The sequence below is a fragment of the Lynx canadensis genome, chromosome A1 (genome assembly GCF_007474595.2).
Source record: "Lynx canadensis isolate LIC74 chromosome A1, mLynCan4.pri.v2, whole genome shotgun sequence".
Taxonomy (NCBI): Eukaryota; Metazoa; Chordata; class Mammalia; order Carnivora; family Felidae; genus Lynx; species Lynx canadensis.
In genome coordinates this window covers 198,361,925-198,650,282 of record NC_044303.2, presented here as the reverse complement: position 1 = coordinate 198,650,282, position 288,358 = coordinate 198,361,925, and the positions used below count along the sequence as shown (strand labels likewise).

The 288,358-nt window shown below is 42.7% G+C and overlaps 3 protein-coding genes and 1 pseudogene across 7 annotated transcripts; 2 read left to right on the top strand and 2 right to left on the bottom strand.

The window, feature by feature from the left end:
- The first annotated feature begins 26,837 nt into the window (after positions 1-26,837).
- LOC115527076 lies at positions 26,838-27,076 on the top strand (annotated as a pseudogene).
- Positions 27,077-34,446: 7,370 nt separating this feature from the next.
- Positions 34,447-90,816, top strand: FBXO38 (F-box protein 38). 5 transcript variants are annotated; one of them, XM_030329881.2, is made up of 22 exons: positions 34,447-34,586; positions 43,122-43,312; positions 47,444-47,577; positions 50,379-50,542; positions 50,740-50,905; positions 53,826-53,963; positions 55,189-55,326; positions 57,993-58,086; positions 59,596-59,726; positions 63,303-63,473; positions 65,121-65,263; positions 66,578-66,788; positions 73,762-73,881; positions 75,285-75,464; positions 76,973-77,482; positions 82,710-82,810; positions 83,017-83,119; positions 85,886-86,052; positions 87,402-87,547; positions 88,183-88,286; positions 88,816-88,929; positions 89,913-90,816. In XM_030329881.2, exons 2-22 carry the CDS (start codon positions 43,185-43,187, stop codon positions 90,089-90,091), a joined length of 3,342 nt encoding a protein of 1,113 aa, XP_030185741.1. In that variant the 5' UTR covers positions 34,447-34,586; positions 43,122-43,184; the 3' UTR covers positions 90,092-90,816. The 5 variants fall into 5 exon arrangements, with proteins under 5 accessions (XP_030185741.1, XP_030185719.1, XP_032450297.1 ...); XM_030329859.1 differs by having other exon boundaries at positions 76,973-77,707; XM_030329866.1 differs by lacking the exon at positions 34,447-34,586 and adding an exon at positions 36,805-36,878 and having other exon boundaries at positions 76,973-77,707.
- A 36,040-nt stretch (positions 90,817-126,856) lies between these two features.
- Positions 126,857-258,792, bottom strand: HTR4 (5-hydroxytryptamine receptor 4). Its single transcript, XM_032594015.1, has 12 exons — positions 258,642-258,792; positions 255,300-255,372; positions 252,286-252,417; positions 241,108-241,266; positions 238,867-239,008; positions 188,056-188,126; positions 178,040-178,165; positions 176,593-176,793; positions 156,739-156,892; positions 155,563-155,604; positions 151,188-151,756; positions 126,857-126,947 (listed from the first exon to the last, which is right to left on the bottom strand). The coding sequence occupies exons 1-12, from the start codon at positions 258,790-258,792 to the stop codon at positions 126,857-126,859; spliced, it is 1,911 nt and encodes a 636-aa protein (XP_032449906.1).
- Positions 153,844-154,452, bottom strand: LOC115523663 (actin-related protein 2/3 complex subunit 3). The gene has a single exon (XM_030329844.1). The coding sequence runs from the start codon at positions 154,390-154,392 to the stop codon at positions 153,856-153,858; it is 537 nt and encodes a 178-aa protein (XP_030185704.1). The 5' UTR covers positions 154,393-154,452; the 3' UTR covers positions 153,844-153,855.
- Positions 258,793-288,358: the final 29,566 nt, after the last annotated feature.

Sequence of the window (288,358 nt, the reverse complement as noted above, 5' to 3'; positions counted from 1 at the left end):
TTGCTGGGTTGAAATCAGCACTGACTCAGCTTGTCACTTATGACTGACATAAGATTTAAAGAACGTAAAAATATATCATTTATTTGCCCATTCCATATATATGGAGTGCTGAATATGGCCTGGTGTCATTTAATAAGTAAATTCTCATTATTATGATCCCCTTCCTAGTCTCAGGTCCTTTTGATTGTACTCTATTCTTACTCCAGAAGAGCAGGTAGAGCATCACCTTTCTTGTTGAGTGAGTCTAAACTGATCATTAGTTCAATTCAAAGCACTGATGGGAACCCCATGTCAGCTGGCACAGATGAAGAACCAAAGCAAAAATCAGATTTCTCCCTGACCAAAACTGGTTTTGATCAAAGAAAATGGTCATTTCACAACATGGGATGTAGAATTACTACTTTTATGTAATTTCAAAATTGGGATGAATTTTTATGACAAAATTAAAAGCTCTACTATACATCTTTTAATGTGTTAAAGATATGATTTAGAATCACCTATCTAGAATCACCAGGGATAAATCTGATATGCCACACCGTTTTGTTTTTTTTTTATGTACCTGAGTATTTACCCAATTAAGTGTCTAAGATTTAAAGAATTTTAGATTCAAACCAGTATTAAATGGAGTAAATGGAGCATCGTGTCCAAGTGCACTGGCTTCAGAGTCGGAGAGAATTCTGTTAGTTCCCACCTTTGTTGCTATGTGACTAAGACATATCACTTCAATTTTTTGGACCTGTTTACTCATTTATACGATGACGACAATTATTATACCTACCTCATTGAATGACTATGTTCTTAAGGGCCATAGTTTTTGCAAAGGGCTACACACAGCCCTTTATACATAGTAAGAATTCCAGGGCGTTTAGCTAGTAGTATTATAAAATGTCATATGTCTTCACTTATTCATCAGGGAATGAAGAATATGATCTAACCTTTTCATTTTGATTCAGTGTGAAAATTATTAATAGTCTTTAGAGAATTCTCATACATGGTAATAAAAACTTTCAGCTAATGGGCAGGCAATGCAAATGACACTCTAAATTCTCTTTGAGGATGTGCCTTGTAAGAAAAAGAGAAGAATAAATTAGCATAGAAGTGAAAAATGCGTACTTTGAAGTCACAGACTAGGGTTCTAGTAATATGCTCATCAATTACTAGCTATGAGTTTGGAAAACGTACTTAACGTTTGTCTGTTTGGGTTTCCTTTTTTTAAAGGAAATGTTAATAGCATGTTCCTGAAAAGATTGCAAGAGTTAAAAGGTAAACCACATTAAGGGATCTCAGAGGATTTCTGGCAATTAGTCAGGAGTTCCAAAAATCTCAACTATGGCTATTTTGCCTTCCTAGGATGTATGTAGGCTGACATGACACAAAAGGGATGATGGAAGAGTGTGAGAGGAATAGGTGAACCTGTCTTGTGAAATAAATAGGATTTTCTGAGCAAATAGTGAGAGACAGTGGAGTACATGACATAGGCATCAAAATACATTACCCTTGGACTGAGAGCCAAAAGACGGATTAAGGACTGACTGTACTATGAACTTTGGGCCACTCACTTCAGCTTTATGAGTCAGAAGTCCTCACCAATTTGCACAAATGGGAACAGAAGTAACCACACTTCACTGAGTTGAAGGGAGGGTCCTGTTAGGACATATGTGATAGGAAACACAGTGTGGTGAGATGGGCACTGGCACTCACGTCAAAGAGTGCTGGCCTCAAATCCACTTCAGCTTCTGATCATAAACCAGCCACTTGTTATCTCAGAATGACTACCATATTTTTTAAATAGTAGTAATAGCCAGGCCCATGTATAATACTTGGGGGCTCAGGGCAAGAATTAAGAGGGAAGTCCATGTACTATATGTCTACAATTTACTTAGCTCAGATATTTAAAATTTACAGCTAACATACATTTAAATAAAATTCTATCCTCCTACCTTGGCAAATATAATTTCACTGCAATGTGAAAGTCTAGGTTGAAATTTAAAATTCTCAGCTCCTCGCTGGAATGTGGCGGCATGAGAGAAGGGCACTGGTCCCTCTCTTGGCCTATAATAGGTCTCCTCTTCTCCCACCTCAGTTTTGAAGAGGCTTCTGCACATGGCCCTGCACACCAAAGCCTGCATGTTCAATCTTTACCTGAACTCTGGCAGTTACCCGTAGGTCACATCTTGGGGTGAAGGCTGTGCATACTAGGGAGGATGGACCTAAAGAAGAAATTTACATAGGCCCTATAAGCAGGATCAAGTCTGTTTGTAAAGAAAGTTTAGGAGTTCAGGGATCCAAGGTGTAGTCTTGGAAGGGGATTACAAGTGTTTGCAGGGCAGATGTCTTTGACCTACAAGCTCTTAGCCTTGTGAGGAGAGGCATGGCTGGAGAAGATCCAGAGGGAAGCCCCCTAAAACTTGGAGGTCCACGGCAAAGGAGCCCTTCTTGCATATATTGAAAGATGGAACCAGTAATACTTACTTCTCAAAGTGATTACAATCAGCTATTACCTCATACCTATCAGAATGGCTAAAATCAACAACACAAAAAACAGCAGATACTGGCAAGGATGTGGAGAAAGGGGAAACCTCTTGCACTGTTGGTAGGGGTGAACTAACCTACGATCCAGCAATTGCACTCCTAGGTATTTAGCCCAAAGATTACAAAAATACTAATTCAAAGAGATACATACACCCTGATGTTTATAGAAGCATTATCTATAATAGCTAAATTATGGAAACAGCCCAAGTGTCCATTGACTGATGAGTGGATTATATATATATATATATATATATATATATATATATATATATATAATTTGGCCATTAAAAAGAATGAAATATGCCATTTGCAATGACATAGTTGGAGCTACAGAGTATTATGCTAACTGAAATAAGTCAGAGAAAGACAAATACCATACGATTTCACTCATGTGGAATTTAAGAAACAAAACAAGTAAAGGGAAGAAGAAGAGAGAGAGGCAAACCAAGAAACAGACTGTTAACTGTAGACAACAAATTTATGGTAGCCGAGGGAAGGTAGGTGGGGGGTGGGTTAAATAGGTGACGGGGGTTAAAGAGGGCACTTGTGATGAGCACAGGGTGTTGTATGGAAGTGGGTTGAATAACTATATTGCACACCTGATACTATGCTATATTGCAACTAATACTATGCTATATGTTAGCTAACTGGAATTTAAATAAAAACTTTAAGGATTAACAGAGAGCACATGGAAGGGAAGGGAAGTACCCAGAACATGTAACGATGTTAACAATGTTAAATTATATGTTATTGTGGCTGCTGTTATTATTATTATTGTTACCATCATCATCATCATCATCTTTATTATTAGAATATGCTTGGAAAACCACCGGGAGCTATAGGAACACGGGCAGTATGTTGGTAATCCTGACTCCTTTTGCCCCTATAAAACACTGAAAGTCCTTGTCATCAATTATTATATCAAGAACATAACATTTGTCATGCCGTGAGTTTAAATAAGCTCTTCTGGGCTTAAATATTTTAAAATCCATACTAGCAGCCTAAGCAGCCTAAACTTTCTTTTCCTAAAGGAAGCCTTCTCACAGCTCAGCAAATATTTCTAGCATGCTTTTACCATCGCGAATCGCTGAGACAATTTAGTAATCAAGATGACTTCTCTTGATTGAATACAATGCAAGTATAGGAGGCCTGGCTAGCCCTACTAGACCATCTGTCTTCGTTCCATCCCACTGTCCTTGGTCACTTCAGCCCCACGAGCACAGCACTTGCCTCTTCTTTTCCTTTGTCCTTGCCTTTATACCGGATATCCCTTTCTCCCACGTTCTCTCCCTTGCCCCAGGCAACCGCAGCCCCATGACTATCTTCCGCCTAGAGGATTCTGAGATGGTCACCTAACAGATGGGTGGATATATTTTTCTCCTGAAAGACATTGGGACAACACATTTTTAGGACCATTGGGAAATCATAGAGTCACAGAATCTCAGCTCCTGAAAAAGACAAGTCTTCTCATTCAACTTTCTGTTCAGAGAGGAATGTTATTCCATATCCCTGAGAGATTGTCATTCAACTCTTGCTTCTGACTGGATGGCCCTGAAGATGAGAAAGTCAGACCATTAAAAGGCAGCCGTTCCCACTGACACCTTGAATGTTCAGAAAATTGTTTGCTCACAATCTCTCAGCCAGCACTTGTTGAGGCATCGGGTGCTGGGCACTGGGTTAGGGGCCCAGGATGCAATGATAAGTAAGATCATTCTTGTCCTCAATGAACCCTTTATGTGAGCCAAAATGCTAAATAATACAGTGGTTAGGTTGGTGAGCTCTGAAGTCAGTTTTCCCAGATTTAAATTCCGCCGATAATACTAACAAAATTTCAGCTAAAAGATGTTGAGACTCTAAGGTAAGTTCTGAGGTTCTAATGTAAAACATGATGACTATAGTTGAAAAGTGTATTGTATAATTGAAATTTGCTAAGAGAGTAGAATTTAAATGTTCTCTCTCTCTCACACACACACCAAAGATAAATATATGATGGATGTGTTAATTAACTAGATGGGGAAAATCCTTTCACAATGTACAGGTACATCAATCATCACAATGTACACTTTAAATATCTTACAATTTTATTTTGTTTATTATTATTATTATTTTATTTTGGAGACAGAGACAGAGAGAGCAAGTGGGGGAGAGAGGAAGAGACAGAATCCCAAGCAGGCTCCATGCTCCATGAGGAGCCTGACATGGGGCTTGATCCCAAGACCCTGGGTTCATGACCTGAGCCAAAATCAAGAGTTGAATGCTCAACTGACTGAATCACCCAGGTGTCCCTCAATATCTTACAATTTTAAAATAAAATCGTTTTAAGAAGTCCTGGCAAATATTTTACAATTTTGTTTTCTAGTTAATTAGTTTATAAATAATTGTATTTGTATAATACAATTGTGGTTAAACTGACTGAGCAGGATTCTTGCAAAAACTAAGTTTGACAAGGAACTGCACACATGGCCTTGGGAGAAAGTTAAGGAGTCTTAATAAAGTTTAGTCAAGCAAAGAATCTTTGTCACAATGTAGAAAGAATTATCTGTTCTAAAATAGTCCATCTTTATTATTCAAACCACAAGTGCTTAAGAGAACTTGGTGTTCCTGGGAAATCGGAGAACTTATCATACTTTTAGAATAACACATCCTTCCTTAAGAGGTAAGCCTCATGTCTTTATTTTAGTAACAGTATGAACTAAGCCTCATTTCACCTGGTCATAACACAATGTTCAATATGGAATTCTTGATTTTTCATGATCTATGGGTCCCTACCTTGCTATGCAATCCAAGTATTATAATTGAAATCACATGATAGACTTGAGTTTCCATGTATAATCCCGATTATTTCTTTAACATGCTTTGTGTTAAATATGATAGTAGGTGCCATGACCAGGGATGTAGGAATGGATATGGCAATAAAAAAGGATAACCACAACAGATGAACACAGGGAAAGGGAAGGAAAAATAAAAACAGAGGGAGGCAAACCATAAGAGACTCTTAAATACAGAGAACAAATTGAGGGTTGCTAGAGGGGAGGTGGGGGGGGATTGGCTAAATGGGTGCTGGGATGAAGGACACTTATTAGGAGGAGCACTGGGTGTTATCTGTAAGTAATGAATCACTGGGTTCTACTCCCGAAACCAATACTACACAGTATGTTAACTAACTTGAATTTAAATAAATAAATTTTCAAAAAAGGATAAAGAGATTGTTCTACTAAGACAGAAAAATTGCCATTATTGTTCTATTCTAATCCATCAGTTCTCAACTGAAGAGGTGAATCAGACTCTGTCATGCAATTTAAGTGTGTGTGTGTGTGTGTGTGTGTGTGTGATATGTCTGAGTCACACTCTGGATCCACTGAATCAGAATTTTTGGGAGGAAGGGGAGACAGACATGTACATTTCAAAAAAAATTTTTTTCCCAGAATTACTCAAAGTTCATCTTTTTCACATTTGTTTCTTCTTGCTAGTTAATAAGTAGAACACACTTCTATGGAACTGAATAATAATTTATCAATCAAACAAATCAGTGGTAAATCATGCTAACATGCCATAGCTGTACAGCCTCTTAGAAATGAAATATTTTGGCCTGCAAAGTGTTCTTGGTCTTTGGTGACCTGGTGACTTTGCCTTGGTGTCACACGTAAATAGATCATTTGCAAAGTGACTTCATAATGGGCTCTCAGGTTCTCAGAAGGGGGTAGAACTCTCAGCTCATCAAGAGAATTGAGCCTTTGAGGATTTGCTAGGAAGTTCTTGACAGAGGGAACGCCACTAGATGAATCACATTGTTCCTTTTGGGAGAAGATGAAAACTTTCTTTGTGGCTATTTTGGCTACCGGTTATTTCTCATGTAAGGATTTGTCAAAGAACTTTGGGGAGGGAGTAAACATCTGATCTTCCAAGGAAAGTAACCAGCCAATAATAACTGTTTTCTAGATGTATGGATTTTTGAAACTTGAAATTTCTCTCAGAGATGAATTTATTACCTCAGCTAGAATGAATATCAGGGGTGAATCCATTTTTCAATATTCCAAAAACTCTGCCATAGACAGGCTCAGACTTGAGATAGCTTAAAGAATGATTTATGAGAGGTGTAATCACTATTGGACAAATAATTTGGTCTGTTGAGTTGATAGTCAATTTCATTTCTCTTCTCTTCGTAATACTTTCCCACTATACTCCCACACACTGGCATTGAGTGTGTATGTGTGTGTGTGTGCGCGCGTGTGCATATTCAAATACCTTCTACACAAAGCAGTATCAGTTTCTAACATGGCTTACTATTAGAGCACAGCCTGATGTTATCAAATCTCAAGAGAGGGCTTAGCTCTTCAAATTAACTCCGGCAAAATTGGTAAGGAAACCCATGAGGCGAAATTAAATCTGCCAGCGGAGATTTGATCTGGTGAAGTAGAAGGGTAGGCAAGGAGGACACTCAGCTGTAGCAGCTGAAAGAAGTCAAGGCTGTTAAGTAGAATATAAAGTATGAAGGTTATAGGAACCATTTGGGTAAGCAGTTGTTGACACAGAGATCCCAAACAGAGCAAGAGCCTTCCTTATAAGCACATTGAGTTTAAAAAGAAGATATTTAAGACAGGCAATAGTCAAAAAAGAATGCAGGTATCTAAGATTACTGTCAGCAGGTAGCCAGTCTATCAAGAACTAGACTTTCTCTAAAATGGGTCTACACAATGTCTGAGCAGCCCAACTGTGGGTGATATACTGAGTCCCAGAGGATGAATCTCTCCTGACTAAAGCCAACATTAAACCTAGGAATGGGTTATGGTTGAATTCTCAGGTGGGACAGTAAGTGTGCTTGCGGAGTGCTTTGGGAACCAGGCACGGCTAGGCAAATCTTACTTGAAGGAGCCACATATTTTTCTATGATTTGCATGGTTATTAACTTAGATGGGATTCCTTAACGGGTTAATTAACTGTTCACATCTAAATACTATATTCTTACTTGATCCTTTTTCCTAAACATTTTTGTTTCAGATATTTTTGGTAACGGGCCACACAAGGTAAGTTTTCTACTTCCTATGTGAGATGATTTTTACAGTCTTAGGCTTCTAGTATTTCTATTAGGTTGAACCGTATTAAACCACATGAAATTGCTAATATTTGATCATTTCTGATATATGTGATGGCAATGCATATAGTTCAATCTACCCAACTCTGTCAAAAGAGATCCTAGGGTAAACCAGGACTCATCCCTGTCTTTACTGCACCTCTATTTCCTTATATACCACCAGCAATTAAAGCTCCTAATTTCTGGGGTTTTTCCCTCCTTCTAAATTCATTGCTGTTGCTTGCATTTAAGTTCTCCTCACTTCTTGCCTATATTATTACGGTGGCCACCTAATTGTCTTTCTGTACTGAGTCTGATCCAGGAGTTGGCAAAAGATGGCCACTTTATTTTTAGAAAAAGAGTTTTACTGGAATGCAGCCATGCTCATTAGTTTATGCATTGGCTCTGGCTGCTTTTAGGCTATGTGAGTTGAGTAGTTGCAACAGAGACCATATGGCTTAAAAATTATAAAATACTTGCTACCTAGCTCTTCATAGGAAAAGTTTGTCAATCCCTATACTAATCTTTTCCACACTGTTAAATATAGGCCTTCTAAAATACAAATCTGATTGAGACATCTCTCTCCTTAGAACGGTGACTTCTAGTACTGGTGGGAGATAAACCGTTTGCATGACTTAGAATACCTTCTTTAATGCAGCATTTCTCCCTGAAAGGAGAATTCCCTTTTCTCACCTTAGGTTCTAGGTGACTTAAATTATTTTGGGCTCCAAGCTATTCCAATTTTGCCTTTGTGTATATAATTCTCTCTAATTAAATTATCCTTCTTTTCATACTCATATTCAATTTTAGAAATCATTTTCATCTCTTAAGAGTACACCAAAGAAAAACTTTTTTTGGTAAAGCCTCCCCAAACAAATCATGTAGCCTTGCTCATTAAAAAAGAAGATGACAGACATAAACAGTATTTCTCAAAAAGTGACTTGAGTACCCTCTAGTAATATTAGTGATGATTTTAGCTAATTTAACAGTGAATATTTTGGTTGTAATCATTATAACTGTTCTTTGATGTGTGTTAGAAAAAAATGTAATTACAACTTCAAATCCAAGATATCATGGATATTAACGTTTAGGACATTTCTAGGGTGAGTAGTCAAGTTTAAAAAGGAAACCCATTCAGTAAAAAATACTTTTAAAGAAAAAATGGCACAGGAATTTGGAAGGAATCATGACCCAAGGGACTGAAGTTGGCAAACACTGCTGTAGGCAATGAGAGCCACTGAAGTTTTGTAGATATGGTAGCACCCTGATCTACGGATATCTAAATATTATGTGATCTGAGTCAATGGAGTAGGAAATAATGCTTTATCTGCTCATTACATGGTGCTTATGAACTTTCCAGGCCCCCCTGTAGACAATTTACTCTGTCACTCAACTTCCTCTGGATCCAGCTTATTCCAACTCTGGGACTATGAAGGTAGAAAAATAAAATGGGGAGATATTGAAGAAATTTTGTCTCACTATTCCAGCCTCCTAATCCCCAGAGGACTGGTCTATAGTGAATACCAGAGTAGGACCATGCAGGGTATTCCAATCTAAGAACCACAGTTAAAGAGGGTTTTGATGAACTAACATGATTCCAGAAGCACTTCAACAGTGGTTGTAGTCATTTTTTGTCACTTCCCAGAATGTTCTCTTTCCCTTCTACCAGATACATATTACACAGCCAAAGGTCAGGGCTATATGGCCTCAGCTGCCTTTTAAGTGGAAACCCCAAAGGCTCCAGCTGCTGAATTTAAAATAAGGAAGTTTTGATGTTTAAAGTGTGAAAGAAGACATATTTTATCATTATCTCCTGTCTGCACAAAATAAAACTCTCAAGCACTTATATTAGAAGCCATTAAGAGATCATTACAGGATAGAGTTTGACCTGTGAGTTTTGTTTTAGGACATTCCATGCGGTTACTATCAAAAGAAGACCATACAACAAAAATCTATATGCTCCATAAGAGCCAGCCCATTATGCGCTTCTAATAATGTTACGTATTCTAATTCCTGCGTGTACTGCTTCGCTAACATGTAAGTGAAAACACCAAACCCAAAACAGAAACTTGTTTTGAGAACTTAACGTGTAGCTGACTGGTAATATATGGAACTTTTGAATCATTATACTTTACACCTGAAACTAACTCTGTATGTTAACTACACTGGAATTAAAATTAAAAGAAAAAAAAAAAAAGCAACCCTTCTACACATTTTGGAATGTGTGTGTGAAACCCTCAAGATGTGATTCTGGAAACTAAAAGTGTCCTTGGAGTTTCACTCCAGCCGGCTGAACCTCAGGGGGATAGTGGTAACAGGTACTGAGCAACTGAGAATCTGAGTCCTACCTCCAACTCCAGCAGAGAAGTCCCCCTCTCCCTGTTCTGAACATTAGGTTTCAAAGTGAGATTATATGTGAAAAAAGTTTCTGTTCCTAAAATGTTTGAAAATCAAAGCTGTGAGAAAAACCACCCTTTTCAAGATAAGACTATGGCAATAAGTCTCAGTACTCAGTCAGAAGACCTTGGGTTGAGTCCTGCCCCTGCAGGGCTAAGTGATCCTGGGAAGTCTTGTAACCCCTCCATAACTCAAGTTCTCAGCTATAAATCTGAAATAATATTTCCTGCTTTACTTGCTAAATACGCTGTGACAACACTGACACTTCTTTCCTGATACTTTCAAACATACGAAGCTCTCTGCTGCTTCAGGACCTTTGGACAAACCATCCTCTCCTGCAAGAAGAGTGCATGCTTTTCACAGGATGCTTTTCACATCTCATGTTTCGGCCTCAGTCTAAATATTTCTCCATTACAGATGCCCCCCCTGGCCATCCTGTCTAAAGTAGATTTACTTCTGGTATTTTTCATGTTAGTATGCTTCTGTTTCCTTCATAATTCTTACCAGATATTTTATTTTTATGTTTCTGTTCCTTTGGTTTTGGCCTAACAACAAACATAAGCTCCATGAAGTCAGAGGGCAATACAACCTAGGACAGGTAACTTAACCTAAGCAGTTACCCGAGAAGTTGATGGTGAGAACTGAAAAAGCTAAGGCCTAAAAGGAGCTTAGCATAATGCTTGTCATATATCACCAGTGTCCTTGGTGTGTTGCTTCCAACTAGATGACTTACCAAGCTGGTTTGCCTGAGACTGAGGGTTTTCCTGGGGTATGAGACTTTGAGTGCCAAAAGAGAACGGTCTCAGACAAATCAAAATAACTAGTCACCTCACCATCAGCAGGCTTTCCTATCTAGCCCCTTAGTTCTCCTTCCATATTTACCAACTTTTTCTTTCCCTCAGAAATATAACCTGTACCATCGTCATCCTCAACTAGTGCAACAGTACCTTCCAGACAACCTCAAAACCGCATCAAATAGACTTCCTATGTAGTGGTCACGATAAGCTCATGGCACATGCTGAGATCCCTTAGAAGAAAAAGAAATTGTACAGACTACCCCTTCTCCCAAATTTATTAGTAGCTCTCCACTTCCATCCTTCCTTCAAGCTTACTGTTTACCCTCTTCCCTAGGATCCCAAGGTTTCGGGGAAGTGAAAAATAACTTCTTTATTGCTAAGAATTTATTTTTAGGATTTTACTTTAAAAACAGAATCATAAATTCATAAATTCACTGTTTTAAAGTGTACAATCCAGTGGTCGTTAGCATATTTGCACCACTATCTAATTTCAGAATAAATTTCATCGAAAGTCTGTATCACTTCTACCATCCCGCCAGTACCTGGCAATCACTGGTCTACTTTTGTCTTGATGGGCTTGCTTATTCTGAACAATTAGTATGAATGGGATCATACAATATGTGGCTTTTTGTTTCTGGCTTCTGTCATTCAGCATAAGGTTATCAAAGTGCATCCATGTTGTAGAATATACCACTTCTTCATGTCTTTTTATGGTGAAGTAATAGTCTATTGTATGGCTATACGACACCGCTTTTATTTGTCCATTAATGGGCATTGGGTTGTTTACATTTTGGGCTATTGTGAATAATGTTGCTCTGAACATTCATGTACAGGGTTTTGTGTGGACATATGTTTTCATTTCTCTTAGACATATATCTAGGAGCGGAATTTCTGGGTCATATACTAACTATATGTTTAACAGTTTGATGGACTGCCTAACTGTTTTCCAAAGCAGCTGCAACAGTTTACAATCCCACAAGCCATGCATGAGGCCTCAATTTCTCCACATTCTCACCAACCCTTGTTATTCTTCATCTTTTTTATGATAACCATCCTAATGGGTGTGAAGTGGTGTCTTGTGGCTGTGATTTGCATTTCTCTAGTGACAAATGATGTTTAATATCATCTCATGGACCAATTAGCCATTTGTTCAATGCCTATTCAAATCCTTTCCTCACCTCTCAATAACATTATTCACCTTTTTATGGTTAAGTTGTAAGAGTTCTTCATATATTCTGGATACACGTTCCTTATCAGGTATTTATTTGCAGTATTTTCTCCCATTCTGTGGGTTGTCTTTTCACTTTATTAATGATGTCCTCTGACGCACAAAATATTTTCATTTGATGATGTTTAATTTATTGTTGCTATGCTTTCATTGTCATATCTAAGAAAGCAGTGCTTTAACCCAAGGTCCCAGAGATTTACTCCTCTGTTTTCTTGTAAGAGGCTTATACTTATTTTTTATATACTTATGTCTTTGACCCATTTTGAGTTAATTTTTGTACATGGTATGAGGTAGGATATCCAACTTCATTGTTTCATACGTGGATATCCAATTGTTCCAGCACTATTCGTTGAAGACTGTTCTTTCCCCACTGAATTGTCTTAGCACCCTTGTTGAAATCAATTGATCACAAATATAAGGGTTTATTTCTGGACTCTAAATTCTATGCCAGGTTTGTATACCTATCCATATATTGATACGACACTGTCTTGACTACTGAAGTTTGCCATCAGCTTTGAAACTAGGAAGGGTATATTCTTCAACTTTGTTCTATTACTAATCGTCTTGGCTATTCTGGGCCCTATCCTTACAAAGTTATAAAGGTGTCCTCAAAGAATAATGTACGGATCAATTTAGCGTAATAGTTTTAAGAGTAACATGCTAGGGAAAAATTAGATATTCTAATAATTGATGATTGGCTTCAATAATCTGTAGTACATCTGTAGTCAATACTTCTTAGGAAACAAGTCAGGGAAGCAGTTGTGTCATTGTTTATAGGAGTTCTACAAATATCAATGCTCCAATGCCCTCTGACTTTGCTGGAAAGAAATTTAGTATTTTCTAAGGTTTTCATTTTCTAAGTAGTTCTTAGACAAGTACAAAGACATTAGTAGCCCTGGAAGGAAATATATTTCTCTCAGATAAAATCTGCTCCTTTTCCTATTGCGGTACCACCACTTAAATACCCTTGTCCATATTCATCTTCCTGGTGTTTGGTATGCCTATGTCCTACTGCTAATCTTCTTTTTGTCTCAGGCCAGTGGAAAATCCATTCAGCTTGCCCTCCCTGGTCATTTCAGAGAGTTCACATGTAAGAATTATCTGAGTCCCCAGCTATCACATTTATCTCCTTTAGCCTGAAGTTTCTTTCTTCTCAGATTTTCATTCCAAATGTGGGGCCAGGACACATTCATGATAAGCTGAGGGCACCAAGCACAACTTTATGTTATCTGCATGTGTGCCTCCCTCTCTCCTTCGGGTTCTAGTTCAGGTTCTGCCAGTACACTGTTTCTGCATCCCGGGGAAGTCAGAAGGTTGATCTGCTTAAGCACACTGAAGACTTTTGGCTCAACATTTTGTTTAAAGGCTCATCCTTTTTGAGCCATGTATGATAAAAACAAAGTTTAGTAGATATTATGTATTTGGTTTTCTAAAAATAAGCATGACACAATGTTGAGCTAAAAAAAGGAAAATATAAGGATATAAAATGATATGTACTGTATGATCAGACTTTTGAAAAATACATTTATTACGTCTACAGGAAAATATAAAATATATGAAAGAGAATACATGATGGGGATCTTTTGAATACTTATAAATAAACCTAATGTAACTTTTGTGCCTATTATATGCCAGGCACTGTGCATGCTACTCCATAGTAATTATCTCATTCAATATTCAAAATGATCCTATCAAGGAGGTATTGGTGTTAACTACCATTTTGTAGATGATAAAACTGAGGTTGAGGGTAATTTAGGGATGCATCAAGAAGTCATAGCTCACTAGGGGAGAAACCAAGAGACAAGTATACCAATCTGATATCCAGAACCTTCAAGCTAAACTTCGCATTATCTTTAAAAAAATTTTTTTTTAATGTTTATTTAGTTTTGAGAGACAGAGAGAGAGAGAGAGAGAGAGACAGAGACAGAACATGAACAGGGGAGGAGCAGAGAGATAGGGAGACACAGAATCAGGAGCAGACTCCAGGCTGTCAGCACAGAGCCTGATGCAGGGCTCGGACTCCTGCAAGATCATGACCTGGGCCGAAGTCGGACGCTTAACCGACTGAGCCACCCAGGTGCCCCTAAACTTCGCATTATCTTATCTCATGATTAGAATCTCTATTTGGGTAGAGTTTTAGGATTTTTCAGAACAATTTCTCATATTTATCCATTTGTCTCATGAATATTTAATAGGCATCTAGTAAGTTCAAGATACTGTGCTAGGTGCAGAAATAGAATATAAAGCCTGCCACAGCTTAGAAAGTACTTTCCCAAACAGGGCACCTATGAGACCCACACCAAAACTGTGTGGTAGGAAGGGATGCGATTGATTATTCCCTTTTTTGGCATATAAAAAGAAAAGACTCCAAAGTTAATTGTTGCCTAATGTGAATTAGTAAGTATTTGCAAAAGATTAATGTTTTTATTATTTCCCAGTAGCTCCTCTGTGGCTATTAATTTTTTTAAAAAAATGGTCCACTTTTTCATGATAAATACAATAGCAAAAGCCTACTGACTATAATTTAGCACAAAATGTCGTCATTGGCTTGCTGTCGTTTCTTACTGTATTTCTGCTGAAGACGACAAATATCTTCTGTTTTCCACATTGCTGTATTAATCTTGCTCTTGACCACTATGTCCTTTGCCCCCACCAACAAAAATCCTTCCTGTTTGCAGTTCATAGAGAATGTTCACAGTGAGCCTCAAAGAGTTTTCTCAGTAGGTACCCATAATCGTGGCAGATTATGGTAATTCTGGTTCAGAAAAGTGAACAAAGTTCCTCAGGGTACCTCAGGGAATCATTTTTGTCCTTCCCTATACTTCTTAATATACAGGTTCACTCATTTGCTAAAAGCTCTAATAATTTTTCCCCATGATTTCAAAGTAGAAGAGTCACCAGGGTGAAGGAAGAGTGAGGGTAGAGCATACCTTTATAGCTGTGTGCTGTTTAAATCAGGGGTTTACAAATCAAGGCCTCCCTTCCCTTAAAATCCTTACTAAAATACAGCTAGATTAGAAGAGAAGGTTATATTGAATACAAATAGTCTCTAAATGTTTATATCAATTTCTCTTAGAGCTTTGAAACACACTTTGAAAATTCAATACAGTGGAAAATGCAGAACGACTAAAAAATCTCAGAATAAGACCTGATTTTCCTTCATTCGTCAGGACTGAACCCATTTGAATTAAACATCGTCTTTCTTTCAAAAAGTGGAATTCATTACATCACTTTATTTTTAAAAAATCAATAAATCTTATGCTATGGAAAGCCCCTCTGTAACTCAAGATATATTTAATGAGATGTGCCAGAATTGTGTTTGTTTCTAGAAATACAGAGCTGAGTTGAAAGTGACCCCTGACTTTGAGCCACTCACAGTCTGTTATGCTAACTGGACAATTCATTCATTTATTCAATAAATATTCTTTAAGTACTTATGAGAGTGAGAGATTTGGTTAAATTCTGGGACCTCAGTGGTAATCAAAACAGGTCCATGTCTTCGTGCAGTTTACAGTCCAGCAAGGGAGCAAGAAAATGAATGATTACTTAAAAATATGACAATGTGGGGGTGGAGCCAAGATGGGGGAACAGCATGAAAGTTTTTTGTGTGTCTCGTGTCCATGAAATACAGCCAGACCAACACTAAACCATCCTGCACACCTCAAAAACTGATTGGAGGATTAACACAACAATCTACACAACCTAAACCACAGAATTCAGCAGGTACGCGGCATACAGAGGTGAACTTGGGGAGCGAGAAGCTGCGGGAAGGGAGCCGCTTTTGCGGGTGGAGAGAGGACAGAGACGGGGGGTGGGGGGGGGGGAATATGAGAAAAGCACCCCTCCCCAAAAGAAGCTGGAGAGAAAGTGGAAAGTTGGAAACAGCCCCAGGGACTAAACTAAAAAGGGAGAAAGGAGAAAGGAGAGGGTTAAACTCCATTGAGACTGTAGACAAGGGGAGCACAAAGGCTGCAACTCTGCAGCTACATACCTGGCGGTGCTCTGGTGGGAAGGGTGAATCCCCAGGAACAGAGTGGGGTCCAGGAGGTTCTTGGACCACATGGGAAAAAGCGGTTCCACTGCTGGAAGGACAGACTGTTGAAGCCACCTGGTCCCAGCAGACCCCAGAGAAGGGCCACATTCGCTGGTGCTGGAACAATGTCATTAAGGGTGAAGCCTGGTGCCAGATGTGTGTTGTGATTTTCCCATAATCCCTGAAATACTGCTACTACACTATCTCGCGAAATTTTTCTGGGCCGGGCAGGCACCTGGCCGCAGTCTCGGGGCACTGGCAGCAGCAGGGTCCAGCAAGCGTTCCTGGGTGCAGCCGACATTCAGCCATTGCTCATTGGCCATCGCTCCGTGAGACCCGCTTGCAGAGGGGCGGAACGGGTCAAAGCCGCAGTCCTTCGGAAGTAAGGGGCCAGGGAAAACAGCCGCATCTGAGACAAAACTCAGGAGAGCGGTACTGCCTGGGGCTTGGTCACAGACAGTGAAAAAGCGGGGAGTGGATGAAAGCTGAAGACAGAGGATGGGTGCGTGATTGCCGATGGGAAGAACAGAGTTCCGATAGTAGAGACAGGCCATTTTCACTGCTCCCGCGCACGTGCATACACACCTACGGGCATCACAACGTTCCACCCCAGTAGGCTAGCAGCGCCATCTAGTGGTGAAAGGAGCAATTACACTGAGCCCCGCCGAACTGGGCCAACCTTGCCCTTCAAGAACAAGTATCACTGTCTGCTTAGTTTATGGACTATAAAGTGCTTCATAGTCTGACATTTAGGGGAAAACGAAGTAATTTCAGTCCTATTTCAATCTGTTAGGTCCATCTATTCAATTTTCTTTCTTTCTTTCTTTTTTTCACTTCTTTTCCTTGAATACAGAAAGAGAAAAAATTCACTTTTATTTTCAATTTTTATTAAAAATATTTTTAATTGTTTTGCTATATTTTTTACTTTTATGTAAATTTTTTCTTTTTTTTTTCTTTTTTTTTTTCAACGTTTATTTATTTTTGGGACAGAGAGAGACAGAGCATGAACAGGGGAGGGGCAGAGAGAGAGGGAGACACAGAATCAGAAACAGGCTCCAGGCTCTGAGCCATCAGCCCAGAGCCTGATGCGGGGCTCAAACTCACGGACCGCGAGATCATGACCTGGCTGAAGTCAGACGCTTAACCGACTGCGCCACCCAGGCGCCCCTTATGTAAATTTTTTCAAGTTTTATTTTACTTCCATTATTTGTAGTCTACTTCAGTGTATTCACTTTTCCAAATTTTCAAACGATTTGTTTTTTGTTTCATTTCTTTTTCTTGAATACAGAAAGAGAAAATATTCATTTTTATTTTTAATTTTTATTAAAAATATTTTCCTTAAAATTTTTTCCACTATACTCTTTATTTTTGTGTAATTTTTTTCAAATTCTATTTTACTCCCATCATTTCATTTTAGTTTACTTCAGTGTATTCATTTTTTCAAATTCTCAAATGATTTCCTTCCCCCCCTCCAACTTTTTTCTCTAATCTATCAAACCACTTTCAACACCCAGACCAAAACACATCTAGGATCTAGTATCATTTATTCGATTTGTGTGTGTGTTTTTTTAATTTTTTAATTTTAATATTTTTTTAATTTTAATTTTTCTACCTCGTTAATTCCTTTTATCCCATCAAAATGACGAAACAAAGGAATTCACCCCAAAAGAAAGAGCACGAAGAAACGACAGCCAGGGATTTAACCAACACGGATATAAGCAAGATGTCTGAACCAGAATTTAGAATCACAATAATAATAATACTAGCTGGAGCCGAAAATAGATTAGAATCCCTTTCTGTGGAGATAAAAGAAGTAAAAACTAGTCAGGATGAAATAAAAAAATGCTATAACTGAGTTGCAATCATGGATGGATGCCACAGCAGCAAGGACGGATGAGGCAGAACAGAGCATCAGTGATATAGAGGACAAACTTATGAAGAATAATGAAGCAGAAAAAAAGAGGGAGATCAAGGTAAAACAGCACGATTTAAGAATTAGAGAAATCAGTGACTTGTTAAAAAGGAACAACATCAGAATCATAGAGGTCCCAGAAGAGGAAGAGAGAGAAATAGGGGTAGAAGGGTTATGTGAGCAAATCATAGCAGAAAACTTTCCTAACGTGGGGAAAGACACAGACATCAAAATCCAGGAAGCACAGAGGACCCCCATTAGATTCAACAAAAGCCAACCATCAACAAGGCATATCATAGTCAAATTCACAAAATACTCAGGCAAGGAGAGAATCATGAAAGCAGCAAGGGAAGAAAAGTCCCTAACCTACAAGGGAAGACAGATCAGGTTTGCAGCAGACCTATCCCCAGAAACTTGGCAGGCCAGAAAGGAGTGGCAGGATATATTTAATGTGTTGAATCAGAAAAATATGCAGCCAAGAATTCTTTATCCCCAAGGCTGTCATTCAAAATAGAAGGAGAGAGAAAAAGTTTCCCAGACAAACAAAAATTAAAGGAGTTTGTGACCTCTAAACCAGCCCTGCAAGAAATTTTAAGGGGGACTCTCTGAGGGGAGAAAAGATGAAAAAAATTTATATACATTTATATACATATATATATGTAAATAAATAAATACCAAAAGCAACAAACATTAGAAAGGACCAGAGAACACCACCAGAAACTCCAACTCTACAAGCATGATAATGGCAATAAATTCATACCTTTTAGTTCTCACTCTAAATGTCAATGGACTCAATGCTCTAATCAAGAGACAGAGGGTAACAGAATGGATAAGAAAACAAGATCCATCTATATGATGTTTACAAGAGACCCACTTTAGACCTAATGACACTTTCAGATTGAAAATAAGGGGATAGAGAACCATCTATCATGTTAATGGTCAACAAAAGAAAGCCGGAGTAGCCATACTTATATCAGACAATCTAGACTTTAAAATAAAGACTATATCAAGAGATGCAGAGGGCATTATATCATAATCAAGGGGTCTATCCACCAAGAAGACCTAACAATTGTAAACATTTATGTGCCAAATGTGAAAGCACCCAAATATATATATCAATTAATCACAAACATAAAGAAACTCATTGATAGTAATACCATAATAGTAGGAGACTTCAACACCCCACTCACAGCAATGGACAGATCATCTAATCAAAAAATCAACAAGGAAACAATGGCTTTGAATGACACACTGAACCAGATGGACTTAACAGATATATTCAGAAAATTTCATCCTAATGCAGCAGAATATACATTCTTCTCCAGCACACATGGAACATTCTCCAGAATAGACCATATACTGGGACACAAATCAGCCCTAAGTAAGTACAAAAAAATCGAGATCATACTGTGCATATTTTCAGACCACAACGCTATGAAACTCAAAATCAACCACAAGAAAAAATTTGGAAAGGTAACAAATACTTGGAGACTGAAGAACATCCTACTAAAGAACGAATGGGCTAACCAAGAAGTTAAAGAGGAAATTAAAAACTATATGGAAGCCAATGAAAATGATAACACCACAACCCAAAACCTCTGGGACGCAGCAAGGCAGTCATAAGAGGAAAGTATATAGCAATCCAGGCCTTCCTAAAGAAGAAAGAAAGGACTCAGATACACAACCTAACCTTATGCCTTACGGAGCTGGAAAAAAAAAACAGCAAATAAAGCTCAAAACCAGCAGAAAAGACAGAAACTAATAAAGATTAGAGCATAAATTAATGCTATCAAAACCAAACCAAAACAAAACAAAAATAACAAAACAGAACAGATCAATGAAACCACAAGCTGGTTCTTTGAAAGAATTAACAAAATTGATAAACCACTAGCCAGTTGGATCAAAAAGAAAAAGGAAACAACCCAAATAAATAAAATCAAAAATGAAAGGGGAGAGATCACAACCAACACAGGAGAAATACAAACAATAATAAGAGAATATTATGAGCAATTATATGCCAATAAAATGGGCACTCTGGAAGAAATGGACAAATTCCTAGAAACATATACACTACCAAAACTGAAACAGGAAGAAATAGAAAATTTGAACCGACCCATAACCAGTAAGGAAATTGAATAGGTAATCAAAAATCTGCCAAAAAACAAGAGTCCAAGGCCAGATGGCTTTCCAGGAGAATTCTACCAAACATTTAAGGAAGAGTTAACACCTATTCTCTTGAAGCTTTTCCAAAAAATAGAAATGAAAGGAAAACTTCCAAACTCTTTCTATGAAGCCAGCATTACCTTGATTCCAAAACCAGACAGAGACCCCACTAAAAAGGAGAACTCCAGACCGATTTCCCTGATAAACATGGATGCAAAAATCCTCAACAAGATATTAGCCAACCAGCTCCAACAATACATTAAAAAAATTATTCACCACGACCAAGTGGGATTTATACCTGGGATGCAGGGCTGGTTCATTATCCGCAAAACAATTAACATGATTTATCACATCAATAAAAGAAAGGACAAGAACCATATGATCCTCTCAGTAGGTGCAGAGAAAGCATTTGACAAAATACAGCATTCTTTCTTGATAAAAACCCTCAAGAAAGTAGGGATAGAAGGAGCATATCTTGAGATCATAAAAGCCATATATGAATGACCCAACGCTAATATCATCCTCAATGGGGAAAAACTGAGAGCTTTCCCCCTAAGGTCAGGAACAAGACAGGATGTCCACTCTCACCACTGTTATTCAACATAGTATTGGAAGTCTTAGCCTCAGCAATCAGACAACACAAAAAATAAAATGCATCCAAATCGGCCATCCAAATCGGAGGTCAAACTTACATTCTTCGCAGATGACACATACTCTATATGGAAAACCCAGAAGATTCCACCAAAAAACTGCTAGAATTGATTCATGAATTCAGCAAAGTTGCAGGATATAAAATCAACACACAGAAATTGGTTGCATTTCTATACACCAACAATGAAGCGACAGAAAGAGAAATCATGGAATCGATCCCATTTACAGTTGCACCAAAACCCATAAAATACCTAGGAACAAATCTAACCAAAGAGGTGAAAAATCTATACACTGAAAACTATAGAAAGCTTATGAAAGAAATTGAAAAAGACACAAAAAGATGGAAAAAGATTCCATGCTCCTGGATAGGAAGAACAAATATTGTTAAAATGTCGACACTACCCAAAGCAATCTACATATTCAACGCAACCCTATCAAAATAACACCAGCATTCTTCACAGAGCTAGAACAAATAATCCTAAAATTGTATGGAACCAGAAAAGACCCTGAATAGCCAAAGTGATCTTGAAAAAGAAAACCAAAGCAGGAGGCATCATGATCCTGGACTTCAAGCTATACTACAAAGCTGTAATCATCAAGACAGTATGGTACTGGCACAAGAACAAACACTCAGCTCAATGGAACACAATAGAGAACCCAGAAATGGACCCACAAACGTATGGCGAATTAATCTTTGACAAAGCAGGAAAGAACATCCAAAGGAATAAAGACAGTCTCTTCAGCAAGTGGTGCTGGGAAAACTGGACAGTGACATGCAGAAGAATGAACCTAGACCACTTTCTTATATGATACACAAAAATAAACTCAAAATGGATGAAAGACCTCAAGGTAAGACAGGAAGCCATCAAAATCCTCGAGGAGAAAGCAGGCAAAAACCTCTTTGATCTTGGCCACAGCAACTTCTTATTCAACACGTCTCTGGAGGCAAGGGAAACAAAAGCAAAAATGAACTACTGGAACCTCATCAAAATAAAAATCTTCTGCACAGCAAAGGAAACAATCAGCAAAACTAAAAGGCAACCGACAGAATGGGAGAAGATATTTGCAAATGACATATCAGATAAAGGGTTAGTATCCAAAAATCTATGAAGAACTTAACAAACTCAACACCCAAAAAACAAATAATCGAGTGAAAAAATGGGCAAAAGACATGAATAGAAACTTCTCTAAAGAAGACATCCAGATGGCCAACCGACACATGAAAAAATGCTCAACTTCACTCATCATCAGAGAAATACAAATCATAACCACAATGAGATACCACCTTACACCTGTCAGAATGGCTAACATTAACAACTCAGGCAACAACAGATGTCAGCGAGGATGCAGAGAAAGGATCTCTTTTGCATTGCTGGTGGCATGCAAGCTGGTGCAGCCACTCTGGAAAACAGTATGGAGTTTTCTCAAAAAACTAAAAATAGAACTACCCTACGACCCAGCAATTGCACTACTAGGCATTTATCCCTGGGATACAGGTGTGCTCTTTTGAAGGGACACATGCACCCCCATGTTTATAGCAGCACTATCCACAATAACCAAAGTATAGAAAGAGCCCAAATGTCCATCGATGGATGTATGGATAAAGAAGATGTGGTATATGTGTACAATGGAGTATTACTCGGCAATCAAAAAGAATGAAATCTTGCCATTTGCAACTATGTGGATGGAACTGGAGGGTATGATGCTAAGTGAAATTAGTCAGAGAAAGACCAAAATCATATGACTTCACTCATATGAGGACTTTATGAGACAAAACAGATGAACATAAAGGGAAGGGAAACGAAAATAATATAAAAACAGGGAGGGGGATAAAACATAAGAGACTCATAAATATGGAGAACAAACAGCATTACTGGAGGGGTGTGGGAGGGGGATGGGCTAAATGAATAATGGGCACTAAGGAATCTACTCCTGAAATCATTGTTGCACTATATGCTAACTAATTTGGATGTAAATTTTGAAAAATAAAAAATAAAAAATAAAATTAAAAAAAGAAAAAAAAATATGACAATGTGAGGAAAAGTACAAGCCCGTGACTTCTAGGAGCCAACCTGGGCATTCCTGCAGGTTATTTAGACTCCTACTCACCACTGGGCCTCGATGTTATTTAACATCAACAATTTCACAGAATGTTAACACCTGGCACAGCCACTCTGTAACCATGATGAATCAAGACAAAGGCAGTACCACTCCATGATCACATCTGAACACAGGCAAAACGTGAACATTATGCAAACTACAGAATACCAGACGTCCTCTACCTGGACTAGTATAAGTAACTGCTGCCTCTCTACCAAGTACAACTTTAGCCTTTGTCTATTCTTCCCTCTTTCAAAATAAGACTTTTAAAGACACCAAAGTGCAGAATGACACCACTCCTGAGGGCATTCAATTTAGAGTAAAGCCAGTTTTCCTTAAAATTTCCCCAAATTAATTTAAAATCCTAAATCCTATAATAAATCCTTTCTAATATCCTTTTATCGAGCTTCTCTGTGGCTTCCCATGTGCATTCTCATTCTTGAAAACAAATCTTATCTTTTTTATTGAGAATTTTTTTAATATGAAATTTATTGGAAAATTGGTTTCCATACAACACCCAGTGCTCATCCCAACAGGTGCCCTCCTCAATGCCCATCACCCACTTTCCCCTCCCTCCCATCCCCCATCAAACCTCAGTTTGTTCTCAGTTTTTAAGAATCTCTTATGGTTTGCCTCCTTCCCTCTCTGTAACTTTTTTTTCCCCTTCCCCTCCCCCATGGTCTTCTGTTAAGTTTCTTAGGATCCACATAAGAGTGAAAACATACAGTATCTGTCTTTCTCTGTAGGACTTATTTCACTTAGCATAACACTCTCCAGTTCCATCCACGTTGCTACAAAAGGCCATATTTCATTCTTTCTCGTTGCCAAGTAGTATCCCATTGTATATATAAACCACAACTTCTTTATCCATTTATTAGTTGATGGACATTTAGGCTCTTTCCATAATTTGGCTATTGTCGAAAGTGCTGCTATAAGCATTGGGGTACAAGTGCCCCTATGCATCAGCACTCCTGTATCCCTTGGGTAAATTCCCAGCAGTGCTATTGCTGGGTCATAGGGTAGATCTATTTTTATTTTTTTGAGGAACCTCCACACTGTTTTCCAGAGTGGCTGCACCAGTTTGCATTCCCACCAAGAGTGCAAGAGGGTTCCCGTTTCTCCACATCCTCGCCAGCATCTATCGTCTCCTGATTTGTTCATTTTAGCCACTCTGACTGGCGTGAGGTGATATCTCAGTGTGGTTTTGATTTGTATTTCCCTGATGAGGAGTGACGTTGAGCATCTTTTCATGTGGGAAACAAATCTTAAACCCAACTTGTTCAACTCAAGTGTTCCTGGTGGTCTTTGGCCTGAGGGTGTTGATAAATGCAAAACTTGAAAGTAGCAAAATATTACTCCTTATTGCTCAAAACATTCTCTTCTCACTTCTCCTTCAAGGCATGGGGAGGAGCATGAAGAATATGAAAATAGGTGATATTTGAACTCTTAAGGATAGGGAATATTTCATTCATTTATTTTTGTTCACTCCTTGACTCATATGATACCTTGTTCCAAAAATAATTTAAGGTGGCTGATAATTGTTCAGTGGATTCAGAGGTAGAGAGTGGAAGACATCTTTTTGAGAATAGTCATATAAAGACAACACTGACCAAAGAGACACCAAAACACAATGGAGTACTCTAAGGTGAGATGACGGTACCCCAAATGACACTGCTGTTTAACAGAATACTCCTGACCCCACAGCTCAGGCTCTCCCTACCTTTTCCTCAACCCAGAATGACATGTGAATCACCAACTGCCAGGTTCTACTTGACTCCCTACCACCATAAGCATCTTCTTCCCTTTTCTGGAGACTCTTCATTTCCATCCCCATTGTCAATCACTATCCCTTACTGATGGCAAGGTCAGTCTGATCTCAGGATCTAAAAACAAAACAAAACAAAACAAAACACCTCATTTCCCCCCCTTGGTCTTAAGGAATTTAAGAAACTCTAGTTCATTTCTCAGGTAAATCCAAGTCAAGTCTCTCTTGGTCAAACCCAATGATTTTTAAGTAGAGTAGTACTATTCTCAAAACAGTCATTTAAAATATATCTGTGGGCAACTTTTGTTTGTCACAAAGACTGGAGTGGTACTACTAGCATTTACTGGACTAAGACTTTAGTCCAGTAATGCACTGGAGAGTCCCGCACGGTGAAGAACTGACCCATCCAAAATCCCACTAGTGCTCCTATTGAGAAACATCTCACCCATAGATGGAAAGCATCATATCCAGCCTTGCCTCTCTCCATGCCCACACCAGTAATCGGTAATCAATGACCGTACACTCTGCTGAGCTTGATGTGGCCTCAAAATCTTTCTCAACATAACAATCCGGGCATGCCTTGCCAATCAAATTTGGCATGGAAGCCAAAGCCTATTTTCCTTGTTAAGACTAAGGGAACTTCATGGCTCTTGACATGAAATCTTTACCTGGTACCTTAGTCCTATCCCATTCCCTATACCTGTATCCAGGCCTTGGTCATCTGACTGCTTTCCCAGTCCTTCTATGACAAGGATTCTGTCAGAGAGGTAAGCTCTGTGGTTGGGACCTTGCGCCATCCCACGTCCCTCTGACTAGATGGCCAGCCTGCTAGCATTACCTCTCTTAAAAAAAAAAAAAAAAAAAAAAAAGGCTTGCTCCTAGTGCAGTGAGTGAGCTACACCCTCTAGTGGGGAAACCACATGTAATATATCCACCTTTGGAAGAATAACATCCAAAAGAAAATCCAACTCAAAGTGACTGGTGTAAAAAAAAAAAAAAAAGAAAAAGAAAAAAAAACGGTGTGTGTTCAGGGGAATTTCTATGGCTCCTGCACCTGAAAAGTCCAGAGGAATCTCTGAATCAGGCATTGCTAGATCAGAGTCTCAGAAAAAGTTGCCAGAAACATTAAAAAAAAAGTTGCCAGAAATTTTTCTCTCCATTTTTTTTTGACCCATCTGTGCTTTCCTTGATGTTGTCTTCATTCTCAGATAAACACTGACCACCACCCCAACCTCAACTCAAGGCAGTTCTAGAGTTACAGTTTCAGTAGCAGAGTTTCCCTTCCCTAAAACTTCTAATAAAAGACTTAAGTCTTGTTTGACTCGTTGAAATAAGATTCGTAACTCAGTCTACAAGCTGTGGCTACAAGCAAGCTTAATTCTTATTGGAATGGACCGAATTATAAGGCATGGCAGGAGCCAGGGGTGACGCAGCCCCACTATATGGACGAGAAGATGATAAAGAATTGTGCCCCAAAGTTGGGAATATTGAGGTACTAACGCCAGGATAAATGCATGAGACTCAAGCAAAAACAACAGATGCGTTGACACTATCCTTTCTGGATGCCATCTTTCTCTCCCGAGTCTGAGGTTGTCCTCAGTCCTGTCCAAAACTCAGTGCACTTTTTTTTTTTTTTTTTTTTTTTTTTTGCCTTTACTACAATTAACTATTTAGCATTTTTGTATCACAGTAACACTTTACCATCTTGGTAGAAAGCAAGGAAATGTCACCTAGAGATCTAAGCCTTCTGGAAAACATGCTTTCATACTCATACAAAATGATTTGACTTCCCATTCCACAAACCATGGGAGGTCTGGTAAGAGGACCCTAGGACCTTTATGTTCTTCCTACTTGCTCTGTATCCCTAATTTTGCAGAGTTCTCCATCAGTCCCTCATTTTGCCTTCTGATACTGATGTCTCATCCCCTACCACTTTGGTGCAAGTTAGACCCTCCCCACCTTCCTTCATTCCACAAGCACTTTCAAGACGATTTGGGGTAACAAATGTTTTGTGAAGGTTTAAGATAGTAAAGGAGGACAATGGCTAGCAAGCAGAAAATTTATCAGGATTCTTTTGGTTAAGAGTGATAAAACTCCAGCTGCAACTTAGCTTAGGCTAAATAAGAAATGTGTGGGCTCATGCAATTAGGAGGATTCAGGGTGGGTCTTTTTAAAAATATTTTCTTTCATCGCTTCTCGGCCTTTTGGCTAAGATCAAGTGTAAAAATATTTTCTTTATTTTGAGAGACAGAGTGAGCAGGGTAGGGGCAAAGGGAGAGAGGGAGAGAATCTTTTTTATTATTTTTTTTTATTTTATTTTTTATTTTTGAGAGAGAGAGAGAAGCAGAGAGAGGGAGACACAGAATCTAAAGCAGGCTCCAGGCTCTAAGCTCTCATTACAGAGCCCGACACGGGGCTTGAACCCATGAACCATGAGATCATGACCTGAGCTGAAGTCAGTCACTTAACAGACTGAGACACCCAGGAGCCCCGAGACAGAGAGACAGAGAGACAGAGAGAGAGACAGGGAGAGAGAGAGAATCTTAAGCAAGCTCCATGCCCAGTGCAGAGCCCAACATGGGGCTCAATCCCACAAACTATGAGGTCATGACCTGAACTAAAATCAAGATCTGATGCTTAAATGACTGAGCCACCCAGGCGCCCCCACCCCTCCCCAGGGTAGTCTTAATTCATGCATAGCCACAGACTTAAACAATACCAAGAATCCATCCATGCCCTCTGCTAGCCTTTAATTACACGCTGGTTTCATCATCTCCCACAGACTCTATCTACGTGAGGAGATAGTGGCTGCTACCTCCCCTGTCATGTGTCCTTACAGTCAAAAGGAGAAGGGTTGGGGGTGGGAAGCAAGGAATGCTGGGACCCAGTTCTATCAATATGCAATTACAATCCCCAGATATGAGAAATCAATTTTTTTACGTGATTGTCTGATAATCCCCAAAAGATGAAATGTGAACATAAAAATGAAGATAAAATTATATCTATATTACTATTTTGTGTTAAAAGACAGTCTATAAATAATTGGTATTTAAACTATTTGTCATATTTTAAGAAAATCTAGCATATTAAAGAATGTGATGGATGAACCTTATTCCAATTTGAAGTTTTTAATTGAGTATTGATTTGAACTTAGAATTTTAAGTTGAAAGAATAAGAATTTATTAAGACTGTAAATATTATTAGCATTCTGAGAAGTTATCATTTGTCATATTTATGATGTTTATATAAATTTGTTTATTAATTTATATATTAACATATACTATATATAAATATATAACTATATATATTTACGTTTATTTAAGTTGTTAGTTGCCATATTTATATGTTTAATTGGATAGAATTATAACATTTATTTGGAAAGGTTTTGTTTGCCAAGCAATTGAAGCACTTAAAAGGAAGAATTGAGTATATTAGATTTATCCATGCATTCATGAATTCCTTCATTCAACAAAACTTACCGTGTGCCCACCCTCCATGTGTTTATTTTTTATTTTTCATTTTTTAAGTTTATTGATTTATTTTTGAGAGAGAGAGGAAAAAAGAGAAGAGAAAGGAAGGGAGAGAGAAAATCCTAAGCAGGCTCCACGCGGTCAGTTGAGCTGAAATCAAGAGCCAGCTGCTTAACCGACTGAGCCACCCAGGCACCCCCTGATGTGTTTATTTTTGAGAAACTGATTCACCTCTATGCTTATTTGTCTGTCTTCCCTTACCATACGGAAGGGTGAAACACACCCACTTGTCATCACAATTGTTTCCTTGCTCCTCGTCCAATGCCTGGCCCCAGAGCAAGCACTCAGGAAATATATACTGAATGAATGAATGAACTATGTCGGGACCAAAATGCAATCAGCTTTTAAAAACTACAACTGTTCTCTCCCTGTTACCTTTTGAATCGAAGGACCATTGACTTCTGTCCCAGTATTGGGTTCGCCTAGATGGGCCCAGCTCGCTGGCATTTTCCATTTCTTTCCTTGTAGTCCTGAATGACATTCACCTTCTGCCTATAGGGAGGTAACTTGTTCATTCAGCTAAGATGAGGGGGAGAATCACAGGACAGGCAAGGGGAAACAGTGAGTCCTGTGTGCAGCTGGGACATACTATCTGTGAAGGGAAACGAGAATGAAATGGTAGACTACAACCAATGTGTACTGGGCCTTGGATGTCTGATTAACAAGTTACATATGCATACTCAAATTCAATCACAAAGAAGCCATTGACATAATCCACAGAATACTTTAGGAAGATCAATCCGATTGTCACTTGGAGAAAAAATTATGACTGTACAATTTAGTAATTAGGGATATGGGTTTTGAAGTCAGCTCAAATTTCACAATGATTCTTTGCAATTTACTAGCTGTGTGACCTTTAGCAAAATACTTAACTTCTCTGAACCGGAGTTGTGTTACTTATAAAATGGAGTGATACGTAGGCCCCAGAGTTCATTGGATTAAATGTGATGATGTACTTAAATGATTGGTAGAGTGACATTATGATTAAAAGAATCCAAAACCTAAACCAAAACAAACACAATAAAAGTAAGACTTTGCAGGGGAGAGGCTACAGCCAGGATGATCAGAGACACAATTAAGAAGTAGTGACACAGAAGCCCATAGGGGGTGCAAATGAGGTGTTTGCAGTCATTTCCAGTGTAGCTGCAAAATGCTTAGACTCACTCAGTGCCTGCTGTGCTGCTGGGCATCGTGGCATTCTCCTGAACTGTTCTTTGTACATGATGTCTCCCAGCCTGCCTAGGAGCAGAGACTGTTTCCTGGTCCTCTCTGCAGCCCTGATGTCTTATTCCCAGGTCCCATGCAGTCTTTAGTAAATGTTGGCTGATCGTAAATAGTTTTTGACGTTTCAAACACTTTTCTGAAGAGGAACTTCTTTACTCTCATATGAAGAGATCAGGCTAAAAGATCTGCACTAGATGTAGTGACAGGGAAAACACAATACGAGTCATTGTAAGAAGAAGGCTTGTTGAGTTTCCCAAGTTTTGACCTTAATCTTTACACTTTCCTGTGACATAACTTTGATCTGGTGCAGTTTGGCCCAAATTAAAAATAAAAAGCAAAGGCTCTATTGCTTAATGCTTAACTCAGAGCTCATGCTTACAAAAGCTTCCCATGCAGGTTTTTCCTTCTCCCTCTTTTCCTTCCTTCCTTCCTTCTCATTCTTTCTTTCGTGGTTTGTTTTGTTTTGTTCTGGTTTGGTTTGGTTTTGCCTAATCTACCACCTTGTGTTGGGTTTTGAAATTGCAATTCTCTATGCACATACCTATGTGAAACATCCTTTCATAGGCTTTCCTTATTAACTTGGGAAAGCGTAAAATGCTTTGAAAGTGAACTTCAGAAATATTACATGCTAAGGTTCAGCACTTGCAACTTCAACTATACCTGAGAAGGAAAAGAGGCCTCTGGACAATCAAATAATACCAGCTAAGTTTTGTGGAGTTTTTGCTGCATGCCAGGTACTGTTCTAAGTGCATTACAAATGTTACCTCACAAAAACACAAACGCGGGCAAAGGTATGGAGAAACGGAACCCTCGTGCACTGCTGGTGAGAATGTAAGATGGTGCGGCCACTATGGAAAAACTAAAAATAAAACTGCCATATGATCTAGAAGAGATACTTGCTTACTTACGTTTACTGAAGCATTCTTCACAATAGCCGGGAGGGAGAAACAACCCAAATGCCCATCAATGGATGAATGGACAAACAAAATGCGGTATATACATACTATGGAACGTTATTCAACCTTAAAAAAGAAATTCAGATACATACCACCTCATGGATGAACCTTGAAGACATTATGCTAAGTGAAAGTAACCAGACACAAAAGGACAAATATTACATGATTCCACTTATATTAGGTATCTAGAGACAAGAAGTGGAATGGTGGGCTGGTGGCGGGGGGGGGGGGGGGCAGGAAGTTGTTTAGTGGGTATAGAGCTTCAATTTGGGAAGATGAGAAAAGTTCTGGAGGTGGATGATAGTAAGAGTTGCACAAAAATGTGAATATATTCTTTTTTTTCTTAAGTTTATTTATTTTTGAGAGTGAGGGAGCAATTGGGGTAGGGGTAGGGGTAGAGAGAGAGGGGAGAGAGAGAATCCCAAGCAGGCTCTGCACCATCAGTGCAGAGCCCAAGGTAGGGCTTGAACTCATGAAACTGTGAGATCATGACCTGAGCCGAAGCCAAAAGTCGGACACTTAACCAACTGAGCCAACAGGCACCCCAAAAATGTAAATATTCTTAATGCCACTGGACTCTACACTTAAAAGTGGTTAAAATGGTAAATTTTATGTTGCGTGTATTTTTACACAATTAAAAAAAAAAAACATGTAGGGGCATCTTGGTGGCTCAGTCAGTTAAGCATCTGACTCTTGATATCAGCTCAGGTCTTGATCTTGTGGTCGTGAGATCAAGCCCCACATCAGTTCCATGCTCAATGTGGAGCCTGCTTGGGATTCTCTCTCTCTTCCTCTCTCTGCCCCTCCCCTGCTTATGCATGTGTGCATTCTCTCTCTCTTTCTCTCAAACTAAATAAATAAACATTTAAAAAAACATGTAAAGAATCATTCGTGTGTAGACTCAAAGGCTACCAGCCTTCCTTTCTGATACTTGTACTAATAAAATCTACACATGTTCCCCTCCCCAAATTAAAAATAAACAAATGAGGTGGTGTGGTAAATGAAAGATGGCCACAAATTCTTTGCCACTCCTTCAATTAAGAGGTAGAGTCTCGGGGTGCCTGGGTGGCTCAGTCGGTTAAGCGTCCGACTTCAGCTCAGGTCATGATCTCGCGGTCCCTGAGTTTGAGCCCCGCGTCGGGCTCTGGGCTGATGGCTCAGAGCCTGGAGCCTGCTTCCGATTCTGTGTCTCCCTCTCTCTCTGTGCCTCCCCCGTTCATGCTCTGTCTCTCTCTGTCTCAAAAATAAATAAACGTTAAAAAAAAAATTAAAAAAAAAAAGAAGAGGTAGAGTCTTATTTTTCTTCCCTTGAATTTAGGCTGGCTTAGTGTCTTCTTGACCAATAGACTGTGACAGAAGTCTGGGATCCAAGGCTAGATCTGGGATCTAGTTGCTTAGAACAGCTCACTCTCTGCATTTTCTGTCTCTGAGAGCTCCCTATCAGGGCACAATGGCTTTGCTGTGAGAAACCCAAACTAGAGAAAGAGACCATGTGCAGGCCCTCTGATGCAGAGCTCTAGGCAAGTCCCTACATGGCTTCTGGCCTGAATTGCCAGTAACGTGACATTCATTTGAGCCTGAAGCTAACTGCAATTTCAGTTAACGTCTGACTGCAAGAGTGTAAGAGGCCCCAAGCTAGAACTGTCCAACCAAGCCCAGTCAATCCACAGAATCATGACAGATCATAACAAGTTGTGTTAAACCACTAAATTCTGTAGTGGTTTGTTATGTAGGTACTATAACGATGTCCATTTCTACTGGAGAAACCTGAAGCTGAGAGCTGAAACGCTGGCTCATAGTCTCTGTGCCAGTAAGCAGAGGAACTCACACTTGAACGAGATCTTTCTAAACTTCTAAAATTGTAAAGCCTGCATTCTGACCACTGAATACACAGATTCTCAGTTGAAACAGCTGTAAAAAAGGATATGCTTCTCAAAAAATCCTGTTTAAATTCGTAGCTGAGCTCTACCACATTACTCAACTCCAAGGGTAATGTGGATGACCCCGATGTGCATGGTACCCTCCTGCTGTTGTGTGTTACACAGGCTCCATAGCCATAAGAAGTGGCCGTGAACAAACCCTGTCCCCTCTCCCCAACCAGGGCTTGTCCTGTTAAGTGTTAAACCTTCTAACAAACGCTAGGCCCTTGTCTAAGGGCCTAAGAAATTTCAAGGGAGAAGAGAGGTTGGTGCTAGAACCTACGACACTATGAGAAGTAGAGGCATTTAGAAGTTTAATTAAAAAAGAAAAACCCTTCAGTGGTTTAGGGCCATTTAGTGTAGGGCAGATTTCCCTGTAGAGGTCAGAGCACCTCTGAAAATGCCACTGTAGGAGAGCAGGGCACACTAGCTCAGGACTCTAATAAAAACCCGTATCACTAAGGAAGAGAAAAATCTTGGAGCTGAAGGGATGCATATGTTCTACCTTCACATGTTAAAACTAAACTAGTTTAAAAAAATTTTTTTTTTTAATGTTTATTCATTTTTGGAAGACAGAGAGAGACAGAGCATGAGCGGGGAAGGGGCAGAGAGAGACGGAGACAGAGAATCCGAAGCAGGCTCCAAGCTGTCAGCACAGAGCCCGACGCGGGGCTCGAACTCACGAATTGCGAGATCATGACCTGAGCGGAAGTCGGTCGCTCAACCGACTGAGCCACCCAGGCGCCCCACTAAACTAGTTCTGATGTCTAATTATACATAGCAGGCACTCATAGCACTCAGAAAACATCTCTATTCAGCATTTATGTAGTTATGCTTTTGTCTCCTTTCTAAATTTGAAGTAGGAAACAATCTTATTTGTATTTCTAGTCCTACCATGGTACTTTTTGCCACAGGAAGAATGCTAACCAAACGAAGGAATATATTCAAATAGTCACCCCATTTGCACTGAAGTAAACCTTATTGGATCCCTTGTATCTATGCCGGGCTCAGTGCTAGGCACTTCCATATAGGATTCCTATTTGTTTTTCTAGACAATCCAGAACACAGAAAAGGCCACGGTTTGTGTTTGTGTTTCAGTTCAAATACGAAAGAAACTGACGGAAGCAACTACTTTCACTTACAGGAAGAATGCAATACGAAAGCCGGGATTAAGATGAACAGTGTACAAATAGAACGAGGTTTTGTTTTTTTCTTCCCAGAGCCCTAAATCAGGACACACGGTTTTAACACATGGAATGGCACCCAGCAAGAACTGTGTCTGCCAAGACAAGCTGAAACCTGTGATGCCAAACCGTAGTAGGGAAAGAGAAGACACCAGGTTTGGTATTAAGAAAAGACTAGCAAGGAGCAGGAAGCCCCCCCACCCCCACCCATCCCAAGTTTGTTTACCTTGTCCATTTTCAGTGCTTTCTGCAGCAGAATCGTCTAGTCTGCCCCGTGTCTGGTCAAACTGCATCTCCTACGGTTTCAGCACACTAGCTTTCCTGAAAGGTATTTGTATCTATTGTAATGTAGGTATTTTAGTTCATTTTAGTCACATGCATGCAGAGGCAAGAACGTGGGATCTGGAAGGTAAAAATTTGGGTTTCAGTGCACCTGTGGGATATTAACCTCTCTGAGGGTAATTTTGAGCCATTAAACAAAGACACTGATTCCTGCCCGTTTGTGAGAGCGCTAGGCAGTTCTTAATGAGACACTCATACGCGACCCTTTTAGAAACTGTAAAACACTGTTCATTATGTGCAGAAACAATGTCCCCAAGGTAGAGAAAAACTAATTTAACAGTAACATCGTTAACTTTCCCCCACAACTCCTCCCCCCTACCCGCCGGCAAAAAGAAAAAATTTTTTTTAGCTAGACGAATTCTGGAAAATTCTCTATTGGAATGCAGTCGTTTTGCAAACGGCAACACGAGGTCCAAAGGCTTATCAGAGACCGCTAGGCACGGGCAGAGCGAGGTGCAAACCACAGGGTCCTGACAGCCTCCCCCCCCGCCCCCCGGCGTCAGACTCTAGGCGCTTCCGGCGCGGCGACGCCGTCCCGGTAAAGATGGAGTGACGCCAGCGCCCTCACAAACCGCCACGCGTAACATGGCTGCCGAGACTAGACGCCTGCGTCCCACACCCAACATGGACAAGGGGAGCGGGCCCAGCCCCGGAAGGCAACCCCCCGGAAATGCCTGAGCGGCGGCGGAAGCGGAAGCGCCGCGGCGGTGGGGGCCGCGGGAAGTGTCTGTAGCGTTTCTCCCTCCCTCTCAACCACAATAACAGACGGAGGGCCGGCGTAGGTGAGGCGGCTGTCGAGAGGGCCCGGGGACCGGCGGCGGGCCGCAGAGCCGGGGGTGTGGGCGGCGGGACGGAGGCGGCCGGATAGGGGCTCCCGGGCTCCCGACCGCCCGGGCTCTCGGTCTCGGGCCCCTTTCAGGCCTAGAGCGTCCCGGAGAGCAGGGATTGGATTTGTGGTGCTTGGCCTTGTAGGCCCTGTTTGCGGGGCTTGCTTACCTTGTCCACACCTGGCCCAAGATTCTCGCCTACAAAATTCTCTCCGGGTCTTGATTTCCTCAGGATAGGGGCGGACTGGGGGGTTGGCCTGGACAACTTATGGGACCCCCATCCCACCCCGGGTGTCAGGAATTCTACGATTTTTACGTTGTCAGTGTTTCAACCGGTAAATTAAGGAAGCCCTGTAGTCAGCGTACTGAGGGGGTGTCCCTGAGCAAGACGCAATGAATACGTCTTTGAGAGGCAGCCAGCCCTAGGATCAGGAGCCTCAAATTCTGGTCTTACCCCGTCCACCGACTCAACTGTGTGACCTTGCCCAGGCCCATCACTCTCTCCGTAGCACCGTTTGCTTATCTGTCAAGTGAAGGTGTTGGTTGCCTCTGATGCTTCTCTTAGCTCTGAAAATCAGATTCTCAACTCCCTTTAAAGGAGTCTTTCCTTAGAGACAGACCTGAAAAGCTTGTCTTCCCTGTCTCCTGTAGAGCCTGGAGTTGACTGATAAGAGACGTCTACCGTGTTTCTTTCCAGACACCAGACTGGCCGAGGGCACCTGGGCGCTTAGGAAGGCTCTTGTGCAGTGGGAAGCTCTGTCCTGATGGCTTGGGTCTATGCATCTATACCCGCAGTGTGAAAACACCCCTGTGCGAAAAACGGGAGACCTTGTTTTTTCTCTTAAAGCTGCTATTAACTTGCTGGCACTTTGGACAAATTCCTTCTGACTCTCTTGACTTGAGAGTTCTCATCTGGCAATGAGAGCGTAGGATTAGGTTACTGGTTCGTAATCCTCTTTCCCATACTCTGAGCATAACTGAAGAGTAAAATAATGGCTCTTGTAAGGCCATGACTTTCTGGGAGAGGAAAGAGATGGAGTATGGAAAGCTACACATTGTGTGGTCCTATAGATTGAAACGTCTGCGCTTCTAATTTTTAACTTCTGACAATTTCTGGTTTAGGTGATCCCTAAGGCTCCTTCCCTGCTTTTAAAATTTGCAGTGCTGTGATTCTTATGTTCTCTCAGGGCAAAGAATAACTTTTTCGTGTGTGTTTGTTTAAATGGATGTGTGCCTGGAGGTACACGCTTTAGTGGAAAAGATACTAAGCCATAGCATAGGAAAAAAAGAAAAAAAACTCGGTTTCAGTAAGGTGAAGTGACATAGTAAAAATAAAATTGGTCTTGCACTGGAGTTCAAGACCTGTATCCTTGCTTAAGCACTGGTACTTTCTGACTTTGTGTCTTTGGACAAGCCAGCTTACATCTCTGGGCCTCACTTTTCTTTATCTGGAAGATGAAGGGTTGGACTGGATGATTCCTAGACCCTTTTGACACTATAATTCCATTTGTGTTTGTTTTCGGACCAGCTTGGTGGGTGTGGTGTGGCAAGAGAGACTTTCTTTAGGCAAGAGAGACTATCCTAGGTAGTAGACACAGAATGTTTATGATGTTAGGAATGGGGTCATATTAAGTGATGCACAAGATTGTTTTGATACGAGCAAGCTGAAGCCAATAAAGAAAGGCATTAGAACCTGAAGGGCAGGAAAGCCCCTGACCAGATGGGATGATTGAGGACATTGGGAAGTTTTAAATGGGAGAAAGGTATTTTTAGTGAGGGCAATGAAGACTAAGACTGCATTCTAAGGCTACGTTTCACAGGAAGAACGACTCCATCACCATGTAGCACTTAGTAGGTAGTAAGTGAATGAGGAGATAGACAGATGAACGGATAGCAGCAATCAAGAATAGAAGGAGTTTCAGGGCGCCTGGGTGGCTCAGTTGGTTAAGCGTCTGATTCTTGGTTTCAGCTCAAGTCATGATCTCAGAGTTTCTGGAGTTCGAGCCCTGCATCTGGCTCTGCACTAACAGTGCAGCGCCTGCTTGGGATTCTCCCTCTCTCTCTCTCTGCCCCTCCCCTGCTTGTGCTCTCTCTGTCTCTCAAAGTAAATCAATTAATTTAAAAAAAATTTTTTTAAAAGGAGTTTCTCCATGGAATTCTTATTTAGATACAGAATGAAGAATTGGTTCAGTATTAGGAAAATTTTATAGAAGAAGAGATCTCTTAAGTTTTCTGTTTAGTTGTAAGGTAAGTTGGTTTATCTTTGCCCTGTCCAGTGTGTTAATAAGAGATAAAACACATACCCGGGAGGGCCTCGTGTGATCTGAGGAAAGGAGTAATTAGTAGAGTAAGTCAGGGATGGAGGAGGATGTTGGCGAGATGGTACAGGTATAGGAAGATTTTTAGTTGTGACATTTAGGGAGTGAAGGAGTGGATTGATACAGGACTTTTATAGATACCAGCAACTGTCAGAATTGTGAATAGTGTTAAAATCTCTCCAGAGGTTTTAATCCTTAATAGAGGATTAAAAGGAAAAGAACTTGATTTTGCAAGCAAGCAAATGTTGGTGCTTCCCAACACCAACAAGAGGTGGAGATAGCCTTGAGGGTCAAGGATTAAAAGAGAGGGGTAAATTTGGGAGCAAAGAGAATGAACTGAATTAGTAGAGGATAGTGTAGTTCTGTTTGGGAAGAAAGGAGTTTTGAACCTACAGACTGGAAGAAGAGCAGACCTAAGAGAAAGTGTATTACAGCAAGACCCCTGGCTTAAAGAATACACACAGACAACTCGGGTTTACTACTTGGAACGTACTTGCACCGCCAGGATGAAAAAGATGCTTCTGGTAGCTAAGGTCTGCTGAACAGCCAGCCACAGAATATAGCATCCCCAGGACTGCTGAGGGCTGTTGAGTAGGAGCCTACATTAGAAGGACCACAAACCCTGATTTGTGGAGGAGGGTGCGGTCAGCAGCATTTCTGTCAGAGCGTCCAGAAGCCCATCTCAGAGCAGTGGCCAGGCTCTGGAGTGCAGAGAAACAGCCGAGGTACGGAGCCTGACTTGATGTAGGTGTAGTGTAGGCTGGGAAGTCCGAATCCCAGCTTGAATCCTGACACTTAATACATATTCTGGGGCCACTGACTTCTCTTCCCTGGTTCTGTTTGTCCCATCTGAAAATTGAGGGAGCTGGTCTTAGGTAGGGACCTCTGGGTGAGCTTTGATGTGTCTGTGAAGTCCCCAAGATTGCATATGAAATTCATCATGCACAAGTCTGGGTATGTTTTATTTTCCTCTTGGGGAGAAGATGTGCAGCTTTCACCATAGTCCCAGAAGGGTTTGTGACCCACAAAAAGTTAAGAACTGCATGACCAGGTGGTCTCTGAGGGCCCCTTCAGCTTTGACATTCTGGGATTTTGTACTTCTGTCAGAATGACATTTTAAAGTCTGAGCCTCCAGAACTTGCTAACCCTAGAAATAACACCTGGTGCTGCAAAATATATTCTTCACATATGGTTACTCACCTGTTACTTATACTTCCCTCTCCCTTACCCTCTGTGACTCTTCTGCTAGGCCCGCATCATTGCTTCATCTTTACCTACCGTTGATAATAGGATTTTCCCTCCTTTCCTCTTTTCCGTTTAACCCGCTTCTCCTTTGCACCTTTCCTACCTCGTTGAGTTTCTCAAATGCCAAATGACGATATGTTGGATATAGGGGTAGGAGGAAACCCAAGACGTGGAAGTCCAGTTTTCTATTCTCACTTGCTTTTATCCCTCATCCCACTAAAAGAAAAGCAATTAAGAAGAGAAGAGTGCACCTACAAGAGAGACTGCATCATCACTTGGATTTTGCTGGTCTTGCATGGTGTTTTCTTCTCATACAGGGATACCAGGCCTCTGTTTCTCTCAGCATAGCCTGGCTAGTATTTCACTGAAATGGAAGATGAGGCCAACCTTCGTTGAAATAATTTTGTTGTCCTCTGTAGAGTTGGAGTGGTGATAGTACTCAAAATAAATGAGTCCTTTAATGAGGAATCTTTTTATCTCCTGGATATTTCTAGGGGCACCTGCTTGGAGGAGGAGAGGACTGATGGCTTTCCTCTGGCTGTGGGTCCTGACTGTTAAGCCCCTGGATGTAGGATGGAGATCTTATCTTTTACCCTAGTGTTCATCTTCACGGGTCCCCCACCAGAGGCTTAAGGCAGGGGAGTCACTACTCCACCTGCTGTCAAGTAGGTAGCTGCATGACTAAGTCTTCAACTCTAGGCACGATATGGAAAATGATGTACATAATTTCACCTAAAATGTTGTTAGTGCTGCTAATTTAGGCCCTTCAGTAGTTAGTGTTAACGCATACTATAAGTTAAATAGGTTTTTGTGGGCTTGCTGGGCACCTGATCTCTGCATAATGTATGAAATCATACCTGTGAGTATTTTTTTCTGAGTTCTAAACAAGTGAACTTCTATAAACTCAAAGTTAAGGTGCAGTCTGTTTCGTTTAAAACTTCAAGTGCAGGTTGTGCACTGAGGCTACTAAACCTGATTCCCACAAAATCACAGCTTGCAAAATAATAGGGAACAGCAAAAGGTGGAATCATAAGAAGAGGGTATAAATTGCTAGTGGTGTGGATTTGGTAGAGAAAAAAAAGGGGGGAGGAAGGCTACGAAAGATTTGTGCTTAAAGGATGAAAATCAAGAACAGGTATTCATGAAAGGTTAGAGTTGTACAGATCCTTAAAAGTGAAGCATGTGCTAAAATATAATAGCTGGGAAATTCATCCATGGTTGGGTTGGTTGAAACTGGTTAATAGTCTCCTTGAGGCATTTGTAGGTGCAGATAGCTGTTTCTTTTGTGTTTAATCTTATGGATTAAAATTGGACTGCATTTTTGTCAGGGTTAGAAGCTCGTTGCTAAGATCATTGAGTGCTGCCATAGCAAACAGAGTGCTCATAGGACCATGAAATGGTTCTTAGCAGCCTTGAAGCTACTGGATGCCTCTGGAATAATGGAAAGAATGATGGATGTTCATACATCAGATATTTGAGGATTTATTGTGAGCAAAGACTTGTCTTCACCTAGAAGTAGGAGATTTGAGATTCTTTTCTTGGCAGAACCGTGGCCAAGAAAATACTACACAAGTTTTTATAGGAGAAGCATATGCTGAGTGTCACAGGGAGCTCAAAAGAGGAGGTGAGTAGTTTTCACAAAGGACTTAACCTTTAAGCTAGATTTTGAAAGCAGGTTAGTGGTGTTTTAGGCAAAAAATGGGGAGGGAAGGACAGCTAGTCAGAGTTAATAGCTAATTGGGAATGAAAGATGAATGTTTGGGGGCCCTGAGGACATTGGTGTGGCTGGAGCGAGTGTCCTGAGGAACAAGGGCTAAGGATTGAAAGATAAGACTGGGAAGGTGCTGTGAGACTAGATGGGAAATATTTTACCCTATGCAAACTAGGATTCCTTGCAGGCTGATTTGGGTGTTTTTGTTTTTGTTGTTTAAGAGGTTTAATATACAAAACAAATTAAATTTTCAAATAATGGAGAAGAATATATGGAAAGTAAAAATCTCTTCCTCCTTTCCTAACCCTCTGTTCTCCCCAAGGGTAACCACTGTTATTATTTTGTTGTGGGACCTTCCAGAAATGTCCCATGCAAACACAAGCATATTTGTCCTTTTTCTCTTATGCAAATAAGGTCATACTTTCTGCATAACCTACATCTTGCTTTTTCCACTTAATATGCAATCAGAAGAATGTTTTAAAAAGCTCATTCTGCTTTCAACGTGGAGTATGATACGTTAAGCATTTATTCAGCAAATTACTTACTGTGGGCGTGCTGTGTGGTAGGCTTTGCTCCAGGCTCCAAGGAGATCATTGAGGAAGCCATTGCAGTCGGCCAGGTGAGGATTGATAGAGGCCTGAAGGCCCGCAGGCGTGGTTGCAAGAGCAGTATTTGAGACTGATTTCAAGGTTTCTCATTTGAGCATCTGGTAAACTAAAGTAGGGAAAGCAGGTGTGTGTGTGTGTGTGTGTGTGTGTGTGTGTGACTGAACATGTTTTGGGTTGGAGGGTGGTTGTAGTTGTGGAGAGAGTTCAGGTTGGGCATAATATTTTTGAAGGATGTTCAAGATCCTGAGATGAAGGTTTCTCATAAGCAGAGGAAGTAAAGGTTAGAGCTCAGGAGGGATAGCAACTAGAATACTTTTGTTTGTTTGTTTGTTTTAAGTGTATTTGTAGTAGAGGAAGCCCCAAGAATGGATACAGTTGCCCCTGGGAGAAGAGGATTCTAGGGTGAATTGGCAAAGGAGACTGAGGAGTGGTCATGCAGGAATAAAGATGATCAAGAGAGTATTACTTTGGGGAGAAGTAGTCACATGATGAGAAGTTTTCGTAGACACAGTGGTCAGCACTGGCCCATACTACAGATGGGTCAGGTGAGGGGAGCACGGAAGAGAGCCTGTGGGCTTTCATGACGAGGAGATCAAAATAACAGAGCAGTTTCAGCGCTGTCGTGAGATGGAAAGGTTCATTTTGCCAGAGGGGGCAGTGAATAGGAAAAGTTGGGCAGTGATAGAAACAGACGAGTGTATTTATAACTTTTTTTTGTGGGCAGTTCTCAGTACAAACTTTTCTGTCTCCAGAGGTCTGTTAGCCAAAATGGGACGGTCAACATACAAATAAGCTTTTGAGAAAGCAAAAGAGATGTCATGAATTGAGAGCATGGTAGCTCATGCTCCTACTCTGCGGAATCCCTTAGGTCTGTACTGCCAGTTGCCTGTTGATACTCATCCACACAATTGTAAAGACATGTTGTTCTGGTTTCCTAGGCCATGGCTGAAGAGGCAACAAATTAGAGAGGGATTAGAGGTAGGGGTGTGTGTGTGTGTGTGTGTGTGTGTGTGTGTGTGTGTAATGCAACGGGAGCAAGCACGCTGCTAACTGCCAGAAATTACAGGTGACCTGTCTGTGAGGGAAGAGACCAGAACACACACAGGCACAAGAAATCTTGAGGATTCGCTTAGCCTTGTAGTTTGCTCCCATTTACCAGTAGAGCAAAGGGTCCCCAAGAACCCCACAGACTTGCATAGTCCCTGAGGAGAGGCATCATGGAATCCTATTGATAAGCTCCGGTCATCAGGAAAAGGTTAAACTTTTAATGAGTCTACTTTGTAGGAAGATAGAAGCATGCAGTCCACTTTAGCAAGTTTTAATAGTAAAGGATTACAATTAGGGAAAAGGAGAAGGTGGTGCACAAAACGGAGCAGTTACTAGAGATCCGCTGATTTGGAACTGCACTTCTGTGCATCACTGTGGCATGACGAAGGTTAGGCTGTGATCTAGAGCTCTCGGAGTTCGAGTCCAGGACGTTTTTGAGAATTTTACCGATGATAATTGATAATGCTATTTAAAGGACACTATTTTCACATGGTTCCCTCTTATCCTGGTCAGCAAAATAAAACAAACCTCTGGGTGCTTGCTCATCTGACTTTAATTTGTTCTCCCCCCCCCCATCCTCTCCTTTTCCTCCCTCCTCCCCTCTCTTCCTTTACTAAAGTTTATTTTATTTTTATTTTATAAATTTTTATTTATTTTGAAAGAGAGGGAGAGAGAGCACGTGTGTGAGCTCAAGTGGGGCAGGGGCAGAGAGAGAGAGGAAGACAGAGATCGAAAGCAGGCTCCACACCATCAGTGCAGAGCCCAACGTGGGGCTTGAACCCACGAACTGAGATCATGACCTGAGCCGAAGTCTGACGCTTAACCGACTGATCCACCCAGGCACACCCCAAAGCTTATTTTAAAAACAAGCGAAACATACATTTGACACAAAAGTGAATTAACCTTTGCTCCTTAATGTTTACAGGAGAGGAAAAGGGTGGTTTTCTTCTCTCTCTGAAATTGCACATAAACAGTCTTTAGATTTTGAGCAGAAGGTCTGTAATTTTTATCAGATTTATGAAGGGTTCTGGGACCTACTTGTGGAGTCTAATCCCCTGACTTTATAGGGGGGAAAATGAAGAATTTAAAAGGTGACTCAAGTTCATAGAAGTAGTTTGGCAGATCCAGGACTAGAGCCCAACAGTCCTCTTGTACCTTCTGTGTGAGGGATGGTCCTAGGGTTGGGAGCTCTGTAATTGGAAGGAGTTTTGTTAACCTAGTTTAATGATCTTAGCTTACAGTGGAAGAAATTGATGCTTGGGGAGACTGAGTGAATTAGCTAGGAAGGAACAGAGTACAGAATAGAATGTAGAATCCTGATTCCTTGAATTATTTTTGCTTGTTCTAAATAATGCATTTTTATATTCTCTGCTGCTCTTCAGAAAAAGATGTTCTGTGGGTTTTGTGTAATGTTTTTATTAATTTGAATGTGGTCTGTGGGTACCCTTCTTTCTCTTTTCAAGTAAGCATGGTTTTACAAAAGTCTGTTTTATAGGGATAATTTCTGAGTTTGGGTTTGGTGTGCTTTATTTAGTCTACTCTATTCTCTGCTTGCTTTCAGGTGCTTTGCAGTCAAGTAACCAAGAGGGAAGATTTGCTCTTTGATACTGGAGATAACATAGCAATGGGTCCACGAAAGAAAAGTGTTAAAACATGTCTCATGAATAATGAAATCCCTGAGGAAACCATATCCGATGAAACAAAGGATTATATGAATCAACTTTCACATGAAGTGCTTTGTCATATTTTTAGGTAAGATTTTGTTTGGTTGATTTTTACCCACCTAGAATGTATAAGTAGGGGCAAATTCTGGAGCTGCACTCTCTATGTAGTCACTAGCTACATATGGCATTTAAATTTAAATGAAATCAAATTAAAACTCCAATTCCTCAGTTACATTGGCCCTATGTGTCTCGTAGCTACTGTGTAGGACAGCGTAGACATTAACGATAGAGATAACTTTTGTTGCGATAAGTTCTGTTGGACATCCATTCTCTAGACTATGTTAACATTCCAGACTTCTTGGAATTCTTATTGACTGATTTGTTGACTTTTGTTATTACAGTACCATGTGTGTACAACATAAGGCAGTGTTTCTGACTTTTTTGACTACAAACCACAGTGAGAAACATTTTCTTCATTATGCACATATATGTAAGTGATTGAAATAAAAGTTTCATGAAATAATACCCATCGTTACTATATGCAGTGCACACATTAAAGTTGTTTTGTGGTAAAGTTTTTTTCAAAAACAGATTTTTTGATTATGTTATTTTCCAGACTGCATTTTAACAACAAAGAAGTGAAAACAAAAACCTGTCATTCCAGTTTCCCCTGCTTGCTTCTGTCAGTCACTGTTCATTCAGATAAACAACCCTAATACACCTTGTCTCTGGAGTTGGAGACCTGAGTGTGAATCATGAGACTTTGATTTACTTGCCTCAGACCAGCGATCAATAAAGATGTTAACTGTAAGCATTCAGTGAGCTGATGCTTTTAAAGCACTCAGCACACTGCATAGCATAAGCGCTTAGTGAGCATTAGCGGTTATGTTGTGTTCTGCCTTTTTTCATATTGCGACGGGGTCTTCCTAATTAGCATCTTAGTCATTGACTATGACATGATAATTAACTTCTCCCTTGTGGTCTGACATCTGGATTGCTTCCAGTTTTTTTCCTTAAAAATTGCAATGGAGTTTTCCAAGCATTTGGCTTTTCCATTGTTTTATTTACCTTCAGGAAGTTTCCATACATGGAGTTCTTAGAAATGTTTTGAATTTTTAAAAATTACTGAATATTTGCCGATTAAGAAGTTTTTTTTTTTAATTTTTTAATGTTTATTTTTGAGAGAGACAGAGTGCGAGCAGGGGAGGGGAGGGGCAGAGAGAGAGGGAGGGGCAGAGAGAGGGAGACACAGAATGGAAGCAGGCTCCAGGCTCTGAGCTGTCAGCACAGAGCCCGACGCAGGGCTCAAACCCATGAACTGTGAGATCATGACTTGAGCTGAAGTCGGCTGCTCAACCGACTGAGCCACCCAGGCACCCCGAGAAGTTTTAAAATAATGATAGCAGAATTACTGTAGGGAACCACAAGTACCTTATTTTTCTTTTCTGACATGAATTTGTATTATTCTTTATCTTCCACAGATTGTTGTGTGATACTGTAGTTTTGTCAGTTCACTTCTGTCTGGGAATAGGTAACCCAGAATAACAGAATTTTTATAATGTAACAAAAGGATGCTAAAGTTCATTTGGCAGAAGGATGTCTGAAGTTTTTTCAGAAAAAGAGCCTAACCCTGCGATATGTACATATATAATCTAAAATATACAATAATTGAAGATTTGGTACTAGAGAAATAAATCACAGATAGTTGGGTAATATATATATAGGTATATATATTATATATATAGGTATATATATGGATTCAAATATATATTCGGATCTAGTTTATGATAAACTTGGTATTCGTATCAGTGAGGAAGAGCTGAGTCGATTCTTCAGTGATGATGTCATAACCCAAAAACCATTTGGAGAAAGTAATGAAAGTATGTTCTTCTCTCCCTTATCTGACAACAAATTCTAAAGGCATCAGTGAGTTAAATAATAACATTGTTAAAATCCTGGAAGAAAGCATAGGTAAAATTGTTTCTAGGAATATGTGTTAGATATTTGTTGAATAATGGCAGGACATATAAAAGAATTGGACCATATTTTAAGTTGAGAATGAGATAACATTTTGCAGTTTGAAAAGACTATTCAAATGGAAGAAATGGAATCAAGTGTCACATCTCTTCTAATACATTTTTTTTCCTGAGGGCAAATATGATGTAATCTTCATGTGATCACTGATCTATTTGTATTTAAAGGGATTGTAATATTTACTTAGGCAAAAACTTTGGATAATAATCAGTGATTTGAGGCAAAAATTCTTTAGTGTGTAACTTGATTCAGAAAACAAATTGAGTATTTTTCATTGTTTATAAAACATAGAGTCCTGTCATTTCTGAAAATTATCCTACTTATATCTGAGTTTTGGAGGCTGTAAGATGTAATGCTTGTGTGTGTGTGTGTGTGTGTGTGTGTGTGTGTGTGTGCACGTGCGCGCACACGCGCGTGTAAGTGTGTAAAGTAAGGTTTGATTTTATTCTCTTTAAAGAGTTTAAAAGGGAAGCGGGAGAGTCCAGAGGTGGAAAAAAAATGGAGCAGAGAAATACTCAGCAGACACACTTAGACTTTTTCTTTAGAATTAGCTTAATTTTTAGGAATTAGGGTCAAAACCAACTGTGTTGACATCCCTGCTCTTCCTTCCTCTTTCCTAGCTGTTGACTTTTTGCAGGTTAACTTTTGTGAGTTTGTTTTCCCACTTGTAAAATAGCACCTCCTGTATCAGTGGGAGTTCTAGCAGGAAACAGGGTACATACACTCAGCCTCAGAATTTGAAGCTCATTTAATGAAGGGACGATTGAGAGAGGTTCATAAGGGGTGAAGAGTTCAACTAGGCGACTAGCGATAGCAGAAAGCCTTTGCCTATCATGTACTTTGACCAAAATCAACTGCTAGCCAGAGTGATAGGGAACCCAGCCTAGCAGAGAAAGAAAGAAAAAGGTTGGGGGAGGGCAAATGAAGAACAAGCTACTTTGTAAAGTCGTGAAACAGTGACTACGGTACAGTGTCTGTGACATAATGTGAGCTCAATAAAAGGTAGTTTCTACCTTTTTAAAAATTTTCAATAGTTTTTACTTATTGATTTTGAGAGAGAAGGGGGGAAGGGGCAGAGAGAGAATCCCAAGCAGAACCTGCTTGGGGCTCCATTACATGAACCCATTACATGACCTGAGCCGAAACCAAGAGAAGCTAAACTGACTGAGCCTCTGTTTTTACCTTTTTTTTTTTTAATTAATTAATTTAGAGAGAGAGCAAGCAGGGTAGGGGCAGAGAGAGAGAGAGAGAGAGAGAATCCTAAGCAGGTTCCCCACGGCCAGCACGGAGCCCGATATGGGGCTCAAACCCACGAACCATGAGATCATGACCTGCACTAAAATCAAGAATTGGACGCTTAACCAGCTGAGCCACCCAGGCGCCACTTTACTTAAAAAAAAAAAAAAAAAAAAAAATCATCCTCATCATCTAGGTGTGCATGGAGAGGTGTTTAGGAAGAGAGAAAGATGAAATTTTTTGATCTTTCAAAATGCATATTGCTATTGCTAAAAACAACAAAAGTAGAGGTTAGTTGAAAAGTTTCAGGAAGGAAGAGATAGCAGGGGAAGTTGGAAAAGAGGAAATTGTAGTTGAGATGAGGTGTTCTCATTTAATGCTTATGCAATACTTTTATCAGAGTGTGATCTAAAAGGGAAAAAGATATAGGAAAAAAATGGTATACTGTAAACTTAGTATACATATTGTTGATGGAGAAAATCGTAGAGTTTCTGGGTGGTGTTGAGGGAGCATAGAGGAATTTTTTTAGCCACTACAGGAAATGGATTCTGTAAAAGCTATAAACTTATGTTGGCCATGCTCATATTGATTAGTTCTCTCTGATCTTGTTCATGTTCCCTTATCGTGAGGCCTGGAGATGCACTGAAATCTTTTTTCTTCTTCTTTTTTTTTTTTTTCCTTGAGATTTTGTTGGTTTGTGAAGACTTAAAAGGAGAAAGGCAGGTTTTAGCTAACACCCTTTGGAGGGATCTCAGTACTTTATTTGGATGCTTGAGTATTTGCGGACTCCTCTGTTTTTAGTGAAAAGCTTTAAGTGCATGTTAATCTTAAAACCCTGTAAATATTTCTAAAGTCTTATTTGAGGGGTTGGAGAAGGAAAAAAAGTAACCTGTTGGTGAGAGGAAGTACTTATCCACTTGATAAATATGAGTTTCTTTCTCTCACAAAGGTACCTCCCTCTGCAGGATATCATGTGTATGGAATGTCTTTCCAGGAAGCTAAAAGAAGCAGTGACCCTATATCTGAGAGTGGTGAGGGTTGTGGATCTCTGTGCAGGGCGGTGGTGGGAATACATGCCAAGTGGTAAGTGGATTTAGCCTGTAAGGTACCTTGGAGTCCTACTAGAAATTAATAATATTCCCATCAAACATTACTTGTCTTAAGATAGGTAATCTAAATCACCTCGTAGGTAGGGAGGCAGAATCTTATCTAAATTACTTAGGTTGGTTTGGGTTGATAAAATGTGTTTTGCTTGAGGCTTTACAGTTTTAGTTCCTTAAGGAGCTGTATCAACCTGTTCCACAAGTATATGATTGGAGAATACTTATTTAGCTGTTAATTCAATATATGTCTATTATATTAGACAAAATGTCTGTTGTTCTACGATGCAGGTTTTCATAGTTTTTCTGTACCCCTTAATGGCATCCTCTGGTTAAACAAATATTAATCAGTTTTTGTAAAGCTGCTCCAGCAGGCCACAGAAATTTGCACTTCTGGAGCTTTCATTTCTTTAGCCCTTGAGACTATGCTAGGTCTTAGAGATTCTCAAGGCATAATTCGCCTTACAGGTGAAGATTTCAGAGTTAGTGGCCTGACCACAAAACAGACCTCAGGTAGAGACCAGATAAGAAAGTTGGTGACTTTAGTTAAGTAGAGCACATCTGAAAGGGAAGAATTAAAATTAAGGGCCAGTCAAGGCTTCTTTTCAGTTAACACCAATCCATTTATTAGTGCCCTTTAGTTACTGCTATGTAGCAATTTTAAATGTCTTGTTGAACCACATTTTATTAGCATTATCCCAATTCTGATATTTTGAAGATGTGATGAGGGTGGGGTGGGGGAGCCTTGACAGAAGTGAAGTAGAATAGGGCAGACTATCTCTGCAATACGGGAATATTATACACTTTGGGGGGCTGTATACTTTCAAAAAGATCATTAGTCAACTGGTAGCTCTTATCCTTTGGCCAGAGCTAGTTATCAGCATATACCTTTTTGTGAAGAACATTGCAAAGACCTAAGGCTAGAACTTAGCTCAGTGGGAGGCAAACCACAGTTGTCCTCAAATACTTCAAAGAAACTATTCTGAGGGAAAAGAGCTCATTGTTTTCCAAAGAGTGATCAGTTATAGCAGGAAAGACAAAAAATGAGGGCAGTGTGAAAATGACTGTCATTCCTTATGTTAGATTTGCTTTAACAGAGGTTAGGTCAGCAGGAATTCTGGCGATGGGATTAATGTACTGTATCAGGCGAGATAGCAGAGTCCCGTGTGATGCAGTCTTCGCATTAACATCTCTGTCCCTTATCAAATTAGAAGAGAATCTTTGCTGATTTCTTTCAGACTGTGATAAATAACTGTGAGCCCAAAGCTTCCCATTCCTGCAGTGACTGTAAAAGAGGATTGAAGCAGACAGTCTGTAGCCTAGAATAAGATCTCTTTAACTTTGCTTACTAATGCCACCCTGGCATTAGTTTAAACCTAGAATTTAAGCCCCAATTTTCTATGTAGTAACGATAACCATGGTTTTTATGGTTTACATATGCAAGTTCTTTGGATTGTCACATGATCTCTGTAAAGGTGGAACGTTACCGATTTTTTAACGAGAGACAATGTGTAGTAAGTATGTGACAAAAGAGGATGGGCATTGGCAGTGGTCACACCTGGTTTTGAATTCTGGCTCTCCCACATGGTAGCTTTTCAATTCTTTCAAGTTCATTTTTTACATTCATAAGTGGGGCAGTTACCTTTTTGGGGGGTTGTGAGAGTAGATGAGAGAGTATAGAATGGTTAGCACATTGATTGGTTCGGTTAGTGAAGGTTGCTTTGCAAGAGCTGTTATTGTAATCAGACCAAGTGATCCTTGAGGTCTCTTCTTAACTCTTCAGTTTTGTGATTCGAAAGTTAACACAATCATCTGCACCAGCCCTGTGCAAATAGAACAACTCATGTAAGACTTAGTGATTTGGGGTTTCATTTCTGTTCTTGAGAATTAATAATTTTAGCTGTCATTAGTGAGCAGACAAGTGACTCTCTGACAACCTCCATTATAGACAAAACATCCCAGATAATGAAGTATCAACTGTCTCCCTACTTACCATACCAAAACCCCTGCAGTGGTGGAAGTAATCTGCCTTACTGTTCCCATCTGGTGGATGGAACACAGTCAGCCTCCCAGATAAATAGCTTTCTGTGAGCTCAGCATCCTTTCAGTTTGGCTCACTTAGATACTCTTAGCTAACTTGCATTTGTCTTTTTCAGAAATGAAATTTTCATTTTTCAGAATGTCATTTCAATTTCAATTCATTTTCAGTTTTCAGAATGTCATTTTTCCAAAATGTCCAGGGAGTGATAAACACAGGATAGAGTAATTATTAGGAAATGGATAGACCAAGAGAACCTGGTTTGTTGGGATTTAGGTTAGAACTGGGAGCTTCCTCACATCTTACTCATTTTTTAGTAGTGTGCTCTGCAGAGCCCTAGAGGTTCTCTGGACCAGAGAGTACCTTTGGGTTGGGGGGGGGGGGGCGGTGCTGATCAGGTAGGTGGTCCTTCCTCAGCCACCAGTCCAGTAAAAGGTGCAAGTTATCCAGGTTAAAAGTGTGTTGTTCCTAGTCGAAGATTTCTGTGCCTTAAACACCACCAAGGCAGTGATAAAAAGCCTTAGCTCTGTAAGATATTAACTCAGGATAAGTGGGGTTTCTGACACATGTCTTCTGTTGCTTAAGGAATATGTTTTCTGTTTAACCATTTGTTCAGCTGTAGTGTCAGTCTTACAAAATTTTTAAAATGACACCTTTTGTTAACTTTTGATAAAAATTAGAAGCGACTAGTAAATGTTCATGAACAGAAAGGTGAACTTGTCTCTAAATACTTCTGAATTTCTCAGGCTTCACAGATTCCAGTTTCCTCACACTATTGAAGAAGATGCCAGACGTCGAACAGCTATATGGCCTTCACCCTAGATACCTTGAGAGGCGAAGGGTACGGGGGCATGAGGCTTTTAGCATTCCAGGAGTTCTGGAAGCTTTGCAGGCATGCCCAAACTTAGTGGTGAGTGTACCTGGTGACATCAACTGATTGATGAAATAATATATCAGAGAATGAAAGAACATGTTCCCTCACATCCAGATTTCATCCATAACAAAATTCAAGTCCCACTGCATACTTAGTATATTATGATACAGAAATAGACACTTTTGATGCTAAATTAATAGCCTTTCTTATGCTTGCTTGGCATTATTTTCTAGGGTGTGGAAACTTCTCATTTGGAGTTGGTAGAATCTATATGGACATATATGCCGCATGTTCATATTTTGGGGAAGTTTCGTAATCGTAATGGAGCGTTTCCAATTCCTCCTGAAAATAAACTGAAAATTCCTATAGGAGCCAAAATTCAAACTTTACATTTAGTTGGTGAGTACATGTCTCTTGGGTCACCTGTGACTCCTTGAAATGTCCTGTAATTGAATAGTCACTGAAAGGGACTAATGAGAATTTTAGAAATGACTCTGTTGATTGATGATGGCCAGAGAAATGCTTGTACACAAATTTATATTTCCCATTAAAGAGCCCTAGGTGGGTCTGGGGAGTGAGAGAAATACTGCCTCACAACCAGTCTGTTCCCTTTTTGAAGATGGTTTGAGCAGTTTTGAAAGTTGGTAGGTTTTGTTTTTTGTCTTGTTTTATTCAATGAGCCAGAATCCTGCCCTTGTTCCCTGCCCTTTTGGTCCTAGTTCAGCCCTTCAGAGATTTCTCCAATACAGCTTCCTGTGATGATGGAAATGTCTTATGTTTGTACTATCCCATGTGCCCACTATGGCTAGTGAAACAGAAAAATTGAATTTTTATCTTACGTTCATTTGTCAAATAGCTACATGCAGCTACAGGCTCCTTTTTTATACACCTCAGCTCTAGAACAAATTCTCCTATGTTCAACCTAGAGCCAATGGAAAATTCTGTCACTTCTCTTTTTCCCTGAGAAATGGGAAATAGGGTGCTTTTTTTCCAAAGGCACCTTATTTGCAGTGATTATAGTGTGCATCCTCCATCCACATAGTTGATGAAATTATATCACAATAATTTCAACCTAATAATAAGGGCAAATGTTTCCCCAACTTTGTTACCTTTGGCTTACATTATGGAAAGGATTTTGGGAGGACTCCTGTTACCTTAGACTTTTAATGTTTATTATTAAATATTTTTTTAAAAATACAACTATTGAGTATCTGTTCTGCTCTAAGCATTATTCTGAGTATTGGTCATGGTTTAAGAACTAGAAATTTCTGAAACTGGGTGAGGTGGTGCAGGGAGTGTAGCAGGGATGGTAAGAAGTAGGTCTTTTTTTTTTTTCTTAACGTTTACTTATTTTAGAGAGTGTGCGCGCACGCAAGCAGGGGAGAGGCAGAGAGAAGGAGACACAGAACCTGAAGCAGGCTCCAGGCTCTGAGCTGTCAGCCCGGAGCCCAGTGTGGGGGCTGGAACTCACGAACTGTGTGATCATGACCTGACCCAAAGTCAGAGGCTTAACCAACTGAGCCACTCAGGCATCCCCACACCCCTCCCCCATTTTTTAAAAAATTACTATGATTATTATTATTTTTTTTAACAGAAGTAGGTCTTAAATAGGATTTATGTGCACAATTATGGCATAAGAGGAAAGCTCTCTAGCAGCCTTTTATTTACAAGATCAAGGAGTGCTTCTGATTAGGCACTTGGATATCTAGTTTGGGATTGGATTTTTAGATACAAAGATTCTGTGATATCTGCAGTTTATAACACAGGCTCTGTAAAGTCAGAAACTGTTTTTATATCTTTATATTTTCCATAATTCCTGTCATTGTTCATTGCAGGTATCAGTGGTTGGTAAATTTTGTTGAAATGCATTAATTCATTTGATTAATTCAGCAGTTTAACACTGTGATGGTGATACAAATGTGTACAGTAAATTAATGCACATTAGGGGAGGACCTGTAACTGTCCTTTGTTTATAGAATGGATCTGGGGCAAAACGTGGATTGGGCACAGGATATCACAGTGTTGTCTAGATCTGTCTCACCCTTGCTACTTTGAGATTCCTAATTAGAACTGCCACCATCTTGGTAGGTGCTAAACATACCTTTGTAAATTCTGCATCCTGAGTCTCGGTCTGTACTTCGTTTCCTCTGCCTTTCTTCCTTTGGTCTCATCCCCTATTTTACTTCCTGTCTGCTGCCATACAGTGTATATGCGTAGTTCCAGGCTAAAGGTAACTGCTTTTTGGGGAGGGCCGGATGGCAGGACTAATCCTGATACTGGAGCATCCTGTGGAATTTAGCCTTCGCAGAAACTACCGTTCACGTACTCTTGATTCTGCTTTCTCTAGCAGGGCTTCTAGCAACTTGAATGCAAAGTCGTATTAAACTGGTTTTGCCAGCTACTGCTTGTTAAATGCTCTCTCACCGTGTCCTCGGATTTCTCTCAAAGACTTGTGTCCCTTCCTTAGCTTTTCACGAGCCTGCAGGGTTTAGTTGTTGGGCAGTTTCCTTGATCCACTTCCTTCCATTTAGAACTTACAAGTTACCTGTCTTTCTTCTTTCATGTGTCTTGGCTTTTCCTGCCCCTTTACCTCCCTTTCTTTCAGCCAGGGTCCTTTGCAGGTATGATTCCTAGTGTTAAGCCACTTACAGATCAGAAGGATAAAGTACCTTTATCAGTTTGAAATAGTAAAGTAAATGACTGATGGGTTTCTCACTTTCCCAGAGTCATACTGACTGGCTCCTGCCACACAGTTCCAAGTCCTTAAGGCTCATTCACTGGTAGAAACAACTTTAATGTCTGTCTCTGGATATCATCCAGAAACCACAATATTTGAAGCCAGCTAGCCCGACTATGTCCTGAGACATTTAGTTTTCTCACTGGCGGGATGGTGGGCATTGACATCAAAGAATATTGTTGTGTATTCCTTCCACATAATTTTGTTTTCAGTAACTTATTTGCATTTTACGTTTCTTGGGTATGTGAGTCCCAGAAGAGTTGTAGACTTATGAGAAAGATTCATGTGTATAAAATGTGGAAATACTTTTAAAATCTCATCTTCCCATTTGCCTTTTCTAAAGAAATAAGAAAGTAGAACAAAGTAGTACACTTACGGTTTGCTTAAATTGTTCTTTACAAGCCTGTTTTAAATAAGCCAAACTTGATAGAATTTAATTAGGTGGTTTGTTTTGTTAAAAATATCCATGAAGGACAAATTGTCAACTTGAAAAGCAGAACCTTACACTTTTACACAGGCAGAATACAAACAGAATACAGTTTTTTAGTGATTTTTTTTTTTTTTTTTGGTATATGTTTTTAGGGGTGAATGTTCCTGAAATTCCTTGTATCCCGATGCTAAGGCACCTTTATATGAAATGGGTAAGACTCACCAAACCACAGCCGTTCAAAGACTTTCTTTGCATCAGTTTACGAACTTTCGTCATGAGGAACTGTGCAGGTAATGGTACATGGTTGTGGTGGAATTAATTGTGCATATGCTATTCCGGAAGTACCCTAAAGGAAACCCCATAGCCACATTTGTAAATGGAATTATACTATGCTATTACTGTTTATGTTTTATAATTTACTTACCTTGTGAAAATAAATGTACTTTTTGTTTTAAAGTCCGTAGACGTGATTTGTGTTTTACCTTAGCAAAAAAAAAAAAAAAAAAAAAAAAACACAAAAAAAGCAGCACAGTGTCTCTACATATTTTTATAGGCTCTTTTTTACTTTCGGTAGGATTGTTTTAATAGATCTCCGTCTGATTTCTTTGTTTCTTGTCTCCTAACTATCCTGCTTGTAAATAGTACTGTGGCTTAATCTCCTGTAAAGCAAAAAGCACTGCTTTTCTGGTACTGCTTTTCTGTTCGGAAACCTTCAGTGACTCTGTTGTCCTAGATTATCAAGTGGGAAGTATTTGCTTTAAAGTGCTAACCAGGGCCCCTCTTGTTATCTTTATTTTTGACTCTTTTCCAAGATGTACCTTCTTTTATTTTCAGACCTGCCTGTTCCCTGTCCCCTATGCAACCATACCAGCCTTCACCTCAGTGTCTTCCTTTACACTGTGTTATGTTTCCTTGTCCTGAGGGAGACACTTCCTTCCACCTGCGTACGTCCTTCGACTTCTGCCTTTTCCCATACACCTGCCTTTTCTTCTTATTTTTTCTTTTTCATATAGTATAGCAGATCCTGTTTTTGTAGTTGATATGTTACACCTTTTTATCCTTATAATTAGTCATGTTGGTTTCATCTCCATGTCATTTACAAGCTCTTTGATAGATTGGACTATATCTTGTGATCTTCCATAACATCTAATACAATACTGGTCACCTAGAGAGGTATTTATGATCAGCTATTTACTTGAGTGAAGGATCAAATTTTCAACTTGGCTTTCTCTCCTTAGTTATTTTGAGTTCAAAACTATTGAGACTTCAGGGGATTTACAAAAAATACTAAGTGTCTCTCCAGTGTTACTGAGAAATCCTTATGCTGAATAAATATATGGTTAACAGGCTAATACGTACTTTCATTTTTAATAAGTATAAGTTACAGAGAGTCAACTACTTGGCTGTCAGTTTCACACATAGAATTCATAAGTTAATTCATTTCAGCTGCTGGTTTGAAAATTTATTTTTAAGGCAATTTACATCATTCCACTGAAATTTTTTTCCCCCCACCAGGACCCACAAACTCCTTGAAGTATGTCCCCTTAGTAACAGGCTTAGCCTCTGCCCGAAACTTGGAACATTTGGAAATGGTTCGAGTTCCTTTCCTTGGAGGTCTTATCCAACACGTAGTTGAAGACAGTTGGAGATCAGGTACTCATTTTACTTTAGTTACTGAATACTTTTTAAATCCATTTAAAAAATTATTACACTTTTATAGCTTGTCTTGTGAGTCATTTTAAAAGAAAATGCTTGTTAGTAGTTGCCTTTTCTGTCTGGTGTGTAATGGAGAATAACCATGAGCATGGGATAGCAGTCTTTTTTTTTTTTTTTTTTTTTTTAATGCTGTGTTCAACCATCTCAGGATAAATAGTACAGTGGTAAGGCATGTTTTCTGGCTTGTTAATACTTATTAGTTAATCATACATCTGTTGTATTTGGAATTTTTCTGAGAGATACTTACAGGGATTTCAAGTGTCCATTGGTGATAAGAGACGTTTTTTGACTTGTATACCTTAGGTCTACAAAAGGACTCAGTCATTAGTAATGATAGTGTCTGACATTTGTCTATTACTTGATGGTATATAAAATGCTTTCATTCATGTTGGGGCTTTTGGGTGGTTCAGTCACTTGGGCGTCCGACTCTTGATTTCAGCTCAGGTCATGATCTCATGGTTTGTGGGATTGAGCCCCATGTTGGGCTCTGTGCTGAAGGTGCAGAGCCTGCTTGGGATTCTCATTCTCCCTCTCTCTGTCCCTCCCTCCTTCTCTGTCTCAAAATAAATAAATAAACTTTAAAAAAAATAAATAAAAGGGTTTCATGTGTATCACTTGGATATTGGATCCGTTCATCAGATGATGGCTTTGAAAAGAAAAATATATTTTACTCTCTAGGTCCTTTCATGGTTTTTGAAATAATGATATGTGACGGAATGTGCTCCACGTTAAACATCTCACTGCACTAAAAATAGTAAGAAATTCAGCTAGTTAGGTAATTAATAGTTGACAACTAAAAATCTAACTTTGTATATTCGAAATACAAGTGGAAAATTATTAAGTACCATTGGTAACAAGTTGACATTCTTAATACTGTTAAAATATGAGTAAGCACTACATTTTTAGGCATTTTGTCAGTCTAGTCTGGCGTAAGTAGACTTCATTACATTGTGTAAAGGGGATGGAGCAGGCCCCCTCGAGATTAACAACATTATTTTTACTGCATGGCTGTAGCTAGCAGGAAGAAGTCAGGGGTAAGGAGACCACAGTGAAACCATTTATCAGAAGACCCAGAGGGAGATGCCAAAAGTTGAGAGTTTGTATCCACATCCTGAGAGAGAAACAGACTTTTCTCTGCTAATGGGGGTTTAAGAATGATTCTACCTTGTATTTTACTTAAGGAGTCAGCATACCTCACACAAAAGTTAATTCCAGATGACTCATGGATCCAAATGTGAAAAACAAAAAGTTTGTAAAAGAAAACGTAGGAGAATATCTTTTTGACCTTAGGTAGACAAAGATTTATTATTAAACAGGATACCAAAAAGCACTTAACCATGAAGAAAAAATTGGTAAACTGTACTATATTAAAATTAAGATTTTTTCCATTCATCAAAGGCACGATTAAGAGAGTGAAAAGCCAGGCTACCGAGTGGGAGAATCTATTGGCGATACAGATACCAGATAGAGGACTTGTATCTAGAATATATGAAGTACTCTTAAGATTAATGAGAAAAAGGCAGAAAATGGGGATACAACTTGAATAGAAAATTCACAAAAGGGGATAACCAAGTGGGCAATAAAACATGAAAAAATAATAAACGTCATTAATCTATTAGGGAAATGCAAAAAATAAAATTACAGTGTGATACACAAACACTAAAATGGCTATGCCTAAGCATGACTGACATGAAAAAGACAATAGTGTTCCATACACTGCTGGTGAGTATAAACTGATATAATCACTGGAAATACTGTTTGATAATATCTACTAAAGTTGATTATATGCATATCAACAGTCGCATTCCTGGTGTCAAATACAACAGAAGTGCATACATATGATTATCAGGAGACATACCCAAAATTGTTCACAGTAGCACTGTTCATAATAGCCTCCAAATGAGAACAACCCAGATGCCTATCAGCAACAGCATGGATGATTAAAATGTGACATCTTCATGCAAAAGAATATTACACAGCAATGTGAATGAATAAACTACCGCTATATGCAACAATCTGGATGAATCTCATAAGCAAAATGTTCAGTAAAAGAAACCAAATACAGAAGTACATACTGTATGGTTTTAATTCATAAAAGTTGAAAGTCAATCTTGAGAAAATTCATTGAGCTGTATACATTAATAATTTGTGTGCTTTTTTTGCTCTATATTTGCAAGTTTCAAAAATATGGGGGAAAAAACCCAGTTGACATTAAGGAACTGCTTGCTGGTCTTGTTCTGTATGTTATATTGGAGGTTCAAACCTTGGCTAGAAAATGTCAGGATCCCTTCTTTAATGGTTTCCTTATGAACTTCTGGTTTTCTGAAAATCCTTTCTCAAATGCCTCAGTAATTTGGAGTAATTTTTTGATGCTGTCAATGTCTTTTCAGAAGGACAGTATCTATCCATTTTCATCTCTTTCTGGGAAATGACTAGCAGCCATAATTCATATTGAGATATTAATATGAATGGAAGGACAAGCTTAGATTTACTTTTAACCAAAGAGTTATCATCTGAAGTGTGTAAAAGTGTGTATAAATACTTTGCTGAAAGTGCTGTGGTCAAACAAAATACTGTTTTTGTTCATTTTCTCCCTTAACTAGGTGGTTTTAGAAATTTGCACACTATTGTATTGGGAGCTTGCAAAAACGCTCTTGAAGTAGATCTTGGTTACCTCATCATCACTGCTGCTCGTAGGTATGTTTCCTCTTCACATTGCCTTTTGTCTTAGAATTACGTTTTTTCCGGTTTTCCAAAAATTGGGGGAGTGTATGTATGAAGTTTGATCATGCCTTGTCCCGATTTAAAATACAAAGGAGTTGTTTACATTAGCATCAGGGTGTCACTTATTGGTATCTTATTACATATAACTGCTGACCAGTCGAGCTGCACTCCAGATCCAGCAAACTCTGAAAGCGTGTGGTCTCACCTCAGAAGAGCAGTCAACATTCTGGAAGTGCCTGAGAGTCCAACAGAAGTCAGCATTGATGCACTGGTTTCTGCAGCTCTCTTGGGAACCATGTATTTCAATCTATATGATTTTGGAATAATTTCATAATTTCAGTTAGTTGGTGACAGTATTTGCTATTTAGAAATCAGTATTTCAAATCAGCTTTTTAAGAGTCCCGAACTTGTAACACTTTTATATTTTTAACATATCTTTCTTTGCATCAGTTTATGCCACATTTAACTGTTCCCTACAGATCAAAAGTCTACCTCTACTATTATGTTTTATTTAAATTGAGGTAACCATTTTTTAAATTTATTCAAAAGCAAAACTCTTGCTCTCTATCAATAGTATGTTAAGAATATAAATAAAAATGGTTTCTAACTTTAAGTAAGTAGGTTTTGTTACCCAGTATAGAACTATAATCTTTGTTAAAATGGTACTTTAACAGCTAGCATAAAAAAGATGTGAAAAAAATAACACCAGATGCAGATTCTGACTTTTAACTTAACCAGGGCCAAGAAAGCACCTTGAGGGGCATCTGGGTGGCTCAGTGAGTTAAGTGTCTGACTTAGTGTTAAGTGTCTGATTTATTGTTCATGGGTTCGAGCCCCACGTCGAGCCCTGTGCTGACAGCTCAGAGCCTGGAGTCTGCTTTGGATTCTGTGTCTCCTGCTCTCTCTGCCCCTCCCCCACTGGTGCTCTGTCTGAAAAATAAACATTAAAGAAAAAAATTTTTTAAAAGAAAAAGCACCTTGAAAGGATATAAGATTCTTACTGTATAATTCATTGTTAATTAATGTAACTTCAGTGTACCGCCTAAGATGTGCCCACACTTTGCAAAATGCTCCTTTGAAGGAAACATCTCAGCGTGCCTGGGTGGCTTAGTCGGTTATGCATCTCACTCTTGATTTCAGCTCAGGTCACGATCTCGTGGTTCATGAGATCAAGCCCCACTAACTGTGGAGCCTTCTTGGGATTCTCTCTCTCCCTCCCTCCCTCTCTCTCTCTCTCCCCCCCCTCCCTCCCTCCCTCTCTCTCTCTCTCTCCCCCCCCCTCCCTCCCTCCCTCCCTCTCTCTCTCAAAATTTTTAAAAACTTAAAAAATAAAACATCCCTAATGTTTTTTAGTAGAGGAGGGGGGAGTTGTTTGCCTTTGGCACATCAATAAGATGAACTTCTTTCAGAGGCTTATGTTAGGAAGACCCTTTGATTCTGATGGTTTTTGTTTTACTCTGATATTTGTCTCTTTGTTCATAGGTTACATGAAGTTCGGATCCAGCCTTCCCTAACCAAAGATGGCGTCTTTTCTGCCCTAAAGATGGCAGAGTTGGAGTTCCCCCAGTTTGAAACACTTCATCTGGGATATGTAGATGAGTTTTTGCTGCAGAGTAAGACTTAATCAACTGTTTTTATTCTCTGGAATTGCTGTAGAGAACTTACTTGACAAACTGAAACCTGAATTGAGATATGCCGTATTTTCTTGAATATTAGCTTAAAATCTTAGGTGCTCTCTCTTCTTGAAAAAGAAACTTGTAATTTCAACTTGAAGTGTCAGTGATTTTTTTTCCCATATTGCTTCTGATTTAGCATATTATGGAAAATATATGATTAACAGTATACAAAAAAAAAAAAGTCCTTACCTACATTTGATATTGTCTCCATTTTACTGCCCAAGTTTCTTTCCCATTCTGCTTCATTTTTTTCACAGAACATCATCCTTGGTTCCATTTGTTGAATTTGATCTGCCACACTTCTTGAAGCTTTTGATGGTCCTCTCAGATGAGGTTCCATTCCCTGTCCATGCTCTTCATTTCCATAATAAGCCCGCTGGGGGTTCTGGATTTCCCAGATAGTGTGAGCACGTAATGGTCAGTATTCATTTGATGATGCTCGCTGTTGGAAGGCTTGTTCACAGCATTTTCTGGAATGTATTTACAACTGGGAACTCATTCAGTTGGGTTTGAATGCATGTCAATTCATTATTCAAGCTTTTCTCCCCATGACATTAATCAGACATGCAAGATCATTTCTACCACCAGCATGTTTTGATTTTTGCAAGAATTAGTTTCTTCCCCATGTAATTTATAACAAGTCTTTTTACTCACTATCATACTAGATGGCATTTTTTCTCAGGCTCTAATTTGCGTTGTAGAAGAACATAAGAAGGCTCAGTTCCTCTAGTCAGGACAATCTAGGTCAAACAGATGTCACAGTAATGTTTTGTTCACTTTTTCCTTGTGGCAGTGCTCATTATTACATATGAAGGATTGAGAAAGCAAATCCTTATCTTCTTGCCAATTTAACGTGGGAATCCTTTTTAATGTGTATAACTTTGAAAAAGATTGGCTTTTCACCAACACAGCTTTAAAATGCTAAATTCATATAAAGTGAATGTATTTGATCTCAGACTTTTCTAGTTTTGATTGAGGTTGGTTCCATTCTGTGTGTTGTTTCTACAATATCTTATGTGTGACCCAACACAATTTTTAACTTGGTAATTGGTGTTCTTTCTATAATTGTATTTATTCCTCTTTTCCAAAGCTCAAAACTTGACAAATTTTCTATCTTCAAGATGGCCAAATTTAGGTCCAGTGAAAGATAGTCTTGAAGAGCTGTCTTTATTATTTTTTTTTTAAGTTTATTTTTATTTATTTTGAGGGAAAGAGAGCAAGCAGGGGAGGGGCAGAGGGAAAGGGAGAGAGAATCCCAAGCCGACTCCGCGCTGTCAGCGCAGAGCCTGATGCAGGGCTCGAACTCACAAACTGTGAGAGTTTAACCAACTGAGCCACCCAGGTGCCCCCAAGAGTTGTCTTTATAACCAGCTATTTCCCTGTAGGTATCTCTTTCCCCTTAACACACATTCAGTAGAAAAACACTTTACCTTTTGACTACTACTGTGCTTTGCAGTATAACTTGTTTCATAGTCTCTTTGATAGAAGTCTCGTCTTGACCTTTCGTAAGCAATTCTTGTCTTCATATTTGCTGCAGTTCACCCATTTCTCCATATACATACTTGCCTCCGTTCCTCCAGAGACAGCCTAGGATTCTCTGTCTCACGGTGATGACAGGTGCCTCTAACAGACTGTCTAGGAAGGAATGTATACTTCATCCCTTAAACTCACTCTTCCAGTGATTTAGATTTTGAAGCATCTTTCCAGAAGGTGGAGGTGGCATCACCTCTAGTAAAACTTGTATCATTGTTTTGTTGCAAAGACTTGGCAAAACTTAAATGGAAACAGCACCTTTGTGCCCCATACATTTATGGCAGAAATGACAGTGCCAGGTTGGGGATATGGATATGCTGAAAAGCAGATGCTATGTGTTAAGAATATAAGAAAAGTCACCTAAAACTCTTTAAAAACCAGAGCAGTATAGAGTAGTCTTTGGTGCTGGGGTTTTGGAGAGCGGGGGAGAGACCTGCCTCATAACTGATGGGACCTTGGGCAGGTTACTTCTTAAGTCCATGTTTTCCCATTTGTTACAGCGGAGGTAAGACCACTTCCCACTTTTCCCTCAGATGGTTTGGAGGAGTCAGTAATAAAACCAGTTTTATCGTTACAGTCTCTGACATTTAGAAAGCATTTAGTGAATGGTAGCTTTTACTTTTAGCTGACCTGTGGGCTAAAGAAAAAGGAAACAAAAATGAGTTCTAGGTGATATCATCAGGGTGCTTGAGGGAGTATGATAATCTGGAGACTCTGAGAACCAGAAGAAGGAGGTGGCCTCAAAGGAGTGAACATCAGGTGGGTTTATCATGTTAGGTTGCAGCATTTATGCAGACAGGGAATAGAGCCAGTTCAAGATTTACCCAGTCATTAGAGAGAAGACAAGTTTCAAGTCCAAAGGATAAGAAAACAGCCTGCTGTTTTTATAAGCAGGCTGAAGAAAATTGCTCACCCAAACTGTAAAGGATGGGTTAAGGTAAACTCTGCAAGAAATGCCAGAAAATACCAAAAACAGGGACTATAGGAGGGAGACCGTGACCTGTGTGGAGAGTAAAATTGGTAGAGCTTGGAGTAAATAGTTGTAAATGTGTTCTGGGCTAAAGGTGTCAATCCCTGCCATATGCGGGGCAGCTTCATCAGAGCAATAGTTTTGTTTGTGTTTTGTGTCAGATGGCAGTAAGGACTGTGAGAGACATTGAGGAGAGTGCCTGCATCCCAGCACTACGCTGGACACAGAAATTATAACTGTAAACTAGTCACGCTCCCTTTTTCCTTCAAATTGCGTACAGTCAAGTGGACCATCTTAGAGAGTAGGGGCAGGCAGCTAGGGGAAATGAGGACAAAAGGCGAATAATGAGGTATGATTTCCATTGCTGGAGTCTAGTAGGAGGATCCTCTTTTACTAATCCCTACCTCCCCGGCCCTCAGTCTGTGCCTATGACAGGAGGCACTAAAGCCCAGTGGGAGAGGGAGTGGGTGTATTTGAGTTAGAAGTCCACTTTCTGGGGATGGGCACCTCTTTACTAAGCAATACCACAGGGGCTAAGAATGAGTCTGATTTCCCAGTTTACTTTTTTCTACGTGGCCATACCCGACTCCAAAAACATGATCCTGTTACTGTGAAAGAGAATTACGTATTAAAGATCTTATTTTTCTTTTCAAAAGATAAAACTAAAACTTCCCTGTAAGTGTGAACTAATACAATATGTTGTTTTACTTTTAAGAATTTTTGCTTTTTTTCCTTTCCTAAACAATTGAAAATAATATGTTTCTACTAGCTATCCCTTGGCTTTTAATATAAATTTTTATTTTGCAATATAAATGGTATTTGCACAGACTACCTAACCTAAAATTATACTCAAACCTGAATACATGATGGATAGATGACCCAGAACGGTCATGGAGAGTGATATACTAGATGTTAAAATAAAGAATTGGCAACGTTCCATGACATTTAAGAATTTCTCTCTCTGTCTCTCTTTTTTTTTTTTTTTTTTTTTTTTTAATTTCTCTTTCTAGGTAGAATGGCGAATGCAGATCTGGTAAAGTATGGTTTGGCCGATGTGGTAGAAAATCCTGGTATCATCACCGATATAGGGATGAAGGCAGTCAATGAAGTTTTTTCCTGTATCAAATACCTGGCAATTTATAATTGCCCCCATCTACATAACCCATACAATTGGATCTCAGGTACTGTAGGCTTAACTAAGGCTATGTCTGACTGGTATCAAAAGTAATATGTTTTTCTTTTTTTCTCTGTGTGGTTACGAATTGCATTCCTATTGTAAAAATGTAGATATTTTGTATGGATCGTTCGTACAAGTTCTGGGAACCTTTGATAACGAACTTGGAATTCTGTCAGTGCTTCTTCGAACTCTGAAATTCTCTGCCTAGAAATTGGCACTGTCTAGGTTATGGATTCAACTTCCCTGATGTTTATATATATTTCATTCAGTCAGGGACATAAAATTAATGTTAGCAATTGTTGCCTGGGATATTTGTTTTCTCTGAATTACCTTCAAATGGCACATCATCTGAAAGGACAAAGTGGGTATGTATTTAAAAAAAAAAAAACAAAAAAACTTTAATTAGGTGACATGTTTAACATTAACTTGTATTGAACCGTTCAGTTGCCTTAAAATCCTTGGCTATTTCAGCTTTCCTCTCCCCACCTGATCCCTTATGTGTACAAGTGTGACTTTTGTGATTGATATGTTTCCTTATTTGGGGGGGGTTCATTTTCCTCCCTGAGTTTCTTTAAGGCCCTTCTTGAATACCTAAATTCACAAACCTTTAAGTGAATTCAGAGCTAGAGAACTTTTGTTGTGACATCATCTTTCACCATACCAGGCCCCCTCACTGCCACCCGCAGAACAGCTCCTCTACTGTCTGCGCTGCCTCACAGGGGTACTGCGGCCCCTTGCAGGGCCGTCTCCAGCCTATCTTCTTCAGGCTCTGGGGCATCTGCTGAGATGACTCATTAGAATGGCCATGTCTCCCCTGCTGGAAGTGAAATCCTGTCCCTGGCCCAGCTGCACCAAAAAGTTATTGGGAAATACAAACTAGGTTGTAGCAGGCATAGATCACTTTTAAAAAATAACATTTATTGGATTTTTGGTTTGTTTGTTTTCTTAAATACAGAAGAGTATAAAGAAGAAAACAAAAAATGGCCTATAATCCCATCACTCAGAACTCCTGTTAACACTTAAAAACTAAAAGTAATACATGCACTTGATAAACAATACCAAACAGTACAGAAAGGTACAAAATGAAAAGTCTCCTCTTCTCAAAGGTAACCACCATCAACGGTTTCTTATATATTCTTCTGGACAGATTATTTTGTGCATATTGCAGCCTATACATGTATTGCATTTCAAAATGATTTATATATACAAAAGGACCTTACTATGTGTATCCTCTCCTGTAGCTTGTTTTTCACACTCGGAATATTTGGGAGAGCTTTCCATAGCAATACTCAATTCTACTTCATTCTTTTAAAAGAGCTGCATAATGTTGTATTAAATGAATGCACCAACATCTTTTTAACTAGTGTCCTATTGTTGAAGAGGCCTGTAGGTTGTTGAATGGATCACATTTTAAATCAAGGCTGACTTGGTTTCCAGTTAATGGTTCCCAAGCCATGTAGTTCTCACAGTGAAATTAGGTAAGGAAACATCATAGGTTAGTCAACAAGTTTTTGAGATCATGAGAGAAGAGCAAAGTTCTTTAAAGAAAAAGGATTGGAAAGTATTTGTGACCTATAGCAAAATTCATCTGTAGTGGAGAAAATGGAGAAAATGTTAGTTAAATTCTCTGGCCATGCCATTTCTCCAACAGACCACTCAAGATGGACTCGATTGGTTGATATCAACTTAGTGCGGTGCCACGCTTTGAAGCTGGACTCCTTTGGCCAGTTTATTGAATTGTTGCCCAGCCTGGAGTTTATTTCGCTAGACCAGATGTTTCGTGAGCCACCCAAAGTAAGTCACATTTGTGGGATTTTTTATTTGTTTTAATACTCAAGGAAAAACACAAAACCTAAGTGATTTTCTTTCTAATAATATGCCTTTACATTATAATTAGACTTTTTACTGCTAGCTTCAGTGAAGGCATAAAGGTTATAGTGTTACATGGTCCCTTGTTCTGGTAAGGGGTCTCCAGAGAAGGGGAAGGAAAATGTAAGTGGAAAGCTGTCTCTGTCAGTTCTACAAACAAGGTTAAGGTAAAAGCAATGGTGGAAATTTGAGCCAAGCCAAATTTATTACTCAGTTAGTTGGGAGAATAAATCTTTACTTAGGAACCTCAAATATATGGGGTGCCTGGGTGTCTCAAGTAGGTTAGGTGCCTGACTCTTGATTTTGGCCCCAGGTCAAGATCTCATGGTTTGTGAGATCGAGCCTCCCCCTGACCCCCAGTTGTGTCAGGCTCTGTGCTGATAGTATGGAACCTGCTTGAGATTCTCTCTCTTTTTCTCTCTTTGCCTCTCTCCCCTGCTTGTACTCAGGCTCTCTCTCAAAATAAATAAACATTAAAAAAAAAAAAAAGGAACCTCAGATATAAATAAGGATTAGGGATTTATTTTGGAAATGTTTTACTTTGCTGTTCTCTTTCCTGTGCATATCCTGAAAAATCTGAGATTGTCTAGTTGTTCAGAATGTTATTTTTAAACTACTTCACAAATAACACTTCATTCGCCCTGTAATAAAAACTTGATGTTTCAACTAATTATCTTCTCTCTCCTCAGTTTTTTTTTCTCTTCTCAGTTCTTAATTTTTTTTTTTTTTTAATGTTTATTTATTTGAGAGAGACAGAGTGCAAACTGGGGAGGAGCAGAGAGAGAGAGGGAGACCCAGAATCCAAAGCAGGCTCCAGACTCTGAGCTGTCAGCACAGAGCCCGACACGGGGCTCGAACCCACAAACCGTGAGATCATGACCTAAGCTGAAGTCTGATGCTTAACCAACTGAGCCACCCAGGAGCCCCTCTCCTCAGTTCTTAATGGTCACATTCCCACTGTTGGAAGCAGTACAATATAGTGGGGGGAGGCTCAGGATTTGAGGTTAGAATGTGGGGTTTCAGGTCACAGCTATAGCACAGACCTCTTTCCACTGTGCATTTCATCACCTATAAATCCAGACTGATAACACTTTGTCTTGCTTGCCTTTAATAAGGTCCTTTATGCATATGTGAAAGTCGTGCTATGTAAATATTCTTACATAAAGATGAAGGAATGTTAAAAATGAAGTGTTCTGTACTAACTTCAATGAACACGCATGTGGTTTCGTCTTGCCTTAGGGCTGTGCTCGAGTTGGTCTAAGTGCAGGCACAGGAATCGGGGTTTCCTCGGCCCTTGTTAGCAACCAGAACTCCAACAATGACAATGACAATAATGCCCAGAATAATGCCAACATCCACGATAACAATCACCATCATCCAGATGACTCCGATGAGGAGAACGACTTCCGGCCAGACCTGCAGCCAGGAGAGCAGCAGTTTGCAGCCGACGGTAACCCAGATCTTTTGTGAGCTCCAAACAGAAATGATTTTTACTTTGGATTATATTTCTCTGACTGACCCTGTTCTGTTCCCTTCTTCCCCCGTTTCAGTTTGTCACTTTACACATTGTGGGGACCTGGTTGGGCAGATGGGGTGGGTGGTGGATGAAATGTGCCTGTCTGCTTATTCGTTTCAAAGCCATGATGCGTCTCGTCCGTAAAATCTGTAAGGGTGCATACAGAATGGGAAGGACGCATCAATGCTGTGGAATTTGGGTACAGTGAGCCTTAGAGGCCTGGCTTAACTGAAATTTAACTTTCAGGATTTGGGCAAAAGAGCATCCCATTCTATCTCCCTGACCGATAAATAGGTAAATTGAATTTCATTGTGGAGACTATTTTTGGATGTTCCTAGATCCGACAAAAATGAATACCAGTCACGTGCTAGATATTGTGTTGGGCACCTCTCACTTGCCTTTCATCATTAAGTCTCAACAGCCACCCAACATATTAGGTACCTGAGCTAATAAAGACCTGTTGGATTCACTTACGTAATTATCCATGCAGCTCTTCAGTATTGACTAAACACCTGCTGTGTCCAGCCCCTGTGTTCTCAGTTAGGCTTCATCTGCCCCTCTGTTGGTGAGTGAGGATGGAGGGAAGTTGTGTTCTTACCACGTTTTCCAGTTTCCCGGTTGACCCTCAAGAACTGGAAAAAGAATCTCTCCACGCCATCATGTTAGCGTTGTCCTTTTGCTCATTTTCTTGGACACAGTAATTAATGAGAAATAGGGTGCCCTGAGGTTTTCTGTAAGTGCTTTCATCATGAAAGCACACTGTGTGTTGAGCACGCTTCCCTTTGGGATTGCTCCAAGAATATAGGTCCCGACTGAAGAGTCATCTGTAGGCATTGTCTTCACTTTCTCGCTGCACATGTTTTCTGCAGAACTCTCCATTTTGGCTCTCGGTAAGGTCACCAGTGGCTCTGTTAAGAAAGATGATGGTCATTTCTCCGCTTGCATCTTATTTAACATCTCAGCAGCATTTGTCATTCTTGTCCACTGCTACCTTCCTTAGATAACTCTTGGCATCTCTGAAACCATCTTCCTGGTTTTCGTAGTGTCTCACTGGACGTGTCTGCTCAGTTTCCTTTGCCTGCGGCACCTTCTCTACTCTACTTTGACTCTCCATCTGTCTGTCTCTCTCTACACATTTTCTCTAGATGAGCTCACTCACCGCCAGCTTCGGTACCAACTATATGCTAACGAATTCCTAACCTTTATTTCTAGCTTCAATCTTCTTACTTCTTGAGGTAATTTACAGTTATGTACAACTTTATCCTTTTTATTTCTACATGAGTACTTTTAGGAATTTTAAACTTAGGGTTAAATCTCTCCCCTGACATCCTCCCTGCAAAATACAAAAACAAAAGTGCAGAGTCAGCAGGTGCTAGGACTGAAGGAGGGAGAGTGAGGTCAGGTATTGTCTCTTTGCCTTCTTGTCCCTAAGTACCATCACATAGCACCATGAGGACCTGGACTTCAGAGGACACAGACCATCGATGAGAAACTGTTACAGCAACCGCAGTGCAGACCTCCCCAAATCCTAGGGACCCCATCGTGGTTGGAGTGGATGCACTGGACAGATGATAGTCTCCAGGAAGTTACATGGCCATAGGCTTCTCAGTACAGAATGGAGAATGCCTTCCTTTATGAAATCACATATTGGTGCAGCAGAGATCAAAACGTGTGCAAGAACACTGTATTTGGTTCATGAGAGAGCAGTGGAACCTTACTAACATGTGAAACTAAGATCTCAGGAGATGAGACACTTGCATACAGACCACATTTTGAGGTATAGTGTTGTCAGGTACTCTATCTTCAAATGCCATGAAAGGCTAAGAAGCAAAAGGAATGAATACAGAAATGCCTAGATTGAAGAATCAAACAGTTTCAACCAGAGGAAGGCCAGGAACACCAAAGATGATGGCAGCACTTGTAGAGAAATGCCTATGGTCATATACATTGGTTCCACACGTCTCTCTGAGTTGGCAAAATATTTATTTGTATTTGTTACTATATTATTTACCAGTTTGATTCTTTTAAGTAAGAAATAAGGAGCTGGGATGTGACTTTTGATCAAAACCAGAAGTGGAAAGATTTCAAATAAAAAAGTGAAGAAAAATATAATTTAAATAGCAGTACAGGGAGTGGGACTTAGCATTTGTTGAAATGACTGACATTGATGCTTCTACTCTACATGCGAACTTAACAGTAGCTTAAAAATTACTTGAGTTTTGAAAGTGGTATTGACATGTTGATTTAACTCAATTTACAATTTGAAAAGTCTTCATGCATGGGCCACTACCTGGTTTTTGGAACAACCCCAGAATGAAGCAGAGGCCCCCACTCTTTATTGTCTTGTGGTATTTAAACTTCATCAGCTTGCATGGAGTAGCAGAGTTTAAAAGAAGGGCATTGTAGAATTTTAAAAGCCATTTAATTTGCATAAGTTAAGTGTCTTTGTTTATAAACTCCTATAATCCTGTTTTTCAGTGAACATTATCATTAAGGTGATGTAGGGCTTCAGAAAGTGATTTTATTGCTTGTAGAGTACTATATTGACTTATCAGGACATTCTAACTTGATAAGAATATTATTCTTATATTTGCGCTTCCAAAATTCTTAAGATTTAGAATGCTTTATTATGGGCTAGTTATGTTAATTGAAAATGTAAGTTCATTACCTGCGTTTTACAACACTCTAAAACAGGAGTAGGTGTCCATATTTTAGTAATTTGCCATAAAATGACCATGTGTCAAAATCATGCTTCTGTAATTGCTAACACATGTTGCCAAATTGCTTTAATATAATTACCTTTGAAGTAATTATAACTACAAAGCATAGTTTTGCCTATATATCATTTTACCAAATTTCTATCTTGATTTAACACATAAATCCCGGGTACTTACCTACTTTTAAAAATTGTGTACCCTGCTCCCTTCCTTCACCACTGCCCTCTGCCCTCCATTAACCTAAATTAATCTAAGTGAAACTGTTCTGCAGCCTTTGTTTTTGGCAGTGGTTCTCAAACCTTAGTGCATCAGGATTACCTGGAAGACTTGTCAGAACACAGGTTGCTGGGCTTAGCCTTCAGAGGGTCCAAGCTAGTAGGGCTGGGTGGGGCCAGATAACTTTTCATTTCTAACAAGTTCCCGAGTGATGCTAATGCTGCTGGTCTGGAGCCGCCATTTGAGAACCATTAATTTTCGGAAAATCCTTATATTTGAAGCCCGAGAATGAGCTACAATGTTAAAAAAAAAAAAAAAAAAATCACAGTAAATGCATTTTATTTTATATTTTGGGCAGATAACTGTTAACCAGTAAATATTTCTGATACTAGAAATGGTTACATATAAAATCATTTTGTTAAAAGGCAGTGAGTTCTCCTTTATTTTTACAACATTTAATAAAGGTTATAAATTTCTAATCAGGTTTTATATAAAAGAGACCAGTTATATATCTGTAAAAACAGCTCAGATCCGTTAAGGTTTATGACTATGTTTTGTAACAGGATTTTTTACAACCGAGATAACATTTCAGCTGAACAAAACGTTTGGTAAACGTTGATATTTGATTAAAAGATTGTTTACATAATTTCTGTAAGTTAAAATCATTCTGAAAAAAATGTACTGCCCTGATGATAAAATATCATGACACAAAAGCATCTAAACCAAGAATCATGTCCTCTCTTTTCTTTATCACCACCTCCTTGCTCTCTATGACAAGGACTTGTTACTATCTTCTAAAAATCTCCCCATTTGTTCTCCATTCTCCTTGCCCATTGTACCACCACTGTGCCACATCAGGCTTTAATACCTCTCAGACTGGTCTCCCTGCTTTCTCTCTTGATCAGCTAAAATTAAGTCTTAGAGCAGCAAGGGCAGTCTTGTTAGAACATACACCAGACAGGGCGCCTCGGTGGCTCATTCGGTTAAGCGTACGACTTTGACTTGGGCTCAGGTCATGATCTCACGGCTTGTGAGTTCGAGTCCCAAGTCGGGCTCTGTGCTGACAGCTCGGAGCCCGGAGCCTGCTTTGGATTCTGTGTCCTTCTCTCTCTGGCCCTCCCCCACTTGTGCTCTATCTCTCTCTATCAAAAATAAACAAATGTAAAAAAAAAAAAAAACATATACCAGGCGACATGGCTCCCTTTCTTCAGACTTTCTAGTAGCTTCCTATTGCCTTAGGAAAAAAATCCAGTTTCTTGATTTGGGCCATAAAACCCTACGTGATCTGGCCTGTCCTCACCTCGTGCTGCTCCCCACCTCACCCACCACACTTGTTGTGAGCCAGGCTCGCACCTCCTGTTACACTAACTGCTGCCTCTCAGGATGGCCCTCCCTCCATCTTTGCATGGCTGGTTCCTTCTTGGTATTAGGTCTTAGTTTAAATGTTAATCTCAGAGATATCTTTCCGTACCACCTTTTTATTAAGTTACAATTGGCATGCTAGCTTCAGGTGTACCACATGATGATACTTACAAATATGTTGTGAAATGATCACCACAATAAGTCTAGTAGACATCTGCCACCATACATCGTTACAGCCTTTTTTCTTGTGACGAGAAATGCTAGGATCTACTCTGTCAGTGACTTTGACATATGCAGTACAGTATTAGCTGTAAACCACCATGCTGTACGTCGGTCACATCCTCATGACTTGCCGTCAGGAGTTTGTACCTGCTGACCAACTTTCCACCTTAAGTAGCCACCAATTTATTCTCTTTTGTTACATTAAATATTACTATCAGATCTCTTTATTATTGTTTATTAATAGTTCTTCCTTTCCCCAATTGGAGTAACCTCCATGAGAATAGAGATCTTGAATATAATCACTGTTTCTTCGCACCTGGAACAGTAGCACGTTGTGGTAGATGCTTAATAAATACTCAAATGAATGAAGATCATGAAAGAAATTAAGTATAAAGTAACTTTTGGATATGATATTAAACACCTAAAAAACCTTATCACATGGACATAGGAATGTACTTCTCTGATGGTTCACCTCTGTCTGGGAGAAATAATTGTAAGCTTTTCAGCGAGGCTTTCTAAGCTTTTCACAATTTGGGGTCCAGGCTACCTGTTTAGCCTTGTTTGCTCTTACACCCTCATCTCAACACAAACACTTTTTCTTTTTTATCACCGGGATACTTACTCTCCAGGAAAATGTAACCTGCATCCTGGTGTATAGGAAGTATCACTTCATATCAGTGAAAACTTCCCTGCCCACCAGGAAAACCAGTTGTTCCTTTTTTTGTCATTATTCCCCTTGCAGTTGGACTTTTTTAGCACTTAGCAAGTCTCTTCTGACCTTATTCTGCATTTCTGACATCTCTGTTAGAATGTGTGCATTCTCTTTGAGAGCAGGGACTATAAATTCTCCATTTACTCACTGTCCGTATATTGTAGGTTCAGGAAACACCTCAGTTCAAATCCTAGCAGATTACTAACCTTTTCCTTAATTGTGCATACAGGAGACTAATAATAGTGCCCTTACAAGATTGCTTTAAGAAATAAGTAAGGTTAGAGTATGGACACGTTGATTACCAACTGCTGTTCATAACTGCTCATAAGAATTAAATGAAGAAAATTGATTGGTTTTTTATCATGACAGGTTTGTATGCAAGGTCAGCCCACCTTTGGGCACTAAATGTAGAATATTGAGGGCTAGAGCTGGCAGGAATTGGAGATGGGGGGCCGAACATAGGGGGGGGAATGTGTTTCAGTGTATATTAAAGACCAAAGCAAATCCCACTGTCCCCATAAAATCTCAGATTTCACTGTTGTATATTCCAGAGACACCTAGCTGAATGGTGTCTTCTGTCATAATCCTATTTTGCCTTGTTTGTTGACTGTATGAGTTTGTCTTGTCTACCTAAGTAGATTCTTTAGTTCTTTCAGAACAGGATCTTGTTTTCTCTTTGTTGGTTTGTTCATTTCACCCAGATGGTTGGTTGGTTGATTGATTTGCCAGCCATAGTCATTGAGCACCCCTAGGTACTGAGGATACAGTGACGAACAGGGTGGACACAGTCTCTGCTGCCCTGTGTCATGGCCGAGCTGTAATGTGAAGGATGGTACTGGTGTTATCCTGACTCAATCTGAGATCAGGCATACAGGCTTAGGCTGTAAGAGGGCACTAGATGGACGGCCTTGAATGCTGACTTGAGGGATTTGAATTCAATCTTGTAAAAAGCTGGCAAAGCCAGGAATTCTTTTATTTAGGGTCCTCTTGGAAAAGTGACCATTTTATCTTAAGAGGATAAACTGATTGAGGTTATTGGTCTGAAACTGCGCTCGTCTTCTGGGAAAATGTAAATAAAATCACACGTTCTCGTTCACGTATAGGCATTAGTAACTGCCACGAATTCTTTGATGCCAAACACCTGAGTGGTACTAAAATTTCAAAGTGCACTTAGTTTATTTGTTGGTAATCCTTGTCACGTGTTAGCCAAAAATGATACCACAGCCTCCAGAGAGTAGGAGAGGACACGTACAGTTTGAGCGTGCTTGCCCAATACGTCGTGGTTTCAGCTGGCAAGTACTGTCATCGCTTATAAAATGATCATAAGGCTTCCGGTAGCTGGCACACAGCTGCCTCATAGAGCCATTCCTGTCAACCTCTTCAGGAATGAACGTGGTGCTTTTCTTCTGCTGGCTGTGTGCCGTTCTCCCTGCTCTCGTCCTCCGGTGATGGACTCGCTCCCCCACGTGCTCCTTTCCCATCATGATTTCCTGTCCCATGGAATAACTGAGTGCTCCTTGTTCACGGTCGGTCTCACGAAGCCCAGTTACAGGCTGTCCTTCCCGAGTGGGCCTAATAATCACAGGGCCGTTCATTTCTCTGGGGTGCCCCAGACTTGCCTGCTGTGCTGGTTTTTGTAGACCTCTCCTGTTTCACTTTGTGTTTATTTTTGTTAAAGCATTGAATGAGATGGAAGACATGGTGCCAGAAGACGGAGAGGTGGTGGCTGCGAGCGGACGGGAGACGGCAGCTCGCAGTCAGGCGGTCATCCCTGTGGATGTTGACGAGGAGCAAGCAGGTAATCCTGTGACTCCCACATTCGTGGTTATGAAAACGCAGGCCTGACTCTAATGAAAGTAAAGCACTCAGCGTGATTTTTTTTTTAATATTGTAGCTAACGATGTGTTATATGCTATTTATTATTGAGGCCTACCTGTGTTAGAGTGGTGGTCTTGCTGCACATTTATGTATCTTACTAAGGTCTGGTTAGTTATTTTGCGTAACTGTGGTAACAACTCCTCTTTCTATATTGGTGTTCACACATGCGTGTTTATGTAGAAAGACAGCCCTCAAATTGTGATGGAGAAAATAAATGACCTGATTAAGTATTTTGCTTGTCCTCTCTCTCCCTTCATTTTGGTGGGGAGGAGCAGGAGTGGAGAGGTTGACCCAGTTTAGTTAACAGAGCAAGATCTAGTCTCCATTTGCCGTTGGGTGACTTATGGCAGGCGATAGAGTCATAAGGCCCCGGAAGATGACCTTATACAACCCTGCATTTTACAGGTGGAGAAACTAATAGTGTTTCAGAATGAATTTGCATAACTTGTTTAAGACCACTTCCCCGATCATCAGGGGACAGAACTGAAATTACAGCTCAAATTTTTGCACTCCTGGTCTGTTGGAATGCCACCTTGTCTTTGAATTGAAAATATTTTAACTGTCCTTGTTTTAAGTGTCTTACAGATGCAGTCACTTATTCAACAAATATTAACTGAGTATTACTCTGGGCCAGGCATTGTACAGTGTAACAGGAACAAGACAGGCAAGGTTCCTTGGAGCTTACATTTTATCGGTGGAGTGAACTTAAGTCATTTTTCAGAGAGAATTGGGTCATAAGAACTAAACGTTTTTAAGGTATACTACCAAACAGAGCAAACATTTTTTACATAAATGCAGATACTCAAATAACCCAACCGTAACATGCATCGAGCCTTTCAAGAACATACCTGATGTATCCAGTGAGATAGTGTGATGCTCAGTTAAAGAAGGCAGAGACTTCTCACCAGTCCTGTAGGTGTCTGAGGTTCGGCCTTGTTTCCTTTGTCTTCATTCATACATTTGCAAAATTGGGAGAATAGCCTATTTTTTCAATAGGATTATTTTTAGGATGACTTATGTGACTTTTTCAAACAGTGAAGGTCCTGAAGGGGGCTGCTGTACGATCTTCTGTCTTGATCTGCCTTTACAAATGCATACTGTTGGTTGGCATATTAATCATACTCAAGGTTTTCACAATGCTTTAAATTTTAAAGTGCTTCCCAGTATCTTATCCAAGCGTGTATTCCGTTAATGTGAGTGGTAAGAGAGACTACTTAGAGCCATAGCATCTCCGTGAGTCCAGATCCCTGGCAACAGTACTTAAAGTGACAGCCTTTCTTCTTGGCAAAAAGTAACTGTTCGGCCTGTGCTTTTTTGTTTTAGGACCCAGTGGTCTTCAGCGTGTCGTAAAACCAACCCCAATTACTGTTCATGATTCAGAGAGTGATGATGAGGAAGACAGTCTAGAACTCCAAGAAGTCTGGATTCCTAAGAATGGTGCTCGGCGTTACTCTGAGCGTGAAGAAAAATCTGGAGAGTCCGTGCAGTCCAGGGAATTGTCAGGTGAGAGATGTTGTCTTGCCGGGACCTGTTAGTGGGAGTCATCATGAGAATTGGCAGACACACTTGACCTTTGTATAATGTGTCCTTACCACAACTTGTGGTGCAGTTAACGTATCCTTATGGAATGTGACAGGAGGCGAGAAGGGCAGTAGCCCAAGGGGGAGGGGAATCTGGGTGGTGCTCTCGAGGGCAGGTGTAGCACAACAAAAATATTCTGGAATCAAGGCTCAGGGAAGAAAAGACGTGAGGATTACTTCCACAGTAGAGGCTTTGTGGCATCAGGGTACCAGGGATTAGTGAGAGGCCTGGGCCTCACATGGGGGATGACCCCCGAGGCATCCAGAGCAGTGAGGAGACAACCACTCCCCAGTTGACAGTCTGTCCAGGTGTGCTTAGTGAATGTTGGTGGCTAGTTTGGTGCTTGAGGGAGTCCTGAAGTGTGTTCTTACAATCCCTGCCTCCCTTTGTATCTTAGTCAACAGCCTTCTACCCTTTTTCCTCACCAAGAAACTATAATTGTCTTAACCTTCAGTTCACTCTTCTTCCTTGTCTCTCCTTCCCCTCTGTTTCTCAGAACCACATGCTTACCACTATGAGAAAGGATGAGGTTTCTATACAAATTGTCCACTAATTTCCCTTGGGTACCCTACACCTTAATGTGTTTGAGTGCTCAGTATACATTTAACACTGAACCGGCAATATATACACACTTCTGTGTGGAAAGCTCGGTTCTTTAGACTTGGAATCGTTTACTAACCAATGACTGATTACTCAATTCTCATTTTGTTCCTTTACAGAAATTCGGGTATCTTCACACTGTGGTTGAAAGGGGATTTTACAGAAACTCAAATTTAGGAAAAGGAATGTGACCAGCTGACTAATGTTTCCTAGAAAGTTCAGTTTCTGAATTTAGGAACTAGATTTTCTGTCAGCCAGACAAAATCTTATTGAAGTATTCTTTTATGTACTCATTGAGCCTTACTGTGCCCCAGGTACTATGTTAAGTGCAGTGAGGGATGCAGAGATGAAGACGTCATGACCCCTCTCTCTCTAGGGAACCTCTAGTCTGGTCGAAGAGTTGGGTCAGAAATCTAAACAGTAATATTACAGGGCATATACTACGGGGCTTTGGGTGGGGGTGCAGAAGAGATTGGACAGAGGTGAAGGCTGAAGAATTGGTGAGAACAAAGGCCCTGAGGTAGCAAGGCAGGGTAGGTTGAGAGACAGGTTTGGGCTATAGCATGTAGAGTGTATATAGAGGGGACGAAACCAGAAGGGTAGTTTGGCATTAGATCATGATGGGCCTTGGAGGCTGAACTGAGGAGAATAAACCAGGTAGGCAGTAGAGACCACAGGGAGTTTTTTGAGCAGCTGAGTGATGTCACCATTATGCTCTAGGAAAACTAGTGTACGTTGTTTCCTGTTCCAGATTTACTCTTGCCTTTTGTCCAGAATTTGTACTGAAATCTTTTCTTTTCCTCGGGCCGTTCTTCTTTTTCTGTAAGCAGTAAGTGGAAAAGGCAAGACTCCACTTCGAAAGAGGTACAGCTCCCATCAGATGGGCCAGTCGAAGCAGTGTCCCCTCGAGGAAAGCAGCTGTGAGAAAGGCTGTCAGGTCACCAGTGAGCAGATCAAAGCCGATATGAAAGCAGCTAGGGATATTCCTGAAAAGAAAAAAAACAAGGATGTGTATCCCAGCTGCAGCAGCGCCACCGCCAGCACAGCGGGAGCCTCCAGCTCACACAGCACTGCTTCTCAAAGCCCCGACTTTGTAAGGACGGTGAACAGCGGCGGCTCTTCCGAGCCTAGCCCCTCAGAAGTGGATGTGTCCAGGCAGTGTGTCTGCTCCCCCGGTGGGTCAGAGGACTCTGAGGCCATGGAGGAGGGAGATGCAGAGAGTTCTGTCTGCCCCAGATGCTGCTGTCACAGGCCCCAGGAACCCCAAAGGAGAACTAGCAGGTGTTCTGATGAGGAACGTCCTTCAACCAGCCGAGCCTGTGTTGTGAATGGCCCGGATGGTACGAGATCCGCCTTTTCCTTTAGGACTCTGCCACAAGGGGGGTCTTCAGGCCCAGCACATGATGAGAGGACTAATGGGAGTGGCTCTGGGGCTACAGGTGAGGACAGGAGGGGGAGCTCCCAGCCTGAGAGCTGTGACGTGCAGTCTAATGAAGACTACCCTCGGAGGCCCCTAACAAGGGCGAGGAGCAGACTCTCCCATGTACCGCTGGTATCTGAGTCAGGTATGACAATGCTGCCAGGATTAGCGACTGCAGGTTAGGCCTTGACAAGGGCATGAGCTCATTCTATATGTTTTCTTGCCTAAAGCCAGTTTGGCGGATTGAATTGTGTGTTGGGGGATCTGTGATCAATCATGCAGAGTTTGAACTAATTTTCAGCGGTGGGGGGTGGGGGCGGGGGCGGAGGGAGGTGTGTAAAAGAGCTTGTAAAACATCTACCCCAGGAAAACCCAAATAGTCAAGCCGCTAAGAGAGATATAAGTGTGTGTATATTGACCCTAAATACAGTACTGATGCTGATGTCTAAGTCCCGTGTAACTCTGCTCCCATCCCACACTGAGGGGAGTCGTAACCCTCAGTGAAGCTTTAAACCTTAGCCAAAGGGTGAGGACCTCAAGTTGCCGAGGCTGGGGAACGTAACATAGGGGTTTGCCCCTCTGTCTGCCTCTGCAGTACTTAGTAGTTTTTCCTGAAATCTAGTTTTGCTTCCAGGTAGGTTTGCTAAGAGATGAGCAGGTAAGTGGGTAATGTAGCTGAGAATTCTTTTTGGTGAAAATACACTGAAAACATATATATGTATGTATGTATGTGTGTAATTTCATTAATATTTATGATGTATATGTCAAGGCATTGGGTTGGGTGGGGTAAGCACATTTCTCAACCATAGTTTTTATTTCTGACATTTTTAAGTAATCTCTCCTGCTTTTATTAAGTCATGAATAGCTATCAATGAATAATAATATATTTTAATTTTTTCCAGGTCTCCCTCACTTTTAAAATCTTAAAATCCGCTCCAGAATGTAGTTAGGGTGTTTTTGTTTACCAAATAGAACTGAGCTTATCGAATCATGTGGAGCTAAACTAAAAAAAAAAAAAAAAAAAAAAAAGCTTTCATAAGATAAATATGAGCTCTTCCTTCACTATGTGCTAATCATCATAGTAGCATAAACTCATAATTAAATATAAGTTCTACTTCAACATTTCACTACGGTTTACAGACACTAGTTCTGGCGTACGACGAAAATACTTCCCCAAGCTGGAATTTTAAGTGTTTTATCATATCGGTTTTTTTTGTTTTTTTTTTAATGCATAACATAAAATTCACCATTTTAACCATTTTGAAGTATACATTTCTTTGGCATTAAATACATTCACATTGTTTTGCAACCATCACCATGTATCTGAACGTTTTCATCCTCCCAAGTGGAAACTGTGTGCCCATTAAACGGAAACTCCCCATGACGATGCCTTTTGTTGCATGGTTTTTCATGGTTGTAAAGTCACATCTACAAGTTTCCCCTTTCTGATTTCTTTATTTTTCTGCTGTGGAAGACCTTCCTTGAATATGCCTCCAGTCATTGTTTACATCTGATTTGTTTTTCATTTGTTTATTTTAGCTCTTTATTTTAACCTGCAGGCGGTGAGCTTTATTTTTTTATTCCAAATTATCACTAAGTTATTTCAGTACTATTCATTGACCTCCATTCTCATTCTTTTGAGATGCTTTTTTATCATGTACTTTACATATACTTAGGTTTATCTCTGGCCATTCTGTTCTGTTCCCGTGTTCTGTCCTCTTTCATTCTTCTTCTTCTTCAAAATTTCCTTGTCTAGTCATGCATGTCTCATTCACTTTTATGGTTGTATTTTATAATGATTTTGTCAGGCTCCACAAGCAAATCTTGGTTTTTGTTTAGAATTCCATTACATCGATCTACTGAAAAGATAATTGTCATTTTTACAGCATGGAGTCTTCCCACTTAGGCACTGTTCTGTCTCCCATTTTGTCTTTTGTCCCTGAGTAAACTTTTCAGTTGCTGCTGTTTTGGGGGGTTTTGTTTTGTTTTTATTTTTAATGTAAATCATTCATGTTCTGTTACCCTCTTTACCATTTCCTTCGGACTTGTTTCAGGACTAGAACTTGTCTTAGCTGAAATAATTCTCTAAAAATAAAAAAAAAAAATCTCATTTTTACTTTTTTAGGTAAATTACATCTGTTGTGTGATTTTTTTTCAATTTGAGAAGGCTTCTAATGTGTGTGTAGCTGATCGTACGGTAGATATATGATTTCCTCATATTTTTTAAACAGTACAAATGTCCATTTACGTTCAGTAACAGCTTTTCTAGAGAAATGTCAAAGTGCTAATTTTAGTATTATCTGGATCTCATTTGGAAAGAACAAGTTATTTGAGTGGCTTTCAACTTGCTATTTTTGATCCAGCATGTTTTTGATATCTGTTGGCCATTCTGCTCTTCAGAGTTTTAAGGAGAAAAATACAGACTAATAAAAGAACAAACTTGATCGAGTGTTACGGATTTTTTAATATCACTTTATCAAAGAAAATGTTTGAGCTTTTACTTTGGTTTTCTTATGTAGTGTTAAAACTCTGTTAGAAGCTAACGTAGTTATGTCGTGAATTCTTATTTTCGGAATAAATGACTGTAAGTTGCTCTTTGTATCCTCACTGTATACTTTATAAAATAAATATCACAAAAATAACTAATTGGATTGTCAAAGAAGAGCATTTAAGATTAATATGGTATGGTTCTCATAAATACTAACCTCTTTCCCTGACATCCCAAGACTGAATTGGTTTGTTTTCTGTATTTCTGTAGCATCTTCTACGCCAATGTTAACTATACTGTGTCATAATTCTGTGTTTTGCTGTCTGTCTTTCCAATAGACTGAGCTCCATGAGGGCAGGGAGAGTGTCTTCTTGTTTGCAATTTTATTCCCAATTTCTAGCATTGTGTGTCACATGGTTTGGGGCTCAGTGAATAATTGTCAACTTAATAAGTGGTAGGAACCAACATATGAGGTATGTTGATGCTGGTGGATGTATGAAATCACTATGAATTGTTCCTAAACAAAGAGGGAAGCATGAGAAGAAAAAAAAAAAATGACAAATTCTTTTTTTCTTTTACCATGGGAAGGAAGCCTTTGTTTTTGATGCTTATCTACATATAAAGTGTGACTCAGTCTTGTAACTTTTATTAGAAAATATGAACTGCCAATTTGGGCACTCTGGAGAGCAGGAAATTTAACCTTGAACCCCATGTTCTGATCAATTAAAGGGGAGAGGAAAGAGAGCAATCCAGGAAGGTGAAAAGTTTGAAAATCAGATCATGAAAAGAGAATGCTAAGAGAAGATTCTACTTTCGAAATTGTCCTGAAGGAATGGAAACAGACTTTTTTTTGGTTTTTGTTTTCATTTTTGGGGTACTGGGAGACAAACCAGTTCCTATTATTGGTTATGAATTTTGTCTGCCATGTGACATGTGCTGCGTTTAGCAGGTTCCTTGTCAATAAAGATGATGAGATTTTACGTGACGTTCCTTCAGGAATACTGTGGAAGAAGGCCTTTAGTGGGTTAGCTAGATCAGTAGTCCTCATCTTTTTTCTGAAACCCCAGGGTTTTGTTTGGGTTCAGGGTCTTTAGCAGAAGATTGATGGGTAGAACTCTGAGGCTCCCTTTTAGGTTTCACCAAGAGCAGCTGCTTCCAGTGGGTTTGCATAGTAAGATTTCCCAAAGATTTCAGATGGTGGAGGAAAGGTTCTGGTGTGTAAAAAGAAAAGCACTTAGATTAGATCTCTAGAGTCGTCTCTAACCCAAGCCTCTGGGAATTTGCAGTATTTGCACGTTGTTTCCCTGTCTTTCTTGCTAACCGTTGACGTTTGAGGTTACAGAAGTACCAAGTAGGATGAAAGCAGTGTGGTGAGATTTAATTCATGAAGATCAACCTAATTGCATGCAGTAAATGCTCTGCTACAGAATGCTTATCAAAAATGAGGACGGTGATTTTTTTTTAGTGTCTTGTGTTAGAATGTATATGTGCTTGTTAAAGTTTTAGAGATGAATTTAGACCTTGCATTTAGATAAAATCAAGATAACACTTGCTTTCGTAATTAAACTATCATGTGTTACAACAACACTAGTAAATGAGTCAGGGCCTTACTAAGAAGGATCTGGCAGATAAATGAGACCACAGGTTTTCTAGCATAGTGACGAGCACTAGATGGCCTGGCATTGCCTCCTGCTTCCACCCTTCCACGGCGGCAGGCTCTTCTGGTGTCCCATGTCTCTATTTCCTCATGTGTAAAACAGGGAGAATAATCTCTCTCAGAGGGCTGTTTTAAGGATTCAATTAGTTAATACAAGTAAAACGCTTAGAAAAGTGCCTGACACACAGTAAGTGCTCAGTAAATAATTTGCCATTATTGTTATTCCATTTACGTATCCGTCATGCATTTCGGTGAACGTTGAGTTCAATTCGTTCAGTAAATGTTCATTTTAGATCACTGCTAGTGGCTGACATTGACTCAAAGGTGAAATAAAGCGGTCTTGTTGCCTTCAAGGAGCTTTCGGTTTAAGTTGAGAAATAAGTTTACAGGGAATTACAGAACCATTTATAAGGTTTGGGGACCCAGGTGATTTGTTAGAGCAGGTGGTATTTGAGCTAGACCTTTCAAGAATGGATCGAATTTCAGAAAGTGAGGTCAGGAAAAGGTGTTCTGGGCAGAAGGAGCTAGAATGATTTTTGGCTTCAGATGCATTGGCAGTGGCAGATGACCAGGACATGGAGTAGGATAAAATTAAGAACAGGTGTCAGCCCTTGAAACATACTTACTAAGTTAGTAATTTACTAAGTTAGTAATTTAAAGTGGTTTAGCAGGAAAGCAGGGAGTTTAATTCACCAACAGTATTTTAGGATGAGTTGAGTGACTAAAGATGGGAATGTTAACTAGATTGCCGAGGCATGAAAAGGGATATCCTATTTGATGTCAGGAAGTCTGAGATCCTGGAGGGTGATGTTGTTTTGGAATAGTCAGTTGGAAATAGCAGTTATGTTCTATTGGGATATAATCCAATTATATTCTATTGGGAACCAAGTCCTAGATTTGAGAGTCACCTTGACAGAATTCATACATACGCAGTTGAGCGCATTCTCTTGGAGGAAAGAAAGCTAAAAGCTGAAGTTTGGATTTTTCTCTTGCCTTTTCTAGAGGTTGCCAAAACAAAGCCACGGCATGCCATGAAGCGGAAACGGACAGCAGATAAGTCCACCAGTACCAGCGACCCTGTGATTGAGGATGACCATGTGCAGGTGAAGAAAAAAACCCTCGCTTAACTTTCAGTCTAGCCAAGGTCTTGAATAATGACTCCAGATTCCATCTTTATACATATAATTTTTTTGCCCTAAAAGAGAAGAAATTGGTAACAGCTGCTTCGTAGCTTGTGCCAGTGAAAACATTTAAGCTTTAAAAAAACATCTGCAGAAAGATACATCATTTAAAGTTTCTCTCTTTGTAGGTCCTCGTATTAAAATCCAAAAATCTTGTTGGAGTCACTATGACCAACTGTGGAATCACAGATCTAGTGCTAAAAGACTGTCCCAAGATGATGTTCATCCACGGTATGTCTTAAGGCCTGGGTCATACAAGAGCGTCAAGAATGAGTTTAAAGAATTAAGGACTCATAAATACTACAATAACATTTCTTTATTTTTTCCAAGGAATCATTACGTCGGGTTATTTGTCATTCTGTCCTTGTTGTCATTCTCAGTTACTCCATAGTATTTGTGAGGGACCGTGTGCAGAGGCTTCTTCTTATAAAATAGCCTCTCCTCTGCTTTCCTCCAAATGGTAATTGTTACTTGATCTAACAGAGTAGATTAACAACATGTATGGGCTTCGGAGTCCAGTAGATCTCAGCTTGAGTCCTGTCCCTACCATTTGCCAAGCTGTAGGACATTGGACAGCTTTTGTGTTCATGTTCTGTGGGCACTGGTGACTGGGCCTGAGGTGCTTAACGGCTCTAGATTTGATTGACGTGGTTGATCATCACCTCAGTTCCTGGCATAATATCTTTAGTCCAGGCCCCACTTTTCTTCTCAGTCCGCGTGTTTCCAGTCCATCTTTACTTACGTACATATTTACCTCTGAACGAATAACAGGGTGTTAACTTGTGTGAGCTTTTATAATTTCAGATATATAGTATGTCCATTTTTCATTTTCACTCAAAATTATAGTTTTGATATCTATCCGTGTGGAATTATGAAGCTATGACATGTTTGTTGCCTTGGACAAGTTCTATATTCTCTGTGTTCATCTTTTTCAATCTGTAAAGTGTGCATAATTATGCTTACCCTATAAACACATATTTGTGAGGATTAAGTGCAGTGATGTGTGTGCACATGTGTGTGTCTATGTGTATATGTACATGTACATGTAGTAGAGGGTCTGACCTCTAAAAGCTTACCAGATGTTAATTTTTATTCTATTAGTATTGCAGTATTAGGGGCTTCCTTTTTTTTTTTTTTTTTTTTTTTTTTGCACTTTTATGTTACTGGTAGTAAACAAAGCTAGGTAATCCTTACCAGTTTGTCATAAACGAGGAGAATCCCAGAAAGAAGAGATAAAACTAAGAAATAAACACTACCTCTCTCCCGAATTCTAGAAAACTCTAGACCCTATGTTCACCCTTAAGAGTGGTACTTTACTCCATTCCAGCCGATGAAGTTTTAGACTGTCTACTGAACGACTGTCTACTCGTAAAACACAGTAGGGGCACATCAAAAGCTCAGGGGTGATAACAGCAGGGCAACCCCGGCAGTGCTCCCCGCTCTGAGGTCTGAGAATCTTCCTCTCAGCCTTTGGACTCTGCTGCTTTTTGACCTCTCATTCGTTTCTCTGTTCGTCTCTTGGAGAATCTGACTGGCGCCTGACTCTGATGATTCATTCACCCCATATCTTCTCTAAAGGTGCACATTGAAACCTGTATCACCATCTTGTCCGCTCTCTTTTCCTCCTTTCCTGTCCCCTGCCCTGCTTGCCCTTCTTCCTGCCAGGTCACAGAAGGAGAAAATAAGCCAGAAAGGCAGAGACTTGGCTCAGCCCTCTGACATCAAGCTGGTTACAGGGAGGTGGGGACATCTGGGTCAAGGACATCATGAGGTGTCTTATTAAAGAAATCAAGCGTATCAGTTTGATTATGGTTTTATCTCTTCTATCTGATTGTCTCTTGAATTGGACTAAGTTGAAGTCCATAGTAAAAATTGGATTAGAATGAACTTTGAGGTTAAAAATAGAGGAAAGGGATATTTTTCTGAAGTTGAGCATACTGTTGCAGTTAAATGCATTTATTATATAACAGTTATTTTTCTTTATAATCCTACACTTTACATGTTAAACAGGGAGAATATTTAATCGTGTTTTCAGGCCAGCATTTTTTAAAATATATTTTTTTAATGTTTGTTTATTTTTGAGAGAGAGGAGAGAGACAGCATGAGTGGGGGAGGAACAGAGAGAGGGAGACACAGAATCCGAAACAGGCTCCAGGCTCTCAGCTGTCAGCACAGAGCCTGGTGTGGGGCTTGAACTCACAGACTGTGAGATCGTGACCTGAGCCAAAGTCGGACATTGAACCGACTGAGCCACCCAGACATCCCTCAGGCCAGCATTTTTAATAGAACTCTCTGCAGTGATGAAAATGTTCTGTATCTGTACTGTTTGATATGGTAACCACTGGCCACATGTGACTATTGAACATTCAAACTGTGGCTAATGCCTGATGAACTAAATTGTTAATCTTACTGCATTTTAGTTAATAGAAATTTAAAAAGCTACAGGTGGCTAGTGGCTACCACATCGAACTATACAGCTTCAGACCAAAGTATCCAAATATTTTTGGGTCTTTTAAGGTTTTCTTTTTATACTTATGATAGGAATTGAAATCAACTCGGCTCATTTCCTGTGGGTGAATGTAAAATAATATATGGAAATTATTCTAGGTTTATTTGAACATTACCCATAAAATTTAACCATTACCATCATTCATTCTTTTCAGTAAATCTTTTCTAAACAATTTGTATGGTTAAGCAAAGTCATTCTCTGGAATGTGGACTCCTCAAAGTAAAATCTTAGGAAAAAGTTCCTTCAGTGGGAGGGGGTGACCACCTTCTTTTGAACAGGGCAGAATCACGTTTTCAAATCACTTTGATAACTGTTAGTTGTACTTTATGAGAGTACTTGACCTGTGTTAAAGATGTTCATGTCTGCGGCATCTTTTGCTAATATAAGTCGGCCCGGTCCTCCAAAGATCATTGTCAAGTGGGCGGTACACTGACTGCTATATTACTTTGTACGACCTATTCATGGAGCTTATCGTTTCCATTTTGTAGCTACCAGGTGCAGGGTACTGAAACATTTAAAAGTAGAAAATGCACCAATCGTAAATCGATTTGACTACGCACAGTGCAAGAAACTGAATATGGATCAAGTACTAGACCAGATCCTACGGATGCCTCCTGAGAGAAACCGCATCATATACCTCCGCCCGATGCAGCAGGTAACGAGCTCTGCTATTTTCTGAGGGATGTTGCAGTGATTTTTTTTTTTTTTTAAGTCTCCCACCTTTTTGGACTTGGGATTTAATCATTGGCTCAACCCGTGGTCATGATTCTTTAGATTCTACACAGTTCTTTTAGCCATACTAGACCACCTTGCCATTCTTCCTCATTAACGTTTCTCTGTTAGATTTTTGTGGGTTCTTACCAAGCGACAGGATGAGGGCAGTCGTTGAAGTACTTATTAAAAGTTGCCCGTTAAGAACACAGACTCTGGTTTCAGACCGCCTGATTCACATTCTCATTCACTGACAGGGAGCGGATTACTTAGCTGCTTTGCCTTAGTTTTTTCAGCTATACAATTAGACTAAAAACCTACACTTACTGTGATAGTTAAATTAATATATGTAGTGTTAGAACAGTTGCATATAGTAAGCAATCCTTTGATAGGTCATATCCTCCTTATTAATTTTTTTCTTTTTATTGTATCTCTATGAGAAGATGGATGTTAGTTGAACCTGTTATGTTAACATTTCACAGTATAGGTAAATCAGACTGTCCTGCTGTATGTCTTACATTATACAGTGATGTATGTCAGTTACTTCTCAGTAACACTGAGGGAGATAAAAAGTGCAAACATACGTAAGACTCTGCTTGGTGTGATGCCAAAATAAAGTTTAAAGGAAATAGTATATAATTGTTGTAGTCACTGTTTGAGCCTGGCCCCAAAAGATTCATTTCAACAAACACATCCTTTGTTTATAATTTTTGAGGGCTGAAAAATCCACAGGGCATCATCCTTCTCTCGAGAAGTTTGCCTTTCTGGTAGGCGTAGACACGTATGCCACTAAGATGGTAGGCTGGGATTGCAGAAGAGAGATGGGGAAGAGGGCACTCCATGAGAAGAAAGCAAGTGAGTAAAGGCCACAAGGGGGGCAAGGAAATGTGTTCTGCCATTAGGATTGGCAGTGGGCCAGTTTGGATAGAGGATAGAACAGTACACATCCGCAGCTCTATGACACAGCCAGTACCTACACCTGTGAAAGACATACTCCGAAGTGGGATCCCTGGGGTCACTTACCTGCATCTGGATTCCTTGCTTTAGTGGGCATTTATATTAATATGACCATGAGATGGAAATCAGGGAGATTGCCAGGTAGAAAAATTTTGCTGAGCCCCACTCCCCACATGGCCAGCTGTGCTCAGGACTGAATGTGACTATTTGACTTTCAAATCTGCCCGAGATTTTAAAACTGAGGTCCCGAAGAAAGATTGTTCATGCTCTAAGGAGCTAGATTTCTAAGGCATTCACTTCCTTTGTCCAAAGCCCTCTCTGTGATGTCTTCCCCAGGTGGACACACTAACATTGGAACAGAAGCTCTTTAGTGGTCCCTACCCCTATCACATCTGTATTATCCACGAGTTCAGTAACCCTCCCAATGTCCGGAACAAAGTGCGTATCCGCAGCTGGATGGATACCATAGCAAACATCAATCAGTAAGTAATCTGTGGTCCCTGGAGGCCTTTTCAGTCATTGCCTATGGGAGGGGTTCCCAGAAACACAACCTAGTTGTTCTTTATTGTAAATGATGCTTGTCTGGGCTTTTCAGGCATTGAAACATATGAAATATAACATGTAAAAAAAACTGAGGGAAATGGGGACTTAAAGTGCATGCATGCGTATTTGTAACTTTATTTCTGAACTTAAGAGAAAAATTGCAGGAATAGACTGTACGTATACATTGGACTTCATTCCTTTAGCCTTAGGGCATGGAAAAGATAAAATTAAAGATCTTAAAACTGTGACATTTTGTATCATCAGAAAATTAGACTTTTTATGCCTTTGTTATATAAATGTTTTATTAAGCACCTTACACAAACGACATTTGATTAGAGAGTGGCTTTCTCTCTTTCCCCGATAGGATTTTGAAGGTAGTGAAGAAAGTAACTTTGAACTGACTAGATATGTTATCCTCTTCTAGTCTTCTGCTTCTGTTAGCTATTTAATACTTCGTTTGAGATGCTCCCTAGAATCTAGGCCTGATACAATTTTGACAGTCCTTTCTACCCCACACCCCAACATTATTTCCGGTTTTGTAATTTTTAATTTTTTTTTTTTTTGTTGCCTCCAGAGAGCTCATTAAGTACGAATTCTTCCCTGAAGCCACGCGAAGTGAGGATGATTTAAAGAAATACCCCAAGTACCCGTGGGGGAGAGAAATCTATACTTTAGAAGGTGAGCATTTACAGATGGCTGGGAAGCTAAATTAACTAGCTGGTTAACTAACTAGATGGAGAGACAGGTCTTAAGGAAGAGAGGAGTGGGAGCCTTACAGTTTGTCAAGGTGATGGGTGTTTTGACTGTCTGCAGGTAGCAGGGGCCAGATAAACCCTGCTCTCCCTGTGTGAGTCTTTGCCATCCCCCACCTAATCAGAAGCAGTGTGGAAACACAAAAGGTAGAAGAAAATTAAACTTGCTGTATAGTCTGAGAGTTGGAAGTGACTTTAGGGCACCTGTCTCAACTTCTTCATTTTATATAAAGAGAGGGAAAAACAGAGGCTTTTCCTGGAACTAGAGGGTGACCAAAGGTCACATGACCAAATAGCAGCAGAGCTAGAATTAGAATGGACCCTTCCTGGTCCAGCCCTTTTTTGCCCATCGTGAATGAAAGCACACTTTACATTGTGCTTACAGGACACTACCATGTTTGGCTCCGTCCTTACTGCCCCGGCCGCAGCGCTGTTAACGTGTCGTCTTCTTTCAGGGGTTGTGGATGGAGCTCCGTATTCCATGATCTCTGACTTCCCTTGGTTGAGATCATTGCGGGCAGCAGAACCCAACAGCTTCGCCAGATATGACTTTGAAGACGATGAAGAAAGTAATTATGACCTGACTTGATTTGTATTCTCCAGTTTGAGTATATCCTGCTGTGTTAGATGCTTCATACTCCATTTGAGTTAAAAGCAGTGTAGCCTGTAACTGCTTCCCGTATAATTGTTTTTATTTGCTTTTTGTTAGCATTCGCTTCTCCCCCCGCAAACAGCAGCTCTAAATTTGTACAATAATCAGTTGATTTACTAGGGATATATGAAGGTTGGCGGGCAGGAGTCCTTGAGACAGATTTTTCTAGCTAGATATTTTTATTACCTAAATGTTTATAATTTTCTTGCTCTTTATTAAGAGTTTGTCAACTATATTATTTTGAAATTGTTCCATTTATGCTAATTATATGAAAGGATCTTTTGAATATAGTTCTTCTCTGAGTGTTAGCACTCTTGAGTACCCATTTCTAGGAAGTTTTTAAAAAACATTTTAGGAGGAGGGGCGCCTGGGTGGCTCAGTCTGTTAAAAGTCCGACTTCGGCTCAGGTCATGAACCCACGGCTTGTGGGTTTGAGCCCTGCATCGGGCTCTGTGCTGACAGCTCAGAGTCTACTTCGAGTTCTGTGTCTCCCTCTCTCTCTGCCCCTCCCCTGCTCGCCCTTTGTGTCTCTCTCACACATCTTCAATGTGTTTCAAATAAACATTGAAAAAAAAAAAAAAAAAAAAAATATATATATATATATATATATATATATATATATATATATATAGTGAAGAAATAGATTTGAAAAACTACACGTACATGTATACATGACTTACCTGTCTGGTGCGTTGTCAGCTTGGGCCTTTAATCATGCATGCTGTCTTGGGCACCAAACATGGCATGTCTGTAATAAGGGGACCCATTTCAAGAGCTGAACGTATTTCCGTCCCATCGCATTACAGGATATAGGCATATCTCATGGACCGGCTTAATCAGGGCCTTTCCAAATGATTCTGGTAATCATACGTGTTTTCCCTTTACTTTCTAATTTCCAAGGCACCATCTATGCTCCTCGAAGGAAAGGGCAGCTGTCTGCAGACATCTGTATGGAAACAATAGGAGAGGAAATCTCGGAGATGCGTCAAATGAAGAAGGGTGTGTTTCAGCGAGTAGTGGCAATTTTTATCCACTATTGTGACGTCAATGGGGAGCCGGTTGAAGATGACTACATTTGACTGGTCCCTCCTACTCTCCAGGTATTCTGGCGGAAAGCCGCTGGGGTCGCTCAGCTGCCGGCGAGTGCCACAGGGATTCAGGGCATGCAGTTTGGAAGCCCTGGCACATTTTGGTATATAGGAAATGTACAAGGAACACTGAAGTTGTATACAAAGATTTGTACATAAAGAAAACATACAAAGACAGTTCCTGAGTACCAACTTTATATCATATGTTTATACAATTTAATTTAAGAATTCATTTTAATGAAGGCAGATAATTGGAAAGAGTTCATTTCGTTCATTTTCGTTCATTTTTCCTGACTTAGTTCATAAAGTGTCACTTTTTGGCTGAGCCCCCAATTTACTATATTCTTGATAATCATTGTCATCCCCTTAAATCTGTGCCTTTTTCTTCTCGAGCAAAGCTGTTTGAGTAAATCTGTTGAAGAGTCTTTTTGTGTCTTGTGTGCTTTTTTTGTGTTATGATTAAAGCCAACTAAACCCAATAGTCAGAGGCAACTTTATGTTTGTGTACAAAATGGTGTTTTTTTTTTCCCCTTAGTATTATAGTTGCCGTATTTCTTAAAATGAAATAAAAAGATTCATGAGTTTAAAAAAAAAAAACAAAACTGAGTTTGAGGGGGGAAATGGAAGTTTCCAAAGCATTTCTAGTTATTTATTTCCACATTCAATTGTGTATATGCTTTATCTTGAATATAAAAATAAAAGTTTATTAAAAACTTTTTTCTGGCCTTGGATCTGAATCCCTCTTTTCAAAGAAGAGTAGCAGCTACTGTACAGAAAAGAACGTGTAGATTTGTGTCTAAGATTTCAGCGTAATCCAGTTTCTCATCTCTTTTTTTCTAAAATTCAGTGGCTGCAAGATGTTCAACTCGAACTCTTACGTGATGGAACAGTGAGAAGAGCAGAATTTCCCCCAAATACCTCGTCACCATGAGATGGCCTTTCTCCTTTCGCAGGGGGAAAAATTACCCTAATTTGGCGGTGATACATGCAATATTATGTGTAGGGCCAGGGGTCAGGAGCACGAAAAGCTTTAAAGCGATACCTACGTTGGAGGGACAGTGTTGCCACTGGCTAGCTGAGTGACCTCAACAAAACGTTTAAACCGAAATTCTGTGGAAAAGTGTTGCCCACCCTCTCCGAGTGGCCATACGTGCTTCGGGTGTGTATGAGGTGTGAGGGCTCTTAGAGACTGCCGAGGCCAACCTTTTCACTTACAGGAGATTAATTGAATCTCGGAGAGGGAAATTTTCTCACTTGATGGTCGAGAACCGGTTAAGGCACTTCAAGGGTCATTCCCATTGGGCTGCCTCCCTATCTATCATTAATGTCCACAGAAATATGTAGGGACGCCAGAAATTCACACACTAAAATAGTGGGAATGGTAATCAGTGTCTTTCGCCAGAGTTCTTTTTTGAAGACAAAATTCTGTTAATGCTGGGAAGAATGTCCAGTACGCCATTGAGTCAGCTTTTTATTACCTTGTATTTAACGCCACTAATCTCCCTTTTAACTAAAAGAGAGTGTTGTACTCTGCAGGTTAGAGGTGTGACCAGCAAAAAGCAGGAAACAAATTACAAAACAATCTAGATATTTCAAACTACTACAAAACCCCCAACACTTAGACTCCCAGCTACCCTGTTATTTCAGGTGTAACCATAGTCACCAAATCACGGAAACAATGCTTAGATGAGCCGCTAGAGGCCGCTGCTTTCTAACTTAGTGGTTTCTTACCGGCTCCTCTTCTCGCCCGCTGTTAGAGCAAGTGCAGCGGGAAGCGCTAAAATCCTTCTCAAGATACCCAGATTGGAACAAATAAAAAAAGCAGCAGTCTTGGGAGAAGACGACGATAGTGACATTTGGTCAGTGTCTATGGAATGAAAGGCTGGATAGCGATCGCCCTAGAGCAGGGGTCGGCACACTTTTCGCACAGGGCCAGATAGTAATTACCTGAGGCCCCACATGGCAGTTACCCTGGTGTTGGAGCATGAAAGCAGCCACAGAGCCTGTGTCAACCAGTGGGCATGGCTGTGCTACAGTGAAACTTTATTTGCGGACACGGATTTGAATTCCCCACAATTTTCACGTGTCACGAGATACCTTCTGTCTGCCGACCACTTTACAGAGTAAAAGCCATTCTTAGTTTACCGACCGGAGCGTCTGGCCCCCGGGCCACACACCTGCCATAGACAACTGAGCTGCCCCGCCATCCATTCAATTGCTTGTCACCAGCTTGTGGTGCAGTGTCTTGGCACAGCTTTAAAAGGCTTTAAGAAACATTTCTTGGACGGATGACTGCATTAATGTCGGTGTTTGAGACCATCGTGTCTCTCCTCCAGTGCGGCCGGATGCAGGCCCTAACGGTCTCTGTAAATCACAGCTGGCACACAGCTCTTACGGGGACTTCACCGGGGGATCCAAGGATGTGGATGCAAATTCTAACCCCCTCAAGTGACCGCCAAGTGACCTGGAGATGGTCACAGCCTCTACCCTGGAGCCTTGGATAAACGCGCCCACCCCCAGGGCACCTGTGAAGGTGCAGCGAGAGCCTCCAGAAACCGCAAAGTGTGAGGCAAGTGGACATAGTATCGCTTCCACTGTAATTCCCTTTATTATGAAAGGGGTTCTTTTTTTAGTGATCTTCACCTTCTGTTCCTTCGACCATATTCCAGGGTGATAGGAAACAGAACTGGTGAGGCCATTAAGGAAATACTGGTCCTATGAAAGCATTTTTAAGAGCATTTACCAAGGGCTTTCCGTGCATCCTCATTCTGACTTTCAGTGTGGCTGATCATTATGTCCCCTGCTTTACTGTTGGGGAAATTAGGGTTTAGCGGGTTAAATATCTTGCTTAAAGGCACGCGTCTAGGAAGTGGTGAAAGCAGGATGCTGTCAGTCTGCCTCCAAAGTCTGTGCAACTTGGGCAGAGTGTCTCAGTCCCTGGAAGGGAGGCTTGGCTAATGCCCAGGCAGGGGCTGGCTTCCTCCCGCAGGCAAGCTGCCCCTTAAACTTGAACCCATTCCGGCTGACCTTCATATGCTTAGCACAGTCCCAGGAAAACAGAGGCTGCTGATTTTGATGTGGGCCTCAGGTGCCCCACTCAGACACGGGATGCGGCCAGACGGTGACGGAATCAACACCGCAGGCCGTGTGGCATCCGTATGGCATGCACACAGCAACTAAAAAGAACCAAGAATCACATGTGTTGATGTGAAACGACGCTTCCGGTGTCCCGAAAGAAAAGCCGAGTTGCAGATCATGATACACAAGCATTATTTATGTATAAGAACAAAACAAGACCATAGATTTTTATCTGTACATTTATACATATGTGGATACACAGGACACGTCCGTGAGTTACAGAAGCCAGATAGAAGAGCGGTTACTTCTTGGGAGGGGAGGGGGATTGAGCTGGAGTCCAGGGGCATTTTGCTGTATCTGTAGTTAGAACTCCTTATAATGGGAATGGACTGCATAAATACATTATGTGTGTAACCCATCATTTATGTTGTCTAAAAATATATAATTTGTATATTTAGAAACACACGTGAAGAAGGGGAGGAAGAAAGCACTCTTTTAGAATGGAGTGGTCCAAAGTGTTTCAGCCCTGACTCCTGTGTCCTTGGGCAAAACACCTTCCCTGAGAGTCGGTTTCCTTTTCTATAAAATGCTGTCAGTAATCCCTCCCCGCTGGTTGCTGTGAGAGGCCCAGGGACCTCGCTGGGAAAATGCCGAGAAACTTGTAAAGTGCCTGCAGTGGTGAGCTCTGGGGACAGAGGAGCCTGTCCAGATATCGTTCCAGGCTCCAACTACAGATTTGGCAAAGTCAAGCTGCCTTCCGCCGGAGCCACGCCTGGAGGGTCTGAGATACAAAAGCCAAATGCTCTCTTTGGCTCACTTACCTCGTTCTCAGGGCCCGCTGCTGGCTTTTCCGTAGCCCGGGCGGCAGGGGAGTTACCGCAAAGAGGGGAGAGATCAGCGCAGGAGGGCCTTTCCTCCCCGACCAGCGGTCTGCCAGATCCCTCCCAGGTTTAAAGACAGAAATTGAGGCTCAGAGAGTGAAAGGGAACCAAAGAAGACACCAGAGCGAGTGCCAGGCAGGGGGGCACACAGGAACAGTAAGTCCCGATGCCTCTCCAGGCCCCAGGCTGAGGCTCAAAGGAACTTCCCATCAACAGGAAGGGAGGGGCTGCCCTTGCTTGCTCACTCCTCTTCCAGCATCCGGCCGGCAGGGGACAGTGGAGTGAGTTCACCCCGGTAAGGGACGAGGGGCCCGTGGTTGGGACTGCGGGCTGGACCATCACGCAGCCCAGGGGGCGCTCCCCAGACGCACATTTTCGGCCCGGGCTATTCACCAGACTTCGGCTGAGGTCGCTCTGCTGCAAAGCCGGAGAATTTTGGGTACTTCTTGAAAGGGTTTTATGAGGATTGAGATAATCCCCATAAAGCACTTAACACAGAGCCTAGCAGAAAGGAGCTCAGTAAATGTTAGCTTCTCTTATTGCTACATTATTATTTTCTGGGGTGAGCTAAAAAGAGGGGAAGGGAAAGGAGAAACTGAATCACATATAATAGCCATTAAAAGTATCGTCAGTTTCATGGGGCGCCTGGGTGGCTCTGTCGGTTAAGCGTCCCATTCTTGGTTTCGGCTCAGGTCACGGTCTCATGGTTTCGCGAGTTCAAGCCCCGTGTTGGGCTCTGAGTTGGCAGCATAGAGCCTGCTTGAGATTCTCTCTCTCCCTCTCTCTCTGCCCCTCGCCCACTCTCTCTCTCTCTCTCTCTCAAAATACATAAACTTAATAAAAAAAATTTTTTTAATATCATCAGTTTCACTTCTATGGTTCCAAAAGGTATCGAATGCCACTCGTGATTAGCGACATCCACTGGTAAAGTTTGGAAGTTGCCCTCTGGTGACTTCTCTCACAGTCCTTCCCAGCTGCAACAGTCCCTGGTGAGGTGGGCCCACCCACCCTCCAGTGCTCAGTCAGGTCCTTTCAAACAAGGAAAGCACTTGGCTTAAGTTAGAACTTAAAACTTTGCTTTGTGTTCATTTCTCTATCTCTATGCCTGCTTTCTATTTATGGCAAGTCATACTGGTTTTCTAGTCTGGGACTGATACATTTCTTCTGAAATGAGTTTATCTAAGTGAACACTTGAATTGACTTAAAGGAAACTATTAAGCAAATCGCAATACAGGCAGGACGCATATTTGGGGAGAATCCTAACAGTGGCCCTTGGATGACCCGTGTTGGAACGCTCCCAACAATCCTAGCGGCTCTGAGAGTTTCGCCATTTTGTGGATGAGACCAGTGAGGCAAGAGCTGGTTAAAGGCCAAAGCAGCACGCTGTCCCAAACCCAGGCCTTGAAATCCATCCCTGATTTGTTTAAATTTAAGCCAGATACTCGGCCTCAGTTTTCTAGACTGAATGGAAAAGAGATTGCAGAGCGTGGCTAGAAAAGGTAAATGCATTCATGAGTCCTTTCCCCCCAAACCTAGCTGTTACAAGGAAGGACATTGACCAAAGTAGAGTAATAAACAGAAAATCAGCACTGATCTCTCCCCAGAGAGAGGCACAACAACACAGCACCAAGAAGACGTTACTTTTGTTCTTACTCCAAGACGACATGAAAGGCAATTTAGTTACAGCCCCTCCCGGAGGCCCTCCCTCACCCACCCTATGCCCACCCCTCATTTCCCAGGCCGACAGCAACTGGCTCCCGGACACAGCAAATGAGAAGCCAGTGGAAATGTTGGTAAGATGGGAAGGGGAGATCTCAGAAAGAATGGGTTTTTCTACAAATACTACTTGGGGGCCAGTTGAAGAAGTTGGTTTTGATCTCTCTTGCTTTCCAGCTGCTGACCATGAGCTGGAAGGGGAGCCCCGGGGCTTCTACCTGGACAGTCCTGTGAGCTGGAGAGTCAAGTTGAGAAGAAGCGCAGGTAAAGCCCCTTTATCTCAGGCACGGGGTAGTCTGGTTACAATGGCCGTCCCCACCGTAACTGTCCAGACCAAACTGGCAGATGTGGCCATGGGCGTATGCCCTTCTCCCCAGAAGCATCTCTTGACACTTCAAGTTTCCTGGAAGAAGGTGGTCTTCTCAGAGGAGACAGCAGAGTACGTCTCCTCCTGCCTTGGACAGGCTCTACGTCTCCTTCTCAGTCTTCCATAAACATGCTTTATTACCTGGATTCCCAGAAGCCAGACATTTAAATAACGCCAGGCTAGCAGCTGTCCAGACAGAGCTCATCTGTCCCTGTCCTGTAAACCTCCAATGTGGCTGTTGGGTGCATTGCCCACATCATCCCAGCCTTGGTCCAAAGACATAGCAAAGTTGGCTTATGAGGCCTCCTCTGCAAAGGAGATTATCTTTTTGACAATGGCAAGGGCTTCTATTTCCTCAACCATTGTCTTTTTTTTTTTTAACTGGTCTGGGGTGCTTATGACCTCTACAGACTGAGACACCTGTCATGGGCTGACCCACAAAAGCGTATCCAGAAGGTCCAAAAGATAATGGCCTGATGATATAAGATTTCATTTTCCCGCATATGATGTAATCTGAAGATCCCTGTCAAATCCAAGTTACCATTTAATATGGTAGACCTAACGGCAAGAAATAATATTTTACACAAGCAGACAAGCTTGTGAAGCTCCTGGGAAAAGAAGCATTTCACAGGCAAGAAATCCTACCGTATTTATGCATGTGCGTATGCATATATATATTAAATAGTAGATACTATCAACTTCGGGGGCATTAAACAAAGCTTACCAGCTGCCTCAAAGCACTAAGCCTATCCCTCCTCATGATGATCTCTTAGTCTTTCCCTAAGAAGTTCTTTGTGCTTTGAGATCAGCGACCTCATTCAGAGAGCGTCTGAAGCCCTCTGGACCCCCGAATTCACTCAGCTCTGCCTTTGCATTGAAAAAGTACAGAAAGAATACGCAACTGCAAGGAGGTCTGTTAGTCCTCTCTGGGAGGGTCCCGTAAGTGGGGTGACCAGCCAGCCTACTTTGCCTGGAACTGAGGGATCTCCCGGGATATGGGACTTGTAGTGCAAAAGCCAGGTGTCTAACCATCCTTCCCACCACATCTGGGCCCAAAGAAAAGAGGAGTATCAGGTATGTTCTGCTTTCATGGATAAAATAGGTGATAAGGAGGCAATTGTGGGATCACTTAGGAAGGAAAGTAGGGTCAACAGACCAAGCACAAGGGCAAGGAGAACTGGTGAGGCTAGAAACTTCGGGCACATCTTTATCTTGTAAACTCCCTCCCGCCACCCCACCCCCACAGCTGCCACCCCCACCCGCATTGCCTCTTCCTGGGCTGGGTCCCTAAGGACCGGCAGGGGATCCTTTCAATAGAATTGTTATCAGCAGTCAAAAGAAAGGCAACTGGAAAAAATTTGCCCTCCAGAGTCTCAATCTGGGGGGATAATTCACCCCAAGATAAAATTATTTGCTGGTAGCCTTGACATCAGGGTCATCATCTCTTTAGGAGCTTGGAGGAAGTGAGACACTGAAAAAGATGTAGAAAAATGTAGTCCCAGCAGCCTCCCAGGCAGGGGGGTCAGTGAGTTTTCCCAAGAAAGTAAGCTGGTCTGTGATTCTGTCTTGGCCCAAAGTGCCCAGCCCGAGACCAAGCACTGCCTCAGCACAGGGTCTTGAACGCCCCTAACAGGTGTCTTATTGGAGCAACTTTGTTTCCTTGCAAAATCTGAGTTGTAAGACCATCCTCAATCGGCATTCTTGGTAAAGATGCAGTGCTTTTCCCCATTGTCATGGAAGGAAAGTGAATCAAGATTCATTCCACATGACCTCAAAGCCAGTATGCCAATGAGAAAATGTCATCTTGAAGCACACATATAAATGAGACCAGCTGTAAAGATGCCTTTGGGTAATGGATCCAAAATCAACACCTGAGCAGTTTCCAAATCTCTCCCCAAGAAAAAAGTAAAAAGAAATGTGCATGTCTCCCAACCAGAAAACATTGATGTTTCAATTGTCAGCACTTGAAACAGTGCTTCCAGACAGGCATCTTGGCATTGATACCAACTTGGCTTCATTGCAAAAGCCTTGATTAATTCACCCACCAAAGCATGTCCAGAAGATGGTCACAGTGGAGAAGAAATTGGGAGCTGCTTAGCTTAGAGAGAAGACTTGAAAGAGTGGGTGGATGGCAGATCAGTATCTTCCAATATCCAAGGGCTCTCGAGGGGAACAGGGAGCTAAACCGCATGGGCCCAGATGGAAGATAGAGCAGAGACAAGATTGCGTTCCAACAAAGGGGAAAACTTTCTTATAATTAAAACTTCCCTGTAATAGAAGGAACTGCATTAGGAGGTAGTGAGCTCCCATCCCTGAAGGTGTGCAAGCAGAGTTCTGACCAGCGTCCAGGGATACTATGGATGATGCTACTCCTGTGTTGGATTGGAGGCCAGATCTGATGATGCCTGCTGGCAGAGGCTACTCTTGTGTTGGACTGGAGGCTGCATCTGAGGATGCCTGAAGTCCCTTCTCAGCTCTGAGATTCTCCATACTCTGGCTTTGGGGCCTGTCCAACACTGTGCTCCATGTACCTTCCCTGGGCCCTCAGCCCTACTGCTTCGTGCCTCACTGGTGGTGACGAGGGTCAGGAGAGATGCCAGGGTGTCCTGTTCATGCAGACACGAATGGGAATGAACGGCTTAGTCATGAGCCACGTTCTCAATCAGAAGCATGATTCCAAGGATTCTGGGTCATTGTGTATGGGCAATTTCTCAAGTTCCTGGTGGTGTCCGCTGTGCAGAACTGTGTACCTAGGGAGGAAGGAAGGAAAGCATGAGAATTCAACAGGCATCCTTCAAAGGCACCAAAGAGAGTACTCTCACCACTGTGACTCCCTTTCTACTGCACGGTTCTGAGAGCATGGTGAGGTAGGGCTGGGCACGGGGGTACTTCAGTAGGCGGGAAGTCCAAAGAACTTCATCCAAAGTTCTGGATGGCCTGGAGGAAATGACAGGCCCAGGATTACCTAAAGAGTGAGTGGCAGGTCTTGGACTGGAACCCAGTTTTCTTTCCTCCCAACAAAGCCTAAGTCTCTTGTTACTCATCAAAATGGACTCTGCGTGAATACGCCAAGTTTCCTCCACGAGGAAGGGTTCTGGATTAGAAGTATCAAAGCGCTGAGATTTGTAAACCACTCAGTCTGAAAGACACTATACCCGTTATTTGTTTCTTTGATTCCTTTTGGTGACCTTTGGAAGAGTCAATCGGCTGATGAATCAAACAGCAGGCTGACTCTAAGCATCACGGTGAAATTTACACTGCCGTATCACACAATTGCACGCATCTGTTAATTGCCTTTAAATCAATCTCAATTGCAAGTGGGTCATATCATCAGTAACCCAGATCCCAGCCTCTGGCAGTTATTCTTATGAAATTCCCAGAGAGTTTCGGAGCACTACCACCACTTGCTTCCCTAAGGCCAACGTTAAGCCTATTCAGGGGGACAAATAAACACACCGGTCAGTCATTTGGCATATGCTGATGATCAACGTGGTGGTGGCTTCTGATGAATTGCATTAATTCTGAGTTTGCTTTGAATCGTAATAAATCGTGGCCGACCTGCACGGATGGACTGGTACCGTACTAAACCCTCTCCGTGCATTACCTTATTCAATCTTCACAACAGAAGATAGTATTGCACTCGTTTTTCGGTTGAGCAAATGACACAGAGATCCAGTGACTTGCCCAAGAGAATAAAGGTAACATGTGAAGAGAAAGTCAATCAAATTTCTGTCTGTCTGATGCCAGCCCCCACGTTCTCACACAGCCCGTGGACCAGGTGTGAATTTAGAATAGTGGGTCCCCACCGGGACAATTTGGAGCCATTTTTCGTTGTCATGGCTGGGGCACCTAGTAGGTAGAGACCGAGGTGCTGCTACACGTTGTGCAACCCATAGCACAGTGTCCCGCAGCAGTTACCTGGCCCCAAATGTCAACAGTGCCAAGACTGAGAAACCCTGATCTAGAAGAAAAAGTCCTCTTAGCTGGCTAAAAAGCACATGTTAGCGGAGGGACACAGACAAGGTGAAAGCATGAGTCCGAGATCTCACAGAATTGTCCACTGTGGCTGCTGCTGGTCTTGAAAGCGAGTGGAGGGGATGCGGCTTGAAAACCACAAGCACCTGCTAGAGGAGTGTGGAGAAGAACAAGGTGGAAAAGACTACAGAAAGGAAGATCGTGCAGTCTTAATGAGGGTGAGCAGGGAGGGTCCGGGAGAGAGGTATGTGAGTAGAGACTTCAGGGAAGTTAGTGTTCCAGCTACTGAGTCATTAATGCTCAGCCTAGAAACCACTCCTCTATGCTTGGCTTGGGAAGAATGCTGCAAACCGAGAATCAGTTTCCTACGCCGGCTCCAATCAGGCTTCTCCAGCAGGGGGCGCTGCAGAAGGATGGGGGCTGGAAACAAGGAAAAGGGCCGCCGCCCCTCCTGTGGCCACCATCCCGTTTCTCAGTCTTTCCAACTCCTGCATAACCGGCTTTGTGGCAGCGCCCGCAGAGACGTGAGCCCCAGCTGGCCAGCGTCTCCTCCTTGGAGGTCGGTCTACATCTCTGCTCTGTGAGGTCCCTCCTCTGCATTCCTATGTTTTGTGTGTTTGTTTGTTGGTTGCCTTGTTCTCTCAGCCCTAGAAGTTGCTTCGGACAGAGCTCACATCAGTGAGGAAGATGTGCACCAAGCACCATTTTCTATAATCACACGCATTGTTCCATTTGTATCCTTCGCTCTTCACAGCCCCGAGCGGTACCCGCTGTCCTCAAGCCCATTTTATGGATGAGACAACTGAGACTCAGAGAAGGTAAGCAATTGATACGAGGCCCCCAGGGTCCGCGAGGCCCACACTCTTCACCTCAAAACACACTCCTGAACCCCTGCCCTATTTGCGGCCAATGGGTCGCTTTCACAGGCGATCCATGGCACCTCCTCCTACACCACGTTCACATGAAGAAAGTGTCCTGGTTGAAAAGCCAAACTGATACATCTGACCGTGTTAGCAAACGTGCTGTCAGGGAACATAGGCACGCGTCTGCGGCAGCCTTTCACACACCTCTCCTCAGTGTCTGTGTCTCTCGTGCCAATGAGCAAGTTGTTCAGGAATGACCAGAAAAGAGGTGTGGAACTGGAGTGGATACTCTGAGCGGAGATTCCCTTTATCCGGAGCATAGCTGGAAGCCAGCAGCTTGTATCAGACATGGGAGGAGGCAGAAGGGCACGCTCTCTAGTTACAACACATGGTGGGGGGTATCGTTTACCATGCTATGGTGGCTGGTACACACAGGATGGAGGAACTGGTCTGAGATCTCGGTGGCAGGACTCTAGGAGAGGCACTGGGTCTCCAATGGAGTCTGGCCTGCAGAGGTTGGGTGTGCATTCCTGGGCTTAGGTATGGATCTTCACCTCGGTGTTTTTCACTTTCCTAGTAAATAGCAGGTATTTAAGCAGATCTGGGTTCACCTGAATGGCCACCTTATAAACTCACACCGCTTTGTGAATTCAGGTCATTTACATGAGGTCCACCCAGATATCACGGTGACAGGGGCCAACTTTATACAGTGTTTCTGAGGAGGACTCATGAGCTCCCAGCAGTCTATAAGCACATTCAGGGGGATCCACGCATCCTCGACTTGAGGAATACTGGGGAAAAGGAAACACACGATACCGCAGACAAACAGAACAGCGTTCAAACCCTGACTCTACCATCGACTGGTTCCGTGACCCGGTCACTTAGATCAATTCCATCTACTCCACAGCTTCTTTGTGGTAATAACATCAACATCTGTAACGGGCTTAGCAAAGGGCTCTACCCACAGAAGATCCACTGTTAAGGAAACCGAGGCTCAGAAAGTGTGACTTTCCCAGGGTCAGAGAAGTAGTTACATACGGAATGGTTAAGAATACAGACTCTTAATGCCTGGCTAAATCCTGGCTCTGACACTCACTAACTCTGTGAATTACTGCAAATGTTCTGGGTTGTTGCGTGAGATGGGATAACGGACACAAAACGCTTATTAGAACGGTGACAGTCAAGTAATAAGCTCTTTATAAATGTTTATTAGTACTGTTGCTACTTGATGTTGGACGTAGAACTTGAACCCAGTACTGGGTTGCCAATTCGGTGCAGAAATCCATCCTTTAGTAATTGATCAGACATTTGTTCACTTAGCAACTGATCACGGGGCTGAAAGAAACCTTCATGAAGACTTTATATTAGCTTCCTAGTGCTTTTGTACAAATTACCACCAACCATTACCACGCATCTGTCAGAGTGGCAAATGTCTGTCAGTTCTGTTTGCTGTAAGATCTTACTCACCATTTTTGCAGCTGTGCTGATGGAAAGCAAACCCCAGAGGTGTGGGTGTACCTGGGCAGTTTCAAGTCCAGATGAAAAAACTCGCTGCCGTTTCCCAAGCAACAGCAAGGCAGGAGGCAGCTCCCTTCAAGCTGGGTTGCTTCCCCCCTTAGCATTAATTTACTCAAACATGATGGGAGCCACATTAGGTTTGGTAATTACCTGAGTCTACAATTCATTCACTGAGCAATTAGCCTCGCACTTAGAGCAGCCTGGATGCAATAATTAGCCGCATAATAATAGCCCCCTCTGCCCGCCCAGCCTGGCAGTATAAGGAAATGATTAGACTTTATTACACATTACCCCAGCCCTCCCCCACAAGGCAGTGCTCAGATGGGGTGCCTGCAAGATGTTTTAATTATTAAAATATAAGGTACATGGGTTTCAAGATATTCAACTTTAAAGCAGAGTTTCCCAAAGGCTGGAGCCCCATCACCTGGGAACAAAGACCTCATATTTGGTGTTTTCTTAATGTTGGGAGGAATGAGACCTTCAAATCATAGGCATTTATTCATTCATCTACTTATTTTTTTAATTTATTTTGAGAGAGAGAGACAGAAGCAGGACTCACCCAAAGCAGGGCTCGAGCTCACCTGAAGCGGAACTCGAACTCACGAACCATGAATTCGTGACCTGAGCCGAAGTCAGATGCTCAATCGACTGAGCCGCCCAGGCACCAGCGCCACTTATTGATTTAAGGACATACGCTGAACGTCCACCACAGCCCAGGAACCGTACCAGGCCCTGGAGACACGAGGGCGGTGAGGACATCTGCACAGTCCCTGTCCTCCCGGAGCTCACAGTGAGGTGCAGGAGCCCCACAGGTGGCTGCAAAGTCACAGCCACAAGGAGGTGTTGCAGTGGGAGGTATTTGGGCTTGCTATGAGAGCATGTCACGGGGAGACAGGCGAGGTTGTACGTCAGGGTAGCGTGGCCCAGGAAACAGTGGAGACGAGGACTGAAGGGTGGGTAGGGGTTAAGCGGGCAAGGGGAGGGGGAGGCCGGCAGGGGAGGGGGGAGGCCCACTGCCAGGGGAGCAGGTGGGCGCCACAAGAGTAGAACAGGCTGAGCGTCAGTCCAAGACGAGCACGAAGACTCCGGGAGGCTCCGCAGCCCGTGGACGTCTGTGCTCAGCCCACAGCAGCGGGAAGCTGGCCACGGCTGTAAGCAGAGCAGGTTCAGGAGGACTTGATGTTTGCAAGAACAGTCTAGCTGTGGTGTATAGAATGGACTGGAATGAGTTTGGAGTGGGAACCCAGAGGTAAATTAGGAGGTATGTTAGCTTCCTAGTGCTTTTGTACAAATCACCACAAACTCATTGACTTAAAAGAACACAAATTAATTATCTTACGGTTCTGGCGGCCAGAAGCCCGAAATGGGTCTCGCTGGGCTAACATCAAAGTATGGGGTGAGCTGCGTTCTTTCTAGAGGCTCTAGAGGAGGATCCCATCCCTGGCCTTGGCGAAGGCTGCCTATGGGAGCAGTGGGCCCACCAGACAATCCAGGATAATCTCCCCATCTCAAGATGCAGAACTCAATCACATCTACAGAGTGCCTTCTGCCACGCAAGGTAATATATTCCCAGGATTTGGGGGTGAAGAGGTAGTCCTCCTTGGACAGCCATTATTTTATATGCCACAGATGATTTTCAAGGTGTCCAGGGGTGTTGGTGGCTCAGAGCTGCAGGATGGGGCCAGCGGGGGTGTTGAGAAGTCAGATTCGGTATATATCTTGAAGGCAGAGCTGACAGGATCCGCTGATGCACGGGACGTGGGGGCGACAGGGACATTCGAGGCACAGCACGGGTGAGGCAAAAGGTGTGGAGGCAGGACAGAGTGGTATGCTTTGTTTGAGGAATGGCGGATGTTCTAAGAATATATCCCACGGGGTGAGGTGGGGGTGCTGGGAAACGAGGCTTAAGAGGAAGTTGAGGTAGCATTATTGGGGGTCTTAAAAGCTGGGCTGAGGAGGTTGGGCTGAATCCTTCGGTGATGGAGACTGAAATGAACACGGGCTTCACCGTGGGAAATGGGACGATGCTCAGCCACCGAGACCAGTGTGGAAGCTCTTTCCTCTGGGAAAGATGAAGTCATGGGCAAGGACAGTAGCAGTGAAAGGAGAGAGAGGATTTTTCAAAGAGCGATGGGAAGGACGTCACCATGGATTGCACGTGAGGACCCACTGAGAAGAGTCCCTAGCGAGCCTGAGTTTAGACTGGGCAACGAAGCAGGCGCCGATGCCGCTAATGAGGATGCCCCAACCACCCCAAGCCTTCTCTTCTCCGGTAGAGACCCCTCTGGTTCCTCAACACTCCTCACGGATCAGGGTTTCTACTCTCCCCGGCTCCTTGGTTGCCCCACTCTGGACTAGCTTATCTTTGTCACTTGAAAACAGATATCAGGGGGGACTAAGGGACCTTGGCCTCAGGCCCTCCCTCCCCTTGGTTATCAGTGGAGTCAGGATCAAAATCCACATTTATGGCCCAGGTGTCCATGTTTATACCGGCATTTATAACTCTTCCCAAAGGGGGAGTGTTTCCTTTGTGTCCCCCTCGTGGCCCCCCACCCCATACCGTCAGGGGCTCACAACCTCCTAAATGCACTTCCTCACCCTAGGACCAGCTGTGGCAGCAGCCCCTGTCTCCCACAATCTGGGGGATGATCCCCATCCCTGCAGCGGGCTCTCCCTGGTTGGAGCGGAGGCCAACGCTAGAGCGCTCCCCTCTCATCTCCAGGGAAGATGTGACTGGGGACGGCAAGATGCTGTCAGGCTCTTACTGCCTGAGCTGACGACGGGTACTGCCTGGGGGAGGCAGGTGTGGCCCACAGAAGCAGAGGAAGGTGGTCCGCGAAGAGAAAAGAATGAAGTCGATGTGCAGTGCACGGCAGGCCGGAGACGATGGCCTTGGAGAGACGGAAAGAGGAGTGCTAATCCCTGCAAGCATCCCATTCCTTGTTTGAGCCCCAGCGAAGGCCGGTCAACTTCCTGCTCTGGAGACCCGTGACGTGTCCCTGTATCTTTCCGATAGATCTCTCTTCATTTGTCTTCAGGAGGCGTGAGTGGATTTACAGCCTGTGGTAGACCCTCGGAATCCCATTATTTTAAAGCACGTGCTTCTTTCTTTCTGACAGAGCACATCTCTCAGTAGAGGCAAAAACGCTAGATGCATTGCAGTGAAGGGCATGGCCTGTGATCTTCTCCTGGTTGATAGGACCTGATGGTCTGTTAGGGGAGTCTGCTGAAAAATGTTTCTCTCCTGAATGAAAGACAAGTACAAGGAGAGTCTGCCTTATCTTCTAGCATTTGGTTATGGTCATGGTTTGGGGAGGAGGATGCAATGTTTGGAGCTGTTGTAGCTATTTTGTGACTGTGAGGAAATCATCCTAAAATGAAAGCTATCGGGTTGAGAATGATAGAGTAGAAAGATAAAAAGCATCTGGATCCTGTATGCTGTTGTCGAATCGATGGGTTAACCAACCCTGAAACTACCCAACTCTGGACTTTCTAGCTTGTAAAGGATAAATGACCTCCTCGCTTAAGTTGATTTTAGTCAGGCATTCTAGAATGTCCTTGCAGGCCAAAGTGTTCTAAATGATGTAATGTCCACGCTGCCTGTCTTCCATGTCTATAGTCACTTCCCATATTCTGCCACATTCAAATCCTACCCACCCTTAAAGACCCAGTTCAATATCCAAAACCTTCCTTCCGGAAGCTTTCTACACCATCCATCAGCATTTATTGTCTGTAGGAATACAAATTATCTGATGGTGTCTGATTGGACATATGTCTGGCCTCCTGACACTCGTGAAAGGGAGGGTCTATATCTTATGATAAGAAGCAACAGTCTTTCAGCCCTCTGTACCAGACCCTGCACTAAGTGAGTTTAAAATATTGTTGTATTTAATGCTTACAATGACTACGATGTCAGCGCTATTATTTTATATATCTCCACTCCACGGATGAGGAAACTGAAACTCAGGGAGCTTAAGATTGGCCACAGGTCACTCAGCCAACAATGCACAAAGCCAGGATTCAAATCCACACGTGTTAGAATCCTTAGCCCTTTTTAATATTTGCTATATACCTCACAACACCTCACGGAGCGGGCAGAACATCATGAAATCGATAGAAATGGGACGGAATGAATGGGCTATAGAAGGAGACCATCCTCCCCAACGTTGCCTGGCATTTGTATTGATTACAAAGCATGCCGGCAACTATTCTGTCCCTGATCCTCACGGTGGTCCCATGTGTTGCACCACATTTGTGATGCTGCTTTCCTTTTTTTTTTTTAATTTTTTTTTTTTAACATTTATTTATTTTTGAGACAGAGAGAGACACAGCATGAGCAGGGGAGGGTCAGAGAGAGAGGGAGACACAGAATCTGAAACAGGCTCCAGGCTCTGAGCTGTCAGCCCAGAGCCCGATGCAGGGCTCGAACTCACAGACCGCGAGATCATGACCTGAGCCAAAGTCAGACGCCCAACCGACTGAGCCACCCAGGTGCCCCTCCATTTTTTTTTTTTTTTTTTAATGTTCAGTGCCATAGCTTCTGGGAGAGGGAGGAATCCCCTCCCCATTTGGACACAGACCTGCTGTGGGTAGTTCTGGTTCTCAATCTATGGGAAGGACACTGAGAAAGCCCCCTTGGCATGAAAATCACCACATGGGCTGGGGTCGTTCCCATGGAAACACCCCGGGCAGAGGAGCTGGGAATCTGAAGACGAAAACGGGTATTTTCCAGCTGGTGGAGGACAGAAGGTGTTATAGACTAAATGTGTTCCAACCCCAACATGATAGCATTTGGAGGTGGAGATAATTAGGTTTAGATGAGGTCACGAGAGTGGGGCCACCATGATGGGGTTAGTGCCCTCATAAGAGGGACAGGGACCAGAGCACTTCCTCTCCTTCCCTCTCCCCCTCTCTCTCCCTCTCCCGACCCTCTCTCTGCCATGGGAGGACTCGTAAGAAAATAGTTGCCTGCAAGACAGGAAGAGGATTCTCGCTGGGAAATGAAACTGCTGGCACCTTGATCTAGAACTTTCCACCCCCCAAAACCATGAGGAAAGAGTGTTGCGTAAGCCACCCAATCTGTGGTATTTTGTTACAGCAGCCTGAGCAGACTAGTACAGATCTCACGGAGCCAACGAAAGAATGCGCATAGAGGGACAAAGAAACAGGACCGGTTGAAGAGATATGACCTTTTGCCTTTAAGTCATTAATTCAGAAAAACCTGAGGCCTCAGGAGAAAATGAACTACCAGAGGGGTGCGAACTACCGTGTGCTTCTGTGAATCTTTTACTAACAACGCTTCATTTATCCCTGGCCTCCGGGGACCTTAACTATCCAGAGACCTGACTGAGCAGCTTTTATTTGTTTGTTTGTTCTTTTTAAGGGCTTCTGAATCCTCAGCATAGTTATCACAAATGTGTGGACTTTTCTTAGTCTTCCTTGGTTTTTCACTCAGAGAATATTTAAACTCAGTTTGTATGTAACTCTAGAAAGCTTCTTCCCTACAGGGCAGAGCAGAGCTTGGGGGACTGGGGTGGGATTCGCTATGTGAGCGGCGGCAGACCGAATGCATGACAAAACAGTGGATGTGTGCAACGAAAAAAGAAACATAAGAAAGTCGACAGACGTCAACACAGCACAACCCACAGGGGCCATTTAGTGCAGAGGAAAACGTTTCAATCGTCTCTCTAGGCCATTAGTGTAGTAGGCTAATGTAATAAAGGAGAGTCAGAATCACAACTTTGAATAAAGTGGCTCAAAATTGATACTGGGGGAATCCAAATAAAGTCTGTGGTTCAGTTGAGAGTTTTGGGAAGATGCTAATTTCCCGGCTCTGATGAACGCTCTACGGTTATATAAAACGCTAGCATTAGGGGAAGCTGCGTGAGAGGTATATGGGAGTGCTCTGGACTATTCTATGGATATAAATGTGTTTCCAAATAAAATGTTAATAAAGTACTACCAAAAAGCCCTCTCATCCTGATTTAGTGACAATCATTTGTTTAGGAAAGATGAAGGAGTTCACCGCTTGCAGCCAAGGGGATGCAGGATGAATGTGGACCTGGGATGACAGAACCTCCCAGGACTGTGATTTCATGGGCTGAACCCAGCTCTGTCGGGTGTTCCTCTCCCGCCGGCCTTGGGAAGGCTGTGCTCCCAGAACGGGGAAGAAGCTCCAACCAAAATTTAAAAATGAAAGGATATAAAATGAAATAAAACTCCCAAACCATATATTATCTTTGGCCTTCAGATCCATAGCAATCAAGGTCCAGGAGGAACTCCGGGCTCAGTGGAAGACAGAAGAAATAAGCAGAGACCAAGGCCATCTTGGAGGAGGAAGTGAACAGAGAGACACAGAGACGGACTCACAACACACACAGTGACAGACTTACGGAGCACGTTAGACAGGAACTGGTCTATGGCAGGAGAGCAGGAGGAAGCTGGAGACAGAGCAACAGCCACTTTTAGTGGAAACAGAAAACGGCCACAGATGAGGGAGAGCCAAGCAGAAGTCGCAGAGGAAGAAAAGAAAACACAGAAGTCAGTGGACTGGTTGGTGATCTTAGCCTCAAGGAGAATTCTAGTAGCCTCGAAGTGCCCTTAGGGGAGGATAAAGAGGGGAGCATAATTACTGCACAAGCTGGTTATGTCCCACTGTTTGTCTAAAAGGCACTTTCACAGCTGGCACCTCATGTGGGTCTCACGACAGCCTGGGAGGGTCACTGTGCAAGTTAGTTCCTCAGTTTACCAAAGTAAGGACATGGGCACAGAGAGGTAAGTTACCCAGGTAAGGTACCCAACTAGTTAACAGCTAAGACAGACTGAAAGCCAAGTGTTCTGAGTTACCTTTCATGGTGCCGTGGCTAAGGGATGTGCAGAAATGCTCCTCCTCGCCTTCCTCCTCCTCCTCATTGGCTGCCATTTATTGAGCACCTACGTGGGCCGGATCTCATCCTGCACCCTTTACGTGAATGACCCCGTGTGATATTCCCCACAACCTTGGGAGGCAGACAGTACAACCCCTATTTTCTGACGAGGAGCCTGACACTTAGATGCACTGTGACCAAGACAATCTGGCTCGTAGGATGGCAAACGTGACTGACCCCAAGGCCCTCTGACTCATTAGCACTTGCTTCCAAAATCCTGGGTTGCCTGGGTCCCCACCCCTCAGTCAGATTCTGGGCCAAGGAAGCAATGAGGTTCTTTTTGCAATTGACCTCTGGGTCCCATCCCAAGAAGGAAGAGCCATCCATGGCTCCCTCCTGGTTCCCAGAGACATCCCAAAGCCGGGTACTGGGAAACCCCATGCAAATATCTAATCCCCGTCAGGGCTCTAGGCTCTAAAAGGCTCTCTCGACTCTATCCACATCTTCCCTTAGCAAACATCACATTCCACTTCTTACATTTTTTTTCTTTTTTTTAATTTTTTTTTTTTTCAACGTTTATTTTATTTTCGGGACAGAGAGAGACAGAGCATGAACAGGGGAGGGGCAGAGAGAGAGGGAGACACAGAATCGGAAACAGGCCCCAGGCTCCGAGCCATCAGCCCAGAGCCCGACGCGGGGCTCGAACTCGCGGACCGCGAGATCGTGACCTGGCTGAAGTCGGACGCTTAACCGACTGCGCCACCCAGGCGCCCCATCACATTCCACTTCTAATGAGACAGGAGGCCAAGCAGAAACCAGGGTCCTGCGATTAGGATTTTTAAGGGCAATCTGATTAAAATAATTCACCATAAGTTTAAAAAAAGCACAGAACATACCCTCTTGGGCTCTCTTGTCTCTTCTTTAGCTCATCTCCTGTGATTGTCTATGATGAAGAATCTTTGACAATACGGTTGTGTATATATGGCCACTGCCTCCATACAGGTGTCTCTGACCATCTCAGTACGGTAATCCCTTTCCTTCTTGTGAAAAAACATCGCACTTCCTGCTTCTGTAATTTATTTGACAATATAATCTGCCCTCTGACAGCCCTTGATGTAGCTTATTATTAAGTGCAACCTGTACGTGCATTTAAGTGGAATGTTTCTAGATAAATTGCAAGCCTTTTGGGGAGAGAAACCACAACTCATTTCTCTAGCACCGTCCAGCATTTTACTGACCATTATTAACCAGGCACTGCTGGTTGAGAGGCAAACGTCCAGAATTCTAATTTCAGTTCCACTAATTAGTGGCATCTCAACCTTAGACCTCCCTAGGCCTCAATTCCCTCATCTGTAACATAGAAATAAGCAAAGCACCTCGCTGAGCAAATTACGATGAGTGGTAACTGAAGGGGCGCATGCCCCTTGTGGGCTCCTTGCGCCCGGCATGGCGCGCCTTAAACATTAGCCGGCGCTACTCGAGGCAAACTTTAAGCGAATGACGTGATTAAATGGTAACTCGGACCCCCAACTTTTTCTTCCTTCAACTGGTTCTCTCTAGCCCTTCGTTAGTGCAATCACGTGCCTTGGTATCTTGCACTGACAAAGCTCCCTAAACGTTTACCGGCGGAATATATGGAATATTCTGTGAAATTCTTCAATGTCAATAAGGCAGATGCTGCCATGAAAATTTAAGAAACTCAGAAACGTTCGTTGGGCCATCAACAATCAGCTGAAGACTTAGGTGTCTGGGTAGCTGTTGGCCAGACGTGCTTTCCCGGAAATCAGACCATCAGAACCCAGCGGCTCACACACTGGAAGCCATGGTGCATTTTAAGCAAGAGTTGACACTCCTCCTTCACTCTGGGTCTTCCAGCCACAATGCTGTGCTTCCAAATATCGGTGTAGGGCTGGGATTACACAAAAGGACAAGAGAACCGTAAACTATTGCAAATAACTAATATCTGAGGTGTGCGTGTACATATATTGTGTATATATACATCTATATATCCTCAATAATTAAATTTTAACTACTCTTACACATTTATTCATAACTTTTCCTTTTTTTAAGTGCAAGCGACAACATTGCTTTTCTTGGATATAACCCTTAATGAGTCCAGTGAGTGAACTTTCGAGAGTGCAACGTGTAGGTAAGTTTATAGACGTATCTGAACATATTGAGCCAATTCTGGCCAAACACAAACAAAAAAACCAAAAAAAACAAATGCTAAACCCCAAACCAAAACCTTTCCTTGTGAAAAATCTCAGAATAGAATAGAATTCTTACAAGCACTTTTAATGTGAGATAAAAATTTAGATTTTCAGAAATTTTGGAATTTGTTTACTGAAGACCTTATCAACTGCCCCTGTCCACGTCAACCTTGCTGAATTAACAGTATGGTCTTCCTGTGACCTCTTGCTGTTTGCCATTTTCACTAGATGGAGGGATCACATAAAACCACGTCCACTTGAATCCGTGTTTTTATGTACAGAGATTGTTCCTTACATTTGTATTGCAGACCATGGTCTTACAAAGCCCTTTGACATCCATCGTTTTATTTTTTATTCACCCCAGACCCATGAGGTTGTGTGAAGATGTGAAGGAAGAAGAAGTCACACACCCCCTTCCTCTGCCCAGACAGGGTGGGAGACTTTATTATTTTTTTTAATTTTTTAAAAAAGTATTTTTATTTATTTTTGAGAGACAGTGAGAGGCAGAGTGTGAGCAGGGGAGGGGCAGAGAGAGAGAGAGAAAGACCCAGAATCTGAAGAGGCTCCGGGCTCTGAGCTGGCAGCACAGAGCCCGACGCGGGCCTCGAACTCTCGGACCGTGAGATCGTGACCTGAGCCGAAGTCAGACGCTTAACCGACTGAGTCACCCAGGTGCCCCCAGGGTGGGAGACTTTAGATGATCACACTGGACTATGCCAATTGGTCAGTCTTACCTTTCTTAAGTCCAAGCATGTTGGGTCCAGACAGGGCATTAGCCTGGCAGCCTGGGACAGACCCAGGAAGGAACACAATGTGAGCTGCTAGTTGGATGGTGATGTGACGGGGTAGGGATTGGTTGGTGGTTAGCCAGCTGCCTGGCAGTAGATGTTAGGACACTCAAAGCCAAGAAGACAAGGCTTGGTGGCAGGCAAAGAGGCCCGGCAGGGAGCTGGGATCCTGGAATAATGACTCAGGGTGCTTTACAACACCTGGATAGCTCCCACAACCTGCTGTGACATTCTAAGAACCCTGGCCTTTTCTGATTAGCTCCACTCCTGTTACCCTTAGAGGAACTCTGTTACTTAAAAGGCTCTTCTCCACAAATATTGAGTTAATACCTTAAAATCATTGCCATAGACTCATAAGGGAAGACTGCATCTGGCTCAACATAGCGACCCCCAGGGCTGACTTCCCCGGGCAGGGAGGTCATATTGTCCTCGTCCTCAGACTGACAGTTCTAGGTCTCCTGGACAACAGGTGCAGAGGAAGTCACCCAGCTCTTTCTAAAGCAAGGCTGACTGCCACAATCAGAGGCAGATCGTTAGCTTTCGCCGGTGTGGCAACTCCTTCTCTACAAAACGTACTTCCAGCTACTCTGCCCTATGTATCAGGGGCAATGCTGAAGCATCTTAAGAGTCACTTTCACGGGGGCGCCTGGATGGCTCAGTCGGTTAAGCGCCCGACTTCGGCTCAGGTCATGATCTCGCGGTTCGCGAGTTCGCGCCCCGCATTGGGCTCTGTGCTGACAGCTCAGAGCCTGAAGCCTGCTTGGGATTCTTCGCCCCCTCGCTCTCTCTCTGCCCCTTCCCCGCTCACGCTCTCTCTCTGTCTCAAAAATAAGTAGTCACCAAAAATTTTTTTTTAAAAAGTCATTTTCATGACTCTTGCAGAGACAGTATCAGGAAGCACAACTCTACACGCTGTCCAACAAGAGTCTATTTGAATCTACTGCCTTAAAGAGAATCTGAGCCACGGCTGATTTACAGCTAAAGTTGGTCGGAAATGACAGAGACTCTTCTCATGAACGAACTTTGAAATGTTACCTATTTTTATAGTTACGAACTCACTCTAACGCTGTACCGCTATGAGCCTCACAACCTGCTTTAAACCCCGCTTTGAGTGTGCACTTTGCTCAAATGCGCTTTGGCCTCTGGCCAAAACTAAATAAAATACGGCTCCAATCTGACCGCACCAGCTCTGTTGTCAAAAATGTCCTGGCTCATCTCACACTTCCTCACGGCAGGGTATTACCGCTGGTCCCTCGCGGCAGACTGAAGTCTGGCACATTCTGAAGCCATCTCTGTCCTGGATGGAACCGTTAGGAGGGTGTTGGCTGCTGCTGCTGAATTTCACTCTCTGCAGCACCAACAATGAGGTCCTGCGGGGGGGAGGGGGGACGAGGGGTTGTGTTCGTTTGGTCAGGGCTTTTTCCATTAGGCTTGGTCATCGGCAGTTGGCTGGTTACATACGCAGTCCTAAGATCAAATGGCTGGAATCCAATTATCCCAGCTTCCTGTCTGCACAGTCCCGCCAGGGAAGAACACAGTCCTGTTTGCCTGTCTTGTCAGGCTCCCAGGATTCAAAGTATATCATTTGGAGAAAATCAACAAACAACAGACCATCAGATGTTTTAAGGGAGAATGAATGTGGCGTGGAAAGAGGAAGGGCCGGTCCAGGATGCAAAAAGCTACCTGATCCTTATTCTGCCTCCTCCCGGCTCAGTGTCCATCCTTTTGCTTCTCTGAGCTTCAGTCTCATTTGTTAGGGGGGGATCGTAACACCGACCACTGGGTTGTTGGGAGCTTCTGGTAAGATGATGTATGTAAGAGAGCTTTGAAAATTCTAACGGTGAAGGTGATGGTAGTAACGAGGTGAGCCGACATTTATCGAGGGTCTACTGTGAGAAGGGCACCGTGGTAGGTCTCTAAGAGACGCTGTCTCATTTAATACCTGCAAACATCTCTTGGAGAGTTGGTGATGACAGTAATGATTTCAATAGCAACGGCTAACATTTCTGAAGTGTTTATCATGGACCAGCCTCCAGTCTCAGCTTAGTATTCATATTAACACGTGTAATCCTTGCCTCGTGTGCAGTAAGTACTATTATCATCCTCTCCTGACGTGAGGAAAATTAGAGACAGAAGCTGACTAATTTGCTCAAGATCATGCTCCAGTAAGAGGCCACAAGGAATCAAACACAGGCATCCTTATTCTAGAACAGGAGTCGTCGACTTTTTCTATGCAGGGCTAGATGTAAGTATTTTAGGTCATTTTAGTATTACGGGGCTGACTTCCTTGGGCAGGGACGTCATATCCTCCTCAAACAGCCTCTGTCGCTTATCCCTCTTCTCCTTTTCTTTTTCCTTTTTTTTTCCTGTCTAGTTTTTTGTTGTTGATTTTTGCTTGTTTTTATACCCTTTGCAAATGTAAACCCCATTCTTAGCTCAAGTGTTGTGCAGAAATAATGATGGCTGGATTTGGCCCACGGTACTCTTGGCTGACCCTTGCTTTAGAAATAATTTTACTTTCACAAGTGCAAAAACTAAAGCTCACGTCTTTAAGTTACTGAAGTTAGGAAGCTAATCTAGTTTGTCTGCCCCCAGAAACTGTCAAGTTTTCACGTGTGCTATTAAAATGTAAGGTACTATCACTGAGTTAGGGATGCTGTACTTATCCCAATTTCCAAACAGAACAGGCTTTTGGGGGCGCCTGGGTGGCTCAGTCAGTCACATGTCCTGACTTTGGCTCAGGTCATGATCTTGTGGTTCGTGAGTTTGAACCCTGCTTTAGGCTCTGTGCTGACAGCTCAGAGCCTGGAGCCTGCTTTGGATTCTCTCTCTCTCTCTCTCTCTCTCTCTCTCTCTGCCCCTCCCCTACTCACGTGCTGTCTCTATCTCTCAAAAATAAATAAACCAAAAAAATATTAAAAATATTTTTTTAAAAAAGAGAACAGGCTTTTTTTCCCTCTTGGAACAGACTTGGGGACATGCCAGCAGTCAGAGATGTAGCAGACCCAGAGCCTAGCACAGTGCCTGACATACAAATTGCCACTGAGTGAAATCATTCTGATTTCCAACTGGATTCGGCGACTCACCAAGATCTCAGCCATTTTCTCAGACTCTTCCAGACCTTGCACTGGAGTCTGTAAGTGAAGGCAGTGACATATTCCTTTATCTAGCTCTTGGGGAATCTGTAACAATTTATGAGGTAATTGCCACAGAACTATTTGGGGGAAAGAAAGATGTTACAAGAAGAAATACGATGTTTACAACAAATTGCTGTATAGACAGCAATGGCACTGGAGGTTGTATGTGAAATAAACACCTCACTGACTGGAGGCAGGACAGGGGAAAAGACTGTGACTTCATCAATATCATCGTATCCACCAATATAACCTCCCATTAAACAGGGATTTTCGGTTTAACCTTGGGTTTCTCCCTCAGAGAATAAATGAGTTTCTTGGGAACGTATCTAAAAATCTGTGCATACGTCCAGATTTTTAGGGGAAAGGCCATAGATTTTACTTGGCTCTCAAAGAGTTTTATTATGCCTTCAATGTTAGAACTACCATAAATTTTTGCAGTGTGGCTTACACGTGACGAGGGAAAGGGAAAGATGAAACGTTGTGGTATATAGTGATCAGTAGTAGGTTTTCCAGAATCCCTTGTCAGTATGATGCTTCATTAAGTTCTCAAGATACCCACTTGGGGTCCTACCTTAAGCAACTCGCCAGTTCCCCACTGGCACTGGTGTCTGGGTCTGCACATCCATCCAGAAGATAAATCACCAGTCCAGGCTGGCTGCAGTGACCAGCACTCAGGAAAGCCAGCAGGATAGAGCAGGCCCAGTAGGACGAGAGTCTCTTCCATTTTCTATTCAGCCCCACAGTGGGGCCCACAGAGACTGCCATGACAAGCCCTGAGGCTTTTTCCCCCATTAGTAGCGCCTAGCAGAATGCTTTGTATTGTTTACAAATACAATAATTGTACAAATTGTATTGTACAAATACAATAATCCTAAAGACTATTGCTGGTGGTGGTTTTACACCCAGATGGCTGTTTTGTTTGTGGGACTGACAGCATCCTTCCTGGGAGACTGTGGTTGTAGCCCCAGGGAATTAGGTACTGTGGACCAAGACCAGCCTAACCCCCTTAGGCTTCACAGACAAGGCTTCCCCGTGAACTAGGCCTTGGCTTTGACCGATAAGTGGTGGGAGAAAAGCACAGTGGGTTGCAGCAGAGCAGTGAACAGCCACATCTGGGCCTGACTGTCGGAGAAGGCCGTGGGCCTTGGCCCATTTGTACTCGTTCTGCCCAAGGTGGGCACCGTGTTGTGGGCACAGATGACATATTGGTGAGCAACTGTGAACCACTTTGAGTTTTTCAGAAATGTTGCTGAATAGGGCACATTGTCAGCAGATGGAAAATTGGGGACGATGCTGCTTTATTGTTTTATGTTTGTTAGTTATCGTGTATATATGTGTTATTTAAAAACTACATTCACCTAGACAGATGCAAAGGGAAAAGAATCAGAATATAGTGTAGTTACCTAGTACGAGATAATGGGGAGTGAGCTCTGAGAAGTGGCAGCAACACTAATAGAGAAATAGATAATAATTAAGATAATAATTAATAATAATGATGATGATACTTAGCATTTGTTGCCCCATCCTATACATTTTAGTGTACAGTTTCTTCATTAAGCTCACTGGACTTAACACTTTTCCCCTGGCTTTATAGTTTTGGGGACCATTACCTTTTCCCACCTAGTAACATGGAAGCCATCAAAGGCCAATGAACAAAATTGATTTATTTTTCTCCCCTCTAGAAGCACGAAAACCTTTTGTCAAGTGAATGAAAAATATGTGGTATCTGTCAAATAGGCTGGAACACTTGTTTCATGAGAAACTTGAGGTTCAGAGGGGTAAGTGGCTTGCCAGAAGTCACTCAGCTGGTGGCAGAATTCCAGGTGAAATCAGAATCCATGTTTTTGTTCCATCACACAGGCGACTGCAAGTGAAACCATCAGTGGCAATAGGAAGGTTTGAATAGCAAATAAATGCCAGGAAATTAGAAAATAAATAGAGACTGCTCTCCACTGAGAAAGCTACTATTAGATGAGACAGAATTCTGGAATGACTTTGGCCTTTTGCTTTTATAAGCTCAATGTTTCCGGAAGGCTCTGTGTTGAGGAGAGGAGACACAGTAATGAGGTTGACCCTGATAAGATTCCCCTTTCCTGGTTCCTTCCATTGACTCATATCCCCTGGACCAACTGCCCACTCACTGGCTGGCTGGGAAAAGAGGTCCCACCAGAAATGGTGTCTTGGCTCAACCAGCCAGGGGTTTTCACTTGAAATGATAAAGCCCTGTGGCTCAACTTCCCTTTCACAAAAGCCTTGGGAATGGATGATTCACAGTCTCATCCGTGGCAAGTTCCTGAGGATGATAAAGAGATATTGCTACAGGCTTTGGAGGAAGAATGTGGGGTGAAGAGGGGGATGGTCTGTGTTCTAGCCGAGAATTTCATCATTAAGCAACGGCATACGGGCCCTCAGCTGGACCCTGTTGACAAGAAGACCATATCCTAAAGATTATCATGCTAATTCAGGGGACCAAGGCTGGAATGAAATGACATAACCCCCTAATGTCATTGAATACTGAGAAAGACTCAATTGAAATGAAATTATCTGGTCTCAACCAAGTTTTTTTTAAAAAACACAATAATGTCTGACCTTTCATCCAAGGCTCCAGACCAATTTAAACAACCATCCATCCAGGCTACAGGTTACCCACACACGTTACAAAATATCTTCTAATTTCAGAGGGAGTATCTCTTTAAATCTGATGGCCTTGCTTCTGTCCCTTTCCTTCTACACAGGCAGGAAAATAGAGTAATGATTCTCAAGATAGGCAAATCTGGGTTTGTATCCTGGCTCTGCTCATTATTACTTGTCCGACCTTGGTTCCAGAACTTAGTGTCTTTAAGCCTCATTTAACTTATCCATAAAATGGGGATTATCATATAAAATAACCATGAAAGTATTAATAAAAACTGCCAGTTATCTGCTTGGTGCTGTTCTAACTGCTACCATATACACAGTCTGATTTAAATTACACAACCTCATAAGTTAGGTAACATTAACACCTCTATTTTACTCATGAGGCTGAAACTCAGAGAAGTTAATTAACTTGCCCAAACAAGCTGGCAAGTTGGGACGTCAAGATTCAATCCAGTATTCAATCCATACTTTTTCTTTTTTCTTTTTATTTTGAGGGGCAGGGAGAGGCAGGAGAGAGGGAGAGACAGAATCCCAAGCAGGTTCCGCACTGTGAACGCAACGCTCGACCCCACAGACTGTGAGATCATGACCTGAGTGAAATCAAGAGTCAGACGCTTGACCGACGGAGCCACCCAGGTGCACCAGTCAATACTCTTTTGGAAGGTTAAATAAGATATGTAAAGGGACAAGGAAATACTTCCATATGCCAGGTGCTCAACAAAGTCGAGTCCCCTTACCTCTTGGCAGGTAAAGTGTGACTATTCCTTAGGAAACTCCTGAATTGGAGCAGCTAGAGACACTTAGGTATTCTGTGGTAAGACAACCGAAAGACAACTCCACTTCCTGTCTCTGCTCATCACGTTACATCTTCTCTGTCTCTGCAACCAATTCCCCACACCATCCACATCTTCTCCTGCACGGTGGCCACAACCTGCCCGCCCCCTTTCCAGATTAGACGACCGACAGAGACACAACCACCTCCTGCCACACTCCCCACTACCCCACGCCCGGTTTCTCAACACCTTTTCCATAGGACTCTCCATGTGGTTTCGGAATTTCAAATCCCATGGAATCCAGAGTAATAACAGTAACAGCTACACCTCAGGGAGCGCTTCCTATAAGCCAGTGACCATGCTTCACTATTTACGAGCTCGCAACAACACTCTGGGCGATGCATCATCATTATCCCTGTGAGAGGAAGCAACGGAGGCTCAGAGAGGCAGGAACTTGGCCAAAGTCCCACACAGTTGGCAACTGGTAGAGACTGAATGTAAACCCATGTCCATCTAGTGGACAAAGCCAACGCTTCTCAATTTATAGATGGCAACACTTAAGCCAGAAAGGGGCAGGGACGTGTGCAGAGCCATACAGCCAGTTAGTGACAAAGCGGAGAAAAACAGGCCACATATTCTGACATCTCTTGAGCATGCTGTATCACGCCTTAGCCTGAGCAATCTCCCCGTGCCCATTCCACATCCAAGGCATCCAAGGTCTGGTCCACCCATCATTCACTCTGTCCTCTGGGCTGTCTCAGTAAATGGTGAAACGGTGGTGCCCAGGGTTCTCTGGTATGCCAAATAATTCAAGCAACTTCAGTCTGATTCCCCACGCATTCTACAAAGACAAAGCTTTAAGCTTAATTTCTTTTTCAATAGACAGACCTGAACCAAAAAAAAAACAAAAACAAAAACAAAACACAAAAACCTTGCCATAAATCAGGAAAATAATGGTATTTTAAAACTCTAATCCTTTTGCTACTTGCAAGAAATATGACAAACATCTTGATTTCGCTCAAAATTGTCACGGAAAAATTTTCCTCTTATCAGGAGGCTGCAGCTTTTACAGTGGGCGGAGCATTAATGGTAGAGCAGCAGAGGGATCTGGATGGCACTGCCGATGCTGCAAACAATGAAAAGCTCCAAATTCTTCCAAATGAGTAAATTCAATGAATTTACTGGACAGCTCCAGTGCATAAAAACCTGTGTTGGGCGCGAGGAAAAACAAAACACGATCAGTAAGAATTGGCCACTGTCTTAAGGGAGCTCAGGAATCTGGTAGGGAAGCTTGGAATGTATATAATTAATGACCCCCACAGGAAAAACACAGACGAACAAATAAAATGCTCTGGGGTTGGAACAGGTCAAAAACCTCATGCTGTTCTAGAGGCTGGGAAAGATTTCAGGTAGAAGGTGTTATCTGAGAAGTAGCACGTAAGGGAGGTTGGGAGGGGATGCCCGATGGACAGAACAGCAGGACCAACAGCCTGACGGTGAAATGCAAAGCAAGAGTAAGGGGAGGGGCACCTGGGTGGCTCAGTCGGTTGAATGTCCAACTCCTGATTGTGGCTCAGGTCATGATCCCAAGGTTGGGGGATCGAGCCCTGTGCTGGGCTCTGCGCTCAGTGTGGAGCCTGCTTGGGATTCTCTCCCTCCCTCTCTCTCTCTCTCTCTCCGCCCCTCTCCACTGCTCATGCTCTCTCTCTCTCAAACAAAAAAAAGTAAGGGGAACGCAGAACATACTGTTTGCTTTGTAGGAATACAGAGGAATAACTGGAGGTAAAACTGAACAGTAGGTTTGGAAAAACTATGCAGAGCCCAGAATTTGGTAGGCGATGGAGAATCCTTGAGGGGATCTGATCAGGGAAAGAACATGCTCCCGGTTGTGTTTCAGAGCCAAACGCCCCGGTCCAGATGAAGATAACATCAGTTGTAGAAGGATGGTGTAGGATGATGTCAGGAAGGATGGAGAGAAGGAAATGTATGAGAAAAAAGAAATCTGATTATATAACCAGATCGAATTTCCTCTTATTTCTGATACAATGAATAGTTTTCATAGGAAACCACTTTCTGGCTGGCCAAGAATGGACTTTACTTCTAATTAGATGGTATTTGGAATTAGTTTACTTAAAATCAATGAGGAACCACTGTATAAATGCATCTTTATTTGTTTGGACAGCCTACACTCCATGGAGAAAGAAGGGAGGCAAAAGGGGAAAGATGTACAAGAGGAAGATTCATCTATTTCAAGAACGGTTCTTGCTGCTAAAGAGAAAAGGCCTCAGGGGGGGTCAGGCTCCCTCAACAAGTGACTTGGGGGAGAAAGGCTAGCCTCAGCAGGGGTTGGGACCCATTTCTGGCTCCAGGCAATCTCTGCGTCCTTTGGGAAATTTCTGGTTAATTTGTCAGCTCATGTGGGTTGGGAAAATGATACTTACCCTTCAGGGTTTAATTTTTTTTTTTTTAACATTTATTTATTATTGAGAGACAGAGAGACAGAGAGCATGAGCAGGGGAGGGGCAGAGAGAGGGGGAGACAGAATCCGAAGCAGGCTCCAGGCTCTGAGCTGTCAGCACAGAACCCGACATGGGGCTTGAACTCAAGGACCATGAGATCATGACCTGAGCCCAAGTTGGTCGCCCAGCCAACTGAGTCATCTAGGCGCCCCACCCTTCAGGGTTTAATATAAAATGCTTCCCACCGAGCCAGTACAGAATAAGTAGCTGATGAATGGTATCTAACACTACTGAATTGCTATCAGCTTTTACTGACTTCTCTTACCCCATCTTCTGCCACGTTCCCCACGTTCACTACGCACCAGCCGCACATGCTAAGCTCCCTTCTGTCTCAGTCTTTGTATTGCATTTCCCTTTGGCTGACAGGATATTCCCCCAAATCAACACAGGACAGACTCCTCTTTGGCATTCTTGTCCCAGGTCACAGGGCTGACCTCCTTGAAGCTTTCCTGGACTACTCCAGATAACATACACACCCCTGCCCCATCTCGATTTTTTATGTTCTTCATAGCACTGGTGAGTATCTAAACTTGTCTAATGCACCCACATGTGTCTCCTTGGTTATTTTCTGGCTTTCGACAAAAAAGCAGACATTCTCGGTATTATTTATTAATAGGCATCTGGCAACAGACCCCTGGAACATAGTAGGTTTTCGAGAAATTTCTGTTTCTCGAAAGAGTGTAGCATAGTTGGCAGATAAAATACAGTAAGTACTAAATCCATGTCAGTTCCTCCTCCTTGTGTAGGGCCAGAGAATGGCTGGCTCCAAAGTGAAGAAAGAAAATTTGGAAGGAAAGCAAGGAAGAAGACAGTCATCCAAGGCTAAGTCAGTCGGGTTTCTGAGGTCTCGTTCTTTGCCTGGACACAGGGGATGCTTCACAGGGGTGGAGTCTCAGATTTTCCTTTTAGGGTACAAATTTCAGGAAATGGGGCATTTCCTGTATGGAGAAAGAGGTTTTGAAAGTAGGTGGACAGGTGTGATTCCGAGGAAAATTGTCTGGAGAAATAGTTCACGGGAGTCTTACGAATGCTTTACAAAAACTTAGGATGGGGGGAAACCAAGTATCATCACGGATTTTAGAACAAAAAGCCTGACCCAGCTGCTTAGGGTTTTAGGCTGCAAAGAAGGCTCTTGCCAGGGATATCATTCTATTATAGAATAGATATAATATTGTATATTATAATCATTCTATAATAATGATTATGTTATAATATTAATGGGTAGAGATGAGGGATCCAAATCTACCTACTATGTTCCCCATTCTACTTTGACCTATGTGCAGTGGGGTTCCCAGTAAACTTGTGTGTGACAAAAGGATTCTGATTTGAAAACCTAATTCTTGTCCACCCTCTGCATTTTATATGTAAGATGATGGAGTCCCCAAGGATTAAACAGAAGAGTTGAGATGAGTACCCTGCCCCTGAATGCTTATGGCGGTCTTTCCATTGCCCATACTCAGAAGAGACTGAGCCCGGATTTCGTAGACACCTGCTCTAGGCCTGACATCCTAGTGGCTCCAGGGAAAGGGAGTTAGACTCCAGACTCTTGGATGATTTGTGACATCAAGGACGGTTTCGGTAAGGAAGCACATGCTTAATAACCTCAATCCACGACCTCTGGATATACAGGTGTCATGCTGCCTTCAATGGCTTCTATAGCGTATGCCCTGAGGGTGGCTGGGTTGGATTTTTCCCGATTGTCTGCTCTTGGGATGACCATGTCAGAGGAATCTGTCCTAGTGCATGAGGCCTTGACAAAGGTGCAGTAAGGTAGAAGCACATTATCTAAGGGTCCTGGGCTTCTGGTTTTACCTTTAGAGAACCCAATATTAGAGATGGAAAATTCTCCAGCTTCAAACACCCAAAGCTTCTAAGAGACGGGCTGGGCTACCAAAGTGACAGAGAAGCTCCACAGAAGTGAGTCATGGGATTGACTTCGGCATTTTATTATAGATTCAAAATTCAGTTATTAGTTTTGAGACTTAAGATTTCCCTCAATGTATACTTTATCTAGACATGTACAGAATGCATAAGTATAAACATATGTGTAATTTATCAATATTTATTAATAAATAGAATTTATCTATTACAAAAACAAGTCTATGTAGGTTCCTGTTTTTCCAAGAATGCATTCCTGGGAACAGCATCAAAGAGTAGATCCTCATAAAGTCGATGATGCTTTCCATAGAAACAGATTAGAGGGAGCCCAGTACCTTCAAAGCTTTTGTTCAAATAAATCATAGGTATAACTAATAATTTCATAAAACCAAAGATACAACCATCATTAAAATTTATAATCCTTTCAAATTATAAAATTAAGTTCCATGTTCTATATAACAGGCCCACATATACATTACATGTTGATTACACAGACCACTCAGTGCATTATAAACTGTAAGAGTGGCCCCACTTGTAATTCTACTTTCTTCAAAATGTAAACAAAATTTAGGTGGTTACTAAATAGCATTAAACCATAATTCACAATAATTTACATAGACTATCAGATTAGAAATAAAATCTCAGTTATCTGGTTCAGTAGCTCAGTATATACTTTATATAACAGTCTTTTCAGCTGCTCATTCATAATCAGTCCATGTTTGAGGTTTTTATTTTCACAGAATTTATATATATATATATATGTATATGTGTGTATAAATAGCATTTACAGGATGGGGATAATTTCGATGACCCAGGTCATTTTTTTTCTCCAAATGAATGCTTTCAAGGCAAAAAGGCATTTGAATTTAATTTCATGTGACTTTGAGGTTCCATGAAAGTGAGGCTCATTTTTACCAAAATTAGTCTGTGGTCACCATCCCTGTCCACTGACTCCTCCACTTTGAGAACAACAATACTCCTTCAAATGAGAAGTGCTTGTAATATACACAGTTGCAGTGTGGGTGTGTGCGGTAACCAAAGGAGGAGGGATAGACGCAGAAGGAAGAACCCCCGAAAGGTGTTCCCTCGGTATTGTGTTTCACCATGGGAAGCTCCTTCTCTAGATTGGTTCACATTTTGATGAAGAAATTCTTAGTCCTTGAGAGCCCAGGAGCATCCAAAGTAATCCAAAGGAATCGTGAACATACAAAATGGCATTTGATGACGTATGAAATGTTTCCACAAAAACGATCTTACTTATCTCCACAACAACGTTGCGAAGCAGGCGAGAGAGTTTCTTTCAGAGGCCAGCGAGGTTGAGGCGAGTCAGCAACGATTCAGTGCCCATGGCGCTTCTAGGCTACACCCATCCACACATCCGTGCTCACAGAGGCGACGGGCAGCACGCGCAGCAGTCAGAGCAGAGACTTTGGCTATTTCATCGTGGCTTCGGGACCTTGGGACTCAGAACTCTGCTGCTCCCTCCTTTGTATTGTAAGAAATCAGCATCCTCAAGAGGGTGGTTGCCCCCCAAGTCCTGAATGTAGTCGGCAGAGAACAGGGACTTAAAAAAGGAAAGGGGGTTGGTCCGGCCAGAGTCAAGGTGCCAGTTATGACTTTACATAAACTGTCTTCCTACTGGATGGGACGAGATCTCCAGTTCAATCTGATCTCCACTGATCAGCGAGGGTTCTGGTCTACAGACGGAACATGTCAACATTGGTGCGATATTTCTCAACAGCATTCAGGAATTCTATCTAAAGGACACTGCTCTTTAGATGTGTTTTCCCTTTCCCTAAGGCAAGACTTTCTCCCCGATATAAGCCTTCACCGGACAGAGAAATATTTTTTTTTTTGGCATCTGGGTGGTTTGGGGGCAATCTTCTCTTCCTTATTCTCTTCATTATTCCTTATTCCAGTCTCTTTGTCTTCCTTATTCCAGGCTCTTTCTTGTCTGGTTCAATTCCAGAACTAAAGTCAACATCAATGGAAGTGATAACTGACACATCTTAAGCAGCAGGATCAACGTGTAGGATAAAGTCCTGGGGTGCTATCAAATCACAGCCAAGATCAATGTTAAAACCTCACACGGCTCATATGACACAGTCGGGTTTATTGCCCTGGGACCTTTCCTCTGGGGCAGTTGGCAAGAGCCAAGGACTCAGCTTTGAAGAAAAGACATCCAGGTTAATCTGAAGGGCAAAGTTGGCAAGACCATGGGTCTAGAAGGCCCAGATGAAGAGGGTAGCTCCTTTGAAACAGAGTCAAAAGGCAGGCAAGCCATGGCTTTTCGAGGTAGCTGACGGCTGTAGCAGCATCCTGTGGTCCTAGAAATGGAGAGGGATCTTGGCGATCCCCGAGTTCAAACTTCAGTTCACGGACGTAGAAAGTGAGGCCCGGGAATGGAAGGGCGGGGGTCAAGATCTCACAGCGTGTTAGGAGCAGAGCCAGGGCTGGAACTGGGGTCCCTGGTTCCAAGTCAAGCACTCTTTTCCCACCCCAGCACTGCTCAGTCCTGCCCTCCTGCACTTGGGGAGCTGCGGTGAGTGTCGCTCCTGTGCAGTGCGAGCTGCCCACAGTCTTCTCTGGGAGCAACAAGGCCAGATTCAAGGCTTTTGAGCTGCTACCGTGGGCTTCGCCACAAGTCTATGGGAAAGATTCCAAAGTCTTTAATACACACTGCAATGTTGGCGGCCCTACACAAGGCTCTTTAGAAGAAGATGCCCGGTTCTGGTCCAAGAGGGAAGCAAGCATCTCAGAGCTGCAGGGCCTGAGGCCACGGCACGGGGGGAAGCCATCTTCAGCCAAGCTGCAAGGGTGCCACAGAGACCATTCTCCTTCGAGAGCCCTGTGCTCCCGTCTTTTCCACGGTACATAAATGGACACCGGACTTAAGGAAGAGGGAGGGGAAGTCTGCAGCTGACATGGGGGCTGGCCAGGAGGATGCACGCTTGGACCCAGACACCGGAAGGAAAGTGTATTGGTATCTGGCACAGCACAGGACGGGGAAGAGACAGCAAGCACTTTGAACGTGGCCGTAACAGACGTGAACAAGCAAGTAACGCGTGCTTTTGGAACATGGCTCTGACCAAGACAGGCGTGGGGAGGATGTGTTCTGACAACGTCTGTGAGCAGACACAGCAAAGAAGGCTTATTTGGAGACATCTATGACTGAGATAGGACACAGCAAGCGATCGTGTTTCGAACATGAGAGAGACAAACCAGGAACAGTAAGGGGACATACTGGGGACAACAGAGAGTGTGAGGCACGAGCGAGACGCCAGGAAGAGGGAGTGCTGGGGAATGAAAAAAAAAAATCCCTTCACAGGGGATCTCTGGAGGAGAAACCCCAGGCAACAAGGAGGTTGTCCTGTCCCCTGACTCCCTCCAGCGCCACCTGCTGAAGCCCCAGAGGAAATCCCTGGTGGCCGTGGGCTGCCTGGCGTAAGACACGGTGGAGAGAATGGCAGGTGCAGTCCCACACAAGCAGCAGTTTAGAATCTGCCCTTTCTCCGAGGGATCGCTGTCTTCTGAGTCACTGCCCCGGGGCCTAAGTGTCACTGGGCTGAGCAGCCACCAAGGAAGAAGTTGCTGGAGGGTGACAGTGACTCTCCCATTGGCCACCACACTCCACCGCATCCCTGGAGAGGGGAGATCATAGCACCTCAGAGTTGGAACGCACATCCCTGATGATCTCTGCAGGAGTGCCCCTTGTGCCACACAAGTCATTTACCCCCTACTCGGGAATCTCCACTGACCGGCCAGGCCATTATTATTTTTGAACAACTTTAGTTTTTACAAAGAACTTATTAACGTTCAGCCAAAATCTGCCTTCGTACAATTTCCACCCAGTGGAACTGCTGTGCCCTCCAGGGCCCACTCAAAATTCTTCCCTCTACTAATTATATCCTCCAAATTTTCTCTTCTCCAGGCTACACATTCCCATTTTCTTTAATAGTTCATTATATATTATGGTTTCCAGATTATTGCTCATAATGATCACCGTTCTCTGAAAACAATCCCTATCATGATGATCTCTCTTGACATATGGTACCCAGAAGCAGCACAAATCTACACAGGGAGCCTGACTTGTATATATCATGCACTTTTCATCATCAGTTTACTTCTGTATGAATGTAGTCAACACTAACAATGGCAACTTGCTCTAGGCTTACAGGGAGCTTGTTAACAATTTGTATCTTTTTGACACAAAGAGCTGTCAATTCCTGTGGTTCTTTATTAAATGGGTGCAGAGTGTTTATTTATTTGTTATTTTATTCTATTTATGCCAAAATACAGGCCATTATGTTAGTCTCAGATAAATTTCATTTTATAGGTTTGGTATCATTTTAGTCAATTGAGGTCATTCTAAATCGCAACATTCAAGATGCGATCATTTAGCACCTGTTCCAACTAGACTTTAAGGATTTCACAAGCACACAGAAGATCAGATAATTTATTGCTACCTAGACCTTTCAGTTTAGTGTCATTCTGCCTTCTAGCTCTTTGGTCTTCAGGGAGGATCAAAAACAAAAACAAAACGACCCTGTTGATTAGGGCAGGGCTAAAACAGAATTGTTTTGGGCACAGACTGCCTTCCCCGGGAACAGCTCACACTCAGTGGGCCTGAGAATAAACCCACCCATGGAAGGCTTTATCCAGAGCTTTGCAGAAATGAATCTGCCCCGCGGTAAATCTGTCCTCATAATGAAATTAGCTGGCATGAATTGTTTTTTTAATGAAACAACGCTGACTCTTGCTCACAAATCATTTGTGTAATAGCTGTCTTAGCATTTTGGTAAGGTCTATTTCAAGCTATGAGTCTACCGTTTCTGGAGTCTAGCTTTAGTCTTTTTTAAGAACTGGGGCAATATTTACTAGTCTCCCTCCAGGTTGCTCTCATTTCCCCCGCCCTCAAAAGAGCACCAGTCAGAGATCTTATCAACTAGCTTCTTTAATCCCCTGAGATAGAATACATCTTGGCTCAGAGACAGTTAAATATTTTTCATGAATCCTGGACGGCAACCTTCTCCCTATAATATTCTTGTCTTTCCGGATGGAAGACTATTCTTATTTCAATAGAATATGCAAGATTTCTTCCCTAAATATTGAGATCTAACTATTTCTGGATTTGCTACTTGCTCTGAACATAGCTTTGATTCAGCCTTGGCTATATATTCCTTCTTCTATGCTATTTTCAAGTAAAAGCTCTCTAGATAACTCAAGATGCAACCTCAAGTCTTCATATACCTCCCTCCATTTTTATGTCTTGATCACTAAACATATCTATTAAAAGAAAAAAAAAACGGATAGGAAGGAAGGAAGGAAGGACGAAGGAAGGAAGGAGACAAGGAAGGAAGGAAGGAAGAAGGAAGGAAGGAAGGAGGGAAGGAGACAAGGAAAGAAAGAAGGAAGGAAGGAAGGAAGGAAGGAAGGAAGGAAGGAAGGAAGGAAGGAAGAAGGAAGGAAGGAAGGAGGGAAGGAGGCAAGGAAAGAAAGAAGGAAGGAAGGAAGGAAGGAAGGAAGGAAGGAAGGAAGGATTTCTCATTTCCCACTAGCCACATTTCCTTTTTTATCACACTTTTTATTTCCATCATCAGCAACAATAAAACCAAGCCAGGTATTAGGCTAAGTGTGTTATATGTGTATTAATCTGTGTATTTTGTGCCCATTTAACACACGAGGAAACCGAGTTTCACAGAGTTTAAATAATTTTCCCAAATTTACTCAGTTAATAAATGGTAGGATCAGACCTTACATTTAGGTCATTTTTGATATCAAAGTCTGTGCTCTTAATTGTCCTGATATATTGTTACTCGTTGTCTCGAGAACTGTCATGGCTAAGTCTAGTGTTCACGTGCTGCTGCCCTAGCATTTCCTTGTCCCACTGTGACAGATTCCAGGGTAAAAGGAGCATGTGCAGGGGTTTGTATTGTATCTATTCCACCTGTGGGAAGCCTGCAGGGTGATGTGGCTCCTCCTTTTACTGAAACACAGTGCGACTGGGATGTTAACACAGGACTCGTTCCTGGAGACCCCTCCTGCCCGCTAAAAGAGAATCTTTGCCAAGTGGCACATGTATATTCCGTGATGGGCAACTGGGGATACAAAGCTGAAAAGGAAAAAAGTCCTGCAAAAGGCAGGAAAAAAGTCAGGAGGGCATAGTCAAAGAGAGGAGCTGGGTGAGGAGACAGCACAGAACGAGGACAGAGGACGGACAACGTGCAGAAGATAAGGGCTAACAAGAGCTACGGAGTCGGGTATGTGGAAGGCTTCAGAGCAGTCAGGGAGAATGGAGGAGGTTCTCCCAGAAGCGTTTCTCAAGGTTACACTGGCTCTCTCATACAATCCTTCCAGAGCGTCAGAAATAAAGATCGAGATGACCATGGAACCACTGTTGGATGTCTGCATTCCTATTCAGGCTACATGAATGCACAGAGTATTGCAAGGTGAACGGAAGCCAGAACGCAGGGACCTGGGAACTAATGCCTTTTTACCGCTCATCCGCACGTGCCTCCTCTCATGACTTACTCCCTTTCGTGTGCCTCACTTTCCCCATTTGCTAAATGAGGAGGAGGATTATCTAGAAGATCCTCTGTGGCTCTGACATTCTGATTCTATGAGAGGCAGAGATGGTGGGTGACAGATCCAGACCTTCTGATTGGGCACCAGCTGTGTGTGGGACTGTTCTCCAAAGCTGTGGCTAATTGCTTGAATTTGGCTTTTAATATCCTATTGTTAGTATCTGATACTTTATATTCCGTATGGAGGGAAGAGGTTTCGCTGGAAACACGGGGAGGCTAATTTTTGGTTTGTATTAAAGAAGCTGAAAGACCTCAATTTCTGAATCTGTGAAATCACCCTGCAAAGCTGTTAAATGTATCTGGGGAGGATGGGCTAGGACAGCCGAAATGCCACAACTTAGAATGCAGCGAGACCACAACTGTCTCTCCTCAAACATATGCTTAGGCAAAACATTGGCAGAGCCGCTCAAAATCCCTGATGGAAAACCTCATTAAGAAAGAACCTCCGACATTTTAACACGCGAGTTCCTCAAGTGCCATTTCTTGTTTTGATGGTTTTAGTAAAATCGCCTACGATGTACAAAGCATTTTCGTATCTTTTTCCATACTTAATCGTTTACACAAATCCATAAGATAGGAGGGTATGGGGTTATCATTTCAATGTGAGAAGAGGAAGAAGGTCAATGTAGGGGCATGGGCTGATGGATGGGAGAGGGGGATCCAGGACTACAAATCGAGCATTCTGCCTCCCAAACTAGGAACCCTGTCCACCGGGGAATGTGGAAGTCATCTGTGTGCAGGGAAGAGTTTTGTGGTGAAGTTGAACACGAACAGTTGATGAAACAGACCTACAATTACTTGTGTTCCAGAAGAAGGAGACTGGCGAAGTCATCTTTCGCAAGGTGGTGTCCAGAGGTTATGTGTATCAGAATTATCTTGGGAACCTACAATCAATACAGAGTCCCAGGATCCACTCCTGACCTCTGTCAGCAGGGGTGAGAGGTCAGGGGTTGGGTGGGGAGAGAAAGCATCTTCATTTCTAAAAAAAAAAAAAAAATGCTCTCAGCTAATTCCTATGCACATAGGAGTAGAAGATTCCCTGAGCAGGTGGATATCCAGTATTATACTCACACCTGAGGCCGTGCTTTGGGCCAGACACTTAGGGGGCTTCAAAGGGAAAGTAGAGGTGAGTGGGAAGGGTCAGAGCTACAACATGAGGCATTCAGCGGTGGTCCACAAGAGATCAGAATGGAAGCACTGAAATGCACACAGCAGTGCATTTTAGCCAAGTGGATCAGGGGGCACTTCTGGCTTTTTATGACATTGATGATGAAATAAGACTTGGCAATGAATCATAAAAATGAGAAGTTAAAAACGCAAAGGAGGGGCACCTGGATGGCTCAGTCGGTTAAGCGTCCGACTCTTGATTTCAGCTCAGGTCAGGATCTCATGGTGTAGGAGTTCCAGCCCTGAGTTGGGCTCTGAGCTGGCAGGGTGGAGCCTGCTTGGGATTCTCTCTCTCTCTCTCTCTCTCTCTCTCTCTCTCTCTCTCTGCTCCTTCCCGACTCTCTATCGAAATAAATAAACTTAAAAAAAATATGCAAAGAGCGAAGTTTGGAATGTGTTCTTTATGTGATGGAAAAATAAAATCCTCGGGTACAATTAGCTTATTGAAACTAATTGAATTGTCTATAAACAGTGAACACACAGGCTTGCACTATGTTATCAGTAAGTTCGATCGCTCAAAAGGCAAAATGCCCTAGGTCAATTTCTTCATTTGTCTTTAGATTCATTATCAACCACAATAGAATCTTGACTATGGACGAGCCAGTATTTTCCAAACATGGGGTGTGATCCACAGGGGAATGTGTCAAACAGTGGGCACAGAATTAAATAATCTGAATCATAGTAAGGGTGTCTGATATCTCTTTAACTTATTCTGCTTATTTTTATTTATTTATTTTTAAAACATATATTTTTAGTATTTATTTCTTTTATTTTTGAGAGAGGGAGAACACACACATGCTTGAATGCACAAGCGGGGGAGGGGCAGAGGGAGAGGAAGAGACAGAGAATCCCAAGCAGGCTCTGCACTGACAGTGTGCAGCCAAATGTGGGGCTCAAACCCCCGAACCATAAGAACATGACCTGAGCTGAAAGTAAGAGTTGGACAGTTAACCAACTCAGCCACCCAGGCACCCCCTTTAAATACATATTTTTTATATTTATTTATTTTTATTTTTGAGAGTCGGGGGGAGATCATTCTACCTATTTTAAAGAAAAAGACTCAGTCGGTGCCCCCTCTGGCTTTAACAAGTTTCTAATACCTAACACATGGAGAGCAGGCCTTAGGCTCACAGTCTTTGACAAGCAATGGGATCAAGTCAAATTTTAGTGATAATAATTTATACAAATAATAACTGATTTTGTTTTCATTGCGCTATATTTAAAACAATCTTCTCTATATGGTTTTGCATTCGAGGTCATGATAGCTTCCTTTACAAATACATTTATTCAGATTAAAGATGTATTTAAAGGTAGTGGTTCAGTTGGTTAAGCGTCTGACTCTTGATTTTGGCCCAGGTCACGATTTCACGGTTCGTGAGATTGAGCCCCACGTAGGGCTCTGTGCTGACAGTGCGGCCTGCTTGGGATTCTCTCCCTCCCTCTCTCTCTGCCCCTTCCCTGATCACACTCTCTTTCTCTCTCTCTCTCAAAATAAATACGCATTTTTAAAAAAATGTATTTACAGGTAAGTAGTAGATAAATAGTAGCATGGATAGAATGCCGATATAGTAGAAGTTGTGAAAGTAGCAGGCAAGTGACAAAAGTTCTTATCAGACAGATGGGAAAACGGACTTGCAGTGAACACAGAGTCTTGGCAAGGACATAAAGTGATGCGTCTGCAGGGTGATGGCTCTAAAACCACAGGCCAGCACCCCTTCTGCTATTTTCTGCTACTCGTCGAAAAGACCCAAATAGCTGAGTTTGCACAGTTTGAAATGCCTAACTTTTGCCTCTGGACACAATGTATTCCCAGAGCTTTTTCACCCCACCCCTGGCCTCAGATGTGTCTGTGTTTCAGTATGCCGAAGTGCAAGGTCAATCAGTGGGCACGGCTTGTTCCAATCCTGAGGCACCTCTCGCCCTACCTCTCATATGCGCATATGACTGAGGTCAAACCATTCTCCTGGTGAGACCTTTTTCCCCCCTCCTTGCCTACCACAGTTCCTAAATGACCAACAAAAGGATCAGAACGTTGAGCCTTTGGGGAATCAGACTGACAGCTTTTTCTGCTGAACTATTTCAATGTGGCTGAACCTGAAAATATCTAGGAGAAAATGCTTTAAAAGTGCGGACCCACAAGAAAAACAGCCACAATTTATTATGTGCCATTTACTGTGCTAAACAAATCATGGGTTACCTTACATAACTTTCACAGCAATCTCCTGACACAGGTTCTACTATTTGCAGGTTCTGGTTGACTGGAATGAGGCCGAGTAACTTGTTCCAAGTCAAACATCTGTCACCAGGTGGAGCCAGGATCGGAACCGGGCGATCTAACTGGCGTCTCACTGCACCAGCATGCACCTTGAATGTGCACCTTCCGTCAACAGGCACCCTCGGGTCCTAGCCCCTGCAGGTAAGAAAATGGCCTGCTCTTGGGAAGCTGCCCAGGTGAGTAGAGAATGTGTCAGGTGCATAAGAGTACTTCCGATCCCTCGGGGTGAACTAAGCTTCAAGAGGAGAAGCAGGTGGTAAGAGAGCCCGGAGGGGGAAGTGATTAGTTATTGCTCAGAGATTGAGGGGGTGGGGACCAGGAAAGTTTAGAGAGCTCGTGTTGGAACGCTGCCTTGAAGAATGAGTAGGCTTGTCCCAGGCAGGAAAGCGAGAGAGAGAGAGAGAGAGAGAGAGAGAGAGAGAGAGCATTTAAGGCAGCAGAAATAATCCAGAGGTGGGAGAACTCACTATCTGCAGAAAGCTGATCGATCTTGCACGCTTATTACGCAGGGAGTTAGGCTGGGGAAGAGTTGAGGGAAATGAGCTGGACAACCAGGTTGGGTGAGGCCAGGAGGGCTTTCTATGCCCTTCACTATCTGTCCACTACAAGTCCCACTATGTTGCTCAAGGTTGTTCTATTAGAACTCAATCCAGCTGGCATTTACAGTTTCAAATCCCACAGGTCTGAATGGCCTTTCCATCCTCTTGAATGCTACATATGACATAGGTAGGTTGTCTCTCTCTGGTTATATTCTACCCATTGTCCCCAAAGAAAACCAGAGGCAGAAAAAATAAATTAGAATTTGCAATACCGTCAAGAAAAGGTCACCCTCAAACCACCAAATATGTGAATAGCCTTGAGTTCAGTTCTAGAGTCCATTTTTTGGCAACTCATGGGCAAACTGGACTGAATGCAGAGAAAGTTGCCCAGGATGGCCTAATTATGTGTGTGTGTGTGTGTGTCTGCTTCCAAGGGCTCAAACCATCAAAAAGAAATGGGATGATACAATCTCAATTGTGAGTTCCTTCATGGCAGGGATCCTGCCTATCTAGAAATCTGCTGTGTCCCTACTGCCTGAAACAGTGCCTGACCCACATTAAGCATGTAATAAAAAGGCAAGAGATGAATGAATCAGGGAGAAGGACTCAGAGTTCTGAGACCTGGATTCAGATCTTTGTTCTGCTCATACAGCAGAATCGTCTTAAACATCTTACATCTTGGAGCCTCATTTTCTTCTCTGTAAAATATTGGGTTCGCTAGTCTATTTCAGGCATCTCTTAACAAGACTAACAACCCCATGGAGTGGCCACAGGAGACGCTGGAGGGATGGGGTCGATGGTCACGGCTCTGTGCACACACATCCCCATATAAGCATCTGTTGTGATCAAAGCAGTTATACTTTATTGTTCACACGTCCAAGGAAGATTCCATTTGAACAAAAGATTTCCACATCTGCAAAAACGTGTTTAAAAACTACTGGACTGCTCGAGCTCTGTTATCACTTCCAGCTATAAAACTCGAAGCTTTGATGACGCTATGATATAGAGAAGTAAAATTTGACCCAAATCTGCAACCACTAGGGCTGTTCCAACAGTAAAATGTCTTGCTTTGAATAATAATGAGCTGCCTCTCATGAGGGGGGCGATTGAAAACTACTTATCAGATAAGCTACAGAAGAGACCACTGCATTAGCTGGAATATTTGGTCAGATCACTTCTCAAGCCCTTCTGACGTCCAAGAACCAAAAATTCTATATTCTTTCAAGGGTTTTCCGTTCACTAGTAAGGAGCACAGTTTGGTGGTTTCCAGCAAGGGCTTCGACATCAGATGAACATGCGTGAGAATCCTGGTCCTAACCCTCACCAGCTGTAAGACGCTGGCCAAATTAACCTGAGTCTCAGTTTCCTCATCAGTGAAATGGAAATAATAATACCTGCTCCATAGAGTATATTAAAGATTCAGTAAGATAGTGCATGTGATACACTCCGCATAGACGCGTCGCATAAAAACCAGTGCTCGGTAAGTGGTAGATCTTACGATGACGATGATAGAGAAGGAGGAGGAGGAGGAGAAACGCGAGGGGGAACGTCCAGACTAGGAAACCAAATTATTCCTAACGCAACTGGCTATTATACGTGACAATATATTATATTACGACAATATATGACATATATTATTATATGTGACAATCACATATGTACAGGTGTGTGTGCCCAGGGACGTATGTGTATACACATGGACACACACACACACACACACACACACACACACACACATACTCCTTTCTCCAGAGGCAGAAACTTAAAGCAGGCAAGGCCAATTCACAAACACAGGAACAAATTACATTATACCAGCCAGCGAAGGAAACGAAAGTCTGAAAAGAATAAAAGGAAGAGGAGCAGGCTCCAAATATATTTGTTTGTCACGTTGATCAAAACACAGACTCGCTCGTTTCTTAGAGAATAAAAGGCTCTCCAAGAACAATTCTAACTGTGAAGTGTTTCTAAGAATCTTGTTAAAAATAACCTAACATAGGCATGGAAACAAGACGAGACGTTCAGAGATCATTTTCTGAAAAGGAGGTTCTTGGCTCTTGGCTTGAATCTAACCCAGAGCACACACACAGTTGTTTGTTTCTATAACCAGAAGCTCTTCCCTGGGTCTCCTCGCGCAGGGGCTGGAGACGACGTCACAGTGCTTCTAGAAGAACGGCAGCTAGAACCTGCTGCACGCCTCCGTTCGCCGCGGCTCCCATATCCTTGCAGGTGAGGTACTTCTGAGCCTGCTGCTCAGGAACCATCCTGCCCCTTGTCAGGAGGCTATTATGGTGACTTTGGCACCCAAGTGCTTCCCTCCACCACCTGTTCTGACAACGAACCAGCGTTCGCGTGACAGGAGGCTCGTTCTGCTAACCTGCGTCTCTGACTTTTCGCCTCGAAAGATGCTGATGCTGACAATGAGAACTCAGTTTATCAATAGCTGGTGTGTTCCAGGATCCATATGTACAGTATCTCACACAAGCCTCACAACACTTTTATGAGCAAGGGCCATTTAGAACCGGAAGAAGTTGAGGCACAGAAAGGGCCAGTAACTTGCTCAGGGACACATAGCTTCAAGGTGGCAGGACCTGAAGTCAAACTGAGGTCTGTCAAATACCAAGTCCTATGCATTTGGTCATGATATTAAACTGCTCTACAGTACTCTGGTTCCTCCCAGGTTGGGATATTGCCTTGCTATTTCCAGAGCCTGAAGTCCTGGCCCTGACATACGAGAAATGAAGAACACGAATACCAGATTGAGGGGGATGTTTCTCTAATCTCAACCTAGGGCTCCTTCTCCCTAAACATATTTAAATAGTAATTATGTTCATATTAAGGGCTCAAGTGATAGAAATTTATCGTGATGGGTGGATGGGACAATGTTTTCCTCACACGGAATCACAGGCATTGAATCAGCTATGTACCATGGAGCATCTATACAGCCTGGGGATAAATTTCTTCCTCAGATACGTCTAAACTTCCTCCCGTCCACAGACCGCCGGAAGAATCCTAAACCAAAACAGAATGGCCCTTGACATTAACACTATTACCTCTGGCACATTTCTTCCCACTGGCCATCTTTCCAGAAAGTCTCCAGCTCCAACCAAATGAAATAAAATGACTGAGGTAGGTCTTGCTCCCTTCTCGAGTGTAGTTGCACTGTGGGAGGATCTCTTGCGGTTCCATAACTCACACAACCACAAAGGAGGGATCTAAGGGCGTTTCCTTAGACCTCCCGCCCCTTCCTCCACCATGCTCATTCAAGTCAACGCTTCCAGTGACCAATGTTGACCACCACTTCTTTTTTTAAATGTTTATTTATTTATTTATTTAGGGGGAGAGAGAGAGAGAGAGAGAGCAAGCCAAGAAGGAGCAGAGAGAGAGAGAATCGCAAGCAGGCTCCACGTGGTCAGTGTGCAGAGCCCAATGTGGGGCTCAATGTCATGAACCATGCGATCATGACCTCAGCCAAAATCAAGAGTTGGGCGCTCAGCTGGCTGAGCCACCCAGGCACCCCTTGATCACCACTTCTAAGTGACTGGTGGTTGTCCCAATTTCTCCTATTTTATTCTACTTCTTGTCTACTTTAATCCCATTAGGAACACCCTAGAAAGGCAGTCCATGCCATGTTGTGCTGAAATACGTACTCTTAAAACTTCAGTCTTTGGTCCCTACTTCTCTCCCTGCAACCTTGAAGAACAAGCCAGATCCCCTTTTCGTGTAACAGTCCTCAGATAAATTTAAAAAAAAAAAAAATGCTGATGACCATGATTTCCTTTAAGCTCCAAGTTCAGCCTCCCCTGTGCCTGACATTGTTGCTCCTAGGTCCTGAATTCTGCAAGGGAGATCATGGTGCTTACCCTTTTCTGGACACACTCCAGTCTGTCGACACTCAGTATAAGATGGAACTTTACCGCCTCTATGGGCCAGGGACCCGCATCCTGACACCGTGGACCGAACACACGTTTCCAAGGAGTATGGGTTTCTGGTGGGTCTCTTAGAGTGTTCTGGAGGCAATTCCTTCCTGAACAGCTGCTCCGACTAAATCGGGAGGGCTGTGTCCCTGCCAAGTACATGCTGTAAGAGAACAAGCTCACAGAGCCTGCCTGGTGGAAAGGGCTTCTCAGCAAGGTTACTGCCGGCACCGTAACCACAGAAATTCCGGGCCCTGCTTCGCAGAAGTGATACCAGTTATCGTGTTCTACAGGGTTTTGGTTTTTTTTCAACTTGTCTCATCTTGGGAATGGATGTGAGTTAAGAGAAGCCACGTGGCGGGGTGTCTGGGCGGCTCAGTTAGGTTAAGCGTCCGACTCTTGATTTTGGCTCAGGTCATGGTCTCACGGTTTCATGAGTTCCAGCCCCACATCGGGCTCTGTGCACTGACAGCACGGAGCCTGCTGGGGATTCTCTGGTTCCCTCTCTCTCTCTGCCCCTCCCCCGCTTGCACTCTCTCGGTCTCTCTCAAAATAAAGAAACAAAACAAAACAAAAACGAAAAACAAAGAGGAGTCGCGTGGTGCAGGGCACTGCAGTGGGCAGGTAAAAGCATACATTGTCCCCTGGCGCTGGTAAAAGACCTCTCTTGCTGTCGCCTGTCAGTGGTAAGGAGAGCCTATGTTGCGAAGCCCAGAGAATCCCTTTCAAGCAGGGTTTCTCAACCTCAGCACTATGTTGCAATTTGGGCCAGACAATTCTTTGTTGCGATGGGGTCGGGGGCTGCCCTATGCATAGTTGGAAGCTTCGGCAGCATCTCTGGCCGAAATCCACTGATGTCAGGAGCCCCCGCCAGTTAGGAACACCACACACGCTTTCGGACATCGCCACATGTCCCCTGGGTTACAAAATTGTCCCCATTTGAGAACTAATGGGTTATGCCCGCACTAGCTCAGTATTTAAGACGTGGAACGAGGCCTAAACTTGAAGGCACTTCCCTGTTCTATTGGTGCTGAAAGAAACAAGGACTCCTTGGGGATCGACACAGGCTCCCTGCTCTGGCCACCGAACCAAGGGATCTCAATACCGCAGTACTCCTGACCTCCTAAAACAGAAGCATTTCTGGTCCCCAACTGGACCCTTTATATCGAATCTCTACCAGTGGAGCCCAGGCTCAGGTACTAACAGCTCTCCAGCAGCTCTAGTGTGATCCAGGGTCAAGGGTCGGAACCCCACACCACCCTGCCTCCATTCGTGACCCCGGACCACTCTGGGCGTCTCTGGAGCTGGGTGCGGTTTCGAAGTCTGCCCTGCAGAGTGGCATGCCTGACCCGTCTTTATTGTGGGCGCCAGTCTCAGAGGGCTGGTACACGGAACCTCAACACCATAGCACCAAGTCCAGCACCTGCAGAGCAAAAGAGGAACACCAAAGGCACAGACAACGTACGCAGCTTGTTCGGCATGGTTAGCACGTTTTAGATTGGGTCAGAGAAATGCCGACAGGTAATTTAAAAGCCAGAAGGCATATTCAAAATAACAGTCCCAACTGTTCAGCATGAGGCATAATGTACCCAGGAAACAGGTCTTGTCTCCTGTTGCTTAAACAATTATTTATAAACAGTGTGATTAATTTAATTTAATTCATCCCTGGTTTTTCTTCCAGTCGAGGGAGGGCGGCATTCCTTGTGTGGGAGCAGTGTTTAGAGAGCACAGAGATTTCTATTGACTCATCTCTTACGAAATGCTTATCAGGAAAGCTGAAAAAATAACTGGAGAAGTTTGTTTAACCAAGATATGAATGATGTTATATATACAATTATAATAACAGCAGTTACACCAGCTTCCGTTTATTGAGCACTTTCTGTGTAAGAGGAGCTGGGCTCAGCTCTGCACATACAGTCTCGTATTTAACCTTAACAAAAGCCCTAGGAGATGGGTTCTCATAGTATTCCCATTTTACAGATGAAGGAACAGAGACCCAGAAATGTCTGGTCACATGTTAACATTTGTATCAATAGTAAGTGACAAGTCTCAGGACTAAAACCCAGGTGTGCCAACCCCCCGGACGACAGCCATTATGCGTTTGGTTTCATAACTCAAGTTCACCTCCCTCTAAGTCAGAGGTGGGAACTTTTCCTTGAAAAATGTCTCCGTGGAGGGAATAATGCTTAGGCCTCAGCACTTCGGCCCAAAAGAGGGCATCCTGGAGGGCAGCTTAAGCCACTTGATTACTAAACTTCAGGTTAAGGGGGGCTCTTCTGATGTTGTTATTCTGTTTTCCTGGTGTTCTCTCAACAAGAGCAATGTTTCCCGAGAGGTTGCTTTAGGTTGTGATTGGGAAGGACGAGGGACAGGCCAGCTTCCTGGTTGTGTGAGCAGTGCGGCCAGACAGAAACCCAGGTCTTGGTTTAATGCTCTGTTTGCTGCCATATTGAAATTCTTAGTAAGTTTATCTTTGAACCTGTGAAGCTTGAGGGACAACGGAACATGCACCAGTGATATCTGGGGCACTGGCGAGCACAGGCTATAGGTGCATGTGTGTGTCCGCCATAGTTCCTTGCTGCCTCAAAACGTTAATGATACCCCACGAGTACAGGATTCTGGTAGACTCGCCATGTCTAAAGTATGCCTCAGAGCAAATACAAGGTGAACACATCATATATAGAAAGTGTTTTTCCTGTTTTCCATCGTCTCTTGGTCAGCAACTTCTACAATATGTTTACCAGTGAGTCTTACTGAATTCCCACATATCATAGGTCCACTAGAATCCTACGCTCATGCTTCATATCAACACGTGTACGACTGACTAACTGGGAACACAGACAGCCCTGAAGGCCACGGTTTCCATCTGACCAGAACTTGGCAATGCAGGAGGAAGGCAGTGCTGCTCGAAGAAGGAGGAGGAACCACCAAAAAACCCTCTACCGTCTCGTATTTGCCAACCACTTCTGCTGAAAATATCAACATAGAAAGAAAGGATGAGATATGGCCAACCACGGCTCTTTTCCCTTTTAGTCCTTCTTTACTCATCAGTTAGCTGAAGGTCGCGTGTTAGTGGAATGTGTGTACTCTCAAGAGGTGAGGTACAAACACTTGCGTGAGTTTTGTGCACTGGCTGGTAAAAACAAAGTCCATAAGCACCCTTGAATTGTCAGATACGATTTGCATGGTTCGTGTCATTTTGGTGATTCCATACAAGTGAAATGCTCTCATGTTTGCATTTAAAACTGGCTTTGGGTACTATAAATGGTAAATCTTTGCTAACAATTTAAAATTAAGTTTTACTTTCCTACTAGAGGACAGGTAAATAGCAAAGAAAACATGCCATGATGAGTTAAGAGAGAAACTGCAGATTAAAAAAAAAAAAAAAAAGGCTTTACATATTAATACTTTCAGTGGAAGCCTTTGTCTGCCTTTGACCAAGGGACCCTGAAAATTATGCCGCTAGCCCTGGTGGAGGCTGCAGGATACGAGGCAAGGTCATCCTCAAACCATCTTCGATTCACCCAGATTCAGTCTGCACTGGCTCAAAACAATGAGCTAACTGTTGAATCCAAGTGTAACCTCCGGAGTTCAAGGTAAAGGCCACAAAATGGCTGTTAAATGTCAAACAGCTTTCCAACATTAGCTGAAACCTCTCAGGATCCAAAGTAAGAGCACACCTAAATTATTGGCTCATCCATGGGTAATCTAGACCGCGGTGTGAAAACCTCTGTTTAAAAGGGGAATTCTGGTGTGTTGAGATTGAAAGTTGGGAAGCAGCAGCACAGTGAAAAAAAACAAGGACTCCGGTTATGGGATTCATGAATATTTTTTTTTAAGGGGTGAAAACTTATTTGAGTATACCTATTCCAGGTGGTTAACGGGATTTGATAAGAGCGTCCATCCATTCAACCAATAAGGGTATTAACTGAGCAAAAGGCTATACCCTCGGGGAACTTTCGGAAATAAAATAGACATGTAACCTGCCCTTATGTACTGACAGTCCGGCTGGGGGCACAGGTAGTAGATAATTAAACAGCAACTAAATACAAGGATAACTTCTGACCATTGTTATTTATCAAGGAAACAAAAAGTAATAGCCCGGAAAAAAATGCTTTTCTCCTACTGGTTTTTAGTTTTCTTTGCCTCTTTCTCACTTTTTCTCTCTATCTTCATATTTTCCTCCCCTATTGATTCCCTATTTAAACCTGAATATGTTGTGCGTGGAAATGTCAAAGACTTATATGGCGCATCCGTCAGAATTGCCTTATTTATTATTGAGCTTTGGTTGATAACACTTCGTAAGTCCGAAGGAAAGCATATGCTGCCTTATTCCAGACAGAAGGCTCACAGAGCTGTAGAGCTGTTTTCTCCAGTAGAACTTTCTACAATAATGAAAGTATTCTATTTATAACATACGGCTACTGAGTGTTTGGAATGTTAATGGTTACCCTATAGGACAACACAGCCCTAGAGATTCCCCAAGTCAACAAAAAACCCCTGTTTATCAGGCAGATTGACGGTGGGTAACAGAGGACAGCAGCCAAGAGCCAAGTTAGACAAACAAGAAGTTCTCTGGGAAGTGCTGGCCGAAATTCTCAGCCTTCTGAGGAGCCAGGTGAGTGTCCCAGCTTTGGGCAAGGTCTGAACCTGGAGAACCAGGGAATCATCTCAGCCTGGCCTGGGAGCAGAGAAATCCATCCTCAAAGCCAAATTCTGCATGCCGTCTCTGCATTGCTAAGCATGCAGTCTTAGCTATTTACCTAACTTATAAATAGTCTGTTCTCATCACATCATTATCTCTCCCCTGAGGACAGAGCTTTGCAGTTAGCAAAGCAATTTCACCTCCATTACCTCGTTTGATTTTCACAATGAGGTAGTGAGACAGGCAGGCCAGGGATTATTTACCCAAGAAGCCAACAATGGAATCCTCAGTGGATTTCATGTAGAGAAAAATTTCTGTTCTAAGGTTACACTCAATGCTACAAATCCTTACTCTGCCTTGGACCATCGAGGGCTACTTTCCATAAAGACAGTCAAACAGAAGAGAAGCGAGCCTGGGGAAAGGGACAGAAACATTCCTTTACCCCTTGTCAAGCCTCACAACGTGCCAGGCCCTTTACTAGGCTCTCCTCAGAGAGGAGACTCCTCAGGCAGCAGTGAACAGCAATGGCAAGATCCTTGACATTCATCCAATGGAAAGAGAACTCCAGAATCGAACCCCCAGTGAACTCCAAATCACATCAGTAGGGCTGATTCCCATCTCCTGTCACGGTACGTGGTCACAATCTATAGGATCACACTTTGCCTCCCAAGTGGCCAGAGTCACTTGGCTTGAAAATGGCTGAGCTGAAGCCGCTTCGAAAGGAATTTCACTAGTTAACATCACATGAAACTATGACTCTGAAAGGACCGAAGAATTATATGGTATGTGTCATAACCCTGAAGCACAACCAAAGTCAGCATACACTGGGCCATTCCAATCCATGAGGATCAGAGACTGTGGTTCTCAAAGTTTAACACAGGTAAGAATCACCTTGGCAAAAATGTCATTTTCCCTAACGTGCCCCAATTCAGTGAATGGGGCCCAGGAATGTGTGTTTTGACTCCGTTTCCAGGGGATTCTAATGCAAAGCATACAGAAGGAGTCATTTCAGCAAAACGATGTAGCCTTGTTTTCTCTTGCTCACGGCGGAACTAGGGCCCACAGGTAGACGTCACAGGGATGAAGATTTCAACTCAATGGAAGGAGACCTTTTAGATTCTAGAGCTGCCTAACCATTGAGCAGGCCCTTCAAGTAGCAATCCTCCCACCGCAGGAATTCAAGCAGAGATCGGGGGACCCTCATCAGTGATGACGAGGAAACTGTTGGTTAGGTAGCAATCCCTCCAGCTCCCAGTAAACCTTGCACACGATCCTGGTGATGTCCACTGTGCTGCGATTATTTGCTCGTGTGTCTCTTTCTTCAGTGAGGCTGTGAGCTCTGTGAGATACCGAGTCTCATTTTTCTTTCTCTACCACTCCCCTACACAGTGCATGGCAAGTCGATGCCCCGTGCACAGTTACTGTGAATCAAACCTAATAACCTACTCAGAACCTAATAAATCACCTTTCAGAGTCTGCAAACCTAGGCTTCTGACGAGTTTCCTGTAGTTTCAAAAGAAAAATCTGGATTTTTTTTTTTTTTTCTTCTGCTCTCCGCAGTGAACCCTTCACATATCTTTGACTTCTCCTTTAGGAAAGTATTTAAGTTCCCTTCGATAAAGATCTTACATTTTTATTTTGCACTTTTTTTTTTTTTTAAGTAACTTTAGTGACTGCTCCTGTGGATGGTGGTATTTTTCCTGATCCACATTCTAACTGGTGATTTCTAGTATGTAGGAATCGCTGAATGTTGAGTTAGTTATACAGTATCTGGACATCCTTGTGAAATGTCTTCATTTTCAGTTTACTGTGGGATTTTCCCGCTAAATAACCATATTGTTTATAAATAGTCACAGCTTTGCTCTTTTTTCTAAGTTTTATACTTATTTCTCCTTTCTGTCATTTGGATTTTGTGTGCAATGGTGAACAGCACAGGTGATGAGGCAACCTGTCTTGTCCCTGACTTGACTAGGAATGGAGTCAATGTCTTCTCACTGGGTGATTTCTTCCTTCTCTGCCATTATGTCTGATGGGAGTTTCGTACAGTGGGCAAAGTGACTCTTGTATAAGACTACGACAGACTGGTGGATGGGGAGAACAACTATAGAGCCAAGTTAAAGAAGTGACAAGGAGAGAGAAGCTGGCCCCAAATCCACTAAGAATCAGTTCATACAAATGATGAACCTCTTAGAATCCATTGCCCATACACTGGCATTATGCCTCCTCCTCCTCCTTCTTCTTCTTTTTTTTTTTTTTTAATGTTTATTTATTTATTTGAGAGGCGGGGGGAAGGGGAAGAGAGAGGGAGATAGAGAATCCCAGGCAGGCTCCACACTGCCAGTGCAGAGCCCAACACAGGGCTTGATCCCATGAACTGTGAGATCATGACCTGAGCTGAAATCAAGAGTCAAATGTTTAACGGACTGAGCCACCCAGGTGCCCCTATGCCTCTTTCTAATATATGTGGGCATACAAATTAAAACTGCCCCGAGAAACATATATATGACAATAATTCATGTTTGGAAGCTATTTTTAAAAGGCTATGTAACCTACATGTCTAGACAAACTACTTCAGGAGCCAATCAATGGCATTTTCACTTCTGTTTTGATCATGAGCTGGATATTCCAAAGAAGATGCTTATCTCACAGAACACCAAACACAACGGCAGACATCTCTGCTACATGGTACATTATTTCATTCAGTTTGAGTGGGCAAAGTCCTCTAAGACTGTCTTACAAAAGCTTATTTTATTTCTTTGGTTGCCCATGTGTTTGTTCAATAACAAAATGTAATACAAGTCAAAGGACTACGTGGCTAGACCTACTATTCCAAACCACTGAGGCAGACTGGCCTGTTTTTAATTCAACCTGGAAAAGCAGAATTCCATTTTCTCAAAAAGACTTTAAGAGAAAAAGGCCCCACAGTTTCAGAGTGTTGTCATGACCGGGCACTCCCCAGTGTGATTCTTAGGTCGCAGACTAACTCCTCTATACCTTATAGAGTCTCAGGAAAGGCAAGATGATTTTCAATTTTGAGTGTTTTAATATTTCATTAGCCTGAAGACAATCATGAAGACTTTGTGTGATCTTGGGCCAGTTACTCTCTTTAAACCTTGGATTTTCTCATTGTTAAAATCACGATAATTACAATAGCAGCCTACTCTGTTGTTGTAAAAAATTAAATGCAGTAATGCATTCAAAGTTCTTAAATTCAGTAACTGGCACATTTTTTTTTGAGTTATGCTCGGCATCATAATCATTATTAATAACACAGAATGACATGAATTTGTCAATGGATCCTTTGCATGAGGAAATGGAGTTGCACTTATCAAATTCCAATTTTTATTTTATTTTATTTTTAACTAATCTCCTACTCAACATGGGACTCAAAACTCAACGACCCTAAGATCAAGAGTCATGTGCTCTTTGGACGGAGCCAGCCAGGCACCCCTGAAATTCCAAATTTTAAACATGCAGCAGGAGGTTCAGGCATCATCTACATTTCTGTGGTTTACATTTTGTCACTATGATTAGATTTTGCATTTATTTAAAAAAAATTTTTAATATTTATTTATTTTTGAGACAGAGAGAGACACAGCATGAACGGGGGGAGGGTCAGAGAGAGAGGGAGACACAGAATCTGAAGCAGGCTCCAGGCTTTGAGCTGTCAGCACAGAGCCGGACACAGGGCTCGAACTCACGGACCGCGAGATCATGACCTGAGCCGAAGTCGGACGCTCAACCGACTGAGCCACCCAGGCGCCCAATTTTACATTTATTTTAGATCGAATTCCATATTTTCAATATCAGCTGATGGGTTTTTCTTTCTTAACGCTTTCCATCTGTCACTTATATGTTAGTTCTCCTTGAGAGCCACAGAAAGTGTCCAGGTTTAGTAGCATGGTAGGTGACAGTGGTACTTTTGGAGATAGAGGAGACTCAGGAAGTCTGGGGTGGGTGGGTGGGCAGGTATATAGGAGAGTTCTGTTTAAGGGACATTAAATGTGAGATTCCCGAGAGGCACCTATGTGAGGCTGTCAAGGAAGTAAATTGGATTTTGTGGTCTGGAGCTCAGAGGACAGCTCTGATCTAGAGCTACTAATTAAAAAGAGATTAATGGCACAAAAATGGTATTTAAAGCTATGGATGGTCAAATCACATTTAAAGCGAGAATGTCATTTGAGAAGACAATGAAGAACCGAGCCCTGAAGAACTCTAACATTTAGAGGCCAGATAGAGAAGGAAGAACCTATAAAAGATACTAAGAAAGAGTTGCTGGTGAGTCAGGAGGCAAACCAGGGAAGTATACTGTCCGGGAAAATGAATGTCAAAAATATTTCAAGAAGGAAGACAGGTTAACTGCAAGAGGCCAAATAAATAGCGCTTTTGAACTTTGGAACTTTTATATGACAAAAGTCAACCCAAGTTCAAAAGCAAGCGGAAGAGAAGGGAAAGTTTGAAAATTATGTAACAAGGATTAACATTTAGATGATAATAAAGAACACTCAGAAATTCATAAGAAAAGTACAGCAAAGTTGTCACACAAAGCACGATGTGTGTGAAAATGCAGTTCACATAAGGATAAATATTTGTCAACAACTTTGAAATTAGTCAGCAATTAACTTAGAAGAGGTTCAACCTAACCAACCACCTGGAAAATGCAAATTCAGTGAAAGAACATTTCTGTAATCAGCAAAATAGGAAAAGACGAGTAATGTACAGTGTTGGTGAAGGGAAGGAGTAGAGGTTACTCTCATACGCTGCTGATGAGACTGCAAATCTCTACAGCATTCTAGAAGGTCAGCCTTAAAGTAAACCTAACATTTGTAAATGCACATATACATCAATAGAGCAATTTTATTTTGGGTAGCTATCTAAAAGGAATACATATGCACAAAGAAATGTGTTCAAGGGCATTAAAAACAGTACAGTTAGATACAGCAAAAGAATGGAAACACCTACATATCCAATAATGGGAAATAAATCAATTTTAGTGTGTATTTTTAGTACAGAAGACTATGGAACAGTTAAAAAGAATGATTTAGATCTAAATGTTCTGAGATGCAAGGATCTCTGAAATACATTCTTAAGGGATAGAAAGCAAGGTGCAAAAAAGTACATATAAAACGACCCCATTTATGTAAAATACAAGTGATAAGAAAGTGCTACAGTTTCATACTTTTGCATGTGGCTGTTCAATTTTCCCGACGCCATTTGTTAAAGAGACGGTCTTTTCCCCACTGTATATTCATTCCTCCTTTGTTGAAGCTAAACCCAAAATGGAGTAAAGACCTAAACGTGACACCTGAAACCATAAAAATCCTTGAAGAGAGCACAGGCAGTAATTTTCTCTGACACTGGCCATAGCAACATTTTTCCAGATATGTCTCCTGAGGCAAGGGAAATAAAAGCAAAAATACACTATTGGGACTAAATCAAAATAAAAAGTTACTGCCCAGTGAAAGAAACCACCAAAAAACCTACAAGGCAACCTACTGAATGGAAGAAGATATTGGCAACTGACATATCCAAGAAAGGGTGAGTATACAAAATCCATAAAGCACTGATACAACGCAACACCCAAAAGACAAACGATCCAATTAAAAAATTGGCAGAAGACACGAACAGACATCTCTCCAAAGAAGACCTTCACATGACCAACAGACACATGAAACGATGTTCATCATCACTTACAATCAGGGAAATGCAGATCAAAACTACAATGAGCTATCACACCTGTCAGAATGGCTAAAATAAAAAAAAAAAAAAAACACAAGTGTTGGTGAGGATGTGAAGAAAAAGGAACCCTCGTGTGCACTGTTGGTGGGAATACAAACTGGTGCGGCCACTTTGGAAAATAGTATGGAGGTTGCTCAAAAAATTAAAAACAGAACTCCTCCTACCCGATGATGCAGTAATTGCACTATGGGGTATTTACCCCCAAAATACAAAAACACTAATTCAAAGGGATCCACGCACCCTTGTATTTACTGAAACATTATTTACAATAGCCAAACTATGGAAGCAGTCCAAGTATCCATCAATAGATGAATGGATAAAGAAGAAGTGGTATGTATACTGGAATATTATTCAGCCATAAAAAAGAACGAAATCTTGCCATTTGCAATGACACGGCTGGAACTAGAGAGTACAATGCTACGCGAAATCAGTCAGAGAAAGACAAATACCCTAAGATCTCCCTTCTATGTGGACTTTAAGAAACAGGGCAAATGAGCAAAGGGAAAAACAAAGAGAGAGACAAACCAAGAAATGGACTGTTAACTATGGAGAACAAGCTGATGGTTACCAGAGGGGAGGGTGGCAGGTGGGGATGTGGATAGGGGATGGAGAGGAGGGAGTGCACTTATCATGATGAAAAAGAATAAAATAAAAAAGTAAAGTAAGATAAAATAGAATACAATAAAGGGAGAGGAATCTATGAATTTGTATGTTTTACGCAGGTTTGTAAATGCATTTAAAAAATCACTGGATTAGTTTCAATTGTGAAGGATAAAACCAGGACAAAAGCCGATTGTACTTTTGATTATTTAGGTTTTATACTTCTTGAGTCCATCGGAATTTGTTGGTGTCCTGCTTATAGGATTTTTAAGGAAAACATAAATTTTTCCTAAGGCGTATTGATACAATCGATCTAGAGAATTCACTGCACGATGTATGAATTTATTCATCAAGAGTTTAAGTTCCTAGTGTATGTCGGGCAGCATATTGGGTATTTGGTACGGACCAGTGAACAAAACAGGCAGTGTTCCTGTCCTTAGCAAGCTGGGGGCTCAAAACAAGCCGGGGAGCCCTGCAATGGGCTCCAACAGTCGTCTCTGCATAGGCTTCCCCGCTCTTAGAAGATTCCTCACCCCCACAGAGGAGTATCTCAGACCAGTTTCCTGCAGTTTTCATTACCTCACTAAGAAATCACAAAAAATAAAGTATCGAGAGCACATCCACCAGCCACCTCTAAACTGTCATCTCTGTTTTACAACCACACGGCAGGTTTCCAAATGCGGCAGGGACGAAACACCGTTATCAGTCAGGTGGGTTTCTTGGGCTGTCCTGGAAAAGCCCCCCGCCACCCCCAGTCATAAACAACTGACACAAATCCAACTGCTAGAACATACAAGTGTAAGTCGTTGGGTGCCTGTACTGAGGCAGCTGCTGACTTAAATAGCTTTTAGGCGCCCCCCACAGAAGTTCCTGTACGCACACTTTACTACATGGTTAGATTCTTCCCATGACACTCGCTCAAGGCATAATAATCAGGGAAGAAGGTGAGCCTACGGGCGCAGCCTTTGAGGCTCTTGGAGCAGCTGGCATCACCATGCTAGGCTTTCACTACAAGTCAGACCACACTCGTAGCAGGAAATTGAATTCAGGCTTCTGAGCAGTCTCGGAGGCGAAGTGCTTATATTTCACTTGCAATCCCTATTTTGCCTTCTTCTTTTCTTACACATGCAAATAAAAGTTCCTCAGTTTTGGGTTGCCAGGACAGCTGAATACTGTCATCAGAAAAAATTAAATGCTTGTGTCAAAGAAGGAGCTGCTTTTTTAGAAATTCCTATGCATCTTGGGGCAAAGGAAAGCGAATGCCGTTGACAATTCATTCGTCTTTGCCATAGGATGAATGTACTTTTACATATGGTTTTTCATGGCTGAGAAAAACTCTAGCCCGGGGGAGCCAGAAAATGTTCAGGGTTTAGAAGCATCATGACTAGTCACTGAACATTCAACTCCACAGTGACCCCCATCTCCATCAACCTACGCGACCTTGGGTAAACCACTTGACCTTCCCATGCTCTTTCACATGCCATTTCCTTCCTCATGCTGTTCTATCTGCTAGAATGACTTCCTTGATTTCTCCTCCAAGTCTCCAATTCTTAAAAGATGCTGTCCTCTGAAGCTTTCCCTGAGTTTCTTAAGCCAAATCAGCTTCTTTCCTCCTCAAATCCCCCTTCTAGATTATCTCCACCTCCATTACATCAGTTATCACATGGTGTTACTGTTGCATATTTATCCTTCTATTTATTTTGTTTATCACGTTATTTTGTGGCCATCTTAGGATATCAAGCAATATGTTACTACTACTGCTCCTACTGACATTAATAATATTGTTAGTAATATCATGAGTGCTTACTATGTGTCAGTCCCCATATGAATACATTATTTCTAATTGTCACAATGGCCCTATGAAGTGGATATTATTATTATTACTATGTTTTTATAGTGGAGCAAAATAAAACCAAGGAAGATTATACAAATGATTAGTAGCGGCATTGAGTCGAAATAAAGTCTAGTTTACTTTAAATCCCATGCTGCTAACCACGGCTGTAAAACACTACCTAATAAATAACAGTAGATAATATTTACTAACTGCTCACTAGGTATCAGGCTCTATACTATGTGCTCCACACACATCAGCTAATTTGATCTTCATAAAAACCCCATGATGTAGATATTGTGAATATGATCTCATTTTTTAAAAAATGAAACGAAATTTCACAATGTTTAAATGACTTGCCCAAGGTCAGAGAACTGTGGAGAGTGAATCTGAATACAGGCCAGTCTCTCCCAGAGCCTGAGTCCTTACCCACTATTCTACTTCATGACCAGAGGGTAGAATTTTCTTTAATCCTTATAAACATTGCCCAGGTTTTCAAGAATAATCCTTCTGGAAACAAAAAACTGGAGAGGTAGCCCTTCCGAGTCACGCAAGCCAACAAAATCTATCGAGCCCCTGACACTCACCTTAGCACATGTGTGGATCCATTAATGGTTGTGGTTGAACAGGGCACAGCCTGGCCCAGAATGGAGGGTCTTCGGTAGCGCTCATCATCACAGCAGAGGATGATGAGGAAGGCACGTCTAAAAGACTTATTCAAGAAGGCGTAGAGAAAGGGGTTCAACCCAGAATTGATGTAGCCGAGCCAGAGGAAAGCGGTCCACACCTGCCCGGGAACAGTGTAGTCTATGAATGGATCCACAATATTGGTGACAAAGAATGGAGCCCAGCAGAGGCAGAAACAACCCATGATGATGCACAGGGTCTTGGCAGCTTTGGTCTCTGTCCTCATGCGATGAGTGCTGTGCTGGTCGGCCGGCTGGGGCCTGCCCTCTGAGGGGGCCCCTGCCCGTTGTAACATCTGGATCTGGTGGGCATGTTCCTTCGCTGTGACATAGATGCGATAATAGGCCAGCACCATGAGGAGAAACGGGATGTAGAAGGCCACCACAGAGCAGGTGATGGCATAGGGCTTGTTGACCATGAAGATACAATACGTAGAGTTAGAGTTCTGGTTGAACTTCCTTTTTTCTATCTGAGAGTTGGAGAGAGAGAATAATGAGGGAAGAAGGGAGAAAAGGGAAGGAAAAATTGAAGAGAAAGAAGCAGGAGGGGAATGAGGAAAATTGTAAGAAAAGAAAAAAAGATGGAAAAGAAGAGAAAACGAGGAATTGGAAGGGAGAGAGAAAAGGAGGGGAACAGAGAAGGGCAGAGAAGGAAGAGGAAAATACAAGAGGAAAAGGAGGAGGGAAAAAGAGAAGGTTTATCAGCAAAATTCTCTTTTTCTTATTAGCCTACAGCACCTAGAATCACAATGGTAGAAGAGAAACATGATTGCATCCCGGGGCGCAGAGGCATTGTCTGAGCACCAGGGGCTGAAGGCTCCAGGAAAGAGTAGAAATAAGACAGAGACAAAATCATCCTTCATTCCCTTTACCCAGCCGATAGCAGAGTTAGCCTCTCCCTTTCCCTTCTGCCTCCACACAATATACCTGGTAGAAAAGGGCTTTGAACTCAGGCTCATCTTCCTCAGGGCTGTCCTTACATCTCAGCATTTCCCATATAAAATTTAGAATTAGTTTATCAATCTCCATACAAATCTTTGAGGATTTTGCCTGGAGTCAGTGTAGAATGATTGAGGGAAATGGACTTCTTTCCCATGGTCAGCTTTCCAATTCACAAACATGGTAAGTCTTTCCATTACTTACATCTTTTGAAATTTATTTCAGTAATATTTTACAATGTTTGTTGGAAATGTCTTGCATGTCTTTTGTCAGATTTATTCCTAAGTATCTGTTATTCTATTGCAAATGGTACCACGTTAAAGTCCTTAATCTTAATTGTTTGTTGCTAGTATGTAGAATTCAGTGAAGACTTTTTTTGTATGGCTATGTATCTAGCAACTTTGTTAAATTCGTTATTAATATTTCATTTCTAGATTCTTATGAATTTTCTCCGTAAGTACCCATGTGACCTGCAAATAATAAAAATCTTAACAATCTTAAGACCAATCTTAACACCACTTTTCTTGCATTATGGACCTCGATAAGACCTCCAGTGTAATTTTCAATAGAACAGGTAATAGTGGATGCCATTTTACCCTCCCAGTTTTAGGAAAGGAGTTTCAATTTTTTACTATTAAGTATGATACTTGCTAGAAGTTTTTTATGGATGCTATCTTCTATTTTCAGTTTGATGGCAATTTTTTTAAATCATGAACAGATACTGAATTTTGTCAATGAATTTCTGGCAATAAAGAGATGATCACGTGGGCTTTCCTTCTCTCTTGTATTAATATGGTGAATTACAGCGATTGTGTTGCATTCCTGGAATAAACTTCACTTGTATTAGATACAATGACAGACTGGATCTCTTTAAAAGGTTGAAAGGCTTTTCTCCCTACTATAAACTCTGTCTGCTGACAGCTCTGAGTTATCAGCCTTGTCTAGGAAGAGCCTTTGGCTGAAAAGAGCTGTATAATCCAATGACACTTCCTGCCTGAGGTCAGCCTGTATACAGTGTGAATATACACACGAACGTATGGATAACAATTATATATAATACACACATATGCAATTTTATCTGTGTGCACATTTAGTGTCTTGTCTCATGGTATATTCTAAGGTTATAGTGGAACTCCCTATTTTTTTTTTTGAATGTTAGAAATTTCTTTATTATTACCTATTCTTATTAAGCACCAGCTTAATAACACAGAAAATTTCAAATCACCCTTCGACAGCCCATTCTTCCCCCGCCACCCTAATTCTTGATAAAGAGCTCTTCAAGTGAAGACATGCTCTCTTCTCTCTTCCGTATAAAACTTTATCAAATAAAGGCTGGGGCGCCTGGGTGGCGCAGTCGGTTAAGCGTCCGACTTCAGCCAGGTCACGATCTCGCGGTCCGTGAGTTCGAGCCCCGCGTCAGGCTCTGGGCTGATGGCTCAGAGCCTGGAGCCTGTTTCCGATTCTATGTCTCCCTCTCTCTCTGCCCCTCCCCCGTTCATGCTCTGTCTCTCTCTGTCCCAAAAATAAAATAAAAAAAACGTTGAAAAAAAAAAAATAAAGGCAAAGAACTGTGTACATCTTGCTGTAAAATGCTGCCGATGGCTGTGGGAAGTATCTGCCCAGGCTCCTTTTACTGTCCAGGTCCTGAAAGACTCTTGTTCATGAACTGTCTCTTCACAAAGCAAGTCCACCACTTGCTAGGTTTATCATTCTGAGGATCAAAAACTTTCTCACAAAGTCTCAGTCCAGTCTCTTGTCTCAGCTGCTGTAAGTAGGCCCTCATCACCTCATCTTCCTGTTTGTTTGCAGGTTTGGCATAAATTGCATTAAGTGGAAAACCAGGCTCTCCAGGAATAGGAAAATTAGTGATTCCCAGGGTATACATTTCTTTCTCACCTTGGCTTTTGGAATTGCACTTTTGGAGTTTCTTCAGACACTCAGAAATATAGAGTGTTATATATATCAAGGTTCTATCAGCTTCATTCTTAATCTCATAGTTTTTGAAGAAAACATTGGCCTTGAAATAATAGATGGCTTCATCCACAATATCTGTATCTTTTGTCTCTCTAGGGGCGGGTCCTTTGAACTGACTTCTGATAGGCAACAGTGCCATGTTTCCAATGAGTTTGGTATCGGGGTCCATGAGAGAAGAGTGGTAAGCCGGCATCTTGGCGGCACCCGGTTTCAAGCTAGACCAGGAGGTTGGGGTTAGAGCGCTACGCTCTGGAACTCCCTATTGAATTGACATTTTTCTTATAACGAAATCCCTTTATCTCAGGTAAGATGATGTGCCTTAGATTTATTTCATGACAGCTACACCACCTTTCTTTTGATTAGTATTTGCATATTATAGCTTTCCATTATTTTATATCAACCTTACTGTCACCTTACATTTCATGGGCCTCTCTTACAGGCAGCATATATTATGTATTGATTGGTTGATGAAAATATTCGGACCAGAACTTGCAGGAACCTAACTCTGTATTCCTCCTAGGGGCAAAGATATTCAGTATTTGCTAATTTAGTGTTTGTGGCAACTTATAGAACCTAATTACTGTGAATGATGAGAATCAACTGTACCTGTACTGTGAACATGCGGGTTGTGTTAGCGTCTCCCTAGGCCAATTCAATGTGCAGATGAGTGGACAGATATGAAATGCAATCATGGCACCATGGAACGAATATGAGGCATGTTCATAGCAAGCAGGTGCCCCCATTCCCCAACTGCGGGAGGTAAATGGGGGATGCCCCCCTCTCACTCTTGAAATGAACAGCGGTTCTCTAGATTCTTTCCCTTAGAAATTCTATATCCGAAGGTAAGAGTGCGGCACCCTTTTTTAAAAGTTCTGATTCACAAAAGTTTATGCTTCCAAAGGTCTTCTCCATTAGGGAGGAAGTTTAGCACAGAGATCAAGAGCACAGACCCTGGAGTGCAGGAAGCTTGAACTTAGCTAGAGTCACCACTACTCCCTGCCAATCTGACATTAGCTAATAACTGCACCTCTCTGATGCTCAGTTTCCTGAGAACAACGATAGGATCGACTTAATAGCACTGTTGTGAGGCTTGCAAGAGGTTCACAGTAATAACAATTAAGTGAATATGGGGCTTGGCAAACAGTAAGCGCTCAACATTTGTTGGCCGTTGTTACTCTACTGGTTGTTGGAAACTTGAATTTCATTTCCCTTGAGATTGGCAAGGCTGAAAGTTTGAGAGAAGAAGGATAGGATTCAAGAAAATATCCATACAGTCTCCCTTGTATGAATCCCCTTTTACTTCTCCACTCCTTTGTCCCCAGCACTTCTTTCAGAAGCCCAAGGAACTCTTGTTCTGACATACCACATGCAAATCCTGGCCCAGCCTTGGCTTGGATATCCTTTCCTGGACAAAGAACAAGGCAAGATTAGGGGCTAGGGACGTGGTGGAGAGAAGAACAAGCAGCTTCTACTCTAACTGGTCTTGTGGGGCTGGAGCTTGCTCTCGATCTTTCCTCTCCAGTCCCCTTCCTACCTCAACACGGTCCTGGACCGAAGGTTAGAGTGACCGCCTGACAACTTCCTTAGGGAACATATATCGCTGCTAGTGAACACGCACCATAACTTTTGATCCTCATTGCGAGTTTGGCACTAGGAGCATACTGGGTCAGAGCTGGAAATCTCTGGAAGATCATCCGGACAGGGGCTGGCAAATGCCTGGCTCGTGTGCCACACTCTGCTCTCCTACTCTCTGGGAGACACTCCCCCACTGAAGACCAATGCACCTTCTCACTGCAGTCCTTCAAGGTCAGGGACAGAGCTGGACTCAGGGTCCAGTTCTCTCGACTCCTGGCCCAGGCTTCTCTTCATTCTCTGGAAGCCTCTGCCCACATGACATGTTGTCTGCTGGTCACTGGCAGCCATGAAATGGGACGAAGGCCTCTTGGGGCACATCACATGTCTCAGGCTCTCTGGTCTGAACACCAAGCTTGGAGTACCTGTTGTGCTATTTGACCAGCATGTTACTTTACGTTTTTGAGCCTGATATTCCTCATCTGGATGAGATGACGGAAGGATGTTATTAGGATTCTATGTTAAAGTCTGAGCATATTTTCTGGCATCCAACAAATATTCTAAAATGTTAGCTTGCCTTTTTTTGTTGTTGCTGTTGTCACTTAGATCACTATCAGAATCTTTCTGGGGCGCCTGGGTGGCTCAGTCGGTTGAGCGTCCGACTCTTGGTTTCGGCTCAGGTCACGATCTCATGATTTGTGTGACTGAGCCTGGCATCAGGTTCTATGCGGGCAGTGCAGAGCCTGCTTGAGATTCTCTCTCTCTCTGCCCCTCCCCAATGCATGCGTGTGTGCATGTGCTCTCCCTCTCTCTCCCTCCCCCAAATCAATAAACATGTACATATATAAAAAAAAGAATCTTTCCTAGAATATCCACCCAACTTGATATTGTTTATTTATTTAGAATCTCAGGCAAATAAGGTAAATCAGAGATTAAAACAGCAGGCACTCTCTGCATAGGTACTCACCAGATCAATTATGCCAATATTATTCCAGCCTTGCATTATAGGGAGAAAAGAGATAAACGTGGGGATGACCCAGCAGCCTCCCAGCATTAGCGCGATGCGCAGAGGGGTCATCTTGTTCCTATAGACCAGAGGCTGGCAGCAGATGGCATAATACCTGGAGAGAGAATAGAAGGTGTGGGTGCCACGGGAAAGGAAGAACGAGAGGGAAAAGGAGGGAAGAATAATTGAAGAGAAAGAAGAGGAGAGAAGGAGCAGAGAGGAGAAGGGGGATAAGAAGACGAAACATCGGGAAAGTGGGAAATTAGAGGGGCAAGTAGAGCATAAAATAAGAAAGAAAAGAGAAAATAATGGGAAAAAAGAGGAAGAGTGGGTAGGAGAGAAAGGGAAGATGCAATGAGAAAAGAACAGAGGAACGAAAAAGGCAATTACACAATGAAATGTGGTATCGCCCCATGAGTTTCTGCTAACAAAAATGTAAACTTCAGATCACATCTGAGAGTCACTGTCTGGAGTTGGCCCCACATCCCTCTTCCTCTCCCCGTATATGAAAAGCCTGACACTCCCTCACCTGACGGTCTGCTCTGTCTCAGGCGTGTTTCCGAAACTTACCTTCGTGCCTGGGCATTTCAGAAGATTCTGTCCAGCCCTCTGGACTGTAGTGCCCAAGGCAACTGTAGCCTCTTCGATAACAAGGTGATGTCTCCCAGGCTTGGCCCTACATCTGAGCTCTAAGAAATGTATCTCAGATTTGTCCCCATACTCTGAATTACCTGGCTATCTTGCAGTGAAATTCTAAGTCAGTGTTCCAGAGATTCCACTCCTCTCCTACATCAGACGCACCTGAGGAGGCCCATTTAAAATGCAAATTCCAAGCATCTCCTGCATCACAGTCTGTTGACTGTTTGCCTCCTTCCATATGACAAATGGAAGTCAAAACTGCTGTTTGCTAAAAACGTCCAGCCCTTCCGGGCACATGAGCTTCCTGGCTTCCTTGTGGTTGGATGGGGCCAAGTGATTGGTCTGGTCAAGGAGTTGGAAACACAACTGACGTGCATTACCTCTGGACCTGCCCATTTAAGTGTTTCTCTGATGCCCAGAAGGTAAAAGTTCGAATTTTCCCTACTCCATCATTTCCTGCCTACTGGTGGACACCACGTCGCCCCTATTTACCAGGGTCTGCTCTTCCTCATGGAACTCACTGCTCCTGGCTTTTTGAGTCCATGTTCTGCCAATGTGCTAGCCTCCTTCTTTCCTCCAGACAGAGATGCAACCTACTCTACTCAGTGATCTGGGCTCTAACTCCCAGACTGCTTCTTGCATGCTATTCCAGTCTTGGAAACCACCACTTCCACACCCAGGCAACTGTGGGAATTTGACAAGAGGCACAATACCCCAGTAGGTCTATCGGCTATTTGCCTTTGGAAGAATCACAGAATAAGCGCAAACAGAAAGCCTGGGGGCTAGGTCTGTTCTTTAAGATTTGATACCATTTAATGATGAGACACCCCCTTATACCCGTCATTTTATGCAATTTGCTTTAATTTTTCCCACCTCTTCTTTTCTTTTCTTAATTCAAAGCCTAACTAACCTAACAATGGCTATATTCTTTGAAGAGGTGGTGGTAGGACGAGTTGGGAAAGAGGGTGGCATAAGAAGGAGAGCTTGTCCTGTGTTGGAACATGAGACGTGGGGGCCTCAGGAACTGAGAGGGCAGAATTACACCTTTCCCTCCAAGGCGTCAGGGAGCAGCTGACCACACTGTGCCAGCAAGCTTCCTGTGGCCAGTAACACAGTGGGTGTCCTGACCTGCACCAGAGTGCAAGAAACGACGGACCAAAGAATGGGAGAAAGGCTCCCCTGGGAACTCATTTTCTCTATCTATAAAACTAACACGGTGACAAAATCTGGCTAAAGATAGCTCAGCAGTGGAAAGAATCATGATTGGTTAGAATTCCCCCCATGATCTTGACTTATGAGAAAGGCCAATCGTTATCAGAATGACAGGTTTTTCTGAATGGCGGTATTAACAATCATACAGATTTATTATTAACATAGAATTAATCATGAATTTGGGGTATACGAAAATATTTTTTAAAACACTTTTAAAATGTATTTATTTATTTTGAGAGAGAGAGAAAGAAAGTATGAACGGAGGAGGGGCAGAGAGAGAGAGAGAGGGAGAAAGAGAGAATCCCAAGCAGGTTCCGCACCATCAGCAGGGAGCCTGACGTGGGGCTCAAACTCACAAACTGTGAGATCATGACCTGAACTGAGATCAAGAGTCAGATGCTTAACTGACTGAGCCACCCAGGCACCCCTACTTTTTTTTTTTTTTTTTTTTTTTTTTTTACAAATTCTGCTCCTTTCTTCATGCACTGGAGGGTCTAGATTAGACATTTGGTTTTATCCATTTAGCATCCTTCCTCCTTTCTTTTGATAATAACATCCCAAAGCCATTGGGAATTACCTCTTCTCTGTCACTTTCATGTTGTTGGGAGAGCAAATGATGGTGCTCCCGACTTTTCTGGCCAGGGAGTGACCCAGTCAGACTTTTTCCTGGGACTCTGAATGCCACATGCAGTAATGCAGAGATGGGGAAGTCAGCGAAAGCCTCCTGGTGGGGCTGGGAGTAACTCTCACTCCTTGCATTGTTGGGCAGCCATGATCTTGCCTTTCAGGTCCTCTTTCTTTAGTTCCTCCTTTGATTAGATAAGCTACCACGTATCTTTCCAATAAACTCCCTTTTTTTTTTTTTCCTTTGCTTAAGCTAGTGTTATGGATTGAGTTTGTCCCCTCTTCCTTTCCTAAAAAAGTATGTTGAAGTCCTAACCCTCAGTACCTTGGGATAGGACCTTATTTGGAAATCGAATCTTCACAGAGGTCATAAGATTAAAATGAGGCCATTAGTGTGGGCCCTGATCCAATATGGCTAATGTCCTTATAAAAAGGGAAATTTGGACACAGATTCAGATATGCTCAGAGACAGCAGATTGGAATGGTCTGAAGCTAAGAAGGGCCAAGGAAAAATCCTTCCCCTGTAGGTTTCAGAGGTAGCGTGGCCCTGTTGACATCTTGGTTTCAGACTTCTAGCCTCTAGAACCATGAGACGATACCTTTCTTGTTCTAAGAACCCAGTTTATGGTACTTGTTATGACAGCTCTAACAAACTAATAAAGTTGGCTAAAGTTAGTCTCTTGCCACCAAAGTTTCCTGCATCAGTAAAAATGGTTTCGAATGTTAGACATGTCCTCCATAGATACTTTAAGTAAGAATGTCTTGTTTCATTCAATACACTTCCATAGCATAGCTCAAAGTTATAACATCCCTTCATCTACCATATCAAAGAAGGCAATCGAGGGCTAAGTGTAGAACAGATATTGCCCTATCTTTGCTGTATAATTTATGATTCTTGAGGTTTGGAATAGATGTTGAATAAAGGCAACATTTCACGAATTTCGGTTGGATCTCCAGTGTCACAGAAATCCCAAAATTCAAAAAGACAAGCCAAAATTAAATACCCTGTGGGCCAAAAGGTAAGTTTGAGGAAGCAGGATATCTCACCTGAGAAGAGTCTTTAAGCTTCCATATGTGGACACAGATATTCAGAGGGTCATGTGGGGCAGACAGTAGAATTTACAGAAGAGGACTTCATAATATATAGTTATATTGGTGCTCAGAACACTTTTGTGGAAGTCTCTCTTTCTAAGTCTCGCTTGGCCAAGATGATTGTCTGATTCCCATGGTATGATGAATATCCTGTGCATAAGAAGATCTCCTCATGTTTGATGTGGGTGGGAGGATGGGCAAAATAGGTATAGAAGATTAAGGGGTACCAACTTCCAATTATAAAATAAATAAGTCATGGTGATGTTAAGTACAGCTGAGGGAATATGGTCAGTAGTATTGTAATAACCATATATGGTGACCAGTGGTAACTAGGCTTACTGTGGTGGTCATTTCATAATCGATGTAAGTGTCATATCACTATGTTGTACATCTGAAAGCTATATAATATTGTATGTCAATTATACTTCACTAAAAATAGTTAATTAGATTTAATTTTATTTTTTTAAGTTTATCTTGGGGGGGGGGGCGGAGAATGGGTGGGGGAGGGGCAGAAGGAGAGGAGACAGAAAATCACAAGCAGGTTCCCCGATGTTAGTGCAGCACCTGATGTGGGGCTTGAACTCATGAACCACGAGATCATGACCTGAGCCGAAGTCGAGAGTTGGATACTTAACCAACTGAGCCATGCATATGCCCCGATTAGATTTAATTTTTAAAAAATGAAATGGTCTGCTGTCCGGTGTCCATGTCCATGGACTGCTGCCCAATGTCCTCACTTTAATTTGCATTACCCCAGGTTACTAGAAGGTCCTGCCACAGAGGAGTCAATAGTGGTGACAGATTTCCTTTTGAAGTTCAACTTCAAGAGGGATACTGTGAATGTCGTGCACATTTTACCAATCTTTTATACATTTGATCTATATAGTCAGTGCCCTGGCCAGTGAATTCCTGAAAGAAAGTTGCTTGGACAGCTCATTCCATAGGGGCTCAGGTGGGATACATCTATGTGAAAGACGCATAGACTGTTGTAGAAATTTACTCTTGCATGATGTGGGGTGGTTGGGTAAGCCTGAGAAAAAATCCTTTATCTCCTACTTTAAAAATCAGTGATGAGTAAAAGGAAAAAAAAATTTTAATTTTACTTAGATTGCACTGGCCGAGTTGCAAGTGATAGATCAGGATGAATAAGAACATTGTGTCTAGGTATGTGTTTGACTTGAATCTTTCCCTCTACATCATTTTTAGCCTGACGCTACCTTGCCATAGACATACTTTGATTTTTTAAGTAGCATGTGGTGTAAAAAACATGAGATTTGTATTTGGAGCTCAGATGACAGCACCCACTTGACTGATGGGTTCAAGATTGTTACCAAAGCGTTGGCCCTGTTGAGGCAGCTTCCCTGAATAAGCCACCACATATCCTTCTATCTTTCCCAATAACTTTCTAATCTTTGCTTTCTAGCAACGAATCAAGAAAAATAAAAATCCTTTCCAAGTCTGCATTCAAGAGTTTAAATTAGGTAGGTGAAAACAAACATCCCTGAATAAAATGATTAAAATAAAAATTGATTTTGGGGGCGCCTGGGTGGCTCAGTCAGTTCAGCGTCTGAGTCTTGATTTCGGCTCAGGTCACGATCTCACAGTTCGCAGGTTCGAACCCCAAGTCGGACTCCGCACTGCACGGAGCCTGCCTGGGATTCTCTCTCTCTCTCTCTCTCTCTTTCTCTCTCTCTCTCTCTTTTTCTTTCTCTGCCTCTCCCCTGCTGTTCTCTCTCTCTCTCTCAAAATCAATAAATAAGCTTTAAAAAACTGAGTTTGAGTGTTATTTGACTAATGGAGCTTCCTTAAAAATTCTAACCTCTGTCAACAAATCAGGGACTAGACAGGAATCTGATAAGTTGATTGTCACCTGTCATGGTTACTGTTTAATTCCTATATTTGGATTATATTACTCTGCAAAATCACAAAAATATGTATCCTATTGTGAACTGCGCCCCAAACACACATATAAATACCACCAGGCAGAAGTAGCTAAATTTGCAAGTTCTTTGGAGATCAAAGTGCACCAGCTGAGTTAGTAGGTTCTATTCATCTACTTACCAAGGGCTCTACCAGTATTATCTCATTTAGTCCCCGCAACTATTCATGGGACAGGAACTATAAAGGCACCCATTTCATAGATGAGGACACAAACACACAGAAGTGTCAGGATTTGTTCAAGGTAAGAGCTGACCTGGGATCTAGCTCAGGCCATTTGATTCAAGGGACAGGATGTCAACTTCACCACCATCACTTCACTCTGCCACCTTCCCTAAGCCCCCAAGGAATTATTCTAACTCTTTAAAAGCCACTTTGGAAACAGTCGAAACACTGGATCTCACAACTGAAATCCCTGAAATCCCTAAATCCTCTCTAAAAAAATGAAGTGTATCCAGGCCATCCTGAATGCACCAGGGACTGGGAATTCACCAAAAACCACTGAACTACTCTCTAAACTTCAGGCTACTCTAAAGTTAGGGAAGTTTATTCCAAAATTGATTCCCTGTAACTTCCAGTTTTACCCTCTCGATCAATTAAAAATCTCTCTCTCTAATTCGTTCTCTGCATCACGGTCCTACAGACAACTGAAAAGAGCTTTCCCCTTCTTCTGAAATCCTACTTTGTGCAGGAAAAATATTCCCAGTTGTATTCAACCCAGGTTGATCTCACTCACCAAGGGATGTCTGGCAATGGCTGGAGACATCTGTTGTTGTCACAACTGGGAATGGTCATGCTTTGGGCATTCAGTGGGTAGAGGTCAGAGACGCTGAAAGTCTTAAAATGGACAAGACAACCCCCCCACTCCCCAATAAAGAATCATCTAACTACAACATCCATAGTGGTGGAGTTGAGAGACCCTGGTTTAGAGGAGGTGATATACGCCAACAGCCAGGGCTTCATGTCCTCTGCATATGCCATAGTGTGCCATTATGTCTTAACTATGGATGTCACAAAGAGAGCACAATACTCCAGTGCATTCTATATGGACCAGAAAAGACAATTACATTGCCTTCCACCCTGCTCACCATAACTTAATACAGCCTGGGGGACTCCCAGCAGTATAGGACACGTGTGCCCCCTCAAAGAGCTACGATCTAGGACAGGGGATGAGAAAAGCCTACCTTACCTGATTTGTAAGTTCCAGCGACGTTTCCCTTTTTACCACTGTATCCCCAATGTCTCGTACAATGCTAGATAGAGTGGATGCTCACAGAATAGGTTGAATCAATAATAAAATAAATTCTACTTTTCATTGTGGGACCAAGTTTTGGGGATGTAAAGGTCATGTTTAGTAGGGGGATGGGAAGGTTTTCTCCAGCAAGTGTCTTTTAAGTTGGACATCAGAGACTGAGTAAGGATGGTGGAGAAGAAAGTGCAATCCATGTATTATAAATAGTATGGACAAAGGCCAGGAGACAGAGATTATCTATAGAAAATAAATCCATAAACCTGTATCCATGCATCCACATAGGCATACAAACATAAAGAGAGTACAAGTTAACTGGGACATAGAGTATCTGTAAGAAAATAGAACAAAATCTGTCTCAAAAGGCCAGCTCAGGGGCAGTGGTTCTCAAACTGTAGCATACAAGGGAGTCACCTGGAGGGGTTGCTGAAATACAGGTTCCTGGAAGATCTGGTTATGGCGCCCAAGAATTCACGTTTCTGTTATTGTTACTGGTTGGCAATAACTGACAACTGATAACTGATAGTAACTGATAACTGATGCTGTTGGTTTGGGAACTCCTGAGAACCTTTTTGAATGCTATGCTAGGATGAGTCTAGCAAAAGTTTTTTGAACTGGAAAACGTCCAAAAGTTCTTTGAACTGGAAAATGTCCATTGCAATCAACGCTGCTGCATGCTCTACTACAGAAACTGAATTATAACAAATTCAAGAAAAAGGATCGTTGGTTCCCATGCCAGGTGAACAGGGTTCATGACAGAACGCGGTTTGGTCCCATCTCAGGAACGGATTTACTGCAAGGTCTGTTCCCTAGACTTCCACTGGACAAGGCCCATTCTTCTTTCACTAAAAAACTTATGCAAAGTGGTTAAATGAATGTTCAGGTGACAAGTGAGGTTCCAGGTGGCCAGGATTAACTAACATGTGGCATGGGTATTTGCAAAGAAATGTCTATGCAAAACATTTCAAACTACTGTTCATAAAACTCCATTAAAATCCCCTTTGGTAGACCAGCCACCAGCTTCCCCAAATGCAGCCATGTGGAAAAGTGTGATTAAATTGCTTTTAAATGTCTCTGGGGACACAATTTACTTTGACAACTCTTAGAAGTCAGTCATGTATTTTAAGCTCCATGCTAATCTCTATCCCACCCGTCCTACAATTAAGGAAAATTCTTCCTCCTCACTTCCTGCCATCCCACCACAGGGAAAGCAGAGGAGCAAGGAGAATAACGTGGAATCTTAGATTCTCAGACTTAGAGGAGATTTTAGCAGTCAACTTTATGTCTTTATCTGAGCATCTCGTCTTCCTGCCTTAACCAATTATTAGCTCTGTGGTCTCAGGATTAGTTATGTGACTTCTCCAGGATCCAGTTTACTCATCTGAAGTGTGGGTATCATTATGTCCACCTCACTGACTCACGGTGAGAAATGATGAGATAGTGTTCAATACAGAAAGTTTTTGGTACACAATGCTTCATAAATAGTAGTTACTATCTTTACTTACATATAAGTACAAGATCAAAGGGAATATATGTATTATACATATGAATTCAAATAGATTCAAATACATTCTGGAACCAGGGGCTCTAAATTATTTAACAAATAAAATGGAGGTCACCTGGTTCAACATCTCTCCTAGTAATAACGTGGTGAATGAGTGGGTCCCTAAAGGTGAACGGAAGCAGTGAGACCCTATTGGTTGCAAGCAATGAAGTAGATCTTGTGTAGTATCTTCTTATGGACTTAATCCAGGCCCTGCTGTCCTACCTGAAATAATTGAAAGTGACATCTTAGATGGTCCTCGAGACCTGATCTCTAGTCAAGATTAACTAAAGAAAGAAATGCCAACTGCAGGAGAGAACACATGAAGTCGCATCTGGCTGCTAAGACCCAAATATTGAGATGGAATCAGGAAAACAAACCTTTCATCACAGTCCCCTCACCCCTCACCCCCAACTCCGAATTTATAAAGCACAAGCCAATGGTCTTCAGGACTTAGGACTAGGGGGATAAAGAGCTCTGCAGAATCAATAAATTTATTAGTTACAAGGGGCATTTTGTCTTTAGCAAGACAATCAGTTCTAGCGTCAATTCTTTCATGGATATTCTTTCCAACATTTAACAAATCACGTGATGTCTTTGGGTCTCTGTTTCTTATGGGTAAAGGGGGATTAATTACATCTCAGCTTTTGTAAGAGGTTGTAGTTGTGTTGGATTAAAGATGGCCACAAATTGTTTGACATGCTTCCCATCCAGAGGTGGGGAGTCTGCTCCTTCCCTTGTGACTGCCTTGTGACTGCCCTGACCGAGAATACATTAGAAGTGTTGTATGCCGGTCTTGAGACTAATTTTTTTTTTTTTAATTTTTTTTTTTCAACGTTTATTTATTTTTGGGACAGAGAGAGACAGAGCATGAACGGGGGAGGGGCAGAGAGAGAGGGAGACACAGAATCGGAAACAGGCTCCAGGCTCTGAGCCATCAGCCCAGAGCCCGACGCGGGGCTCGAACTCACGGACCGCGAGATCGTGACCTGGCTGAAGTCGGACGCTTAACCGACTGCGCCACCCAGGCGCCCCTTGAGACTAATTTTTAAGAGGGCTCTTGGTTTCTCAAGGCCATGACCTGTCATGTAAGAAATCGAACATGTATGAACATGAGATCACATATAGAGAGCTGGGACCATATGGACGGGGACAGGGGCCCAGCTGAGCCCAGCTTTCCAGATGACCCCACCAAAGTGCCATCAATGTGTATGATAAATTGTCTTGGACCCTTCAGGCTTGTCCAGTCTCCAGCTAAACACCATCAAGTGACTTTAGCCAAGCCCAGATTCCTGATGCGCAGAATTGTGAAATCTGGGAATAGTACATTGTTTTTTCAGCCATTAAGTTTTGGGGTAGATGTTATATGGCAACAGATAACTACAACTGAAATAAACAGGTAATATACAGTCTAGTGTGACCGTGGCAGTTCCCTGGCTGGACGGTAGTCCTCCCTCCAGTAGGAGATCTAGCCACATTTTGTGGCAGAGCTCTGGATGGAAAGATTTATCTTTCTCCTCATGGTAACTGGTTTTGTTACACTTCAGTTGCTCTGGTTCCCCTTTGAAGCGGCGTAGAAACAGCAGCGGCTTCAAGAGAAAGCTAAAGCGCTCCACTTCTGCTTCCCAAGGGGCTTGGCAAGCTGCCAGTCGCTTTGAGAATCAAGGAAGACGACCCCAGCAGGGATATTCATCAGGAGCCAGGAGCACAAAGTGGGGCTGAGAATGTCGCCAAGAGCAGAGGGGGAACCTCGGGTTCCAGGAAGAAAAAACTGTGGGGGTGAGGGTTTGGGAGGAGACTCCTTTCTGTCAGAGATCTGAATTGGTTCCGCATCTCTGCCCTGGTTCTTCAAGTATTTTGTTTATGTCTGTGACACAGCACATCTCCAATCGTATTATGACTGTCTGTTTCTTGTCTTTGCTATAGCTACTACTATTCACACTATACGTGTTGCCCATTTACCGAGGGCACATTATGCAGCAAGAGGTGTATTCTATAATATATCTCACTCCTATAGCAACTCTGCAAGGCAGCTCTCATTCTCCACGTTTTAAATATGAGGAGGGGTGCCTAGGTGGCTCAGTCAGTTGAGCGTCCGACTTCGGCTCAGGTCACGATCTTGCGGTATGTGAGTTTGAGCCCCGCATCGGGCTCTGTGCTGACTGCTCAGAGCCTGGAGCCTGTTTCGGATTCTGTGTCTCCCTCTCTCTCTGACCCTCCCCTGTTCATGCTCTGTCTCTCTCTGTCTCAAAAATAAAAAAATGTTAATAAATAAATAAATAAATAAATAAATAAATAAATATGAGGAAACTGAGGCCCAGGGAGTTCAATCCACTTGCCTAATATCCTACGGCCAGGATACAGTAAAACTGGGAATTAAACCCACATCTGGCAAAGTCCGTGCCCTGGTAATGGTGGTGAATGGTCAGGGTGAGACCAAAGCAACCCTCTTTAGGAAGAAGACAGAGAACATGAGTGCCTTATAAGCTTTCTGAGCTGAGGACACGTGGAAAAAATGTGAACATACTTAAATAAATTTAAAGATGTATCTGATAAATAATATACAGGAATAAAAACTAAAAACCTACTGCAACAATCAAGAAGTGGGATGGGAGAAAAGGAGCGAAGAGGAGGAAGATGGGTTTGAGATATTTATGAAAATGCGTCTACGATTTGGCTTCCAGCTGGTCATGGTGGATAAGGAAAAGATGACCTCAAAGAATTGCATTTAAATGACTAAAAGATGACTAATAGATGTGCCTTTTATGTACAAAGTAGAAGAGGATATTAGTTTATAATGGAAATTTCCACTTTGGCCACACTGGATTCAAGAAAACAGAAAGAAGCTTAAGGTGGGATATTGAACAGGTGGGTAGAGATGGGACCCCAGAGCCCAGCATGGGACAAGACTGCAGGAGGGGTGAGAACAGAGGTGCAGGTGAAGCCATGGGATGGGTGAGCTCTCCAAAGGAAAGAGGGAGATCCCTAGTGCTGGAAGGCCGAGGGTCTAACCTTGAAGGACACGGCCGTACAACAGGAAGAAAAAGACAGCAACCGGTGTCTGGGAAGGCACCCACAACAACCAGTAGAAATTCACATTTGGAAAGGAGAACAATAATGGAATAATACTTGTGGCTAACATTTATTGAATGCTTATTATGTACCATGCACTGATTTATGTTCTCCTGCATGCACTCAGTTATATTCTTCACGAACTCCACAAGGAAGTCACTATTAACACAATGTTAGAGCCGAGAAGGCAAAACCCAGAAAATTTAAATAACTTCTCAAGATTACACAATTGGTAGCTGGTCAAGCTGGGATTGAATCCAGGCAATCTAGCACCCAGGGCGTCATTCTTAACTACTTGCTATACTGGCTATTCGAGAAGGGTAGAAAAATGAACACCAAAGTCAGACCAAGCAACCACAAGTCACATCTCGGAGCATCAGCTAAATGTGCCTGGAGCAGCTGCCGTGGACCAATCAGAATAGCACGAGGACAGGTGAACTCTCGTTTGCCTTGAGGCTGGCTCTCAAGGAGCTTATCATCCAGGATGAGAAGGAGAGAAACCAATGATAACTGGGGCACCTGGGTGGCTCAGTCGGTTCAGCATACGACTTCAGCTTGGGTCACGATCTCACGGTGCGTGGGTTCAAGCCCTGCGTCGGGCTCCGTGCTGACAACGTGGAGCCTGGAGCCTGCTTCAGATTCTGCGTCCCCTCTCTCTCTCTGCCCCTCCCCTGCTCGTGTGCGCATGTGCGCTTTCTCTCTCTCTCTCTCTGTCTCTCTCACAAAAATTAAAAATAAAAAATAAAACATTAAAAATTTTTAAAAACAAGATGGATGATAACTGCTATGCTTATACATTTTTTAATTTTTTTAAACGTTTTATTTATTATTATAAATTACAGAATCCGAAGCAGGCTCCAGGCTCTGAGCTGTCAGCACAGAGCCCGACACGGGGCTTGAACTCTCAAACCACAAGATCATGACCTGAGCCGAAGTTGGACGCTTAACTGACTGAGCCACCCAGGCACCCCACTGCTATGCTTATATTTAACATTCTATGGGCACTCAGAAGAAGAAACAACAAATCATGGGGAATGAAGCCTGGCCAGTGGGTAGAGACAGTGACACATTCTGTCAGAATACTGAAGGGTGAGTGTTCATCGGGAAAAGAAAAGGAACTCGAGGCAAGGCAGAACATGGGGTTATGAAGAAACATATCAGACTCAGGCTATGAGTAACAGATCACTCATGGGTTGGAGCTGAGTTAGAAAAAATAGACCGAGGACACGCTGGGAAAAGCACTGAAAGACAAGGGAAGAATTTAGCCTATGGTTGATAAGGTATCACTGAAAAAAATTCGGGGCTTTGCACATGCCATTTTCTGGAAACTTCCTTCCAGAAGATGCCTCCTCTTCTTCCCCTTTACCTACTGACATTTGCATAATCCACAGATCCCAGCTTCCCTGTTACTTCCTCCCAGAGCTTACCCTGCTTTGGAGGCCACATGCTCCAATAGCTTCTTTGACTTCTCCTTATTTGACTTCAATGGCCACCGATTTCATTATAATTACCTATTTACTACCTGTTCCCCACTAGACTAAAAGCTCTGTGATTCAGAGCTTTCTCTGGTTGTTCACCTCTGCACTTCCACTGCTCTGCTCAGCTCCTGGCAATTAGTTAAGTACTCAATACATATTTAATGAAATGAATATAAAAATAAGAGTTCATATCCCGTAGCATGAGATTCAACTCAACAAGTATTACCATTATGTACAAAGTATGAACTTAGCCTCAAAGCTTATGTGAGAAAGGGAAACAGTACGCCTTCCTTTCAGAAACACATTTCAATCCCATTGGGAAAACAGATGTAACTGTGTGACACAAGTTCACAATGACAGACACCTTTTAGGTATACATTACAAAACTGAGTGGTGCCGCAGGGAGATCATTAAGAAACGCAGACACGCTTATCTCTGGCACAGGATGAAATATGCAACCTTTGAGTCAGAATCATATGTTTAACAAGTAAACCTGTTTTAAAAGAAAATCTGCGACTGACAAATCGTCGGAAGAGTTTTGCAGATAATATACATCAAGTTCTTGTGTTGCCAAGAGAAAGGGTAGGCAATTTGGTCGAACATGTCAATGAGGACATCTTGCAATCCCATAGAGAATGGCATCCTCAGTGAAGTGAACCATTTCAAGGGGAATTGCATTTGATGCCAAATACAGGACAAAGTATAGCATTGATTGGGGGAAGGGGATCAGAATGGTTAAAAGTCTAAAAAGTATGGCATATGAAGCCAGTGGAAGGATCTAGGGATGTTTGGCCTAATACAAGGAGAGTTGGGAAGGGCAAACCTTTGTGTTGTTGTGGAGGCTCAATAAAGAGATCTGAAGGTCCCTTGGGCAGCCTAAAAGAAGTTGATGTCTGCTATTCTTGTCTGCCCAACATCCTTCTTCCAGAAGGAACTGCCATTCTCCCACGCCATACACCTTTGGTAAAGCTGACCGTCATGGTGCCTCACCTCTGCCCAGCCACCATAATGTGTGAATGGTCAGTGAAAGAAGTGACTCAAGCAAAGCCAGCCAAAATTCTTCCATGAGAAAGAGCATTTAGGCTTCTCCTCCTGTGGATTCACGAGTTAATCAGGATGGTTTAAGACTCACTGGTCTAAGCCCAGCCTGAGACTCAATCCAACAAGAAAACAGCAAAGGGACACAAAGGACAGATATAAAGAGAGGGACAGAGGCAGAGAGGGAGACTGACAGAGATGGAAGAGAAAGAGAAGAAAAAAGAAACGACAGAGTCAAGGAGGAGAGAGAGACAGAGACAGAAGGAGAGAGTGAGCCTCGATGGCATTGTTCAAACCCTGTAGACGGCCATGTCTAAGGTCAGACTTTTCAGCTGATTGAACCAATCGATTTATTTTCCATCATGTGTTGCTGAAAAAGATCTTACTAATATATCATCTGAGAAATGAGTTGGTCAAAACACTACATTCAGGCAATTCATTGGGATATTGGGAAAGCCCTTTTCAAAAGCTTATTTAAAACCTAAAGCCATTTGAGCAAACTAAAAATATATTCACAGAAGTCTGCTTCTTGCATATCAAATGACTGGAATTTGCAGAGAGCTACTATGTACAGTGGTAACCTCTAGGGTATATAGCTGTGGAGGTGCAGAGGGAGAAGAGCGACATTTTTATGTTCTACTCATAAGCCGGAGGCACTTTTTTTTCACAATGCCCAGGTATTATTGTCATGCTCATTAAAAACTGTGATGGGGAGGGCGTCGCCTGGGTTGCTCAGTGAGTTAAGCATTACGCTTGGGCTCAGGTCACCATCTCATGGTTCGTGAATTCGAGCCCTGCGACGGGCCCTGTGCTGACAGAGTTCAGGGTCTGGAGCCTGCTTCAGAGTGTTTGTCTCCTTTTCTCTCTGCCCCTCACCTGCTAGCTCTCTCTCTGTTTCAAAAATAAACATTAAAAATTAAAAAGAAACTGTGATGATTAGAAAAGAGACTGTTGAAATGGATGAGACACAAGGTCATGGATAAGGGTGGTGGGACCAAGGAAGATGAATATGGGAGTGAGTGGGAGGAAGGATCTGCTGACAGGAGACAGCGAGGGCTCCAAAGGGGGGAGAATCCAGGGCATTTTGTGAGAAAGCAGAGAGAACACGTTGGTCAGAAAGACTTCTGTGCTCTCTGTCTCGCTCAGATCTCAGAGGGAACTCCTAACACTAAAGTTAGAATGTTTTCAGTGACTGGAGAATGTGCTGGTCTAGGAGCACTTTCAACCAAAGGCTATCCTGGATACTTCTGCGCTCAAGAAGTGTCAATTTCTGGCACAGGGAAGATTCAAGTTTAAAACATATATTTTAGAGGTTAGTAAAAGTGATGGCTCCCAACCCCAATCTATCTGGTCACCTAGTCTAGCCAGGACCATTTTCAACTACCCTCCATATAACCGTTGTTAATAGTTTGATGCAATTTCATTCATATTCTCTCTCTGTCACTCACTCACTGACTCACTCACTCACCTATACCTAAATATAAATATCTCTATATTTATTTTACAAAAGTGGAATTATTCTAAACATTGAAATCTGACACTTGCTTTTCCCCCCAATTAACACACCAGTGATATCTTTCTAGGGCAACACACATAACTATTTCTCATGGGTTTTAGTGGCCAGATTAAAACCCAGTACTCTATCACAGATACTTAGTTGGTTTTCATTCACCACAGAACCTTTGATTCAAAATATTCAACTGTACTATAGTGCTTTTAATGCACTTTTCTGGTCTCCCATGACCCATACATACTATATGATGCATGTAGCTTAATTATGCTTTGGGAATTACTTCTAATGAGGCAATAAACTTTCATTAATTGGATTCAATTCTCAAAGCACCAGGAAGCACAGTGGATGGAGCACTGTAGTTGGGAAAAAGCATTTTATAATATTAATGGAGTCCTGCTTCTTGCTTTGATCCAAGGGTCTGCCATCCGGGAGGAATTAAGAATCACAGTGAGCGTTTTTGCCTGGGAAGCACGACCGGAGATCACTAATCCCTGTAGAGTCATGGTAGCTCCAGAAACAAAGACAAACATCTTAACAGGAATCACATGATGAACAATGGGCACCGCACCCCACTGCCAAGCTCCCCCTGTGCTCTGGCCCAGCCCAACCGTCAGCTTGGACAGAGCAAAAACAGAAGCTAACTGATAAATAAAAGCTTACACTTCCAGACTAAGATGTAGTGTTGTCATGTTCAGGGTGAACCTTCCATCCCAATGAGAATATCATGCTTGGGACAGGAGATGCTAGAAACAATTGGCAACCTTCCCAGGCTCCCCGAGGAAAACCAACCAAACGAAGCCATCTGACTCCATCTTATTTATGGTATCAGAGGTTTTGATGTCCACTATCTGAGAAGGAAATGGAACTAATGGCAGCCAAAAAGTTTTGAGAGAATTCTCTCAAAAACAGGGTTTACTGAACATTCCGTTTGTTGAACAGTGGTTACCAAGTGCCTACATCACTACTGATGCCCTTATTGGTTAATTGTTAGTTTCCCCATTAAAAGGTAAGTTCCAGGAGGGCGAGGACATTGTCCTTACTCATATCTTTTTTTTTTTTTAAATGTTTATGTTTTGAGAGAGAGAGCGTGCAAGCAGGGGAGGGACAGAGAGAGAGAGAGAGAGAGAGAGAGAGAGAGAGAGAGAGAGAGAGAAAGAGAGAGAGAATCCCAAGCAGGCTCCATGCTGCCCGTGCAGAGCCCGATGCGGGGCTCAAACCCATGAGCCATGAGATTGTGACCTGAGCTGAAGATGGATGCTTCACCGACCTAGCCACCCAGGTGCCCCTCCTTACTCATATCTTTGCACTTTCTCCTCTCGGGGGAGATAGAGACATATGATTCCACTCAAATGTGTTCTATAAGAAACAAATGAGCAAAGGAAAATAAAAGAGGCACGCCCCCATTCTTAAATACAGAGAGCAAACTGGGGTTGCCTGAGGGGAGGTGGGGGGAATGGGTGAAATAGATAGACAGGAATAAGAGGTAAAAACTTCCAGTGACAAAATGAATAAATCACAGAGATGAAAGGTACAGCATAGGGAATACAGCCAATAAGATTGTAATAACATCGTGTGGTGACAGATGGTCACTATACTTATCACAGTGAGCATTAAATAATACATAGAATTGTTGAAGCATTATGTGTACACATGAAAGTAATATAACACAGCATGTTAATTATACTTTAATAAAAGAGTATAAACGCAAAAAAAAATACACAATAGATTTCAATCACTACTGCACTAAGTTTTACAAAGAAGAATCAATTTGATGGGGTCAGGGAGAGCTTCCAGAAGGAGGCAAGGATTGAGCTAAAGTCTGAAAGATACACAAGAGAGGAGGGGGCAAAGGAGTTTCCAGGTAGAGGGAGGAGCCAAGACCCTGGGACGGCTGGGCCCAGAGCACTGGAGAGAGAAAGAAGGCAAAGACAGCTTGCAGCCCAGGGAGTAAGGCTGGTGAAGGGCATCAAGGGAGGTTGGGGACACAGACAGGAAACAGATGGCACAAAACCCTACGGGCCCAGGAGTCTGGTCTCGATCTTCAGTGCACTGCATAGCCATTGAAGGCTTTTAACCATGACTCTGGCTATGAGATCTTCTAAGACGTGAGCAGACTGGAAGAAGATAAAGTAGATGTGGGGAGAACAATTAGGAGGCTGCTGAAGCGGCTTATGCAAGAGATGGCATTAGTCTGGGCCAGCATGATAAAAGTTGGAGAGAAATAGTAGGATCTGTTTAGGAAAGAAAATCAGTAGGACTTGTTGATTAAATGCAGGGGATAAGGAAAGACCGCATGTAGCGTAACTACCTGATTTTTGGATGATGCAGCAGCTGGAGCAGCTATTCACTGATGAGGTCCAAGTTCGGTAAGAAAAATCTTACCATGGAGGGTGCATGGACAGTTGCAGGAAACTGAGATGAACATCCACGAGCATTGTGTACTGTGCCAAGCTGGGCCAACGCTAATGCCTCCGCCGGACTATCTAACTCAATCCTAACTGCAATCCTATAGAACAGGTGCTATTGCCCCCAACTTTAGAGACGAGAAGACAGAGACTCAGAAAAGCTTGATAACTTAAGACCATCCTCAGAACTAAACACTGGCAGAGCAGGGGTTTGAATCCCACCCTCTTCAGTTCTAAAGCAGATGGTTCTTCATGACCAGACCATACTGCTTCAAGACAACGAATGCCCGCCTCCGCGGGGAAAATTCCATGATTTCTAAAGCCCCTGATAGTTCATCTGGAACTCTGAAGCCAAATCTTCCTAGGGAACCTTCAGCCCCCCTCTCAGGGCCGCTCTGAGTCAATTTTCCACACTAGGAAGATGATTCTATATGTCCCCCCAATCTACACTCCCTACTCAGCTCATTACCCAAAACTCAAGGTTACCTCCAGGTGCCACGATCACCTCAGCTCTGCCCCCTCCAAGTCCATATGATACTTTCAGTCTCAGCACTCAATTTGGCAATGACCCCATGTGGGCTACCCCTCAAGACTTCCATGTATTTTCTACCCCCTTATATTTTATTTCTTCTCATGTGAACTTTCATACAGTATATAGTGACTGGCTTAAAGTGTTTCATGTACTGAAGTCGGACTGCTGCGAACAAGCAGATGAACACAAGTTTCAAACCATGACATGCTTTGGGTCTGCTCGCCAACCAACAGTTCAGTTTTACCAATGTCACTATCTGTAGTGACAGAGTCTCATTAGACGTGCATTTAATTTAAGCACATTCGACTCTATGTTCCTGGTACAGCAAGAGAGAGAAAGAATTCGCACAATTTAAATAGAGCAGGCCATTACACCTGCCATTCCAATCAATAAGCACCATCCCATGGGACAGGAGATGAATCCACTGTTCCCGCAGCTGGTTTCAGGCCCTCAGGACCTTCCCCAGTGTCAGAAATTCTCTGGACAGACTCTTATTTGACTGTTTAAAGACATATTTTAGACACATCACAATCTCTAATTTTAGTCAAATGCTTTTCCTGTTCCCCCGTTAAAGAAACAATGACCTATCTCTAGATTGGAAGAATGACTGGGTCTGTTGGACTCCTCCGAAGACAGGAAAGGCTTGTCCCATGGGAATTCTGGTAACATATTACTGGCATGTGTTATCAGAATTTGGGAACTAACCCTACGATATGAGTACTGTGATGGCGGTTTGTGATCCTGTAATCGTCTGACCTTTAGACTGCATTCTGCTTTTATGACTGAATACAAACGGGCAGGAATTGGAAAATAAAAAGTCCAAATACCACTGATTAACGTACATCTCAAATAAATAAGGCCACGATGGAAATCGTCAGGCCTCCTGAAGTCAAATGTGAAGCAAAAGAATAAAATTATGCAAAGGAATTAAATGCTAGCCGTGCGTCCCCCAAACGAATCATTACTGGGGATTTTAAAATCATCTTTAACTTTCTGGAAAAGATTCTCCACAGTTGCATGCACATACCTAAATATGCATATAAAATTCTGACGCGGACACATTTTGGGAGAGGAGGTCATGTCGGAACATCAAACTATCCTTCTGAACCACCCTAGCTGCCTATTGGGAAAGGCATATTAATTATTGCTCCCTCAGAGTTTGTTCGTGCCATCAGTATAAATTTAGAGCTCTACCGTAAACTGATTGCCAATACTTGTCACTCTCTAGATCGTGAACTTCCTACAGGCCGGTTCTAAGCCTTAACAACCTCTGTGTCTGCAGGACCTTAGGGAGGGCCTGACTAAAAGGGAGCCCTCTGCGAAGACTGGAGAGTGGGGGAATCAGTGAGTACCCAGAATTTAGCTCTCTGAGATTCATCACTTCTGATGAGTTAGGGAAAGGAAGAAAGGCGTGGTCCCATAGCCAATCAGGTCCTTGTCCCCAGCACGGAGCTCTGCTGTCACACTGCTCTGTCCTCACCTGTCCAGAGAAATGCAGCACAGGTGAAAAATCGACGCCGTCGTGAGCAGGACGTCTAGCGATGTCCGGACCAGGCAAAACATCTCCCCATAAATCCAGATGTCCTGAACCAGCTCGATGGCACCAAAGGGCATCACCAGCACCGAGACCAGCAGATCCGCAAAGGCGAGGGATACGATGAAATAATTGGTCTTTATCTTCCTGTGAGAAGAATGTATAAGGAAGAAGGCAGGGGGAGAGACAAAGGAAAAGGTGGGAGAAAGGGGCAGGACAGTAGAAAAGAGGAGAGGGAAACAAAGAAAGAAGGGAGAGAGACAGAGGAAAGAAAAGTCAGACATGCAATGAATTCTGTGAAATTCCCTTCCCCCCTCTGTCATGCAGTATGTGTGGTCCAGCCACCCCTGACCTCCTGCACCCCATCTTCTTCCCTGCGGCCACACTGGCCTGATTTGAGCCCTGGTGCATGAAGCATGGCCTCTACACAGGCTTCTCTCTCTCCCCACCCGCCCTTCCCTTCAGGCCTTGTTTGGTTATTCTCTGGGAACCCTCCCAAGGCACCCTCCTCAAAAATGGTGTCAAATTCCACTGTTTTCCACGCTTAGACTGACTGCTGTGTGCCTCACATTTGTGACATGGGCCAGAACCGCGCTTTTACATTTCCTTTGCGTTGTAAGTGGATTAGTGCTTAGAGAGGAAGGCCGTAGGTGAGCCAGGATTGTATCTTTTATCCCATTTTATGGCCTGGTGGCTCTCGATCCAGGCTCAACACCAGAATCACCGGGTGAGTTTTTATAAATATTGATGCCCAGGTCTCTCCCCAGATCAATTAGTTCAGAGACTTTGGGTGGTTAAACCCTCCCCCACCCCCACAAGGATTGTCAGATAAAATATGACCTCCGAGTTATAAAATAGGCCTCCGAGTTAAATGGCAATTTCAGGTAAACAATGAATAACTATTTACTATAAGTATGTTCCAGACACTGCATGGGACATACTTATGCTACACACTAGCAATTTTCAAGAGGTCTTCAGGTGACTTTAACTGCAGCTGGGTTGAGACTGATGAAGTGGAAAGAGCAGAAGATACAGGTCTAAATCCAGATCAGTCACTGAGCACCCACCCCTCTCTGAACCACTGATAAAGTGGGGAGGTTGGACTAGATAGGCTCTCAACAATTGTACATTTATAGTGATCACAACTGTTACCAAACACCTCCCCCCAACCCCTCCCAAAGCTGAACACGGGAAAAAAAGACGGGACGGAGATCCACGTAAGTGCTTACACCAGCTATGTCATCATGGGGAAATCACGTGTGATCTCTTCCCTGCTCTGTTTTACCAACATCATTTCCCTCTCATAATTTGAATTGTAATGGGAATCATAGTTCAGACCCCAGCTCTCCAGGGAGAGCCTCGAACTCCACCCCGGTTTCCTCCTGCTACTCACCTGAGCTGCCTGTCCCTGCACACAGCCACCATCACCAGCAGGTTCCCCAGGATGGCCATCAGGATAACCGCCGAGAGAAACGTGAGCAGCACGACCTTCTCCACCGACCCAAAACCCTCCTTGGAACTGGAAGACACACACACGCGCGCACACACACACACACACACACACACACACACACACACACAGAATTGAAGGAAACTCTGAGACACAAGGAAGAAAATTAATTTTTTCCTCACTTATCTTCAGGAAGGTAGCTTCACCATCAGCAGCCGTAATCCACATTTACTATATACACCTGGCATATGCCAATGTCTGTACTCGTCACTTTACATATTATCCTACTTAACCTCCTACATAATGAGGAGGCGGCAGCTCAGAGAGGTGAAGTTACTACCCTGCCATTACGCAGTTACTCTCTGCCAGAGAGCTTGTGACGTTCCTTCAGAGCACTTACCTCACTCAGCCTGTGCTCAGAAGCCTTATTTGGTTGATTCCTGTCGTGCGCACCTCCCCAGCCAGGAGGTAAGCTCCACCAGGCAGAGAGCCTGCCTGTTTTATCCACCGATCAGTTCAATCTCAGCGCATCACTCACCGTTGTTGGATGAAGGAAAGTTGGTGTTGGATGAATGAATGACGGTAAGTGGAAGCGGGGTCTGCATGAATACGAGGCCACCCTGTCTCCAGGACCCCACCCCTGCCCATGCAGAAGCTGCCCTGTAGAAGTGGGCTATTGCGGGGAGAGGTCATGGCTTGAAGGCTGTTCTAGCAAAAAGTGGACCTGAATAAACTGATCTCAGATTCTGTGAACTCCACTGAAAAGATAACAGCCAATCAATAGGCTCAGGGACTCCTTTCAACTGCCCTGAATCACATTTCTTTTGGTGCCCGATTGAATAGCTCACATTCGTGTTCTTGTCAATTCCAGCATCTGAATTGGTCCTGTGAACCCTGCCCTCCTATCGTAAACTCGGCATTTTGTTTTATTAACTTGGAAGCAAGTGTCTTCATCAATAAAAGCATAACATCCATAGGTTATTAAAAAACTACAGAAAAAAGGTTTCCGCTTTTAATAGAGTTGTAATAAAATTTTCTCTTTTAATCACGTTTCAAAGGGTCTCAAAACTCTTAGTGCCAAACCCTACATTTCAACACGGAGAAACTGAGGCCCAGAGTGGAGAACTGAATTGTCAAAGTATATTAGTGTCTGGCCTAGGAGAGGCTGCTTGTCCTGTGAGCCTGGAAACACAGGGTCCCAAGCAGCAAGAAACGGCTGTCTTGACTGAGCTACTCTGACTGAAAACCAAGATGGCTGTTGGCCCCAGATGGCAACAACCCACCAGATCCTAGCTCTGGCCTCGTCCCCAAATTGTTTTCCATTAGGCCTGGCATGGAAGACAAGGGGCCAGCTGGAATAAGGAACCAGTATTATAGTGGCTGAAGAGCCAGCAAGCTCCTTCACTCTGCTGACAAGTGTTTGTGTTGACTGATTGAAGTCATCGTGGCTAAGGTTCATAAAAAGAAATTCAAGTTGTGTTCATCTAAACCACCCTTCCACATCCAAATTCCAACTATCGACAGGTTACAAGTATTAAACGGGGGAGATGTGATTCAGGAGGAAAAAGACTTCCACAGGGTAATATGGCTACCCCAAGCTGATCCGATCTCAGGCCATGTTACGGCAAGTAAAGTGTCCAACAAAGGAGGTGAGAGTGGGATTTCCCCTTGCTCTTCTCAGAGGCTCTGACTGAGAGCCCTTCGGAAACATGTTCTCCCCACACAGCCTCTGCCCTTGCTCTCTGCCTTCCTCCTGGAACGCTTCTTTGGGGCTGGCTTCTTCTTGTCACTCACATCTCAGATTCAAGTGAGGCCCTGTTGAATGTGCCACAACCAACAAACATTTTGCAGTTTCTGTGAACCACTTGTTATCCGAAATGACTTCGTTGTTGATTCCTGTGGCCCATCCTCACACAATGACTTTGTTTCGCTTTTTTCACTGCAACTCCCAGATCCTACCTAGCACAGCGTCTGATCTAGAATATGTGCGTACAGGTATGTGTAGTACACAGGAAGTGCTCAGTTATTTTAAGCTAACTAAGTGAAAGAAAAAACATACTGCATTCATAACGGCGAGGTTTAGGCTTCTACATCTTTGAAGACTGATTGAAGGTACAAAGAAGATTTTGCCTAGAGAAGAAAAGACCCACAGATAAGACACAAAAGCTATTTTTAACTATCTCGAGGCACTGCCATCTGAAATGAGAGTAGATTCACGCATTCATTCATTCAACAGCATTTTCTGAGCACCTACTCTGCATTAGGCATTGTTGTACGTCTTGCGGAAGCAGATAAGCCAAACAGAGAACAGACGATGAATAGCTAAACAAGAAAATATGTAAAGTGTCAGGCTCTAATTCACGCTATGGCAAAAAAAAAAAAAAAAAATCTAGGAGGGACAGGAGGACAGGACTGCCAGAGGGGGTGAAGGGCTGGCTATATAATAAGGGTTGTCACAGAATGCTCTGTGATAGGGTTGTCACACTTTCTGCCCTGCAGGCTTGTGGAATCAAGTGGGACCAGTGATCGGGTTGTAAGCAGTGGTTCTCAACTTTAGTTACATACTGAAATCACCTAAGGAGCTTTAAAAAGTGCTGATGCATGGACTCCAATCTTGAAGACACTGATTTAACTGGTCTGGGCTTTGTGGCCTAAATATTGGAATTTTTAAAAGCTCTCAAGGGATTCAGATGTGCAACCAAGGTTGGGAATCACTGCCAAGAGAAAGGTAACATTTAGTAACGGGTAGGAGAACTTCCTAACAACTAAGAATGATCCTCAACAGCTTCCTGGTGTTGTTTTGAACTCCTTGGCTCAGGAAATGTTTAAGAATACCTAGACGTCAATAAAATACCACTTCACACCTGTTAAGATGGCTATTATAAAATAAAACAAAACTGAAAAATAACACGTGTCGATAACCACGTGGAGACATCGGAAGGAACCCTTGCGCATCCTGGCGGAACTGTAAAACAGTGCCTTCACTGTGGAAAGCAGTGTCCCAAAATAAATTTTCTCAGAAGTTTCTCAAAAGGCTAAACATAGAATGACCAGGGGAGTCAGTAATTCTACTCCCAGGTATATACCCCCAAAGAATTGAAAGCAGGGACATAAATACTTTTCTACCTATGTTTACAGCAACTTTATTCACAGTAGTAAAAAGGTAGAAATGACCCAAGTGTCCATCAACAGATAAATGGATGAACAAAATGTGGTATATACATACTACGGAATACTAATCAGCCATGAAAAGAAATGAAGGTCTGAAACATGCTACAATGGACATAAACCTTGAAAACATTATACTTAGTGAAATATGAAATAATTCCGACAGAAAGACAAATATTGTATGATTCCGCTTATAAGAAGAGCCTGGAAGAGACAAATTCATAGAGACAGAACACAACAGTGGTTACCAGGGACACGAAGGAGCAAGGAATGAGAAGTACAGAGTTGCTGTTAGGAAGAGGAAAAAATTCTAGAAATGGATAGTGGTGATGGTTGTGCACCATCGTGAATGTACTTACTGTCACTGGGTTATACATTTAAAATGGTTATTTTATATATTAATGGCAAATTTTAGGTTATGCACACTTTATCGCAATAAAGAAAGTTTATGTGGATGACCACAGAGAGGATACCGAATCGGGCTCCTGCGTTGGAGGCAGATTGGTCTGGCTGATTTTCGATCACTCTCTTATCTATGGACAGTGACCTGAACATATTCTTAGAACACGGATTCTCCACCAACCACATCCTTGTCATTAGAGCCATCTCCTCTATACTGCCTTTCCTCTTATAGGAGAAAAGACCAGATTCAGGGTATGTGGTGAATACCTCTGGCACCAGAGAATGTACATTTCAAATCAAATGGGAATATCAGGGTCAGAGATTCCCAAGTCAACGTTATGGTTCACTTGTGGCACACCAATTAGGAGCCAGAAATAACTAAGCTTTAAACTCAACTTTGAATGACAAGCACAATTTAACAATGGAAGGAGCTTTTCCAATTAAACAGAACTGTCCACTGAACTAAATGTAAGTCCAGTGGTAATTAAGGTAAATCAGGAACCACCTCAGCAAAATCCACGTTAGATCGTTGGGTTACCTTGGACTTCCTCCAACCACTCCCTGTCAACCACTACCAGGTACTTCTCATCGGGCCAAAGAGCAGTCCACTCCACTAAATTGGTTCTTTGACACTTATTCTTGTGATAAATTTTGCTTTCTCTTCTCTTTGGCTTCTTTCAGTGATCTCTTGATCTATTGATAAAGAAACACCACACACTTGTTGGCTCTGTGTACCATTTTCTCAGCTCTTGAGAAAAGAAAACCTGGGCCAGTAATTCTGGGCAAATTTTTCACATAGGTCAGTGTATGTGAAAAAGGATGATAAATGGTAAAGTAAAATATCAAGTAATCATTGTGAGTTATTAGTATCAGAAGCCTGCAGAGGGACAATAGCCTAAGGAAATTTTAGGTTTGTTTGTCACATCATCGAGAACAGTTGGTTTCAAGGTTTCACACACACACACACACACACACACACACACACACATACACACACTACACTTTCTTAGGAGTCAAGAATACTTATCTCTTTTTTTTTTTTTTTTTTGCACTGGCCATGTTAATAACAGCTGTGTAGCTTCTCTGAGCCTCAGTTTCTTCATGGATCCGTTAAGGAAGTTAGATTAAACGTCTCGTTGATCAAATATGTATTGACTGCCACCCATATGCCAAGCATTGTGCTAAGCACGGGGATGCAGCAGTAAAGAAAGTGACAGAGACCCTACATTCACAGAGTTCACACTATTGATGAAAAAAACCAAGCAAGTGCACAGCTAAAGAAATATAATTGGCGATCAGTACCTCAAAGTGACACTCTCAAACTTAAAATGTTCATGTGCATCTACTGGGGATCTTGTTAAAATGCAAATTCTGATTCTTTTCATCTGGGGTGGGGGCTGGGGCTCTGCATTTCTCACAAGCTCCTAGGCTCATGAAGAGCATCGGTGATGCTCATGCTGGTGGTTCATGAATCACACTAGGGGTAGTAAAACTATCAAGGTCATTGACATGATGGTGGATGGAGAGCAACTGGATTAGAGGGAAGCTAGGTAATCAGGGAACACGGGGAGGGATGTTCAGCTGAACTGTGATACGTGCAGAGGATCCATGAGTTAGAGGAGCCAGGAGAGCAAATGCAAAGGTCCCAGGACAGGAAAGATATTTTGCGTTTACCATCAGAGGGGAATGAGCAAGGAATAAAGAATCTGGGGTGGGGGGGGGGGCTCTGAACACCAGCCAGAAGCCAGATCCCTTGGGCTTTGTATGCACTGCCGAGAAGTTTATGTTCTATTAGACAATACATGAGAATGCAGTGAAGTGATTTAAGCAGAAAAGTAGCCCTGCAGATGTGAATGTGAGAGAAAGTCAGTGAACCTGTCAGGGGCCTTTGCAAAGCTCAGGTCAGTGACAGCAGTGGCTTGGAGTAGGGTCGTGGCTGTGGGTGGAATAAAGGTGTATTTGTGAAGTAAAGGGATAGGTAAGAACAACAGATCGATGGATGGATAAGAAGAAATGGAAATTACATTTCTGAATTGCTTATCTCAGTAATGAGATAGGAATTTAATGAGATGAGAAAAACATGTTGTGTGAGATGCCTATAAGACATTTAAATGAAGGGACACGCGGTTGGCTCACTTGGAAGAGCCTGAGACTCTTGATCTCAGGGTTGTGAGTTCAAGCTCCACGGTGGGTATAGAGATGACTTAAGAAAAAAATTTTTTAAGACGTTCAAGTGAATGTGTCGAAGAGGCAATTGGATATGTGTGTCTGGAGTTCAGAAGAGATGGCTGAGAAGGAGATATATACTTGGGATTTTCAGCATTTGGTGGGATTTAGATCTCAGGGGAGGGATGAAATCACCCAAGAAGAGGGCCAGGGGCTTGATGAACTCCACTAGTGAGTCATGCAGGAGAGAAGAAGGAACAAGCAGAGGAGAATGAGAAAAATGCCCAGGGATTTCTGAGGAACCTCAGGCGAGTATGGTATTGTGGAAGCCAAGAGCGAAGAAAACATCCAGTGGAAAAAAAGAAGTGTCCCCTCGATAGCTCCCCGGCAATACCACAGAGCCACTTCTGGGAATGAGGGGGGAGCCAAGGAGGCAGGGCAACTCGAGAAGTTCTTCTGTTTCTTTTTATGTATTGAATTTTCCAATCAAACTCTGTTTGATAAGAGGGCTCCATCACCAGATCCATGATCTCTGGGGAATGTGCCAACTGTCCCACTCCTTGTAAGTTCCGGTCACAAGGCGGACATGTTTCATGTAAATACACATAGCACATCCACACAGGAGGCCTGGAAGTTCAAAATACTCCCGATACAAGGCTTCCTTCCCCCATCCTGTCCACCACTGCATGGTCCTCTGGATGGTGAGAGAGAAGAGAAGACAGGATTTATTTTCTTGCCAAAGGTCGGCACAAAGGGTGCCAAGGTACTCTGACTTAAAAGAGAGACCCTGACTAAAATTGGATTGTTTTTCTGGTGTGAATTGTAATAACCTTAACTGTAAGGTTCCTGGTGTTCTCAATAAAGAGAAAAGACTGGGTATTGACCACGACGGTCAATACCTTTCTGCTCGGCTTGACTAAACTTTAGATAGACTTCTCCCTAACTCTAGGTTTTGGCTTCCCTTTTCTTTCAGCATTTGCTTTATTATTTTTTTAATTGAGGGGTGTCTTGGGGTGTCTGGGTGGCTCAGTTGGTTAAGCGTCCAACTTCAGCTCAGTTCATGCTCTCATAGTGCATGAGTTCGAGCCCCACGTCGAGCTCTGTGCTGACGGCTTGGAGGCTGGAGCCTGCTTCAGATCCTGTGTCTCCCTCGCTCTCTGCCCCTCCCCCACTCATGCTCTGTCTCTGTCTCAGAAATAAATAAACATAAATAAGCATATAAATAAATAAGCAAATAAATAAATGGAGGGGTGTCTGGGTGGCTCAGTCGGTTAAGCGTCCGACTTCAGCTCAGGTCATGCTCTCGTGGTTTGTGAGTTCGAGCCCTGTCTCGGGCTCTGTGCTGAGAGCTCAGAGTCTGGAGCCTGCTTCGGATTCTGTGTCTCCCTCTCTGCCCCTCTCCCACTCTCGCTCTGTCTCTCTCTCTCTCTCTCTCTCTCTTAAAAATAAACATTTAAAAAGTTATTAAAATCAAAATATAGTTAACATACACTATTATATTAGTTTTAGGGGTAGCACATAGTGATTCAACATTTATACGCATTACAAAATGCTCACCACTGTAAGAGTAGTTTCAACCTGTTACCACACGAACTTATTACAGTATTATTGACTATATTCCTTATGCTGTACTTTATATCCCTGTGGCTTATTTATTTCATGACTGGAAGTCTGTGCCTCTTGATACTCTTCTCTCATTTCACCCATCCCCCGACCCTGGCAACTACCAGTTTGTTCTCTGTACCTCTGAGTCTGTTTTCTGATTTGCGATTTTTTGTTCCTCTGTCTGGTACTTTAGATCCCGCATACAAATGAAATCGTATGGTGTGTGTCTTGCTCTGTCTGACGTACTTCATTATACCTTGTAGGTCTATCCATGTTGTCACAAATGGCAATGTTTTATACTTTTTTATGGCCGAGTAATATTCCATTGTACATATCCCACATCTTTTTATATCCATTCACGTATCCTTGGGGAGCTTGGGTTGCTTCTGCATCTTGGCTCCTGTAACTAATGTTGCAATAAACAGAGAGGTACATGTATCTTTTTGAATTAGTGTGGTCACTTTCTTTGGATAAATACCCAGACGTGAAGTTACTGGATCATAGGGCATTTCTATTTGCAATTTTTTGAGGATCCTCCATACTGTTTTGAATAGTGGCTGCACTAATTTCCACTGCCACCAACACAAGGGTTCCTTTTTTCCCACAAGCTCACCAGCACTTGTTACTTCTTGTCTTTTTGATACTAGCCGTTCTGACAGGTGTGATCTTAGAGCATTTACTTTAGAAAACTTGTAAGTGTAGATTGTGTCTCTGGACTTTTGGGATATAAATATTTTTAAAAGCCTCTTTCCAGTTTTACAAGCCAGGACTGTCTTTCTCATGGACCTAGTAGCCATCCCTTTGAAATGTTATCATTGAGGAAGACAGAGTCCCGATCTCCCAGTTTCTGTGAGAGGGTAGGAGCCTAACTCCAATGGACACATTGCTCCAAATTCTAAAACTCCCCCCTGTTTCCTTTGGGTAAGGCCAAATAGCAAACACAGATGGCCTATGTATGATTCCCACCCCCACTCTACTCCTGGAAACCTCTCCTGTTCTCTGCTTCAGTGAAATAGAGTTCAGACTGTATCCCGGTTTCTCTCCCCAATACCAAAGCCTTGAAAAAGTCATCCTTCTCTGTTTTTCCACTGCAGTTTTTCCTTTGACAGCATACATCATTTTCACAACTAATTATGTTGTGTGTGTACTGTCTTCATTACCTTTATTAGTTGCCATGAACAAAATCCACGGCAGTTGGAGTACACACGGGAGACTTAAGCTCAGATAATATTTGCACTGATAATAGTTCGTGTAAATTAATGTTTAAACGCCTTTTTAGGTAAAATGGAAATAGCAGAGTCCCTGGGAATGTTAACTGTTTTCCTCTATACCAATAACTTCAGAAACGTCGTAACTGTAACCTTGTCAAAGCTTACGTCATTTCCTTTAAATACATGCGCGGTTTTGTCCTGGGTTTCTTGACGGCCTAACGTACAAACGATGGCCAGATCCTATGTAACAGGAAAACTCTCACTGCCGATATTTGCAGCAACCAGTCCAGAAAGGTCGGGACTTACTTAATGGCTCTCTTTCTTCCCTCCTACCTGCTTCCACCTGAAGACCAACCACCGAAAGGCAAATATGACCCCCAAACCCATTACATGAGAGCCCCTCACTTCTTTGCAGTTCACCTCTTGCTTCCCTATGCCAACAACCTCTGATCAGAGCTGAAGCCCCACTGTTTTCACTATACTCTTTTCTACTCTCTTGCCTGACTTTGAGTCTTTGCAGACTGAGAGTAGTGATGGCCAACCCTCTTGCTGTAGCCTCTGTTGAATGTCTCTGTTCTATTCACGTGGTCTTAGTTCCTTTCCACATTCTAGATATGTTCTAGGTGTTATCCTTACTTGGAATCCTATATTTTCAAATATGCTGGGGGACTATTTCTTATTTGTTTTATGTGACTTTGGGTTCTTAATGGTAAGTTTTCAGGTCTTCCAGTCAGCTTTTTTTTTTTTTAAGTATGCTTTTTTCCCTTACAAAACCTTTTTTTTTTCCAGAAAAAACTAAATAAGGTAATTCATATAAAACCATTCCATGATAAGAGCATCAGAGCAGTGGTGCGCCAGAATCACCAGGGAATATCAAAGCTTGGCTTGGATTTCTGGATCCACCCACATAGTTTCTAATTCTGTACATTTCTAACAAGATCCTAGTGATGCTGATGCTGCCAGTCTGGGAACCACACTTTGGAGGCCACCAAAGCAGAGCATTGGACAGGATGCCCTCTACCCCAGCCCTCATCCCTCCATTGCAAATCACTTTCTTTCGCTCCTACATTTGGAACTTCCTACTTGGAAGTGGGGAGATTCTGATGTGGCTTTATCGAGCACCTACTATATGGCAAACAATGCACTAGGGAGGTTTTCCACGCTGCCTCATTTCATCTTCTCAAGTACCACGCAATCTAATATCACGATGTCTTCTTTCTGAAGGGACCGGTGCTCAGCGTATCTGGGAAACGTAAGCTCCTACAACTATCAGGTGGGGCACCTGGGACTTAAACCTACACATTCTGATTCCAAGCCCAGTGCTTTCCCCACTAAATTTCAAACGTGCTCGTTTGAGATTGAATAACATTCCTTTAAAAAAAAAAAAAAGACGTGATTAAGTTTTACTTGTAGTCTACAAACTTGATATCCAACACGCTGATGATGACAGCTTCATATGCTTTGTGAAAATACGCTGGCTACAGAAAAATGGTAGGGATCACATCTTTACAGGAAGAAAATTATTCAAAATGGAGTTTCTATGCAATTCCAAAAAACCTTGTTTCTCGTTGTTTCTGAGGGTGGGAGGGTGGTGCCGGTGTTTGATGCACAGCTGATGAAGGTTAGGTATTTTTCAAACACAAACTCGTGGAGGAGAATTCTAGTGGCAAGCTTTTAACAGGCTTTTCAAGAGCCTCAGAGATTACACATACGGGGCATGGGAAAAACTTCAAAGCCCAACGAGGCTCTGTCTGTAGAGTATAATGGGAGTTCAAAGATGCAAGGAATTCAAAACATATCAGGATCGAAGACACTGTTATCTGAGGCCAAGCCTGAATGCAAAGCCAAGCCAGGACCCATGTGACAAGGTGAGATCTACATTTGGGAAGATTCTTGCTGTGGTACAGTATGTTAACTACCAGGGCTTTTTGGAAATAAAATGCTAAGTGACAATGCCAGTAAATTACACCTTAGGGGCGAGTCTCACTTTAAGAAAATCCATTCTTGGGGTGCCTGGGTGGCTCAGTCGGTTAAGCATCCGACTTCAGCTCAGGTCACGATCTCGCGGTCCGTGAGTTCGAGCCCCACGTCAGGCTCTCGGCTGATGGCTCAGAGCCTGGAGCCTGCTTCCGATTCTGTGTCTCCTTCTCTCTCTGCCCCTCCCCCATTCATGCTCTGTCTTTCTCTGTCTCAAAAATAAATAAAAATGTTAAAAAAAAAATTAAAAAAAAGAAAATCCATTCTTCTGGGGCGGCTGGGTGGCTCAGTCGGTTAAGCATCCGACTCTTGATTTCAGCTCAGGCCAGGATCTCACGGTTCGTAAGATCGAGCCCCGACAGGCTCTGCGTTGTCAATGCAGAGCCTGCCTGGGATTCTCTCTCTCCCTCTCTCTCTGCTCCTCCTCCAAGCGTGCATGCCCTCTCTCTCAAAATAAATAAATAAACTTAAAAAAACAACAACGAGACTACACCTTCCAAAGTTAGAACTGAGCAAACAGGGGCGCCTGGGTGGCGCAGCCGGTTAAGCGTCCGACTTCAGCCAGGTCACGATCTCGCGGTCCTTGGGTTCGAGCCCCGAGTCAGGCTCTGGGCTGATGGCTCAGAGCCTGGAGCCTGTTTCCGATTCTGTGTCTCCCTCTCTCTCTGCCCCTCCCCCGTTCATGCTCTGTCTCTCTCTGTCCCAAAAATAAATAAACGTTGAAAGAAAAAATTAAAAAAAAAAAGAACTGAGCAAACAGTGTAAGAGATAATTGTTTTATGACATATTTTTTGTCTATAGGCAAATTCAGGGTAGGGTCTCTGGTTTGTTTTGCAAACATCTCTTTGCCCACAGTTGTTTAGGGCACATAATGTTCACCGGGTACAGACCTGTGTTCCTTTGGAACAAGACAAGTGTTATGTTTTCAGGATTTGGCTGGTCATTGCCTTGAAATTACTCTTGTGCTTCTAAGAAATCCAGCCCAGGGGGAAAAAAAAACCTGTGGGCCACATGAGGCGTCTCCCCGTAGTCAATCATTTACCCCAAGAATAAGGGTCCAAGGAAAAGTGGAATTTCCCATACTCTGATAACAACCTGCTCCCTATCCCTCTGCTACATCTGGCCCCTGTCACTGGGCCCAGTTGCTGATGGATTCAGCTCTACATATTTTTCCAGGGTCTGGGCTTGCTGTTGCTAAGTATTACGATTTCTCTTCTCACCCCTGCTCTGACAGCGTAAAACTTTTCTGCTCAGGTGAAAGAAGAAATTGCTTGGGGTTGTTCTCCTACAGAGGTAACCAAACAATGGCCAGAGGGCCAAATCCAGCCCACTGCCTGTATTTGTGAGTAAAATTTCACTGGAACACGCTCACACTCAATCACTTTTGTATCTTCTGTGGCTGCTTTCCACTGCAAAGGCAGAGTTGAATAATTCTGATGGAAACTGTATGGACTGCAAAAGCTAAAACTATTTATCTTGGTCCTTTATGAAACTAGGTAGATGGCCCCTGTTCTTCTGGAACCGGAAATGAGTTCGGTCTAAAGAAGAACAGGGCAGGGGGTCCTTAAGATCTGTAAGAACCTCCTAAAAGAAACCTATTTAACTGGGAGTCCTGCATTCCTCTGGAGTTTTTCACTAAGTGGGAAAAAGCATCATTCTACCTGACCACACCAAAAATCCGGCATCTGACGTCATTGTTCCTCCTTTCCCTAAGCTTCTACCTACTCTGAGTACCTTGTAAATCTCTTCACTCCTCTCTAGTCCACTGTCAATACCCTAATGAGGGCCTTTCTGTTGTCTCTGCAGAGATTAGTACCGCCGTTCACATCCTACTGCCTACTCTGTCTTCAGTTATCAGCCTATCAGACAGCTTCAGTTTAACACCTCTAAAATTCAACTCTTCATTTCCCTCACCTCAACCCTGCTTCCCATCTCAATAAGCAGCCTCTTTGTCCATTCTTGGGCCAACCATCTTAAAGTGATTCTTGGGAAGCCTCTTCTTCTCATGTCTCACATACATCAACAAATCCGAGTAGCTCTACCTTAAAAAAACGTCCTCTGCTTCTGACCCTTTCCCCGCTCTTTAGACCATCACCAGCCTAGTTGAAACCACCTCATGCCTCACCTGGATGATGGCAAAGGCCTACAACTGGTGTTCCTGCTTCCGTTGTTTTCTATAATACACCCCACTCTTCACCCAGTAGACAGAGTGAGCTCTGTAAAATGCTTAGGTTGGAATGTGTCACTTCCCTAATCACACTCACAGTTAACACCCAGAACCCTTACCGTGGCCTAAATGGCTCCACAAAACTGGCTCTTGGCTGTCCTATGATCTCAGCCTTTACCACATTCTCCTTCTCCCATGCTGCTCCAGCTGTAACGTCTTCCTCATCATTCCCAAAAGGAGCCAACTGGGGCTCCCCCCTCAGGGTCTCTCATTTGGTGCTGCCTCCAGCTGGATCTCTCGGATCGAAACTACTCACTTCTTCATTCAAGTCTCCACTCAGATTTACCTCTGAGGAGATGACTTTCCAGGCCACCAAATTTGGCACAGGACCTCTCTCTCACTTTCTATTCCCCTGCCTTGCGTGATCGGTTTCCATAGCTGTTAGCCAGTATGCCCGCCTACACACTAGACTGTCTTGAATGTAAACCCACTGAAAGCAGGAACATGGTCTGTTATGTTCACTGATGTGTTTCTAGTGCCTAAAGCAGTGCTTGGCACATACAAGTACTCAAAAAGATGAATGAATGAATGAATGAATGAATGATTGGATGAATGAATGAGTGAATGAATGAGTCACCTTTTAATTGGTCATCTGCCTTGACTCTCTTCCCAACCATTAGCAGCACTGAAGTGAAAATGTTTCGCTTTGTTTTTTTTCCAGAAGGAACGAACTCATCTCCCCCTTTCGGTCCAAAATACCGTAATGTCCTCCTCCATTGCCATGTTGGTAAAATACCAAACGTGACCTGATTTAACCCGGGCCCTACTGAGCTCTCCGCCTCGATTTCCGACACTGTTCCGTAACCAACTCCACCACAGAGAAGTGCTCACATGCCCACTCAAGGAAGTGGGACACACTTGTTAAGCCCCTTTCTCTCCCTCCCCTTCTTTACCTGGCAAGCTCCTTCATGTCCTTTGGGACTCTGTTAAACATCCTATTTTCTGGGAAGCTCCAAGAACTTCCTCTTCCTGTGTGTTTTACAGCACCTATGCTTCCATATCATAGCTTTTGTCACACTATATTTTAATTATTTATTGTCATCTCAACCATATTGTCTTATTCATTTTGATATCTGTAGCCCCTAGCACAATAAATTATTACATTATAATAATAATAAATTACAACAATGAACTATATTAATAAATATATTAAACAAGTAAAAAAAAATGTGCAAGTTAACCCTTGCCTGAAAGATGCTCAAACCCTAGCAATCAACATAGAGGTGTGTTTTGTTTTGTTTTTCTTTCTTCAACTCAGTATTTCTACTTCATCTTATCTAAACCACTCTCTGAGTCAGTTGTACTAGGGTCACCAATCATTTCTTTGAGTTGCAACTTATATAATTGTTGACATCATATGCAGACTACCAATAGTTAGCTAGTTTCCCCAGAGAATATCAGAAGCCTTTCCCACATACTCTGAAGGCTGACAGAGCTTTTATTTTATTTTTTTTTAATTTTTTTTAATGTTTATTTATTTTTGAGACAGAGAGAGACAGAGCATGAGTGGGGGAGGGACAGAGATAGAGGGAGACACAGAATCCGAAGCAGGCTCCAGGCTCTGAGCCGTCAGCCCAGAGCCCGACGCGGGGCTCGAACTCATGGACTACGAGATCGTGACCTGAGCTGAAGTCGGACGCTTAACCGACTGAGCCACCCAGGCGCCCCTGACAGAGCTTTTAAATGTATTTTCTAGTCATCTCCTGGGCACTGGAGTTGCCCTGAGGATTAATTAAGGAAATGCATATAAAACACTCAGGATATTGCCTGGCATATACTACATGCTCAATAAATGCATTTTATCCTATTATTATTTATCTCTTCTGTTTATTTCAAATATACACACATGACATTCACACGCATGCGGGTCCTCTAACTCCACACAGCCAGACACGCGGCCTGGTCGATGACTGATCGTTATGACAAAATGTTGTAATTTGGCTGGGGGCTGTTGAAAGAACAACTAAAAACACAGTCCAGAGAAAAGTGATAATGAGTAAGAATACACTGGACTTTTTCCAGACACAGTTAGGAGAAAAGCAGATGTGATAGGGCAAAGAAGGAAGAAAATCTGCGGAAAGCTCACAGGAACGGGGATGGAGTTTGGAAGGTGGTGTGCAAATACAAGAGTCTGGGGGCATATCGAGCTGCCACAGGCGTAAGGGGAGTCAAGGGTCGCTAATATCTTGGCGGGGTGAGAAAGACTCCGCATTCAAGCCCACCATCACGTGCACGCCCACTCACACCTACACACCCTGTCACGCAGTCCCTAAGAGCAGGTTGGGGAGTGATGGGGAAGGGGAAGGTAGGCGGAGAGTAAACTGGGGGGGTCACCCGGATTCTCTACCTGGATGGTAATAGGCATCCCTAGAACAGAATCCTATAACGTAAGTTTGCTTAAAGACGACCGCTTGCCATTCTAAGCTGGCAAGCCTGAGAACTGTCCTACAGTTCATAAATACACGTCCAGACTATGCTTATAGACAAATGCAGAAAGAGCCTCAAAAAATTCATGCTCCAATCATCCCACTTCTAAAATTTCATCCTAAAAAAATACATTATTAGAGCTGCCCCTAAAGACATAGGTATATTATGACTCACGATCATATTGCTTATAACTGGGGAAATTGGAACCAACCTAAACATCTAAATTTAGGTATCGGTTACATAAACAATTTCTTATTTACTTAGTATTTACATGGCCATGATAACCTGAGTTTGAAAAGAATATTTAATGACAGGGGAAAGCTCTCATAAACATTGTTCAGTGCTAAAAGCAGGTATGAAGCAGCAAAGCACAAGTTCAATTTTCTATAAAAATGTGTTTACATATGGGTCCAGAAAAATAACTACTGAGAGATTAACTTGTGACTGATTTCCTAAAACCACAAAAAGAGACTAGTAGGAATGAGCGATTATGTTCCTCCTCTCTCCCAATAAGATAACGAAAATTTGTGTTTTATTGGCAACACTGGTTATGGGTTGTTGTTTTTTTTTAATTTTTTTTTTCAACGTTTATTTATTTTTGGGACAGAGAGAGACAGAGCATGAACGGGGGAGGGGCAGAGAGAGAGGGAGACACAGAATCGGAAACAGGCTCCAGGCTCTGAGTCATCAGCCCAGAGCCTGACGCGGGGCTCGAACCCACGGACCGCGAGATCGTGACCTGGCTGAAGTCGGACGCTTAACCAACTGCGCCACCCAGGCGCCCCAGGTTATGGGTTTTTCAAGGTGCAGGGCTGAAGGCAGAAGCTTCTGGCACCAGAGCATAATCACCTGACTGAAAGGCAGAAACAGCCAACTAAGAAAGAGGGAGGTTTGCAGACTCCAAACAGCAAGAAGGAACACAGCAGTCCCGCTCAGCACCCGCAGACAAACCACTAGGATCAAAGACCCCAGTGTCAAGGTTCACATAGAAGCAACAGGGCCTTCTGCCTTCCAGGGACCGGTACAGGTAGACAGTTATCCTGGCGATGGTGAAATGTGAAAGGCCCACTGCAATGCGAAAGGCCCAGCTTGGCCCGGAGAGAAGACGTACACTAAATGTCTGAGATTGAATTTCCCCTTGAGGTCCGCCCTGAAGGGTTCATTAAAAAGTTAACTAATGTAGCGATTCGAAGAAATGTGGCATTTTGTACACCTGAGTTTTGTGGAGTAACATTCAAATGCAAGCCTGGTAAGCAGATGTGAAATACAAACACATGTAGCCACATACATGTACAGGTAAATGATCCACATACAGTACCTAATATTTATACATGTAATAATATATACTGTATTGTATATAACCCGTACGTTTAAGTTATGTACATATATAACATAGTTATCTCTAGATAATGACACTCTAGAAAAACTTGAATTACTTCTTTATACTTTTCTGCGACTTCTCAGTTTTCCACACCAAATGTGTAACCTAGCTTCGCCCATAAAATTGCCTTGATAAGTATATTGACTCCACAGGTATTATTTCCCCAGCCAATTCTGAAACTTACCAATGTGTGCTTGATTTAAAAAGAGTTATTAACTGCAAATGTAGTTTATAAGCTGTGCAGCTTTCCTTAAAGGAAGAGATTCGTTCTCCGCGTTTGCCCATCTACCTGAGGCTGCCATAAACAAAGAATAACTTTAATGCTTTTTATGAATTTTCCTCCCCTCTTCCATGATGTTTGGGTGTGTCCAATTTCCTCCCGCATCTGACCACTTCTCATCAGTGGTACCACTAATATCCAGTCCAAGCCACCATCATCTTTAACATAGTCTCTTGCAATACACTCTCGTCTTCGACCCCCAGCCGCTATGGCCTATTTTCTACAAAATATTTTCTACAAAAGCCAGAGTTATAGCTCTGATACTTAAGCAGACGGTGTGTGTTCCCTGCCCAGTCCAAAATTCGTCAATAGCTTCCCAGCCCATGAAAGACAGCTGAAGTTGCTACCATGACCTCCTCATAAGAGCCTTCTCGCTATTTCTTTTTTTTTTTTTAAGTGTATTTTATTTTATTAACATTTATTTATTTTTGAGAGACAGAGTGCGAACCAGGCAGGGGCAGAGAGAGAGGGAGACACAGAATCCGAAGCAGGCTCCGGGCTCTGAGCTATCAGCACAGAGCCCGATGCGGGGCTCAAACCCATGAACAATGAGACCATGACCTGAGCCGAAATCGGGCGCTTAACCTACTGGGCCACCCAGGCGCCCCTCACTATTTCTTAAATATGTCAAGTGCACTCTGAACTTTGCATCTGCTGTGTTTTCTTCCCAGAAGCTCACCCCCAGATAGCCACTGGGTTTCCTCCTTGCCTTCAATTAGGTCTCTACTCAAAGCAGCCTCATCAAAGAGGGCTTTCCTGACCATCCTAACTGATGTAACATATCCTGGCATTCTCAGATTCCTTCCACTGCTTTATTTTTCTTCATAGAATTTATCTAACATATCGTATGTTCCCTTTTTTTTTTTTTTGACGTCTGTTGACTGCCTCCTCATTAAGAGATTGTAAGCACCATGAAAGCAGAGATTTTATCTGTTTTCTTGGCACACAGTAGGTACTGTCATCCCCTCTTACCCGTGGCTTCACTTTTTGTGGTTATAGCTACCTGCAGGCAGCGGCAGTCTAGGAGCAGATGACCCTCTTTCTGACACATGGTCATAGGACAATAGTAGCTAATGCTGCATCACAATGCTGACGTCATTTACCCGACTTCATCCCATCGTGTAGGCGTTTTACCATCTCAGCATCATCATAAGGAGAGCGAGCGCAGTACAATAGGATATTTTGAGAAGGGAAGGCCACATTCACATGCATTTTATTACAGTATATTGTTGTAATTGTTCTATTTTGTTTTTAGTTATTGTTATTAATTTCTGGCTGTACCTAATGTATAAATTAAACTTTATCATAGGTATGTACATATAGGAAAAACATAGTCTATATAGGGTATGGCATTATCCACGATTTCAGACATCCACCTGGGGTCTTGGAATGCACCGCCCCCCCCCAGTTAAGGGAGGACAACTCTACTCAGCAAATATATGTTGTTAGGAAAATGTCATGTAAAATGACGAGAGATAATTTTCACCCATCAGATTGGGAAAACACTAAGTTTTCAATCATTTGAGCTGCTAAGGATGTGTCCAAAGGGCACTCACAGGACTCGTTGTGGGAAGATACACTGGCAAAGCTTTGTGGGTGCTACTCTGGCAAAATCTTTGAAAACTCTGAATACACATTTCTCACATGTCTATTCTAGGGAAATGCTTGAACACTAGCTTCGGTGTAGAAAAGATGTGAGTTGCTGCACTGTGTGTGAATAATGAACACTTGGAGGGCGTCTGGGTGGCTCAGGTGGTTCAGCATCCAACTTTTGATTTCGGCTCAGGTCATGATCTCATGGTTCTAGAGTTCGAGCCCTGCATTGGGCTCTGTGCTGACAGTATGGAGCCTGCTTGGGATTCTCTCTCTCCCCTCTGTCTCTGCCTCTCCCCTGCCTGCTCTCTCTCTCTCAAAATAAGTAAAAAACAAACAAAAAAAAAAACAAAAAAAAACTTAAAAAAAATTTAAAATAAAGAACGAACACGTGAAAACAGTATAAATGTCCACCATTCTGGGAATGGTTAATTCAATCACAGCACTTTGATACCCTTAAGTTTATGCAGATGTTAAAAAGAATAAGAAGGAATGCACCTACATGTAATGAAAAGTAAAGACATGTATTGAGTTGACACTCAGGAACCAGGGCAATGACTGTGGGGTGGGGGCAGGAAGGGGTAGCTATTTTATCAGGAGGACATTTTGATTGTAATTTATACCTTAAGTTGGGTCACAGGCACACAGGTGTTTTTATTTTTTTCAGTAGCTTTTGCTACATTTGCTATATTTTATTTTAAAATGCTATATTTTGGGGCGCCTGGGTGGCGCAGTCAGTTAAGCATCCGACTTCAGCCAGGTCACGATCTCGCGGTCCATGAGTTCGAGCCCCGCGTCAGGCTCTGGGCTGATGGCTCAGAGCCTGGAGCCTGTTTCCGATTCTGTGTCTCCCTCTCTCTCTGCCCCTCCCCCGTTCATGCTCTGTCTCTCTCTGTCCCAAAAGTAAATAAACGTTGAAAAAAAAAATTAAAAAAAATAATAAAAAAATAAAATGCTATATTTTATTTTAAAATAAAAAATATATACACACTCATAAACCATTTCATATATAAACAATGAAATCATCAATGAAATACCAACAAAATAGTATCTACCGGATGCATGGTTAAGTGAAAATTCGTAGACCAATACATATGATATGATACCACAAGAGTCTGAAGGAAAATGAAAACAGAAGGAGAGAGACGTGTGCATATATACAAATTCAGAGATTATGGCCATTAGAGTGTACAACCAACTGTTAACCAAAAATACTTTGGGCAGGGAGGGGGAGGGTACCGGGAGACTTTTCCACTTGGGGCATTACTGGAATTTTAAACTACAATAACATGTTTATGTATTACTGGTTCGACTGAAGACAAAGGATACTCCTCCTCCTGTGAACCCGATCTTCTCTTACACTCCTACAAACTCACAACTTTGTTGCTTCATGCTGGAAGGTTAAAGCACTGCTCCTGCCAGACAGGTCATACATGAGAGCATTAATTTCTCCCAGCAGTTGGGTGGGAGCTTCATTCTCACTAGAAAACAAATAAACTCACTGACTCAACGGTGCCTTGCCACGGAATGCCAGCTTAGCTCTAGGCGTATGTGTGTTCACTTGTTCGTTCAACCATCCCTCTTGTCTACTCAGTCACTTGTGTATGCACTCCAACAGAATATTTGAGGATCTGTCCTATTTCAGTCGCTGAGAAGGGAGAGGAAGGAAGCATGGCTCCTTCCCCCAGGGAAGCTCAGAAACTCCTGGAGTCGACACGAATTCAGTAACGGCACGTAGGTAAAATTACAGTTGTCGTGGAAGCTGTAAGAAGAGGTACACATTATTTATATTTATAACACGGCAGCGTTAACCCCGGTGGGAGATCAGAAGACGCTTTCCTCGGGGAGTGATAACTGAGCTGCAATTTAAAAAAGGAACGGAAGGTGACTGAAAACAAGGCAGGGAATGTCAGGACCCTGGGCCGGGTGTGCAGGAGTGAGAGTGACACGGTTGACTCCAGCAGGTGAAGGAAGACCAACATGACTGGAATGCAGGGACCCAGAGAGGCACCAGTAGATGAGGCCAAAAGGGTCACGTTGAGAGGGGGCTGGAGGCTGGGCCAAGTATTTAGGTCTGCATCATGACTTCAGTGGGGGGGGTCACAACTGTTTTAAGAACAGCGGCACAGGTGGTGACCTGATCGGAGTTGAATTTTCGCATGTCTGATGTGTAGAAGGACAACTATAGTTCGGGGGGCTTTTTTGTTTCTCTTGTTTGTTTTTGAGGATGACCTTTGGCTGTGGGAGTTTAAGAGCCTTTCCTTGCAGGCGCTTCAGTCAACTTATCTAGAACATAGTTCTCAGTAAAAGAGGTACCACCCCAGAGAAGCCGTGGGAGAGATTTTGTGGGGCATGAGACTGTGGTTTGTTTGAGGAGCACTAAGGCTTTTAGGGGGACGATGGGTGACATTATGAGGGACAATCTCTCATTAAAAAAGAAATCATTGTGAGGTGCCTGGGTGGCTCAGTTGGTTGAGCGTCCGACTTCGGCTCAGGTCATGATCTCGCAGTCTGTGAGTTTGAGCCCTGCGTCGGGCTCTGGGTTGACAGCTCAGAGCCTGGAGCCTGCTTCGCATTCTGTGTCTCCCTCTCTCTCTGCCCCTCCCCTGCTCGTGCTCTGTCTCTCTCTCTCTCTCTCTCTCTGTGAAAAATAAATAAACATTAAAAAAAATAAAAAAAATAAAAAAGAAATCATTCTCCATTCTCCATGATTTTAGAATGTCTTACCAACCATTTGTATAAGTGAAAATTTTGTTTAGGACCACCTAATCTAGAACTTAACTACTTTTACACATAAACACAAATACTTTCTTGCATGTTAATTTATATACACTAAATGAAGGGACGATTATGCTTTCATTTTGTTCAGAACAAGTATTCTCTGTATGTCACCAATAGCAATGCCACTCATGGCCAACACAACACGCCTGTCCTGGGCTCTGTTGGTAGTTGTTACAGTCTTGGTGATTTAACACACAAGTGCAAGTATCTGACTGCTTGATTATATTTTCTACTATAAACGAGCCTGAGCATTTACATAATGAAATACATATTCTCTTATCATAAATCACTTTTGTTTTATTGCTCTTCTGTATTCCAATTAAGGCATTATGTGGTTAATTTGCAAAATTGTGTATAGATTATATACAATCATGGATTTCATTTCAGCATAGTCAAGGGTATGACAAAATGGTTATTTAAAAAGGGCAGGGTAGTGGTTGATCTGATAGGATTGCAAATTACTGGTCTAAAAAAAGTAGAGTTAACTTTCAAGAGCTTGGCTGCTTTCTCTTCTTGAACTTCAGCTGTCTTGTCTCAGATGAATGCACTGAAGTGTTCCTGATTTACCAATCCTGGACATACACAGGTAAAGATCAGTGAAGGTCAAAGGTTGGAAATAGCTGAGCAGAGGCAGAGGCAGCATACTACTACTCTATCAAGAGAACTAGAAAGATCTGCTCTAGTTTTAAGCTTTTCTCATTCACAGCCCAGAAGGATTTTAACAGCTATAATTCAGATCTTCCATGAAAAGCTGTATTTCATTATCTTATGAATATCTAATTTGACAAGATTTGCAAATCGGGTTTGTGGAATTCTGTGTGTGTGTGTGTGTGTGTGTGTGTGTGTGTGTGTGTTTGCGTGTTATTCCTTCTCGTAATAATTTATGGAGTAGAAATGCTTCTATGCCCTAGAAACTGCTGAGAAAGAAAATTAATGTTGTGGTTAGCTTGAAAATAAATGCTAGGCTGCAATATGTAAGGTAATGTAATGTAATGTAATATAATGTAATTAGGGTATCCCCTCAGGGTTGACTGTGGCAGCTTTCCAATCCATCAGGCCTCCTTGGCCTCTCTGCTATAATAATAATGGGCTAAAAAATAGCTGTCATTATCTGAGTGCTGCCACGTGCCAGAAAGAATACTGTTTTTGAAGCATTCATTCCTTCTGTTGTCACAACGAGCCTATGGAGACAGGTGCTACTGCTGTATCCAATTTTCAGATGAAAACACTGAGGCTCAAAGATTTGAATTGACCTTCCCAAAGTCACATAACTAGCAAGCAGTAAATCCAGGATTTCAACTAAGGTGTCCCTCATTCCAGAACCCGTGATGTACAACGTACCTATGAGGAATGTTCTAAGATGTGAAAGAAAATTTAATAACCAGTGGTATAACTTATAAGGATAAACTAAAAGTTAAAACAGGTAATCTGGAATAAAGATGACAATAAATATTTATCTCCAAAAAAATGTTCTGAAAACCCCTTTGAGCCTTACGGGTCCCTAAACCTGCTCTCCTCCAGTGAGCTGGTGTTCTATACTTCCTCAGTTATTCATGCCAAGGTTGACTCCTTGAACTTTTCATTACCAATAACTATCACCCCCAACAATCGTGCTTTCAAATATCTCACTTTCCAACCATTTCCTATCTTTTTTTAAAATTTTATTATTTATTTTTACTTATTTGTTTATTTATTTATTATTTTAGAGCGTGTGCAAGCAGGAGAGAGGCACAGGGAGAAAGAGAGAGAGAGAGAGAGAGAGAGAGAGAGAATCCCAAGCAGGCTCCCCACTCAGTACAGAGCCTGATGCAGGGCTCAATCCCACAACCCTGGGATCATGACCTGAACCAAAATCAAGAGTTGGATGCTCAACTGGCCAAGCCACTCAGGTGCCTTCAACCATTTCCTATTTTTAAAACTCATCTCGTTAGCACTCTGACCCCAGCAATTCTTTGATTCTCTCAGGATATTCAGTCCATTGATCCAAATTAAACCTTTTCCACTATCCTGCACCCTAACGAGGCACACCTTAGCCAGTTCATGGGATCTTAAAGATATGGATGCTAAAGTTTCTAAAAGTCTTGGGGCGCCTGGGTGGCGCAGTCGGTTAAGCGTCCGACTTCAGCCAGGTCACGATCTCACGGTCCGTGAGTTCGAGCCCCGCGTCGGGCTCTGGGCTGATGGCTCAGAGCCTGGAGCCTGTTCCGGATTCTGTGTCTCCCTCTCTCTCTGCCCCTCCCCCGTTCATGCTCTGTCTCTCTCTGTCCCCCCAAAAAAATAAATAAACGTTGAAAAAAAAAAATTTAATAAAAGTCTAAGGATACCCTGAGAATTGTCCTGGATAATGATTATCTCCAAACACTCAAAAATATCTAGATAGAGTTAACCAGGATAAAAAAAGCCCTCTGAATTAATCCCTGCATCACAAGGAGAGCAGTTGAGGAAATGGGGATTTCAACCTACAGGCTAAGGGGCCCAGAGGTGCTGGGACAGCTAACTCCAATCTTTGAAACACCTCCATGTAGCTCTTAAGAGTGTGACTGGGTGGACTGAGGGGAAATATTGGAAAGTAGAATTCCACTCTAACAAAAAGAAAATAACAAAATACCTTCCTTCTCATTTCACAAATTCAGTCCACTTGTAGAGTTGAAATGCTATATTGAGAAGGTTTCTGAGAATGGGTTCTCAGTCATCATTGTGTCAGTCAGAATGGGCTAGAATACACTCTGGTAACAAACAACCTCTAATCTTCAGTAGTTTATGAGACGAAAGGTTTATTCTCACTCACTTAGCATATCCATCGTGGGTAGTCAGGGAGGCTCTTCTCATTATGTTCACTCACGAACCCAGACTGATGGAGTGGCTACCGTTTTATTCTTATTTATTTCTTTTATTTCTTTTATTTCATCTTCAGATACTTTAATATCATTCTCCTATGTAATTATAATGCCTTCATCACAGCCCCCCAACTCAACCTTCTTTTCCATCATTAAATACCCAATCAATGTCTGCATTTTCATGATTCGCCTACCCATCATCATTATCTTCTTCTTTTATTTGTAGTTTTTTGAACCAGGATAGACATAGTCCAAGCATGGTGATTAGTTAGTATGTTTCTTTTTTATTTTTCAATTTATTTTCAAGCTATTTAACATACAGTGTAGTCCTGAGTAACCACCATTTTAGATGTTGCCAGTTGCCAGGCCAAAGGGAAAGAGAACTTGGGGAGGGGGAGGGTGCATAGGTATGTCACAAACTGGGAATGAAATGCTCCTGCCTTTCAAGTGACTGATGTCACTTCCACTCAACAACTCATTAGCCAGGATTAGTCACATGGCCCCATCCAGCCATAAGGTAGGTAGGATACTTAAACCTACAATGTGCCCAGAAGGAGGACAGCAGCACAACGAAAACCACAAGCAGCACCGTAATCAATGGCATTCCTCATGGATCCAGCTAAGACATTGTGTCATTTAAATGGTACTTTTCATTCCTGCCGGAAGCTCCAGAACTGCCCTGCAGACCTCACGATGGAGTGAGCTCCCCAACCCCAGAGGGGTACAAGGAAAGGTTAGAAGACTTGTCGAATCGCTGGGTTGTACATCTGAATCTAACCTAACGTTGTGCATCAGTAAGAAAAAAAAAAACACTAACGTAGCATTATGTGTAAGAACATCCAATAAAGTTCCTATTTTTTTGTTAAAAAAAGAAAGAAAAATAGAAAAGGTTAGAGGGCTATGGGTCAAGGACACCACGAAAGCTATTCCTTTATCTAAGAGACGAGAGGAACAGTAAGAAAGCCACAATTCTAAGTTTCTACATGGATCCCTTACTGCGCCGAAATACACAGAACTTGGCACTGTGCAACCCTTCACTAAGTGCAGCCAGATCTTTAGAGAGAAAGAACTAGTTTTCAAACCAGTTAAATGGCCAAGCATCAGGGTGAATTTTATTCAAAGAAAACAGACCAAAACATGGGCTGACTGTTACTGTTCCATCACTGCTTCTCTTACACGCACACACACACACACACACACACACACACACACACAGTCAATTGCATTATCTCTCTCCCTGAGGACAGACAATGATCCGATCAATCAAACAGAAAGCAAAGCAAAGGATTTCCACTGGGAGAAACCCGGGAGCAAAATATGTAGAGCTTCCAGTATTTCTTTATAAAACCAGAACCTGACTAGCAGCCCCCTCTTCCACTACAGACAGAACAGCAAAGCGTTAGGACAGAAAATGATTTGCTATTCACCCAAGCTCATTAGCATCAGCCAGATGCTAATCAGATCAGCATCACTGATTATCTATCAGTGATAGATAAAACATCTGAGAAAAGGCAAATATGCACTAAAGGCTGTCACACACACACACACACACACACACACACACACACACACACTCTCATGATAGATTTCAAAAATCAACATCTGAGGGGCGCCTGGGTGGCTCAGCCTGTTGAGCCTCCTACTTCGGCTCAGGTCATGATCTCACTGTTTGTAAATTTGAGTCCCATTGGGCTCTGTGCTGACAGCTCAGAGCCTGGAGCCTGCTTTGGTTTCTCTCTCTCTCTCTCTCTCTCTCTCTCTCTCTCTGTCTCTCTCTCTGTCTCTCTCTCTCTGTGTGTCTCTCTCTTGGCTCCTCCCCCACTCATGATCTGTCTCTTTCCCTCTCTGTCTCTCAAAAAGAAATACATGTTAAAAAAAATTTTTTTTAAATCAACAACTGAATTCAGCCTTCAGTTGGCAAATGCTTCCCTGGCTATTCTTGTTTAATCCACATAATTCAGAGAGATCAGGATTATTATTATTATAATCAATACTTTCAGATAAGGAAACACAGATTCAAAAAGATTAATTTCATTTGCTCACTCTTATCTAAGTAGATCTATATATGTGGTGCCCAGGAAAGTACCTGAATGGGTGTGTGCCACAAGCTGACTTTCTAATCTATCAAAGTTGACATAATGGGGAAGGAACCACCTCAGCATCCCACCAACGCTTCCCCATTGCTAGAGCTGATGATGAAATGTTGGGCTTGAGAGACCATGAGTCCTGCAATTTATGGAACTTCTTGTGTTCTCACGGAAATTATTTATCTTTGACATTCTACATTAAGTCACATTTCCACCCACCACAGAATACATTTTATTTTTCATAAATCACCAAGTGAGATAAAATAATGGTCTCTGGTTTCTTCTGTTAAAATGTCCCCATAGTGGAGCTGATCATGACATCCCAAGAGAAAGCAGGCATTATAGGATAACTAATGAGTTTGTCCATGTGAGAGTTAATCACCAATCACCCTAGAAAATGAGGCAAATCATCTGTAGATATAATGGCTGACTGGCTGATGGAACTGTGGCTCAAGAGACGAGATTCTAGATGCATCCCCTCTCTTTTCCTGCCTCTATTTGTCTCTTCTTACCAATTTGGAGCCACGGCAGGCTCTTCTCCACCTCCAGTTCTGAGGTTAGTACTGCCCTTAAAAAAAGGAAAGGTAAGTAACCCTTGGTCAATTACACAGAGGTCTAAACCTCAACTCAGTCTGCCCGTGACTCCACTTTGGCCCTATCCAAACACCAAAGTTACGCACCAGTTCAGCAACTGGATTCCTTTTTTCTCCTGTACTTGATGTCCAATTTCTTTCTTCTCTCTCCCTCCCTCTCGCTCCCTCTGTCTCTGGCTCTCTCTTTCCTCCTCCTTCTTTCTCTTTCTAATCACATGGGTGAAACATGAACACATTCTCCAGTTAACAAAGTTGGATTAGCACTAATTAATATCTGACCTGACCATGTGTTGACAGAGATCTGGAACAATCCGGCCTTCTTATGAACTTACCTAGTAAAGCCAGGGTGTTTACGCCCTGCAAACCACACCTAGGTACAGAACCTAAAGAACGTCAAGGCAACCTAGATAGGTACAGATACCCAAGGCAACATAGTATTCTGTAATTGCAAAACACTGGAAATTACCTAAGTGTTCAACAACATGAGAATCAAAAATCAAAAGTAGCCTACTCTGCAGGAGTGAAAAAAATTAAGCTAAACACATCACTATTGATCCGTTGTGCACATAGAACGCTGAGTTTTCAAAAAGCAAGTTGTAAAATAATATGCACAGTATACAATTTAGGTAAACTTAAAAACATGAAACATATTAATGTTTTACTAACACATTAATGATTGGTATTATTTGGGAATGCATATTTATGTACTAAAAAGTATAAAGAAATGCACGGGGATAACAGACTCTAAATCCCGGGAGGCAATTGCTTCTGTGGGGGTGAACCTGGAGGAGTCAACTGTATTTGTCATGCTTTTTTCCTAAGCTGGATGATGGTACATGGAAATTTGTTCCATTATACTACGTGGTATTTTGTTGGTTTGACCTACTTCATAATACATTGTAAGTACTCTAGAAAAAAAAAATCAAACATTTCAAATAAACCTAAAACTCGCTTTGACTACTACCCAACACCTAACGCCCAGCACACTCCAGAGGTATCTACTGTTATGACTTCTTTTCTACTCAACATATAGAGCATAGTTTGAACAAGTTTGAACTTTTCATATAAGTGATAACGTGTATACTTTTATATAACATCCCGTCTTGGCCATATAACTGTACCTCCCTAATTAACAAAAACAGATTTTCCTAGAAATTTAGCATTTTTGTCCCCAGGGAGAAAGGTATAATAACTAAGCAAATAGCCTTTTGAGACATGCCTCAGTTCCACTTAATGCTTACTATTTACCCCGGGCAAATTATTCATGTTTTCCATGTTTTGGGTTTCTCCTCTTTGAAAAAGAGATCATCCTAAGGACCAACGTCTTAGGATTATTTGATAAAGAAATTGTTGTGAAGCCGTTAAAGAGGTTTCTGGCACATAGTTAGCCCTTGGTAATAATAATACTTATTATTCTTTATAACTACAGTCTATGCCTTTTGTTATTATTATTTATAGCTACAGTCTATGCCTTATGAGGAAGGGTCTTTATGAAGGCATCTGGTGTACCAAGCCCAATTCATGGCCCCTCCATAGAAGAATCATGCTGTTCTTTTGCCCAATTCTGCTAATTGTGCTAACCTTTAGAAATCACTTGCCCTTTGGGGTGCCTGGTGGCTCAGTGGGTTAAGCGTCTGACTTTGGCTCAGGTCATGATCTCATGGTCCATGAGCTTAAGCCCAGTGTTGGGCTCTGTGCTGACAGCTCAGAGCCTGGAGCTGCTTCAGATTCTGTCTCCCTCTCTCTCTCTGCCCTCCCCTCACTTGCACTCTGTCTGTCTCTCTCAGAAATAAACAAACATTAAAAAAAAAAAAAAGTCAATTACCCTTCAAAAACGCTGTAGAACCCATGGTGATGTCCAGTCTTCTTGTTCCTGCACACCAAGTTCTATTTGTCCAGATTCCAGGCCAAGTTAATTTGGCAACTAGAGAAATACACTTAAGTATTTGTATGTCACCATTCTTTCTTTAAACCTAGAGGCATGGGCATGGCCAACCTTCCTTTCTCACGTTCATTTTAGTAACATTTTATGTTACAGAATATTTCAAGTGATTTATTTTCTCATAGTTCTGAGCATTTACTCCTAATTCACCACATCATTTGGGTGCATTTTATACCTGCCCTTAGCAATTTAAGGTATCTATTTCTTGCCTAATAAAAACTTTGGAAATTACATAATTCCCCGGCATAAGGGAGACCTAGAACAAAAGCTTTGAAGTTAGCCAGGCCAGAGTTCAAACCCTAGCTTTGCCACAGGCTACTCATGCACCCCAAGACAAGCGTGTCAGTTTTCCAAAGCAAAGTAACAAACCACTTCATACTGAATGGCTAAAAACACCTATTCCTCAGCCCACAGTCTGGCAGATCAGAAATCTAGGCATGGTGTGACTGAGTTCTCAGCTCAGGAGGATCTCAGAGGCTGAAAGCAGGATGTAAGCAGTGCTTACTGCTTGTCTCTTTGGGAGGTCTGGGTTCTCCTTCAAGCACCCGTGCTTGTTAACAGAATTCAGATCTCTGCAGTAGAAGGACAAGGCCCCCATTCCTCCCTGCCACCAGCTCCTAGAGACTGCCCACACTCCATGCCACGCCTGTCTTCAAAACCAGCAGGGATTTTCCCTCTCGCATCAAAAGTCTTCTAACGCTTCAAATCTCCAACTCGCCTGCCTCTTACCTCTAGACCCCGATTTAAAGGGCTCATGTGTTTGGGTCAGGCCTCCCTGGGTAATCTCCCTATTTCCAGGTCAGCTGACTGGGGACCATAATCATGTCTGCAAAAGCCTTCACAGAAGCACCTGGATTAAGTGTTCCATTGAGTACATAGGAGGAGTGTGTACTCCAGAGAGCAGGGCATCTCAGAGGGCATCTTAGAATTCTGCCTCTCACAGCAACCCAGTCTGGCTCCACGAGCTTCGGGCACATCAGGGACCCTGGTGCTCACTGGGTAAGAAAAATCAGTTGGATACAAAGGAACAGTGATAAAAAGCTTCCAAGTACTGACTATGCTGAGGATTAGGCTCCATGTTTCACTACTTCATTTTAGGAGGAGCCCTTTTGAAATGAGACTGGTAGAGAAACTCTCTGGGTGACTGCTGTTGATGAGACCCCCAATAATTATTCATTCTATGAAAAAAAATGAGGCAAAGACTACCATTACCACATTTTATAGATGAAGAGACTGGGGCTTAGAGATGATATCTATAAAGCAGCTGTCACAGGATCTGGCACAGATCCTGAATTCATGAATACAGCACTACCACTGTCGCTTTTATAAGAGAAAGGAAAACCCCAAAGCCTACTATAGCACCTGCCACGCCTCCACTCTTCACGTGCGCCACGCAAAGACCAGGGAGATGCTGAGCACCTTGCAAAGCATTTCTGAGGAGCCACTGTTCCCTGGGAAGATGCTTGGCCATTTTTTTTTTTTTTGGCTGCCTCTTTTAATACCCCAGGGAGAGCTGTTGTTGAAGTTCCAGTCCTGGGACTGCCCACACCATTATCTACAAGCTTCCAGTCTCTTAACACCAGGTTGATGGTGGAACTTGCGCTCCTCGCGTAAAATGCATCCCTTTTCACATTTGCGTTTGATCTTTGTTTTCCGGTTATACAATGCCCTTTATCTAATTTTACTTGTTATTTACTTTAAAGCTTTTCACCGCACCGTACCCAACTTTCAGCAGGGACAAGTAGTATTTGAAAGCTCTCTCAAATCTTCTAAGAGCATATAAAACATTTTGTGCCTATTGAACACCCTTCATTCTTTTCAAATGTCAATCCGTAATCAACATAAATAAGGTCAGCAGACGATGGTGCTCAAAGAGACTTTAGATTGCATCTGGTTCAAATTCTCCACTTTACCAACGAAAAAACTGAGGAAAAGATTTTCTTAAAGTCATAAGATGGTGGCCGAATCAGGACTAGATGGGGCACATGCTTTCCGATAACATGGCTCCACCTGGCATTTGGTTTATAGTCCTCAAAGCATTGCTTACTGATTAGGTTCTTCATTGTGTGTGTGTGTGTGTGTGTGTGTGTGCGCGCGCGCGTGCGCATCTATATAAAAACCCAAATAAATAATGACAAAGTGAAAATAACTCATCAGAGCTTAAAATTACTAGCAAGCAAGCAAAGATTCTCTGTCCTAATTCGATGGCCAGGCTGCTCTACAAAGAGACTGTAGACGCAACCACCTTCCCTATTGTCAACCTCTCCTTCCTGGGTGGGCAGAACCTCAGTTTTTTCAGGGTACCAATCTGCCCTGCTCCATGAGGCTGCTGCCTTTTCCAACTGTTGCTAGGGGTGACAGGATACAATTTTTTTAAAAAAATTTTTTTAACGTTTATTATTGAGAGACAGAGAGAGACAGAGTGTGAGCAGAGGAGGGGCAGAGAGAGAGGGGAGACACAGAATCCAAAGCAGGTTCCAGGCTCTGAGCTGTCAGCACAGAGCCCAACGTGGGGCTCCAACTCACGAACCACGAGATCATGACCTGAGCCGAAGTCAGACGCTCAACCGACTGAGCCACCCAGGCACCCCGTCAAGATACAAGTTTGACCAACAAGCAGAGAAGTCAGCCAGGGGGCTGAGGAAGGTTTTTGCTTTCCTAATCAAAAGGATGGGCATTATTGGCTTCATCCCTTCCCCTTTCTTGCCCTTGAACTTGAATATGATGTCTGCAGCAATAACAGCCAGACATAAGGGACAACAAATGGAAAGCTGGAAGGAACATAGATCCTTGATATTACTGACCTCCTATGCCAATCTTCCCAACTCACAGGATTATTTTAAGATTAAATAAAATAATGCATATAACATGCTTATAATGGTACCAGGCACATTGCAAGCCTTCAGTATATGGAAGCCTGGTTAAATCCAGGAATCTATTCTGAAATTATTTTATTATTATCCAACGTACAGCCAGAAGATATATGCAGAGCCAATCGAATCGGTCAGCCAATAACATGCATTATACTCACAACTTTATATCTTAGATTGCTGTGGAAGGTACAATTATCAAAACAAGACCAGTCAATTTTCATCAAAGATTGCCTCAAAACCATAGAGTCTTAAAGCCAGAAAAATGGCTCGTTTATCCAGCAAATATTTATTGAGTGTCAAACTACAGTCCTAGTCACTGTAGATATGTCAGTGAAAGAGATGCCCGTTCTCATAGTGCTTATATTCCAGTGAGGGCATTCCTTCCCAAGCGTATCTGCTATGACCATGTCATTTTGCAGAGGACAAAACTGGAGCACAGAGAGGTGAAGCAACTGGCAGACTGACCTAATCGCACAGCAGTTACTGGCAGATGTCAGAGAAGAACGCAAGTCTGCTGACTCCTACTGCGTTGATCTTTTGTCTATATCCAGATCCTCCCAGAGTTAAACTTGCGTTGCTCTCTTGTCTATATCCAGATCCTCCCAGAGTTAAACTTGCGGTGATCTCTTGTCTATATCCAGATCCTCCCAGAGTTAAACTTTTATACATCATCACAAGGCATGGCTTGCTGCCTACCACGATGACGGAAAACAGAATCTGATCCCTGTGTTGCCTTCGATGCCTACACCCCCTCTCATTCTATGTTCCATTAGCTGTGGTCTTGATTGTAATTCCTCAAGCTTGTCAAACTGTTTCCTGTTCTAGGACTTTCACACTAGCCGGCCCCTCTGTCTGGTTGCTCTTTCTCCCTAGTTTTATTGGGGTGGCATTCTTTCCTTCTTTAGGTCTCCATGTGAATGCCACTTTTTTGACCATCCCTTAAAGATATTGCTTTTAAGCTGCCATTTTGAAATGATCTTACTTTTTTTTTTTTTCTTCTCACATGCTTGGTCTGGGTAAAAGTAGAGATCTTGTCTGCTTTGCTCTCTGCTGCATTCCAGAGGCCAGAATGGTGCCTGGAACCAGAACCAGCACCCAATAAATATTTGCCAAACATTAAATAATGCGTTAAACTCCAGAATTGGAGGTCTCTAGGCAATCTTCATCTGTGAGCTATGCTTGGACCTTTATGTTGAATAGAATGAAAGCATGAATCCCAAAGCCATTTACTATTTAGCTTCATAGAATATAAAATGCAGACGATATTTTTGGAACAAAGGTGCTCTACTCCCTTCTTGTGAAACGGGAGGAAAGTGAAGTCAGGACTTCAAGATCCAAATTGACTGGATTCAGTCAACGTACAGGGGGTGAAGTTGGAGGCAAAATCTATCCGAGGCCACCTGTCTAGAAAGTCAGATGAATGCAGGATGAGGTAGCAAATGATCATTGACTGTAGTATGCCCCTTCCCTCTCTCACCTCTTCACTCCCTGCTGCCCCAATCCTCTTAAACCTCCTGGGACTGATGCCTGAAATTCCGCCACTAATTTTCCCTCTCTTTTTTCAGGGGCTCCACACTAGTGACTCCTGGCCCAAATCCAGCCCCAGAAAACTTTTGTTTGTTCAGCACAGTGTTTATGAAACATTTGCACGTGAATGCCTTTGGGTAAGCAGACACTCTCCAGTTCCCCGACACCCACACTGTTCTCTATTATGTCACACCTGCCTGCTTCAGAAATTTATGCTACCTCCCTGATCCCTGGAAACATCGGAGTTTGCCATCTTTGCATTATGGCTAAAGTGTAATTTCCCCAGCTGTCAGCAGTAGATTATACTTGACCGTGAGTGAATAATCCAAAGTTGATTTTGTGGCAAGGAGAGCAAGATCTTCTTAAAGGTATTTATAGTTGTGTAAGATAGCAGAGGTAAAAGAAAGTTGGAAATGGTCTGGTGCTACTTCTTTCCCTTGAGAATGAGGAAACTGAAGTTTAGAAAAGACAGGTGACTGGTTTCAGGTCACGGAGCAAGGCAGTGGTGGATGTGGGACAGGAACTCTAACTTGGTTATATCACAGCAGATGGGCTTGGTACAGGGCAGGGATGCTTTGAGGCACTGGGGACGGGAGCGAGCTGGGTGGTGGGTGTGGGTTTGCAGAACATCATCAAGATTCTGATGGGGTGGGCTGAACCCACCTTTTCCAGACTTTTCCTCCCAGCAGAGCTCTGAAAGGTGGGATGGTTGCTCCTCCTGCATAATGATACATTTGTGCCTTCATCTTCCTTCACTAATTTGTATCTGTATCTTTCCTGTCACTTTATATAACTAATTACTGTTTACTCTTCCCCAGCAGGTTATGTGGGGATCCAAACTGTGGGAGAGAATGATGTTCCTTTAGCGAAGCCTTTAAAGAAACAAGACAGTCTGGAACAGAGGGAAGGGCTGCAGAATCATCTCTTTTCTTGCACAGCCTCCCACCTGGGCTCCAGGGAAAGTCCTATCAAGGAGGGACAGTTAGTAATTTGGCCTCAGTATCTCTCAGCGGACATCAAAGCTGTGCTTGGAGAGCAGCGCCTCACCCCTACACTTCCTCTGCTGACCACACGCACATCTGCATGGGGATAACCGTCCTGGATTTGCCTACATGGCTCTCTTCACTATCGGCCTCTCTCTGCTACCTTTCTCACTAGATTTAAGGACGTGTGGAATAATTTTAACCACATAAGGGAAGCAGTGTGATCAGGTGGAAGAAAATAAAAAATCCAAACTCTTAAGACTCGGAGCTGGCTTTTCTACTGCCACCAACCAGCTCTGGGATTGTAAGACCAACACACCTTCCTCAGCATCTGTCTGATGTAAACACTGCACCACCTGGCATTGGTGATTAAGCTCTTCTAAGCAATGTTGACGCGGGGCGGGGGGCTGAGGGGGGGGCAGTGGGAGCGCTCGGGTCCAGGAGCAAGTGTGAGGGCAGGATTCTCGCAAAGTTGCCTGAAGGTTAAGCTCAAGGACAATGTTGAACTTTGATGATGGGGAAAAACCAGGTAGAGCTAAAGCCTTCATTTCCTTACCCTCCCTCCCCAGAAGTTACCTGTACCCAAAATTTGTATACACCATTCGCACATATGTGTTAGTCCTTTTATTATATACGTGTTTAGACAAAAAACAAAATACACTATTTTTTACATTTTTGTGCATTTTATTTATTTGTTATGTTTATATGTGTAATGGTATCGTGTCGATTATATCTCCTTTCATTCAGTGTCATGCTTTGGGGATTTATCTGTAGTATCACACAGACTGAGTTCCTTCACCTTAATTGGAACTCCAACATGAATAAGCCACAACTTATCCATTCTCCTATGAAGGAGCGAGAATTGGTTTCCACCGTTTTGCTATCATAAGCAAGCTGCCATAAACTTCCTTGTGCTCAAGCTCCCAATTTTCTCTAGGACAGAAATCTAGAAAGGGAATTGCTAGGCTATTGGGTGTGTGCTCCTTCATTCTGCCGCTTTCCAATATAGTTACACCAGAGTTTTACCAAACACATAGAAGCAAATTTTGCTAAACACCTCTTCAAAATAATTATACCATTTAATCTTCCCATAAACGAGAGTTTCTGTTTCTCTACATTCTTCCAACACTTGGTGTCGTTTATTCATTAATTTTTGATGTTACTACGGGTATCCGATGGTATCTCACTGTGTGATAGCATTTCCCTGCTTTCTCGCGAGATCACGTAGCTTTCGGTTTATTCGTTGGTCATTCAGTTTTCTTTGAAGAATTGTCTTATCATTTTCTGCTTAGTTTGTTTTATCTCATTGTTTTGTAGGGACTCTCCTTATATTCTGAATACTAATACTTGGTTGGCTATATGGTTTACAAATAACTTCTCTTGTTTGACTTGGGTTTTTTTTTTCACTTTGTTTTTGGTATATTTGCCATATAGATGTTTTAATTGTTACGTAGTCAAACATAATCTTTTATTGTTGACTTACAATTTTTGTGTTTCATTAAATATGTTTTTGCTGGGGCGCCTGGGTGGCGCAGTCGGTTAAGCGTCCGACTTCAGCCAGGTCACGATCTCGCGGTCCGTGAGTTCGAGCCCCGCGTCAGGCTCTGGGCTGATGGCTCAGACCCTGGAGCCTGTTTCCGATTCTGTGTCTCCCTCTCTCTCTGCCCCTCCCCCATTCATGCTCTGTCTCTCTCTGTCCCAAAAATAAATAAACGTTGAAAAAAAAAATTTTAAAAAAATTAAAAAAAAAATGTTTTTGCTATTCTAATAGCATACTAGGTCCTTGTAAAACCCTTCCAATCTAAAATGCTATTTCTCAGGACTTTAGATCTACCTTGTTTTTATACCCCAAATCTTTAGTATTATTTTTATTTTATTTTTATAGAACAACAGAACAAACATTTGGTTAGCATTATCCACACGTTCATCAAATGATTTGCTTAATATCGTTTTTTTGTATTGTATTTCTACTTTGTGGTTCAATTTCCTTCTTCCTAAATTCTACCCTTAATACTTAAGTAAGGGTCTGCTATTTATAATAGCTCTCAGTGTTGTTTGAAAATGTATTTATTTCAAAATTGATATTGGGACATTTTTAACTGGATATAGATGCCCAAATTAACCTTTATTTTCTCTCAGATCTTTGAAGATAACAGCCCTGTGTCTTCTGGCCTCTATTATTGCTAGAATGCTGCTACTACTCTACATATACTTATTCTTCCTTCTGGTAACTTTCACTCTTCTGTATGTCTTTGATATTATGCAACCTCACTGACATGTGTTCGTAAGTAGATTTACTTTCATTTTTTTTTCTACTCAGGACTCATTATGATTCCTGTACATTAATATTCATCTCTCCTTCATCAAAAAAAATTCAGCTACAATTTCTTTGAATATTGCCTTACCTTCATTCAGCCTATTTGCTTTTGTGTCTCATTCTAAAAGTACATCGATTGTTCCTTCTGTCCTCCATGCTTTTTAATTTTTCAGATATTCTCTATAGTTGTGCTACAATTGCGCTAATTTCTTCACTTGTCTTTCAGTTCATTAACTCTCTCTGCAGCTACGATTTATCTCACATTTAATCTTCCCTTGAGGATTTTTCATTTGAATTACTGTATTTGTCCTTTTAAAAGTTCTATTTGTTATTTTGGCTTCCACAGCAAAGGAAAAAAATCAAGAACACTAAAAGGCAACCTACAGAATGGGGGAAAATATTTGCAAATGACATATCTGATAAAGGGTTAGTATCAAGAATATATAAAGAGTTTTAAAACTCAACACAGCAAAAATGAATAATCCTATTATAAATGGGCAGAAGACATGAATAGAATTTTTCCAAAGAAGACATAACAGGTGGCTAACAGACACATGAAAAGGTGTTCAACATCACTCACCAGCGAAATGCAAACCAAAACTATGATGAGTTGTCACCCCACACCTGTCAAAATGGCTAAAGTCAACAACACAAGAAACAACAGATGTTGGCAAGGATGTGGAGTAAGGAGAACCTTCTTGCACTGTTGATGGGAATATAAACTGGTGCAGCCACTCTGAAAACAGTATGGAGGTTTCTCAGGAAGCTAAAAATAAAAATACTCTACGATTCAGCAGTTGCACTACCAGGCATTTACCCAAAGAATAAAAAATACTAACTCAAAGGGATACATGCACCCTGATGTTTACATCAGCATTATCCACAACAGCCAAAATATGGAACAGCCCAAGGGTCCATCGACTAATGAATGGATTCAGAAGATGTGGTGTGTTCACACACACATACACGCACATGCACACACGCACACACGCACACACACACACACATATACACACAATGGAATACTACTCAGCCATAAAAAAGAATGAAATGTTGCCATTTGCGACAGCATGAATGGAACTAGAGAATATTATGCTAAGCAAAAAAAGCCAGTCAGAGAAAGACAAATACTGTCTGATTTCACTCATATGTGGAATTTAAGAAACAAAACAAATGAGCAAAGGGAAAAAAAACACAGAGAGAGAGAGGCAAACCAAGAAACAGAGTCTTAACTATAGAGAACACACTGACGGTTACCAGAGGGGAGATGGGTAGGGGGGATGAGTTAAACAAGTGATGGGACTTAAAAAGTGCACTTGATATGATGAGCCCTGGGTGATGTAGGAAAGTTTTGGATTACGATACGTACACCTGGAATTAATATCACACTGTATGCTAACTAACTGGAATTTAAGTAAAAACTTTAAAATATGTATTTACTCCTTTTAAAAATAGTAATCCTAGTGCAAATGTAAATTGCTACAACTACTTTGGAAATGAACTTGATATATTTTTTAAATTTAAGTATAGTTGACATACCATATTATATTAGTTTCAGACATATAATGATTTAACAATTATGAAATGCTCACCATGGTAAGTGTAGTTACCATCTGTCACTATACAAAGTTATTGTGCTAGTATTGACTATATTCTCTATGCTGTACTCTTCATCCCTGGGATTTATTTATTTTATAATTGCAAGTTTGTACCTCTTAATCCCCTTCCCCTATTTGGCCCATCTCCCTATCCCCTTCCTCTCTGGCAACCACCAGTTTGTTCTGTGTATTTGTGAAGTCTAGTTCTGATTGGTTTGTTTATTTGTTTTGGTTTTTATATTCCACAAATAAGTGAATATATGGTATTCATCTTTCTCTCTCTGACTTATTTCACTTGGCATAATACTCTCTAGTTTTATCCACGTTGTCATAAATGGCAAGATCTCATTCTTTTTTGTGGCCAACTAATATTCTATTCTGGTTATATATCACATCTTCTTTATTCATTCATCGATCTATGGACACTTAGGTTGCTTCCATATCTTGGATACTGTAAATAGCATTTATTTATTTATAAACACTTTGTTTATTACAATAAATGTAAGAGTGCATATATCTTTTCAAGTTAGTGTTTTCATTTTCTTTGGGTAAATACCCAGCAGTGGAATTACTGAATCATATAATATTTTAATTTTTAATTTTCCATACTGTTTTCCATAATGGCTTCAGCAATTTACATTCCCAGCAGCAGTACACAAGGGTTCCCCTTTCTCCACATCCTCACCCACATAACTGTTATTTCTCATCTTTTGACACTGGTTCTGACTAGTATGAGGTCATATCTCACTGTGGGTTTGATTTGCATTTCCATGATGATTAGTGATGTCGAATATCTTTTCGTATGTCTGTTTGCTATCCTTATGTCTTCTTTGGGAAAAATGTCTATTCAAGTCCTCTGTCCATTTTTAACTGGATTATTTGTGTTTTGGGTGTTGATTTGCCTGATTTCTTTACATATTTTGGATATTAACCCTTACTATATTTTTTGCAAGTATCTTTTCCAATTCTGTAAATTGTCTTTTCATTTTGTAGAGGTTTCCTTCTCTGTGAAAAAGCTTCTTGGTCTGATGTAGTCCCAATTGCTTATTTTTGCTTTTGTTTCCCTTGCCTACAGAGGCAGATCCAGAAAAATACCGCTAAAGCCAATGTCCAAGAGATTGCTGCATATGTTTTCTTTTAGGAGTTTTACGATTTCAAGTTGTACATTGAGGGCATCAACCCATTCTGAGTTTATCTTTGTGTATAGTGGTTCAGTTTCTTTTTGAACGTACCTGTCCGGTTGTCCCAAAACCATTTATTGAAGAGACTGTCTTTTCCTACTGTATATTGTTTCCTCCTTTGTTGTTCCATTGATCTATGTGTCTATTTTCATGCCCATACCATACTGTTTCAATTGCTATAGCTCTGTAGTACATCTTGAAATCTGGGATTGTCATACCTCCAGCTTTTTTCTTTCTTAAGACAGCTTTGGTTATTTGGGGTCTTTTGTGGTTTCACACAAATTTTAAGATAATTTGTTCTAGTTCCATTAAAAATACTATTCGTATTTTGATAGAGATTACATTGACTCTGAAGATTGCTTTGGATAATATGGACAGTTAACAATATTAATTCTTCCCATCCACGATCATGGTATGCCTTTCCACTTATTTCTGTGGTCTTTAATTTCTTTCATCAATGTCTTCTAGTTTTCAGAGTACAGGTCTTTTACCTCCTTGGTTAAATTTATTCCTAGATATTTTAGTCTTTTTGGTGCAATTGTAAATGGAACCATTTTCTTAATTTCTCCTTCTGTTATTTCATTACTAGTGTGTAAAAAGAAAACAGATTTCTGTATATTAATTTATTATTCTGTAACTTCACTGAACTCATTTATTCTGATAGTTTTTTACTGGAGTCTTCAGGATTTTCTATATAAAGTATCATATCATCTGCAAGTAGGGATGGTTTGACTTCTTCCTTATCAATATGGATGCTTTTTATTTTATTTTATTTTTTTGTCTGACTGTTTTAGCTAAGACTTCCAGGAATACAGTTGAATACAAGTGGTGACCGTGCACATTCTTGTCTTGCTTCTGATCTTAGAGGAAAAGCTGAAAGCCATTAAGTATGACTCTAGTTGTGGGACTGTCATATATGGCCTTTATTATGTTGAGGTATGTTCTTTTTACACCCATTCTTTGGGAGTTTTTATCATGAATGGTGGTTCAATTCTGTCAAATGCTTTCTCTGCATCTACTGAGGTGATTATGTATTTTTTATCCTTCCTTTTGTTGATGCAGTGCATCCTATTGATTGATTTCCAGGTATTGAATCATGCTTGTATTCCTAGAATAAATCCCAATTGACTGTGGTGAGTGATCCTTTTAATGTACTGTTGAATTCAGTTGGCTAGTATTTTGTTGAGGATTTTTGCATCTATGTTCATCAGGGATATTGGTCTGTTTTTTGTAGTGTGTTTGTCTTGTTTTGGTGTCAGAGTAATGCTGACATCACAGAATAAATCTGGAAGCATTCCTTCGTCTTCCATTTTTTGAAATGGTTTCTGGATTCTAGGTATTAACTCTTCTTTAAATTTTGGTAGAATTCACCTGTGAAGCCATCTGGCCCTGCGCTTCTGTTTTTTGTTTTGTTTTTTTTTTTGTTTTTTTTTTTTTTGGAGTTTTTTTGATCACTGATTCAATTTCATTACTGGTAATTGACCTGTTCAGGTTTTTTCCATTTCCTCCTGATTCAGTCTTAGAAGATTGTATGTTTCTAGGAATTTCTTCATTTCTTCGAAGTTGTCCAATCTGTTTGCATTGAATTTTTTCATAATAGTCTTTCATAATTATTTCTATTTCTGTGATGTCAGTTGTAACTTCTCTTTCATGTCTGATTTTATTTGAGTCCTCTCTTTTTTCTTGATGAGTCTGGTTAAAGGTTTAGCAATTTTGTTTATTTCTCAAGGAACCAGCTCTTAGTTTCATTGAGCTTTTCTACATTTTTAGTCTCCATTTATTTTTATTCTGATCTTTATTATTTCCTTCCTTCTACTAACTCTGGGCTTTGTTCTTTTTCTAGTTCCTTCAGGTGGGAGGTGTGATCGTTTATTTGAGTTTTTTCTTGTTTCTTGAGCTAAGCCTGTTATCTATTTTGGCTTATTCTTTATCATGGTGTCTCATAATTTTCTTATAGTTTTGATTCCTTTATTGATTTTAAAAATTATTTTGTAGTTTCTGTCTAACTGGTCTGGTATCTGAAGTTCTCCAAGTTAAAATCTTGCTGATTTGGGGGTGTACTGACTCTCATTGAAAGCAACTTTTTCTCAGGGCTCCTGGGTAGCTCAGTCTGTTAAGAGTCTTACTTCAGCTCAGGTCACCATCTTATGGTTCATGAGTTCAAGTCCCGCTTGTCAGTTCAGAACCCACTTTGGATCATCTCCTCCCCTCTCTCTCTTCCCTTCCTTGGCTCACTGTCTCTCTCTCTCAAAAAATAAACAAACATTTTTAAAAATTAAGAAAAGAAAGGAACTTTTCCTCTCATATGTTTTGCAGGTTTGAACCGTAAGCTCATCTTTGGTGAGACTTTATCTGGGATAATTCTAAACCTCCTAAAGTCACTATGTGTCTCTCCAGAGGAATTCTGAATTTTCTTCTGGTAGAAGGCCTTCTAGACCCAATTTTATGACATTTCCTTGGCTTGCCAGTTCCCAGACCATGAGAATAGTAAGAAATTCGAACCCCACATCCACATTACAAAATAGGACTTCTATTACTTATTCCCAAATCTACTTTTCCTTCAGATTTTGTTCCAGTCAACTGGCTAAGAAACTAACAACAGCATCATCATTAATGCCTCATATTTTTTTTTAAATGTTTATTTGAGAGAGAGAGACAGAGAGAGAGAGGGAGAAAATGAACGAGTGGGGAAGGGGCAGAGAGCGATGGAGACAGAATCCAAAGCAGGCTCCAGGCTCTGAGCTCTCAGCACAGAGCCTACCTGACGTAGAGCTTGAACCCACGAACCCGTGAGATCATGACCTGAGCCAAAGTCAGACGCTTGACTGACTGAACCACCCAGGGGCCCCAGTGCCTCATATTTTCTTTCTTTTTTTTTTTTTAATTTTTTTTTTAACGTTTATTTATTTTGAGACAGAGAGAGACAGAGCATGAATGGGGGAGGATCAGAGAAAGAGGGAGACACAGAATCTGAAACAGGCTCCAGGCTCTGAGCAGTCAGCACAGAGCCCGACGCGGGGCTCGAACTCACGGACAGTGAGATCGTGACCTGAGCTGAAGTTGGACGCTTAACCAACTGAGCCACCCAGGCATCCCTGCCTCATATTTTCTTATTCTCTTATCCATATACATAAATCTTATGGCTTCTATCTCTACTTTTTCTGGAAAACATCTACTTCTGTCCATCTCCAAAGAAACCAACTTAGTTTTTTAATCTCATACACGAAATAAGCCTCTTAGTTACTCCCTCTGTGCTAAGACTTGTCTCCTCTAATTCATTATCCTCACTGCAGCCTGTCTTGTCTTCCTAAAATCCAAGTCTAATCATGCCACTCTTCTGCTTAAAAACCTTTACTGCCACTTTACTGCCACCTTCAAAATAACCTAAAATATAAGATGAAATCCAAGGCCACTGATAATCTGATCTTTGTTTTAGGCTTTATCTCTTACCAACGCCCCCAAATGACCAATGCCTCAGTCATACTCAATTTTCAACCTACTTCAATTCCCCATAATATATTTTGAATATGCTAGAAAAATAATAAGCTGATCCATAAAGTCCAGGTGCAAACTTCTCAGCATGAATTGTTATTACACCTTTCCTGATAATGAAACTATTTTTCTTCATTATGCTTAGAGGTTAAAGCATATTAAGTTGTAGTCAGCAACAATGTTCTACTTTTTAAGCATCAGTGGAATTACTTTCATTTGTTTATATTCCAATCACAACATAATATGTATTCCTGATAATAATATATTTTATGTCTTATAAACATACTGTCAATGACAAATAGAATAACAGAATCCTAAACACATAAATGCTTGTCTTAAGGCAAGTGAACTCTTAAAGGAGAACTACGTTCTTAGATAATATAATTAGAAATTATAAGAGTAAAAGGTTTAGGTTAAAAAGGTCTTTTCCAGGGGCACTTGGGTGGCTCAGTTGGTTGAGCATCCGACTCTTGGTTTTGGCTCAGTTCATGATCCCAGGGCTGTGAGATCAAGCCTTGCATTGGGCTCCATGCTGAGTTGTGTAGCTTACTTGAGATTCTCTCCCTCTGCCCCTCTCACCCACTCACATGCTTCTCTCTCTAAAACAAAATTTAAAAAATTTTTATTTGTTTTAAATAAAAGTCCCCCTCTCCCCCATTCATGTGCTTCTCTCTGAATAAATTTAAAATTTTTTTAATTTATTTTTTTAATGTTTTTATTTATTTTTGAGACAGAGAGAGACAGACTATGAACAGGGGAGGGGCAGAGAGAGAGGGAGACACAGAATCTGAAGCAGGCTCCAGGCTTTGAGCTGTCAGCACAGAGCCCGAAGCAGGGCTTGAACTCACAGACTGAGATCCTGACCTGAGCTGAAGTCGGACGCTCAACCAACTGAGCCACCCAGTCTCCCCAAATTTAAAAATATTTTTAAGAAAGGTCTTTTCCAGTTTTCTGTGACTCTGTGGTGTGTGTGGGGGGGGGGGGCAGGGGGACAATTCAGTGGGAAAACTAATGAAATCATAGAATACTGGAGCTGAAAGGGCTCTTAAACATAATTTAGCTCCACAGATTCTCAAATTTGTTACTAGTCAGGAAACTTTTTCAAAGAATACTCTGAAATCCAATGCGCGAGATAGACACATGTGACTCTCCTTTGGTTTAAGAAGTAGGACCGTGCAGCCCAGGTGCATATAATCCTTCTCTCCTTCACCAGAAACATAATGGCTACACAGAGCCGAGTTTAAGCATCATTGATCTATCCCAACCTAGTCACTGTGCAAATGAAAGAATGGAGGCCCAAAAAGGCAATGATGTCGTCAAGGTCACACAAGCAGTTGGAGCCAAAGCTGGCATGGACCCTGATCTCCTAAGTCTCCACGAAGTGCTATGGCTATCGACCTTATTTTTTTTTTTAACATTTTTTATTTATTTTTGGGACAGAGAGAGACAGAGCATGAACGGGGGAGGGGCAGAGAGAGAGAGAGACACAGAATCGGAAACAGGCTCCAGGCTCCGAGCCATCAGCCCAGAGCCCGACGCGGGGCTCGAACTCACGGACCGCGAGATCGTGACCTGGCTGAAGTCGGACGCTTAACCGACTGCGCCACCCAGGCGCCCCTCGACCTTATTTTTATAAAACCTTCAACCCAATCTCAGAAAGCCAATAGAATTTCTCATGTCTCATGTTCCACAAACGGACTAATACTATAAAGTAACAGGTTTCCCCATGAATGTTCCCCAGAAGCTTTGACATAAGAAATAGTTGCTTATTGTGGACAATCACAAAACTAAAGAAAAGCAAACATAAAAGACTGAAATCTGCAGAAATCCCACTCAACAGAAATAACCAATGTTACTTTTTTCTACGCAAACAATTTCTTTAAACCAATGGGATCAAACAGAGTGTATTACTCGGTATTTCTAGTTGCAAATAGCAAGAATCCTCTGTAGCTCATTTAGGCAGAGAAGACATTTATTAAAGGACATTAGGAAGTTCTAGAATTTCTAGAAAGATCAGAGAGTCAGGGTTGGAGTCAACCCAACCAGAAAAACACTCAAACCTTATGGGACTGCTCCAGAGAAAATTCCATCACCACCGCCATCACTGGGCACAGATGTCACAGCCCACACTCTGGACTCCGGGGTAGGTGTCAAAGCCAATATCACTTGTACTGTCCTCCAAAACCAGGTCCTCGGCTGCCTCCCAAAGCCAGGAAATAGATTTCCTATGACATCTGCATCATCACATCCCTCTCTTCCAAACACTTTACCAATGCTAACCTGAATAACAGCCCCCAGGATACAGAATATATCCTACCCACAAGCAGCAAAAAAAAAAAAAAAAAAAAAAAGCCCAACACAGAGAAGGTGCTCAAAGTATTTGTATCAGTGGAAGTCTTCATATACAGGTTTCCCCCAGTATCCAAAAGTAGAGTGTTCCTACAAAATCTTTCGTAAGCTCAAATGGTATAAAGCCAAAAAGCAATTACCGTTAACTTATATGGAAAAATTGGGGGGCATTTCCAGATCCTCAAAATAACCTTTCTCAGGCTGTGTCCTTAGCAACCTGAGGACACCTCCTGCTAACGGAGGCACAGGGTAGGTTAGCACAGAAGCTCACAGACACAGCCCAAAGCTCTCGCGGCTTTGCTGCCGAGATGTTGGGTATAGTTCCCAGGGAAGGAGCCGGCCACCGTCACCCTCGCTGCTCTCTGCGTTGCCACTCTAGGACTTGCTGCAAAACCAATGCCGAACACTAATTTTTGCCTTTTGCCTTTTTTTTCATAAAAGCCCCAATCCTCTTCGGATTACTTTTGGTGAGCGAAAACTAACGTAGGTCTTTTGTAAAAGTCAAGTGGCCTAACACCGACTTTCAGAAAGCAAGGGATACCTGTATTTTTGTTGCTTTAATCTGTAATGATATCATTACGTTAATTATTGGCCTGCCAAGAGTGACACATTGGCCGTTCGATACGGATCACCTTGCCGAAAGCAATTATTGTTAACTCTGAATGTAATGAATAATTCAACTTGTCTTTTCGGGCGCCTTTACGTGAAACCGTGAGAGAGAATTTCTAGATTTTCCATGACCCCCTCCACCCTCGCCAGCATCCTCCGAAAACTGTTTTAAAATATTTTCCGATTTAAATGACACGAATTCTAAACATGATGCAACCTATTTATAAGGATGAAACTCCATAAATCTGTGGGCTGCATGAGGAGTTAGAATGGTGACAAACTTATTTACTGCCATGACTAATAGTCATTGCAACATCATGTTTTCATCTCTCCAAGTTAGTTAAAAATATAGCACAGGAGATCGGTCGCCTCAGACACCAATGAGCAACCCACAGACTTCCGATCAAAGTCGGTGGCTGCAAATCCATCGCAACATACGGTATTTGTGCTTCTGTTACAGCCCAGAGCAGCAACTGAGGACACAGTAATGAAGCCAATGTTAATCAGCAGTCTAACAAAGCCATGTATGGATTGTAGCTATCCGACACCCATTTTAAGTGGCAAGTGTGTGAAAAGCCTTAGGATGTGATAAAAACAGCCTACTAGTCTCAGAATATGCCCCAGGAAATCTTTTCTTTCCTTCCTTCTTTCCTTCCTTCCTTCCTTCCTTCCTTCCTTCCTTCCTTCCTTCCTTTCCTTATCAAAATAGTGTAATTACCACGAACTCATTAATAAGTAATGCTGACTCATCTTCCTGAGGCACACCTCTAATCCAGTCACTCCCCAATGTCAACCCTTGACTGGCTTTCATCGTGTGCTATTCAAAGTCTATCTCTCACCCAGGCACGCAGAGCTCTCTAATAAATGTCACTGGAGGCAGAGGAAGATTGATATGAGAGTAGCCATCAGGCCAAGTCCAGCAAACTTGGAGGGAAGAGTCTAACATTAAGGGGAATCAGTAAGACCGAGACAAGTGTAGGTGGGACCCAGTCGGTCGGCATGAGGAGAACATGAAAGAAAGCCAGGTTGGGGTGGAGTGGAAGGGGGCGGGGTACAGAAATGGGACAGGAAGGTAATGCCCAGAAGGCCAGGAGTTGAGATCAACATAAGTGAAATCAGTGAAGGTTAATGTTTGGTATTTTACCATCAAGCTATGCAGTTTAGCATTTAAAAAAGTGCCTTGGAACATTGGTACTACAGAAACGTTGGTTAAATCTGATGGCATCATCTTCTACTTAAAATAAATCTACTCTTGGGGAGCGTGGTAAACTTCTTTGGGATTTCCTGTCTAACAGTCTTCCTCCTGGTAACAAAATTCGTGTTGGATACAGAATGGATCACTAGTGGGTGACCCAAGCACTGCAGTTATTATACGACACAGACTTTAAAATGACTATAACCGGGGTGCCTGGGTGGCTAGTCGGTTAAGCGTCCGACTTCAGCTCAGGTCATGATCTCGTGGTCTGTGAGTTCGAGCCCCATGTCGGGCTCTGTGCTGACAGCTCAGAGCCTGGAGCCTGCTTCAGATTCTGTGTCTCCTCCTCTCTCTGCCCCTCCCCTGGTCATGCTCTGTCTCTCTCTGTCTCTTAATAATAAACGTTTAAAAAAAGTTTTTTAAAGACTATAATTAATGTGTTAAAAAAACAGGTGACAAGATGGATAGAATTTCACAAGAAAACTTTAAAATAAGAACAAAAAGGAAAATTTTAGAACATTAAGATACATTTTTTTTTTGAAATTAACAACTTAATAGGTGGGTTTAATACAGATGGAATATGGACGAAAGAGCATTAAACAGGGAGATAGGAAGAAGGAACACATAGCGACTCAATCATAGAGACAAAGCCAGAATGGAACATGCAAAAAATTCGCATTGTAGATAGATAGGACACACTGAAAAGGTCTAACATAAATACAATCGACATCTGAGAAAGGTGAAGAAAAGAAAGATGCAAGGTGGTATTTAAAGAAATTTCTAGAGGTGCCTAGATGGCCCAGTCAGTTAAGTGTCCGACTTCAGCTCAGGTCATGATCTCACAGTTCATGAGTTCAAGCCTTGTGTTGGGCTCTGTGCTGACAGGTCAGAGCCTGCAGCCTGCCTCAGAGACTGTGTTTCCTTCTCTTTCTGCCCCTCCCCTGTTCACACTCTGGGTCTATCTCTATAAAAAAGTTAATAAACATTATTATTAAAAAATAAATAAGGAAATAAAGAAATTTCTAAAACTGCTAAAATAGATCAAACCCCAGATTCAAGAAATGCAATGACTCCAACCAAGATAAATACAAAGTAAACGCACACCTAGGTACAAAATAATGAATACAAGCCACTTAAAACTTAAACACAAATAGAAAAATTTTAAAGCAGCCAGAAGAGAAAACAGACACTTTTCTTCACAGGCCCCAGAAGACTTCTACCTGACTTCCCAATGGTACATGTGGAGTCAAAAGAAAATGAAATTATATTTTTGCACTGCTCAGAGAAAGCAAAACTGTCAACCTAGAAATTTCATATCCAGTAAAAATATCCTTCAAACGTAAAAGAAACATAAAACACTTCCAGAGAAATACCAGAGAATTTATCATCAGACCTGCACTAAAGGTGATGTAAGGAGAGCTTTCTTTGTGAAGGAAAATGAGCCCAGACAAAAACATGGCGATGCAGATAGGCAGGAGGAGAAATGGGAACGGCGAATCTATAAGTAAAGCTAATTATGTTTTACTGTACAAACAGTGTATAATGTCTTTTGGTGTTGAAGTGCTATGTAGGGTTAAAAAGCCAAACATAAAACAAAAGGAGATAAATACAGACAGTGTTTAAGGGCTTCAGGTTTTCTGAGAATTGGTAAAAGTACAAATTTATATTAAACTCTAATAACATATGGATGCATATTTTAATCTCTAAGGCAACCACTAAAAGAATACACATCTAACAAGCTACTTAAGGAGAAAATGGAATAATAGAAAATAAATTATTAATCCAAAGTAAGGCAAGAAAGCACAAAAAATAATCATAAAATAAGTGGTCAACTGGAAAATAAAAGTTAATAGATAGCAGACATAAACCTAAATATATTGGGATGCAGTTTAAATACACCACTAAAAAGGGGAAAAAAATGTCAGATTGGATAAAAAAAATATAAGCCGCTTACCTTGTATAAAGATAGTTTAAATATAAGGACACAAGTAAAATATGAATGTATGTATATATAACACAAATGTTAACCCAGAGAAAACTGGTGTCATTATTATAATATCTAACCAGATAAACTTAAGACAAGAACCAGTGTGTCAGCACTAAAAAAGGAGTATTTCGAAATGGAAAAAGTGTCAATTCATCAGGAAGATATATTCATTACAAAGTTTTACATATTTAATAACATATCTTCAAAACACATAAAGAAAAAATGGACAACACTAAAAGGCACACACAATCAGAGTGTGAGACATTAATACACATTCTCAGGAAGTGAGAGAAAAAGCAGACACAAAAATCTATAAGGATAGAGAATCTGGATTAACAGATCTGGCCTGATACACAGAACACTGTACCCAACAATCGTGGAATATTTTTTCCCCCAAGTACACATGGAAATTTACCAAACTTGACCATATGCTGGCCAAAAGTATATCTCAAGAAAATTTTTTAAAAATGAAATCATTCATAGCAATTCACTTACCATGTGGAATTGAGCTAGAAATCAGTAATAAAATAACTAGGAAATGTTTAAATATTTAGAAATTAAGCCGTAGACCTCTAAATAAACTACGGGTCACAGAAGGAATTAACATGGGAATTGAAAGTATTTTGAATTGAATAATAATTAAAATACGAAGTACTAATACGTGGGAGATGCAAACAAGACAGTGTTTAAAGAGGAATTCATAACCTTTTTAAATGCATACATTACATAAAATGTGTTGATAACATAATAAAAAATAAAAGCTTCTTAAGTTGTCTAAAAATCCAGCTAAGAAGTTAGGAAAAAAAGAGCGAGTTAATCCCAAAGAAAGAATGAAGAAAATAGGAGAGGCAAAAGCAGATTAATTATATTATAAGGCAAACAGTACAGAAAATTAACAAACCAAAACCCCTTCTTTGAAAAGACTAATAAAATTGACCCTACCCAAATTGTTATTAAAAAAATTTTTTTAGAGAGGGGCGCCTGGGTGGCTCAGTCAGTTAAGCAGCTGACTTTGGCTCAGGTCATGATCTCACGGTTTGTGAGTTCAAGACCCACGTTGGGCTCTGTGCTGACAGCTCAGAGCCTGGAGCCTGGAGCCTGCTTTGGATTCTGTGTCTCCCTCTCCCTCTGCCTCTCCAGCTCATGCTCTGTCTCTCTCTCTCAAAAAATGAATACATGTTGGGGCGCCTGGGTGGCTCAGTCAGTTAAGCGTCCGACTTCAGCTCAGGTCATGATCTTGCGGTCCGTGAGTTCGAGCCCCGCGTCGGGCTCTGTGCTGACAGCTCAGAGCCTGGAGCCTGTTTCAGATTCTGTGTCTCCCTCGCTCTGACCCTCCCCCATTCATGCTCTGTCTCTCTCTGTCTCAAAAATAAATAAACGTTAAAAAAAATTAAAAAAAAAATGAATACATGTTAAAAAATTTTTTTTTAATTTTTTTTTTTTAGAGAGAGATAAGGCTCAAGTTACTAGCATCAGGAATAACGAAGGAACATAGCAGAGATTCTATAAACACTACACAGATAATAAAAGGATAGTATGAATAACTTAATGTTAATACATTTTAAATTTAGATGAAATAGGCAAATTCCTAGAAAATCATCATTTACCAAATCAGCTCAATAAGAAATTTTAAAAATCTAAATAGTCCATGTCTATTAAAGAAAATTTAACCTATAACCAAAAACCTTTCCACAGAATCTCCAGGCCCAGCCAGATAACTTCATTGGTGAATTCTTCTAAACATTCAAGAAATAAATAACACCAATCTTACACAAAGCCTTTTAGAGAACAAAAGCCAGAATTCCCCTGGTACCAAAATCTGAAAATGCATTACGAGAAGGATAATGATAGACCAATTTATCTCATAAATATAGATTTGAAAATCCACAACAAAATACTAACAAATGGAATGCCACAGAATCTGACATAACAAATGAGAGTTACACATTGTTCTACATATTGTTCTACACAAATATGTATGCTCCACATATCTATTGTTCTAGTAATGTATGGTTGTTTTAACACTGAAACATCAAGCCATGTAATTCTCCACATATAAAGGAGAATACTCACATTATTCTCAAAAAAAAAAAAAAAGCTTTTAAAAAATCTGACACCCATTCAGGATTAAAAACTAAAAACTTGTAGCGAACCAAGGAGACAGGGGAACCTTCTTACTTCTTATAAAGATATTGCACACCCTTATCATGCTTAATAGAAAAACAGTGAAAGGTTTTTCTATATGACCAAGAAGGAGGCAAGGATGTCCACTTTCACGACTTCTATTCAACAGGGCACTGGAGGTACTGGCCAGTATAATAAGGCAAGAAAATAAAATACAAAGATTAGAATGAAAGAAACAAAACTTCCATAAATTGCAAAGAAACCTGGTTGTACCCACAGAAAATACAAAATAATATGAAAACAAATTAAGATACTGTGGTGTTAGCATAAGAGTAGACTAACAAACTAAAGGAACAGACTAGGATCTAGAAACAGACCCTCACATGATCATGACTGATTTAGGAGACTGAATACAATGGGAAAAAGTGGCTTTTTCAGTGAATGGTGTTGGGTCAATTAGATATGTATATTGAAAAAAAAAATCATCCTAACCTTTACCACATACCATATAAAAGATCAACTCCGAAAGGATTATAAATCTAAGTATGAACTACAAAGTAATAAAGTTTCCAGGAGAAAACTTAGGAGTGTATCTTTTTGACCTTGAAGTAACCAAAGTTTCTTAAATAAGATATAAAGAAAAAGTACTAACCACAAAAGAAGCCACTGGTCAACTGGGTTATATTTTACATTTTGAAGAGCTTCTATTCATCAAACGTCCCTTTGAGACAGTGGCAAAAGATATTTATGATAATATATTGGAAAAAGGACTTCAATCCAGAATGTAGGAAGAGACCCTAATAATCACTAAGGAAAAGGCAGTCAACTAAACAGTAAAATGGGCAAAAGACTCAAGCAAACACTTCTTTAGAAAAGAATATCAAAATTGCCCATTATATGAAATTCTAAACTAATCTATGATGTCAGGTGTTCGAATCATGGTTCCCTTTGCTAGAGAGGTGCAGTGACTAGGTAATCTGGGCATTAGCAACGTTTTATTCCTTGATCTGGGTAATGGTTACATAAGTCTTCTCAGTTTGGGGAAATTTATCAAGGTATATTCTTACCTGGGCACATTTCTCTCAGTGTATTTTATACTTCAATAAAAACTTTCCTTAAAAAGAATTAATTAACCACATTTGCTTCCCTCATCAGGCTCTTCGTCTAATTTGTCTTCTCTTATGTAAGTCATTACGCTTAGTTCTCCTGATGTTTTACTTGACTTTATAATACAATTTTCATCTGAAAGGGTTCCAAAAACACCTTTACCAAAGCTGACATCTTAACAAGATGATAACGCCACTTACACAATATAGAAAGTTACAAATACATAATGCTTCATCACTCACATAGCTGCAACTATTGTAAAAAAAACTGTGCTATCACAGGCACAGCTGTTCCAAAACTAACATATCTTCCACCACTTCCCCGGGGCCAGCTGGGTAGGAACATAGCGGGGAAGATGGCTGGTTACCTAGAGTAGTATATGAGATGATGGAGGGAAATGATGAGATGATATAAACTATAATCCATTACGTAAAATAAAGTTTCACTATACCCATTCCATTTTATAGCTCAGAAAATATAGAAACTCACTCAGATTTCTCACATAGCTACAGTAAAGTGTGTTGGTTCAGCTGGGTATCAGGGTCAAGTGGACCCAGGCTATCTAATATGGCCGGACGCCCTCCCATGTGTTCTCCTGGGTCTCTGCTTCCAGTGATGAAATATGTGAAACAGGTCTGGCCAGTCAGAGAACCAAATTTCTCTGGCCACAATGACTGATGCATCCAAGGTGGTCCAATCATAGCAAGGATACCTGTGTGGGAGGCACCAGCAAAAGATTCTCTTTTCTCTCTTTCTTACTGGGTTTGAAATTAGACTCTAAGACATAATTTAAGTCTCATGGATTAAGCCCCACACTTTACTCAATGACTAGAGTTTTTAGGTGAGTTAATACAGAAATGAAGATACCATGGAAATTATTTATTTAGACTTCTGAAGTTAACTTGGCAAAATCTTATCCTGTGAAGTCTGTGATCCCTTGTGGATTCCAATAAGAATACTGGAGGGTGACAGCTAAGATCAGAAATGGTCCAGAATCCTAGACCAGTACTCCGGACTGTCTAACTGCAGTTGAAGTTATATAGTCTGGACCATTCCCCAACATCTGTAGTCCATCCAAATATATAGTCTATATAGTCTTGTATGAAGAACTCTCTTCTAAAAAAAAAAAAAAAGCTTTTTATAAAATGTTTATTTTTGAAAGAGAGAGCACGTGGGAGCAGGGGAGGGGCAGAGAGAGAAGGAGGGAGAGAGAGAGAAAGAGAGAGAGAGAGAGAGAGAGAGAGAGAATCCAAGCAGGCTCCACGCCATCAGCATGGAGCCCGGCACGTAACTCCATCTCATGAACCATGAGATCATGACCTGAGTCAGATCATCTGACCTGAGTCAGATGCTTAACCAACGGAACTACCCAGGCACCCTTGGATGACGAGCTCTCTTCCCAAGAGGCAACTAAGGGCCAAAGTATAAACCCAGCTTACTTTGGAACTCATTCAACTAATATTTATTGAGCATATGCTGTGCTAAAAATTGAGTTAAACAAGACAGCGTCTGCCTTGATCTATCTTAAGGGCTTGTGGAAAAAGCAACAAAAGCAGGCAAGCATATAATATCATAAATGCTATAATGAAATATTATGGGGACACCTCAGAGGGGCATCTAATCCGGGCTTCGGTGGAGAAAGAGACATCTAATCCAAAGCTTCCTGGAGAAAGAGACATCTAAGCAGAGACCCGGAGGTTGTGACACAACCAGCCAGGTGAAGAAATGAACGTTGCTCTCAGCAGTAGGGAATGCAATATATAACAGAAAGACAGAAGGACTGCACCAGGACTGCAGAGGGGGCCGCAGAGTGGAGAGTGCTGTGATGTGTTAGAGACAGACCAGGGGCCAATCGCAGAAATCCTTAGCAGCCATGCTAGGAAGTTTGGGTTTTAATCTGAGAATGATGGGAAACCGCTGAAGGCTTTTAAGGAGGGAAGTGGCACATACCAAGATTCACATTTTAAGAAATGTCACTCCAGATGTTGTGTGCAGAGTGGCCTGAGGTGGGGGGGGGAGGGGCAGGAGAGGAGGATGTCTCCTTCTGTCCCTCAGTGGGACCAATGAGAAGGCTGTTGCAATCACCCAGGTGACAGACGATCATGTTCTGAACTGAGACACTGTCGGAAAGGTATAAAAGGATTTCAGGGGGATCAAGGAGGTAGAAGCAGCAGACTTAATATTTTATTGGTTCTTGAGCTTGCCTGATATTCAACCATCAATTCCCAGGTGGCCGGCTAATCAAGATGATATATTCTATTATGGATGTTCAAACAGAAGGATTCTTACATCGGGTAGGGGACTTGTTCATATCACTCAGGATCCCTTTCAAGTTTGCAGGACTCTGGTCCTGCGCTGAAGACAGGAAATAAGCTTGCACCTTTATTTAGTGGTCTCTTGAATAACAGAAGTAGAGATCCTTTGTTGCCTAAATAGCGGTAAGATACTGGACGTTAAACAACAACAAAAAAAGCACCACTTATAATGGAGTTTCATTGTACACTCACTTCACCTACTCTGAGAGAGAGAGAGGGACCAATTGAATACTTCAGACAATTCTGCTCACTGCTCCCCCCGAATGACCACATGCCCCCAAGGAAGAATGAGGAAGGAGCTGGTAATCTGCTATTGCTTCAATCAACTCCGCTCCCACGGTCCCTCATTGGGAACAAACCTTGCCGCTCTGCTTGTAATTCGGGTGCTCAAAGATAAGCATTTTTGAATTTTCAAGCAACAAGCTTCCCCAAAATATAAGCCAACTACTTCATTCAGTTCTTAAGAGAAGAAAAATGATCTGTTCTGACATTAGAAAAATGGTTCTGTGGATTTATCGAGACAGCAGTATTAGTCCCCACTTTTAGACACTGTACTTTAGGTATACAGCGTAAGGAATTTTTGAGGGTGATGTTTCACCCACATGAAAATATACCCTAGGTACTGGCGTCGAAACAGTTGAATAAGATTTGACTCCAGGAAAAGTAAATTAATGGAATACGCTATCCCCGAAGTCATAAAACCTAAAAATACACATTTTCTAAATTCCAGGAGGATTATAAGGGAAACTAGAGGAGTTTCAGAACAACCCTAATATGATATTGTCCTTCCAACGAAACGTTGTTTATCACAACTATCCAAGAGAAAGAGCAAATGGGGGCTTTCTTCATGGCCTTGTAGACGGAAAGATCCTGAACCATTAAGTTCCTGGGACCTCCTTTTGTGCAGACTGCTCAGGTAAAATGCTGATTCAGGGCTTTAATCTGTCAGGCAATTCCTCGGGTGGGCCCCAAAACTATTTTTGCCCAACATCCCCCTGCCTGAATGACTCAGATGCTATGATTTCATTTTCAGTTAGAAGATCCACTCTGGGCATATTTTCCTTTTCACCTCATTTTCCACAGTCCTTTTCTCCTTCACTCCTTTCTATTTTCTGATATAAATAAAGGACAAGACTTTGCAGTGATTAAGAGGCTCATGTACCAATTCTACTAACGTTGCTAGGCAACAAGGACCACGTCTGAGCTCAATGAATGAATTCTGAGCATTTGCAAGAAAGGAAGTCAGAGGAGCCAGTGAGTGAACTGTCTTGATAACTCTAGAGGTTAGTACTTTTGGACTCACCTGCTCCTGGATTTGCCCGAGTAGGGAAAAGGCACACGTATGGTAAATCTTTGTGGTCTGGTCTGGTCCAAGATGTGTTTAAAATTCTCCTCAGTGGAAAATTGACACCATACGATATCATGATCATCAGCTCAAGAGGGAAAAGTAGGTAAAAATGGCTTCTGTCTGTATTTTCCCAGTTCAGGGCTGCATGGCCTGTAGCTTGGGCTATTTCCAACCAGGCTCCAGCCTGATCTGGGCATGTTTTCTCCCCCTCCTCCTCCAGTTCAGCTCAACTAGCTGATTAATTACAAGGGTATTTTCTGTCTCCTAGTCAGCAACTCCCATCCCCTACAATCAGCATTGACCCTCTTCAGTTGCAGTGAAAAATGTAATTGTTGACTATAATTAAGTCTATTCCATTTTGTTCTTATTACAAAGCAATGCATGATCATTAACAAAAAAAGCAGAGCAATGCAGACACACAAACGAACATTAACATCCGTTACCCTGCTCACGAGAGACGGGCAACATAAGAATCTTGGTGCACCGCATTCGAGGTGATTTTCTGTGCATACACAATTTTTTTTTTCTTTATGACAGAATTGTATTACCGGTATACATAAAATCACAAGCTGACTTATGAATTCAACAATAGCCAACATAATTTTTAATGACTTCTCTACTGTACCACATTTAAACATTTCCACGAAACTTGGAATAATTTACAGGATAAGTGACAAATTACCGGATGACTTTACTAATCTTATTGCTTCTTCCCACTTATTCCCTGACCTCACCAGAGCTTTATTAATTCTCCAGTCTTCACACCCCTATTTTCTTTCCATTTCCACTGGTATTACCCTACTTCAAGTCTCTTATCTGGCCACTTGCAGTGATGGGGTTAATTTTGGTTTGAAGTGTCAGAAACCCCAACTCAAAATGATTGAGGCAAAAGCGAATGTATCGCTGCCTGGCTGAAAGTTCCAGTACAGCTGAATGTATAGTGGGATCCAGGGACTCAAAGAAGGTCAATGGGACTTGGTCTCACTGCCTCCACCTCCTAGCAATTTCCTCCTTTTGTAATGGCTTCTTCCCTCCGCAGTTCCCCTAAAGGTGAACAGATGGCTGTCAGCATCTCTAAGCCTCTGTGTTCTCAGGGACTCCAGGGGAAAGAGCAGTCCTCTGATTTTATCCCGAGAGCCACTGACCACACCCACCTGAACCAAACTCTTGTGGCTGGGGGTCAGGCATGCTGAGTGGAGCCCGGCACTCCGAATGGAGCTAGCCCGCTCTGGAGCCTGGGGGACACAGTTCACCCCTATCCAAGACGCAAGAGTCAAGGAGGGGCCATTTCCTAAAGCAAAACCAGAATGCTGTTACCAAGGAAAGGAAAAATAGATACCGGGTGGTCGGAAACAAGAACCATTCACGACCATCTGCCTGTGTGCTCCATTTGCTCTCTCACAGCCAGACGCCAACCTTCTCCACCCGGGCTCTGTGTAGGCACCGTTATCAATCGGGTCTTTTCCTCTGGCTTCTGGTTGGGTTCAGTCAACAGGAGGCGTCGGCAGAAGAGCGAGGTCAGAGAATTTCTCCATCTCCTGCCTTGCTGAGCCGTAGGTTGGCTGGGTTCCTACACTGAAGACCACAGCTCCTGTTGGGGGCATGTCTACAACGAGCTACAGACCTCTTTGGGTCTCTCTCTCCATCTTGCAACCCTGCACACGCCTTTACGTCGTTTGTATTCTCTTCCCTGTGGGACCTTGCCAGGTCCAGCCCGCTAACGGATTGCTCAGCCTATCCATCCTCCTGCATATCACCCACCAATCTGTTTAACCTTTAAAGTCCTCATTCGAGAAATGGATATAAATATCGGAAGTTCAAGGTTAAAGGCTACTGTCAATTTAATAGAGATTACCAGTCAACCATTACCAGGCTTTGGCGACCACAGAAGCACACTGAATATTGTAATGCATGCGAGTGATTCCAAATGCTTTCAGATTTGGTTGAGTTAGTAGGGTGTACCTGGAAAATACCCTGTGAAGATTATCCTTAAATGCAGTTGAGCCAGCTTCCTCAGTAGGAATTGAAAAGAAAAGGAAAAGGAAGGAAGGAAGGGAGGAAAGGAGGGAGGGAGGAAGGGAGAAAGGGAAGGGAAAGAAGGAGGGAGGGAAAATAAAGCCACAGGGATAAAGTTATCACCTTAGAGTTAGGAAACCCGGAAACGCAGTCTAGCTTTGCCTATGCCTCATAGTTGGTGGCCTTGGGACCACTGGGAGTCATTATCCTGACCTGTCAAACACTGAGATTAGACCAGAACATCTTTAAGGTCCCTTCCAGCTTTAACAATCTACTAGTCTCTTTTTTTTTAATGTTTATTTATTTTTGAGAGGGGGGAGAGAGAGACAGACAGACAGAGCATAAGTGGGAGAGTGGCAGAAAGAGAGAGAGATACACAGAATCAGAAGTAGGCTCCGGGCTCTGAGCTGTCAGCATAGAGCCCGATGCGGGGCTCAAACTCATGAACCATGAGATCATGACCCGAGCTGAAAGTTGGACGTGTAACCAACCGACTGAACCACCCAGGTGCCCCAACAATCCGTTAGGTTCTAATAAACCACAATTAACGATGCCTGCCAAATGAATGCACTTACAAACACTGCCAGCTCAAAGAAAATAAGGATATTTCACCAAGGAGGCTAAAAATGCTTCTTCTGACCAAGAAAGCAAATTCTTTTTGAAAACTAAACATTTAAGTTATTAATGGAACAGAAATCTAAGGCACTGACCTCGATTCAAAACAAAATTGTTTTTGTTCAGATTCTTGCAGGAGACCAAATTTTATGTACAGACCGTGTGGGACTATCAATAGGGACCTGCAGTGAAGCCCAAGGAAAGCACTAATGAAGCCAGCAGGAGCCCACACAGCCTGGCCATGAACCCAGTGCAAGATCAGAAATACGGCAGAAAATCTGCAGAGAGGGGGGAGTCCCCGCATGTTGTGTAGTTTCCTCGTCCGGCCAAGATCCCAGAGGCTCTAGGAGGAAGAGCAAAAAAAAAGGCCAAAGCAGGAAATGAGCTGTAACTTGACAGAGTCAAAAAAGAAAACAGAAAAGCATGAGACATATCAGGTCCAGGGAAGGAGCTTGGAGAATGTAGCCTGTTTATTCAGGAATGAGGCAGTTGATAATATTAAAAAGGATAAAAATGTTTCAGCTTTAGGGAGGCTTCAAAAACCGTTAAGAAGGATGGTGAACCACCATGTGGGAAGACAGACTGATAGAGGAGTGATGTTTGCAGTTGGGGGGATGGGGAGGGTACGAATGGGGAGTGGTGGCTCATTCGAATCATTTGCTGACCTTGGAACATGTGTTCTAGAACTTCACTGCCCAGTATAGCAGCCACTAGATGTATGTTGTTATTGAACATCTGAAATGTAGCTGGCCCTCCTAGGTGGCTCAGTCGGTTGAGCATCTGACTTCGGCTCAGGTCATGATCTCGCCATTTGTGAGTTTGAGCCCCGCGTCGGGCTCTGTGCTGACAGCTCGGAGCCTGGAGCCCGCTTCAGATTCTGTCTCTCTCTCTCTCTCTCTCTCTCTCTCTCTCTCTTTCTCTCTGCCTCTCCCCCACTCACGCTCTGTCTCTGTCTCTGTCTCTCTCTCTCTGCCCCTCCTCCACTCACGCTCTGTCTCTCTCCCTTTCGGAAATAAATAAACATTTAAAAAAAAACTTGAAATGTAGCTGGCCCAAATTCAGACATGTTGTATGTGGAAAATATACAAACCAGGGTTTGAAGACTAAGTACAAAAATATATAAACCGTATAGTTAATAATTTTATATTGATGGTACACAGAAATAATATTTTGGATGTGTTGGATAAAATAAAATACACTGTTAACGGTTGATTTCACTCGTCTCTTTTTAGTTATTTTTAGCATAGTTACCAGTAAATTTAAAATCACATATGTGGCTCACATTTGTGGTGAGCATTATATTTCTACTGGACAGAGCTATTGTGTAAAGTCCCTTCCTGTCTCTCCAGGCTCCTGTGACACGAGGTCTGTGAAGATCTGACTCCACCCTCGCTGTCCTTCCCATTGCAAGCAGAGTCTAGTTTCAGACTAAGTGAAAGAAAGCCATGTTGAGACTCAACAGCTGCTGTATCCCCACAATTCACACCCACTTGGGGAATATACACTTACTTAGAAGAACAGTCACCACCACCTCCCCACATGTATACCCACCTACCATATACGTCCACAACCATATACGTCCACAACCATATTTGTCAGGGTCAGAATAATATCCATAAATAGGGAAGGAATATTTGCTGAATCATTAGTTACAGTGAGATTCACATTTCTAATGTCAACCTTAATCATCTGTTTGAACTAGGGAGCTTCATTAGTACCTGTTAATAAGAAGAGGTTCTTTGAAATTCAAAAGAGTGTTGGAATTTCAGGTCTCCCATTTCCTAACAAGAAACCAGTTCACTGAGAGGTGCTTCTGGACCTGCCTGTAATCAAGAGTTCCAGGGCTGCTCAGACATAACAGAGAGTAAAACCCAAGTTTTTGTCTTGGGTTGAAAACTTCTAGCGTGTTCTACCAATTAGCACAATTGATTCTCTGGACTTGTGCTCCCTCCAAACCTTGGGAACCACTAACTAGATCCTTCCAGCATTGTCAGTTCCGCTGGAACCTGCTACCTGGCACCCCTATTCTCAGCACCTGCTAATTATATCGAACTCCTGGTCCAAACTCCAATCTGTCCATGACGATACAATAATGTTATAGAAGGATGCAATTCAGATCTTATTTAAGCGAACAAAGGGTTTCCGTCACAGCTGAACTTCAAAGAACTCTGACTTTGAGGACAGTCTCCTGTATGCAAGAACTTTGGCCCCTTTATTGGACATCTGCACTTTTAGGCTATCATTTACCCTTTATTTGGTAAAAGAGCTCCATTTCTCTTTGCGGGAGCCATCTCATCCCTACGCTAGTCCATGCGGTTGGGATGGCGCTGAGCCCGCTCTTCCCCGTCTCATCTCCAGGCACGGCACATAATCGAGGCCTGCCAATTACCATTTTTACTTCCCCCGGAAGTTCCAATAGAAACGTAACGCAAACCACAATGATTCGGAGATCGTTACGCGGATGCAAACTGGTCCAATGGTCTTTAATTCTTGGAATTTGTTGGCACTCGTGGGCTGGATGACCTTTGTTCTACCTGCATTTGAAGATGACAGGATGAAAGTCTGGACCTTCACGGCTCTGCTACATGGTAGGGCCCCACTGAAGAGGATGACAGAGTAAAGAGACCAATTCCAAGAATATGGTTTGAGGTGCTGGTCCGGCAAGTTGCACTCTGACAGAGCAGGACCTTTCAGTTTGGTGAGCCAACAAATTCTCACCGTTGGTTTAAACTACTTTGAATTTTCTCCAAACTGGAAGAATCCTAACATCACTCGTGAAATATTTAACCCACTACATGGATAATCTATGTTTTCCCTGTACTTCAAAGGCCAGCTTCTCATGAAGTCTCCCCTGCTGATGTAAGCACATTCTGAATTTTCCTTTTATTCTGTCCTTTTCAACAAATAGTCCGTAAGGCACGCCATCATTACCGGATAATGATAATTATCTCACCTCGGAGATCTGGTACCCCCCAGAATCAAGGGAACTCAAAGGTCACTTTCCTATTTCATGCTGAGCTAGTGACAATATTCAACATCAAGTCATTCTTCCTGCTCATTTGGATTCTGTCCCAGCTCCAAACTCCTGGCTTCTGTATAGACCCTGAGACCCAGCTGCCAATTTGCAGCTTTGACTGGTACCCAAATGCATCCCTATGTTTCTGACTGTCTCTTGTAATGACTGCCCCAAGCCTCAGTTACTCTGGGATCAGAGGTCTACCTGACCATTCCTGCTACTTCAGGGACTGTAGATGATTCCCTAGTATATTTTGAGAAATTTCGTTAAGCGCAGTAATCTATACGGTTTTAAATGTGCAACTTCCAGATTCCCCAGGGCTGTGGTCTAAATATTACCATTTGCTGGATTTCCCTGATGCCAGCTCTTTGTTATAACGTCACCTTATGGACTAATCTTTCCATCGTGCACCTGTTATGTTTCCCCAAAGCCAACCTTATCCTAACGGATAAATTTGTCTTCAGACATTTCTCACCAAACTTCAGTTAACCTTTCCAAATATCCCAGCCAAGGCCAAACACCATAAAACCACCATGCCTCTTTACTTAGATTTTGGCATCTTATGATATCACTGTTATCATGCGTTACCCCTGTGTTCACTTACTGCCACATGTATTGTGGGAAAAAATTGCACTAGGAATCAAAACCTCTGGATTCTAATCTGGGCTCGGTCATATACCAGTAATGTGACCTTAAGCACAAAAGAATCCTTTTCATAACCTCGCAAAATTTTATTTCCTTTATCTCATACGCTAGGTTAATAAAACTTGCCCTGATTTGCTGGATGCCATGAGAATTAGATAACAATGCAAGTGAAAGCACGTCGTAAACGCGGAAATACCGTGTAAATAAATTATTAATACGAAGTCTTATCACCAGACAGAACTTTATCTCATACACCTTCTTAACTACGAACAGCCACACATATGGTCAATAGTTGGTAAACACTTGTTGATTCACAAGTATATACTCCTAAAACTCCATTTTAAAACAAAAGAAAAAAAAATGTTTTCTGATAAACCAAGTGAGGGGTTAGCTTAGGAAAGATAGAGATGTGGAAGAAAAAGAAGAGGGAGAAAAACATGGGTGGTGAATGATAGAAGTGTTGGGCGAGGGGAAAGGCAAGAGAGAAAGAGAACGATGAGCAGCGGAGCCACTGGAATGCAAGATGACACCCGCCAGTAACACAGTGGAGGAGGGAAGGAGAAGGAGGAGGAGGAGAGGAAAAGGTAGAGGCGAATAGGAAAATGTGACAGAGCAGAAAAGGCATAGGTCAGTCTTAAACCAGAGCGATCTGTGTGGGAAACATCCAGGGATCGAGAGGGAAGTGAACTCCTTGCTGCCCAGTGACTTTGGGTCAGGTAGGAGAGAACTGGCCATTTGGAGCCATCTGAAGGAGAGCCCAGCATGGAGTCAGCAGCAGGTGCAGACAACGCTCGCTCCATGGGATGAGATGGAGACAGCAAGTGGACAAAAGAAAAACTAGGGTGTTGAACAATGGCACAGAAACTGAGAGAAAGAGTAAAGGGGAAGAAGGAGAACTTAACAGTCCATAAAGGAAAACCTTTTGCCAGACCTAACTATTAAGCTCTTGCCTAATGTGACACAGTCTCACTGTGGTTGTGCTTCTTCACCGAATACCTAATAATCTGGGTTGAATTTAACCAGTTCCCTGGACATACTTAAAAAGAAGACTGGAATTTTCAAGCAGAAGCTGGGGGCTACTTTCTAGGACACCACAGTGGGAATTTTGATACGTGAGAGCGCCTTCAACTTTCTTCTGGCCTCTTAAGGACATTCCTGTGCTAACATTCGAGATCCCCAGCTGATCTCGGTCATCTCTGAGGATGGAAAAGGAGGACAGAGGTAATGGAGCTAGCGGGTTTCTGCTTAGAGAAGAGGGAGAATTCCTGGAGAATGAGACTGTCAAGAAAAAGAGAAAGTCTACCCAAAGGGACCTAATCTCCTGTGAGGGGCCCTGATCACAGAGCACACGGGACCCTCTCTCTGGGATGACACAGGCTCTCTTTCTCAGAGTAGGCTCTCTGTATTGCTGTGACACAACACACTGTCTTCAAAGCCCTTAGCATGGTATTTGGAATACGTGAAGAAAGTATTAGGAACTCATAGTTGTGAAATACTAGAACTAATGATAATAGCTGGCATAGTAGTAGCCATGGCAGATAAGTGACCGTGGTCTTAGGGCTGGGTGTAATATACCACAGCAGTCTAGTGGTGCAGAGGCGGCTGCCGAACAGCAGTCAGGGGCCGGAGCTCAGGAGGCAGACGTCCTAGGTTTGGACCCTTGGCTCCCCCATGTATTAGCTATGTGAACTTGGGCGAGTTTGACTGATCTTCCTATGTCCCAATGTTACTCCATATAAAATGCTGATAAGAGCAACTTCTGCATAGAATAGAGAGAGAGAATGAGAAAATACTTACAAAAGGGTCTAGCTCGGCGCCTGCACTACTGCTCAACGCCTGTTAGCTAGAAATAGCAGGAATGGTGGTGGGGGTGGTTGCCAAGAGGTACATCCCAGTATAGAACATAAAGTAAAGGGAGCATCCACCCCGTCCCTAAAGCTCCCGTGCCATGAGATCGGCAACAGCTTTCCTAGGGAAAGGCGAGGCCTTTTCAACCTCAAGTAGAGAACCAGTGTTCCTTCCAACCTCCCATCTCCTCTCAAATCCCATAGCCTCAGAATCCATAATTACAAGTGAAATTCAGTGTGTGTGAGGGAGGGAGGGAGGCGGGGGATAGAGGTGGTGGCTGTTAATGTAGAGACAGGCCTGCAGTGATAATGAGATCTTGCCTATACAGTTACTGTCGAAACTTCCTCAATTTTAGTTACATTTCTTCCACACTGTGATATGCCAGACAGTGTGCTAGATAATGGGCACACGGTGTCCAGCAGAGAAGGTAGGCACATAAAACAAACAGTTGCCAATTACAAACAGCTCTGACAATTACAAACAGTTGATAACAGCAGTTCGTACACACGGCCCCGGGAGTGTAGAAGGGACACAGGGAAGGCTTGGGGGTCTGCAGGAGATAATTGAGTTTGGATTTAAAGCGCGAGTAGGGAGTTGAGGAAAGACAGGGGATGGGCAAGGTCAAGCTTAAGCTTTAGAAAGATGGCCAGTCATGTGGCAACGAAATGAACTGGAGGTGGGACACTCCCAGTCGAGAGGGAGTTTGGCGATGGTGCCAATCACTCAAAAAAGAGATGGTGAATTCTCATGACAGCAATGACAGGAAGGGTAGGAGAGGGTTGCAAAGTCAAGGTTACATAATTCTAAATAAAGCAGTGCTAAAATTAAGCTAGTGTAAAAAGGTTACTAGTTATTTTTTCCCCCCACAGAGTAAAACCTCAGCAGTTCAACATTAATTGGATAGAAGCATGTCACAATTAATCAAATATGAATTACAGATTTTTTTTTTAAATATGACTAACTGCTTAGGCTTTTTCTTTTGACTAGATGAGATATTTTAAATACCTTTCAAATTCTCTGCGCTTAATTAGCAGCATTGGTCTTCCTGCAAAAAAGTAAAGTGAGGTTATTAAAAGCGAATTTTTTTTTTCCTGAAGTGGATGGGACCTTTCTCTCCGCTGATTTGGTTCCCACAAACGTGCTTCCTGGATTACAAGAAAGTCAATTCCTCTTTCGCTAGTATGGGAAGTCACAACCCTGACCTCAGGCTGATTGCCCAGAGAAGTGATCTGGGAGGGCTATAAATTGTCTCAACAGAGAGACCGGCTGCCCAGCCCTTCTCCCTGACAATCAGGGGTGTCAAACTGGGAGATGCTAGCCCATCAATAACACAACCGTAAAAAAAATGACGTGTTTGAAGTGAACAGACAACCTTCCTGATTCTCAGGATCCCCTGGGGGTGCCTCAATTTGCTTTTCAAAATTTCATCAGCAGTGCCGCGATCAAATTCAGTTCAGCCCCCGGACAAACCATCAAACTATCCCTTTCTAGGGAGAGGATCCGATCTTATCCTCTGCTAAAGTATCAAATTAATTGAAAGCTTTCAACAGCAAAACTTAATCTAAAATTCACACTAATTCAATGCACTATTTTCCAAATACTTGTGCACTCCTTACATCATAACCCTCATGAGTCACAAAGAATTTGTTTACTACGAAAAAGACTGAGCTCAACTCTCACAACTGCACTGACTAGAAATCAAAGTACAAAGGGAACACTTCAGTACCTCCACGTTACCTAGAGAGACACGACAGGTGGCTTGCTCCCATAAGCTTTCTGAGTGTAGGAGATCAGAAGGGGCGTAGTTTCTGACTTTCACACTAATTGTGCCAAAACTTCCTTAATCCTTGCGAGTTAAGAGAATGAGATGAGCGCTGAAGTCTCAAGAAGGAGGAAGCTTCATATACAGGCAGTCTCATTGATAGTAATATCTGGAGAGATACATTCATCTTTCCTTTGTCTAGATCATTAGAGCCTTGGGGTTGGGGGGGGGGGGGTCAACTTCTGTTCTTTTCTATTCATCACGCAGAAATTTGGATCGGAATCTTTCCCAAAACTTTTGCCCACTGGGCTCCACACAAATTTAACCAAATTTCTATTGGACAGTCCACACAAGAATGTCTCACGGTTTTCTACACCTCAACCAGCTCCAAACCAGCCTCTGTTTCCATGCAACCCTACTCCTTCTTCATGGCCAACTTCAAAATGTCCTCTTCTTCTTTCACACGTGATTGGTCACTTTCTACCAGGAAGTCTGCTTACTAACTTCCTCTAGAATCTGTATCCCCTTCCTCTATCCCCTGCTCTCTCAATCTTAGTTCTGGCCCTTCTGCCCCATCCCCTGGACAAGTGTTAAGAGTCTCCTAACTGAGGGGCTTCTGGGTGGCTCAGCTGGTTAATCGTCTGACTCTTGATCTCGGCTCAGATCATGATCTCACAGTTTGTGAGTTCGAGCCCTACATTGGTCTCTGTGCTGATGGCGTGGAGCCTGCTTGGGATTCTCCGTCTCTCTCTCTCTCCACCCATCTCTCTCTCCCTCTCTCTCTTACTCTCGCTCTCTCAAAATAAATAACTGAGACCCTGAGCCCCCACTCCTGACACCCACTGTAACTCAGGCTGCACTGAGCCAGAAGCATCCACCCAAAAGACCTGCCTCCCCTCTTCTGTGCAGACTGATCACATTCCTGGACCTTCCGTACCTAACTTTTTCATTTCCTATTACCAACTACTTTTCAAATGCTGCGCAGTTCTCCTCTTTTACGCATTAAAAAAATGACTTTCTGGTTTTATATAGCTACATATACGGTCTCTCTGGAATTCAACTGTTGAAGGTTTAGATTGCAATAATTATAAATAATGAACAATGGTGACCTTTGAGATAAGGTGAGGCTAAAAATGTCAGCCAGAGTGTTGGCAGTGAGACCTTATTATAAATATGTGTCTATATCTGATATGCGTAAGGGCATGATGGTATTGAACATTCAAAGATGAGTACTTTGTATAAAACCCTTTGCAAGCATTGAAATTAATAAAGCCATTATAAGTTGAGGAGCAAGTGAGTGGGCAGAGGAGAAGGGGGAAAAAAAGATTATTCTTACAGTTCTTTAGAAATGCAAATAAGAACGTTGCCTGAACATCATTACCTGACTGATAAAATGTTAATCATGTAACAGGTATTTATTTAGAAACCTGTTCCAATTCCTTAATTGAAAAAAGATCTTAAATTCAACACAAACCTATTTGCTAAATGGTAATAAAACAAATTCCCAGGGAGAAAATAGCAGGTACTAAATGTCATAATACGGTCTCTAAAATTGAAGACAGTCTTACCACTGTTTTCAAAATTAAAATGACAAAATAAACAATCTTCACAGTCCCAGCAGGCAGATCAAACTCCCTGACCAACTCGACTCTGGCTACAGAAGGAAATGTAACAGTTCAAAATGGCCTCTTTTCAGACAATCGGTATCTGTCACTCTAGTATATGGGGGGGTAGTGCCCAGACTCTCGAAAGGCACACAAGTCAATTTTTAAAAACCTGGATAAGCCAAACAAATGTGTCTGCCTGGTCTTTGAGAACCCAAGTCTGAAAATGTCCAACGACAGACCCTCCATGACACAGAAATCTTTGCACAAGCAAACAAGATCCAGTGATAGACTCTGACATCAAACAAATCTGAGTGAAAATGCAGTCTTTGCCTCTTACTGGAAATGTGACTTTGGACAAAACAACAATCTGTCTCTGCCTCACTGACCTCATATGTAATAACAGGGACCCTTTTGGTAAGTGTCTTAGTTTGGGCTGCTATAACAAGTCACCAAAGACTGGATGGATTGAACAACAACCATGAATATCTCACGATTCTGGAGGTTGAGAAGTTCAAGATCAAGGCACCAGCAGTTGGGGTGTCTGGGGAGAACCCACTTGTACCGTGCAGCCGGCCATTTTCTCACTGTTTCCTCACATGGTGGAGAGTGGAGAGCTCTCTGGGGACTCTTTGATAAGGCCACTAATCTCCTTCACAAGGTCTCCACCCTCATGACCTAATTACTTCCCAAAGGCCCCACCTCCTAACACCATCACATTGGGGTTAGGACTTCATCAGATGAATTTCCCCGGGAACACAAACATTTAGCTCATAACACAAAGGAACCCGTAGAGTTGTCAGGATTAAATGAGATCACATAGGTCATGTATAAGCATCTGAACCACTCTTGTCAAATGATCAAGGCAGCAAATAACTAATTTAATGTTTTTCCAGTATTGTCTAAACCCATTTTTCAGATTTAGACACGTTTAATTAAGTAACATTTTCATCTAAATTACATACCCTTGAGAAAAAAGTTTGCTGTCTTTGGACAGTTAGACAACAAGTTGAAAAAAAAGCCGTGACTTGGGTTTTAGTCTCAGGTTAACACACTTGTTAGCTGTGCGGGCTTAAGAAAAATCACTTAACCTCTCTGAAACCCTTTGTATTTCCTTTGTGTGCTGTGCTTTGTGAGACTTCTAGAGCCACAAGCCCTAGGCAAAGATGCAGATAATGGAAAGGAGCTTGGAAGGAATTGCAAATAATTCTCAGTGTTGGGCATATGCTTCTTGAGTCTCATAACAGCTAATTCTCATAAAGAGGGACAAAGAGATTCCCCCTTACAAAGACTGAATTCCAGGCGACCCTTCACTGCAGACCATGCTCTAATCCTATTAAGCACTGAGGAAATTCTGGCTTGACTGGAACTGAGAATCAAATAGATCTTGTAAAATGTTTTGTAAAATTAGCAACACCTCAATCCCTGCCTCGTTATTTGCACCCACAGATTTACACAGGTTCGGAGAAACTATCTAGAAAAATCTTTGTGAAATTTGAGATTTAAATTAAGATTGGGGATGTTTGGAAGGACTCCGAAAGAACCAAGCTGGGGTGAGGGATGCCTAGATGTCATAAGAGAACGAACCAGATACGCCAGGGCTGACTGGGGCAAGGAACTCAGAAAGAGTGTGTGTGCGTGGCATTCTGAGAATGTGGATACAGTTGATAGCGACATTCATCAGGGCCCAACCCTGCTGGGTGCCCCTGGAAGATGAGTCTTGAGAAACGGAAATGCCGTATTGCCAATTTCTGACACGCTCCTGTCTCCAGCAATTCTCACACAAGACCCACTTTGATCAAGTAAGACACAGAATACATATTCTTCTCACTTTACATGTGTAATCATGTTGATTTTCCGTATCGAAAGGCCTCTGTTTTACCAGAGTCAAGGTGCAACCTTTGAGTCCCAGGGGCTAGTCATTCAGCAGGATATTATTCAGAGCAGCGCCTCAGTGGAACGTTATCACTGAGGCTGCTCAGCTCGCTGGGGAAACAGAACTTCAGGGACACCTATGAGCACTCACTTTCAGCAGTCACCAAAGACCCAAAACACTTGGGCAACGTGAACTCTTGGCAAAAGACAGCTCCCTGCAGTCTAGCAGATGGGGACTCAGAAGCACTGAACTTCAAATGTTTACATCATGAGCTCATAGGATGTGGAGCCCAATGTATTAGGCTCCAGAGCTCTAAGTCCCAGAGGAAACCACGGTGATAGGGAAAAAGCTGTATTGGCCACTTTTAGGCACTCATCTCAACCAGAGGGGAGAAGCCCGAAAACTATGTGTTCCGTACTTCCTTTGCCCCTAGCTTCTGGTGACGTTCTCTAAATGGGAGGCTCAGAACGGGAAAGTGGATTGCAAAAGGGAGAAAGAACCATTTTTTTGCCCAGAATCTACCGGGGCCTTCAGCAGTGAGAGCAGTAGCAAATGGTTCCTTAAGCAACAAATGCAATAGTACAGCCAGCTTCCAGAAGATCCGCGGCTGAAGCAGGGCTCACCGGACCTCTGGTGAACATACCCTGCTTCCCGCCCTTCCAGGGAGCTTTGTGACCAATTACCTGCATCAAACCTCCCATTGCTTGAAATAGATAAAACAGTCACCATTTTCTGGACTGGACACAGACAGATACAGAAGCAGAAAGCAACAAGTCAGAGGTGTTTTCCTCTACACAGAGATCACCAACCAAAGGGTTAGTTGCATATAAAGGACAACTGACTAAACCGAATAGCATGCAAGACGAGGGGTCAAAGAGACACAAGGAGACCGAGCCCTAGATCCTTCAATTCCCAAACAGGAATGTGCCTAAGTTTGTGGAAGCTTCAGAGTAAAGAGAAAACAGTGCTGGACAGAGTGCAGAAGAGCAGCAGCCTCATCCCAATGAGGACACTGATTGAGCCTCAAGACTGACGGTCTTCTATCACCTTTGGAAGCCTCAGTTTCCTCGCCACGGAATGGGCCCAATCAGGGACAGATAATCAAAAAATCTCATGGTCGACCAATTAAATGGAGGCTGAATTTAAGCCATCGAGAAACTTACGTAGTGTGGCAATTGATTAGCCGTCCCGGGGATAATACAAGCCTACAGCTCAAGGTTACTGTGGCGACTAAAGACGACATGTAACCGATTGATCCACGCGAACCATGAGTGAGATACTATGTTAAGAACCTCACCTACTCTGCTTCTGATCCTCACAAACACTCCATTCTCAGATACCCAAGTGAAAGGCTCAGAAAGATTACATAATTAGTTCAAAGTCATACGGCTAGTAACTGGGTAAGCCAAGACTTGAACCTACATCATTCTGCTTGCCCAAACACCATACTCTGGCATCCTGGGGGCTGGCATCTTGGCTGAAGTCCTTGCAGCGCCTGTACTTTGGAAGCTGTGTAGTGTGACAAGCAAGTTAGCTTGGCTCCACATCAGCAGATTCATACCCTGCAAGAGACCAGTGCTTCAGAAATGTAAATATGCCGTCCTCCCTCCATCCTTCTCCCGGGCTCCAGCCTGATGTCCTCCGTGACCTCATGAGGCACAGGGAGTTTCACCACAGGGTGAGTGCCCGTTAATATTTGCTGTGCTCCTCATCTAATCAAAAGACCAACGGAATTATCACCATTTTATCAGTCAAGCAATAAAGTTGAGTATTATTCCCATTTCCATTTCTAAAGCAACATAAAAATAACCCCTTTTAAATGGTACCCACTCACTTTCTCCTTATATGCTAATGCGTGTCACAATTTCAAAGCCTGGAGAGAGATTTCCTGCAAAACATTTCACTGCCTTAAAGCTTCCCATATTCACAGCTCCAACTGCCAAGTTACAAACAGGAGTTAACTCTGGTTCCAAGTCAATTACCTATTGATAAGTCTTTAGGGCAGACAACTTGTATACATGGATTTCAAAGGCTATGTGGTATTTCAAGGCGTTAGAACGTTTGGCATCAGAGATTCTCACGTCACCCCCAGACTTCAGTGAATCATATGTATCCTCACCAGTATTAATAATCAAACCCAAAATCAACTCCCTTACTTTAAAAGTTGGTCTTTCTCTTTGCTAAACTCAGATCATCTCAACAAATTCTTGTAGTCACATTGATTTCCAGTTAATTGAATTTCCTCACTTGAAGTAATGAGTTGCAACTTAGCCATGAATTTATTAATCCAAAGCCAGCTACTCACCTTTGTTATGGTTTTTAATTAATTCTCTCACATATGTAGAGCAGGTGACGGCATTTACATCAGGACTATGCAGTTTATATTTTAAAATACTCAGCTTTTTGTATTTATTCAGACTTTCTGTGTTTTATACACAAGCCTGCAATTTTGATCTTCTGTTCAAAAATGTTTAGCGGCTCTCCAACATAAGGCGTCAAGCCGTACCGAGGGCAGAGGAAAGAAGGGTTCTCTCTCCCGCCCGGAAAACTGGTTTCTTTTTGGGTTCCTTTCTCCCTTTCTTCTTCCCTCTTTCCTTCCTTCCCTAAAGTGGCTAACAAAAATAAACAATATAAAATATTGTCAAGGAAGCGAAGGAAACAAGAGGAAGTGACAAAAAGAGTTGGAAAAATAAAATAACGGCATGTCAGAACCATAGTGAGTGCCTGGAGAGCTTCTGTTCTTGCTAGTGGTAATTATAAACTTGACTCTGAGTTTCCTAGAAGCTCTAGCAGAAGGAGAGAAATGCTACCATTTTTCGGGAACAATCTGGTAGTTACAACAAAACAAAGCAAATAGCATGGGCTAGCTCTGAAGTCAATCAAGTCAGTAAGTGATTCGGGGTATCACTAAGTAGTGTCATGAGCTTAGAAATAGCACTGGGGTAAAACCCCACCAGGCTCACTGCCCCAGCACAGGCCGGTGATGTTCTACAATAACTATTGATCGTAAAATCACCAAAGCCATTGTTTCCAATCTCTTTTCTTCATCCCTTCAAAAACAATGCAAGCTGCTTCTTCCAGGGCCCCAACAAGAAGCAAACAGACCATGACACAACATCGGGTGAGTGTCAGATTGTTTGGAAAGAGCTGCCTGCAGACCGCTAAATTTGTGAGACACTATTTACCAAAGGAGAGGATTGTCAGGCACGTGCCTCTCTATCCGGCTTTTCATCATGAGTCTATCTATCCTACATCGACTGCTCTCTGCAATGGACAATGCTAAAGAAAAAATACTGAGAATGTTTCTCATATTTCTTTTAAAAATTTTTTTTAATGTTTATTTATTTTTAAGAGGGAGAGAGAGAGAGAGAGAGAGAGAGAGACAGAGAGCAAGCAGGGGAGGGGCAGAGAGAGAGGGAGACACACAATCCAAAGCAGGATCTAGGCTCTGAGCTGTCAGCACAGAGCCCAACGCGGGACTCGAACCCACCTACCTTGAGATCACGACCTGACCTGAAGTCACTCAACCAACTGAGCCACCCAGGAGCTCTGCTTTTTATGTTTCTAAAATCAGACCTAGTATTTCTTTTTTCAGTCCTACCTTATAGTCCACAGAGAATATAGCTCATTGTATATGTCACTGATAGGGTTCTTTTGTTGCTGTACTAAATTATATTTATGCAATTGTCTTCTAGTTAGACCAGGAGATTCTTAAGAACAGGCATGTACTGGGGTGTCTGGGTGGTTCAGTCAGCTGAGCATCTGACTCTTGATTTTGGCTCAGGTCATGATCCCAGGCTCGTGGGATTGAGCCCTGCATCAAGCTCTGCACTGAGAATGGAGCCCGCTTGGGATTTTCTCTCTCTCTCTCTCTCTCTCTCTCTCTCTCTCTCTCTCTCTCCCCCCTCCCTGCTCGTGTGCTTTCTCTCTCTCTCTAAACAAAAATATATTTAAAAAGAATAGGTACTTACGTTAACTCTTCCTGGCACATGGTTTAGATGTTTAATCAATGTACATGAAACAAATGAAGAAACTCTCACTTGCTTGTATTTACACACGGAGCAATATTATTTAAATATCACAGAAATATACAACTGCTACAAAACAAACAGTATTAGAAGTTGGTCATATTTTGGCTATATGGCCTCCATCTCCTCTTCCTAAAAATCACCAACTTCTTTGGAGAGCTTAACTTTCCTCCATTTTATGTCATCTCCCTGAGTGGTACCTGCTTCCTCTTATAAAAGCTGGACAGCATGCGATCACATGACTTAGCTCAGCCAATCAGCTGTCACCTCCCAGGGCTCTGCCTCTCAAGTAGCATATGGAAAAAGGCAATGGTTGGACATTATCCATGATGCAGTGATGTCCTGACCAATTCTTCCTAGCTCTATGAGAACTCCCAAAGTTCTTGTTTATTCGCAAGCCTGGTGGCCCACAGCGTTCTCATCTTAATTATTTGACCCTGTACATACGTTGTGGCTTCCCCAAAATTACCTTTGAACACATTACCAAGTTAGTTTCCGATGCTTGTAGCCAAGAACACTGATAGATGTACAATGGCACGGATCAAGCTTAATTAGCAAACCCAATTAAAGGAGACCCAGCAAAAATAAAGTGGCCAGTATGGCCAGAGAAAATACTTAAGTGTTAGACATTTTATTTAGCCCTAGATATCAACTAGGACCCCTCTGTCCCTTGATACCTGGGAAAAATTGGCCAGAATCTCTTAATTCTACAGCCCGTAGAACTTTAAGATTTTCACTCTGATTTCCTGCCATGATTCTCCTGCCATGTCTATTCTCCATCCTATGCCTTTTGAGTGTTCATTCTCGGGGCGCCTGGGTGGCGCAGTCGGTTAAGCGTCCGACTTCAGCCAGGTCGCGATCTCGCGGTCCGTGGGTTCGAGCCCCGCGTCGGGCTCTGGGCTGATGGCTCGGAGCCTGGAGCCTGTTTCCGATTCTGTGTCTCCCTCTCTCTCTGCCCCTCCCCCGTTCATGCTCTGTCTCTCTCTGTCCCCCAAAAAATAAATAAACGTTGAGTGTTCATTCTCATACACGCATTCTCCCTTCCAAACACACTTTCCCAGACAGGAATGTCAGCCCTCTCACTAATACACACATACGCATTCATGGAACGTATCTGTGGTCTAGTCGAGGCAATGTGATTACGTGACCTTGAGCAGGTACCACTTTGTTCCTTAGTTACCATGCACTGCACAATGGGGATGACAGTGACATGAGCCTCACAGGGCTGCCTAAAAATTAAATGGGATGTTACACATGAAGTTCACAGTGCATGTATGGTAAACCTTCAACTCTCAGCTCCTAGCCAAGCCAGAAAATTTTCCTAACGAACTGGAGCCTGGGAGAGGGCAGCACACACACCATACATAGGCACTTCAAACAAACAAACAAACAAACAAAGATTCGCAACCTAACTTCCCTCAAAGTCCCTCACAGCCACCATGCCATTGGCTGGTTCACGCTTCTCTAAGCAGTGCCCCGAAGTCCTCTCTTCTCTGAATCTTTTCTCTTGTCCAAACTCCTACCTCCTTTTTCACCTATTCTCCTGTCTTCAGAGCCAGCAGAAAAATTTCTCTCCCATACCAGGGTCCTGGGCTCTTTGCCTCTCATTTTATGTGGGCACTTCACAAACTGAAGATATTTCCTTACCAAAAAAAAAAATAATAATAATAATAATAATAATAATAATAGTAATAGTGACAATTTTTGGTTTCTGCCCTTAAAATAATAAAATTTTCTCTCTCTGTCCAAAAAAATAAATAAATAAATAAATAAATAAATAAATAAACGTTGAAAAAAAAATTTAAAATAATAAAATTTACCCCAATTACGCCTAGAACATTGGTTTCCAGACCCTAGTCATTTGCATGTTACCCTTATAATTTTTTCACCATCTTTTATTAATGAATATTTTTAAATTACACAATATTTTTCCTTAAACAAACTTACTTTTAGATTTTAAATGAATGTAGTTTAAAAGAAAACTATATTTCACCACTATAAGTGCCCAAATAGTATTACTCACATGGTAAGAAGGTTACCTTGAAATAAAAATTCACTTAAAAAAAGACATTCATGTACCACCTAAAATCATTATGTATTACTAGTGACACATGCATCACAATTTGATAAATGTGAGCCTAAAATATGTCCTTTATTATGAACATCCAGAGGCTGGACTGAGGAGGGTATGGGTGGAAAGTCTGTGCATTTGTATGTTACTGATTGTGTGGGTAGAGAGTAGGCGTGAGTGAGGATGCGCATATGTCGATGGGATCAGGTTAGAAATGTGACAGAGAGGACGGTCCAGAGATACGATTCTGGGGAGTGATATCATCTTGTATCCTCTAGGATTGTCCCACAGCACCCGGGAGAATGGCTAGTGTTCATTTAATTGAACTATAACCCGCTGCTGGAATCCAACGCTGCTATAAATAAATGTTGAAACACTGGAAATGTTAGGGATCATAAAATCTGAACTATCCAAAAAGAAGCTCCTTTTACCAAAGGAGGCAGTTGGAGACAGTGTCTGAAAGTTAAAACAATGTCATAACTTACAATCATTGATACTGCTTGCTCCCTTTGGGCTTTTAACAAAAATTAACAACACTAAAATTGAGAGTCTCCAGATTCCGCTCCGCTTTGTCTGTACAAACAATGTCACAGACTTTTGGAGGGAAATGCAACACAAGGCACCAGCTTAAAATTCTGGGTTAAAGTTCTAAGACTCGGCCTCGAGTCAGTGTGTTGGGTAAGGAACCCAGTCCAGGGAGCTTCTACTGCAAGTGTAAAATGTTTTACTGCTAAATATACAGAGCCTTTGTGCCTATCTAGGTAAACTAGAACACAACCGTATTTGAAATATATGCAGTAGACCACCAATGGCTGGGTGATCAGCGAGTCTTTATTCAATATCCACCATGTGCCAGGAACTACGCATGAGACACATTCTACCCTTAAGGAATCCCCGGGTTTGGGGTGATAGTAACATCTCTGCAGCTTGAGTCACCAGAGTTCCTGTCAAGATATTTGACAGCTCCCTTTTATCGTGGCATTCTACTATATCAAACACAGAAGCACAGTGCCTCTCATCTACACCTGAAACATGCTTTCCTATAGGTCTCGAGTGAAAAAAGCACGGCCCTCATGAGTGCACCAGGAACGTATTTTTTTTAGAATGTCTTCCAGCGATTGATACGTATGGCTAAAGCTCAGCCCCGAATGCCAATTCATAACATTTAAGCCTTACTGAATACAATTTTCTTCCACACTATTTGATTGTGCCAAATAAAATGCCAGCAAACCTTTAGAGAAAATCTTCCTTAGGCGCCATCCTATTATCTGATCTCTAAGAGTTGCAGGAAATGACAAAATAAAACCGTTTAGCTTTATGTAGCTATACCATGCAGTCGTCACGTCACGTGATCTAATGACCTGGCTGGAAAAAAAAGAAGCGGGCAGACTAGAACCTGTTATGAAAAAGCTATTTGAATGCATATCTACAGTGTAGATGTACAGAGAGACGTTCTTAAGCTATTTTTACCCTACTTAAATACATCTCCATTCTTCCTATTATAGAGATGAATATCTATTTTCATGTCGCACCATCTCTCATAATGCAGACTTTTAGCATAAGCACCTAGAAATATTTACAGCCATATTATATTTATCATTTAGGCAGAAAGGAGGAAAGAACCCACAAATCATCAAACAGCATCACATTCGTGATTACACATGAAACACTGAAGAAAAGCCACATCTGGGGGCACCTGGGTGGCTCAGTCGGTTAAGCGTCCGACTTCGGCTCAGGTCATGATCTCGCGGTTCGTGAGTTCAAGCCCCGCATCAGGCTCTGTGCTGATGGCTCACAGCCTGGAGCCTGCTTCTGATTCTGTGTCTCCCTCTCTCTCTGCCCCTCCCCCGTTCATGCTCTGTCTCTCTGTCTCAAAAATAAATAAACGTTAAAAAAAAAAATTAAAAAAAAGAAAAAAAAAGAAAAGCCACATCTGCTGGATGGGTAACTCTACTACAACAGATTTTTCAGAGGCCTCGTAGTTCAAACGGCCATAATTTACGGCAGCATAATTACAGTCCAAACAGAAACACAACATACCTCACATTCGCATCAAGTTCGTCCATTACAGGAAACACGCATGGGTGAGTCGGACTGCAGTGCCCACAAGGTCCTATAATGTGGAAATTAAAAAGAAAAAAAGTTAGACAATGAGTTAATGTTAGAAAATAAAAGTCTATGCTAAAGGGAAGAAATTGCTAGATAATCATGGCTTCTTATTTATCGCGACTTTTGTTTTGTGGAGTATCAGAAAGTATTTAGTCAACCATACTACAGCAAAGAGCTATTGACGTACTGGAGTATGACACAGCTGAGTACCGCAAAGTGGCTTTACCATTTTACTAATCTGGACATTAAAACACATAGGTACTTCTTTTTACTCCATGCTAATCAGCGTACTTTTTGTTCTTCCTGGAAACCCAGCTTATTTATGTGGTCTGCACTAGGGCATTAGCTAATGAGAAAACAAGTTGCTACACTGTTATGATTAAAATGGTGTATTCCCTAAAATGGTCAGCCATCATGTTTCCTATGAGGATTTTCAGGGTTGTTTTTTTTTTTTTTTAACACTTTTTGAGGGTAGGCAATCATATATCCGTTTGAAAATAAAAAAATCGGGGCGCCTGGGTGGCGCAGTCGGTTAAGCGTCCGACTTCAGCCAGGTCACGATCTCGCGGTCCGTGAGTTCGAGCCCTGCGTCGGGCTCTGGGCTGATGGCTCGGAGCCTGGAGCCTGTTTCCGATTCTGTGTCTCCCTCTCTCTCTGCCCCTCCCCCGTTCATGCTCTGTCTCTCTCTGTCCCAAAAATAAATAAAAACGTTGAAAAAAAAAAAAAAGAAAAGAAAAGAAAAAAATCTCTTGAGAACTGTCTGCCCTGAAGAAACTTGATGGTCATGCACATACGTACACACTTCCAGAGGGGCCCATGATTCCTTGAAGGACACTGATGAACCCCAGGCTAAGAACTCCGACTTGAAAGGCAGTTAACTTCCAAACTACCCAAAGTTCCTCTGGCATGCGCTCTCAGACCTTGTACACTTCACTGGGCAGGTACTCACTGATCCACCAAGTTGGCCCTCTTCACTGACTGTAGTTTCCTTTTTCAGAAGAATTCCTATGTTCGTATCACATTTGATCCACACCATGGCGAATCAGAGAATGTAGGGGCAGAGCCTGATCTGCTTCTTTGGGGGTGACCCTAAGCTGGTCTCTTTTTTTCCTTTTAAGCTTCACCATCTACTTCTCAGTAAACAGACGGATTGGAGGAGATGATCTCCGGGTTCACTTCCAGCTCTGACATTCTCTAATTCCATCTGCTAGTTTTCTAATCGAATCTTATCAAGAAGAAACTATAAATCTATTTATCTGCACAACAGAACCATGAAACTCAGCCTGGGCCCTTGGATGCTTTGGTCAGGGTGGACCAGATACGTTTGCCTGGCCGCCAGGAAGAGAACGGCAGACCACCGGAGCTGGAACGGACGTAGATTTCTCTGGGTTTTTCAGTGTTTGTTCTTTAATGCCACTAAGATTAGCGGGGACTCCCATGGGCAGTTCCTGGTCTGGGCCAGGTGTGGGGAGGACTCAGCCTCCAAGACTCTGAACCCCCTACTCTGACCTAAAGCTAAGTAGCTCTGGCCACTCCGATCTCTTTTACATTTTGAATCTGGAATAGTCTTTTTTTTCCCCCCGTCTTATTTATTTATTTTGAAAGAGAGAGAGGAAGAGAGAGAGAGAGAGCAGGGGAGGGGCAGACAGAGGTAGAAAGAGAGAATCCCAAGCAGGCTCTGCATGGCCAATGTGGAGCTCGATTCGGGGCTCGAACTTACGTATGGTTGAGATCATGACCTGAGTCAAAACCGAGAGCCAGATGCAAAACCGACTGAGCTACCCAGGTGCCCCAGAATCTGGAATAATCTTGTATCGGAAATATTTGAGTACAAAGCCCTAACTACTGCAGTGACAGGGCTCTATCCTCCTCCCTCCTCTACCTAAAATCTTTCTTGAGGTGACCACATCCCTTCCCATGGCTTACAATAAAAAGCATTTCAGGGATGCCTGGCTGGCTCAGTCGGTGGAGTGTGTGACTCCTGATCTTGGGGCTGTAAGTTTGAGCCCTGTGTTGGGTGTAGAGATTACTTTAAAAATGTTTTTAAATAAAATAAAAAGCATTTCAAACTTAACTCTGCAGTTCCCACTCCCAACACAAAAACCTCATCCTCCCCTAGTGTTTCCCATTTCGACCCACGGCCCCACATTTACCCAGTGACTCAGAACAAGTGACTCTTGTTCTCACACCCTGCAACCAAACTGTCAGCAAGTTCATCCTATTTTCTAACTGACCCCTCATTCCAACTTCTTCTCATTCCCTCCAGAACCCGGCCCCTGGTCCACGCCACCATATCTTTTCTTCTGATACCGCCATAACCCCACAACTGTGCTCCTGCTTGCTGCCCTCTCATCTCTCGTCCCCACAGCAGCCAGAATGCTACTTTAGTTTACCTTATTTTGTTTTGTTTTACATTTGTTTATTTCTCTTCAGAGCGAGTCAGACAGTGGGGGTGGGGGAGGGGCAGAAAGAGCAAACAGGCTCCTGGAGGTCAGCACGGAGCCCAACACGGGGCTTGAACTCAAGAACCTGTGAGATCATGACCTGAGCCAGAACCAAGCATCGAACGCTGAACTGACTGAGCCAGCCAGGCGCCCCCCAGACTGGTAGTGTGAACATGTAAGTCGGATCATGTCTTCCCTGAATAAATGTGTCTCCTAGTCTCATTTGGAATAAAATGCAAACTCCAGACCAACTAGATCCTACATTATCTGGCCCCACCCAGCTCCTCACCAAACTCAACTTCAGCCATGCCCCACCCCCGCAGTGCCCTTGAGCTCACTGGTTTTGCTACCTTCCTTGGCCATAAAAGCAGGTTTTCACCCGAGGGCCTTTTCACTTGTTGCTTTCTCTCCGCTGCTCAACTGTCACTTCCCCATAGAAGTCTTCCCTGATCGCCCGAGTAAAACTTCAACCTCATTTTCCAAAGGCTTCTATTTTCTTTATCGACTCTTTTTTTCTCATTAGCACTGACATCATATATACTCAGTTGTTTCTTCATTAGTAATCGGTCGTCCTCACTAGAATAGTGTCGGGAGGACAGAGTTACATCTGATCACTGTTACATCCTCAGTGCCTAGAAAATTACCCGGCATATTATATTGTCTTCGTAGATACTTGTTGAGTCAAATAAGTAGTGAGTTTCGCACATGAAGAAACTGAGGTTTGAGAGTTCATGGCTTTCCAACTGGGAGGTAGTCTCTGGACCACCCCAGGGTACACTATGGTCATTTTTAAAAGTAGGGAAAAGACCACCTCGTCTTGTTTAGTCACCTTTTACTATGCGCTCACAAGTGCCAACCGCCGTCACTTTCCTCTTCTTCCAACCTCTTGTCCCTCCTGTTACAGGAAGAGACAGCGGGCCCGAGAGGTTAACGCACTTGCCAAAGCCACAGAGCCGGCGCTGGGAACAGAACCCAGGCATGTGGCTTCCAAAACCCAAGCTTTGTTTTGTACAGTTCTTGTCATCAGATCACACTTCCTTCCACTGGAAGAGAAGGAATCCCTCTTTCTCTGCAAACAGTGCTCTGAATTTCCTTTCTGGAACCCTGTTTCTCCTGCCTCGGTCCCAAGCTCCAGTGATGAGCACAAGAGCAGCACTGGCCAACCAAAACGGCTCACTCCCTGGCCACAATTCTCTCTAGGAAGAGTCTCTCTTTTCCCTAGTGTTGCCAGACCATTAAGACTTTCAGTTGGAAGCTACTGGTGGCATCATTGCTACTTCGTGGAGAGACCTTGTCTGAGCATGAAGCTAACCCCAGGGAAAGCAGAGTGAACTTGAGGCTTATGACCCGGCGGTGTCTTAAGACAGTTTTGCATGTGAACTTCCCAATTATTCGAGCCAACAAATTCCTTTTTTTCCCTCTTAAGCCAGTTTGAGTCGGGTTCCAGCCATTCTTTGTTACCAAAAGAATTCCTGAGTAATACACTAAAAAAATCAATATTGTATTTGTATACAGATTAGAAGGAAGAAAAACTGGCACTAAGAAAACCAGTTAAAAGCTAGCTGAAGTTCATCTGATTGAAACTGCATTTGAAAATGTTACAACACGGGGAAAACCTCAGATATTCATAGCAATGTACATTGTTACCTCCTCCTCATCGGAAACCCAACGAGCAAATTGAAAATGACTGCCATTTAACAAGCCAGTGAGATGAGACAGCCTGCATTTTGTCAGAGAGAAACGAACAGGAACAAAAGATAAATTGGTGATTCGTATCTATCCTGATTTGATTAATCTATCACAGTCCACTATTTTCTACCATGCTCATCAGGGCTAACTAATCAGAACCGTGATTACAGGGACACTTCTGGAAGATCACGTAGAGTAAGAGGGATGTGCAAAGAACATAAAAACGATGTTTTTATCTTACATACTCACACTTCTGGCTCCTTCCCAAAACACTACCTAGCCAACTAAAGACACAATCAACTGAGAGCATCTCCTATGCCTGTGTATAGTTATGTCACTTCTAAAAGTCCTGCCGATTTGAAATTCAATTAGACCACATATACGTGTGTGCGTTTTAATGACAGTCATGCTGCACCCTTATCTGAGGGACAAGGGGTGATACCCCCCATATTGGTCTCCTTCAGAGAAACAGTCGTACATTGTTGTAACCAGATACAGAGCATGGTGAGCCTCAGGAAAGGGGTGGAGAAGAGAGTCAAACAGAACCTTCTACCAGGTGAAGTCCAAGTGAAGATCTCAGTATTCTCTCAGAGCTAGGGAGGACAAGCTCAAGTAACCAGAATGATTCTAAACACTTTATCTGTCACAAAAGTCAAGCTACAGCAGCATACAACTCGGTCGGATTCTCTGGAGATTCTCTTCCTTGTTGGGTACGTTGAGACTGGATCCTTCCTTAAAAAAAGGAGGAGGAAGGGGCGCCTGGGTGGCTCAGTCGGTTAAGTGCCTGCCTGTCGGTTTCGGCTCCGGTCATGATCTCACGGTTTCGTGGGTTTGAGCCCCAGGCCGGGCTCTGCACTGGCAGCACGGAGCCCGCTTAGGATTCTCTCTCTCCCTCTCTCTCTGCCCTTCCCCCACTCACGCTGTCTCTGTCTCTTTCAAAATAAATAAATAAACTTAAAAAAAAAAAAAAAAAGGAGGAGAAAGAGGTCATCTTACTTATGCCACCCAATGCTCATTCCAACCCTTGGTTTTCCGGCTTACAAATTGTAAGTAACTAAAGGACAAACCAAAAGGTAAGTACACCCCATCTTTACCCTTGTTCCTTTACTCAGGATATCCTGAAAGATCGCTGTGGAACAGTCGTTAATGGTTAACAGAAGGTGTGTCGTTGCATCCCTATTATGAGAAGGGCTCACCTGGAAATAGTCCCCGCCTATGGAGTGAACGAGCCACGCGGTCTGGCACAGTGCCAACGTCTGCCAACCTGGAGCTCTGTCAGAACCTCAGCTTGGCTTTGCTGCTCTTTGGGTGTTGGTTTTTTTTTTTTTTTTTTTTTTTTTTTTTTAATCTCTGGGTTTGATTGCATGGGCGGATATTCATGCATAACTGTGCATAGATTGACCACGTTTCTTCATAGAGTATGCTCGCACGGGTTAGACTTCTACACCAAAGGGCATATTCCAATACCTTTATTTTGGACAAGTGTCAGAAATAAGTAAAACATTATTTATCTTCGTAGCCAAATTGAGGGCAGGAGCTTCACATAATGGGAGCAGCAAGCACCGGACCGGGAGTCACTGGGCATGGGTTCTCAACCCAACCATGCTGCTAACTCACTGCTCTTATCCGTGAGCGAGTCTGCTTACCAAGCTGGGTCTCAATTCCCCCAGATGTAGAAGGGACTGGGTCAGTGGCTACTGGGCAGCGTGAGTAAAGGGGGAGATTTCGAGTAAGTAGAGCTTCTCAGAAGCTAAAGGAAATTTTGACAAGGTGAGTCGCCTGTCATGGGAGGCATTCAGGCGGCATCTGAGTAACCGTGTAAGGAGGGCTAAATGAGAACTATAATTTTGGTGACCGATAGGGTTTCTTCCAATAAAGGTGTAGGACTGTGGCAACGTCCGTATTAGTTCTGCCTCTCATATCCCCAGAAGAAAGACCAAGTGTCTGGAACCATTTCCCAATTTTAAAAAAGGATGCTTCTTCCTGGGCGCCTGGGTGGCTCAATGTCGATTAAGTGTCCGACTCTTGGTTTCAGCTCAGGTCATGGTCTCATGGTTTGTGGGATCCAGCCCCCCACTGGCCTCTGCACTGATGAGCCTGCTTAGGATTCTCTCTTTCCCTTTCTCTGCCCTTCCCCTGCTCGTGCTCTCTCTCACTCTCCTAAAATAAAACAAAAATTAACAAATAAAAAAATAAAAAAATAAAGGATGCTTCTTCAATTCCCATGTGTGGTCTCAAATACGATCGTGGACACCTCTGAGCAGGTGGGACAAAAAGAGAGCAGTGCAAAGTGTAATCAAATAAGCCCAGATATCTGATATGAGTTAGTTGTCAAACTAACTCCTGTTGGCCTCATCACTTCATGCCCTAACCTACCAGCGGTCATTTGTACCAAAACACAGTGTTACCAGTATCAGACACACAAGCTTTCCCCCAGGCTTCTGCATCCTTGGTGATCACGATGCCCTCGTAACCGTGACTGTGAAAAAAATTCTTGGCTCATCTGAAAAACCGCAAGTGTGCAAGTTCTCACGACATGGAAGAAGAAAGTTCTCAGCTATTTACAGGGACTTTGTTTTGGAAAATATTAGAAACTTGTAGAACGCCGTTTCGGGAATTTATGTTATGTCAGTTCATACATATACTCTTCAAAAGAACTTCTCTTTGTAAATTAGTGCTGAAAAAAATCGTATGATTTGTTATCTAGACATCTAAATGGTGATGTGTAAGCCATTAAGAGAGGGAGAGAGAGAGAGAGAGAGAGCGCGCACCTGTGTTCCAGGAGTCGGGACTACATTCGCAAGTGTCTTTCCAGGGATGGCAGTCAAAATGCCATTTGTACTGAGTCACCTGGAAAGATTTAGACCTAAATAAAAAGCCTCCAGCTGTTTCATTTCCATAACTGAAAACCATACAGATGCCAATTCAATTATGCTTAAGGGACCACAGTGCAGATACGTACAATTAGGATGCAAAATGGCTTTTCACTTTTCTCAAAATAACTGAGAAAATACTCCTTCTGGATAAATACACTTTTCTCAGCTGGGAATTCTAGACCTTTTGTCAGAACACTGATATTGAAAACAGCCTTTAACCAATGAAAGACTAGTGAGGAGGCATAGCTAATCTACCTGTGGGGGAAAAATAGATTATAGGAAAAGTCAACTTCCATGCAATTCCATTTCATGTAGCACGGGAACAGAGTACATCTAGAGCGTTTCTAGAAATCAGATATTTTTAAAGGCAAAGATTTCCCTCCCACCACCCCCACAAAGAATGTGACAAGGAGAGGGACTTTGCAAGAAACTAGACCCAATGAAACATGGATCTGGACATTTCACGAAGAAACAGAAGATTCAGGAGGCATTTGTATATTATACTAATATTATATTATATTATATTATAAATACATTATATTATATAAATAATTATAATTATATATATTAACATATAATATAATAATATTAATAATATCCTATAATGTTTCTGATCACTTGATTAATGTCTCACTCCTAATTTGGCCACAGATTCTATGAGAAAAGAGACACCGTTTGTGATCAGTGTTTGTCAAAGGAATGGCCTAACACCATATGGAAGTTCCACTTGATAATTAGAAAAGGAAGTAGTCTTGTCTTTGGGTCTCCAAACGAGAGATGGGAGCCTCAAGAGCAGTCTGACACTCACTCTGAGGTACATCATCCGACATCAGAGCTGTCCAGTTACTGACCTGTGTGTCTGGGCAAGCGACAAGGTCCCTCTCAGTGGGAGGCTCAAACAGAAGCCGGCAAGCCATCAGTCAGTCAAGGTTGAGGGGAGGAAGCAAGTCGTAGACGATTTTGAATTCTGATGACATCCCGGAATGCAATGAGAGCGGAACTACCTAAGGGGCTGTTTACCGTAGAGCAGCTAGAGCAGCGGTTCTCAAGTTTAAGCAAGTATAAGAATCACCTGCAGGCTTGTTAAAACACAACGGCTGGGCCCCACCTCCACGTTCCTGATTCAGTAGGTTAAGGGTGGAAAATCTGCATTTCTAACAAGATCTCAAGTACTGCTGATGCTGCTGGCCTGGGGACCTCTCTTTAAGGTCAAACATCAATTCCCTGAGTGTGGTTCCCATGTCACTGGAGAAAGCTCGTGGTCCTAGGCAGCAGGTGGACACAGCATTAAATGTTGTTGGATCATATGGTTAAAAACGTGTTCTTTCCTTTTCTATTTTCATCACTGTTATTTACGTTGAAGAAGAGAACTCAAGTGTTAATCTCTGAAACCTTCCTGACATTTGGAAATCTCCTTTTTATAATGAAAAAAGAACAGGTCTCAAGCTCACAATCTTTGGCTAGAAACACTATTATCTTACTGAGGTCCTCCAAGAAGCAGGTCTGAAGGTGAGGATTAAATAAATGTGCCCTGTTCATCTGGCAGGTGCAGGGACACCCTTGGCGGATAATGATACAGGAATGGAGGTGAAGGGCAGCCGATGCGGAATGTGTTATTACGCCACAGAAGCGTCATCTCACATGGAAGCTCTGGGAAATGGTGCAAATATGCCTCAGAATTATCTGGGACAAGTGGGGAGGGCATTGGGGTATTAATACTCTCGCCACCATCATTTATTGGTTAGGGGCTGTCCACGGGGGACACGGTTTCCCAGGCACCTCCAGCCCATCGTGCTTATAAGCACAGTGGATTACAGCAGACTGAGGGCAGCCCTTCCAAAAATGAGGCAGGTTCACCACTGGAAGTCAGGAGGCTGGATACAGAAAGGGTGACGGGGTCTGCAGGAAACTGAGAGGACCGGTGTCAGTATCTGCTCCAACTGTGCAGCTGAAATCTGATACATTGTTTTGTGTGCGCGGCATTCGCTTTTACAGTTACCTTCTATTTCTTGCAGTTGGCACTGGCTTCCACTTACATTTTTGTTTCTTTGTAAAATAAACTTATTTAAGGAAAACTAATTGATCTAAAGAAAAGGGCTCTGCAGATAACGTGCCAGATGGCATGAGAAGGTGGCAAGAACCACAAAGGTAGTACTCAAACGACTGCAGTTTGGGAGACACCGGCATAGTGATTTGAGGCAGAGATTGGCACTGTTTTGAGGGCCGTCTGGTAAATATTTTAGGCTCTATGGAGCACAAGGTCATTATCGCAACTACTCAACTCTGCCCCTGTAGCAGGAAAACTGCCACAGACAATACGTAAATGACTGAGCACGGCTGTTTTCCAATAAAAGGTATTTATGGGCACCGAATTTGAATTTCACATAATTTTCACTTGTCACAAAATAGTCTTCTTCTTTTGATTTTTTTTTTTCCAGCAATTCTAAAAATGCAAAAACAGGGGCGCCTGGGTGGCTCAGTTGGTTGAGTGTCCGACTCTGGCTCAGGTCATGGTCTCGCGGTTTGTGAGTTCAAGTCCCACATCAGGCTCACTGCTGTCAGCCTGTCAGCGCAGAGCCCTCTTCAGATCCTCTGTCCCCCCTCTGTCTGCCCCTCCCCTGCTTGCTCTCTCCCCCAAAATAAATAAATATATTTTTTTTAAAAAGTAAAAATCGGGGCGCCTGGGTGGTTAAGCGGCCGACTTCAGCCAGGTCACGATCTCGCGGTCCGTGAGTTCGAGCCCCGCGTCAGGCTCTGGGCTGATGGCTCAGAGCCTGGAGCCTGTTTCTGATTCTGTGTCTCCCTCTCTCTCTGCCCCTCCCCCGTTCATGCTCTGTCTCTCTCTGTCCCAAAAATAAATAAACGTTAAAAAAAAAAAAAAAAGTAAAAATCATTTTCAGCTCACAGGCCATACAAAAACAGCCAGCCAGTCAGATAGTTTGCCGGCCCAATTCAAAGCATGGCCTTGGACTCTGTCGTGGTTGCACTGATTACCAGGTATGCCCTTGGACAAATCGCTTACTTTTCTTAGCCTCAGTGGCCCCATCTGTATAACAGGGAGAAGCATAATACCAACCTCACAAAAAATAAATGAACGTGAACACCAATAATGCGAATGGCCAGTGAGTTCTCAACGTAATTTGAGCCGGCTATTGTGACAGGGTGGCCTCTGGATGGGGTCCTGGGAGGCTGCATGTTTCCCACTCTGCTCCCCCATGAAGGCAGCTACGCACCTGGGGACTGATCTGCCCCACTTGGGGGTGTAGTTACACACATTACTCGTCTTCTCTGCGGGACAGGCCCCTGAGAGCTGAGTCTCAGAATGCCCGGAGCGTCTTGTTCCCACTCATCTCGGAGGCTTGGATTTGGGAGGACGTCAAGCTAAAATCTGTATTCCACCTAAAAAAAGTCTTCAAAATTCTTGTTTTGAACTTTGCGGGATTAATGCTGCGGACCACAGTGGTTCTCTAACATTAGAATCCCTAAAAATCACTTGCACAACTGCGGATCTGAGTGCCTCATTCAAAGCATCTCTGAATCAGTAGGTCCGGGAACCTGCATGTGAACAAGCGTCCCAGCGATTCTGGTGCGGACGGCTCATGGAGAGCGCTTTGGAAAACACTGCAAGGATGGAGTGCAATCCACCCAGGTGAGTCCGTCCCTCTGAAATCCTCTTTAATAGCTTTTCCCATCTATGTAAATGCCTCCTTGGCAGAGAGACCTGGATTACAGTATTTGCCATGCATGCCAAGAGAAAAGTCTCCGCCAGCCCGTTTACTTCTTCTGTCCTCACTCTCTTCTACGCCTTCTGAACCTCCTGGGCTAGAAAACAGTTTACACAGAACTCTCCACTTCAGATATCATGTGCTGATTATCATATCCAATTAAGCATCCTAGTGCAATCTCAAAGGACATGGGCTATTTACAGCTTGGATGGAAACTGTCGAGCAGAATCCTTATCTTTACGGGACTAATCAGAAGTCACCTCCCCAAAAGCCTCTGAGTATACTCTCCCACCAACAGTTCCTAAACAAACCCCTTAGGAAAGAGATCGATCTGGATCCACAGACTTTGGAGGGGCCCATTTAACTCAGAAGAATCCTGCTGAGCAAGCAGGAGAGGAGCAGTGGCAGATTTCTGTGACTGAGATTTCATGAACACATACTCACCACCAAACCCTTCACGTGCATTCCCTCACTGCAGCTTCACGCCGCACCCTGAAGGAGTACTGCAATTATACCCATTTCACAGAGGAAGAAACTGAGGCATAGAAAGGAGACACTGTCCAAGGCCACACAAGGCAGTGGCTTCACAACACAGACCTTACGTCACTAAGCTATCCCACAAAAGATCCCAGTAGCCTCCCCCCACTGCATCTCAACTTTTCGAGTCTCATTTCATTAACTAGATATTTATGTAGCTCCTCAAAACCCACGCGGTATCTGCTGGCACCGGAAAGAGGCGAAGTGCTTTCACCAAGGGCCTAACTTTGTTCTTAGCGCCACGTGACTCCGAGATCCTCATTTTGCTTCTATGAGCCCCAGGTCTCCGGCTGTTCAGTGTGGTTAAGATATCCAGCCCACCTGTCTTGCAGATCTGCTACTCCTCGTAAAATTCAAATAAGATGACATATGTGAAAGCCCTCTGAACGGCGTAAAAAGCGATCTAACGTGGTAATTCCCCAGCCTGTCATTGCCATGAATTATTTTCAATTTTGGAGAAGGAAGAAAGAGTGTACTCGTTTTGTACGATCATCTGTGTCAAAGATCAGATTTTCCAGAGACCTGGGTTAGTTTGCAAAGTACCAACCCGGCAGATCTTTGTGCAGCAAGGAAATCACTACCTCCACTCACAAAGTAGACTATCGTGAGTCGACGCAATGGAAACTTCAAGAGCCTGAGCACCAGCGACCTGGGTGCTGGCCACTGCCCTGCCACTAACTGACCGTGAGTCTTTCCCTCTCCCCTCCCAGGAGACATAATGCTGTTCGGTGTTCGAGAACGTTTTGGGAGGCAGAATGCCAGCCCTAGATCCCAGCTGCATCCTTCTGCAGGAGGTGGTGACTCTGGGCAAGTCATGTCAACTGTTTTGGTCTCAGTTTCCCAATGATACAAATGAGAATAAGAAACAGGGGCGCCTGGGTGGCGCAGTCGGTTAAGCGTCCGACTTCAGCCACGTCACGATCTCGCGGTCCGTGAGTTCGAGCCCCACGTCAGGCTCTGGGCTGACGGCTCGGAGCCTGGAGCCTGTTTCCGATTCTGTGTCTCCCTCTCTCTCTGCCCCTCCCCCGTTCATGCTCTGTCTCTCTCTGTCCCAAAAATAAATTAAAAAAAAAAAAAAAAAAAAAAGTTGAAAAAAAAAAAAAAAAAAAACAGACACTTACTTTGCAATCGCCCAAATAATGGATTGATGAATGGGTAGAAAGGTGGATAGACAGAAATATGACAAAGCAAGTTAATGTTGACTGTAGAACCTGTGTGGTGAGTGTATGTGTTCACCGGACAATTCTTTGAACTTTCCTCTTAACTTCCTGTTTTACAATAAAGTGTTGGGAAGTTTAAAAAAAGAAAAAGGCAACAATAAGTTTGCTAGAAGAGGTGGATGAGATATAGCGCTTTCAGCAATGTTCATAATCAGGGCTTGGCATGTATTACCAAGGTCGTTTACTGTATGGATAGAAGAGAAGGCACGGTGATGGATCCCCTCGACTTTGACAATCTGTGAGTCAGAACGTGTGCTAGGTGAGCGGGAGCCACGACACCCATGAGCAGAAGGAGAAGCCAGGCCACGCGGCATAGAAACCAGATGGACAGAGAGGAGCCAAGATGCAGCCACAGACACATCGGAAACCAAAAGGTATGCACAAATGTAAGCAGCAGGACCCCATGCAGAGAAAGCCTAGTATAGGGGGACCTTGAAAATAAAAGCAGGTCATCTGTGTCAAGTGCTAAATTAATGTGTTTCTCTATCAGACATCCCTCTGGTAGGAGGAAAGCACCGGATATGAAGTCAAGCCTGCGATCGAATCTTGTCTCTGCCACACTAGTTATTTGAAAAGGGAGACGTTCATTCACGTGTCCACCAGACCACGTGTACTGGGACTATCTCCGCCACTACAGAAGTGAGCCCCATGGCAACTAGGCTTTGGCTGTGACCTTGTGGCCCTGAATGGCTGGGCCAATCAGATTCGCCCTGTTGAGAATAGGAACCAAGAGACACACTCTTGGTGGGAATGTGTCAGATTAATGGCAGAGCAATGAAGACAAGACCGTGAACTCCTGGAGCTGAGTTCTCCGCTGATGTCTTGATTCTCATCCTTCCTTGGGTCTAGTTCCTTGAATACATGAGAAAGCCTCATTATCCTTCCACTAATTTCCTATTTTTGCTTCAGCAAGCCAAAATTGACTTTTATTATGTATAAACAAATATATGTATGTGTATATATATATATATATATATATATGTATGTGTACATATATATATGTATATATACTTACTAATACCATTACCCTAACTAATGCAAGAGTTTTCTTCAAGTTTCCAGGCCTTGGTTTCTTGATCTGTAAATAAGAAATACGTTTTCTCTCAGGGTTTTGATATAAAAATCAAAGAAGCCCAGCTGTGTACAATTCCACAGCACCTGGTAAATATTCAGTAAACATTATTTAAATCCTGAGTTTCAGAACTGCTAGACCTTCCTCAGCAAGTACATAGAGTCACCTTGGAGTGACCTTGTTTAGGGGGAGGATGTGTGGTTGTGCAAAAAGAGGCAGAAGCTGAGCCAAGAAGAAGGAAAGGGTTGATGGAGCTCGGAATCTGGTCTGAAAAGAAACTTCTTCTGATTAAGATTTTAAAAATTTAATCAGTTATATATAAATGCTCCCACTGGAGTTTCACTGGGTTTCCACGTTGCACTAAGGTCGATCTGAATGGAGAAATCAATGCAAAGCAACTTTGCAGGAAACAAAAGCTGGATGGACAGGTAACAAACCTTCCTCAATCTCAGAGGGACGAGTCAGAATGTATCTGGCAGCGGATAAGATATTGAAGGACTTTTCATTTGGATTATCCTGTGAGCAACGAGGGATCGTATCATTCCGGCCAAAGTAGCCGTGGGGGTGTGCGAGGACGTAGGGAGCATGAAAAGATCTAAGATCAGAATTAATCTAACCCAGAAGTACCATAGCTAAGAAAAAGCAAAGGCTTTTCTGAAATTCAAAAGGAGAGGCAAAGCTTCGAGGCTTCAAGGGAGACGTCAACTAGTCCTTAACAGTGACTATTCTTTCAATTTTTGCTCTATCCCATGGTTCTCATAAAATCAAAGGCTTAGCTACCTTAAAAATAATATATTTTTCAAATGCTTGTTTACTTATTTTGAGAGAAAGCAGGGCAGAGAGAGAGAGAAGGAGAGAGAATCCCAAGCACTCTCAGAGCAGAGCCGGACATGGGGCTCGATCCCACAGACTGTGAGATCATGACCTGAGCCGAAATCAAGAGGCAGATGCTTAACCAACGGAGCCACCCAGGCGCCCCCCACCGAATAGTATTTTTTATTAAAAAATTTCAGGTGGGTGGGTTGTAAGCTTTATTTAGTTACATTGGTCTTAATCATGTGATCCTCAGACTGTGGTTCCTGGACCGTTGGCATCAGCATCACCTGGGAATGTAGTCAGAACTACAGATTCTCAGACCCCAACCCGGAAGCGCTGAATCAGATACTCTGGAGACAGGGACCAGCCATCTGTGTTTCAACATGTCCTATGGATGATCTTGGTGCTCGCCAAGGTTGGAGAGCCACTGTCTTAACCAAACTGTGAAGCTTGCCAAACCAAGGCAGCTACCAAACCCGTGGATTTGTTGATATGGGGTCTTAGGAGAAGCGGGCAGCCTTCTCAGGGCTGGCCTTGGATTGTCAAGCTTAATAGTAATGGGTGAGCTAGTGGTGCTCACTCTATGAACGAGCCTTTGTGACGGCCATTTACGCTGCACTCGATGTCCTTCTGTCCAAATGTGCACCACCTTGTACTCCCTCAGTAGCACCAAAACAGCATGCGGAATGAAAGAATGAATGAGTGGGCTAACAATACAGAAGGAGGGGGTTGATACAGATCAGGCAACTTCAATTTTGATGAATAGAGATATCTAAAGTTTCCATGACGGTGAGGACTTAATGGAAAAAGCAATGCACAATGGCATCCAGCGTGTGTTCCTTTTCTCCACCCTTCCTTTCCCCGAACCCCCTCCTGCAACATACCCAACCCTGCCACCACCCTTCTCCTTCTGCATACACCTTGGAGCTATTTCCGAATAACCTAAATAACAAAGAGGGAGGAGAAGACCAAAAAAAAAAAAAAAAAAAAGGAGAAACCACATTATTTCAATGGAACACAGTTGCCAACCTGTCAGTTCCTAGCCTTCTTAGGAGCAAACTCGGTTCTACAACTGAACTAGAAGTTGTTTAAGATCATTTCCACCCTGTAACATCAAGATCCCATTCATGGAAGAGTTTAGCGTGGGGGCTCAGAAGGGACTCTGGAGTCAGACCCAGGGCCACTGCTCACAGCTCAGAGAACTCTTGAGTCTGTTATCCTACCTCTCTAATTTTGAGTCACCTCATCTCTACAAGGGGAGGGAATAAAAGTCTCTCTCTCATGGGATTCTTAATGAAGATTAAATGAGATCATCCGCGTAAAGCATTTAGAACTATGCTTAGTACCAAACAAGGGCTGGATTAATGTGAGCTATTAGGATTATTATGATAATGTCTCCAAAATGCTTCTCAGCCTTCAGCAACATCTTGAGCATCTCCAGGCATAGCAACAAGGCAGTGAGAAACCACGAGGGATAAAGGTAAATGTGTGAGGGTGGTTAAGTTGGAAGGGTGTGGAAAAAGCAGCTAGCAACGCAGAAGTTCCACTACTCGTTAAAATACAGAAGTTCAACTACTCGTTAAAATACAGAAGGTATTTCCGCGCAAGGCGACAAGACTTGTGTTTGAATTACAACAGTGGTTCTCAGCAAGGGGGGTGGGTGGGAAAGGATCTGGTTCCCCAAGGAGACATTTTGGTCCTCACAACTGGCGATTGCTACTGGCACTTAATGGGCATCAGAGATGCTGCTAACCATCCAAGGACGCATAGGACAGTCCATCACAACAACAAAAAAATTATCTAGCCCAAGATGTCAATAGTACACAGATCTGAGAAACCCTGAATTAGAATGTTGTGTGAAGTTATCTTAATAAGACTTAACACGCTTTTTCAATTTTCAAAAAGGCAATGGCATGGAAGATTCTGGCACTTGATGGGTGGTGAGAATAGGTGACCTCTAGGACTCCTTCAGGCCAAAGGCTTGATGTGGGCTGTTGACCCGAAACCACAAATTTAAGTCAAGAGTCTGTTTCCACGCCTTTCCCCTTTGCTTGGCTCCTTTCCCTAAAGACACACAGAACTTTTTAAGAAGATGGATAGGTATTGGAAGGCAACCAGAAGTCATTAGGGGTAATATTTCTCACCGAAAGAACACCAGTGACAATCAGAGATTTACAAAGCTGGAAGAAACCTTAGAAACGATCTAGCAACGAGACCCCAGCTGAATTCTTCTATCACACTTCACAGATGAAGAAACTGAAATTTAGAAAGGCCAAGAGACTCGATCTAGGTCACGGAACGCTCCACCTCTCAGAAGGTCCAGACCCTTCAAAAGAACTTATTTCACCCATTAGTCAGACAGTGATAACGTCAAGGGTCTCCTCTGTGCACTTGCTTTGCATCTTTTCTGCCATCGCAGTCCTCCTCTGTCCCTACCTCTGGAAATCCCGGAATGTGGGGTTCACCTGACAAAGCGGCAGCAGTGGGAATGAAAAACAAACAAAATTAGATTCAAGAAGTACTGAGGGAAAGCAGGTAAGACCTGCCCATGGATCAAGCTGAAGAAGAGGAGGACTAAAGAGAGGACTTCCGTTCCCAGCCACGGTCACCTGGAGGGTGGTGCTGGTTCCATAACAGATGGGGAAGGCGGCTCTGGAGGTGGGGAGCAGGTCGCTTCTGCTGGGTATCATCTGTGAACTCGGGGAAGGATCTGAGGGGAAGAACAGTGCCAGGGAGGTCCAGGAGAAGTGGAGTGGAAGGAAATACATTCCATTTGTTGGTTGTGAGGCCAGTGCAGCCCCCTAGTAGGACCGGCTTCAGGAATAAAATCCAGATAACTCAGAGGAACCAAGACTACTGTCTGCTCACCATGGGCCGAAGTGAGCACTCCCCGAAGGTCCCGCCAGCTCTCCTGGAGCTTAAACGGGGGTCTGCTCAACTCTGCAGTATGATCATCCACGGATATTTCCCCTGGGGTCGGGCAGTGAGGCCAACACAAGAGAGAGTTCAGGGCAAGAGTGATAGGAATTTTTAAAAATGGCTCAAAATGCTGAAAACTCTACTTTGTACCGATTTTCACCACCTCCTCATTTCCTGGGTGAAAAGCTGCTCCCCAGAACTGCACGCCACACGTCCCCTGTCCCGACTTCTTCCTTCTTTCTAGGGCACTGCATCCATCACAGTGTCCTTTTCCTTCACCACCTGTGCTCACCAGCAGCACAAAGCGGATTCTCCCTGGCCACGGATGCTGAAGGTCCCCCCAGGGGACCAGGCAAACACCTGAGGGCACACCACCCCCCAGGGTCGCCCACAGAGGTTAAAACCCAGGGACGCGTCCCAGCAGTATCTAGGCAAGAAGGGCAAGCTTTGCCCCAGGGTCCTCCCACCCAAAACCCACCTACGAAACATGTTGTTCCTTTTAGTGGACCAAATGGAAAATCCAGCCAACCTTTTCTCTTAAGCTCGCCCTCGAGGAAGACGAGCTGGTGGCCACGACCTGTCCACCTCTGCCGGCCACCGCCTCTCCGTATCAACAGCCACTTCGTCCAAAGGCAACCCACAGCCCAGAGCCCCAAGCCGGCTAGCGCGCTGAGGGGAAACGCGCCTGCAAGTGGTATCGGGATTCTGTGAAAGGCAACTGCAGGAAGCTGGTACCGGCAGGGCCGTGGAAGCTTCGTGCAGCACAGCGTGCCCACACACTCCCGGTCACTTACACACACGGCCAGGTGGACACAAGAACATGCGTGTCTCGTCGCGTACACACACACACACACACACACACGCACGCACACACACACAGTGAGAGGGAGTCACAGTCTCTGGGTCACACATCCAGGACCATCCTGACAGTCCACACACATGTATCCAGTTACACACACGTTATGGTTATGGATGCGCTGCCCGTGCTACCTCTCTCTCTCTCTCTCTCTCTCTGTTTCTCATACACACACGCACACTCACACCTAGACAGTCAGTGGGCAAACAAGCAGTTTCACAAGTACTTACGCACACACGCGCAGGGCACCAGCCCCGACCCCACGGCGGTCCCACGCCGGAGACGCGTCCTGCACCACCGGCCACCCACCCGCACGCACCCCCCCCTCCCCCGGCCGCCACGCAGCCCACCCCCCTGCGGCCGGGCGCGCTCTCCGGAGGTCCCCCTCCCCCGCCGCGCCCCCACCCTCACCCCGGGGGCCCCCACGGGGTCCCGGCCCCGCGCGCCCGCCGCACCTACCCGCCGCCCTAGGCGAGGCAGCCAGGCGCCCGGCGCGGCGGAGCGGCCACCCCCAGCCGCGGAGCCGAGCTTCTGCCGCCGCCGCTGCCGCCGCCGCCGCGCTCCCAGCCGCTTCCTGCGCCCTCCCCGCCGCCCCCTCGGGTGCCGGCTCCAGCCCCCGCGCAGGGAGGCCGGCGGGCGGGCTCGCGGCGCGGGCGCGGGCGCGGGGCTGCGGCGGCGGGGAACCCGACCCGGCTCACCTGGGCGCGCCGCGCATCGTCCTCCTCCCGGGCCGGCGGGGCCGCACCGCGCGGGCTCCACGCCCCCCGCCCCGGCGGTGGCGCCCCCACCCCTCCTCCCACCCGGCGCGGCGACGGCGACTGCGGCGGGGCGCACGGGGGAGTGGGCGCCGGGGCGGCCGCCGGGACCCCGCCCCTCCGTGCCGGCCGCAGGCGCCTCCCCCACAGGAGCGCTGCCCCGGGCCCGCGCCGGCTCCTGCGTGACCTTGGGCAAGTTGGTTAACCTCTCTGAGCGCCCGTTTCCCCGCTGGGAAGATGATAACTAGAACCACTGAAGGCGCTGGTGGTGCCCGTGCCGGGGGAAATCCTGGCCCCATACGTAGAGCTTACTTCCTTCTCATGCCTCTGACTCTGCCCGGGGCACGGTTAGTTTGGGAGCAGGGCTCGGAGCGAGCTCCCTCGTCCCTGAGACAGAGGGCTCCCAAGTTTTCCGGAGGCAGCGTTTCGGTGGCCTGAAATCTTCCTAAGGCATCCTGCCCATGTTTGTCAGTCGGCCCTTTGGCTCTTCGCTTCCGTGAGCTGGAGGTAGCCTGTTCTAGCTCCGTCCACTGGTGACCTCGAGCACGTGATCAGACAGGGGCCAAACCTCTGTGCTCCCACCTGTAAAATGGGCACCAGAAATTCACGAGCTGGGTTGAGACTTGCCAAAGTTCCTGTCTGAGTGCACCTTGGCTGTTGTCATGATCTGTGAGGAACCGGGATGGAAGGCAAAACATTCTTCTTCAGCTTATCTGACAAAGGCCTCAGATCCCAGGGACAAAACAATCCAAGAGTTAAACAAGTCACGACGAGAAGGCGCAAAGAGGGTCTGCCTTTGGCGAGACAGGTGAGGGGACGTCCCCGGGGTGGGGGGGGTGGTGTAATTCACCCACAGAAGGACCACTGTGGCTGCAGCCCGACCAGAGAAGTTGTGACAGTAATTAACCTCCTCTAGCAAATAAATCTTCCAAGATGCTCTTAAAAATTACTACCTTACAATGGTGAGCCCAACCCAAGTGAACTGGAAATTTGAATTAACCAACCCATTCATGCCAGAAACTCTGAGTTTTCTCCGCCTGTCTCTCTGTGGTTACTCCTCTCATTTCTCCCTTCTCTTCCAGGCCCTGTCTGGCTTCCTCATGGTCCGAATCTCTTGCCCATCTTAACTCAAATACTTTCTCTCTCTTCCTTCTCCCTTTTTCCATCTCAGTCTGTACATCTCTTCTTTATCCTCTTTGTGCCCTGTCTCTGTCTCCACACCTCTTGCTCTCAGCCCTTCCCACCCATTCCTTCTCTCCCTCGCGTGTATATGTCTTGAATCCTAATTCGTCTTATGTCACAATTGGAAAGTGGCAAAGCTGTAAGTTATTTGTCTAATGATAATAAGATCCAAGCTTCAATGTATCACTATGCCACTTCCCTAAACCAAATACTCTTGATAAATGACACCATGATCCTGATACTCATGACAGCACGGAGCCTGAGTCACCTCGGACACCTCTACCTTTGTTCCCCTTCTCCCCACTCTCCACTCAACCACTTGCCGGTTCCCAGAGAGTCTGTCCCCACTCTGCCACAGACATCTGTCCTTTCCTGCCTGTTCCCACTGGACTGAGCCGTGTTTTTTTTCTGGAATCATGAAAGGGGTCTTCTGCCTGGTCTCTGCCCTCCAGCCCACCCTCTTTCCTCAGGCAGGTCCCAACGATGTCACTCTCCAGCACTAAAACCTAATGCCCATGGAAGACAGATATCCCAAAGACAGGTTATCCCAAAGATAACCACGTCCTAATCCCCAGGGCAGGTCATATTTACCCCATATAGCAGAAGGGGCTTTGCAGTTATGGTTAAGGTAAAGGCCTTGAGATGGGAGTTTATCCCTGACTGTACAGGTGGGCCCTTTTTTTTTTAAAACGTTTATTTATTTTTGAGACAGAGAGAGACAGAGCATGAACGGGGGAGGGGCAGAGAGAGAGGGAGACGCAGAATTGGAAGCAGGCTCCAGGCTCTGAGCCATCAGCCCAGAGCCCGACGCGGGGCTCGAACTCACGGACCGCGAGATGGTGACCTGAGCTGAAGTCGAACGCTCAACCGACTGAGACACCCAGGCGCCCCAGGTGGGCCCTTAAAAGTGTCCATAAAAGTAGAAGCGAGAAGCACAAGAGAGGCACACTTCCCAGTGATGCGGTGTGAGAAGGACTTGCCCAGCCCTTACCAGCCTTGAAGGTAGAAGGAAGCATCATCCCAAGACCAGGAACGCGGATGGCCTCTAGACGCTGGGAAAGGCAAGGGAACAGATTCATCGCCTTTAAGTGTCCAGAAAGGAAGGCGGTCCTGCAGCCACCTTGATTTTAGCGCAAGATTTGTGTCAGACTTCAGAGCTAGAGAGCTGTGCAATGATAACAAATTCCTGTTGTCTTCAGCCACTGAGTTGTCTGTTACATTAGCAATGGCTAACGAATTACAGTGCATCTCTTTTATTTATGAAGGTACGCGCCAATGCCTCGTCTTATTATTAACAGCAATCCTCCTTTCGGCCACCTTGTCCACCCAAAACCCTGTACGCCAAGGGGTCTGTTCCCTGCACACCTTCTTTTCTTCTGTCATCAGTACGGGTGCTCACGACGTGCTCTCCGGAGCGTCCTCCTCCCGACATTGCCAGCCCTAACACTTTTCAGTGCGCGTGGGTTCTGTGGCGCTGTTCCTGATCTCTCCCTTCTTGGGTTCTCCACAACTTCGTATTGTACCAGGAGTATCCCACCTCACATGGTGCTTCATGATGAGAGAGACGGGAACACGCGGAGGAGAGGACTGCAAGCACGCAGGCTGAAACTGCTCCTGGCTGTCTGTTCAGCACTGTGCAAACCGTTTTCATCTTTCGGCTGTAGCAGTTACCACCACACTGTGCTGTTTGCAAGTTTTCTGTGGGTCTCCACGGCACCTTGGGTGGTGTGTACCTCCAGTGTGGCAACCAGGTCCTACCTCCCTTTCTTTGTCCCAGCCCCTAGCCCCATGCCAGACACACAGCGGGGACTCAATAACTGCTTCTGAATGAATGGATAAAGAAAGCAAGTGCAGTGTCTGGTTATGTTGAGCGGAAAGGGCTATTCTCTACTTAGTTGGGGTGATCGATAGAAACAGTCTTAAATATGGTGCATTGATGCATAGCCTGTAACATAGACTTTTCTTTCCTTCGTTTTGTGTTTACTTGTTTCTGTTTTGCTTTTGCTCTTGCTGAAGAAGTTCTCATAATAAAAGGGCTACTTTTTTTTTTTTTTTTTTTTTATCGGCTCCACTTAAAGAGGGCTACTATTTCAGGTAAAATCATTATAAACCCAGGAACTCTTTTTTTTTTTTAATTTTTTAAAGTTTATGTATGTATTCTGAGAGAGAGTGAGAGAGCACGCATGAGCAGGGGAGGGACAGAGAGAGGGAGAGAATCCCAGGAGGCTCCTCACGGACAGTGCATAGCCCGATGCAAGGCTCGAACTCATGAACCACAAGATCATGACCTGAGCCAAGATCAAGAGTTGAACGCTTAACTGACTGAGCCACCTGGGTGTCCTTAAACTCTTTGGCACAACAATTCCGCTTCTTAAAATGTGTCCTAAGGGTAATAAGCCTCTGTACACAAAGATTTACCTAAGAGGATGTTCACTGCAAGATCTTTCAGAAGAGTAAAAAAATTGAAAATAGCCCAAATGTCTAGCAATAGGGGATTAGCTAAATGTATTATCTCTACCATGAGATACCATCCAAGTATGAAACATGATTTTGTCAATTGATATTTATTATACAGAAAGATTTTTACGAATATTTTTATATTCTACATTATGCTTATCTGTATTTTCTAACTACCATACAATAAGCATATATTTAAAAGTTAGGCTCAATTATTTATTTAAAATTTTTTTTTAATGTTTATTTATTTTTGAGAGAGAAAGACAGAGAGAGACAGTGTGTGAGGGGGGTGGGGCAGAAAGAGAGGCAGACACAGAATCTGAAGCAGGCTCCAGGCTCTGAGCTGTTAGCACAGAGCCTGACGTGGGGCTTGAACTCACGACCCATGAGATCATGACCTGAGCCACCCAGGTGCCCCTAGGCTCAATTATTTTTAACACTAGTTTTACCTCCAAAAAGAAAGTTACATAAAACTTCAGTATTTTTCCAAGTTCCAAGAAAACCTATCCAGAGATGAGACTCAATTCTCTGATTACAACAAAAGAAAAGTCACAAAAGGCTTGAAATGTAATCTGGGCCTGTCTTCGTTCCATTCATTCATTCATTCTAGGAACATTTATTGTACCACCTCAATTGCCTTCGGTAGCAATCAACAGAAAAAGACTCTCACTAAAGCAAAAGGGAAATTATTGGACTACTATTCAAAGACTCACAGAATCTCTGCAATGCTAGGAGACAGGCTTGGAGAAGCAGTTACCCAGAGAGCTCCAGAAGACCACACAGCAGAAAATAAAGCATCTGGTTCACTGAGAAACTCCGTCAGGATCGGGCGCCATTCCTCCCGACACAATGACTGGCCTCCACCAGTTCTTCATCCTTGGGCCACTCACCCAAGTTCAGAGTCGCTGGAATATACACCAGACTGGCCAAGCCTAACTTTGCGTCTCCTCATTCACCTATTCTGAATGAGAGATTAAAAAGAGGGAGAGCGCTGGGTCCCTGCACCAAGACTGCACGCGATGGGAGAGATTTTATTTCCCCATTAAATTTGGGGTGCCATTAGGAAGGTAAAGTGGAGACCGGTGGCATGAAAATAACAAATGGCCGCCACAAGCCCCTGTAATGTGCCAGACGTCGGGCAGTTCCAGCTTCCAGGCCCGACTCCTCTGCCAGGAACCCTCCCGTGTGAATAGCTGGGAGGAGCTGCCAGGCCACAAACAAAAAAATGCAACTCAGAGGAGATGAAGAAGTCTTTGATTCCATTATGGTATTTCTGAACTTGAAACATGTTATATTTTTCTTTTGTTAATTTCTTCTAATGTACGGAAACAATGATGTACTATTTTTCTCTTCTGGTTGTCCACGCTTTGCTTGTCTGGTACAAACGTTCTATTACGTGCTTACCACAAAACAGCCTGCCATGGAGCGAATACCTTATCAGCACCACACTCTGGGGGTTATCTTAAAAGTCCCAAAGCTTGTTTCAGGTCTGTTTTACTTTGAGTGTCTTCTACACAGAATGAAGCTGTGTGTGTGACAGAAAGAGAGACAGAGAGGGAAAAGACAGAGAAATCTCCTTTGTTCAGAGAGGATGGAAATGAAATTCCAAACCCAAATTGCTGAAATAAATCAGCGCTTCCCTTGCTCTCGCAAACTTGAAGCCGGCATACCTTCCATCCACTTAATTGCTGCTAAAAATTTAAACAGTTGAACAAAGGGTTTCAACACAGCTGCAAAGGAACGGAAACCAAACTGTGAATACCTTTCCGATAATGAAGCCAGGGTGGCTGGCTTCATTTTCACAAACTCCGCAGAATAAATTAGACCCTAGAACAAGACACTGTGGCATCCACGGGCACGTGGAGTCCTCAGTTTACCTTATAGACAACCACTCTGTGTTGGGAAGCAACTTCTAACAAAACCTCCTCCAAATGAAGTTGCCAACAGAGAAACTTCTGCAATTTGTTGTTTGTTAAGGGTCAAGTCTCCCAGTGAGGCCCTGTTTCTTCTTATTTTGGACCACGCCCTGGAGGGCATGGTCATCTCCCACTCCCCAGTCCTAGACCTGACCAGCCGCCTAGTAGCTCAGACTCCCCTTTCCTGAACTCCGCAGCCCCAGCTCACCGCACCCTCCTTTCCTGATGTGCTCTCATCACGCTGGGCTTCAGAATTCCCATCACACACAGCTCCTTCTGGCCCAGGACTTGTGCTTACTGTTTCGTAGAGCTGAAATGCTTCTCCTCTGGTTCAGCCTAAATATCTCTCTTACAGAGTGGTTTCCTTTTGACCACTTATCCCCATTCCCACCATTTTCTGTCTTAGCCCTGTTTATGTCACTTACAGCCCTATCTCCCTCTGTAACTGATGCATTGATGCTATTTTTTTTTTTTTTTACCTACTTACTTTCTGCCTCCCCAGTAAAGCATTATCTGCTAGAGACAAGAGACTCTGCACTTCAGAAAGAACCTGGCTTAGAGTGGACCCTCGCTCCGTAAGAGATGAAAGAATGGAACTGTGAACCCGGCAGCTGGATTTGCGTTCAGAGCTCCCGTGCTTTCCAAGGGGTGGGAGTTGCCTAGGAACGAAGGGCCCTTGGGGGCCAAAGGAACCCACATCCCGGAGGGGGAAAGGATGATCGCTCACTTCGATGGGGAGGATGTGGCTTCGGGAGAAACAAACCCGGGTGCAGGAGGCATATCCTGGATCAGAACAGGTGGTTCAGATGCAGTGACATCATCTGTCTGCAGCCAAAAGCTGGATGAGGAGTCACAGAAGGAGGAGAAAAGCGTCAGGCTGCCTCTGACTGGGAAGGAGGTGCCCGGAAGTCACTCTTCTCTAAAGGGAATTAACAGGATTAGGCAAGAGAATATGAGACCACGTAAATTCAAGATACGGTGTACTTAATAACTTGCTATGTGGCAAAGTCTTTATGAACCAGCTGTTTGAACACTGAAAAGCCAACTGCCTGGAGCAGCACAGAATAGAGGGTGATAAGGGGTGACCCAAGCAGAGTTATCGCGTCCTGATAAGAGGCTGTGGCCCTTTTTTGTGTTTAGCTGTTCTTTGTCCTCTAGTCTTCCTGATATTGTTGGGGTTAACCTGTTTACATTTGAAAAAGCCATTAACTAATTCATGTCTCATTAGCAATAAGAATCAAGTAAATGAATAGTCTATCAGGAAGGAAAAACTAGAAAATACAGCCTTCCAAGAAGAGCCAAATCAATGAGACAGACATCACGAACGTGACCTGCCAGGCAAAACTCTGGCACGGTTGAAATTTTACAATTTATTTTGGAATGTATATGTAGTAAGATTTGCTGGGGTTTTGGTTTTTTGTGGGTTTTTTTTTTGTTGTTGTTGTTGTTGTTTTGGTGTGGAGTTCTGTATGTTTGGGCAATGGTATAGAATTATACGACCACCACCATATTCAGGATATGGCAAAACTAAGTTTTAACATAGGCAAAGGTTTTGGGGGGAGGGGTAGGTTTTAAATATTCTATTTAGTGGGACATGTTTTACTAGTTTTGACTAACTTGGACAAGTCTCTTCCTCCTCCCCAATGCCCATCCTCCCCCGCCCTATACCAGTTTGTCCCATGCATAAACCTGGAACCTTCTTCTGTCCGGTAACTATAAGAAGATGAAGCTCTAAAGAGGGCAGAAGCTTGCAGCAAGGAGAAAAATGGGCAGATTTGGAATGGCCTCTCACCCCACCAGATTCCTGGGACTGGTTTGAGCTGTAGACAAAAGGAGTCAGAAGCAGAAACTAGCAGAAATTCAGAAAGGATTCGGGAGAGGCTGAGCGTAAGTCGAGGCTCTGTGTTCAGGACCCAACTAAGAAAGCTCGGCTCAGACCCAGGGAGGAGGCCATGTCCTTGTACCCGGAGAGGCAGGTCATTCAGAGCCCCACCCCCAGCACAGGCACTAGTGGTTTCATGAGGGTTAGTGGCAGCAAGGACCCATCACCAAGCAGCATCATGGGCAATGCAAATGATCAGAGCAGATAGGGACAAGCTAAGTATGGCTGCCCTGTTTGGGTTGGGGGTTGCATGTGTGGTATCCCCTAGGAGGCTCCCGCAGATAATAAGAGGCACTTACAATAGGCTGATTAGCGGACGATTTGAGCCATCATTTCACCTTTAAAGAAGGCAATCTGGGTAGCTAAGGGGTTGGCAAATATCTGTCCCACCAGCGTTTTACCAGTTTTCTTTGTGGCAGGCCCTGTGCTCCACCATGGGGGATATGAAAAATAAGAAGATAGATCCCTTTTTTAAAGCACTCAGAGCCAACTAGACGAGATAGGGCTAGACAGAGATTATTCCAATATATCGCTCAAGTTCATAAAGCAAGCATACACGGCAAATGGAGCTCATGGCTTTTGTTATTGTTGTCACAGTTTTACTATTACATAACAAATATTTATTGAGTGCATACTATTTGCTAGTCACTGGGCTGACAAAGGCTCAGGAACTTAGTACTGATATGACATGACATGGCTAAGAAAGGGCCAGAGTTGGGGCGCCTGGGTGGCTCAGTCGGCTAAGCGTCCGACTTCAGCTCAGGTCACGATCTCACAGTTCGTGGGTTCGAGCCCCGCGTCGGGCTCTGGGCGGACAGCTCAGAGCCTGGAGCCTGGTTCAGATTCTGTGGCTCCCTCTCTCTCTGACCCTCCCCCGTTCATTCTCTGTCTCAAAAATAAATAAACGTTAAAAAAAAAAAATTTTTTTTTAAAAAAAGGGCCAGAGCCGAGATTAGAACTTGGGCTATCTGACTTTAAAGGCTTTGCTGTGAGCAACCATGAAATAAAAATCGTAACGGTAACAACAATAATGTCTAAACAGCATTCATGGTTGATGACATTACATGTATTGGGCACTTCACTATCTCAGGCTATTTCAAGAGCTACCATGCAGAGGAAAACAATAAAACAGGCCAGATTTCTGATGCATGAGAAAGCAGAACAGGGGCCAGGATATTAGAGAGAAACAATTCAGCATGGCATAAGGCTGTCCCAACATTCGGAGCCGTCTAGCACTGGAGGTACCAAAGCACAGGCTGGGGGCCGACCGCCAGGAACGCTGAAGCAAGAACCCCGGTCCCAGGTGCGAGGTTCAACATCACCTCTGCTACTCTCCCAACTCGCTGATTCCCTGATGCCGAGCTCTGAAAGTTCAGTCTCTTTTGCCAGCTCCTTCTCCGGCTAGCACTTAAATGTCAAAGCCCTTCCTCTTCTTTCACTTTCTACGGGCCCCCAGACTGTTTCATCCACAATACTTGCTTTAATCATCATTTGTAAGCTGACAAGTCCCGAGTTTTGCACGTCAGCCCAGAATTCTTTTCTGAGCTCCAGACCTACCGCTTGGACGTAGAATGGTCGATCTTGGGAGGACTTGGTCTAACTTGGCTTGGCTGGCCGCGGGAGAAACCTCTGTACACAAAGAAAGAAAAAGAGCTAAATTAGGTCAAGTAAGATCTTAGTAAACTTACAGAAATGGTAACGGTGTTTGATGGTGTTTAAACACAGAAAGATTTGAACTTGAGTGACACGGACTTGTTTCCTTGACCACCTGGAAAGGAAGTGTAACCACGAATATCATTCGGACCTTCCGGGACAATATTTATAATGTCATGATGATTTAAGTGTTGTTTTCATAATGATTGATCCAGGCATGAGCAGGTGATCCAATCCGGGCCAAGGGTACACAGAGAGACTTTGCTAGGAGTTTGGGAAGAAAGTATTTTTGTTCTCCTGTGTCAGGTCTCAGAAAGTACATCTCTCTCCCTCCCCAGGCAGTGAGATATAAGGATACACTAGCATGAAATACTACAGCCATCTCTGCCATCACAGGAAGTCTGGTGGCAAAACAGCGCATGAGAAGGATGAGCGAGAATCTCTGAGAAATAGGACGAAAGTCCAGCTGGATCAAACTGTACCTGAAGCCATAGATAACCCTTGAGCTATTTAGTTATGTAAAGCAATATATATTTTGTTCGCCTGCCCAATTCATCTACTTCTATGAATAGTAAAACCCTAATTTTATTCAGTGGTGCACCGATTCCAAATAAATAACTACATTCCAGCCTCCCAGCACATAGAGCTCTGGCCAATGAAATTTAAACCGATGTGCGATAGGGAGCTTTCAGGAAAACTCCTTCAAGTTTCTTGAGATGCCTAGGGCATGACCCATTTCTTTTGCTCCGACTCCTTCATGCTGTGTGGTCAGAGGGGCTGCAGCAGCAGGTGTTTTGAAACCTTGAAAATAGAAGCCAAGAGGAAGGAGAAATCTAGCAAAGCCTGAGTCCCTAATGAACATAGAGCTCACATAGCAAAGATTGACTGTGTATCCTTAGGCTTCTCGTACCTGAGAAAATAAGTGATAAAAGTGTGTTGAGCTACCATTAATTTGTCTTTTCCATTATATTTAGTAAACCGATCCCTAACCAATACAGCTGGTTTTGCTGCGATGTGCAAAATTAAACAGTCCTGAAAGAGGAATGTTAACAAAAAATTCTCTTCTCTGGAGACAACCGGTTCTTGGGTGGTGAAAAGATAGATGGGTGACTATCACGTTTCCTGTAAGCACTTCATTCTTTCATTTTTTAAAACTTTGATGTAAAAAGCGCATCATGAAGACAATGCGATTAAGCATGGAGAAGCCCAGAATAAGGAGTAAAACATCAAACTATAGAGGATTGATGTTATACAAGAATCCCGATTGTTCTGTCTCTAAGAGAAATTTTAAATTATGGAAGAAATCACTAGAAAGCATTGTGTATATGTGTACACACACACACACACACACACACACACACACACATCCAAACATGGTCTCATAGACTATTAAATGATATGAGAAAATATTCACAAAATATTGTTAAGAGAAAAAATGGGGTGCCTGGGTGGCTCAGTCTGTTGAGGATCCGACTCTCGATTTTGGCTCAGGTCGTGATCCCAGGGTCACGAGATCGAGCCCGGCCATGGGCTCTGCACTGAGCATGAGCCTGTTTGGGTTATCTCTCTCCTTCCCTCTGCCCTTCTTCCTGCTCACTCAGGAGCTCTGGAGCTCTCTCTCTGTCTCTAAACAGCAACAACAACACAAACAACAACAGTAACAACAACAACAAAAACCTGGAATGCCTAGCAGCACGTTTAATAGCTTTCCAATTGTAGGAACGCCCATGGTACAGGATGAAAAATCTATGAAGAATTTCCCAAAATAACAGTGGTCTTTTCTGAGTAGCAGAATCGTAGTTCTTACTTGCTTTTTTGATTTATACCCCTCAGTATCTGTCCAATTTTCTACACGTGGTATGTGTTCCTTGCTCATCAGAAAAAAGCAACGTACTTCCTTTCAAATGTTTCAAAGATATTTTTTAATTGAAAAGAGTGCTGGGCACTGATACCATAGCTCTTTGGGAACACCAGCTGGCATCTGCCGTGTTGAGGGAGACGAGAGCAAGGGACGTGACCACAAGTGGGCTCAGAGCCATGGGAAATGAATGGGGCAGCCTGGCTCCAGAGGCAAACTGAGCTGTCCTCACAGTCGTGCTGAGGGCTGCACTCTCAGGGCTTAGAGCAACAGATGTGGCCTGAGACAAACTTGCTGAAGCAGAGAGCACACTCTAAATATATGTGCCCGCAGGGACACCGTAACTCGCCTCCACGGAGGGGCAGGTCCCCCCAGGCAGGCAGGTTTGACTCTGCCTTCCTCCATCCTCTACCCAGAGACGGACTGGGGAAGTAGAGTCAGAGACTAGAGGAGCATGTGATGCGCACCCGCTCAGGGCGAGTGTCCTTCTGAACACGCAGGTGGTAACAAAGCCTGGCTTTGTATGTTTTATAGCTTCCAGTATCTTTCTGATCCAAAAGGCAGCCTGGGTCATAAAGTACCTGGAGGAGAGAAAACAGAAGAAGGGTACAAAGTTGATGTAGATAGTCTCTCATTTGGCACCGGGAAATATCATAAACTCTAGATTAAGAGCACAAAGTCAAAGGGGCCCCTTTGAAGTGAGTTAGTCAATTAGCTTTCTAAAACAAAGCAAACTTACGATCTTCCGGGAAAAACGAAGCAGATGATTTTTTTTTTTTTTTTAAGGGAAACACTGATTTCGCGAATAACCTGGAAATTCGATGGCCCTTCTCTAAGCTTCATTCTACGGCCTAAAAAACGGGATAATTGGACAAGATCAATGTCCTCAAGCTTTTGGAAAGTTACACAGTACAATTATGAGAAGAACAGGATTCCAATAGAAGAGTGACACTAGTTCCTTGAGAGATTGGTTCTCCTGTCGGCATTTGTTCCACGTAGTTTAAAACAGAAACGCTTGACAAGGCAGAGAGCTGCAGTTTGCAGGGTCTCCAAGCCGCTTCGCTTCGCTCGGGTCCTCACAATATCTGTGCCACACCTTCTCCAAAGCTCAAACAACTTGCCACTCTGCCACACTGCCCTTTGCTTTGCACTGGGACCCGTCAGGTGCTAACATTCCTCCACCTCCTAGCCTCTGCCTCCTCCTTTTTCTAATGATAATGGAAATGATAACAATGACAATATGAGTAAACTTAAGCTACTCATCTGACAAGCTAGGGACCATACCCATAATGCTCCTGGGCATTTAAAAAAAAAAATGAGTAAACCCTTTGAAATTTCTGAGCAGGTTAGAGTAGGATGGGCTCTTCATTCATCTCTGACTCCTCAGTACCTGGGACAGCATCGGGCACGTAGAACATTCTAAGAATAGTGAATGAACTCATGAATTCTTCCAGTGCCCCAAAGGTAAAAATACGTCACACCCTGCTATACCAAAAATCTCCTCCTTGAGGACCCTCATTCGTGATAGACCCTTAAGCGGCCAATATTATTTACCAGAGACACTGAGAGGTAATATGCATGTGTATTAACTTGCACAAAATCAATTTTATGTGCTTGTTGAAAAATAGAAAGAAAAAAACAATAAATACATAAAAACACTTCTGTCCTCCACTCCATAAAATGACTGTATGTCCTAGAGTTAGCATGAGATGATAACAGTGAATTTCATTGCCCTCATTTGCTCTCAGTTTTCATGTACCATTCCTGAAATGAACGTCTCACTGTGCTACATGTGATTCTAGTGTCTAAAGTGATGCACTTTTCATATAACATGCTGTCTAAATACAAACAAGCAACACCATCTGACATTCACCTAAAGAAGCAACAATCCATTCTAAGCTAGAGAAGAAATCAGCTGAGTTGGGTTTGTTCTGAGATGACAGTCTGCTTTCCAATGTTGCCCTTTATAAGGAAATTTATTGACACTGCAGTGTTGGCCGTTAGGTTATTTTCACCTTTATACTAACTTGGGGACCAAGTCTAAGATGCCACTACACTGTGAAAACCAACAGATTCCCAAGCAGTCTTAAAATTTGTCTGGAACCACAAAAGACCCCAAATAGCCAAAGCAATCTTGAAAAAGGAAAGCTAAGATGAAGGCATCACAATTCTGGACTTCAAGGTATATTACAAAGTTGTAGCAATCAAAACAGTATGGTACGGGCACGAAAATAAACACATAGATCAATGTTACAGAATAGAAAATCCAGAAATAAACCCAGAATTATATGGTCAACTAATCTTCGACAAAGCAAGAAAAAATATCCAATGGGAAAAAGATAGTCTCTTCAACAAATGGTATTGGGAAAACCGGACAGCTACATGCAGAAGAATCAAAGCAGACCCCTTTCTTACACCATACACAAAGATAAATTCGAAATGGATTAAAGACCTAGATGTGAGACCTGAAACCGTAAAACCCTAGAAGAGAGCACAGGTAATAACTTCTTTGACATTGGCCATAGCAACTTCTTTCTAAATAAGTCTCTTGAGGCAAGGGAAACAAAAGCAAAAATAAACTGTTGGGACTTCATCAAAATGAAAAGCTTCCGCGCAGTGAAGGAAGCAACCAACAAAATTCAATGGCAACCTACAAAATGGGAGAAGATATTTGTGAATGACCTATCGGATAAAAGAACATATCCACAGATTCTGGAAAGAAGGATTTGCAGTGTGTGAGCGTACGTGTGCATATGTGTGTTGCCATGACAAGATGCAGCTTTAAGCACAATGGAAACTCACCTTCCATCACAGAGCTTCCCGTTTTGCCGCTCCCCTTTGCCTTACTTAGTTGAGGAAATAGATTGTGTAGTAAGTACTTGTAGAGGTCCCTGCTCCAGGGGAATGACTTTTTCTCTTAAATCGGGTATATGTTCTTTTCAAAGAGAAAATGAGATCAGAAATTGGAGGCAAAGATAGTTGAGGAGAAGTACAATGGCTACCATGGTACTACCATTGAGTGAGAGACAGCCATGGAGATATATACATGGCGTCTACATCTTGGGAAGTACTTGTGTATTTTAGCATTCACAGGAATTAAAGCAATGCAGAGCATCCAAATCATAAGCTATAC

Excerpts from the sequence above, each read along its gene's own strand:
- FBXO38 (XM_030329859.1), top strand. The coding sequence starts at position 43,185 with ATGGGTCCACGAAAGAAAAGTGTTAAAACATGTCTCATGAATAATGAA. Across the intron at positions 73,882-75,284 it reads TGTTGACGAGGAGCAAGCAG|GACCCAGTGGTCTTCAGCGT; the intron begins GTAATCCTGTGA and ends TTTTTGTTTTAG. Across the intron at positions 82,811-83,016 it reads TTGAGGATGACCATGTGCAG|GTCCTCGTATTAAAATCCAA; the intron begins GTGAAGAAAAAA and ends CTCTCTTTGTAG.
- LOC115523663 (XM_030329844.1), bottom strand. The coding sequence starts at position 154,392 with ATGCCGGCTTACCACTCTTCTCTCATGGACCCCGATACCAAACTCATT.
- HTR4 (XM_032594015.1), bottom strand. The coding sequence starts at position 258,792 with ATGCCTGGGTTCTGTTCCCAGCGCCGGCTCTGTGGCTTTGGCAAGTGC. Across the intron at positions 176,794-178,039 it reads TGCAGGGACAGGCAGCTCAG|GAAGATAAAGACCAATTATT; the intron begins GTGAGTAGCAGG and ends TTCTTCTCACAG. Across the intron at positions 156,893-176,592 it reads TGCTGCATTTCTCTGGACAG|GTATTATGCCATCTGCTGCC; the intron begins GTGAGGACAGAG and ends TTCTCTCTCCAG.